This window comes from Vanellus vanellus (assembly GCF_965231255.1).
Source record: "Vanellus vanellus genome assembly, chromosome: 13".
Classification (NCBI taxonomy): Eukaryota; Metazoa; Chordata; class Aves; order Charadriiformes; family Charadriidae; genus Vanellus; species Vanellus vanellus.
Genome location: NC_138918.1, coordinates 9,821,984 through 10,097,357, shown reverse-complemented (window position 1 = coordinate 10,097,357; position 275,374 = coordinate 9,821,984). Strand labels below are relative to the sequence as shown.

Below are 275,374 nucleotides of genomic sequence, written 5' to 3'. Positions count from 1 at the left end.
TCATGTCACCTGGGTTCTCCCTCTCTCTTTGTAGCAGGCAGGACCAGTAATTAATATGGGGGGGGGGGGCAGCAAAGCTGGAGCAAGGGGAAATGGCGCAGATGTCCAACCCTGCAGGGGAGTACCCACTTCCCCAGCAATGTCCCCTGGTCCCTGCTGTGCCCTGGCCCCAAGTCCTGTGCAGGGGACGAGAAGTCATGGGGCACGCATGGGCCACGTGCACAGGCTCTGGGCGCGCTACAGTGTAGAGCAGCCAAGCGTTTGCTCATGCGATGCAGCTGCTGTCCCGAAGGACGGGTGCGAGGCCGTGCCGGCACCTCCGGCTGGAACAGGCTCAGGGGCAGCGGGTGTGGGGAAGAGCCACTCCTCCTGCTCTGGCAGCTGGAAACGGTCATTAATAATTGCAGCTCTTACAGCGATGAGCAATTGTAAGGAAAATTATCTTGCTAATCTACTGGAAGGTTCTGCCGGGGGCAGGAGCTCGCTGTGGGGAGCTGAATGCCTCCCAGCATCACCCAGAGGTGGCCTGTGGCTGCGGTGCCACATCTCCCTGGTGCCAGCTGCAGGAGTGCAAAACCACATCAAAGATGGGGAGGGGAAAGTGGGAGTGATGTAGGCAGTCTGGGGCCAGGCTAGGCACTTGGGCTGGGGCACCTGCGGGCCATGGGTCGGTCACACCGAGGAACAGCAAAAGAAGGCTGTGAAAAAGGACAGAAACAGCCGGCGCCTGCCTGGCAGGGCCAGAATGAGCAGGGATGTGGTAAGTGCCCAAGCATGAGTCCCAGCTGCGCAGCCAAGGTCAGGGGAAGTGCAGGGGAAGGTGAGGTGACCGTGGCCCCACGTGAGCAGCCACCGAGCCAGCTCTGGCTCAGCCGGGGCAGCAACCCATGAGCGGAGGGCAGGGAAGGGGCAGGGGGAGGCAGCCGTGCGGGACGGAGCCCGCTGGGGTAGCACAGCTTGAGAACAGGTTGTGCCAGCTCAGCCCCAGGGTACCCGGCTTTGGAACAGGGCCAGGGCAGAGCTGCGGGAGCCAAGCATCTGCCTTGTGCCATGCAAGGCCTGCACCCACTGAGGGCTCAGCCCCTTCTGGTCGGTGCCCTGTTGCCTCTGGTCCCTACTGATGGCGCCTCTTACCACACAAGGTGCCTCCGCGCTTTGCCGAGAGCAGCTTTTGCCCACCAGCTCTGCGCACCATGCAAGGAGCTTGTGCACAGGCAGCGGAAGGAGGGTCTCGGGTGGGCTGTGGAGGTGGAGCCTGGGGAGGGGCCGCAGCCGCGCTGCTCCGAGAACAAAGCCTGGCAGCGGCAGGCTCAAGGCTCCCACCATGTCCCTGAGCAGGGTTCCACCACATCCACCCCCAAAGCCAGCTGAGCTGCTCGTGGGGTGCCTGCTGTAGCCCTGGCCCCCGCGCTGGCCCCAGCAGCTGCTCCACAGCTGCTCACAAACTCTTAGGGCGGCTCCAGCTCTGTCCTGGCTTAGAAATGCTGGTGCAAGGAGGGCGTGCGGGTGTGGGGGGAGCAGGCAGCACAGGCAGGGTCCATGACACCCTGTCCCGTGTCCCACTGAGACTGGGGGGGCTTATCCACAGGCTGCTCTGAAGGGCCGTGCTGGCATCAGCCCCAACCTGCAGGGATCAGGCTCTGTACGCTCCCCACTGCTGCTCCAGCACGGAGACCCCTTCGGCACCGTTCTGGTCCAGGATGTGGGCAGTGCTGGTGCTCGGGGAGGTATGGCAGGGCAGGACCCAGCTGGGAGCCCCGCACGGGTCAACTTTGTGGGTTCACACGAGGCAAAACCTCCTGGAAAAGGCACCATCGTGCAGAGCCTGGCAGGGTCCCAAGGGGACAAGGGGGTTTGGGAGTGGTGGGGATGAAGGGGCTGGTGGGCAGCAAAGGGGCCACCCTTGTGCAGCAGTGAGGGCATGGCTGTGTGTGTGGGGCAGAGCCCACAGGACAATGCCCTTGGAGAGGAAACCTCTGGACACAGGGTCTAGGGGCAGAGGGGAGTTGAGGACACAGGGTTCCTGACATGCTGTGTCCCCGGGGTGGAGAGGACATGGGGCAAGGGAGGGTCTGGGGTGCAGAGGAGCAACCAGCATGGGAGGTCCTCAGGGTGCAGGATCCCTGGGAGGGGGTAGCGTGGGGTCCCCAGGGCAGAGGAGAGCCCAGGGTGCAGAACCACACGGGGTGCAGGTTCCCAGGAGCAAGCTGAGCCGGGGTGCAGGTTTCTGGGGTTCAGGCTCCCTGGGGCGGGGGGCGGCCCGGGGCGCGGGCTTGCGGGGGCAGAGCAGATCCCAGGCTGCGGGTCCCCGGGGTGCCGGATCCCGGGGGCGAGCCGTGTGCGGGGGGCAACGCGGGGCGGGGGCGATGCTGCCCAAGCACCCCAGGGATCCCGGCGCGGTGCCCGGGGGCGCAACCGGCGGGGTGCCCCGGGGGCGCGGCGGGGGCGGGGGCCGGGATGGAGGGGGTGGGGGGGATGAGGGGGGGCCGCCGTTCGCGGCGCTAGGACCGGGCGCGGCGGCGGGCGGAGCCTCCCCGCCGCTCGCCCCTCCGCCCGGCCGCTGCGGCAGTGTCTCGGAGGCGGGCAGGCGGCCGGTCCCTCCGGTCCCCCCGGCAGCATCCCGGCCCCGCCATGGCTGGCGTCGGCTTCGCGGCGCACCGCCTGGAGCTGCTCGCCTCCTACCAGGACGTGATCGGCGAAGACAGCCCCACCGACTGGTGAGCGCGCCCGCCGCCGCCGCCCCTTTGTCCCCGCCGCCGCCGCCCTTTGTGCACGGAGCCGCCCGGTAACACCGGCCGCGCCCCGCGCTGCGCCCCCCGCCGCCCCGGGCCCGCGGTGCCGGCAGCCCCGGCACACAAAGGCGGGCGGGGCGGTGTGTGTGGGGGTGTGCCCGGCCCACCGCCCCCGGTGCTCGCACCTGCCCGCCGCCGCCGCACCGGGCCGGGGCGCGGTCTCCGCTTTGTCTGCGCCCGGCCGGCACGTGCGAGCGCCGGGACCCGCCGCCCCGGGGAGCCCCCGGCACGGCCCGACCCCTCCCCCCCCAGCCGGGCTGCGAGCGCGGGGAGCGGGGGGTCCCTCCGGTGCCGGGCCCGGCGCCGGGTCCCTCGCCATTGTCTGGAGCCGGAGCCGCGGGCCGGGGCGGTCGGGGGGGGAGGATCGGAGCGCCCGTAGCCCGGCCCCGCTCCCGGCCGGCTTCGGCGGTGCCCCGGCAGCGGGCGGCACCTCTGCCCCGGCGGAGCAAGGCCTGCGGCCGCGGGGGGGGGGGGGGGGGGGGGGGGGGGGAGGCGACATCCTTCCCCCATCCCTGGCCCCGCTGCCCTCACCCCCCTCCCAGCTCCCGGGGTCCCCCATCCCCGGGGCATCGCGGTGAACCTGCCCGGGACCACCCCGCCGGGCTGAGGCTGCTGCGGGCTCGGGGTGGGGGGTGGCCTCCTCCGGCGGGACCCCTCAGGGTGCCCTACCCTGCCTGCACCCCCCGTGATGGACACCCTGTGCTGCGTGTGCCGGGGCCCAGCCAAATCCAGACCCTGCTGCAGCCGGCGCAGGAGCCCGCAGGGAGCATCTCCCCACGGCCACCCCAATTCTCCTAGAACCCACCCGCATCTCCCAGTCCCACCCAGGTGCCATGGGGCAGGCTGGGGCCGATGGCCCCCCAAAACCCCTCCTTGCCCCAGTTGGGTGTCTGTACCATGTGTGGGGGATGCTGCCAGCACCCTGGGGTGCGGCTTGCTGGGCAGAGCCGGGGTGCTGGGCAGCATTGGGTGCATGCTGTGCATGCTGCTGTCTGGCCGGGATGCGTTCTGTGCACCCACCACCCAACCGGGGTGCACCCACCACCCAACCGGGGTGCACCCACCACCCAACTGGGTGGCACCCACCACCCAACTGGGGTGCACCACCGCACAGCAGGGATGCACACCACTTTCTAGCTGGGTCCCTGCTCTCGGGGCAGGACTGGGAGCCCCCTGGGCTGTGTGGGCCTGTTCAGGTCCCCTTCCCCGCCAGCCCTGGGTCTCTGGGGAGCTCCGCGGTCTCGCCGCCAGCCCAAGGGCGCCGTGGGCGAGCACAGTGCATGTTGCCGGCCAGGAGGCAGCTGTCAGCCCTGGGTACATCTCGCTTCCCGGCATCCGCTGCAAAGGAGCCCTCCCTGCCAAAGCTGCTGAGAGCAGCAGAAACAGTTCCCGGGAAGGCGAGCGCCGGGGCCAGGCCACCGTCCTCCTCCAGTGCTGAGCCCCGGCCAGGCAGCGAGCCCCCACCATCCCCATCCTTGGGGCTGAGCTCACCCCATTGTCCCTAGCCCCTCCATCCTGTGGTCACCAGGGGTGCCTGGCACTTGGTGCCAGCAGGAGCAGCATCCCTGTTGCAGGGCCCGGTGCCCAGATGTGGGATGAAGGGTGAGGCTTGAGGGCTACATTGGGCAGGGGTGATGGGGAGGGACCATCCCCTGGCAGTGGCCCAGCGTGGCTGAGCCAGGGGCTGTGAGGACACTGCGCTGGAGCCTGGCCCTGGGCTGGCGCCGGGGGATGCCGCGCTCTCGCCCGGCTGGGATCCCTGTGTTTAGTCTGGGATTCCCCTTGCCCCAAGCCCGGTCCTGGAGGGTCCGAGCATCCCCTCCCCCTGCCCGGCCCCGCGGAGGCTGCTGGGGCCCATTACTCGATCGGAAAGGAATTTGGTGCTGCTTTCTGAGCACGCCGACTCCCTGGAGCTCCCAGCCACATTGGAAACACATGTGCCCGGGCTGGGGCAAGGCGGGCTGAGGTGATGCGATGCTCCCCCCGCATTGGCCGTGGGGGGGCAGGCAGCAGCGGGTGCCCTGGGTGCTGGCACCCACGGGTGCTGGTCTGCCTGCTCCAGTGAGCGATGGGGCCATGTGAGGGCAGCAGGGCTACTGTCCCCTTGGTGGAGTGATGGGGGATCCTTGCTGGAGTCTCCCAGCTGTGGTGAACCCTCCTCGCTGGGCTGCTCAGGGCACCTCACCTATGGGTGCCCCGCATGCCCAGAGCCCAGGGGTTGGGCAGGGGCTGTATAGGCTGGGTGGAGGGGTTAAAGCCCGTGGAAGGGGGTAAGTGATGCATGATGCTGCCTGCACCCACTGTGACATGGCTGGTCCCCGCTGCTGGGGCTCGTGGTGATGTTGTTGGGCTGAGTCCCTGGGGGCACACCGGGGCATGCTACTGGCCCCAGCATGGACCTGCTGGCCCCCAGATTGGAAACCTCTGGATCATCCATCCCTGTGTGGGGTCCGGCCATGCCGCTGGGCTACATTTGAGGCATGGCTCTGTGTCTGCGGCAGTGCCCAGGGTGATGGGACCCTGCCAAGTCCCGGCTGCCCTGGGAGCACCCTTGGGTGCAGGCAGCAGCATCGCGCGCAGGTGCAACCCTGCATGGCAGGGTCCTGGGGGGAAAGAACAGGTAGTGGGTGCCCCCAGCACCCACAGACTCCCCAGGCAGCGACACCGTGGCTCTGCCCTACTTGTTCTCTCCTTGCTGCAGCCAGCTGCATCCCACCCTGCAAGCCTCCAGCCACTGCCTGCAGCCCTGGGCTCACCCAGACTGCTGCGGTCCACCCCCATTCCTGGGGGGGGTCACAGCAGCTCCCTGGGACGGGGCTGCGGTTGCAGGCAGGGGCTGCGATTGCTGCCCTTCCCCAGTGCAGGCATCGCAGATGACGCTTTGCAGCTGCTTTGTTGGCTCCAGGCTGGGATCCGGCGCCGGCTGGGGCAGCCGATTAGCGGGATCGGGATGTGTGGATTAAAGTCAATCTTGTTGGTGCAATTATCTGCGGCTCACTGCTGGGGGCTCAGGGTGTCGTGGGTGCCAGCGGGGGTGGAGGGAGGCCCCTTCCATGTTAGGCAGCCACCTGCCTTCCCCTTGTTTTTCAGCTCCCAGGGTCCAGCCATGGCCCCGGTTTGGAGTGGGGGGAGGGCTCTGCACGTCAGGGCCCCCCGATTCCCATCCCCGAGCCCAGCCTCTGAGCTGTGAGCTCGAGTGAGAATGGATCTGCACAGCACCGTGGGGATATTGGCACTCCGGCAAGCACCGCGCGGGCGCCGCCAGCAGAATGATCGGCAGAGACGCCTGCCCGCCCCAGTGCAGGGATGGCGGGGGGGGGGTGGTGTCCAGCACGGGCGGCCCCAGCTTTCCGGGCGCAGCGCGTGACGGTGGCAGGCAGGTTTGGGTGCCTGCCAGGCCCCGGCAGGTCCCCGCTGCCTGCCTGCCTGCCTCCCCCGCTCCCCTCTGCTAATCACCTCGTCATCGGGGCGAGCTGCATCCCAGCTGGGATGGGGGGGGGGTTGCCATGGTGATGGAGGATGCTGGTTGCCTAGCAACATCCATCCCCTCGCCCACCCACCCTGGACCAATTCAGCATGCGTCCTCCCCCCCTCCCCATAGCAGGCTGCACGCCCCTGGGGAGGTGCGGGCAGGCGGGGGTCCCTGTGGAGCCCTGGGGGGCTGGCCAGGGCACGGCGGGAGCCAGAGGGGGTTTCCCATCCGCTGGGAACGGTTTCCAAGGAACAGTCTCCATGACGGCCCCATCACACCCTGGCGGCACATTGATTTGCTGCTGCTGGTGCTCCGGCATCCTCCCCCGGCCTGGTGCCTGTCGGACTAGCGGCTCACGCAGCCGGGCATGTGAGCGTCCCCGAGTTCCCTGCCGGGGCATGGGGCTGTCCCCAAAGCTGGTCAGTAACCGGCGGGGTCAGGGGGGGACAGAGACGGGCGTGCGAGGAGCTACAAGGCTGCCGTTGCTTGTGGCACGGCACAGCAGCCAGCTGGTCCCGGTGCCCAAGTGACCCCTCTGTCCCCAACCTTGGGACCCTGCCTCATGGCTGCCAGCCTGCAGGGTAGGTGAATAGGCCCTGCCCACAGTCCTGCCTGTCAGCCTGGCCCTTTGCGGTGGCAATGCACAAGGGGTTGGGATGGCTGTGTGGCAGCTTGGGGACACCTGGCCAGTCCCCCACTGACCTCAGTGTTAGCAGGATGGGGATGTGGGGGCTCACCTGCACTGTCTCCCCAGGGCCCTCTACACATACGAGGATGGCTCCGATGACCTGAAGCTGGCAGCATCAGGAGGTAAGGTCCTCTGTCCCTGCATCCAGCTTGTCTATGCCGGTGATTTCCCCGGCACCCATCCTGGTGCTGGGTGGATGTGGGCTGACGGTGCCGTGCCAGGTGGAGGTTTGCTGGAGCTCTCCGGCCACTTTGAGATCCAGAAGGTGATGTATGGCTTCTGCAGCGTCAAGGACCCCCAGGCCGTGCTCCCCAAATATGTCCTCGTCAACTGGGTGAGTGGAGGGGGCTGTGTTGGGGCGGGGGAGCCCACCAGGTCTGCAGTGTTGGCAGGGACATGGCTGGGTGCGAGGGAAGAGCCCACGGTGGGTGCCCCACAGTCCCGCTGCTCCATGGTGGTCAGTGGGGTGGGGGTCACTCTGCCACTCCTCCCTGGCTCAGCCCCTCCCCGGCTGCTGCAGGTGGGTGAGGACGTGCCAGATGCCCGCAAGTGTGCCTGCGCCAGCCACGTGGCCAAGATTGCCGAGTTCTTCCAGGTGGGTGATGCTGGGGAAGGGGATGATGCTGCTGAAGCACCGACCCCAGTCCCTGATGGCTGCTCACCCTGCTCCAGGGCGTGGACGTCATTGTCAATGCCAGCAGCGTGGAGGACATCGACCCGGGGGCCATTGGGCAGCGGCTCTCCAACGGGCTGGCCCGCGTCTCCAGCCCAGTGCTGCACCGCCTGCGGCTGCGGGAGGACGAGAACGCCGAGCCCGTGGTAATGTCCCCATGGCGGTGATAGCGATGATGGTGGCGATGGCAGCAGGCATGGGGCATCCCTCCCGCCCAGGGTTCCTGTCTGCCGCAGTCCGTCACCCCGTGTGCCTCTTACTATTATTCCCCCTCGCTGATCCCAGCCCCTCCGCCCCCCCCACCTCTCCTCCGTCCCAGGGCACCACTTACCAGAAAACTGACGCCACCGTGGAGATGAAGCGGCTCAACCGGGAGCAGTTCTGGGAACAAGCCAAGGTGGAGTATGGGAGGGGGCAGCCGGTGGCCCCCGGGGAGTGGGGTGAGCCACTGGCAGGCTGATGGGCAGCCCCGTCCTTCATCCCACTCATCCACCAGAAAGAGGAGGAATTGCGTAAGGAGGAGGAGCGGAAAAAGGCCCTGGATGCCCGGCTGCGGTTCGAGCAGGAGCGGATGGAGCAGGAGCGGCTGGAGCAGGAGGAGCGGGAGCGGCGCTACCGGGAGCGGGAGGAGCAGATCGAGGAGCACAGGCATGGCAGGGGCTGGGGAGGGGGTGGTTGTGTCCTGTGAGATGCGGGGTGGTGACACACACAGGATGTTTGTGCACATGCTGCGAGCGGCTGGGTGGGCGCATGGGTGTTGGTCCCTGCCAAGGATGGGGCTGGCGGGCAGGGACTGGCAGGAGCCGGTGCCCAGCCCCTCTCCCATGCCCCTGTCACAGGCGGAAGCAGCAGAGCATGGAGGCGGAGGAGGCCCGGCAGCGCCTGAAGGAGCAGTCCATCTTCGTAAGTGTTGCAATGGGCACGGGGCTGGGGTCAGAGCCGGAGCTGCTGCCTGGCGCTGCTCCGAGGGAATGGCTTTTCTCCTCCAGGCCCCCAGGGCATCCTGGGGCCGGGGAGGGATGACACTACATCTCTTCCCAGGGGGAACAGCAAGAGGAGGACGACAGGCAGCAGCTTAGGAAATCGGAGTCAGAGGTGGAGGTGAGTGCAGCGGTGGCCATGCCCAGTGCTGGTCCTTGCTCCCCAGCCAGCGGTGCCCACAGCTGGATGCGGACCCAGCTGGGGGCTGCGTGGGGGGCAGTCTTGCAGCTCCACACCACCGGGGGTGGGTCTCAGCCTCCTCTGTCCCTGCAGGAGGCTGCTGCCATCATCGCTCAGCGGCCTGACAACCCCCGGGACTTCTTCAAGCAGCAGGAGCGGGTGGCATCAGGCAGCAGCGACGCCATCTCGCCGGGCAGCCACAGGACAGGTGAGGGGCTGGGGGGGGGCTGCGGGGAGGGGGGGCACGGAGAAACCAGGGGGTCTGTGGACTGCAGAGCAGGTGAGTGCAGTGCTGCTGGGGCTCCCCGCAGCTCAGCAGGTCACAGCAGAATCTGGGGGCACCAGATGTTGTGGGGGCTATGTCCCCTCTGCCATCCCCAGTTCCATGATGGTGGGTGCCAGGGGCACGAGGATGGCAGGGGGGTTGTCCTGCTCTTCCGCGCCACCACCACCACTGCCGCCGCCACCACCACACCTTGTGGACTCTGCCACCGGGGCAGCTTGGCAGGGGCTGGATGCCAGGGGGAGGTCTTCTGCAAGGACGGGGTGCATCCTGCTCCCTGCTTGGTTGGGTGTCACCTGCCCACCCATCATGGCACCACGCTAGCAGCCAGGCTGGCAGCATCGTCAGGGTCCTGCTGGGGTGGCACCCGGGTGTCCGGGCTGTGGCTTGGGAAGGAAACTCTTCCCATGGTGTCAGCTAAAAGTGGCAGGACTGAGTGGGGCATATGTAGGGCACCCCCTTGCTGTGCCCACCCCAGGGCCCCCACTGTCAGGGTGGATGCCTGTGGCAGTGCAGGACACCCTGCTTTTGGGTCAGTGTGATGCCAGCAGGTCTCTGGCTGTGGCAGCGGGGCTGTCCCTGTGGAGGGATGGCCATGGGGCGGAGGTGGCCGGGGAGGGGGTGCCCCATGGGGAAGCTGGGCTACCCCACAGGCTGGGGTCCAGCCTGGGACTCTCTTTGTGGCTCTAGGGCATGGGCTGGCTGTCCTGGTGGGCACCTCCAGCTGTGGGGGCCACATCATGGGGCTGCGCTGGGGGTTGTGCTAAGGTGCAGTGCTGGGAGGGGCTGTGCCATGGGGCTGTGCCGGGGGTGGAAGCCTGTGATGTGTCTTCTTGCTGTGGGATCATGCTGTGGGGCTGTGCCGTGGGGCTGTGCTGTGGGGTTGTGCCTCAGGGTAATGCTGTGGGGCTGTGCAGTGGGTCGTGCTGTGGGCTGTTGTGTTGTGGCCAAGCCGTGGAGCCGTGCCATGGGTTGTGCCGTGCCGTCCATGCTGTGGGGCCATGCTGTGCCTGAGCAGATAGTTGGCCCCATGGCCGTGTCTGGCCTCTCTCCCCACCTGGCCACTTAGTGCTGCCTCCTGTCCTTCTGTCCTGCTGTCTTTCTGTCCTCTTGTCCTGCCATCCTCCTGCTGTTGGTGCTGCCTCCCATCCTGCTGTCCTTCCATCCTGCTGTCCTCCCATCCTGGTGCCCCGGCCCCACCACGGCCGCGCTGAGCAGGGACTGACCCATCTCTTTGCTCTCTCTCTCTCCGTACGTCTGTCTGTCTGTCTTTCTCTCGGCAGGTCGTCTGCACTGTCCTTTCATAAAGACAGCTGACAGTGGGCCGCCTTCTTCTTCCTCCTCCTCCTCCTCCCCCCCACGGACCCCCTTCCCCTATATCACCTGCCACCGCACCCCAAATCTCTCCTCTTTCTTCCCATGTAGGTAGCTGGGAGCCCCCAGGCACACAGCTCCGGGGGGGGGGCCAAGCTACGGGCGGCCACCCCACAGCCCACCCCAGCCCCACGGCACACCGGGCCGGGGGGTGTAAGGACAGAACAACAGGACCGACGGTGGAGGCAGCGCCCCTCCCATGGGCACCCTGAGAGGGCTGGGCACCCATGCAGGGGCTGCGCCCGCATCCACGGGCACCCTGAACTGGGGCTATCCCCAGGGTGGGCGCTGTGCCCCTGGTGGGGGGGGGGTGTGGCAGGCTGTGCCCATGGGGCCGGCTGTGCCCGTGGTGTGGCAAGGGGGCACCAGGCAGGCTGTGCCTGTGGGACTGATGGGGACAGGGCAGAGCTGTGCACTGGGAGATGCTACTCTGCCTTGGGATGGAGCAGGCTGTGCCCGTGGGACAGAGGGGGCACAGGGCAGGCTCTGCTCATGGGGCAGAGGAAGATGGGTCAGGCTGTGCCTGTGGGGCAGATCTGGCTGTGCCCATGGGGCAGAAAGGGACAGGGCAGGCTGTGCCCTGGACCACGCAGGACTGTGCCCATGGGGCAGCATGGGATGGAAAAGGCTGTGCCCAGGATCATGTGGGGCTGTGCCCATGGGGCAGAAGGAGCCAGGCGGTGCCTTGGGGCCATGTGGGTCTGTGCCCCCCAGCCAGGGGGTAGCGGGGCACAGAGCTGTGCCTGTGGAGGAGAGGCTGTGCCAGGGTGCAGCTGGGCCATGCGTGCGCAGGGCTGGCATGTGCCACAGCAGGTACGGGGCTGCCTGTCCCTCTACCTGGCAGATGCGTGAGACAGGTGGGGATGCCTCGGGGGGGGTTGGGGGGTGGCACGGTGGTTGCTGCACCCCTGGGTGCCTTCGCCCCACCAGCGCAGGAGGGGACGACATGGTGGCAGGTACATGGAGACATGCATTTGACAGCTCGTGGCTGTGTTGTTGTGGGGCAGGAGCAGGGGCGGTGCTGGGGTGCTGGATCCCCCCCCCCCCCGATGTGGGCAGCTCCCCCACGCCACCCCATCTCCCTTGTCCGCAGGCAGCCAGTCGGACGCCTACCGCAAGGCCTCGGCAGCGGGCTGCAGCCCCTGCGAGCCCAGCCCGGCCGCCACGCCGCTGGGCGAGCCGGGCACCCGCGCCTCGGGCGACGAGACGCCGGCAACGCCCAAAGGTGGGCACAGGGCTCCCACTGCCCGCCCCTGCCTGCGGCTGCCCAGGCACATCCCCACAGCATATCGCCGCTACTGCAGGCCCCTCGCTTCCTCTGCACCCTCCACCCCCCCCGCTGCAGCCCCTGCTGCAGCTCCGATGCTGCAGCCCTGCCATACTCCCTTGCATCGCTCAGTGCATCCATGCTGGCCTGTCTGCATCCCTTGGTATATCCCCCGCCGTCTCTGCTGCGTCCCCCAGTGCATCCTTGCCATATCCAATGCTCTGCGCCGGTGCATCCCCGCCGTCTCTGCTGCATGCCCCCCACCCAGTGCATCCCCGCCGTCATTGTTGCGTCCCTGCTGTCTCCAGTGCATTTTTCCAGTACCAGTGAATCCCTGCTGTCTCTGCTGCACCACCCCATGCATCCCCCCCATCTCCAGTGCATTGCCCCAGCCAGTGCATCTCCACTGTCGTTGGTGCATCCCCCCCTCCATTCCCTCTATCTCTGCAGCATCACCCCAGTGCTCTCTGCTGCACCCCCACAATGCGACCCTGCCCTTATCTGCACCATCCCCCAGTACATCCCTGCCAGAGTTGCTGCTTCTCCCCGTGCATCCCTCCTGTCCCACCGCATCCACGGTGCATCCCAGTGGGCTCTGCTGCAGCCCCCGGCAATGGGTCCCTGCTGTTCCCCACTGGTCCCTTTGCATCCCTTGGTGCATCCCAGCTTTCCCTTCTGCAACTTCCCAAGGCACCCCTCCCCAATGCCTGCCTGCCCTGTGCCTCCCAGCTACAAACCGCCCCTCCCCAGCAGGGCCCAGCCACCACCCCACACTCCCCAAAGGATCACCTTGTCCCCTCTGTACCCTGTGGTGGTGCCATCGGTCCCCTCCCCTGCCCAGCCACTCCCACCCATCCCCGCAGCATCTCTCCACTGTGCCCAGCCCAAAGGCCCCCCCCCCCCTCCAGCTGCAGCCCTATCCCTGGGTGTCCCCCCAGCCCTGGACAAGGAGGGGAAATCTGTCACCGCTGACTGCTGTCCCCCCCGCCTTGCAGACTCCCCCAGCCCCAGCACCCAGGAGACTGGGCCAGCCGCCCCCGAGCAGCACTGGCCGTTCCCGGGCCCCGAGGACAAGGTCACCGAGCCCCCTGGGGACGAACCTGGCCCCAGGCCGGCGTGGACAGCGGGGGTTGATGCCCTGGGGGACCTGGTGACCCTGGAGCCCACCGAACCCTCCCCACCACCCGTGGCCACCGAGCCCCAGCCTGGGGAGACCCCCAACCCCGAGAGCCTCATCGACCTGTGGCAGAGCGACGGGGCGACCCCCACTGCTGCCTGGCCCCTGCCCGCCACGCCAGTCCCCGAGGGCCCCCCGGCCACGCTGCCGGACGAAGGGCCCCTGCTGAGCCTGGATGAGCTGCCCGAGCCCCCCGCCACCTTCTGTGATGCGGAGCAGGAGGAGGAGGAGGCAGCCAGTGGGGGGGACCCCCAGCCGCGGGGGCTTGGCTGCCAGCGTGCCCCCCAGGAGGACACCCCGGGCCGAGAGACCCCCCCCATCACCAATGGGGAGATGGCCCCCAAGGACACGACGCCAGGTCGTGGGGAGCAGGTGAGCATCGCTTTGGGGGGGGGGGTGTCTTATGTGTGTGTCAGAGGGTTGATGGGGTGGGGGGTGGGGCTGACCGCCTGCCCCCCCCCCCCCCTCCAGGCCAGTGAGGGCTACTTCAGCCAGTCCCAGGAGGAGGAGGTGCCTCCCCCCGAGGAGCCATCAGCCAAAACCCCCCAGCCTGTCTTCTACAACAAGCCCCCAGGTGAGTGAGGATGAGGGGGGGGGTAGCCTGTCGCACTATGGGGCACCCCCATGCCACCCTGACCCCCTCCATGGGGCACCCTATGCCGCCCTGACCGCCCCCCCGTTCCCTGTCCCCCAGAGATCGACATCACATGCTGGGATGCGGACCCCCTGCCCGAGGAGGAGGAGAGCTTCGGGGGGGGGCTGTAAGCCAAAGCCCCCCCTTTGGTGCAGGCAGCCAGCCCCGGCTAGCGCGGGGCGTGGGGGGGCCGCAGCCGGGGGCTGGCCCCCCCCTCGCCCCGCCGGGGCCCCGCAGGATGAGGTCTCCGGGTGGGGGCCGCCCCGCTGCGCCCCTGCCCCGGGGCACCTTTTACAGCCCCCCTCCATCTACTTCTCTCTTTTTTAAGTTGTCGGTAGGAGCCGTGTCAGCCCCCTCCCCCCTTTAGGAGTCCTCCCCCGGCTGCCCCAGAGCCCCTTTGAGGGGGGGAGGGCACACTCGCATCCCCTGCCCGGCTGTGGGACGGGGTCCTCGTTCTCTTCGTGCCCCCCCCGGGAGCCCCCCATACTTTGCACGAGTTCAAAAAAGAAAAAAAAAAAAAGGAATAATAATAATAATAATAATAAATGAATATGGCAATAAAGTGACCCAACCGAGGCGAGGCTGCGGCTGGCGGCACCCCCCCCCTTCCCCAAACCCCGGTGGGGACCTGGAGTGGGGCTTTTGCCCTCCCCCACCCCCTCCTTCCTTGCCGGGACCCCCCCTTCCCACCCCCGCTTGGCCCCCGCTTGGCCCCTCTCCCCACCCCACCCCCCCTTTACGGTAACTGTTTTTGGAAAGCACAAGTTCTGTACCGGCGGTGTGCTCATGTCTGTTAATAAATAAAGCGACTCCCACGGGGGCTGCAGCCTGTTGGGCGGGGGCTGGGGAGGGCTTGGGGAGGGGGGTCTGTCACCCCGGGGGGGGGGGGGGTCCTGCAATGCCATCCCGCCGGGAGGCAAACCCGAGCCACAAACTTTTATTCTCAAACTGTAACAAACAAAAAATTTAAGAAACAGAGCAGAGTCCGGGTCCCCAATAACCCCGCCCATGGGGGGGCCGGCGGGGGCCAGATGGGGAACCAGCCCCTTCCACGCCGGCGGCGATGGCCCGCACCGGGGCGGGTGTCCCCGGGGTGACGCGGGCAACCGAAACCAACTCCACCCCCCCAGCCCCAAAACCTCCCCGGTGCTGGACGGGCACCCGCGGCAAGGTCTGGGGGTTCCTCGGGGCCGCTGTTAGACAGCGGTAGTCCTGCCGAAGAGGGGCATGGAGACCGGGAGGTGCCAGGGTCCCGGCTCGTAGGTGTCCCTGCTGCTGAGCTCCGAGTCCGTCCAGCTGGGAAACATGCGGGGGGAGCACTCTGCCTGCAGGTAGAGGTCCGGGCAGGCAGGGCCGGGGCTGGCCGAGCGGGGCAGGTGCAGCGCCGAACCGTAGCCGGCGTCCAGGAAAAGGGGTTTGTAGCTGGGGGGCTGCTCCTGCTTCTCCAGCCGCTCGTGGCTCAGGAAGGGGGCGTTGATTTTGCGGTAGAGCCCCCTCGTGTCCATCAGCACCTCACTGTACGGCGGGGGGGGCTCCGCCATCAGCAGCGCCTCCTCGTAGCACGGCGGCTTCGACAGGTCTGACTCTGCAAGGCAAAGACCCCCCCGGACCCCTGCTGCCATTAGCGCTGCGCCCCTGCTCCTGTGCCATATCCCCCCCCCCCCAAAAAAAAAGGGGGAGGCGCATGCTCTTGGGACACCGAGCGCCCCTTCTCTGCTCCTTACCATGCCGGCAGCTCCAGGGCCGGGGGGGCGGGATGTGGTGATGGGGGTGATGATGGTGGGGCTCGAGGCGGAGGCGGTGGGGAATGGCGATGCCGGGGGGGCTGCCCCCGTAACCCTCATAGTGCAGTGGCTCCAGCTCCAGCGCGCGCAGGCTCTGCTCCCGCAGCCGCTCCTCCTGCTGCCGCTTCACCCGCCGCCGCAGGTAGCTGCAGAAGCAGCACAGCAGCACGATGAGCCCCCAGATGAGCCAGAAGCCCGCGAAGCAGGTGAGGAAGGTGTAGGTGCCCTGGGACATCACCATCTTGGCTGCCGGCCCTGGGGGGAGAGGCCCCTGCCTCTCCCTGCCCTCGGGGTGGGGGACGGGATGCTCAGGGTGGCGGCAGGGCCAGGGCAGGACCCGATGCTGTCAGGGCTGCTGAGGGCATTTTCCCGGGCCGTGCCTGGTGGCGTCTCCTCCAGCCCGTGGGCGCCCGCCGTCAGGGGTCCATCCTCGCCATGGAGCTTGGGGGGGGCTGGAGCAGGTGGGTCAGGCCTGGGTGCGCTGGGTGGGCGGTGGGGCAGGGGGTCGGCGGGGCGGGCGGTGGGGGGATGGGGCCGGCGGGGTCCCACTGCCCATCGCTGGGAAGGGGCCGCCAGGGAGGGGGCCCTGAAACGAGACAGACGCGAGCGTGAGCGTGGCGGGAACGCGGCCGCCCCGTTCCCATGGCGACTCGCTCCACATGCGCAGCGGCACCCGCAGCCGGCGGGGAGCCATGCTCGGCCCCATGCGCATCCCCGCCGTCGCCCCCACGGCTGCAAACCCCCACACCCCCACCCTCTCCAGCATCCCGCCATGGTGCTGCCAGGTACCCCAGGGCAGGAGACAGATGCTTTGGCCGCACAGGATTGACACCCTCGAGGTCACAGGGCATCTGCCAGCATCCCCCCCCTTTGCCCACCCAAGTGCACCCCAAATTGGCTGCAGAGCCCAGGCAGCTTGGCCCCTGTGCTGACCCACCACGTGGTGCACCGGGGTGTCCCAGCAAGGACAAGGGGTGCCTGGAGCCATCGGCCGGCTGCCTGCAGCACGTGGCACTTGTGGGAGCACGTGCACCACGGTCATCTCTGGCCTCACAGCCACCAAGGGAGGGTCAGAGGATGGTAGCACGGTGATGCTGGCGGGAGGGATGTGGTGATGGGAACCGTCACCCCTGCTAGGTCCCTGACAGTTTGGTCATGTCCAGCCGAACACCAAACCGGGACAGTGTATGCTGGGGGGGAGGGGGGGCATGCACATCATCAAGCGGGGAGCAGCACCCATGGGTGCTCGCAAGCAGGCACGTAAGCACCCGTCGGGACTATTATTATGGTGGTGTGGGAGAGAACGGGCTCACTGCCGGGGAGCAGAGAGGAGGGGGAGCACTGGAGCCGTGGTGGCCAAGAGCAGGGTGACCACAGAGGTGCCGGGGTTCCCCTGTGACACCCCATGGGACAGGGCCATGCTGCCAGCAAGGGGACCATGGTGGGACCACCGGTTCCGAGGGGGCCGGTGGGGCAGCGGGAAGGGCAGCGGGGCCAGAGGGCTGAGCCTAGCCGGAAAGAAGGAGGGAGAGAGGGAGGGGGGGATGGATGGATGGATGGATGGATGGATGGATGGATGGATGGATATGGGAAGGAAGGGGCCGGGGAGCCTTGGCCATGCTCCGGCGGGCAGCGGGGGCTGCTCCATCACACAGACAAAAGCAGGAGCAGAAGCGTTGTCGGGATGTGGGTCTTTGGGGGCGGTGGGTGCCTCTTCCCGGGCGCCCCAAGCTGCCACCGCTGCCCAGCTAAGGCCAGCTCGGCGCGGGCAGAGCTCGCCAGCCCCGGCTGCAACAGGCTCCCCGCTGGCAGCCTGGGTATCCCCGGGGCGGGGGCGGGGGACACCGTGCGGGAAGGGCCGTGGATCGGGCACCGGGGGAACGGTCGGGGGGACACCGGGAACCAGGACAGGGCGGGCTGGCGGCGACTGGGGACCGGGGGCGTTTGCCGCCGGGGCGGGCGGGGGTGAGCGGGGCTGTCGGGACCGGGAACGTGCGGACTGGGGGAGGCGCGGGGCCGGGCTGGGAGACACCCACGCCGGGTGGGGAGCGGACCGACCGCGGCCCCGGGCCGCCCCGCTGCCCCCCGGCCGGGGCCTGGGCCCCGCTGCCCGCGTCGCATCCCCGCCCAGTGCCTCCGGCGGAAGGGGGACACCCCGGCGGGGACCTCCCCGCTCCCGGTGCCGGGCGCGGCAGCCCCCTCCTCCTCTTCCTCCTCCTCCTCCTCCTCCTCCCCCGGAGCGCGCGCCCGCCGGGGACGCACCGGAGGCGCGCGCCCCGGTAACGCGCCGCGCGCCTCCGCCCCGGCCCCCCGCTACCGGTAGCGGCGGCCCCGCGCGCCCCCGCCCCGGCCCCGCTGCCTCCGCGCGGCGCAACAGGCGGAGACGCCGCGCCCGTTCCCTCCGCGGCTCCCGTTACCGGCGGCGGCGCACGTGGCTCAGGCGGCGGGTGGCGGCGGCGGCTCCATAGGGCGGCGGCGGGGAAAGGGGGGAGAAAGGGGGGGGTCCGGTGCGCGCCCGGTGCGCGGCGCCGCCGCCGCCTCCCGGCTCTGCCTTTGTCTCCGGTGAGCGCTCCCGCGCCGCCGCCGCGCGCCGCCCCGCCCGGGCTCCCGCCCCGCCGCTCCGCCCCGCCCTCGGCTCGGGGAGGGACCGGGGAGCCGGCGGGCCCCCTGCACCCCCGCCCCGGGACCCGCCGCCGAGCGGGGGCTACCGGAGGGGGAACGGGCACTGCCATGGAAATCCCCACCACCACCCCTCCCGGGGAACGGCCGCGGGATGCCGGTGGCGTGAGGGCTGTGGCATCCCCGGGGGTGGCCGCGGGAGCCCCACGGGGTGGGGGCCGGGGATCCCCGGGTGACGGCCACACGGGTCCGGGTGGGGTGACGGCCCTGCGATGCCCCGTAGGGTGATGCCACCGGCTCCCCCGTCCGGTGGCCGTGCACTTGCCCTGGGGGTGGTCGTAGGGTGCCAGGGGATGCCCGTCACCCACTCCCCCGGTGCCAGCCGCAGCCTCATGGGGGGTGACGGCCAGCGCAGCACAGGGACATCGGCAGGGAGGGCAGTTCCGCCGCTAGCGAGACCTTAACAACCCCCGCCGGGATGCTGCAGCAGGACACGTGGCTGTGCTGGGCAGGGGTGCCAGCCTGGCCCCAAGGACAGCGAGGGTCAGAGGTGACACAGAGGGCTGTCCTGGGGGCACCCCACACATTGGGGGGCTGCTCTTGCCCCGGAGCAGACCCCTCACCTGCCTGGTCTGAGCACTTGTCCCCCTGTGCTAGGGCTCTCCCCCCTCTTCGCTGTCGGGGGGGGGACGTCACTAGCTGTTCTCTGTGGTCACAGCCCCCGCAGGAGACCCCCCCCCCCCGGGGCTCCTTGGGACTGCACCCACCCCGGGGGTAAGAGCTCCTGCTCTCCCTTTGCTGTGCCCCTATGCCACAGGGCTGTGCCAGGGGCAGCGGCACCGTGGTGACAGGGCAGAGCCATGCCAGCCCCGGGGCCACGGCGCCCACCATGTGCCAGGGCCAGAGGCCGGGTGGGTGAGGGGGGTGCGGGGGTGCCCCACGCAGGCCGTGACCCCGCTGCCGCTTCCTCCCCGTAGGCAGGGCGGCGGGCACCCGCTGCGGCCACACACACGGCGCCTTGTTCTGCCGGGGCCCGGCCGGAAGGACTTCCTCCATCCTGGCCAGGGGACGATGACCCGGAGAAGCCGGGCACCGGCAGCCCGCTCCCACCACAGCCAAGCAGAGAGTCTCCGGCAGCCGGCCAAGCCCCGCCACCTCGCTCAGAGCGGGGCGGTGGTGGCCACGTCTCCCCTGGTCCCCTCGGCTCCGGCCCTGACTCACCTTGCTGGAACTCGTCTCCTGCGACCGGATCTCACAGCGTGGCCGCGGCAGCCTGGCAGTGTGGGCTCGGCGGTTGTGGGGGTGCCTGAGCAGCACCCACAGTGGGCAGGGGGCTGCGGCCATGCAGGGGGGCTTGGGTGCTCCCTCGGGGCATGGGTGAGGCGGAGGCAGGGGGCACGGCAGGGCCCGTGGGCATCGTCAGGCCAGGGGAGCCAGGCCTCCGGCCCCGCCAGCGCCGGGGGCCGGGAGCTGCCTTCCCCTTCCCCACGGCGGCGGGGGGAGGCAGGCGGGGGAGCGCTCCCCGAGCCACATGGTGGGCTGGAGGAGGAGCCGTTGCCCAGGCAACAGCTGAGAGCATCCTTCACCCCTGAAAATCGTGTGCCGGCGCTGCCGCCACAGCCCCACAGATCAGGACAGTGCCCAGGACCCCCCACCCCCCCAGGGGCCCACCCAGAGCTCACCAAGGGCCTGCCATGTCCGTGGGGCTGAGCCCCACCAGTTCCAGCTCTGGCTGTACACCAGCAGCCCCCCACCCACACACTGCTCTCCCCCAGCAAGGACAGGGATGGGGACAAGGCATCCCCCAAAGGCAGGGGCCGGGACACTGCTGGGCAGGGGGGAGCTGGGGACAGGCAAAACCCCTTCCACACCCCACTCACAGCTCAGCCATGGGCTGCCCAAACCCGTCCCTGCCCGCAGAGCCATGCTGACCGTGTGACAGACACCACTAACATGTTGGTGACCCCAGGACCTGGGTGCCAGGGTGTCACAGCCCAGGCAGTGCTAGCGGGGCGGCATAAGCATCCCTGGCCAGTGCAGTGGGAGCAGCAATCCCCAGGCAGTCCCCATCCCCCCACCCTGCCTTCTTTCCTTCCATGGCTGCAGAAAATTCCTGGATTTTACCCCAAGATGCCCCCTCCGAGTGTGAGAACTCCTCCTCGGCCTGCTCCCATAGCAACTGTTCCCTAGCTACCCAACCGCACTTGCTATTCTCATCCCTGTGCAGCTGTATGTGGCCCCCCCCGCGCTGCGCACAGGGCTGTCGGCGCTGCCGCCGGCCCTGCCGCCAACCCCGGTCCCCAAACCCACCCTGCGTCCACCCTGACCAGGCTGCCCCCCTCCGCACACCCCCTCACGGCGAGCATCGCGACCCTAACCCTCCTCACACCATGTCCCCCCTTCCAGGGGCTGTCCCTTGGGCTGAGGTGGCAGTGCTCCATGCTGGCACAAGGTCCCCCTCTGCATGGTCCCCCCCAAAAACAGTGATGCATCTGGAGGGGAGCTGGACTCTGCCCCGAGCCCCACAGGGGCTGACAGGGTAGCAGGGCAGGGGACATTCCCCAAAGGGGACCACAGCAGACACGAGCACCCCAACAGCACAAGGCCTTTGCACCTGTCATGCCCCTGCACTGACCCAAACCACCCAGCAGAAGCCACTGAGGGCCACCCATGGTCCCCAGGGCTCAGCACCAGCCCTTGCCCTGGAGGGCAGCCCCAGCCCCCCCTCCCCTGGAGGACAGGAGCACCAAAGCAGAGCCCATGGCAGCCCAGGAATGGGGCTCCCTGCTCCTCTCCTCCTTATAGCCACCAACCCCGCATGGTCTGGAGTGGGCACCCCCTTGACACGACAGCAATAGAAGGCACAGCCAATCTTAACACTTAACAAAAGGTTAAAAATTTAAATACTCTCCAACTTTAGTGCAAGGCAAGCACATGATACCACAGGTCCAAGTAGGTGCTCAGCCCCCCCCGGGGGCCTGGCTCAGAACGAGCACGAGGCAGCAGCACGCACACATGCACACACGCGTGTGCGTACATACACACAGAAGAGACAAGTTATTGCTCAGGACACAGCTGGGATGAGTGTGTTCAAGAGGGGACAGGATAAGCAGAACGGAGAGGTGGGCTGAGCCTCATGCTGCTCCCCAGGGACACGCAGGGCTCCAGCCCCTCCGCTTCTGCCCTGTCCTCGGGCATGGGAGCTGTGCTGGCTCCCCAGGACCTCTGGGGACACACACTAAGCTGGCCGGGTGGGAAGGCTGGTCCCAGCCCCGCTCACTCTTGGGTCACAGCTCACAGCATGACTCCAGGAAGGGACATTCCCTTTACCACAGCTTTGCTCCCTGAGAGCAAGGTCCCTTATGTGTCTGCTCCTCTGACATTGAGCTGGGCCTGGAGACCACGGCACCTCCAGCATGCACAGATGGCTGGTCGGGAGCTGGTGGAACTGTGCTGGGGCCATCCTGCCCACGCCGGGGATCACACCGACCCTTTGGACCCTGCAGCAGGTACCTTCTGAGCAGGTGCCCTGGGAGCGGCTGTGTCCCACCGTGTCACAGGCATCCTGCTGGTGGTCTGGAGGGGGCCAGGATCAGCTCCCCAGAGCTGGCAGCATGTGCGAGATGAGGCAGGAGGAAGCAGGTTCCGGCAGACAGGGAAGCGAGGATGAGGCAGTGACGCTCTGCTGCCAGGATGCAATGGTAGACGCTTTGGCACAGTGGTTTCCTGTGCCTCAGGGCTGAGCTATGGACTCCGCTGGAGCCAGGGACGCCTCAGCATGGCCAGAAAGGTCCAGGAAAGATACTTTAGACACCTCAAGGCACAGAAGGCCTCTACCCAGGACTCCCTGGTACAAAGCTGGGACCGTCGCTCCCCCCATAGGAGGACATTTGTGCCTGTGACAGGGTGGGGGCAGTGCAGGCCCCCACCTATAGATTAAAAACTGACATGTGATATGTACAGACTGACATATATAAATATACACCAAACCTGCAGTGCCGCTTCGGCACCGTGGAATGTGTCAGCAGAGCTGCTCCAGCCTGGCCTCGGCCCACGCCGGCACAATCCCTCCCTCCCACCCTGGGCCCGGGAGGGGAGCGGCAATCGGCGGGCGGCAGCAGCTCAATCCCAAGCGGCAGATTCAGAAGCGTTCAGGTCCGTCTCGGGGACGAGGGCTTGTCCTTTGGCCAGAGCACCATGGCCTGAGCCGCCAGCTGGCGCTGGCCCTGGAGCCAACCTCACAGTCTTCAAATACAGACGTGTAAAGCTGTAAACAAATCCACCTTGCGGGGCCGCTGCTACCTTGTCCTTCAGGCTGGGCTGTTGTTCTGCTGGGCACCCGGAGAAGCAAGGGGGTCCCAGGGGCTGGAGAATAAGCTGTGCTCTACAGCCGGGTGGGCTCTTCCTCGCTGTCACTGCAGTTTCCACAACAGTCCTGAAGTCAGAAGGGCAAGGAGAGGGAGGAGGGAGAGAGAGGAGCACAGCAAGCAGAGGGTGAGCACGGTCACACAACACAGCCTTACAGCTGCCCTCTGGCAGGGAAGGGCCATGCCGCCCCCCCCCAGCCTGTGCACGGGAGGCAAGGGGTTGTAGGGGACCCCCAGACTGCAGAGAAACAGTCAAGCTGCATCTGGGGGGTTCAGCTCCTGGCAGACAGGCTGGTGAGCACACAGCTGACTAGCTCAAAAGCTGGGAAGAAGATGGGCTCAGTGGACCACAGCCACCCAGGGAGACAGCTCAGTGCCAGCACAGACGATCTGCCCCTCTCAGGACTCAGCCAGCCGCAGAAACAGCTGAAGCCCTTTTAGCTGCAACGGGAAGGAGCCCGAGCATGGGGCAATGCCAAACCCTTCACAGTTTCTCAACCCTTCTGTGTGTCACGGACATCTGAAGAGAGGAGCGAAGGGAACTTCCCGCAGCCCCCTGGGAGCAGAGCTCCCAGCAGCAGCAGTGCAGGGGCAGCTTTGGCTCAAGCTGAGGGCAAGGCCCCCCTCACGAAGGCAGCGAGAGCAGGGAAGCGGGATTAGTGGCTCAGGGGGCAGTTAGAACAACAAGCAGCTTGTGCTCTGCTGGGGGAGGGGGATAGGCACTGAAGGACAACACTCCTCTTTCCCAGATCTTGCCATGTCCGCGGGCCACCAGGTATTTCCCTGAGCAGAGCAGCCAGGAGAGACTGCTCACCTCTGGAAAGAAAAAACACGTGGCAAATCACAGCTCAACCCCTGCTACAGGCAGCTGCCCATCCTCCGGCAGGTCCTGCCTGCCTTGGGAAGGGCTGGATATCCCAGCCCAGAGCTGGCTCTGGCTAGGGCAGCCCACTGAACAGTGAAGCACTACTTGGCGCTCGTTGGAGAAGCAGGAGTCAGCACCGGCTGGCTGAGACTGGGTCCAGAGCCAACCATGCTTGAGTCCCACAGCTGCAAGCAGCTGTTGAGAGGCAGCAGCCCAGACTTTGCCAGTCCTGGAAAGAAGGCAAAGACTGTTCTGGGCAGAGGAGACAGGCAGACAAGCAAGCCCACAGCAGCTGCAAGACATTTCCGTTCTCCTCATCCCTCGAAAGCACTGCTCTCTCTGCCTGCTCAAGGCCTGGCAGAAATTCTTCGGGGAGCCCAGGAGCCCATTCCAAGAGCAAGGTCTTCTTTGGGGATAGTATTATTCATGTAGGAAAGGAGCAGACTTACTATTTCAGTGCCTTCAACAACAGCCCTCTCCCTGTGTGACTGCAGTACGTTTAGCCACGGCACTCCACCCCAGCCCCCTCGACTCCCCCAGCACGGAGAATGCCAGCCAGGTGAGGGCTGGCTCCCTGCAGCCTTGCATGGGTCCCTCTGAGAGCCCTGGGGTCTGGCCACCCAGCACAGGGGGAGACTTTGCCTGCTTCCCCCTCCTGCTCAACTCCCTGCCAGATTTGTCTGGCACAGGCAGGAGCGGGATCAGTGCTGCTACAGGACTTGCTGGGGAGAAACGCTGGGTGAACACTTACCTGTCTGCTGAATAAGCGCTGGAGTAACCCTTTTTTGGGCTGTGGAGAAGGCTGCCCTTTCCAGTCTAGGTCTGGGGGCACCGTGCCGTCTGTGCTAAAGACATTCAGCTCCTTAAAACACTCCGTCTCGATCATCTGGAAGAGGACAAAGATGGCTGCAGCAACTGCCACACAAAGGCTGTCACCGAGGCCCCAGAAGAGTGCAATAGCAGCAGGGATAGCACGAACTCTGCGGGACACTGCACGTGGCCATGGTGGGCACAAGCAGGAGTAAAAACTTGTCCTGCAAACCTACCTCATTCTGCCAAGGAATGGGCACGCTTCCCGTAGCAAACTTCTGGTAGAAGTCATTGTCTGTGGGCTCCAGCTCCACCCCTTTCACTGTGGAGAACTGCTCGATGTCCAGAACATCCTTGCAGTAGATGGCCTGGGGCTAAACAGCACAAAGACTGCTCTAATGCTGGGCTCCACTAAGATGCCACCATCTCAAGCAACCATGGCTCAAGGCCAAGCCCACTCTCCCCGCAGCCCAGAGCTTGCTTGACCCTTTTGCCACCAGGCTTCAGAAACAACAGGGAAGGGGATGGGTGCCATCTCCTCAGATGAGCCACCCCAGGGCTCCAGCTTCCCTTGACAGCACCGGTGACTGAAAAGGTCAGGACATGGACAGGCACTTACATCTGGCTTGAAGGGGGGGTCCAGCATGCCTGCTTCCAGCCTCCTGAAGTTGAGATGCTTGAAGAGAGGGTGCTCCTTCACTTCCTTGGCCCCAGCTCCTCGGCACCCCAGGCGCTCCAGAGGGTCTTTGCACAGGAGCTGCAAAACAAATCAAATTAGTGCCCCAGGCGGAGGGTGCTTTGGGAAGCAGCAGCCCTGAGGTCAGCTGGACTCCTGCAGTATGTGTCTAGGGACAGCATGGGCCTGCTGGGCAGCTGGGAGAGCGAGGAATTAAAGCACTCTGGAACTTCCTGCATGGTCTTATCAGAGCCAGGGCAAGGGAACCAGTCTGCCTGCAAAAGGAAGTGGGAGTGAAGGGACAGGGATGCACACTCATACCATGGTGCAGAGCGAGCGGGCGCAGGGTGAGAACTTCTCCGAGTACTCCTCCTGCACTTCCTTCACCAACCGCTCCACCTCCTCCCGCTTGATCTTCTTCTTGCGCTGCTGGAAGGGGGACTGTCCCTCAATCATCTCGTACACCAGGCAGCCCAGAGCCCACCAGTCTGGGCTGAACGTGTAGCGCTCGTTCTTCACCACCTCTGGAGCTACATAGGAGCAGGGGTGAGGGATGCATGAAGGCAGGGAGAATATGTGTGCAGTCAGAGACCACTTTTTGATTAAACCAGGGCCACTTACCCATGTAGCCAACTGTCCCCACACGGCCCTTGATTGTTTGGCCCTCTGGCACGTGCACAGCTAGCCCCAGGTCTGAGATACGGATGTGACCTGCACAGAGGAGGGGGGGCAAGTTAACAGGACAGGGTCAAGGGACAACGTTTGAAGCTGCCAAGAACATAGAGTAACCCTGGTTCAAGCACAGGAATAGAGGAGGACCCAGGCCCAGGGCTCCTCTTGACCAGCACTCACCATGGTCATCCAGCAATATGTTCTCTGGCTTCAGGTCCCTAGGAAGGAAGACACTTGATTAGCAAGAAGCCTGTTGTCAAAGCAAAGGACACAAGGAACAGCAACATCTCAAGAAGTCACAAATAAGCAGCAGAGGGATGCAATGCCCCTGCCTCAGGCACACAGACAACCTTCCCCTCACCCCCTGCCCCGGAGTTAGCCCTGCAAGCTCCCCCCTCCCGGACAGAGAAGCAGGTCATGACAGTCTTCAACCCTCTGCAAGAAATCAGTGAGCCTGTGGCTGACTCCTTCTTTGCAGATGCAGTGCTCATTATGGGGCAGGCAGTGCAAGAGAGAAGGAGCAGAGGCTGCTTCTGCTTACCTTGCCCCAGGGCAAGGCACAGGGTAGGACTAGGAGGGACGTTCTGGCCCTGTGTTTAGCCATGCTGTCCTTAACCTGCATCACACAACCCGGTGAGTACAGTCATTTGATCAGCTTGTTCTCCCTCCTGCCCAGCTCTCAGTTTTGAGCAGTATTGGGGCAGCCTACCCTCCTTTGTTCTAGTGTCAATACTGCCCGGTGAGTTAAGCACCCAAGTGCCTGCCCCGAGGCACTCACAGCACTATCACATCCTGTTCTTGGCGATCGTTTACCAGCACGAGGAAGCCAAGCTAGACTCTCCCATCTCTCCCATGAGATCAGCTTTCTGTTCCTGATCCCCTCTCATCCAGCTCTGTGCTGCTTTCAAGCCTGAGCTTATTTTTTTGAGAAGCCAGACCCAGCTGGGCTAGTAAGAGCAGCAGGAACCCTCTTGCTTCTACAACCTGTACAAGGTCTCCCAGCAGGGGCCAGGCAGTGCGCACCTGTACACTATCCTCTCCTGGTGCAAGTCCTCAAGGCCGCAGCAGATCTCGGCAGCATAGAAAGCTGCCCGGGGCTCCTCGAAGCCAGCCTCTCCCATGTGGTAGATATGGAACTTGAGGTCCCCTCCGTTCATGAGGGTCAGCACTAGGCAGAGAGCATCTTTAGTTTCATATGCATAGGCTAAGCTCACCTGCAATTCAGGGCAGAAAGGCTGTTAGAAGACACAGCTGGAAGAGGGAGGTGCCCACACTCTGATGAGCACTTTTATCACCCGAGCAGCCACTCACGGGCAGCAGGACTGGGCCTTTGCCGGCAGAGGGGAAACCATGCACACCCAGGGAGGACATGGAAGTGTCCAGCAGCCCCTTGCGCACCCTTAGCTTTCCTCAGACAGGGAGGACACTTTTCCTAAGCCAGAACTGCTCCCCTCCAGGGGCAAGCAGCACCCAACAGCAACCCCAGGGCAGCGTCTGATGAATCCTCCATAAAGGGAGGTTTCAGGCTGTCCACACTTCAGGGCAGCCAGGGAGAGAACTCCCCACTGCACAGCTCAGAGCCAGGCTTCTGCCTGCTCGGCTGTACGGAGAGACAGTTCTCGCTGTTTTCTTCTGCCCCAGAGGTTAACAAGGTGCCTGCGAGACCAGATGGGTGTTTGGGCCTGACTTTGGGGACATTTAGGTCATCTTGTGGAGGCAGCAGGAGGTCCTGCCAGACCCCAGTCTTGTGAGAGATCTGCAGCCGAAAGGACCCTACTCTGTGGGCAGGGCCTGCTCCTGCCTCTCCACACAGGGTGAGGAGCACAGAGGTGCCGGGCCAGCTGGTTGGAGGAAGAATCAACCACCGCAGCAAAGTGAGAGCAATTCCTATGTACTTACTACAAACCTACTGTTCACTTTTTCCAGGATCTGTTTCTCATTCAGGGCCATGGCTTCTCCCTTCCGCTTTTTGATCCGTTTCTTCTCCAGCTTCTTGCAGGCATACATCTTCCCTGTGGCACGCACTTGGCAGGCACAAACCTGGAGGGGGAACAAAGCTCAGCACCCTCCTGCTGCCATTTCCAGGGAGAGGTCTAGGTCTAGGTTCTGCTTTCAGGAAGAGGGACTGGATGGCAAAGATCTCCCTGTCCCCACCTCGCTCTGAGGTTAGCAAGAAGCCCATTGTCAAAGCAAGAACACAGGCAACAGTGACATCTCCAGATGTCACAGATAAGAAGCAGAGGGCTGTGATGCCTCTGCCACCAGCACCATGGCTGGTGCCTGGGAAGACAGAAGGCCACTCTAGAAACAGAAGGAAACTTGACAGTGACAGTTTCCAGGAGCGCAGTTTCCCCTGCCAAGACACCAGGAACAGACCTGACCCTCTGCCCAGGCAGCAGTACGCGCCACAGGGCACATGCTACCTACCCTGTGCAACACCTCCCACACCTCAAGTGCCTGGCAAGATGGGAGCTCTGGCCACTCAGAGGGGATCTGGCAAATCATGCAAAGTCCAGAGCACAACAGTGCCCAGCACAGAGGTCCCCCCAGCCAGCACCACCTGTCTCCAGGTGCTGGAGCAGCTTGTGGCACCCTCATGGCCAACCCAGGTCCGTATCTGGCAGCGGGCAATGGTGGCTGCCTGGTACCCCGAATGTAGATGAAATGCCGGTCACTCACCTCCCCAAAACCGCCTTTGCCCAGCACACGGTACTGGCGGAAAGTGTTTTTGGTCACTGGCTGCCTGTGAGGGAAAGGAAACTGGAGTGAGATGAGAGCAGAGAGAGAGCAGGGGCTGAAGCCCAAACCACCCCTGCGCCCTGGCCTGAGAGACTGTGGCTCACCCCAAAACCCCTGCTTATGCAGACCTTGCTTCCCTGCAAGGCAAGCAAGGCTGGGGCAGCCAGTAGAGGCTGATGGTGCCAATAAAGGGCCCTGAAGGACAGCAAGAGCAAAGGACAGGCCCTTGGCTCCTGCTAGGACCCAGCATGTGAAGGAGCCCTCAGACAGCCCGTGCAAGCAGGGTGCAGGTCTCCCAGAGGTGCCAGGGAGCATTACCGTTCCAGCCATTTCCACTGCAGGAAGCGGTTGAAGTACAAGCTGTCGAGGTAGTCGGCAAAGGGAGCTACACTCAGGTAGTCGTGGATAAGCCTAGGAGAGAGCAGAGCCAGCAAGGGTCCTGAGAACTGATCACAGCCATCAAAAAGAACCCAGCGGTCCAAGGAAAGAAGAGGTGAGCAGCCCCAAGAGCCCAGTCACTCTGCCATCCCCTCACCCAGCCTAGCACTGAATCACCCACGTAGCCCCGGCCCAGAAAGCCCCACTCCACGCTAAGCCTGATGCAAAAGGAAGGTGCGTTGGAGGTACCACTGTGACAAGCACAGCACCGTGGGATGGGGCTGGCACTGCTAATTGTGGCCTCTCAGCACCAGCCCAGGCTGTGGGACAAAGGGGGACAATGGGACTCTTTGCAATTGCCCCTCTGCTCACTGGGCAAATGCACGCTTAAGGCTGTAATCAGCTGCCGAAAGCTGCTAGCAATGTTCAGCACCAGGCGCTGAGTTGTTCAGTCTCAGATGAATATCCAGCACAAAAGGCCACAGGGGATCCTGCTCGAGAGAGCTAACTGCCTTGGAGACCAGTGCCAGGGCTGCCCAGCAAAGAGCCTTAGACACAGTGTCTAGACTGGAGACATGCATCAAGGAGAAGCGGACGGGCTCTTCCCCTTTCAGAGCTTGCCAAGAGCAGGCAGGGCCCAGCCCGGAGGCTCTGCATTCAGACAGTGACACTAGTTACCACACACAGAGCTAACGCTCCCCAGAAGACTGCAGCAAACCCATTGCCACAGCCCTGCACTCGATTAGGCAACGTGCTCCAGCTACTGTTCAGGGAGGGGTGGAGGCTGTAAGCCCGATTTGCCTAACAGCTTCCGCTTTGCACCTGAAGCCAGGACCTCAGCCACTGCTTCAGCGATGGGAACAGAAGTGACCTTAGATCCCTGCAGCAAGAGCCAATGTAACCTAACCACAATGGCCACATCTGCAGCCAGCAGGAGAGGACAGCTGGCACCGGGATTGCAGCTGTAAGCTCTGCTCTACAGGGGCCTACGAGATCCAGGCACAAGACTAGGAACAGCATGGCTAGATGCTGAGGCTTGCTGAAACGGGGTCTTCCCAAATGGCAACTCAGACCCATGGCAGACTGAGAGGAGTGACAGAGGTTTCTGCAGCATCTTGTGGCTCCCAGAGCCCACGGGAGCTCCCTGCATTTGTTTTCCTGTAGCTGTGCTGCAATCTACTAGACCAAAACTCCCCAGGCTCCAGCTTTAGCACCAGCCCTCACCCTCCTGGAGGAAGGGACCACGAGGGAGAAGGTGAGTTAGCTGCCTCTACTGTGCCTACCCTGTGCCATGGTGCCACCTGAGGGCAGGCCCCAGACCTCCAACTTACTTAGTGGATTCCTTGAAGAGCTCCTTGGAAGGTTCCTGTTCCAGCCTCTCACAACAGGCATCCACTAGCTGCGAGGGGACTTCAGGCACATGGTCCTCACTCTGGGGACAAAGGGATGGAGTCAGATATAGGGAGCAGACCACAAGGATCCTCCCAGGTAGAAGCCCACAGGAACACCACACACAGCTGCCCATCTGCTTTTTAGGGCCACAGGCAAAAGCAGTAATGGTCGCTTGTGAGGCGGTAGGGTGGCTCTGTACTCTGCCCTCACCGTCCTGCCCAGCATGTTCACTGCAGCAGGTCATGGGTAATGACAGCTGTCAGCTTTCCAACTGCTCTACTGTTGCAAGCAGCAAACACAACTCTCTTACTCACGTTTGGCTTCAAGTACTTTTCAATCAGGTGCTGCCCACATTCCTTCCGCTTCTCATCTGGAGCCACTTCGTACCCTGCCTGCACAGAGCAAACAGTGTGAGGAGCAGGTCCAGCCAGGAACTAAGCCTTGCTACCAGGCAACAGCTGCAGAGCAGCAACACCCTCTGCCCAAGGTTTCCCATGCTTTCCTGGAAAACCAGATCTCCAGCTCTCTAAGCAAAAGCTCAGCCCTCTCTTGGAGAAACTGCAACTCACAGGTTTTTCCTTCAGGAAAACCCTACGTGCCCAGAAGTATCTGGCAACTGCTGGAGCACCCAGGGCCAACTAGTCCATGCCCAGGGCATCAAAAACTTCCCTGCCTCCCCCAGTGAAGCCCAATGGGGCTATGCTCTTACCACGGCATCCAGAAACTTGACGCAGCGTGACAGCTCAGGTCGTGTCTCGCAGAACTGCCGAAAGAGCATGTGCCCGATGGGCTGCTTCTCGCACAGGCTGTGGTAGTCCCGCTCTGCAAATGTGGAGAAGATCACTCACTCCCAACCCCCAAAAGAGCAGCCACAGCCCACCACCCCGGCCACAGGCAGTGGTAGAGGGGCTGGTGACTTGTCAGCTGGCTGCTCACAGATCTCACCAGTCTGAGACTCTCAGGAGACTGAAATGCACCCCACGGGGACAAGAGGCATGACCAAGCTTTTATGCTCCCCTGTGGAAGATCTTCCCTGAAAGAGGTTTGGCCTGCTGTACTGTACAGCCTGCCCCTCTTGTTTCTAGCAAGGAACCTTCACGTCTTCTGCTTGCTCGGAGACTCTCTTCTCAATCCTCTCCCCATGGATATTGACTGACTACTCCAGTTGCACAACTTTCCTTGGAACATGAGGAACACACCGAGCTTATTTTGAGACAGATCTTCCAGGCCAGGAGTTGCTCTGATGACTGTTACAAACCACTCATATTCCCAAAGGCCTTGCTGAAAGCAGCAGCATCAAAATGGGAGGCACCATTTCCACAGATGTCCTGTTAATGGGGCACACAGCAATCAGACCCCCTCACTCCATGGGACAACCACTCGCTTGTATGTCAATTCCTACTACCTTCCAGAGCTCGGCTTCCCTGCTGATTCCTCCTTCCCCTCTCTGAAGTCTGTCAGCCAAGGCACAAACCCCTTTGACTATCCAGGGCACTTCCAGTTCTCTGCTTTTTTCCCCTCCCCTTCCACTCACAAGATGTGATCTGATTGTGGGCCAGAACAGATTTCTGTCACAGCCATTGTCGCCGAGAGCTGCGGGCTGCCTGGGATGCAGATGTGCAGCCATCCACCTGCACACAGGGGATCTTTCAGCACTCCCCCGGGCTGGGTACTGCCGACCTTCCCTTCCCTGCGCAGCAGTTTCTCCCGAGGAAGCTGCGGCTTCCTGAGGGTGCACGAGAGCGCAGAGACAGCCGGGCTGTGGTGGGGGAGGATGCAGCCTCGCCAGCTCCGCCACACTGGCCGGTTTCTTTTTGTGTGCAGGGGAAGGAGTTCCCTTCAGCTGGGGAGGATGAGAGCTTGCTGCCAGCAAGATCAGAAGCTTTCAGCTGCCCTTGCCGCTGCCCAGGCTCACACAAGGTTGCTCCCTGTGGTCAGGGCCCACAAAGTTTAATTCTGCAGTGGGCAACCAGCCCACCGTGCCCGTGGTCCTGCCAAGCCTCTGGAATAGGAAAGAAATGCCTTTCTAGCAGTCTGTGAGGGGAAAACAAAACCACTCCAGCCAAAGAGTGACCCAAGCGCAAGGAATGGGGTCATCTTTCCCATGGGGAAACCAAGCAAGGCGGCCGCCACCTGGGCCAAAAGCACTTCTCATATGCCTCCCTGAGGGGAAGTGGGGACATGGGCAGTGACAGCCAGCTGCTGGGAGGGACATGTCTCCCAAAGCATCACAAAGTCACTGTCCTGGACAGTAGGACAGCAGAGACAGACAGACCACCCGCATTCACCACTAGCAAACAAGCAACACAACAAAGGTGAAGTTCAGTGGAAAATGTGTCATGACACCCACAGGAAGGGCAGCTGCAGGCAGAGGATGGACATCAGCTGAGGGAAAGGTCTGCTGAGGGCACACAAGTCAGAGAAGCAGACATGGGCTGGGATGACCAAGATGGGAGCTGCAAGGACAGTCCATGCCAGAGCTGTGTTTGGTGCTCAGAACTTGCTCCAGAGAGGCAGTTTGCAGCAAAATCAAGGGTTGAGTCCCCATCTGACTACACTCAGCTGCAAAGCCATCCCTGGGAGGTGATACATGGTGCACACAGCAGCAGAACCAGGCTGTTGTGAGCTTGGAGGTTACAGTGTGGATGATGGAGGTTGAGTTATTCCAAGTGCTACAGTCCTATGTGCCCTCAAAGGGAGCCACTCCTCTCCTTGGGGCTGCCAGGACCTGGAAAACCTGGGCAGGATGGAAGTGGGGACTGGAGCTGCAGAAGGCTCCCAAACCCACTCAGGCCAGTGACACTTACCCTGAAACAAGGCCAGCGTTGTGCCACTCTCCAGCTGGCAGCTGAATCTGGAGCAACAACTTAAACAAGCTCTTCCCTTCCCAGGAAGCAGAACATTCCCACCCCCTGTGCCCCAAAACAATTTCACATGATCTCAGGACCAAGCCTGCTGCACAAACAACATTAAAACCATGAAGAGTACAAAGTGCAGTGTTAAAATGACAGGCCAAGCCCTGCCCAGCTGTATGATTCTCATCCATACTGCACAGCAAGAACCCAGTTTTGCCCAAGAAAAGCTGATGCATTATGTTAGAAGCCAAGGTCTGCACAGCAGGGCTGAAACCCAGACAGAGAGTCCAGAGGACATTAGCAGGACCTTTGTTATTTACACAAAGGCACCCTAGAGCGATGGTCCAAAACTCTGCAACATCAAGCAGGTCTGTTCGCACAGAGAAGGTGGTGTATCTCTAGTAAAGCTCATTGCACTCTAGAAGGTGTGTGGGTACATCAACAAGCATTATCCAGCAAGCGCCACCCAGCTGTGACTTACCTACCTGTCGTTTCTCCCCTACAACCCAAGCTCTGAGAAATCCTGGCTGGGCTTTGGCCAACATGTGCCCTGTTATAGGTCCTTGACTCTCACACGACACAATTTCAGGTACACAACACCCATGCATGCTCACCCACTGACCCCACTCTGAAGCGGAGCCTGGGCACTGCACAGCTCCCGCTAGCCGCTGCATCTCACCGAGGGTTTGTCGAAGATCCTCACAGAGGCTGATGTGGGGGAACTGCAGCATCTGGCGCCATTTCTTACTCTTGCCTTTCCGGTTTCCACCACCACCTGCAGGGCACACAAAATTAGTACCATAAGTTATGAAGCAAGGGTGTCCAACTGCAGCCTAGCCTTGCCAGGAGCCCAGAGAGGAGACACCCTCTGTCCATTTCCACGAGCAAGCCCAGGCAAGAAAAACAAGACCAAAGTGGCACCGCTGTCTCCTGGCTGGTGGAACAAAACTGTTAAAGCCTCTGACTGCCAGAGGAAGCGGACAGACCAACCACTCTGCTGAACAAAGTCCCACCAAAGAACATTAAGACCTTTCACCTGGACATCTCAGCTTGTATTTAAGATGGGAGAATCAGGGCAGGGGCAGGAGTGCCTAAAGCCACAGGTTACTCTATGCCTGCACAAGAGTTCTTGGCTCCCAGGCCTGTCCTCAGGACCTCTGCATAACTAATTGCCTCTCCAGGCCAAGCCTTGCTTGACGTGAAGCTCTTCCTGCCATAGTAACGATGTTCATGCCACCTACTCATTCCAGAATGATTGCTTACTCCAGGGAGGGGCTCTCAGAGGGAGGACATGAAGCTGGGAGACAGGAATTCCTGCTCTAATCCCAGCTCCACAGACAACTCACTGCATCGCCTGGGGCTCATCACTCCAGTTTCCCACCTGTGAAGTGGGGACACTCCCACCTTTCTCCAGAGATAAGCCAGCCTCAGAAAAGCAAGATCCAAGAACCAGATATTATTCCAACTTCAGTTGCTGCAGCAAATGCCCAGTGCTGTAGGACAGGGTGGGAAAGCTTCTAGAAAGACCAAAAAATTTACATCATAGCAAGCACTAAGTACTGAAATACTTGAAAGCCTGATTTCTGGGATCAGCCAATCTCCAGGGATTGCCTTCCCTTGGCTTGGTGCCAACAAACACACAATCTCCCACCTCCCTTTGGAAATACATTAAACCACCCTGCCGAGTTGGGCCAAAGGCACAGCTTTCTGAAATCGGGGTGTGTGTGTGTGTGTGTGTGTGAACATCATTCATCAGCTCTTGAGAAACACTTTCATAACACTTTCCTCCACTGCGGATGCAATTCAGCCCCTAATCCTAGACACAATCCCTGGGCATCCAGCTCCCTGCTCTGCAGGAGGTCTTGGTTGGACAGGCAGGTGGAATGGGGCCCTCACAACCGGCCTTCTGCAGGGCCAGCCCCAGGTCCGAGTCCCTGGCATGCTGCGGGTCGCCGCGCTACATCTGCCCCGCACCAGCAGCTGGGCTGCACGATTGTACAAACTCAGGAAGGAAGTGACTCAAGGGTAAGCAGGGGTGGAAGAAACCAGCAGCACAGACACCTTCTTGTCAGCCACAGCTTGCAGCAACGAAACGGATGGGGACAACTAAGTGAGGGCACAGGAGAACGAGCCATCATCACCTCATGAGGGCTCAACGAAAGGCAGAGCTGTGCCCCACAGCACCCAGAGGATGAGGACAGGCAGTTTGCATTTCCTTGAGTTGTTTGCTTTGAAAGGAGGCTCCAGCACCCTTCACGCACAGTTCTCCTCCACCCTCCTGGCACTACAGCAAACAGTCCAGCAGGGAACTTGTCTCCTGCACACCAACCTCCCAGCACCCCCATTTTGGGGATGGGGCAAGGGGCGGGCCACCTCCACCCACAGCTCACCACAAGGGAGCTTCAGGTCTTGGTGATAGCTCAGAGCTGGTCTGTTGTCCCTCTGCCAGAGGTGAGCAGGCAAAGGGCACAATGGAGGAAGTATCCTTCACTTTCCCCGGGCCAAACCCTCCTAGAAGAGTTTGAAGGAAATGTAGAGCACAGTCATCTTACAGCAGCAGCTGAAGATGGTTGTCAGCAGTCATCCCAGCATGTCCAGGGTGACCTCAGCCCTGCACTCCCACACCAGACCAGGAGGCTCCCAAAAAGGTTGAGCTGGGGCAAAGCATGTGGTGCTGTTGGACCCCGCCAGCTAGGCAGCTCTGCCCTGTCCCACAGGCTGCCAGAGCTCGCCCCAGCAGCCACCACAGGTGCCCATCCACGGGTGGGAGAGCCATGGACAGGCAGCACAGCCAGGCCTCGCAGGCCAGGAACTGTCCGGCATGAGTGTGCCAGTGGATTGTGTCTGCCTGCAGCCAAACTGCCCACCGTCTGCGGAGGCTGAGGCACCAGAGGAGCACTGGGAAGCACCGCAGCAGCCGTCCGATGCCTCACTCTGCATCAGCAACCAAACTCTGCTCTGATGAAGACACAATGGAAACCAGTCTCCTGGTCACTCACTCTGTGTGAAGCAGGGCCTTGTGTCTTCAAGTCCCAAATGCTGCTGTTTGGTTTTGAACCAAACCTTGCTATTATGAACCATAATGCCATGGTCCACCATGGTCACCGTGCCTGAAGTACCTACACTAAGCTTGATTTTCAAGCAGCTCAAAAATGTTTCTGCCTGTGTAAATTAAATTTTGTTGCTCTTTGCTCCCACAAATCTAATTGCTAAAGCCCTATAACTAGATTTCAGTGGGTACCTCGGGCTCCAAAATGACTTGGTCTGGCCAGCTGCACACCGTGGGCCAGGAGGGACTGTACTTCCCCGCTGCTTTATGGGATCTAATGAACTGCCTGACGCCTGGCTGAATCACATCTTCTCTGCAAAGGACCAGGCTCCTGTGTGACAGACTTCCCAGCTCTCTCCTTAAACCATCCTGAGGCTTCCCTGTGCAGTAGGCTGCATCCCGCACCGAGGCCCTGGAATTCAGCCGTCACCCCTGAAGCAGCAGGAGGTTTGTGGCCCCTCAGCAAAGCTCCTGGCACTGAGGGGACCAGGGGCCAGGACTGGTGTGAAGGTGGCGACCCTCCGGGGAGGGACAGCCCGGGGCCGAGTCCCGGCGACAGCCATGACCGGAGCCTGCAGCCCGCCTGGCCGCAGCCCAGGGGAGCGGACCCCGCTCTAGGAGGCGGCCCAGCGGGTTCACGGCTCAGGCCACCGGTAGGCAGGCACCTCCCGGGCGCTGGGCTCGCTCGGCGGCCGGGCTGTCCCGGGCCCGCCTGCCCCCCCGCCGTCCCGGGCCTGCCGCACCCCCCCGCCCCAGCTCCGGGGACCGGTGTCCGCCCGACGCCGCCTCTCACCTTCGCGGGCCTTGAGTAGGACGGTGTTGGCGACGATGTTCTCCAGCTCCATGGGCCCGGGCGGCGGCACCACCGCCTCCCGCCCGGCTCCGCACCGCTCCCCGCCGCTCGGCCCGCGCCCCGCCGCCTCCCCCCCGTCGCTGCCGCCGCCGCCGCGCCCCGCCCACCCGCGCCCAGCCCGCCAATGCCTGCCCACGCTCCTCCCGCGCCGAGCTCCCATTGGCCCAGCCCCCCAGGAAGCCTCGCCCTCTCCGCCGCGCCGCTGCTCTCCCGTTGGCCCCGCGGCGGGCGGGGATGTGGGAGGGCGGGGCGGGGAAAGAGAAGCCCGCGTCATTCAGCGGCTATTGGCGAAGCCCAGCCGGGAAGAGGAGGTGGGTGGTGATTGGAGGGAGAGGTGTCACTCAGGGAGCGCAGGCGCCGCTCCGGGAACGGATTGGGTGAGAGTCAACGTCGCACACCATAGAAAGACCCGCCTCCTGCAGCATCTGATTGGGTGCAGAGATGCCACTCCGCTGCTGACTGGGTTGTGATAGGGGCGTTTCGCAGGGGGTGGGGCCGAGCAGTTGTTTATAATGGGGCGCTGGTGGTGGGCTTTTGGGTTTGTCGGTGGTGTTAGGGGCTTGTCTGCGCTGTCCTTAACAGCAGTTACGTGTTTGGGGGAGCCTCCCTCCTCTGCAGGCTGGGCCTGTGTTTGTGATGGCCCAAATAAAGCCTTCCAAGCACCCGCGTGTCCAGTGTTGGTCAGTCCCGTTGGGGTGGGGTAAGGCACGCTCCAGTGCTGTGCCCGGCACTGCCGCGGTGGAGGTTTGGGGTTTCCTCATTGAGATTCAGCCTCATCCGTTGGCGTGGGGGGTTGTGATGCTGCCAGCCTTGTCCTGCTGGGGCTGTTCTTCTGGGTCATGTGCCATTCTGGTTTCAGAGCTCTTGCTGCTCTGCGGGCTTCTTCTCTCCATTGAGTTGCTCTGAAAGCCCTTTTTTTACTGGTACTTCAATTAGCAGCAGCCTTACCCCATCTGAAGACAAGCTGTGGTGTGGGAACCTCTCCCCACCTGCTCCTCAGCAAATAAGTCATGGATTTCTCTGTAGAGTTCTGTCCTCCTTGAGCACCCCTTGGTGGTCTATCAGCCCTGCAGATGACCTGCCCGGCTCCCTGCTTCTGAGTGTAAACCTGCTCGTTAACTGTTGCCAAGTTGTACCGGCCCCACTTTCTGTTCCTCCTGGCTTTCAGGTGTGGACGTCACCTCTGCCCTCCAATGGCTTCCATCTCCTGCTGCAGTCAGGTGATGCCTCCTGCCTTTGTGTGGCAGTGGGGCTGTCCTGGATGCAAGGTTGGTGGTGGCTGGGGCATGGAGGAGCACACAGTGATGGGCAGGTCCCTCCACCAGCCTCTGTCAATGGCAACCTGCTGGTGGGGACCAACTGGCGCCCCTGAGCACTCCTCAGCTGGGCCATGCTATGAGCAGGAGAGGAGTTCATGTCCTCAGGCTGTAGCAAGGCTGATAATACAAATTATTCCAAGCACTCATTGCCAGTGCAATCAGTACTGACTGTGGTCTGTTGTGCCCTTCATCCACTGGAGATCAGGTGTCACATCTTCTGGTTACAAACCCACAGCGGTAACGAGGAGGATGCTTTGCCCTGCCATACCTCTGAGGTGATCTCCCGTGTCACTCTGCCACGAGGCATGAGCTCACACTGTGAGCTTTCTTCTTTTAGAGCTGCTTTCCTTTTAAAGGTGGCACATACTTATTTTGAGCTTCAAATGCGATGACTTTTTTTCCATGCATTTGCATGCTTAACCCTTAGGTTGCTACTTCAAGTTTCCTTTCAGTTGGCATTTTTCAGCGCCATTCCCACCACCGGCAGGAGTTATCAGCCATGGGCTGCTGCCGAAGCAGCACAAGTGTCTGGAGGCGTACTGGTGTCCCCAACAGTGCTGATGGCAGCTCAGGTGGTAGAACCAGCACTGTGCTTTTTAGCTCTGTGGAAGAGACACATCTGGAGAGGGTGCTGGCTCCAAAGCCAAGCCTATCAGGGGAGTAATTCAAAATAATCTTGAGAAATTGAAGAAACAGCCTGAAAATGAAGGATGCAGTTCCAGGTGGACAAGCGTAGGTGCTGCAGTTGGGCAGGTGTAATCAGTGTTTCGAGGGGAGCTGCTTTCCTGGCCCTACTTGGGGTCATGGTGGCTCGTGAGCAGGGCAGGAATAAGGATCACACTGTGGTGGATAAAACAGACTTTGTACAAGTTGGAATGGAAATGGCTGCTGTGGAGATACAGAGCGACTTGCTCGACCTGTCTGCCGCAGACAGGGCGATGTGCTGGGTGGCGATGCAGCAGGAGATGCTCGGTGGGGGAGCTGTCCCTGGAGCAGCCTGGTAGTGCCTGGGGCAAAGGGGGGGACCAGGTGCCCCCAGGCCCCATCCAGCCCTCAGGGTTTGCTGTTTTGGACATCAGCCTGAAGCTCCCTTTGGTGGCTCAGATGTTGCCCTGATGCCAGCACCCGCTGGCTGTGCCGGCATCTCCTTGCCCAAGCCGGGGGGTCCCTGTGTGCCCTCATTCTCATTCCTGCTGGTCCCTGGCCCTTCCTGCCCTGCAGCAGCCTGGAGCTGTGCACTCATGCCCCAGCGGAGGGACAATGCCTTGTTCCCTGGGCAGCCCCTGCGGTCCCAGGCAAGGGTGAGGGCAGGGTGCACGAGCCTGGGCACTGCAGGGCTGGTGGCCCTTGGGGAGACCTCCTCTCCCCCAGCCGAGTCCCCATCAGGCACCCTCATCTCCCTGGGTATTTTTAGAAGCAAAGTGCTGTTTAATTGTGAAAAAGTGAAAGGCGGCCATGGGAGGGGAAGCCAGGCGGCAGCGATAGGGCAGCTCCTTCCGTAGATGGTGCCAACGTAGCTCCAACTGCTGGAGCTGGCTGCCTCCGGGGGGTCAGCACCCGGCTCCTGTCCCAGCACGATCCCTGCTGGGACAGTCTGCCCGTCCCAGAGCTCATGCCATGACCCTCTGTGCACAGGGCCAGTGGGCGCAGGGGATGGCCCAGGGGTCCTCACCGCCAGGAGTACCCCTGTCTCTTTCAGTCCCCCAGACCTCGTGGCTGAGCTGTGCCCACCCCGGCAGAGGCTGGTGGGGGCTGGCGGGGGCTGGCGTTCCTTGGGCTCCACAGCTCCCAGGCGCCGGCGGCTGTTTTTAGCCGAGTGAAAGTCCGATGTTTTGAGATTTTCTATTTTGAGCCGCAAAGCTGGAGAAGTGGAGCGGCCCCTGACCCCCGGGTGTTTGTATGGAGCCAGGCTGGGAGCTGGGCAGGGCGGGTGCGGGGCGGCTGCTGCCCCCGGGGCAATGTGGCTGCCCCCAGGTCTTCACCCCACAGTTGCCCCCGTGGCCGCTCGCACCTCGGGCTGTGCCAGAGCTTGCTCCCACGCAGCCCAGTCTCCCACTCCCATCTCCCTCCCAGGGAGGACAGCCTTTCTGCCACCAGGATGTCATTCCTCCTTTCCCTCCCATAGCAAGATACCCCTGAAGTCCCTGAGCAGGATGTGGGGTGTCCCACCCCAGCCCTGCACCACTTGTACCCCACTGTGGGGTACCTATGTGCCCCCACGGAGTCCCCATGGCGTGGCACAGCTACATGCTGATGGGCAGCCAGAGGGGACAGCCCTGGCAGAGAGGCTCAGGGCTCAGAGCCCTGGTGGCATGACCAGCTCAACCTGGTGCCAGTGATGCTGCCACGTGGGGGATTTTGTCCCCCCTGCAGCAGCTGTGGGGTCTGTCCCCTGCGCAAGAGGATGGTGGGGGTCACAGGCATGCAGGGAACCCAAGGTTCACCTGGCAGCAAGGAGCACTGGTGCTCTCCAGAGCTGCCACGGCGAGTTGTCACCACCAACGGATCACCCACGCTGCAAGGTGAGGTGACCCAGGTGACAATGGGTGCCAGCAATGGGTGCTGCTTGCTGGGCTCCCAGGAGGCAGACACCAGCCCTGGGCACAGGCTTTGGCCTCATTTTATTCAACCCCACATTTCCAAATGTACCTTGAGATGCACACCAACACTGCAGTCCGTGATCTGCTGTGAGACTGGGCACTGCCAGCGGCGAGTGGAGCTGGGGTCGCTTCCTCGGTGTCCCAGCTGGGCCCTAGGTGCCCTGCTGGCGGGGGACAGCAAGGAGCCGGCGGAAGGCAGTGCGGAAGTCCCGGTTGAAGAGGGTGTAGATGAGGGGGTTGAGGCTGCTGTTGCAGTAACCGATCCAGAAGAAGAAGCTGAAGAGGGGCTTGGAGATGTGGCAGCCATCCCCACAGATGGCCCCCAGGCTGTAGGTGAAGAAGAAGGGGAACCAGCACAGCACAAAGGCCCCCATCACCACGGCCAGCACAATGGTGAAGCGCCGCTCCCGTGCCCGCACCAGCCGCTGCCGGCACAACGAGACGCTCTGGTGCTGGCTCCGGCGTCGCCAGCCTGGCATCCCGACCTCTGGCCCCTTCTTGCCGGTGCCAGCAGGGCACGGGGTGTGGGTGGCAAGGAGGGCTGCAGTCCTCTGGGCAGTCAGGTGGTAGATGCGGCAGTAGACGGCGACCATGACAAGGCAGGGGGCGAAGAAGGAGGCAGCGCAGGAGACCAGCACATACCAGGTCTCCTGGCTCAGCTGGCATTCCTGGCTCCCTGGCCGTGCCCGCAGGAGCGGTGGCAGTGCCACCAGGGCCGCTGCTGCCCAGACCGCCCCGATCATCCCCTTCACGCGCCTGGGGCTGCGGCGCAGGTTGAACCGCGCTGCCCGAGTGACAGCCCAGTAGCGGTCAAGGCTGATGGCGCAGAGATGCCCAATGGAGGCAGTGCAGAGCAGCACATCCAGCGCCAGGTACAGGCTGCACCACAGGCCGCCGAAATACCAGTAGCCCATCACCTCGTTGGCCAGTGAGAAGGGCAGGACGAGGACAGCCACCAGGATGTCCGCCGAGGCCAGGGACACCAGGAAGAGGTTCTGCGGGGCCCGTAGGGCCCGGCTGGTGGAGATGGCCACCACCACCAGCGTGTTGCCCACCAGCGTGGCCAGCAGGACAGCCAGGGCAGCCAGCAGGATAAGCCCCGTGGCTGCGGGCGAGTGCGGGGCGCTGCTGGTGCCACTGCTGTTACCGGAGGTGTTGAGGAGGGGGCCGGCTGGCTCCATGCTGGCCCGGCCCCTCAGGCAGATGAAGCCCCATGGGGCTGCCCCCCGCCGCACGCACCCTGCTCACCAGCCCTGCTGCATCTCATGGCGCAGCCCTGGCATCGCTGAGTCCCCGGTGGGGCGTCCCGGCCGCCACTGCTCCCATATTGACACGGTCCGGTGGCACAGCAGAAGTCGTCCCGGCCCGGTGGTCGCCTGACTGGGCACACGGCGCAGTGGCAGTGGTGGGAGCTGCAGAGCAGCTCCCACGGCAGCCCCGCTGTCTCCGTCCGCTGCATCCAGCCCGGGAGGAGGGCGGGCGGGAAGGAGGGAGGGACGGACAGACGGGCTGATATCGCTGGCAGGAGCCCAAGCATCTGTGGGCAGTGGGAGAAGCAGTTATTGCCAACACTTAAAGGGCTCCTGCCAGGGCCACCGTGGCAGGTGAGCTCCTGCCATGGGTGTTGGGGTACCTGGCAGGCTGGGGACACTGCCTGACCATGCTGGGTCGATGTCCTGCCGAGCCCCAGCCTGACAGCACCACAGCACCTCGCCAGCTGCCCTGTGCTGTGACTGGTGCACCGACACACCGCCGTGGCACACAGCGGCGCAGCACGGACCCTGCTGGCTGAGCCCTCCCGGGATGAGGCAGGTGGAAGAAGATGCTGCCTGCGGCACATCGGTACAGGCTGGCTGCAAACCGCAGGCACAGGGTTTAGCTGCAGCATCATCAGCGTGTGCCCCCACGGCACCAGCAGTGCATTTGGTGCATCCCCAACACCAGGCACCCGTACGGGGCCAGGCTGTGCAGTGGTGGTGTTTGGACACGGGGGCAAATGGTGGGCGTCTGGCACCTGCAGCTGTGGCTGCGGCAGGGTTTGCAGAGGCAGAAGCCTCTGTGAAGAGACACACATGCAGGGCGCGGGCGCTCAGCATTTATTAGACACCAGCTGAGTGGGGATGGCAGAAATTGGGTGGTCACAGGAGTGGTGGCCTGGGCGTCCAGTGCCAACTAGAGCCGGGTGGCACTGTGCAGGGGTGGGCGAGGGGAGCCCACCCGGACAGCGGGGCCAGGCACCTCCTCGGGGTAGGAGAGTGCGGGGTTGTCCAGCCCCAGCCTGGCCTTGTCACGGGGCGGGCCATCACGCTCCTCCCATCCCTCAGGGCTGCGGCAGCGGTCGGTGCAGCAGAGGGTGGCCCGGGTGATGAGCCGGTCGAGGGGCTGCAGCGAGTGCATCCAGGCAGGGAGGAAGTCCCAGGTCTGCAGCCATTTGGGCAGGCGGCCAGGGCTGCGTGCCTGCAGTGCATTCACCAGCCCCACGAAGAAGAGGAGGCTGAGGAAGGGTGCACCCACCCCCACCAGCACCCGCCAGCCCGCCATGGAGATGCCGAAGATGAGGGAGGGCAGCAGGAGGAAGCAGACGATGAGGTACAGCACGGCAAACCAGCGGTACTTGGCCGTGCGCTCTCCCAGCGCCTTGGCCATGCGGATGGGCAGGCGGGTGAAGGGCAACGGGTACCACAGCAGGATGCCGGAGATGTTGAAGAAGAAGTGGCAGAGGGCGATCTGCAGGGACAGCATTCCCATTGGGCTGAGCACACGGGCTTCCCCCAGCCCCTGCCTTGCTCGGTGCCTCCCGCCAACCTGGCCATGGTCCCAGGTTGCCCATACCTGGAAGGAGCTGGCCAGCTTGTCCCCCGGGCTGGCCAGGGCAGCCAGGATGGCAGTGGTGGTGGTGCCGATGTTGGAGCCCAGGGTCAGCGGGTAGGCGCGCTCGATGCTGATCACCCCCAGGCCTGTGGGAGAGGCACCCCATCCCGTCCCATTGCTCCTTGCCAGTGCCATCCCCACACTCTCCCAGGGAGGCGTGGCTCCTCCTGCCCCTCCAAGCACCCTAGCACCCAGGGGCCATCATGGGGGGGACCAGCGCATGGCAGGGGACCACACATGGCTGGGACTCACCAATCAGGGGTGTGATGGCCGAGGTGAAGACAGAGCTGCTCTGCACCACGAAGGTCATCCCAGCACCCACCACCATGGCGAAGTACCCGGTGAGCCAGCTGAGCGGGTGTGGGAGGTCTGCCACGGCATGGCCATGGGCACAGACGTGGACACAAGCATGGACATGGGCATGGACACATCAGCTGGGAGCAGCCCAGAGCTCCTACATTGTGCTGGGCAGGGAGGGGGCTATGGGCCAGGCTCTGTGTCAGGATGTGGGTATGGGGCAAAGCTGTGGGTATGGGGCCAGCCTGGTGGCTGGTGACTGGGATGGCTCGGGAAAGAGGATGTGGACACCAGGAAGCCATGACAGCCATAATCAGAGTGGGGGTCAGGGGCAGGCAGGGGACATGGGGGTCAGGCAGGGGTGGGGGTTAGGGGCAGCCAAGGATGGGCCTGAGGATGGCAGGTGGGGAGGGAGATGGGGCTGGGGCAGGGGCTGGTTGGCTGTGGGGCAGGTAGTATCCCATCTCACTCATCCCACAGTGGTCCCTGACCCACTCACCAGTGTTGATGACCTTCTGGATGGCTTTGGCCACCTGCCCCTTCAGCAGGGAGTTGAGGAGTTTGACCAGAAGGATGAGGCAGGTGCAGAGCACAACGAGTGACCCGGCCAGCAGCACCAGCCCCACAGCCAGGTCAGGCAGCGGTGTGTCGGTGAAGAGATGCTCACCTGCCCCACAGCACGGCTGGGCGAGGGGCTGGGGCTAGCCCGGCCCCTCTCACAAAGCTGCACCCACCCAGACAACCCCACACCTGGATGCCAGCCCCAACATCTCCCAGCCCTGTGCCACATCATGACTCCAGCCCCATGCCCAGCACCTCTCCATCCCACATACACCCCCCAGCCCTACCTGCACCTCCCCAGCCCCATGCCCCTTGTCCCCCAGCCCTGCCCAAGCCCCACACACCCACTCACACTTCTGCCTGGTGACATTGTGGAGGCTCTCAATGCTCTTAGTGCTGCAGTGGCCAGGGGCCGTGCAGTTCAGGGGGGGCACAAGCCCCACAGCGGCCATCTGCAGGGAGAGGGTGGTCTGAAGTTGGCTCCACAGCGTCCTCGGCTGCCCACCACCCACCCTCCATGGAATCATTTGGTGGCCCCAGAAGGGCCATGGGCCCCTCACCTGTGGGGGTGCAGGGCCACACCAGACACGGATGAGGCTCCGGTTGCGCAGACTCTCGTCCCCCGTTGCAATGCCCGTGATCACCGACTTGTCCAGCTGCAACAACAGAGAGAGCCCTTGGGGGCTGACAGCACCCACAACTTGGGACATCTTCACTGGGATTGGGACACCACTGACAGCCTGGGGACACTTGGATACAACCACCATCAAAGGGACACCAGTGCTGGGGACATGACCACCAGCAGTAGGACACCAAAGCTGGGGAACCACCACCAGCCTGGGGACACCAGTGTGGGGGACACCACATTGAGGAAACCTGAATTATGAGCTTGGTGAAGGGTTCTGTGATGATCTTCAGCAGGTCGGGAGCATCCTTCCCACTGCGAATGTTGAAGGTGGCCACGACCAGGCGGGTGACGTGGTGGAGGTACCCGCTTACCACCTCCAGTGGCAGCAGGACCAGCACTGAGAGCCAGTTGAAGCAGTCGTGGACCGTGGCACCGGCAAAGGCCCTGTGTGGAGGAGCCTGTCAGCATGGGGTGGGCCCCCTGGGGGCAGCCCCCAGACCCCTGAGTCCTCTCTGCCCCAACCAGCTCTCACCGTTTGAACTCACTGCGGTCACCAGCCTGCATGAGGGCCACAATGGTGTTGGTGACAGAGGTGCCGATGTTGGAGCCCATGATGATGGGGATGGCAGAGCGCACCTCCAGCACTGGGGACAGAGAGACCTGCTAGCACTGCATGGCCCGGCACAGGGTGACCCCATCTGGCTACCCTATCCCCCAACCTCAGGTCCCCAGGAGCCCCGTGGGTGCACTCACGCCCCGAGGAGACCATGCTGACGATGATGGAGGTAGAGGTGGAGGAGCTCTGCACCAGCACGGTCACCAGGATGCCCACCACCAGCCCAGCAACTGGGTTGGAGAGGATGGCGTTGTCCTTGAAGATGTCCCCGGCCACCTTTCCTGCAAGAGAGCGTGAGTGGCAGGGTGCCGGCATGGTGGGTGCCACCACACGCCCAGGTGCCCCTGCCACCCTACCTCCGGCGAGCTGGAAGGCAGAGCTGAGCACATCCAGGGAGCACACAAAGAGGTACAGGAACCCGAACATCAGGGGCACCTTGAGAAGGGAGACACAAATGGACTGGACCCTGGCCCAGCACCCCAGCTCTGTGCAAGACAAGAGAGAGTGTTAAACACCAGCTGTGGCACAGCACCAGCTCCCCAGGCTCCTACAGCCCTACACCATCCTCCCATACCCCTGGAGGGATGGGGCTCGTGTCCCCAGCCATGCCACCACTCCCTGGGTCCACTCCATCTCCTCCCACCCCAGAGCACCTTGTGCCAACTGCCCCCCTTGGCTCTGCCCGTGACACCTTGGGGAGCTGAGGGTCTCCCCCACCAGCAGGCAGCCCGCTGTGCTGGGGTGTCTGGCTGGGGTGCCAGTGTGAGGACTGGCACTGCAAGGCAGTGGGGAGGAATTGCTGCCAGTCCCAGGGACAAAGCTGGGGCTCTCCTGGCACCCCACAGTCCTGGCACCCTGAGGCCCCCCTCGGTGCCTCTGGAAGGTCTCTGGGGTGCTCCCCAACCTAGGTGTTGTGTGCCCAGTGCCTGGGGTCTCACCTGGCTTCTGCAGCTCGTCCAAGCCCAGTCGGGGCCCCTGCCAGGGCAGTGCGTCCAGCTCGTACCGCTCCCTGCCCTCTCCCAGCCGCCCCGGGGAGCCAGGGCAGGGGAAGCCATGGTCAGGGCAAGGCACTGCACTGACAGTGAAGGGGCAGGTGTGGGCGCCTGGCAGCCGGTGCAGAGCTGGAGAGAGGGGGCACCCATGTTATGGTCCCATCCTCATGGGAACCCCCCTGCAGAGGAGAGCCAGGCACCGCCTGGGCCAGGATCTGGCCAGAAGCAGAGCTGAGCCCAGCAGGGTCAGGAAGAGGAGGAGGAGGAGGGCTGGGGGCACCTACCTTGGGGGCTGGGGCAGTAGGCAAACTGGGGCCCGTGTACCACCCTTCCTCCCCGCACTGGGCAGTGGGGCAGCACCGGGCTCTCCCTCCGGTAGGGCAACATCGCTCCTGCTGAGGCTGAGCAGAGGCAGCCATGCGTCACCATGGTGGAGCCATGGCTGTGCCATGCTGACCGCCACTGGCCCCCCAAATCCTCGCAGTGTTGGCACCACTGAGGAGCACCATCCCATCACCTGGTCCTCTGGGCCACCAGCTGCCACCATGCCACCCCAGTGAGCTCCTGCAAGGGCAGGTAGGGGACATGGGGAGGGGACCCCTCCTGCCCAGGTCCCTGCTCACCTGGGGCTGGCCGGGCACTCAGGGCAGCATCATGTCCACATGCCACATCCACGCGTCCCTCCAGCAAAGTGGCCCACGGGGCACCGCGGTCCTTTATACACACGCCAAGAGCAAAGTCTAAGGAGCCCCGCGTTGCCCCTCGCCTCCACTCGCTGCTCACCTCCTCCCCAGAAATTCCTGCAGTTAATGGGTAACCCCGCGGCATCCCGCGTCAGCCGTTGTCCTGGGGAAGGATGGGGCATGCGCCCCCGGGGTACCGCGCTGCCGGCACGTCCCGCCTCGCCTGCCCGAGGCTCGGCATCGCCCCTGGGCGAGCGGCAGACGGTGCCTTGGGGAATGAAGGCAGGGCGGTGCTGGAGCTGTCCCTGAGGGAGATGCTGGAGCAGCCTCAGCTCTCCATCACTTGGTCCTTCATCCCCTGCATGAGAGGAAGAGGAGGAGAAAGAGAAGGGCTTGGTGCTGGCACTGCTGGGGTGTCCCAAACTGGAGGTGAGGCCACACATACATCCACCATCCTTGGGGCCATCGAGCATCAGCCACGAGGGACCTGGCTCTGCCCAGGGCATGCGCCGCCCTCACTGCCAGGGCGTTGGCGGTGGGTTACGTCAGCGCCAGTGTGGTCCCTGTGTCCTGTCGCTGGTGGTGATAGTGGCACACGGCCCGGCTCAGTCCGTGCCAATGGCTCGGCACAGAGCAGTCGGCAGCACTGCAAGGACTGCCTGGGGCACAGCCCATGTCTTCCCAGCACGTGCGATACCAGGGTGGGCAGAAGCAGAGTGACACCAGTGATGCTGTCACCACCTCCTCGATGCAGTTTATCATTACCCGCTGTTTACGCACCTCTGGCGAAGTTTCCATCCACCCACGAGGTGCCTGGCCAGCTCGCCTCCGCATCTGCCCAGGGGAGAGCCAAGGGCCAAAGGCCCCTCCAGCCCAGTGCCTATGGGGAACAGGCACAGAGGGGGCTCTGCCACTGCCACATCCCCATTCATCCAGGATCAGGCACTCCCAGGACCCATCACCATGGACAAGCCAGCTCCGATTGTATGGGGGGGAACAAGGGGAGATCCCTTAGGTACCCCAGGGTACTCGGGGACAGCCTGTGGACATTCCTGCCACTGCTGGAACATCACCAAGCCTCCACCAAGTCACAAACCAATGGAGTTGAATATCCAGGAGGTGCCGCAGGCACATGTCATGCCCCTGCAGGGCCTGGGGACCTTTTTAGCTGGATGGGGTGCGGCCAGTGGCACCCACGGAGCCCCATGCCAGGCTGTGGTGGACAGGAGTCTGGTGTCCGCACTTGCCCCGTGGCTGGGGGCTCTTGGCCAGCTGCCCCCACAATCATTAACATGGTGAGGCCCTGCCAGCTCTGGCTGTCACTCATTGACAGGGACAGGGCTGAAGTCCTTGGCCGTGCCGGCCCGACAGCTTCCCCTACACCATCAGTGGTGCCAGGAAAACAAGCTCTTGGCACTGCCCCTTGCTGCCGGCAGGGTGGTACCAGAACCAAGGGCTGGGTCCAGCCCTGCCCTGGGCCCAGGGGGGGTCTGTGGGGTATGGAGGGGCTGGGGGAAAATTGCTGCTGGGAAAAGCAAAAAGCCTTGGCGGCAGAGGAAGGAGAGGGACGCATGTCCAGGCAATGCTCTTTATTTCCCCCAGTTTCACACCACAGACGGGACTGAGCAGCACCATGGAGACACGGAGGGGCTCTGACCAGGGCTGCAGGGCCACAGCCAGCTGCACCAGTGTGGGGCTGGGAGGCCATGACCCTTGTCCACAGGCGAGCCTCAGGGTTGGCCTGGGCCACCCCCCTGCCTCTGGCTGGGCAGTGGTGACAAAGCGGTGACCCAGGGAAGGGCCCCGGCACACATGGATGATGGAGGGATCTCCTGGCTGCTGTCAGGGAGCTGTCTCCATTGTAGACTGGCTCTGGGAGCTTTGGGGTCATGGGGCTGCCTGGGATGGGGACCAGCCATGCACAGCCAGGTCTGGCAGAGCCAAGCTCAACGTTTCTGCCCAGCACAGCCACTGGCAGGGATGTCAGGCTGGGTACCCACACACCAGGCTGAGATGCTCAGCACTCAGAGGTGCTGCATTCCTCTGGAACCTTGCAGGCCTGTCTCCAAGGGCTGAGCACCCATGGCCCCAGCCAGCGGCAGGGGACCTACTGGGATCTGCTCCTGTGGATCGCTTCAGCAGCTGCCCACACAGGATCTCCCTGCGGGGAGGAGGAAGGCTTCTTTGGCACAACCTGCTGCCTCTGCCTCTGTTTGCTTGGGGCAGGAACCACATATGGCTCCGTGCCTTGCACTGCAACGGCACTGAGCCTGGCAGGATCAGGCCCAGCCACATTCATGCAATGCAGATGGTAACAACCTGCCCGGGGCACAGGCCAGCAGGACCATGGTTACCCTCCCCAGGATGGTAGACCCACACATCAACAACGGGGAAGTCCCTGTTCCTGTGGGATCAGGGACCGGATCCGACCCTCAGCTTCAGACATGTGTTGTCCTGACCCTGTTCAGGGCTGGCGCCTGCCTTCGGACCCCACCCATCCGTGTCCTCTCTCTCCCATGCATCCTTCCATTGGAGGGGTGCTTTCCCCACCTGAACAGTCCACAGGGCTGTGTGCCAGCCCAGCACAGGCAGGCTTTGCTGGGGCAGCAGCTCTGCCAGAGGCAGAGGCACTGGGCAGGACAGTGCCAGGCATGCATGGGACATTGCAAAGTGCTTTGCAACGGGGGTTCAAACTATATACAGGACTCCCTTGACGTGCACCAGGATGTGACCCCCACTGAGGGGCATGGCAGCAGCTCAACCACTCACAGCGACACGACGTGACAGTTTGGGACAGGACGTGGATGAATCTGCGGTCCGGGCAGTGTCGGTGGTGCAGGGCAGGGGCTGGTTGGGCCCTGTGTTGAACCCCGGCATGGCTCGGGGGTACCATGTGCCGGGTGCAGACGTGCAGCAGGACTCATCGGAGCTCGTGGTCAACCGGAGGCTGAGCTGGCGTCAGCTCCGCAGGCTGAGGATGGCCGTTTCCCTTGGAGCCTGTGTGAGGGCTGCGGGGCTGATCCGACCCCACGCAGGCACTGTCGCCCTGCCCAGGAAGCTGAAGGAAGTCAGGCAGGACCAGGTCCTCCTTGGAGAGCAGCCCACGCTGGTCATTGGCCCGACAGCTCTGAGCACGGTTCAGCAGCTCCACCAGCCCTGGGGGAAATGCAGGTCACGCACCTGAGCCCAGTACTTGGGCTCCTGTCCTAATGCCTCAGCTGCCCTCTCCACCTTATGTGACCCTGAACATGAACTAGGCACACCACTTGCACCTTCTCCCTGCTCCATGCCAGCACCCATGGGGCTCTGCACCCATCCCCAGCACGTTCGGGGACACCAAGTGACCCATAGCCCATTCCCAGCAGACTAGCAGCCCTGCGTCCCTCACCCCATGTTTTGCTCCAGCCCCTCAGGTTTCAGACACGCCAGGTCTCACCTTCCAGGTCATATGTGCGGCGGTTCAGGTTTGTGGCAGCTGAAGACCTGGGCCGGGAGAAGGAGGAGGGCATCTCCCACAGCGTGTCAGGCTCTGCTCCTGTCGGGCTTCCCTCCTGCAAAGAGCAGCCCAGGTGTTGGCAACGGGGCAAGGAGGCAGTGCTCCCCCAGCCCACATCCCCACTGCCCTCCCACAGCCTGGGTCCTGCCTTGCCACCCACTGGGGTCACAGCAAGGCACACCTTCCCCATGGACCATGGCAACAGCTGTGGGGACATCTCTGACTGGGGTTGTGGGATCTTGAGCTCACCTCACTCCGGAGAGGGGAGGGGGCGGCTGCGGCCTCAGCACTTTCCGTTACTCGCATGTCTGCAAGGTAAGTGATGCTCAGCACCCTGTGCCAGCACCTTGGTCCTGGCCTGGCTGGTGACAGGATGGAGCCCATCCCAGGGAGCAGGAGCCATGGCCAGCAGAAAGCAGCCTGGCCCTTTGAGCACTCTGCAGGAGGACATGGCTTGCAGAGGGGAGGACACTTTACCTGCTGGTGTTTCCAGGACAAGTTTCTGAGCAGCCACTGTGCTGACCAGCTTCTCCAGGTCCAGGGCGGCTGGTTCACCTTGCTGCAATGGGAAGACGCAACATGTCACGCGCACTGTGGCACGGCAAAGGCAGCCAGGCCTGGTGAGCTCCCTGGCCAGACCGTTGGGTTGTGGGCTGCACAGTGCAGAGCACACCCACTGGTCCCTCCCAGCCCACGGCGGGATGCCATGGCTCATCTCAAACACCAGTGACTCTCCATGAGCCTGCAGGCTGCCCCTGGCATGGATGACTGCTCCTCACAACCTGGTCACTGCCAGCAGCCCCTGGCCTGAGCCCCACACCTGGAACCCCACTACCACAGCATCCCAGCTGCTGAAAGCCGGGGCTGTGCCCACTGAGGTGTGAGTCCTCACCCGCCGCAGCAATGCCACCTCCATGCTCACACCGTACTTCCCCAGCACAGGCTGCAGTGCTTCCCGGATGCGCTTGGTTGACTTCGCTGTGATGCGGATGGTCTTATTGAGGGAGGAGATTTCCAGCCTGCAGAGGGGAGAAGAGGCTGTCTGCAGGCAAACATGGACAGGCAGGACAGGCAGGGGGACAGCTGGGGCATTTGGGACTGCCTTGGGGGTTGGGCATGGAGCACCATGGGTGGCCACGTGTGATGTGGACCAGACAATTAAGGGCAATAGCATCAGCCCAAAGCTCCCACTCACTCAAAGCTTATCCTGTTCTCCAGCTTCACCTCCTGGTCTGCCAACACACAGCACTCCTGGTCCAGCACCAGCGCTTTCTGCAAGAGCCAAACCATCAGGAGAGAGCAAACAGAGCAGCATGTGGTCCCAGTCCGGAGCCCCCTCTCCCCTCTGCCCACCCTACCTGCTCATTCCCCACCAGGTAGACCTTGATGTCAGGGAGGTTGAAGCCACGCTTCTCGCATATCCCCGCCAGCATGTCACGGATGGAGTGGCCAGGCCGGACAGAGGCCAGCGAGGCCGTGCCGTCGGGCAGGTACACACAGCAGTACTTCATGGGCTTGGCCGGCAGCTCTGCCTCGCTGCCTCCCAGGCTCTTCCGATGGCCCTGCAGGAGGCACATGGCAGGATGATCCTGGCCGGTGGCAGCGTGATGCTGCAGGTCCAGCACAGCAGCGACAACTCACCTCTGTCCAGGGGCTGGCAGACGTGCTGGCCGAGGACAGGAAGCCCAGGTCCAGGCTGGCCGAGGAGTTGAGTGAGCCCTGGGACTCCCGCCATAGCATGGCATTCCCACCACCTTCTCCCCCTTCTAGGACAGACAGAAGAACAGTGGTGGGGACCATGGGCTCCCTTCGGGGGCAGCACAGTCCTGACTGCCCCGCTCAGGGCAGCACCTACCTGCCCAGGAGGGCTCCCGCCGCTCTCCCTTCCTGAAGGACCTGCGGGGGCTGCGGTTGGCACCACTGCCTGCCGTCTCCACACCCAGTGGCAGGGACTTGCCCAGCTTCAGCTTTGACTTCTGGGGTGAACAGAGAAGCACCTCAGCATGGGGACATCTGCGGCTGCCCCTTCCCTTTCCCCACTCCCCTGACCGCTTCTCTGTTCTCAGCCTGGGACTGGATTTGCTCCAAGGATCAGGGAGAGGACCCAGAACCATTTTCTCAGGTGAAGGAACAGGTCCCCATCTCCCCTTCCCACCCCACTCACCTTGCTGAGGTCAGGTGGGGGGCTGCTGCTGCGGGAGTGGGGTCGCAGGTCAGGCAGGGGCTGTCCCTGGCTCTCTGCCCGCAGGCAGGCCTGGTAGAGCGGGGATTTAACGAAGCGTGTGTAGCTGTCAAACTTCATCAGGTTAAAGATCTGCAAAGGGAGGATGCGTGGGCTTAAGACCCCTGCCCACCTACAGCTCACTCTGGCCACTGCCCCATGGCACAGCCCCACGGTGACAGCAGAGATGCTGGGTGATGCACAGAGTGGTCCTGCAGCCCCCGTCCCGTGGGTGGGGTGGAGCACGGGTGCTGCTCATACCTGGAGCTGCTGGATGCGAAACATGTCTGGGGATGGGGTGGCCAGCATGTCCTCCCCAATCCAGGCCTGCTTGTCAATGTTCACAGGACTGACCGAGTGGCTGGAGAGGAACTCATCGTAGATCCGCCGTGCCTCCTGGGCCAGCTAGGGGAGTTGGAGGGTCAGGTCAGGACCAGGAGCCCTCTCCTCAGTGCTACCCTGTGGGGAGCCCCTGGCTCACCCCACGGAGCCACCTGAGCCCTGAGGGGCCAAGTCCCCCTGGGACCAACTCGGTACCTGCACATCAGGATGGGCATCAGAGCCAGCCTCCACCACCCAGTGTCAAGCTCTGGGCACAACACGCCAGTCTCTCCATGGAGGTACGACCCGAAGTAGGAACCGTTACCCCCAGCTGTGTGGCTCTGCCCTCACAAGCCCCTGTCTAGCTCTCTGCCCTTGGTCTCTTGTCTTCCCAGCAGCATTCTCTACCCTCTGGCCACACCATGCTGGAGAAGCATGTCCTGCTCTGTGGACTGTGGCTTTTAAGATGCACATCGCATCTCCTTCTGCCTCCCACAAAAGACCCCAGACTGCTCAGCCTCCCAGAACAGGGGTCTGCCAGGACCCTGGGACATGCAAGCATGACAGCCACCTCCACCTCTGCCCACATCCCTCCCAGCAGCTGTGTCACCCAGGCTCAGCCACACCATGGCTGCGTGGGGGCTGGTACCTGCTGTGTTTCGCTGGCCGGGATCTGCTGGAAGCGCTCGCATGCCTGCCAGAAGTAGACATTTTCGGCACTGAACTCCTTCTTGAGGAACTCCTGCAGGGTAGAGAGAGTTGCTGGCCTGGATGACACCGCAGCTGTGGGATGGCTTGGTTGCCAAAGACCAGGAGCCAACAGTAACAAGGATTGAGGTCTGGGCTGTGGCACTCACAGTGAAGTAGGTGACGGCCACACGGTCCTGCAGCAGTGTCTCGAAGGATTCGGCCCAGCTGACCACAGACCCCTGTGTGGATCCGCAGGTGGCCGGCGGTCCCGGCAGGCTGTTCACGCTGTGGTTGCTGCCACGGGCCCTGGAGGCATTTAACTCTGAGAGAGGAAAAGGGTCAGTTCTGTCTGCCTGGGTGTCCCCCAGCATCACCCCCCCTGTTGCCAGCAGCCCCGTATCTGCAGTGAGTTCATCCACCCCATGCTGATGCGAGCCAGTGAGACATCAGGAAGGGAGCATGAGGAGCTGGTATCACAGTGGCACCCTTGGTGGATCAAGCGCCGTGATGCCACATAGGGCACCTTCCAGTGTCAGAGCCCTCCCTGCCAGCACTGGCCATCCTCCCCTCCCTGGGGTGTCATGGTGACTCCACCTGTGACCCATCTCCCTGGGGAACAAAGCTGATGTGTGGGGAAGGCACCCAGCCAGAGAGGGAAAGCAGGGTGGAAGGGGACACAGGGGGCACATGGCATGGAGGGAAGCTCAGAGGATGGGTAGAGGTGCCTGAACTTACCTTCTCCATTCCTCCAGCCATGACAAGGAACAAATCCAGCGAGAGGAGGGCACAGAAAGTGTCATCTGTGGCTCCCAACCCTGAGGAAACCCTCCCTTCGGGGAAACCCAAGGTGACTGTGCATTCAAATGGAGTCTCTCCGTCAAAAAGACGGAAGTTCCCAGGGGCAACCCCAGCTTTTGAACTGGTCTGGTTGGTGAACAACTGGGAGCAGAGGGTCATTTGCAAGAGAAGGTAAGGGTATGGAAGCAAGGCTCTCCCGGCAAAGCTGGCGGGAGCAGAGGAGGCAGCAGGCTGCTGCTTTGCCAGGCTCCCCACCCTTCTCCTCCTGTATAAAACATGGGGTAACTGCACACACCCTGCGCATGCAGATGGGAACAGCAGCCCCTGGCACCTCGCACTGGAAGGATCCTGCAGTGGGACCGAGATGCGCAAATGGGCCGGCTAAGATATGTGGTACACAATGAGACAGATGGACAGATGGGCAGACTCCCTCATGAAACCCAGGACTGGCTGCTACCCAGGTTCTGCTTGCCCCAGGAAGCCCCTCAGCCCCAGCACCCAAGGAAGTCAGCTGAGCAGCCAGAAGGGAGGGACGGACGACATGGGGCTGTGCGGGACAGATGGGGAGGTTATGGCGAGTCCCAGGCACAGGGTTCAGCCCGGCACTGTGGGGGCCCGGCCATGCACTCGCCCACAGCACAGCCTGTTCTGACACAGGACCTGGCTCTCTGCTGGCTCCTTGCCCCTGGCACCAGGCCTGGCTGTGGGCTTCCCCCTCCCCTGAAGATGATGCCGGCCTCCTGTCTCAGAGCAAAGAGCAGCCTTACCTCCATCCGACACAGCCGGGCCCTGCGGGGGTGGAGAGAAGAGAGGTGAGAGGGGCCACACGGCATCTGCCGGCCCAGTGGAGCAGTACCTGGGTAGGCAGAAGCGTCAGGGCAAGCCTAGTCCGAACAAAGGAGCAAGGGACATGGGCTGCTGGCAAACACTGCTCTGGTGTTACCTGCAACTGGGACGGCTGCCCCATGGCAGAGGCAGGAGGCCTCCAAGGCGGGGGCAGCGAGTAGGAGTGGGGGGTTACAAGGGGTGCACAGCTTTTCTCCCACCTCCTGTGCATCTACTGCCCTGGGGCTAGGCCAGCAATTGGGAAAGGGCAGATGCTATCAGATGTAACCCTGCCACCGCTGCCTGCTGCCCGGGGAGGAGAGAAGCAGCCTCCCCGGCACAGGAAGGGGAGGGGAGGAGGGGAGGGAAGGAAGGACAACCACAGCCCTAGGCAGGCAAACTGCCTGCTCCCTCCTTCCTTGGGGCCTGGGGCTGCCGGATGGCAGATGCCCGAAAACAAGGACCAGGTCCTGCCAGAACCATCCCCTGGGCCACCCCAGATACCAGCTGCAGGGATGTGGTACCCCGGGACCCACAGCAAGCAGGCAGATGGGCAGAGCCTCTGCAGTCAAAGCCAAGCACTCCCTGCACAGCGCTGCCTCTCGCCTGCCTGGGGCCACATTGAAGTGGTGCCTTTGACCTGGCTGGCCAGTGCCCCCACCCTGCCAGCCCCACGTACACCAAGCCTGGTCTGCACACTCCCTGCCTGTCAGAATCCTGAACCCACACACCCCAGCCCCGCTATCCCACCCCCGCCTGTCCCTGCTACCCCACCCCACATGCCGCTGCCATGCTGCTTACCCCAGCTCCACACATCCCAGCCCTGCCTGCCCATTACCCCAGCTCCACACACCCCTATTCTGTCATCTGCTTGCTCTTTCCCATCCATCCCCGTTGCTCACACCCACATAGGTCTGTCCTGCCTGTGCCACCCAGTCTCATGCACCCCAGCACTGCTGACTCCTGTTTACCCCAGCCCCATACATCACTGCTTGCCTGTTACCCCAGTGCCATACATCGCCACTTATATCACTGTCTTAGCCTCACAGACCCCTGCCTTCTCATTACCCCAGCCCCATATGTCCCTGCCTGCCTGTTACCCAGTCCCATATACCATTGCCTGCCCTAATAGCCCTCTACATCTCTGCCTGCTGTGGACACCCAAGCCCTATACACCCCTTGTCTGCATGTTACCCAGCCTCACACCCCCCTCCCTGCCTGTTATCCACTTCACCCACCCTGCCTGCCTGTTACCCGGCCCCATACATCCCTCTGCCTGGCGAGTACCCAGCCCCACACCCCCACTGCCTGCCCAGTATCTGCCCCACATCCCCCTCCCTGCCTGTTACCTGGCTCCATACATCCCTCTGCCTGCCCGTTATCCGCTCCACACCTCCCTGCCTGCCTGATACCCAGCCCCACATCCCCTGCCTGCCCGGTACCCAGCCCCACGCCGTGCCGCCGGGCGGGGCCGCCCCGGGGGATGGGAACCGGCGCCCCGGGCCGGGCCGGGACTCACCATACGGCCGTTGTGGACCAGCAGCAGCTTGGCCTTGCCCTGCATGCCTGGCACCGCCCGGCCCACCGCGCTACCGGCGCGGCCCGCGGCCCCGCAGCATCCCCGGCCGGCGGCGCGGCGCGGCGCGGCTCTCCCGGCCCAGCCCGGCGCTCCCCGGCACTACCGCTTTCGGCTGCCACAGGAAGTGTCGCCATGGGAACCGAGACCGCAGAGGGGGGAGTGGAGCCGCCCTCCCGCCCCACGCCGCCGCCGCCACCGGCCCCGCCACCGCCCCGACGGGCACCGGCACCGGCGCCGGTCCAGGAGGAGCCGCGGCCCCGCCGCCTCCCCGTCCGCATCCCAATCCTCATCCCTGCCTTTGTTTCCATCTGCATCCACATCCCCCTCCCCATCCCTCTCCCTGTCTCCATCTGCATCTGTGACCATCCCCGTCTGCATCCTCATTCCCATCTCAATCCCTATCCTCATCCCTCTCCCTATTTCCATCTGCAACTGTGACCACATCCCCATCTGCATCCTCATCCCAATCACCATCCCTCTCCCTGTCTCCATCTGCATCTGTGACTCTGTCCCCATCTGCATCCCTGTTTCCATCTGCATCTACAGCCCCATCCCAGTCCCTGACCCCATCCCCATCTGAATCCCCATCCACATCCACATCCCAGTCCCCATCCCTATCTCTGCCTCCATCTGCATCCCCAGCTCAGTCCTCGTCCCCATCCCTGACCCCATCCCCATCTGAATCCCCATCCAATCCCCATCTCCATCCCACTCAGTCCCCATCACCAGCATGGCTTGTGCTGCCTTGGGGTCACCACCCCATTGCCACCACTCCTGTCAGCCAGGGCAGCCTGAGGGGACTCCTCCCGGGCATCTCATCACCCCAGGGAAGGAGGGGTGCAGGGGCAGGAGGGCATCAGCACACCCAACACACCCTTCCACCAGCCTCGTACCACTTGCTCTGGTCACCCATCAGTGGGTCTGGGGGTGGCCCCCAGGGCCATGCTGCCGCTGCTGCCGTTAGCAGCCGGTGTTTGTGGAGAGCTGCCTGTGCCACAGAGGCCAGCAGAGCCTGGCAGAGCCTGGCAGAAAGGAGTGGTGGACGTGCAGCTTGGAGTCACCAAACTGATGCCTAAGCAGTTTTGCTCATCTCCTAGGTCGGGGTTCCATGTTGATCAGCAACCACAAACCAGTCAAGAATATTTTAGGATATTTGTTAGGAAATATAAGTAAGTAACAGTTACAGGATAAACCGCAGAGCACCATGGCAACCCACTCATGGAAATGCTAATAACTGGGATGTAAGGTGGGTGATTAACCTATCAAAAGCAGAACCCTAACATTAAGATGGGTGCAGATCTATGCAGAGAAAAATGAAGTGTTCCCACCGTGAACATGCACAAAAGCAGTGCGGCATTAGCAGCCGCAGCCCTGGCAGGATCTCCGGGCAGGGGGGAGTGGAGGGTGGCCCCTGCTGCTGCCCCTCTGCCCCCCGTGGCAGCACGGAGCAGCAGTGGGGCGGGGGTGATCGTGGTTCCCCCCTTCCCTTTGTGAGAGCATAGCTGTGTTGTTTGGCTTGGCTTTGCAACCGGAGTTATAAATAAAAATGTCTCACCAAGAGTGCGTGACTCACGGTCCTCACCACAAGGATAACCTCTCTGCTAGGAAACCTGATCCGAGGACCAAACTGCAGCATGCAAGAATCAAAGACATTGCTTAATTAATATATTTAATCCAAATGGCAAACAGATGAGCCCCTCACCCCACCTGGGCCGGGGTGGGCTGCTGGGGAAGCTGCCTATACCCCTCCAGACCCCTGTCCTGTGCCAACCCCAACCTCCGGCTGCTGAGAGCCCAGACCTTGACCTGCTCCAGGGCCCAGTGGTTTCCCTCAGATGGCAGTGGGGAGCTGGGGCAGTGGCTGACGTGGCCTCAAGCAGCTCCAGCCTCAGCGTTACCTCCTGCCACCCTCCAAGGGCACTGGTGTCGCCTCACCCGGATCGGGCGGGGTGGGACGTGGGGATGTGCTGAGGCATCACCCATTGCACAGGAGGCTGTGCACGGTCGTGCCTGTGGCCTACCTCTGCTGCCTGGGCAGCAGGCAGCGGCCCTCTTTGGAGGCTGGAGCTGAGGTACCTCTCCCAGGATCACACGCTGGCTGCACGGCTCCATCCCACTGCCATGCTCTGCCTGTGGTGATGCCCATGGTGTCTGGGTACCGCATCCTCCATGTGCTGCCATCCCAGGGGAGAGGTATGCCCTGTGCCCCAGTGCCCCAGCCTGGACGGACGTGGTTTATCCTGGGGGTAGGCGACGGCGGGATGACAGCTGGCTGGGGGATTTGCTGAGGGTATTATTTAATGCTGTGGGTAAATGGAGAAACAGCAGCTAATTCTGGAGCTCATAATCCTCTTCCTCCCCCAGGGATGGGGAGCTTGCCAGTTATGCAGCTGCTGGTGGGCCCCAGGGACGAGACCCTGGCAGCTCCTCAGGCGTGCCGCGGGACGGAGCAACTCCCAGACGATGGGTGATGTGCAGAAGGTAAGCGGGGTCCGGTGACATCCCGCCTGCGCCAGGGTCCTGGTACCAGCTCCTGGCTGCGGTGTCAAACAGCCAGGCAGAGCAGGACCAGGGCTGTACCCTGGGCTTGTCCCCCCAGCACACCCAGGAGCTGGCAGAACTCCCAGCACAGGGACAGCACACCCGGGGGTGGGGATTGGGGCTGGGAAGATCTGCGGTGTGGCCACCCTGAGCCTGGACACCTTGGGAGCCAAACCCTGGAGCTCATTCAGGCAAAAGACACAGGGTACCCATGGCCAACAGCACACCTGGCTCTCCTCTCCAAAACAAGGGTGCTCTGCAGCGACCCGGCACCCCGCAGGGCTCTTCCAGCACCCCGTGCCCCCAGGGGCTGCTCTCTGTCATCCAGAGGCTGAAGGGCTCCCCGGAGCAGGAGCTCCGCATTGTCCTACTGGGGCTGGACAATGCAGGGAAGACCACGCTGCTGAAACGCCTGGCATCCGAGGAGGTCAGCACCATCACACCCACCCAGGTAGGTGCTGCTGGGGACCACAGGCAGTGGGAGGGTGGCAGGTCCTACCCTCCTCTTGGGTGATGCCTGAGTTTGCATCCCTGTGCAGGGCTTCAACATAAAGAGCGTCCACTCGCATGGCTTCAAGCTGAATGTCTGGGATATCGGGGGGCAGCGCTCCATCCGCCCATACTGGAGGAAGTATCTGGGCAGCACTGACCTGCTGGTGAGTGGGGCGGTCACCCACAGGCCCCCACAGCCCCGTGTGTGGAGAGTCGTGCCCTCTGCATGGGGCCCTGTACCCCAGCAGAGGTGTACAGCCCCTGCAGAAGGCAAAGGGCTGTGCAGTTGGGTGAGGAGGAGCCATTGACTGTCCCTTTTGTCCCCACGGCAGATTTATGTCATTGACAGCGCAGACCAGAAGCGCTTTGAGGAGACAGGGCAGGTATGAGGGGTCCTGTCGGGGGTGGCTGTGGGGTCCTGGGGCTCGGACCCATCTGGCACCATCTCTTTGAGGACTGGAGCAGGGAGCAAGGCTGCACTCTACCATGGAGCAGTGCTACAGTGGGGGCCAACCTGTCCCCAGAGCTACATGGAAAGGGCTCTCAGTGTGCAGAGCCACCCTACCCCATGGTAGATCCATGCCCAGCAGCTCCCGCCGAGCTGGGTATGATGCCCCTTGGGTACCCGACATGGGGGTGACTCCGCCCCTGGTGAGAATGACCCCTCGATCGCCAACCCTCCTCCTACCTCCCCAGCACCAGGTTAGCGATATGACCAAGCAAAGGTTTACAAGTAGTGAATTCAGAGTTACAAACCCTGGGAACGAAGCTGGAGAGGGGAAGGTGAGACTCCGAGTGCTAGTCTTGGCTGTACCAGCACCAGACGGCGGCGTGGGTGTGCCAGACAGCACGGGGCTGACAGCAGCCTCCTGTAGCTGCCCTTTGCCCAAGGCTCTCGATGCTGGGAGCACTTCAGTCCTCAGGTGTGCAGCTGTGTGTGGCTCCTGGGCTTTCTTCAGGGCAGATGGAGCTTCAGGGGTGCATGTCTCTCCCTTGGGATGTCAAGACCTCATGGCTTCTTTAGCTGCAATAAGAGCATGAGAGAGAGGGGAATGAGGCACTTTGGGGGATTGAGGTGGCCCAGCCCCCCATGGCTAGCACAGGCAAGCAGCTCTGTGGAGGAGGGCAGCAGCGGGCAGCAGCCCTGGGAGATGATTCTCTCTTGGCAGGAGCTGGCAGAGCTCACCGAGGAGGAGTCCCTAATGGGGGTCCCACTGCTGGTGTTTGCCAACAAGCAGGACCTAGTGACTGCAGCGCCCGCAGCTGAGATCGCAGAAGGGCTGAGCCTCCACACCTACCGGGACAGGGAATGGCAGATCCAGGCCTGCTCAGCCTTGTCTGGGGAAGGAGTGCAGGTAGAGATGGGGGTCTGTGGGCTCTGCAGAGGCGGGAGAGGACCCAAGGACCTGCCATGCTCTTGCGGCTGTGCTCATGTCTCTCTTTTCCCTCCAGGATGGGATGAACTGGATTTCCAGCCAGATCATGAACAGGAAGAAGTGAGAGCTGTGAAGTGCCAGACTGGACTGAGCCGCAGGTCCCTAAACCATGGCCAACCCCCCTGGTCCCTAAGACTCCCCTTAGGGCTTGGCTGGGCCCTGAGCCTCAGACTGCTGTGCTCAGATGGGCTTCCCACCCAGTCTTCCACTGATCAGTCAGTTTCCTCTGTCCCTGTCTCCTGGGCTTCCGCAAGGTCCTTATATTCCCTGACCCTCCTTGCAGCCCCAATGCTGTCAGAGGCAACCACTTGTCCCACTGTGTCAAGGGCTTGCACACCTCCAGAACAAGAATCCATTCAGGACTTGTCCATCCACACTGCTGGCACACCCCGTGGAGGCTGCTGGACCCCACCACAGCACTGGCTGCATCCTCAGATGTGGCACGTACAGCCAGCCGAATAGTGCGTATTCCCCTCTGCTCCTGTAGGATGTGACTGGTGCTGGCCCAGTCGTGGCGGCTGGCTCAGGAAGGCCTCAGTTCAGTGTCTTTCACTGGCCAAAAGAGCTCCCACGTGTGCACAGAAGCTGGGACAAGCGCAAAGACAAAGGGAGGACCCGGCCACGCAGTCAGGTCCCCACCGGGGGGTTGTCCCCACCAATGGAGGGGTTTCATTGCCTGGTGACAGCATTGGTTGCAACCATGCTGTGCATGCCACTGAGAGGGGCTGCTCCAGAAAAGCCCCTGGGAAGCGCATTGCCCCACACACCTGAGCTGTGGCTTCTGTCGCCTTTATGAAGATGCCCACCCCGAGGGCTGGAAGATGCAGCTCCCTGGCCAGCACAGCTGCCGTGGCTGAGCACCCACACTACTGGGGCTGGGCAGGAGACAGGCCACAGCGGGGCTGGGGGCCTCCTGCTGTGCCAGGCTCTGAGCTGCAGCCCTGCCCGCCCACAGGCGGCCCTGTGGTCCTCAATAAAGCTCCCTGTGACCTCTGCAATGCCTCGGCCAGTCCTTCCCGCGATGCTGGGACAGTGCTGCCCCCGCCCCGCCGCTCCGCGGCCCGGCGAGGCCTGCAGGGCCCCCGGCTGGGGGGATTCCCGGCGTCGAGCCCCGTCCCGAAGGCCTGGCGCCATCTTGTGTGGCGTTGCCATGGCGACAGGCTGCCGGCGACCGCCGGGCAAGCGCCGCCGGAGCGGGTCACATGTCCCGTGGGCGGCACGAGCCGCGCACGTGACTGGCACGAGGAGGGAGAGCGGACTACAACTCCCGGCATGCCGCGCGTCGCCGCGCCCGCGCATTGCACGCCAGGAGGCGCTCTGCCGCTCCTCCCCCCTCCCCACCGCCCGCCCAAAGCATGGCGGGATCTGGCGCGCCCCTCTGGCCCCGCCCCCTTCTCTGCCATAGGCGAGTAGGAGTGACGCTTACCCGCGGAGGTGGGGGTGCGGTGGTGTGGGGGATTCTGATTGGCGACGTGAGCTGCTGTTCCCGGAGGGGGCCGGGGGCGGGAGCGGGAGCGGTGCGCCGGAAGGCGGAAGGGGAGGATGGCGGCGGGTGCGGGCGGGCTGCTGGCGGCGGTGGCGGCGGCGCTGCTGCTGCTGTTGGCGGTGGCCGGGCCCCGCCCGGCGTCCGCTGAGCTCACGGATGGCAACAGCGAGCACCTGAAGCGGGAGCACTCTCTGATGAAGCCGTATCAGGGTGAGCGCGGGGCCGGGCCGGGCCGGATGCCCCGTGGTGGCCCGGGCTGAGCCGCGCTCTCTCTGCCTGTTGCAGGCGCGGGCTCTGCCGCGATGCCGCTGTGGGACTTCCAGGGCAGCACTATGGTCACCAGCCAGTACGTCCGCCTGACGCCCGACGAGCGCAGCCGGGAGGGCTCCATCTGGAATCGCGTGGTGAGAGCCCGGGGGGAGACCGGTGCGGGGAGGCTGGTGGGTGCCCGGGGAGGCCCCAGCGCCTCTCCCGGCTCTTGTCTTGATGCCGCTGGGCGGTCTGTCCCCACAGCCCTGCTTCCTCAAGGACTGGGAGCTCCACGTCCACTTCAAGATCCACGGAGCCGGAAAGAAGAACCTGCACGGGGATGGCCTGGCGCTGTGGTACACGCAGGAGCGCCTGGTGCCAGGTACGTTGCACAGCCAGGGGTTGCCTGGCCGGGCTGAGGCCTCGTCAGCTCTCACACGTGCCCCAGGACAGCCCAGGGAGCTGCCCTTGGACAATCCCTGGCCTGGAAGGTTTCTTGCCAGGGAGGGCGTTTGAATTTCTCACTGTCTGGTTTCACCAGATTGGGATGGTGTGTCCGGCATGTTCTATTCCTGAGGAACAGGTGCCCTAAGTCATCTGCCTGGCAATAAACAACTTTTACAGCTCTTCTCAGTATAAGTCTCTGAGCACAAATTCCTTCTGAGAGCCTTCTGTTCCCTGTGTTCTGCCCTGTTCAGGTCCTGTCTTTGGCAGCAAGGACAACTTTCATGGACTGGCTATCTTCCTTGATACATATCCCAACGATGAAGCAACAGAGGTGAGTAGTTCAGGGAGCTTGTTCAGTGCCAAGGAGGCTGTCTCCTCACAGCTTCATGCTCCAAGTGCTTCATACCCAGACCAAGGAAAAGTCTTTCCTCACATGAGAGTGGGTTGCTCTTCCTGTAATAGGAGCTAGTCGAGGGAAGAGTTTGTACGTGCATTAATGGAGATAAGGTCCTTGCTCCATCTTCTGTTGTTGACCACACAGATGTTTCCAAGGTCTTTCCCCCTCTGCATTATAGGGTGGCATAGGGCTGGTGTAAACTGCACCACCTATTAAGTAAAGTTAGAGTGTCATTTGTGAACTTCTCTGTGCTTTGGTTGGTCATTCCATGTTGTTTCTGGCCTTATTCTCTGTTTCCAACCTGCGCGTCTCTGAAAGAGGAACTCCTGGGCTGGCTTTTTGCTCCAGAATTCTCTGTGGGTGAAATACAGATCATCCCTCTGGGGGCTTATGGTCCTTTTCTTCTCTCCTGCTCCATGTTTGTGGATCTCATTACAGCATGATCAGAAAACGTAACTGTGCTAGTGAGATCTATTGCATCAAAAACGTGTCGCTTAAGTCATAAAGTGCCTGGAAATGACTCCATCCACCTTTTGTCTTGGTGCTCACTGAAAACTGAATTCTTGCCTGTAGTTGGCCTCTTCCAGTGTACGTAATCTGCTGACTACAAAGCCCTGAATGTGGTTATGCTGCTAATGTGAGTTTTCTGTCTGCTTTGTGTCCCGAGCTCTGTTCTTACACTTCTTACCTGGTCTGGTGCTTACTCCACAAGTCTGGAGCAGTCTTGTTGCCCTGACTGTGCGGTATGGTGGGGGCTCAAGGGGAGGCTTGCCAGAGCAAGCTCTCAGTTTAGAAAGTTTTATGTAGAAAATGAGTCTTGAAGTCCTTGTTCTGCTTTCTGGAGCCAACTGTGCAGCAAAGCTGTGGCTCTCTTGCTGTGCCTGGCTGAGATCCTGCTCTCACTGAGGTTTCTGGCCAGGCAGGGGAAGGTGGCTCTTGGTCTGCAGCTTGAAGGCTCCTGCAGACTGAAAGCAGCAGTGCTCTCCTCCCTGCAGCGCGTGTTCCCCTATATCTCTGCGATGGTGAACAATGGCTCGCTGACGTATGACCACAGTAAGGATGGGCGCTGGACGGAGCTGGCAGGGTGCACTGCTGACCTTCGGAACCAGAACCATGACACTTTCCTGGCAATTCGGTATTCCCGAGGCCGCCTGACGGTGAGATGTGGCAGACACCTTCTGCAGGGTGTCTCGCGTGTTAGATGGGGCATGTGTTGCTGTGTCAGTAGGTGACCTGGAGATGGTTTCCAGGCTTGACCACCTGCCTCTCCTGCATGTCTGGCTCCAAAAGAGCTGCAGGTGGGCAGGATGGCAGTGTGTGTTCTTGGTGTGACTCTCCCATGGTCTTACAGGTGATGACTGATGTGGAAGACAAGAATGAATGGAAAAACTGCATTGACATTGCAGGGGTACAGCTGCCAACTGGCTACTTCTTCGGTGCTTCTGCTGGCACTGGAGATTTGTCTGGTGAGAGGGGGCTTTGCTTGCAGGAATACCTGCTGTTTGGAGCCTGGAATATAATGCTATGGATGCGTTGGATGGCTCTAATGGCTTCTTTTCCCTGAATTGTTAAAATCTTGTTGGGCAGGGACCCATGGCCTGAGAAAGGAGGCACCTAAGAGCTTGGGAACATCTCAAATTGCAGTTTAATAACTGGGGTGCGAGGGTGGCTTGAGAAGGAAGAAGACCTGGACCTGGCGCAGCATGGTCCTAGGGATGCGATTAGCGCATGGACATCTGTCAGAGCTTCTAACGGTCTTTGGTGCTGATGGTTGTTTCCTAGACAATCACGACATTATCTCAATGAAGCTATTTCAGCTCATGGTGGAGCACCCTGTAGAAGATGAGACCGTTGACTGGACCAAGATTGAGCCTAGCGTCAGCCTCCTTAAATCACCCAAAGGTGAGTCTCTGGGCTTCAGAAATTTTCAGGAGGATTGGGATGCTGGGGCTGGACTCTTAAAGGCCTGTAGAAAGAGTTCAGAGCTGGGGATTGAGTCGGTCTCTGTAGCTGTTCCTGTCCTTGCAGACAATGTGGATGACCCGACGGGGAATTTCCGAAGCGGGCCTCTGACGGGCTGGAAGGTGTTCCTACTCCTGCTCTGCGCGCTGCTGGGCATCATCGTCTGCGCTGTGGTGGGAGCTGTGGTCTTCCAGAAACGCCAGGAGAGGAACAAGCGTTTCTACTAGCAAAGGCCTGGGCCATGGCTGTGCCCAAACCCATCTTTTCTATGGGGAGCTGTAAAAACTGTGGTTTCTAGAAGCTGTTTCTGAGAAATATCAGAAGTATTTTCTTATCTGTCTGTTTGGCTGTAACCCCTACCTGGCCCTCGGTGTCTGATGGGTTGGACCGAGGGGGCTGATGCCCCCTGGGGGAGCCTGGAGGTCGCTCCCCTTGTTTTTCCAGTGCTCCCCCCCGCTGGACGGGACCCGCTGTGCTGCCCCGAGGGGGGTGGGGGGGAGGCGAGCGGCAGCGGCTGTGAATGTAAGGGGGCTGTGGGGAGGGGGCTGTGAGTGGGGCATTAAAGGACTGACACCATGTGTGGCTCTGGCTCTGTCTGGGGTAGGGAAAAAGGGGGGCTCTGCTTGGAGGGGGGGGCTGAGAGAGCTGGGTGGGGGCTGCGGTATGGAGGGGCTGGGGGGGGGTCCTGGGTGGTGGGGGTGTGCTGGGGGAGGGCAATCCCTGGAGGGTCCCGGAGGAATTGGGGTGGGGAGTTGTTCCTCAACAAATGGGGGGGGGGGGGGGGGGCACGCCGAAAAAGGAGGGGTGTCCCGGCGGAGGGGAAACCCCGGCCGGCGGGTATAGGGGGTGTGTGTGTCCCCGCAGGCCCGGACCCGCCCCCGGCCCGCCCCGCCCCGCCGGGCGGAAGGGAGCGGGGCGGAACGGCGGGGCCGGGCCGTTGTTTCCGGGGGTTGGAGGGGGGGGTGGGGACGGGGACACGGATCGGCGGGGCGCAGCCAGCGTGTCCCGCGGCGGGGCCGGGTGGCGGGGCCGGGCGAGCGCCATGGGCCCGGCCCGCCGCAGGGCCGCGCTCCGCCTGCGCGGCGGCGGGTGAGCGGGGCCACACCGGGCGGGGCGGTTTGGCGGCGGTGGGGAGGAGGGTAGGGGCGGCTCGGGGGTCTCCTCCGGCCGCTGACCCCCGACACCCCCTCCCCCCCCCCCCTTGCTGTGCCCCAGGTCCCCGCCGCTGCTGGGCCTGCTGCCCGGCAGGTTCTCCGTCTTCCCGCTCTTCTTCCTGGCGCTGCTCCTGGGCTTCGTCTCGCTGCTCTGGCTCCAGCTCAGCTGCTCGGGCGAGGGGTCGGTCCCCGGCGGCGGGCAGAGCCTGGGGGGACCCCGCCAACCCTGCCCGCCCCAGCCCCCCCCGCCGCTGCCGGCGGAGGAGGAGGAGGACGAGCCGTCGTGGGGTCCCCATCGCCTGGCGCTGCTCGTCCCCTTCCGAGAGCGCTTCGAGGAGCTGCTGACTTTTGTGCCCTACATGCACCGCTTCCTGAGCAAGAAGAGGATCCGCCATCACATCTTCATCCTCAACCAGGTGGATCATTTCAGGTAGTGTCTCCCTTTCCTGCAGCGAAGGGGGTCCTTCTCCAAAACTCAGTCCCAGCTGGGAGTGCGGAGGGGGTCTCCCGCTTGTCTCTGCCGGCGTGGAGAAGCCTAGGGCCTGGGCAGCGGGGAGTCAGGGCTGGGGTGCGGTGCTCTCCCCAGATTTACTCACTCTGAAGCTTATAGAAGGACAAGCGGTGTTTTTGCTTCTCTTCCTAACCAAGAAGAGAATTATCCACCCCCAGGTATTTTAGTTTCCTCCCTGCTGTTGGAAGGCTATGGCCACAAACATCTGGGGATGCTGAAATTCAAAGAAATACCTTGGGGTGTTTGGAAATGCTGTCGCTCACCCCCTGCTTGCTGTCCGGTACCTGCCTGCAGCCCCGGCGGGCGCTGTGCAGCACCCCAACCGGCCTCGGACAGGATGGGGTTTGCTGTAGCCCCTTGGGGTCTGCAGTGACCAAACCCCTGTGCGTTGCTGCCGGGCTCAGCGTGTGCTGCCTGCGTAGGGAAAGTGCTGCGAGCAGTTTCAGGATGGGCAGCAGTGGCACTCAGTGCTGCAAAGGCAGGGAGCACCGCGTCTGTGTGTGTCCCTGTTCGGGGATCAGTCAAACAGCATTGAGGAGCATGGGAGAGGGACGTGAAGGGACAGCAGCTGCTGTGCGTGGCACTGAGAGTCCCCGGTCCTCCGGCAGGTTTAACAGGGCATCCTTGATCAATGTGGGCTTCCTGGAGAGCGGCAACGACACCGACTACATCGCGATGCACGACGTGGATCTCCTGCCCCTCAATGAGCAGCTGGACTACAGCTTTCCGGAGGGAGGGCCTTTCCACGTGGCATCCCCGGAGCTGCACCCGCTCTACCACTATAAGACGTACGTGGGCGGCATTCTGCTGCTCACCAAGCAGCACTATGAGATGGTGAGCACATGAGTGGGATGTCCCGGTCAGTTTGGGGCAGGGGCTACAACACTGGTGAACAGTTGTACATTTTGTGCTCCATGCTTGGGAAGGGGGAAGGGACTCAAAATGATTTGGGGACAGAGCCCGCTGCCTGAGCTGGTGGGGGCAGGAGAGGGGAGGCTGCGCTGGTGCTCGGGGCTTGTCATGCTGGTGTCTGCTCCTCTGTGGTGCATAGAGTTGTGCTGGTCCGGACCTTGGCCGGTACAATGGCCCTCTCATTTCAGTGCAACGGCATGTCCAACCGCTTCTGGGGCTGGGGACGGGAGGATGACGAGTTTTATCGACGTATCAAAGGAGCTGGTCTCCAGGTAAGGGGTGCTCTATGGCCTCCTAGGTTGAAATTGCCCTTCTCCTTGTCTCCCCACCTGGCCCCTGGCTGTAGCTGCCCAGGTCAGGACCTGGGGAAGGCAGATCTTCTACGCTCCCCATCGCGGTAGCAGGCGCAGCAGGTTTTCCAGTAGCTTTACCTCCTTCCAGGTTCGCCGTCCCTCTGGAATCACGACTGGATATGAGACTTTCCAGCACCTGCATGACCCAGCCTGGAGGAAGAGAGACCAGAAGCGCATTGCTGCGCAGAAGCAGGTGAGACCTCTGTCTGGTTGAGGGGAACCATGGGAGATTCTGGTTGTGATCACCACGTGCTCTGAGCCCTCCTTTCTCTTGTCCTCCCCTGCCAGCTCTGCACTCCTTGCCTATGCACTGGGTGCTTCCCCTTCCGCTGGAAGCCAGCATGGGCTGAATGGTCTTTCTCTTCTGCAGGAACAGTTTAAAGTGGATCGGGAGGGAGGTCTGAACAACGTGAGGTACCGAATTGAGTCACGGACAGCTCTGAATGTGGCAGGAGCCCCTTGCACCGTCCTTAATATCTTGCTGGACTGTGACACAAGCGAGACGCCTTGGTGCACGTTTGGCTGAGCCTGTCTCCCGTGTGCCGGTTGTGTGCACTGTGCTTGTGCCAAGATGCCAGTGCTGCCGCTGAGCTGCTTGGAGCAGGCAGGATTTTTGCAGCAGATGAGCGTGGCAGTTCTGGTGAGACACAGAGGAACATAAAGGGCTGTGAACCGGGCTTTGCTGGGACCAACAGAAGAGGCTGAGAGCGGGACTCTGCGGCATTACGGTGGACACTGGTGCTGCCTCCCAGGGCAGGTGCAGGAGGCAATTTTCCTGCGCTGGACATGACTGAGCTGCCACCCAGCTCAGAGAACAATAAAGAACTATCAGGACACCTGTGAGTTGTGAATGCCCTGGGCTGTGCCGTGTTGCTCCTTTTTCCTGCTCCCTTCACCTTACTGGCTTCAGTGCACCCGTTTCTGGCTTGGGTCCGGCTACGCTCTATCTGGACAGGTGATCTGCTGTGGTTCAGAGGCCAAGCTGGTCTGAAACGGGCTCCGAGTGAGATGGTGCCAGTGTTTCAGCTGCCAGGTACCCCCAGGGCTGTGCTGTGGTTGCTTCATTGCAGGAAGCAGTTGTGGTTGAGCCATACCCCAGCATCCGCAGGTCTACTGGATGTCAGCAGTTGAGGTAGCGCAGGACTTCTCTCTCTGTGGAGTAAGGAGGAGTTCTGGAAGAGCTGCTCCTTGCTTGCCTCCTGCAGCACATGCTGCCTTGGCCTTTTCCAGGGGGTGTTGGAGAGCCTGATGTCCCCCCAGCAGTGCTAGAGGGGAACTGGGATCTGCTGTGGCCCTGTATGAGGTGTCCTGGGAAGGAGTGGCTGCCAGGCTCACCGCAGCGCTAGTGGAGCCGGGGCAACAGTGTGGGTGAAGTGCAGGAATTAGGACAATCGCCCCTAACCCACCTGAATCGAGGGGAACAAGAGCTTCCCTGGGCAAGGAAGGGGCTGGGACGCTGCCCTTGAGGCGGGAGCAGGGGGGTTGGGTTGATGAGGGAGAGGCAAGGCTGTGTGGGGCCCAGGCTGCAGGTCTCACCCGCTTGCTCTGGCCTCCCGGCCATGCCTCGCCGCCAGGCCGGTTGCTCCCATGGCATGGCAGGACGAGGGCCTGGGCTGCCCCTTCCACCAGGGCAGGGGTGTGTTTTCCTGCTGAGGGTATCACAGTGCCAGTCCCCTGCTGCTGGCAGGGCCTGTGAGGGCTCTGCTGTGGGCTCAAGCCCCCTACTGTAGATGTGGCTTGTCTGGGTCAGTGAAGGGCTCAGGGAAAGTGCCTGGGCAAAGGGCTGTGTCAGCCTTGGGGTGCTGCTGAGCAGGAGGTGACCAGGCAGATGCACCCTGCAAACCCTGGGTCCCCAGGAGCCCAACCCGTGCGGTGACTTGGGGACCTGCTGCTGTCAGAGCAAGAGCAGCCCGTGGGAGGTGGCCAAAGCCCTGACACTGCGTGCTGGGAGGGTGCCCTGGGACAGGAGACACGAAGAGGAAGTGAATGTTCTCTGGCTGCTGGGGACGTGCCAGAGTGCTCTGCAGTGCCAGATCCAGGCGGTGGGGAAGCTGGGAAGATCCCAAGAGGTGAGGATGAGCACTTGGGGCTGGCAGTTGTTTGGATTTGGTAGAAATCAACCACACTGGCACCTTCTGCTGGGAAGCAGGATGTGTAGAGCTGGGCAGGATGGGCAGGGGAGCCACATGCCCTGCTCAGAATCCAGCTCTCAAGCTCAAGGCTGGAGCAGCGGCCATGGAGCAGCGCCTGGTCCATGCCTGCTCATGCTGGGAGTGAACAAGTGCTGTGACCTTTAGGACGCTGCAGCTCACCCTGATCTGCCAAGGGGTGGCAGAGATGCCCGCCAACTCTCACAGAGACCCCTGCCAGCACTGGGCTCCTTTCCTCCATCACCAGCCCGGCCTGGCTGCCTGCTGGGGCTGCTGGGTGAAGTGATGCTGTGCCGCTTGCTCCAGAGCAGAGGGTGCTTGGGCTGGCTCACAGATGGTGCTGTGTTTGGGACTGCACGGTGCTGGCTCTGAGGTCTTGGCACGCATTTTGGGTGCTGCTGCCTCCTCAAGCTGGGCAGACCCAGCCGAGCAGCCGGTACCCCTCCGTTCAGCCCCGTCACCAGCACTGGCACCAGGCCCTCCATATTTCCTGGCCCCCTTCTGTCCTCGTCCTCTGCCTGCCGCTTCCTGGAGCCATCGCTTTGCCGGGTGCCTGCAGACGTCCCCAGACAGAAGCTGTTGGGTATGTGGCACCTCCGGGGAGGAGCACCAGGACGAGGGTGGCAAAACCATGAGAGCCAAGTGTGGGGGTCGTGTAGGGCAGAGGGACGGACCGTCTGGAAAGAATTGGTGTAATCTGCTCTCTGTGCTGCTCTGGAGCTGGGTGAGGGCTCTGGAGCCCTGCAGATTGGGGCATGAGGGGGGCTGCCTCCAGAGGAAGGCGTCGACATGGTGGTGGCAGGGCAGTGAGGATCAGGCTGTGCTGCTTTGCATCATCCAAGGCGCAGGCAGGCCCAGCACGTCCTCCTCCCCAGCTCAGGGCCTGTCCTCGCCCCAGGGTGATGTAGGGACGCCCTACCGAAGAGCTCCCAATGGCCTCTCCAGCCCGGCTGCCCCAAAGCAGCACTGGTATCTGGCACAAAGATTGCAGGTGGGCTCGGACACACGGTGCACTACTCTGATGTTCCCAGGACCCATCATGTCCCTCACTGCAGTTGGTTGGAGGGAGATGTCGGCCCAGCAGTTCTGCTCCTGTCTCTCCATTGCGCAGGTTTTGGGATTGGCCACCTGTACGCCAGCCACTTACCGGCGCTGGAACCACAGCCAGGGCTGGCAGAGGCAGATCAAAGTGTTTCTCTGCACTGTTCAAAATAGATGACACAGTTTTGGGCAGGTTTCACGAAGACGTAGATGTGCAGAAACAGAGAGCATATGCGCACCTCGCACTTCGCTCAGCGCTAAAGGCTCCTCTCCCGCTGCCTGGCAGCTATTTCTCAGCTCCGCTCGCAGCCCCCTCATCCTCCGGTTGCTTTTGTGGAAGAGGCGCTGTGCTGGAGACCCAGCTTCCTTTTATAGCCCTGAATGTGACTCGGAGGTCGCTCGGCTCTGTTCCCCACCCCACGCACTTCATTATTAGCAATGGCCCAGCAGGAGGGGACGAGGTTTTTTTCCCCATTGCCTTTCAGCAGATGGATAACACCCTGCCTGCTGTCCCGGGAGCCCCACAGAGCCAAGTCAGAGGCCTCCTGGCGTTCCTGTGCTATGAGCAACCCTGAGGAGGGGGTCAGGATACTTGGGGGCCAAGAGACCCCGTGGAGTCCCAGCCCTGCCCCTTTGCGACCCCCTTTCTGGGGCCCAAATTGCTGTCAGTGCGGCCATGCGGGGGCTGCCGCGGGCACGGCAATTGGCTGGCTTTTATTGCCAGGTTGTTTTAAACCGGGTGGTGCCCAGAGAGGTTTGCTGGCAGCCACATGAAATTGCTGTAGCATCGTGATGGGGGGGAACTGGGGGATTGATGCGAGCAGAGAGAGCAGGCTGGGGAAAAGCTGATGGGAGGCAGGAAAATCCCTGCTCAGGGAACAGCATTGCTGGCTGCCAGAGTGTCCCGGATAGGGCTGAGCCCTGGGGCGCTCTGGGAGCTGCCATCCCACGGAGATGTGCTCGAGGGGAGTGCAGCGGGTGGTAGAGACGTGGCAGCAGGAAATGGGGCAGACAGGCAGGAGGGGTGCGGCTGTGACCAGCACCCGTTAAAGTCAGCCCAGCATCACTGCAACCTGCCCAGACCAAGGCCCCGGCGGGATGCCGTTACTGCCTGCCGCCACGGGCATGTGCCTGTCCCTCTGGCATGGACCCAGCGTCCCCATGGGCTGCTGGAGGTGCCCCACGCGTGGTTGAGCTCCAGGCAGAGGATTGGGGCATTGCAGGCACATTCCTGGTGCCAGCAGGTTGGGAAACGGCACTGTTGTGAAGGGCCCCCCTATTCAGAGGCCACGTGTCCTGCTGCTCTGGCATGCAGCTGGGCGCTGGAAAGGAGCCGTGGGGAACAGGGGGGCCGGAGGGAGCAGTTGTGTGCCTTGGCACTGCACCGAGGATAATGGAAGCATGTGAGCCTGGTGAGCAAGGACCAGGGACAGTGTGTGTGTGTGGGTGAGCACTGGCAGCACAGCTTGAGGACTCTGGTGTGCGGCGGGGGGAGCTGGCAGCGATTAGGGCCCTGGTGCATGAGTACGCTGGATGAACGCGTCCCCGAACCCAGGCTAGGGACAGTGCGGGTATGATGCCTCCCTGGGGAGAGATGGGTGCCATGCACGGGCTGCTGTGGGGATGGAACAGGGTTGCTACAGTTGTCCCACTCCCCGAGGACACCAGGGCACCCGGTGACCAGGACTGTCCATGCTGGGATCCCCACTCCCTACGCATGGCATGCTGCAGGGGTGGTGAGTGACAAAACCGGCTCCTGGCCAGGACATGGCAGGGCTGATTCAGAGGGATGAAGTGTGTCGTGTCTCACTGGTGCCAGGCGAGGCGCTGGGGTGGGTGGCATCCCCACGGAGGGTACTCCATGCCCCCCATGGCATGCCGTGGCCAGTGGAGTCTGCAGTGCAGCACAGGCACCTCTGGTGACTCCTGCACACCCGTGGGTGCTGTGGCAGGGGGACACGGGGCTGTTCCGCAAGAGGAGGGTGCAGAGAGCGTCCCACAGAGCCGGGGGGGGGTCTTGGCGCAGCCGACGTGGCTGAGCAAACCGCTTCTCCCCTGCCCCGACGGCCCAGCCCGCGCCCGGGGTGGTTGACACGTCGAGCTCCTACCAGCCCCCCCGCCACGGTGAGGGCTACCGGGAGCCGGCTGGTGGCTGGAGCCGCTGTTGCCGGTGCCGGGTCTGTAGGTGCGGGGATTTAAGGGGGGGTGGGCGTGTGCGGGTGTCTCCCCTCGACGGGGGTTTGCGCAAGGGGTGCTCGGCGCTGCACGCAGCCATCCCGCCCCGGGCACCGCCCTGCTCCGCCCCGACGGTGGGCACAGCCGAGCCGTCCCCTTTCCTCCTCCTCCTCCTCCTCCTCCTCCTCCTCCTTCTCCCGCCCCTCCGTGCCGCCGCCGCCCGCCTCCGCGCCGCGATTTGCCGGTGCCGGCTCCTCCCGCTGCCCGCGCGGCCGCGGCCGAGGGGCGCGTTCAAACACGGCGAGGGAAGGAACGGGGAGAGGAGGCGAAGCGGGATCGCGGAGCCGCCGGCATGGTGAGTGCGGGCCCCGGGAGGAGGGGGGGAAAGCTCCGGTGCCTCTCCCCGGTGAGCCTTCCCCCGAGAGGGGGAAACCCCGCTGCGCCTCCCACCCGGGTAAGCTCCGATGCGCCCCCGCCGGTGCTCTCCGCCGTGTCGTGCTTTGTGCCGGGCTGCAGCGCGCACGATCGGGCCCGGCCTCGACGACCGACCTCCCCCTCCGCCTTCTCCGTGCCGGAAATTCCGGCCGGGCTTAGTGAAGACGGGGCGGGGGGGGGGGGGGGCTGCGGGGAGGCGCAGGGGGGACTGCGGGGAGGCGGGCGCGGGGGACCCGCGCCCGCCTCCCCGCAGTCCCCCCTGCGCCTCCCCGCAGCCCGCCGGAGGGTTTGTGGCCATATCCCGCCCGGGAACGGCTCGACGGGGCGGGCACGGTTGGGGTTGGGATCGGATCTGCCCGGGAAGGAGCCAGGCTGGCCGGACCGGTGTTTTGCCGCCTGGGGGAGGGAGTGTGGGGGGTGTGTGACACCCTTCCCCGCCGCAGGCAGGACACCTTCGGGCTCCCCCGGCGTTTCCCCAAACCTCCCACAACCTGACCTACTTCCTCGGCCGATTGTGCCGGGAGGAGCTGCTGCGGGGTTCGGCCGAGCTGCTGCCCCAATGTCGGGGGCTGAATGCTACGAGCTTCCCCTCCATGAGGACATCCATGTCCCGTCCGTCCGTCCCCCCCCCCGCTCCATCCTTCTACACACCCGGTAGCATGGCGGGCAGCCCGGACCCTCCCAGGGAGTCCATCCCTGCTGCCCTTTGTGGGGTGCCGATGCCCAGAGCAGGTGCTGGGTTCGCAGAGGGAGGTGACAGCGCAGGCCAGGAGCTGTCAGACAGGTTTGTGCGTGGCAGCAATTAAAAGCGGGGTGTTTGTTTACCCGGCGTGTGGTGCTGAGAACCAGGGCAGCTTCCTGGGTGTAACCCGGCCCGCAAGCCCTAAGCGACGCTGGGAGCTGTGGAGGGGGCTCTGCCTGGCCCCTGCCACATTCATCATGTCCCCACTGCAGGGACTGCCTGCGAAGGGCTGCGAGGGCCGTTGTCCCCCTCCCCGGTGCTGGGGAGCGGGAACTGAGGCCGAAGGCATCCTCGCATCCTTCCTCCCCCAGCCACCTGCGCAGGAAGCTGTATTGTCCTGTCCGTATCCTGCCCCTTCCTGCCGCCTTCCCGCCGTGTCCAGCCACGGGGTCCCCCGCACGCACGCACGCAGCAGCTGGGCTGTGACCGCCTCGTCCCTGGCCGGCGTTGGGGTGGGAGCGCCTGTGGATGGAGCAGGGCCACGGGGGAGGGCTTGGGAACTTGCCCTGCGTGGTGTGGGAGCCCGTGCTGTGCGGGAAGGCTCCCCGTGGGGCAGGAGAGGTGCCCATCCTCTCTGCACCCCGGGGAGGCTGAGCCAATGATTTCCGGATGGCCATCCCCAGGGTCATTTTGGGGAGGGTGTCCAGACCGTGGGGTCCCGGCGGGGCGGCTCGGTGCCGCTGGGCCGGGGCTGGCGCCAGGCCCGGGCAGGTGCTGCCGGCTCCCGAACTTGCCCGCCTGGCTGGGCGGCAGGTGCCTGTTTTGGTGGCGGCACCCGGCCGCGGGCGGGAGGTGGGGCTGGGTGTGGGAGGGAGGCTCGCCGCCATGGGGGGGGGACGGCAGCAGGGGGGAGCCCCCGTCTCACCGCAGCTCGCCCAGTGTATGCTGCATGTCGGTGCTCTGCTCGCTCGGCTGACGAGTCCCCTGGGGAGCTGCTCGGGACCTGGCGGGTCTCTCCCAGCACCGGGAACCCAGGTTGGTCCCTGGGGCCAGCTGGGAAAGGGGGTTGCTGGGGGGGGCTCAAAGTCCCAGCTGCCCGGCGTTGCTGACTTTGTCTCTCCTTCAGCAGTGCTGGTACCGGGCTTTTCTCTAATTCTCCATGGCAGCAGCACAGGGTCCTGTGACCTGTGAGCCCGACACCCGCATCCTCAGCACCTACCTCTCCTCGGAGCCCATCGGTGTCGTTGGCAGCATGGGCAGCGTGGGCAGCCTGGTGGAGAAGCAGGATCTGTCCCCCCTGGAGCTGCGGGCCCCACTGGGGGGCTCACGGGGGCTTCGGCAGCCCGACGGCTTGCTGCGGAAGGGTCCGAGCCAGCGGGAGCTTTTCGGCTACCTGCACGGGGCCAAGAAGGAGACGCGGTCAGAGCGGAAGCACCAGACATCAGGCGTCTGCTACAAGCGGGACTACGAGAGCGACCGCGAGAACCGGTCCCCCGAGCGCAGCTCCCGTGAGCATCACCGTGGGGCCGACTTCTCCAAGAGCTCTCTGCCCGAGAGGGGCCGCTTTGACAAGGTGAGGCTGTGGGTGCCATGCTGGGCCCCAAAATGCGTCCTGCTCTGCGAGAGGACAGGGCTGGAGCAGAATAGTCTGTGCCCGGGATGGAATGTGGGGATTTGAGGATGCCCAGGGGTATGGGGCTGGGAGTGAGTGGGTTCTCCCTGGCTTGGGGCACCTGTAGGGGCTGTTGGGTTCATCCTGACCCCCCTCTTATTTTTCAGTGCCGTATCAGGCCCTCAGCCTTCAAGGCGGTGGCCGGGAAGGGGCTGGTCTCCATGCAGGGCCTCTCCTCGTCCAAGGGGCAGAAGCTGTCCAAGAGCAATGGGAGCCTGCACACGCTGCTGTCGCAGAGCAGCACGGCAGCCTCGCAGCACGGCCCGCTCCGCACCCACCTGCTCCACGCCATCAGCCTGGATGAGGCCTCCGACTCCAGCCACAACTCCATCCAGAGCTTCCCCTCCTACGGCTCCCGCCTCAAGCCTGCCCAGAGCCAGTTCAGCGCCTCCATGGGCCACATCAACCACATCGGGGGGTCCTTGGACAGGGTCTCCCGGAGTCCCAGGGACCCCCTGGCCCCTGAGAAGGCACCCCTGTCCTGCAAAAGCATGGCCACGCTGAGCCGGCTGCAGAGCCCTGGGGAGCCCCCGCCGCCCTACGAGTTCACCTACTCGCTGGAGGATGCGGTGAAGCAGCTGGAGGACCGGCTGCAGGAGACGGGAGGAGAGCTGCGGCAGCTCAAAAGGAGCCTTAGTGAGACCGAAGACCCCTTCACGCAGGTGAGCTGGTGACCCTGGTAGGGCTGTGGGGCAGGGGTGCCTCGGTGGAGGATGCTGTGAAGGAGCTGATGTCCTGCTGTGGTGGGCGATGGGCTGGGAATGTCCAAGCATGGGAGGACCCAACATCATGGGACCTTCTGGGATCCCACCCTGGGGCTGCCCCGCATAGGGGCAGGCTACAGACCCTCACCAGTGTCCACCTGTGCTGGCAGGTGTTTGAGGACAAGCAGCGGCTGTGGCTGGATGAGCTGGAGGATCTGAAGCAGATGTACATGGCCAGGCTGCAGCAGGTGATGCAGCAGGCACAGCGTGGGCAGCGGGCGCTGCAGCTGCAGCTCTACAAGGCGCAGCAGGAGAAGAAGCGGCTGCAGGAGGAGCTGAGCATGCAGCAGTGCCAGTGCGAGGAGCCCAAGCTCCGGCAGACACAGGGTGAGCGTGTCAGCCCCAAGCTGGAGGAGACCAAGTGGGAGGTGAGTTCCCTTCCTTCCCTCTCTGTTGCCACCCTCCTGGCTGTGGAGCCAGGACGGGGGCAGTGGTTCCCTGCTCTGGTGTCACTCATGGCCACAGGACGGAGGGGACAATCCAAGTGTGATGCTCATGGTCTCCCAGGGATGCTGTGGTGACAATCTAGGGTGCTGCCACCCCTGGGGTCCTGCTTCTCCAACCCTTCCTCACCGCTTGCCCATGCCTTGCAGGTATGCCAGAAGGCAGCAGAGATCTCCCTGCTGAAGCAACAGCTCCGGGACACCCAGGAGGAGATGGCTCAGAAGCTGGGTGAGATCTTCAGCCTGAAGACACAGCTGCGGGAGGCCAAGGCAGAGGTCCAGGCCAGGGACTCCCAGCTGGCACAACTGGCAGACTCCTTCCAGACGCCCCCAGAGCCCAGTGCCTCGCTGCCGCTGGGCGACGACCCCATGCCGGCATGCCAGGACTTCCCTGGCTGCGAAACTGATGATTCCAAGTGCCGGGGCCTTCACAGCGACACGGCAGAGCCCCTGGAGCGGCAGGTGGAGTGGCTGTGGGCAGAGCTGCTGCGTGAGCGGCGCCAGGGCCAGCTGCAGGCTGTGAACTTTGAGCTGGAGAGGAAAACCTGGCAGGAGGAGAAGGAGAAGGTGCTGCGATACCAGCGGGAGCTCCAGGCCAGCTATATGGAGATGTACCACCGGAGCCAGGTGTTGGAGCGGGAGCTGCGGCAGCTGCGGTCAGAGCCCAGGGATGTTGGGGTGGACTCGCCGTGGATCGAGCGGGTGGAGTCCTCTAAGATTTGAGCAAAGGGATGCTGTTGGGACTGTGAAGGGGGAAGGTCTCTTGCTGCTGCAATGGGACAATCTCAGGGTCTGCACAAGGACCGGCCGCTCGGCGCTGCCCTGGGCAGAAGGACTGATTGCGACAAGGGAGCTTTTCCTTCTTGCAGCGCTTCAGGCCCTTATGTGGGGGGGTGTCTTGGAGACGGTGGGTCACCTGTGCCAGGGTCGGGGTCTTGCATGTGCCCCATGCTCTGACTCCAGGAGCGTTTCCTCTGTGATTCCTTCTGCCATGGGGGCAGAAACCAAACGCCCTGTGAGACATTCCTTGTCCCTCTTGCTCTGCCCCCCCATTCCCTACAACCCAGTAACTTAATGTCTTGCTAAGGAGAGGTTCAAGCCCTGTCCCCAGCCCCAGTACCTTGCTGTGGGGTTCCAGCTGCTGCTTGCAGTGGCTGCCCTGTCGGCAGGATCCTGGAGCCAGCAGTGCCCTGTGCTGGGACCAGTCTGCGTTGGTGCCACTGGGAAGGCAGAGGAGGAACGCCTGACAAGTGCTGGTACTGCTGGGAGAGGGGAGGCAGCTGCCCCAGCACCTTTGTTGGGGCTCTCTGTGTCACCAGTATTGGGGCTGCTCTGCACTGGAGAGTGGTTAATGCAGCTTCCCAGCACGGAGCCCTTGGGCTGAGGGATGAGTGCCTTGTGCAGTGAGGGAGGGGAGCCTGGCACCCTGCCATGCTGGGAGGCCTTTGGGGAGGGGAAAGAGGACTGGGGCGTGTGGGCAGGGGGCTGGGATGCTCCCCAAGCTGGGGAGAGGCTGGGGTATCCCCACATCACCCCTGCCAGGGTGGGTGAGGGGCAGCTGAAGAGCTGGGGGGAGAGCAGGTCGAGAGGCGCTGGAAGGAGCCCTGCTCCATGCCTGTAACAACAGAGCCACATGAAGGCTGGGCCTGGCCCCGCTCTCCTCGGCCTTTCCTGCAATAAAGCCGGATTTCATTCTTCTGGCCTCTGCCTTTGCTTTCCTCCAGCGCGGCGGGGGGTACCAGGGCTCTCAGCCATGCAAAGGGGGTGCGAGCTGGCCTGGGCGCCTGGGCCCTGCTGTGCCCGGGGAGGGTTCCGGGGAGCCGCCGCGTCGGGGCGGGAGGCGGCCCGGTGCTGGCGGTACAACCAGTTGGGGCATTGCAGCGGGCTGAGTCACGGCAGGGCCGGGGCCTGCGCGACCGGCTGGGCCCCGCGGGGGCGGGCGGGCGGACAGACTCCCGGAACGCTGCCGCCAGGATAGGCCTCACTCCCCCCTCCCCCGGAATGGTTTAACCCGGCCAGGAGACCCCATGAGGACGAAGACTACCCCCCTCCCCCCCCGGCGGGGGTGGTCCCTCCCGGCCTTGTATGTCCCCCCAATGGGTGGGTGGCTGCGCGCCCACCCGCGGGGTGCGAGCGCCCCCTGTCGGCGCGGCGGCCCCCCCTCGGTACGGAGCACCAGGACCGCGTCTTACAAACCCCGCAGACACCTTTATTTACCCCCACACCGCTCACCACCCCCCGTCAGTGCCCTCGGCAGCGTCCTCACAAACGGGACGGGGGGGACAAGGACCCGCCGCCACCGCCCCGCGGGGCGCAGTCTGTCCCCGATCCTTCACAGCGGCAGGGGCAGCGACCCCACCTCCTCTAAGCACTCATCGTAGGTCTCCTGGTACTCCTCGTGGGGTTTGATCATGATGACGCAGGTCGGGCGCTTGGAGCCAGCAGCGGCTCCCAGGTCCTGCGGGAAGAGAGCGAGGCCGTGGGGGAGGCTGGGGGCACCGGGTCCCCCCCAGAGGGAAGGCCTGACACCCGGCCAACGTGCTTCGTGCCCCCGGTCTAATGCAGGGAAGACCCTGTCCTCTGGCTGGCACACACCTCACATGCCATACTCCCTCCCTGGAGCGGGGAGCCAGGGCCTGCAGAGATGCCTGCATTGGGGGAGACGGCCCAGAAACAATGACCCCCCTGAACTGCGGTCTGTGAAAGGGAAGACGTCCCACCAACACACCACACCTTGGCCAGTGTCTGGTTTCTGCAAGCAGGCAAGTGCCAGTGCACAACTGAAAGGGGAAACGTGTCCCTGCTCTGTCCCAGAGCTCTCCCGCCCCGGCTGCTGCAGGGGCTCGACTTGGGCAAGGGCACCCGTGCTCCCAAGGGGAAACATGCTCACATCTGCACCCTGGCCGCTTGTCCCTCTCATGCCCTGGCCATGGACTTGAGAGATATTAGTTGTTTAGCTTAAATAAGTAAGTTCTAATTAGAATAAATTACTTTAGAATTATAATATGGTGTGATTTATGCTGTTTGCTCAGCTTTATTTAGCATGAGTAGCTAATTTGCTGAAGCCTTTAGGCAGCAATAGAGTTAATTTTCTCAGTAATTTTCCTAGCAGCTGGTACAGTGCTGTGTTTAGTCTTTTAGTGCAAGAAAAACGTTGATAACACACTTATGTTTTGGTAGTGTTTTCTCTAAGTCTGGGACTTTTCTGTTCCCTGTGTTCTGCCAGTGAGCACAGGTGCACGAGATGCGTAAACCAGAAGATAAGGAGGCTACAACCGTCAGCAGAGACTGCAAATCAACAGGAGCAGTCAACTGCCTGTCTGCCTGCACGCAGAAAAAGGATCCAGTAAGGTGTTAGAAGACCCCAGACCAAAAATCACCATTGGACTGTGAGACACGTGAACAGCATGTGAGTGGCAGGTGTAGAGATCACAAGGGTCTAATTGCTCAGGGATTTCTTTGTTTGAAGTTCCTCCCTTTTCAGAGGCACCCAGCCCAGGCTGACCGTGCGGCTGTACCTTTCAATTAAATTACTTATTTTTATAACATCTGACGCCTGAGACTTTGCTGTGGGAAACCTAGGGTCAAGCCTGAAGGAGGAAGGAGCGTGTGCGAGAGTAAGAGTGTGTGACTTGAAAGGGGCACCTGTTGGGCCACTGGGGTCACCCACTGTGAAGGGACCCTGGTCTGAGCAGTTAAAGTCTTGGGTGAGGTGTGAATACTCGGGCAGTAGCTTCTCCTTTAACAGCAGAGAAGCGCCGCGTGCTTTACTCAGGCACCTTCCCAGGAAGACTCCTGTCAGTCCGGGCCGGGTGCTGCCCACCGGGCTCCCACTCGCTGGGGCTGGTTCCTCCCGGCTGCGCAGCCCCAACCCCTTACCGATTTGGAAGGGACGTATGCGTAGGGGAGGCTCCTGTCCTCGCACATGATGGGGATGTGGCAATACACATCGATAGGCAGCGTGTCGCCGGCCAGCACCGTGATCCTGCAGGGGAAAGCCCGTGTCAGCGGCCGGCCCGGCCCCGGACGGTGCTGGGGAGGCGGGGCCGGGGCAGCACTTACCCCTTCTCGCCTTTGTTGATGAACTTCTGGACCTCTTTCACACCACGACGGATCTGCTTGTGCTTGGCCGCTGCAAGAGAAGCTCACCGTGAGGGGGCTGCGCCGCCCCGGCTCGGTACCCCCTTGCCATGCCCCGGCCCCGGCCCGACCTTTCCTGATGCACTTGTAGAGCTTGCGCGTCAGCTTGCGGGAGGCGAGTGGCTGGGCGATGGGGTTCAGGTAGTCGAGCTGCTCCCGGTACGAGCGCTCCGGCGTTCCCTCCGCTTCCGCCGCTGCCTCCGGCTGCTTCTCCCGCGCCATGGCCGCGCCGCTGTGCCCTGACTCTTCCGCTTCCGGAGCACGCACGGCCCGGGGGGGCGGGACCAACTGCCGTCAACTCTTCGCCAGCCAATCGGCAACCCCCTAGGGCGCTACCAGCCCACCACGCCGGCCAATGGCGAACGGCGCCTTCCCGTGCCCGGGCCCAACAGGCTCCAGGCCTCCTGCCGGCCCCCCGCCTCTCCCCGGCGGCCCTAGGCCCCGCACCCCGGGGCTCCCCCCATCCTAGATTTCCCCCCCCCCCCCCCCCCCCGCCGCCCCTCACCGGCCGGGGGTGTCAAACACGCGGGGACAAGCTTTCAACACGGGCTTTTACTGGGGTGCGGCGGGCAGCAACGCCGCAAACTTACAGGGAAGGCAGGGAGGGGACAAGAGAGCTCTCCTGCAGTGCCCCGGGTGTATAGCCAGCCAGCCACCCTCACAGGGCTGGGCCCCGATTCATCCCAACTGGTCACAAAGATGTTTTTCTCCCCCTTTTTTTTTTTTTTTTTTTTTTTTTTCCAGAGAACCATTTATCAGTGCAAGGCTATGGTGTTGCTTTTCCCAGGGAAGAAAGGAGGCTTCCCTGCCAGAGCCCCTCCTAGAAACCGCTTTGTTCCTTCTCCCATCAACCTGGCAGGCATCACTGGAGGATAACTAGGTCTGCTGAAGGCCACAGCTGCAGTGTCAGCACATCCCCTGACCCCCAGCAGACCTCTTCAACCAGGGAGACAATGCTGCTCCAAAAGAAACGGGCCTCACACCTGGCTTGTTACCTTCTCCCCCACCCCAGCTGGTCCCTTGAGCACAGGAGGGCTTCACCCAACATCTGCAGCTGCTCCAAGACCTCTTGCTGCATCTCCACGGCCATGCGGTGCACATGGTGGTTGAAGCTGTTGTACATCATTGCGTTCTGGAACATGAGCATGAGGTCACACTGGAACTGGACCATGGTCTGAATGTGTCCCTTTGACAGTCTTCTCTTTATGCTGGTTAAATCCATAGGTCTACAAAAGATAGATAGAAGGAGAATTAAATTGCAACCCACCGCCAGGCATTCTTCAAACTCTGCATGAATGTGCTTAATCTCATTTCAGTGTGGCCCTGAAAGCACAGCTATTTTCAATCAATTTCATTGCTCAGGACAAAGAGGAGGGGTGAGATATGTTCTTTTTCTAAGTCAGACAAGTAAGTTTAGCCAATGCGACACTTGCTATCCAATCAACTTGGCAGGTCATTAGCAGTCACCTCTAAAAAAAAAAAAAATGATGTTGAGCTTCAGAGAAGGCAAGCAGAGCGATTCCAGTAATTAGTCTTCATGAAGTCAGTCCAGGTCTTAGTGGAGAAAGAAAAGTTACTAAAATAGGTATCTATTAAAACCCCTTAAAATCGAATGGTGCCACTAGCAAAAATAGCTGTGCTGGTAAGGGGAACATGATGGAGAATAAATATTACTTCCCTTATTTCGACAGAATGAGAAAATGAATGGTTGCAGAGACGACAACTGTGACCAGAATAGAATATGATTCAGCTCTGAAAAATGCCCTTAATCTCTCTGGGAAATATTCTTATGACCCACTTCTCTGCTGAGAGTAAAACATCTGGGGAGCAAGCAGTGAATGAGGAGAGGGTATCGACTGAGGCATACGCTTCCAACATGGGGAGAAAAGATTGCTGAGCTGCAGAAGCTGAATCCCCTGCTCAGGCAGGGCTTACAGCTGCATGGGCTGTGCCTGGAGTAAGTCAGCCATGCAATGGCAGCAAAGGGCAGGCACGATTCTTAGCAGCAGAGTCCATGCAAGCTTCCAGATTCTAATCACCCGGAAGTGAGTTTTAATAAAAGAAATCAGTGGGAGATGCTGGTCACAGCCAAACACTGAAAAAGGAGAAAGAAAACCATCCCACTGGCCCTTTGGAAACCAGAGAAGACAGAAAAAACCAGAGAGAAATCCACTAGTGAGCACTTCCTCCACAAACTCACCTCTTTACCACATCCCTGTATCCAGGGGCTTGTTTGTCTGACACCGCCTTCAGGAATGGGCCACTGTATCTACAGGGACAAGCACAAAGAATGACATCTGTCAGCCTCTCCACCAAAGACAACATCGCAACACGGACCAGTGCTTGCCTCTCCCTGCTTGCCATGAGGGCCACAGCCGACTAGCAACAGCCAGTATTCGGTGGCTGGCATGGCTCAGCATGGGAGGAAGCTGAGCCCCTCGCTGAAGCTGGCTGTGCCAGCTGTGTAGGAAGCAACATTTGGGCTCTGCCACATTAAGCAGAGGAAATAAATATGCAGTGTTCTCTCCAGCTTTGCAGCACGCAGCTGTTCTTGCTGCGAGGACAGCCAGAAGCAAAGCCATGCGTAGACAAGCCAGCCTGTGGTGGCTGTCATGGAGGGGAGGACAAGGCCTGGGACACAGGAGCTGGAAGTCAGGGCAATATGTTCAGGAGCCATGCCAATCCAACCCTTTGCCACCACATACCTGTGACTGGCTATCATCTTCCAGATGGACAATAGAGTTCTTTTGAAGAGCAAATGCTGCAGACGGTTATCCCAGCTCAGCTGCACCCTGTGGAGGGAATATATCACCAGATCATCACACTCAAGGCAAAGTAGGAGGTGCCAATTCTGCTAGCACCCACCATATCCAGGTGGATGAAGCGCAGAGATCTTTTGCTGTAGCTACACAAAGCCTCTCTGGGTGAGATGGTGCAAGTCTGAATGCAGAACTAAACATCCAGAATGCAGGAAGATGCCTGGCAGTAAACAGAAACAAGATCTAAGCTAAGCAGCTCTAAAGGGCAGGATCAAGTTGGAAAGAAAACCTCATGCTACTCTGAAGTTCACAACTTTACTGATGTGGTTTTTATTCAGCTTCTCATCCCAAGAAACTATGGTTTTCCTTCGAAATGCAGCCCATATGATAACACATGTGGCAGAGCCTGCATGTGACTGACACATCTGCACCTGCCTAAATGGGGCTGGTAATACCACTCTTAGGAGCTGGACTGGACATTACCTGACAAAGCATGATGCCCAGCTCACACAAGGTCTAGCTGCCTTGAGGAAACATGTATTTTCCATTTAATCTTTTATTTAATCTCTACTCTTCTCACTTCAGTTTAGGATCAATGCCCCAAAATGCTGGCAGATCCATAAAGATAGCACAAGTTACCTCCTTCCCTCCTGTTCTCCTTGGCTATCTCATCTTCCTGGAGGTGACCTGTGCCATACACTTGTCCCTGCAAGAATGCAGAATGAAATACTTACAGCTGCGTGTTGGCAGGGCTGGTGGAGTCCAGCACAGGAGCTGTAGAGGTGCTATCACTATCCTCTTGATCCTGGGCCTGATTACTCATCTGCAGATGCGGGTCACCTAAAGCTTGTTCTCCAGGTATCTCTTGAGTCTTGTCCTGAAGAGCACAGAGGAAAAAGGAAGATATGCCTAAAATGGCAGCCCATCACTTGTATCCTTTATCTACAAGCCAGACTGCTGGACATCCCTTCACTGCATCCAGTCTCAGCTGGGAGCTAGCTTGCTCCCTGTTATCCTGGAGGATGATGTTTGACTTTATTCAGATCTTCACTGTGCTGCCCAGCACTCCAGTAACAGCTGGGTCTGATCTCTTGGATCACAACCACCTCTGGCTAGCACAAACACTGTGGAGCTGACTGGTGCCCAGTGTTATGTCTGTCTGCTTTTCTGGGAAGAGTCATGGATGTGAGAGGGCAATCAGGAGCTGAGGTAAGACTGCCTCAGGCTTGTTAAAGCTCAAGACACAGATAACAGGATCCCCTAGAGTGCAACAAGGTTGTTTCCTCACAAACTCCCACATGAGTATGACAGAGTATAGACTCAGCCAGGAAGGAGAGTGTTGTTGTAGTGATTTGCCAATTTAGAGAGTGACAGGCACAGGGAGAGAGGCTCTTTGGAGTCCAGAAGTGGAATTATGTGCAGAGGAGCCAGAGAATTCCTCAACAGGAGGTCTGAAGCATGGAGCAGACTTCTCAGGAAGAAAGTGGACACGGTGCTGTGTTTGGCTTTGACCACCAGGAGAACCGCAAGGGAACTGCTGGGAATAACACTGTTGTGGCTGAACAGGTGAAATGTGAGAACCCTTAAAGTTATTTCTGTCTCCAGTGTCTTAAGTTTGCAAGGGAACAAATGTGAGTATGGAAAAATGATGCTCTTCTTCCACTGCTATGTTACCTCTCCCAGCAACACCTCGCAGGCTGGTGGGAGCCCACAGCCCCCACTAGACACAGGACTGATGCAAACCTGGGCTAGACAGTGCCTGCTTCCAATACATGACGGTCTCCAGGGGCAGATGGTTACTGCTATCACAGCCACGTGGGCCCAAAACCAGCCAAGCTGTGTGCTGCATAATACAGCAATTAGGACAAGGCAAGTATTCCAGTCTTGCCTTAAACCTGAGAGCAGACTGCCAGCTCTCATGAGTCACCTTTACACTGCCAAGGAGCACTTCCTCCAACTCACATCCGAGAGTTTGATCTATAACAAGCTTCCTGTTCGTAAAGATACATATCCATACATAAAAAAAACATTCTTCCCCTCATACATTTGTTTTGCATCCCCTTCCTTGCTGTCTCCTCCTCTGCGTCCCTGCCTCCCCACTTGGAACCTGGGACTTCCCTATCTCATCTAGAGCTGATTTACTTCACTGTCTCTTGTCTCTCATCCAGGACCAGAGGCTCTCTTAGGACCACCTCTCCCCTACCTCTCTTCCTGGGAAGTGTTCTTTCTCATCTTCTGCTAGGATGTGTAGTGGACTCTCCTCTATGCCTGAGACTGCTGTTCCTGTGGTCATTTCCTGGCACTTCACATCTTCCCCATCACCCTGCTTCTCAAAGCCACAATAATCCCACTGAGTCTGTGATGACTTTGTGCTGCTAATGCGGAGAGGTTCCATCATCTGGGTTATCTGCAACACAGAGATTTATTGCTTCAAATTGTGAAGGCAAAAGGAAGAAGAAATAAGCAGCACAGATGCTATTTTCGCTTTCACTCATGAACGCCTTTCCATTTTTAGGAATCCTTGTAAAATCTTCTGATGAAGCCCTGTGTTATTATTACAGTGTCAGTTCACTGACACTCTGTGCTTTAGGGTGAGCTGTGTTTCAGCAACGCAGCTGCCTGGTTGTGGTGACAGCTTTAAATGGGAGGAAGGGCTAGGCTTGGGACAGGGAGCAAGTGAACTCAGGGCATCTGCTTCTCCCCTAGACTATTTCTGTGTGTAGGGATGGTAGAGGCCCTGAAAACCCTAATGTTTCAGAAAGGCATGAACTATGCTACCTGCTTTCCTGTCACCCAAACAGCCCTACCTCTGAGAAGAACTGGAGAAGACTGTCATCTTCACATGTCCTCTCTGCCTTTCGGTAGTCTTCACTATCATCCTCCCAGAGGGGCTCACTGAACTCCAGCTCATGGTCTGCCTCGTGGCTGCTCTCCTCTAGCTTTCCCAAGGCCACCTCTTCGGTATTCCTCCAGCTCCCCACGTCCAGATCCAAGCTTGAATCCCAGCTGAGAAGAGACTGTAAGTCACTGTTCTTCTCTGACTCGCTGGGAGACTCCGTCTCAGACTCCCACCACACCCAGGCATGGCCCACCTGCAAGCAAACATAAAGAGAGAGACAGCAATTCCTTTGTACCCTGATCCACAACTGCAAAGGCCAGCTCATTTCCTGACATACTCAGAGAGCCAAAAAATGGGAAGGACTCTGTGAGGAGAGCAGCCTACACCTGAGCCCACACTTCACAGCATGTGGCAGGGCTGTAGCTCTGCAGCACAACCTGACCTCTGTCATTCCAGAGGAACTGAATTTCAGGTTTTCTGGTGCTTTTGCTGTGCTCTCCCTCTGCCCAGGGATCGACGGGTTACTGTGCTCGAAGGATGCTGAGCTGGTTCCGAGCACATGGCTTTGCTGGATACTACATGTTTAAGGTGCTAAAGGCATCCAGCAGTGAGCTCAAACCAAGTCATGCTGGGCTCCTGAGCTGCTGACAGTTGTGAACAACTAGTGACTCCAAGGACAACTCACTGAAATTCCCTTCGCTGCCCCTTGAGAAATTTTTATACTGGAAATAACTTATTACAAACTCTACACACATTTTTGTTTTGAAAGCAACTGATGTGATTTAGCTGGATGGTGGTATCTTGTGTACCTGAGCCAGAAGAATTATAACCACACAGAGTCACACACTGACAGGGGACAGTTCTACACATTTCAGAAAATAAAAGTTCGCAGTCTCTTAAGAAGGAAGAAACTATTAATTTAATCACTGTTCATTAGTCCGTGCCTAAGTGTCTTTTACTGCACGAGTCCACTATGATTTCTCCAAGTCTGGGGAACTGCTTGCAGAGTCACTGTAACAGTAAAGGCTGTTGGAAAAATCTCTCTCTTGCCACTGAACTCAGCTGCCTGGATGCTGTACCTATGGAGAATTCTATGCATTAATTACCAGTGTCTTTAGAGTTTTCAGTTAATTATGTACAACCTAATTTTTCCAGAGTTTTGAACAAGCGCATTTCTGACATTTCCTTTTGCATTCTCAGGACTGCCAGCACAGCTACAAATACAGCTTACAGTGCATAACTGGGAGAAATAAGGAGTCCATTGGGTTTGGGATAAGAAAAGTTGTTTGCTTATTTTATGAACTTGCAAGTAGAGCTAGGATCCAAAAAGCTGTCCTTCTGAAACCTCTTTCAAAGTTAACTTCAGCGAAAGCAGATAAAATTTGATGAGGTAAGATATAACATTACCTGCTCTCAGCTTCCAGCTGAAGGAGTTGGGCAAACTGTGATTTCATCTGCAGAGTAACCCCATGCCTAAAGCGCTTTCCTGCACCATCGGCAAAGCTGGCCGCACATGCAGAACCAGCCACCACAGCTCAGCTGAAGAACAGAAAAGCCTTAGCCTAGGGTAATCCAATCACTTGTGATCATCCTTCTGTACTCCAGTTGAGAGGGATAAGCATTTTAAAATCAGCGAACTTGGGCATAAGCATTGATTAAAAAGATCTTTGGCCTTATGTTCCATTTTACTAAATCTTGTGAGACTCAAAATGACGGAGTGGAACAGCAGCATAAGTGCAAGACAAGCGGGATGAGTGAAATAATTACAGACTGCTTAGTTACACACCAATTCTGTACAAAAAATAAGGGACAAAAAGATACAGACTTCAACTATTAATTAAGAACTGCCTGACAGTCCTTAATTATGTTGGCTACATAAGTCACCAGCAAGGAATCATTATCAAATTGGAAAGTTTTAGTTCGCTTTGCAGAGATCAGACACTGCGCAACCCTCACAGATATGAGAAAAAGCTGTTAGAAATAAAAAAGTCGGCCTTTAAAAGGAACTTAACATGTCAAAACAAGAAAAATGATAAAAGCCTGAACTGTAGTAAATGAAATATAGAATCCACAAAAAAGTAGGCAAAAAAAAAAAAGAAAAAATTGAAGAACAATTTGCTAAAGACATAAAAGCAAATAACAACAACAAAACTCATCAAAAACATCAGAAGCAGAGAGCTGCCAGATGATTGGGGGGATGACGCATGATCAGTGCCAAACATCTCAGTGGAAAATAGGGCCAGTTGGAAAAACCAAATTAATCATCATTATCAGCAGTTGCCACAAGGGAGATCACACAAGACTTTCTCTTGGGATGGGTCTGAGAGACTGCTTCTAATTAAAATATCAACAGGGGAGGCTTTAGAACAATTTAAAGGAGACCTTAGAACCAGTTGGGATTCACTCGTGACTCCTAAAGAAGCTTAAATATAATGTGACCAAACCTATGTTGTGTAACCTGTTGTTTAAATTAGCCACAGCACAAGACAGACAGATGTGATTGTTCTATCTATCTGTAAAAGGGTGGATGTTGGGAGATGCAGCATAGTAAGCTTGAGCTCTGCACTAGACAGATTAGAACAAAGTATTAGGGAGAACAGAATTAGTAATCAGAGCATGAGATGATGAATTAGGAAAGAGACAATGGGGGTCCATGGAAGAAAATAATCTCTTCAATTTTTAAAGATCTTAAACATCATAAAGGCTATTAAAATGTCATGGGACAAGAGAAAAGGCTCTTTGAGAGAAAAATACCTGGTTAAGAGAAGAAACCAAGGGTAGGAATGAACAGCAATGCTTTCCATACTGAAAGCAAGTTACTAGTGGGTATGATAAAAGCTCTCCCACATGCTGCAACTTCAATTTTTCAACATGGACAAAGAGGGCAGAGGTGTTTCAGAGGAGACAGAGCCAGGCTCTGTCACCACTGTTGGCCACAGACAAGAGGAGGCAGTGATGACAAAGGAAATTCAGACTGGACATAAATGTTTACTCCATGAGGGTGGGCAAGCACTAAAACAAGTTGTCCAGGGGGGTTAGGGAAAATCCATCCTTGGAGATTTTCAAAACTTGACTAGACAAAGTTCTGAGCAACCTGATCGAGCTTTGAAGCTGGCCCTGCTTTGAGCAGCAGGTTGAACTAGATAAATGCTCAGAGGTCCCTTCCAGCTTCAATTATTCCATAAAATACCAGAAACAAACAAACAAAAAACCTGTAACTTTTTATGCTATGAACTTAACAACCTGTAATCTCTGGAAACTGAGTCCATAAAAATTCAAATCAGAAATTCGTTCCCAATTTCAGTAGTGAAGTAAAATTAACCAGTAAGCAAACCAAGGGATTCTACATTTCCAGCATCAAATGTAGAGTGACTCTTGGTAGAAATATACCCGAGACACACGAGACTCAACACAGCAGGCACAACCAATTTCAACACAAAACTTGTGAAAATCAAGGTAAGGTTAACAATCCCTCTGGTCTTAATTGCAATGATTCAGTTTCCTGCAACTTGTGTCTCAGAGAGCTGCACCCTGTACATGCTGCATAAAGAAGTGTAGACTACTCCCAGCTGCTGCAAGCATCAAGAAGGATGATGTTTTGGTTTTTTTCCCCTCGAAGGTCATGGGGGGCAGAAAATACGCAAGTTCTATCTCACAGGTCATATGAGCAGAAAATAAGGTTGACTTGAAAATTGTCACAGAGAACTTAAACCTCAGTTAAGCAACCATGTTGCCGAGGAAAAGAACTGTATTTTCACGACGACAGAAACAGTTCACAGGCTCAGATGTGAACCCACGTACTGGCATGCCTACAGCTGCTGAAATCACAGATTTTCATTCTGACTAGGGTACCCTTTTAAAATCTCCGGGGAAAGAATGCAAGGTACATTTCAATATGTTGATCTTTTAAAGAAAGCTCCAACAAGACCGTAGTATTTAACTTCTCATGGTTAGATCTCCTGTTTCATCACAACAGTGCCATATTCTCACATACTCAAGCAGGACTCTTCCTCTCCATGCAACATTCCATGCAACACTCCCATGATTAACAGATTGTCCCTAATATCAAAGCTCTGCCATGGTTGTACGCTGTATGGATAGCTGGAAGAGAGTTGTTTGCAGATATTCAAGACAGGTATGCACGCTTGTACAAAAACAGGGCTCCTCACTGCAGAGAGCTGCGATGCTCAGTACACTGCACACTGTACACTGGATTTGTTCCCAGACTTTAATGTACATACACATTTACACATCACTAGTAAAAATCTGTACACTTCACATTACAGTACATACGAGCCACCAGTTGCTAGCTAACACCAGAACACTGATGAAGCCCAAGACGACTGCCCTAAAACAGGCAGGGGGGCTAGTCTTCCCCTCCAGGGAAGTTTCTTTGGATTACACATTCTGACAAGACACTGCTTTCCAGAGGGGCAAGCGAAGAAGGTGGACCAGGTCCCAGAAATAGACCTGCAGCTTTTCTTCCTCCTCCAAGAGCTGTTAACTGCATTGTGCTTGCACTCCAGCTCGGGATGCCATGTGCTGGGATTTTCTGTCTGACTGCAGCATCATTTCTTCATCTTCATGTCTGCCTCGATGGCACAGCGACGCCCTCTGGTGCCACCGTCCTAGTCACAAGGCAAAGAAAAAGAGTTATGCAACCCTAAACATGAAACATTTCCTCCAGCACTCGGGGGAGGTAAGGAATTGTGCATCTGGTAACAACTTTTCATGCCTTCCACAGAGGAGAAAGGGAAGCTGTCCCTAAGAAGGCCTGCCTCCAGACCTACCTAAAATTCACTTGACACAGCACAGGCGCTGGGATTTGTAGCATCTCTGCACGCTGCTGGCAGCCAGGGCAGAGAGAGGCAACAAGGCTCTTGCCCAGACAGATGCTTTTGCAGCCTGTACAGTGCAGGCTTTCTCCTAAGTGGCAAATTCTAGCTTGGCTCTTAAGATGGGGAGAGGAAACTGCTGACTAACCTACCTTATCAGCTGCTGATCCCTATGAGAAGTGCTCCTCCAGTTGAGTGACCCTGGCACTAGCTCCCTAGTTTCTCCGTACAGCTCCTTTCCATGAGTAGAAGGCGAGCTGAGAGCTTCCTTTGATCCGCTGCCCTCTCCCTCTGGCTGACATGCTGACTCTCCCGGAGTACTCCTCTGTCTTTAGATATATGCGAGAGAAAAAAACAACTCTCCATCTTCCTCCCCTCTCTCCTCCCCGCAAACTCAGACACTCAGGGTTTCTCGGAGGGAATATTTTTCCAAACACTTCCAGATCACCACAGGCAGAGAGCAAGGTATTTCTGCAGAGTATCTTATTTCCTTTCTGGACCGTGAATGATAAAGGAGTACACAGCTGACTCCTCACGTTCCCAAGACCCTTTGTACTGTCTCGAATGTGCAGAAGGAGCAGCTGTATAAACATGAGTGATGTAAGAACTACAGTACTGCACCACTTGGTCTGTCTTCCCACTTACATGGAAAGAAAGCAGGAGAGAAGTTGTGGAAAAAAGCAAAGGCAGATGACAAAACGAGAACACTTGGAACCAGAAGAAAAGACTGAAGCCCCTCCCACTCACCCACGCTGAGAATAAGGGACTGAGATGTTTCTTCTCTAATGAACATGGTTGTACAGCCCGCAAGTTAAACACACACTGCTGCAATGCTAAGGATGCTGTGACAGTGCAGCAATCACCCAGACAAGGAGCAGAGCACACCACCAGCAGTACTGCAGTACCTGCTGGAGCCTTTCAATACTTACAAAGAGAGAGAGAAGGAAGGCAGGAGAGCCCATTGGGACACTGTCCTGTTAAAAGGCCAAACAGAAGGACTTATCAGATATCAGATATGGAAATGCACACACCACATAGAAGCACTGAGCCCACACACGAGCATAGAGAAACATGTGCCCCACTCCCCATCCCACATGGCATCAGTCTTATGCAGCAGGAACATCAAAACAGACAAAAGAGGGATACTGCGAGAGTCAGAATGCTAGGAAAGGGATATTCCCTCCTGAGCCGTGGCAGGGCCTGGTCTACCAAACAATTTCGGCACTGTGCAGTTGCCACTAGAATTAAGCAGTCAGTCCTTGCTGTCACAATGTTGTATGCAATAGCTGAGAGCACCTGAGGTCACTTAATCAAGTTTGGATGCGTCTTTACAGAAGAAAACAAACCTACATCACTTAGTTCAGAGCAGTGCGGAAGTCAAAGTTTCTCTGGTGTGTTTTACACAGCAAACCAGACTGGAGTGATTTCCTAGTTCTAAAAATCTGACTAGGAAGTGAAGAACACAGCAGAGGCTAGTCTTCCCACTCTCTGCACCTTCACCTTCCTGCCACACCATGCCTCTTCCAATACTCTGTTCATTTCCCTACATTTTTCATCACCTGTTTTTAAAAACAGGGAATAGAACTATTGAGATTACAGGAAAAACTCATGAGACCTGCCTCTGGGATAATGAACAGCTCCAGAGATGAAATCTAATCCACGGACACATTTAAAGAAAAATTTCTTCACAGGAAGATGGTGGAGCTACTGCAGTCTCAAAGAACATTCTGCCTATCTTTGGTATGGGAGCTTCATGCAGTATCTTGGGATTCTTCAAAAGATACCAAGTGCCCTTCCACAGGGTGCAGCATTCTCACCTTCTCCGAAGCATCTTGCTTGCGAGTGGAGTCTCGCCCACGCAGGCTCTTTGCACTAATCCCTGACTCTGATGTTTGCATGATCAGTTGTGTGGCCAGAAATTGCTGCAAGAAAACCACACTCTATTAAGATTCTCAGGCAAAACAAGCTCAGTTAGTGCGTGTCAGTTAGCTATCACAAACCACAGGCTGGGAATGATTGGGTCAGAGGCAGTTTCAGTTCCTTGTCTGCTGCTCAGAATAAAGTTCCCCCATTTACCTCAGAAACCACAAGTCCTGAGGAACTATAAAACCCCAGTTCAAACTCTGTTAGCCCTGTCAGTTGGGACATTCTACTTCACAAGAAATTTTAAATGACATATATTCACGGGACAGTGTTTCATGTACAGTTTATACCAGCATAAACCAGCACAGCCACCAAAAGAAGCAATCGCGTCCCCTGTCATTCACTATTCTTGTTGCTTGTTTCTGTTCCTGAACCACACCCTGGTTCTTGCTGGCCTAAGCATTTCCCTAAAGGAAACTAGATTTGAAATTGGTCTGGGCTGAACCTAAAAAACATTTTGCTGCACTAGTTTTAACTTATCCACAATCTAGTTCACCACAAACACTCTCACAAGAGAGATGCAGGGAAAGATGGGACTACTTCATTCAAAGACACTGTGAGTGAAACTGTGGTCCTACATCCAGAATTCTTTCCCTTACCTATGGACCAAGGCATACACTGTCCTGCCTGGCCTCAGCTCAGTACTTTACCTGGATCTGCTCCAGGACATCTCGCTGCATCTCCACAGCCATGTGGTACACATCATGGTCAGAGCTGTTGTACATAACTGCATTTTGAAACATCAGCATAATATCACGCTGGAACTCAGCTGTGGTTCGTATCAGCCCATTCTCAATGTTCTTTTTGATGGTAGATAAGTCCATTGGCCTATGAAAGAAATGCAGTCAAAATAGCAACAGAAATATTTAACTCTCTCCCCACTCTTTTGCAAACAGCCTTTGGTCTGTAACATGTTTAGTTAGGCCATCTATTTAATTTAGCCAATAGGTTCTCCCCCCCACAGGCTCTGTTCCTGAGTACCAAGGGCTCAGGTCAGAAGACATGAGCTGTTCAGCCGTTACCATGAATAGTAACAATGGCATGACAGATGCCTCAAGAGAAGCATTTGCCTTCTCCAGGCATCACTGAAGGAGACACTAAGGGGCTAGAGCTGCAGGCATTGAACTGTTTAGGAGAGATTTTGGGGGCTAGCAGGGGATTCTGGTGAAGAGTCCACTACCTGGGACAGTAAAAACTGTTAATTAAAGAAGATAGGTCTTTCGAATTTCAAGGATTAAATCCTACCCTTGGATAGAAACTGGGAGAAGCAAATCAGTCACATACCATCTTACTTATAAAAAATGTTCTATGTAAGTCCATGTACTTCATTCAAAGACAGGGCTACGTAAAGTCATGTATCTGTGACCGAAAACGACCCTTTTCTTGGGGAAACCTGTTTCTGACTGAATCATGCCAGAAAAAAAAAAAAATTTCCAAGTCTTGCAGTCTACATGGCAGCCAAAAACTACATCGTTCCTGCCAGAAATCCCAACACAAATAAGCAAATATACAGGGTTCTAATGGCAGAAGACTGCCGAGACTCACCTCTGCACAATACTGTGGTAGCCTGGTGCTATATCGTCAGTTACAGGCTGCAGGAAGACATTGGCATACCTGCAGAGAGAAGCAGTTCACTTAGGGCCTGTCCTTACGAGTAAATATTTGTTTCGTGCTCTCATGTTTATTTGTCTGCTACCAGTAACAGATATGATTCATCATCTCCCGGTACCAAGGCAGACGAACCTCTGAGATGGGAGAGTGGAGACTTGTCTAGGATTAGTCACTTCTTTCTGCCAGTTCTCAAGACATCAAACTCACCTGTGATTAGCTGCTGCTCTCCAAACTAGCATGATGGCTTTCTTCCAGATCTTCTGGGCCTGTATTGCTTCCTGGTCCTCACTGCACACTGAGCTGGGAAGAAGACAATAGGACTTCCTTTAGGAGTCTGCATACTGCCTCGGAGCAGAAACCTTATGGTTTATTTTGCCTTTGACATACCTACGCTAATCCATGCCAAAGACAGAAAGAAAAAAATGGAACCTGGTACTATGGTACTGTCTGCACTTGCACTTGTAAGCAAGGAGAATCAGATAAATCATCAACAAATTCCTCCTTCGGACCCACTCAGTCAGCAAACCAGAAATGAGAATCCTACGCTTCCTCACAATAGCCTGGGATTTGCACCCGTGTGCCTGAGAGCTTCACTGATACTCACAACTGTGAGGAGGCTGGGCTGCTGGGGATGGAGTCGGCAAGCGTGTGAGACTGTAAAGGTGCATTATGGACACTGAAGCCATCATCGCTCTCACTCACAGGGGGTTCGTTATCCATCTCTGATAGATATCCCTCACCCTGATCTTCTTCTTTGGGTTCCTCCAAACTGGCAGCCTCACTGGCACCATCCTCATCATCCTCTTCACCCTGCCCATCCTGAAACACAGAGTTCATGAGTCTGCACAATCAGCTACAGCAGCAACTGAGAGCCTCCAAAGCAACTATGGTTCAGCAAGCAAAGTGATTTTCTTGCTACAGCTGCTGACAACTGTACAGGCACTTTCACAAAATCCTGGTTACTCTATCCTGCCCTGCCTCCCCCTGCAGAAACAGAAACACACATATACAAAGCTTTATAGTGCCTGAAGCAATCTACCCTTCAGCCCCAACTTCAGACTGCCTGATCCTCTTCTCAGTGCAGAAAGCTGAATGCAAGCTTCGCTTTTCAGTACATGTGAGCCAGGAAGCAGCAGCAGTGAGATGTTACTAGTAAACCCAAGATGACTACAACCAATACAGAATTACCTTCATCTGACTCCTAAAGAGGGCTTGGGCCTCCTCCTTCATTGACTCTGTGAAAGAAAGAAAAGCAGAAAGGTTGATTCTTCAAAGCAGTCTTTCCTAAAAAAGCTCCTGCACCAATGCCTACTGTCCTGCAGTAATTACCACTGTTCCTACATGTATCTTTTCTCCCTCCTCCCCAAAAAACCTGAACCAGATCACTGACATCTATCCAGCTAATAATGTTGCATGTAAAAGATTTCCTAGCTGAATTAAGTTACCTGACAGCTCAAATTTGTGCTGAACATCAGCCTGTGAGGAGTCTTCACTCACATTTGGGACTTGTGGAGGGGATGAATCATCATCAGGTGGGGTCTGGAGGGAAGAGAAATGCACAAATCTAGATGTTTGTGTCAGCTTACTTCAGTGAAGGTGTGGGCACATCTCACTCAGCCTAACCTAACTCAAGGCAGTGAAATTCACTGAGCACCTTCCCAACAGCAAGTCTGCACATGGGCGGGGGGAGATACATAAAGGTACTGCCTAAAGCAGAGAGCTTCTCTGCAGATCGAACAGATCAGCAGCATGACTCCCAAGAAAACAGTCAAGTCACATTCATTGAAGGGGTCACCTTCAACCCAGCAGTCATCCTTCCTCTAAACTTCTTTCCTACCTGCCACAACTGCTCCCTTCTTTCCCCACACCAGTTTCAGACAGCCTCTCTGCTCACATACCTCCGTCTTCACTGTATTGTGTACTGCATCTTCTCCCTTTGTTGATTCTATCTCGATTTCAGAAGTCTCTCCTGCTGCCACAGCTGCTCTTTGATCCTCTTCTACCTCTTGACTTCTAAGCTCTGGTGTTTCCGTCACTCTTGCAGTTGCTGGTATGGTTTCCTCAGGTCCCAGCTGACTCTGCTCCTGCTCAGCAGGTTCTGTCTTTATTTCTGATCCCAGCTCTCCAATGCCCATTAGGTCTCGAATTCCCTTTGCCTCTGGCTCCTCACACTCCAGTCTCTCTTGCTTCACAGTCACAGACACTTGGGGTATTTGGGCCTGTTTCTCATGCTCCTGACGAATTGAGTGTTCCCACGGGCCAGGCAGGGTCTGAGGGTCATCAGTATCTTCACAGAAAGATGACAGAGCAGCTTCAACAACTGCTGCATCCAGGACTTCAGGGTGGTCATCTACCTTTATTGCCAAAACAAACACACAGCAGTGCAGGCTAAAGTCAGAAAGAGGGATTTAAAAAAAAGTTCATGTTATTTGGTAATGAGACAACTGTGGAAAACCTGGTGTACTGGGTTTACAAAGTTGCCTTTCGCAGGCAGACCGGTATCACTCCCTGTGGAGTCTCCTGTGAAGCTTCAGTTTCACAAATACAGCACTCCTGGAAAGTATGGTACAAGCAACGCTCATCTGTCTGCCAGAGACGTGACCCAAACCCTACCCAACATGAGGATGAAAAGAGATTTCTTTCTGCACTCTGAAGGAGCACCAGGCTAAATGTGGCAGACTAGCAGCAGTGGTGTTGTAAGGTCATTTCCTATTGATCTGGACAACGATGGTGAGAAAGCGCATTTTAGAAGTTACTTCTTGCTTGTTTAAACTATCTAAATTGGTGAACAGTAATCACTTGAAATTAACCTAACTAGATGTGGAGCAAAAGGCACTGGCACTCTGCTTTGCTCGTTTACCTTGTCCTCAATGATGGCTATAATATTTCCAACAGTATCGAAGTCCAGCTCTTCCCCCGTATAGGACACTGCAATATCCATTTTCTCAGCCAAATCCAGGTCTTCTTTCCCATCCATGCAGTGATCTTTGGAAGATCCTGCAGTGCTGCCAGCCCCAGAACCCAGGCACTCTTTCTTGATGGAGTCAATGATCATGGATATTTCACTGCTGTCCATGGACACTGTCACGGTATGGGAATCAGACACTGCCTCCATGGAAACACAGGCTTCTGGCTGACTCACTGCACAAGGATGAGAGTGACAATCAGAGACCAATCTGGAGAAGTCACGCCCACATAAACAAGTACTGCAGTGGCTAAGACCGAGCACCAACCGCAAGTATCCCAGGCCCACCCACAACAGCATGGCTTAGAAAAATAAAAGACAAATACGTGTTTGCTTTCCCACAGTAGAGACAAAGTGAGATTCCAGCCCTTGAACCACAATCCAGCAACATATCATTAGCACCCTCACCCCCACCCAGCAAGTCCTGTTTAAAACCATCTGTTTATTCCAGAACCCAGCCGTAACTGTCCTTCAGCAAGGATGGCGAGTCTGAGGTGATAAAAGGCCAGCTGAGAGGTTGCTGGGTGCTGATCCCAAGGGAAGTTCTGCTTTCCAGCAGTGTATGAGCTACGAGTGCGTAGTTCAGGAACGCACCTGTGGCTACGCTTTCTGGAGCTGCAGCTGGTGGCACAACGGATGGTGCTGACAGCGTGGGCATCATGACAATGGTTGCCTGGGACACAGGCTCTACGGGGGGTGGCAGGAGCTTAGCTTGAGGTTCGCTGGCAACAGCGGAGAAGGAAGCAAGAGGTGAGGTGAACTGTGCAGGACCAGCTTCTAAAAGCCGGGAAAGCGTAGGAGCACCTAACAGAGAGTAGAAGGGAAAAGCACATGAGCAAGAAGCAGCCACCACTGAAGTCCACAAAGCCACCACTGGGCTCTTCACTGTCTGGTGGCTTCTTCTGGGAAAAGACACTGAGAAATACCTATAAACAGTCCCAAAAGCTATACAGAGAACCTGCACCAAAAATGCATGACTCCTTTGTGTGTGCAACCTGAGACAGAATCATGCAGACTATGGGACACCATGTTCAACATTAAGGGCTGGCCAGGCTAAGCCACACATGCAGAGAGATGCCCTTCCAAAGGCTCATCCCAATACAATCACGGGATATCCAAAAAACAGTGCTGAGAGAGCCACACAAGGTAAGCAAAGACAAACAGTCATCACAGGAGCTGGAAGGGAGCAGAGGGGATCTCTTTGCAGGTCTTTCCTGAAGAATTCCTCTTATATCAAAGGCTGCCACACACCTTGGCTGTAACTTCCAGTGTGACTTTACTGAACTGTCTGGACCAAATTAACAAGTCTTAAAGAACAGATATGGCTAAGGAAAGTGAGATTATTTGTATGGAATTATATATGAATGAATGGCACAAATCCTAAGCTCCAGACAATGTGACTAAACCACTGGTTAGCACAAGCTGAGAAGAAACTCCACCTTAGGCAGGTTGTTCTGACAAGGCTCAATGCAAAGACTCTTGCACTGTCCCTCTCACCCCCTTCTGTGGAACTCACTCTGGAGCTCACAGTGCACTGTGGTCTAATCCTCAACAGACCTCTAAACTAAAGCAGAGGTAAGACACTTGAGTTCTCCAGATTCACAGGGAGCTGCAGTTTGACACACTAGGAATTGAATATTAGACCAATTTTCCCCCAACTCCCTGTCAACTAACCCTTTATTTCTACACTGAAATACCTGGTATTAGCCAGTCAAAACCACAAAACTAGAATGCATGGACCAGGATTGAATCAAGTCTAATCGTTTCAGTAATTTTAAATCAAGGCACTCTTTCTTCTGTAAGGATTAGAGTCGTCTTAAAAAAAAAGTAGGGATGAGAGGGATGAGGGTACAGAAACAGGAATACAACTCATAGAGTCCCCAAAACCAGCCAGGCTAGATGTCCTTCATCTCTCTCCAAAGAGAATTCATAGAATAGTCTGAAGGGACATCTGGAGGGAGAACCGTATAGGGAGATTCCCGAGTTACCTGAAGCAGCAGGAGATGCAGGGACAGCACCAGGTGCCGACTGCATTTCCCCACTGTGCAGCACTGGAAGGACGCTTCCTACCTCCAGCAGGACTCCTGAGCTGTTCATGTGACCAGAAGCCACTGCCATTTCATTTTCACCAACCTGCCAAAGGAGGACACAACTGAAGTTCCTGAAGAAACCATCGCATCAGTGATTCTCTGCAAGATATGCACCTCCATGAATATGTCCATCATTTGCTGTCTTAGCATTTCTTTGGCATTTTTTGTCCAGTCCAGTCCCTGCCTGAGGCCTCTTATGCAAGTGTACAACATGAGAGTCTGAAACTAGTTGTTCTTCAGCTACAATACAGCTGCAGTGCCACCTTCCTTTGAAGTTAGGCCAAATACATCTCCTGCTTTACTTTAGTTCCTCTGTTCAAGGACCTCACAATCCTTGAAACATACCAGTCTCTCTACTCCCTGAGATGGCATAGCATTACCCCTTATTTTGAGTTGAGGGAAACTGAAGCACCAAGAAGGAAATTAACTCCATCAAGGTCACACAGTAAACCCATGACACACCTTGAAGCAGATATAAACCAGTCCTGTCAATAGAAAGAAAACCCAACCTTTCACAGCCATTATCTTTCCTTGCTCCACCCTATGTTACATTGCAACCTGCAAACAGAGAACCCACTGAAGATTTACCCAAGCTAACAAATAGAAAAGACCCCAAATCTGACTATTAAAAAAAAAAAAAGAGCCAACAGCAATAAACCTATTGCATCACACAAGCACTAACCCAGGGAATCCATACCACAGGCAGGCTGATGGCTGCTATTTTCAGACTGGGCTCTGAACAACGTCAACAATGTCGCCCTCCTAAGGCTTCCAGAGTCACTAACACTAGAAAGGTCAAAGTGGCTTGTCATCACAGTGATTTTAGTAACTGTCTACAACTACAAGAAGACCGAAGCACTTCAATATTGGTCATAAACCCCATTAAAGGACTCCCTACTCCTATGCTAAGACCCATTACAAATACTGAAACTCAACTTCCTGCCAAGATGTAAAGACGACTTGTGAGCCCAAAGTAGGTATCACCAAGACCACCTCCATGGAGACTGATCAGGATGATGCTGACTAACACGCTCCTCCCCTGGGGAAAACGACTTCCTCTAGCAAAACCTGCAACTCCAACTCCTTACAACAGAAGGGAGATAGCCAGTCTATATGTGCTGAATGATTCCTGCAATCCTGCACGCACAGTACTAGCAGGAAAGGGTCCCATCTCTGTGGCTCACAGGGGTAATTATATCTGTCAGATATCTATCACTTCTGTTGGGACTCTCACAAAAACTGTATGTTTTTAAAAAGCCTTTGCAGCTCCCCCTTTCTCAGTGGGAGAGTCTGGAGCAAATTGTTTGTGTGCTTGCATACATGAGCAGAGAGCTCCATACCAGCCTGGGGCTTGTGGGCAGGAGACTGCCCTTCTTCAGCAGCTCTGAGAGCAGAGGGGAAGGAGGCGGAGTTGCTTTTTGTCCTAGCATCTTTTTCTGGGGTGAATCATCAGTGACTGGGGTCATGGGGGCATCCAGGGGAGCAGAGCCTGGAGGGGTGTCAGGGATTCCAATGAAGGAGGCAACTGGGGTGCTGGGCAATGTCCCTGGAGTGACCTGAGAAAGAGAAAAACCACACTGTTCAAAGCCACACTCCACCACACGGACTAGCCCCACTTGCTCCTTCCCCCAAGAGCATTGATCCAGCACACCACAGACACCTACTACATTCACTCGCTACACCTACTCCAGGCATATGCTTTCACCCTTTCCCTGCCCTGTAGTGCCATTTCCCAGGCACACACAGAAGACTGCCTGGCCATCCCACTGACGCCCCTACATAGCCTTTGATCCAGGCACCTGATTATCACAGACATGGAAGAGGACATGTATCTCGAGCAGCACTGTACATCAACCACACTAAAGCACTACCACGGCAAAAAGTCTGCAAAACAAGGCAAGGGCTTCTCCCCAGGCTCCTGTTCCATGATGGATGCAGAGCCCCATGTCCCAAGCTGGTCCTTCTCTCTTACCATGGGAAGCATCCTTACCCCTGGACTGGCCTCATCCACAGCGGGCTGAGACAGTTCTCCCAGAGCATAGTCTCCCCCTGGAGAGGTTGAGCCTGCAGGGGAGCGAACCATCACACCCGTTAATCGTCGTGGTGGATTCTTAATGGCCTGACGAGCTGGAAGAGAACAGGGAAAAAAAAGAAAAGTGAGATTTCATGACTTCATCTTGGACAGTCCCTGAAAGTTACCTCTGACTTTATCCTAAAGAACCCTAAGAAAACAATTTATATTGTAGGAATTTCTTGCCCCATACTAGGCTCAGTTCACAAATAATACTAGCATTGGGTAATGCATTTTAATTTCAAATTTCCGTAGCAGTTGGTTATTCACCACCTCCCACCACTGGTACGGTAGTTCACTGAATCGCCTCAAGAATTACACATGAATTAAAGATTCAGAAGAAATCTCTCTTCCTTCTATCTTCAGACAATAGTAAAACTACAGGAAAAACAAAAGGGGTGAAAAGCCTGACATTCTAACAGAGAGCTCCTTGCTAATCCTGCTTCCTCTTAGATATGCCTTTTCTACAGAATTTACTCCCTTCTCAGAATTCTCTGCATTTTGCCCTGTTACAATTACAGTGCTGGAAAGGGAATATCATCTTTCTTTCCAACTCCTAGGGTCAACGAATCTTCCTGAACAGGTCTTAACAAAACTTAAATATTTCCCAAATATTCCTACGAACATATACATCTCTCCCTGAGGAGTAAGGAAGTTCATTTCCAGCTTACCCTGATAGGCAGCATCTGTAGCCTTCCTCTTGACTTCTGCCTCCTCCTCCTCCATTTTTTTCTTTCTGCATACAGAACCAAAACCTTCTGTCACACAGTGTCCCACTTCCTCTTAGTTCCTCCTGAAGCTTACTGACCCCCACCCCACTATCTTCAGACAACAATGACCTGCCTCTGTGGACTCAGACTCAAACCCTCTGAGGAGGGAAGCAGAGTCAGAGGCCAGTCAGTGAACAACACACTTGGCAGGAAACTTCACTTCCAGCTGATTATCAAAACAGAGAAGGCAAGCATGATGTTGCAAGCCACCATCAAGCTCTTCACAGAGAAACTCCAAAAGATGTTCTACACAAGCTGGTGCCCTCCCTATCTAAACTAAGTCCACCCTCAGAGGACGAAGCGTCTGCCCAGCTGCCCTGTTTCTCTCTCCCAATGTACGTGGAGCAAGAGGTGTCTGACAAACACCCAGTGTCAGGCAACTACAACATCAGAAGAAAGCATAACATTGAAATAATTAAATAACCCACATCATAATCTCATTGCACAGCTCCTCCAGTCTGTTATCCATGTGTCCAGCCTGGATCAGCTCTGCGTCCTTCTTGAGTTGCCTGTAATCAGAAAATCTTCTTACTTACTTACCACTGCACAATATGCCCTAAGTAGCATTTTCACCCCAAGCACCATCACACTTATGCCACATTTTCAAGACAGGACTCTCAGGTGCACAACAACTTAATGCCTCTGCCACATACCTGTATTTCTCCTGTGTTTCTTTAATCATTTTCTTCAACTCCTCAACTCGTTCTGCAGTCAGTTTCCGCACAATAACATCTTCCACAGTTTCCACAACTTCTCCCTTCTCACCACGTTTTCTCCTACAGAAAAGAGAAAAACAAAACAGTTCAAACACGAAACACAGAAAACCCCAGTTCTCCTTTCATAAATGGCTGGTGTTATCATTCCTGACACAAACACGGACAAAAAAAAAAAAAAAAAAAAAAAAAAAATCAACCTCCTCTTCCAATTTCTCTTACTGGACAGCACAATGTTCAAACAATCTCTTCTGAAAAAATTATCTAATTCTTAAATGCACCCAGTGTTAAAGACTTCAGGAATAGACCAAAGATGCAAGCCCACTGCAAATTCTCAATCTGAAAAAAACAATCATTCAATTTCAGAGAAGATTCTTACTACCCAGGAAGAAACATATTTTTTTTCCTCAGTAACTCTATTAGGTCCTTTGTCTTTGCAACTCTAGTGCTGAAAATCATTCAGCACTATCACAAACAAATACTACTTTTAAACATCCCGCCTTTAATTTAAATTGATGTGAAGTCTCAAACCAAAATGCCTGGATTTAGGAGTGAGAAATATCTGAGACCACAAAGCTGTAGTGATAGCATTGAGAAGAAAATTGTAAGAAACCACTGCAAAACAGAAACAAATACAAAATGTTTCCCTTTCTCACTCTTGCTGTCTTTTTTACCCCTATTCTGAATGATAATTTTATGTGTAAAGCTTCTGATCAATTAGACTAATATGTAGTGTTTTATTTCAGCCAAATAAATGTTTCTTTTTGCTGCATTAAGTCCCCAAATGCACACTGCAACTTACAAATGGAGCTGTGGCAAAGGGGCCCCATTCACCCTGCCATATATTGTAATGACAGTAGGGGCACATGGAAGACAGTAACAAGTACACAGTGACTAGTTTTAGATGTAATAGTGGAATACTCTGGTCTTATGAAAAAAGGAGACAAGATAAGGTGACATGGGAAGCATGTTCTAAAAAATACCTTGGGCTTGCCAATCTTTCCCACCTGCCATACCCTGATGCCCCTGTCCACCCATGCCAGCTATCACAACTGAATTCCCTTGTTCCTGTATGCTCCTTCTGGGAGGAGCACTATCAAATCCTTTGCTGTAAGAATTGACAAGTCCACCCAAAATTGCTGCAGACTGCACTTGCTTCAGACTTTGTACTCACTTAGGGGTCTCTGTAGTCTCCAAGAGCTCTGAATACTGAGATGCACAGTGCTAAGAAGAAACAAAGAAAGTCAGAGGATGTTGAAGAGTCAGCGTCAGCAAACGCCTATCAACAAAGCCTACAGGGCACTTACTCCTACTTCAGCAGTCTAACATTTTATGAACATATCTGACAGTCTTCTCCAGTTTCCCCCATGGCTATAATTTAGTGTAGCTCAAAGTGAAGAAGCATATCCACTCTTCTACTCTCACACTGCCCAGGCTGATCTTCAAAACAAAGCTAAAGAACAGACGTTCCCAGCTAACAATTTAGAAATCAAAGCAAGCAACCACAATTAGGAAAATTGTAGCTGTAACCTTTCAGTCTGTGAACACGAATCAAAAATATTTCAACGGAGAAGACAACATAGCATTATATCAAGGCCAGTTTCACAGGTTAACAGAAACAGTAAGCAACATAAAACCCCAACTTCTCCTCCCTTGATTCTCTTAATCTCTTTCTGTCCATTATACAACAAAAATCCCTGGTGCTTGCCAAACAGCAGGACACACCAAAATACATGGGCATCCACAAATTCCCGGGGCAAGGAATTCCACAGCTTAATTACATGCCTTGTAACGAACAATCTCTTCTGGTTTGCTTTGAACCTGCCTCCTGATAGTCTTACTTAATACCCTTTAAATCTTGTACTGGACAAAGCACTGAACAATTAATCCTTACTCATCCTCAACACGGCACTTCTGATTGTGCAGACATCTGTCATATTCCTGTTACTCATCTCTTTTTTTCATGTCTTTGATCATACTCGTCTTTTTCTTAACTTTATCCAACTGTACTGTAAGCTCAAATTTAATTTCAGAAACAGGAAAAAGTATTTAATTTAAAGAAAATTTATTTTTAAAAATAAATTTTGTTATCCTTTTTAAAATCAAGAAATACATTCTCGCAGGCAGCTGTTTTACATATCCCACGCAGAACTAATTTTTTCCAAGATTCATGTGTCAGTATCTTACCTTTTGAGAAAACCAGTCAGGTGGGCGTCCTGGCTCTGCAAAAGGTTTGATAGCTCTGCTGACTGAAACCCTGCAGGAGAGAAATGGCAAGTCACTGTCAACTTACTTTCTTCCCCAACCAACATGCAGAGAAAAGACCCTGACCTGTTCTGACATTCAGCACTGAATAGCCCCCATAAACACTGTGAACTTGACAATATAGAATTGTTATGTTTGGGAATTATCCAAGTACAGCCCTTGGAATCAAAAATATTTACCTGCTCCTAATTAACACCAGCTTCACTCTGTTGCTTTGAAAAGCAAGTTTCTAGCTTCTGATGACACCATTACATTTCCACAAAAACTTTACTTTGGTGAGGGGAAAAAGGCAGCAAAACAGAGTGATAAGTGCAAAAGCAATGCACAGGAGTCTTGTTAAATATCCGCCTTGAGTCCAACTCACCTCTTCCAATTTTTTATGTTGGAATAACATTACTCTTTGTTCTGATTAATACACTTCTGTTTTCACGTAGTAAGTTACAAAAGAAGCAAAACGATTGTCAAGGTACACCTCTAATATCTCCATCTCTGATAGCCCAATTTTGTTTTGAACAGAAAGCAGAACTGTTTATGACTAGCTGTTGCCCAACAAACTGGCATGGTGAAAAGCCACACACCGGTACAGCGCACAGCCCGTGCTTTGCCCTGGGATCCCGGGAGTTCTGTGCCTGTACAGACCCAAAGGCAGAGCAGCGCCAGGCCAGCTCAGCGCTACCATACCACAGAGCCCTCGCCTCGCCGCGCTGCCTTACCAGTTCTGGTCCCCGCTCCGCATGACGGACGAGGCCAGGCAGAGCTTCTCGCGGATGGACCAGGGCTCCGTGGGGCCGGCGCTCAGCAGCTTGTGCTCTGCCGGGAGAGGGGAGTGAGTGCAGGGGCCCGCCGCGCCAGCGCCCCGGGGACACGGCGCCTGGAGCCCCGCCCCCTTCAACTGACCCCACCCACGCCCGTTAGCCCCGCCCCCCTGCGGCCACACCAACCGTAGCCCCACCCCTCCGCGGGTCCGTTGGCCCCGCCCCCCTCGCGCCACCGTTGGCCCCACCCCCTCCCTTCGGCACCGCTCAATTCTCTTCAGGACGTTCCCCTGCCCCCTCCCCGCCCCAGCCCCGCCACCGCCGCCGCTCCTTCTCCACCACCCACCCGCTCCCCGCCGCCTCTCTCGATGGGCCCCGCACTCACTCCCCGTTCCCGCCGCCATCTTCCCCGCCCGGCCCGAGGGAGGCAGGGCGGAGCCGCACGCAAAGCCCGCCGGGAGGCGCACGCCCTCAGCCGTCCCCGGGCGCGCGGGGTAGGTGGGGTGTACCTCGAGCGCTCAGGCCCCGCCTCTTGCTGCCCCACGGCGGGCGCTGATTGGCGGCCGTGCGGCCGCGGGTCCTCATTGGCGGAGCGGGCAGGCGGCGAGGTTTGAAACCCCAACAGTAGGCGCCGCGCGGACCCCAGGTGGACGCGAGGCGGTGGTGGAGCGGTGAGCGGGCCCGGGCCCGGGTCTGTGTCTGTGCGAGGAGCGGTGGTGGCTCTGTAGAGGTCTGCCAATGTGAGGGGAGCGTGGGGGGGTGTCTGCGGGGAGCGGTGGTGGCGGCGGCGATTTCGTGTGTGTGCGGAGCAGGCCTGCGCGGCAGTCTGTGCGTCTGTGGGCAGGCCCCGCGTGGTGGTCTCGGGTTGGGGGGAGGCGTGTTGTGAGGGGCGGCCTGTGTGCTGTGTGGAGCAGCAGCTCTGTGTGTGGGGTCCCGCGTGTTGGTCTGTGTGCGTGTTGTGTCTGCCGGGTCCCATGTGGTGGTGGTGAGGTCCTATGTGATGATGGTGTCTGGATGCATGGAGGGGTTCAGCGTGGTGGTCCGTGTGTGTAGGTGGTGTTGGTGTGGGTGCGTGTGGGTTTGCAGCGGCATCTGTGTGTGTGTAGAAAGGCTTCCATGTGGCAATCTCTGTTGTTTTTGTAGGGTTATGGTAGTGGTGGCAGACTGTAGTGGGGTGTACGTGTGGGGAACAAAGCTTGGACTCCCAGAAGACTGCTGTAGCGTTACCCCATCATCACTGTGCCTCTTTATCTCCAGGAGCTGTGTGAGACACGATGGCGCAAGCACTTGCCTCCCCAGGACTGTTCTCTGATGATGATGCTGCAGCCTCTCCTGTTCTTGAATCCACAGCAACAGGGTTTGGAGCTGGTGTGTGCAAGGACCTGCTGTCAGAGTTCTCTGCCATCTCTCCAAACCTGCAGGGTTCCCAGCAGGTGAGGTTGGAGCTCTTCTGTCACACACAGGGCAGTGCTTTAAGTTGTGGCTGCTGTGTCTCTGTACAAAGCTGTGCAGGGCCAGCAGAGGCTCTTCAGAAGAGGCTAGAACAAAATGTTGCATTGGGGCGAGCAGTTCCTGTTATGAGCAGTGTACTGTGAAGGGCACAGTCAGTAAGTGCATCTTAACATGGTGCCTCTCAGCGTGGTACTTGGTCTGGGGGCTGGTTTCGGTGTCAGGACTTCAGGTTGTGGTCTGATTCACCAGATAAACAAAAGAAATGCTGGTGTGCTTGGAAATGCCTAAGAAAGCTTCTGGCATTGCTGGGGATGTGGGGACCAGAGAAGTGTCCATTTGTTGCTGAACACTAGTTAGAGTAGCCCCATGTGTGTTCCATGCTGTGGTTCCTGTTAGTGTTCTGACCGATGGTTGTATACTACTTCTCTGGCTACTGTGTTTAACCTGTGCTGACTTTGCAGGCTGTAGCTGAAGACAATGATGGAAAATTAAAGGTGTATCTGAGAGTTCGACCCCTGAAATCTACAGAAGTGGAAAAAGGGGAAGACCAGGTGAGACGCTGAATGAAGCAGCCTCTGAGCTGTTTGCCTCCTTTGCTGTCTATGCTATGGCCCCTTGTAAGCCATCGTGGTGATGGGGTTTTATTTGTCCTTTAGGGCTGTGTCTGCATTGAGAATTCGGAGACCCTTCTTCTAAAAGCCCCTAAGGACTCCTTCACCATGCGGAGCACAGAACGTGGAGTGGGGCAAGCAGCGCACAGATTCTCTTTCACCCAGGTAGGTAACTGGGACAAACAATCCATATGGAAGTTTTTCAAGCTTAGACCAGCCTTGAAACTCGAAAAGCTGGCTTACTAATACACACTGATTCCAATGCACTGTGTGAACTATGTAGTCTCGTACAATCCTCTCAACTTAGGTTTATTTCTGTTGCTCTTTCCTTAGTTTTTCTCTTTTTAAGCTGATCCTGACAACTTTTTCAGCAGCAAATGCTGAACACGTTTTATTCATGAGGCTCTAAACACACTAGGGGCTGCAGGCTATCAGATGTTACTGGATCAAGCAAATGAACAGCTTGTTTTTGTAGGGGGTTTGGACTGGAATGACTGGTGGGTCTGATGTTCATGATGTGGCGGTAGTGGAGGGAACAAAAGACTACGTAGTATCACTTGAACAACCATCAGCAGTCAAAACATAAAGATCTACCTGAGGCCAATTTTCATGTGTCTTGTTTGCAGATCTTTGGACCAGATGTGGGGCAGAAATTGTTCTTTGATGAGACAATGAAGCAGGTGGTAAAGGATGTACTGAATGGACAGAACTGGCTGGTTTACACCTATGGCATCACCAATTCGGGGAAGACTCACACTATTCAGGGTAAGGAAAGCACTAGGTGTTAGTAGCCTGTTGGGGGAGTTGTCTGCTTCTATGTGTGAATCCTCAGCTTGCTGCTGCTGTTCTTCCTTTAGGAAGCAACAAAGATGGGGGGATTCTGCCTCGCTCCTTGGCGGTCATCTTCAACAGTGTGGGGGACCGGCTGTACCAAGCCATGGATTTGAAGCCTTCCCTCTCCAATGAGGTGGTCTGGCTGGACAGCAGGCAGGTGCGACAGGAAGAGGCCAAGAAGCAGACCATGCTGCGAGGGGGTCAGTGGGAGGTAAGCATGCAGCTTCTTGGAGGCTTAATAATAATAATAATAGGGAAAGGGTGGTGCCATACTACATGCTCATGTTTCCTTTCAGGAGGCGCTGTTAACACCACTGAAGAGGAGTCATAGTGCCGAATCTCAGCTCCAGGCCACCACCAGTGGCAGTTTTGACAGTGGAGTTGCTGGCCTCTCTTCATCTAGCCAACTCACCAGCCATTCCGACATCAGCCAGACAGAAGGTATTGTCTGGAAGCCTGTTGTGTACTAACTGCTTCTTGTTATTGGAGGATGTGGGGAGAAAGGGTGATGGCTATTTAGATTCTGTGTTGTGGTTAAAGCAGCAAAGATGCAGTATTCTCACAATTTTCCCTTTGAAAGACAGGATGTTGAGGCTTAAGAACTTTGTACATATGTCTTGCCAACATATGAAGAACTTGCCACTGCATAAGAACTCAAGTCTTGTGAAATGAAAAGTTACTTGATACCCACTGACTTCATTCATGGGATATAGTTATTGACCAGCTGAATGCCATGCAATGGGCATAGCTGGGAAGCAGGGCGCTAAAGTACCACGTTGCACAGCGCACTTGCACTCAGACTTTCAAACCTAGGCACTTCCAGCTGATTAGGTATCCAGAAGCATGGAGTGACTGAGGTAACAAGGACTAAAACTACACTTATACTGGGAAAAGTTCCTGTTTGAAATATCCCATATATATAAAGTCCTTACACAGATGAGGATACTGTCAGAAGAAACCTTAAGCTGTCTGACTGGGGACAGGCATTAGTGTAGGTCCAAATTGGAGGAGGTATGTAGAATAGACTTGAGTCTGGGGTAGTTCTGCTGATGAGATGCCTCGGTCTATAGCTAAGGATTGATTCAGGTTGGACCTATGAAAAGTTGCAATCATGATTTTTTTTTTTTTTTTCTCCTTTATCTTTTCCCCAGAACTGGGCCCTCGCTGGGCTGACTTGGATCGTATTTCACTCACCAACACAGGAGATGTGCAGTTCTCCATCTGGGTCTCCTTCTTTGAGATTTACAATGAGTTAATCTATGACTTGTTAGAACAAGGTTTACCTGGTCAGAACCGCAAGAGGCAAACACTGCGGCTCTGTGAAGACCAGACTGGCAACCCCTATGTGAAAGGTAGATTTGCCTGAAAGATGTTTTTAGTGGCCTGTTAGGTGGATCGTACTTGAGGTGGGTGGCTTACCACTGATGTGTTGGGGAGCACGATGTCCTCTGTGGCCCTTCAGAGGTCTCTGTCATCTGGATTATGGGAATGTTAAGTTTGTTAATGTCAAGAAAATGCAATGGTGAAGTTGGGGCTGAGATAATTATCTTTCTGCGGTCTCCTAAATGTCTTGCCCAATGTGTGTCTGGTTTTCCAGATCTGAACTGGATCAATGTATGTGATGCTGATGAGGCCTGGAAGCTTCTGAAACTGGGTCGGAAAAACCAGAGTTTTGCTAGCACCCACATGAACCAGAACTCCAGTCGCAGGTCTGAAGGAGGAGACAGAAATACAATTCTGAGGGGCTTTTAAAGGTTGCATTTCCCTTTTAAAATATCTGCATGTTTCTTTACAGTCACAGTGTCTTCTCCATTCGGATTCTGCACTTGCGAAGAGGTGGCAGTGAAGTTGTTCCAAAAATCAGCGAGTAAGTTTCATGCTCTCTAGAATTTGGGGGTGTTCTCTGCAGACTCGACTTTTGTCTCTCATGTGGGTATGGGAAGTATCTTGAGCAAGGTCTTGTTGAAAGTACTTGGAAGGAGTAAATGTTCCCACTCTTAAGTCTTGGAACTCACTGAGGAGTTTGTGAGGAATGCTGCAAAGTACAACTTGAGGTAGTTCTCAGGCTTTTTGAATGAAGTAAATGAAGTAAACGTGAGTAACTCTGCCCTTGCAGCAGGGATGATTTGAGTGATGCCGATGCCTGTTCCTGGGATGTAGTTATCTGGAAACGGGTTGGCTCAGTACCTGGGAAGTGGCTGTCCTGAGGACTAGCAAAGGATCATTGAACTTGACACTGCAAAGCTCATGTTGGTGTTATCTTGTGTAACACCTACATTTAGGGTAGGCCTTTCTGTCCAGCAATAGCCCATACACCCCAGAAGATCTTTCTATGCCCCTATGCAGAAGCTGGGAAGGCGAGCAGGGTGTCTGAATTGTAAACCTGGATAGAACAGGACAAACCTGGTAGGTCATGTATCGCATCACCTGCTTTTTCTTTAGGTTATCCCTGTGTGACCTTGCGGGGTCAGAGCGTTGCAAAGACCAGAAAAGTGGGGACCGAATGAAAGAAGCAAATAACATCAACACTTCCCTCCACACACTCGGTCGCTGCATTGCTGCCCTGCGCCAGAACCAGCAGTCCAAGTGAGTATCCAGAACTCCATAGGGAGCATGTGGGGAGACTGTTTTGCTTTCTCATGGGCTTACTCTTGTCTCTCCCCATAGATTGAAGCAGACTGTGGTTCCCTTCCGGGACAGCAAGCTAACCCGAGTGTTCCAGGGTTTCTTCACTGGACGTGGGCGCTCTTGCATGATTGTCAACATTAATCAGTGTGCATCTACATATGATGAAACTCTTCATGTAGCCAAGTTCTCGGCCATTGCCAGCCAGGTAAGTAGCACACACCAGGATCATGACATGCTCAGGATATACCCTGCTTCTGTCAGAATGGACCCTTTCCATCACAAACCAGGGGCAATACTTGCAAGCCTTCCCTATGCTTCTCCAGTGGATTATTACCTTTACAGTTATCTCCAGATTCTGCTAAATTGAAAGGGTTGACAGGTTGCAGAGGAGTGCCATGTTTAAAGACTACACAACTTCCAGGCTTTGTGGACTAGTACTGATGGCCTTTTCCCTTTCAGCTTGTTCAGGCACCTCCCACAAAGCTGAGACTTCCATCCATCCAATCAATCATCAAAGAGCATAACAGGCGAACCAGCCAGGGTCTAGGGGCAGCAGCAGAGGAAGAAGCAGAATCAGAAGAGCACAGTGAGGATGAAGCAGATGTCACCATGTATGAGAAGGAGGTGGGTTGTGATTGGTTTTACAGCCTTTATGGATGGAGGGGCAAGAACATGACTTAGCTTTGGCCTGGGAGGTGTCGCTGGAGCTCAGCACTGTACCAAGAGATGACAGAGAACCTCAGAAGGATATGGGACCCAGGAAGTTGGGAATCCATGAGGAAACCATTCCACAGTTGATCTAAATCTGAAGCACTTGCTAAATTTAGAAACACTTTGTCATCTGTGGAACGGGGACAGTGAGAACTCGGGTGCAGATCTATATTCCCTACTCTGCAAGGGAAATCTAGAGAACAGGAAACATACGAAGAAATGGATAAATTAAGGAAAAACATCAAACTTCCTACATACTCCAAGTAGCCAGCTTGAATAGCTGAAGGATTAAGATGGAAGATATACCTACAGAGACCTGAGTTGTAATGCGTGAAGGTAGCAAATGCAGGTGCAGCCCTGGGCACTGCAGTAGGGCAAGCTGCTCTGGAGACAGCTCCATGTGGAGTGCAATGTTTAAGCCATCTCATGGGAGAGGAATTAAGAGCAAACCTGGCAACTTCTCTTTCCAAGTGACTTAAGAATCTTAAGAATCTTAAACCTAGATCACCCCAGCCTACGAATATGGGATCAGCTAGCTCCTTCTATGTCTTAATCCTGTTGTGAAGTGTGGGCAATGGAGTTTGTGTCCTTCTTGCAGGACTTGTTGCGTGTAGTAGAAGCTGCACGAGAACTGCTGGTGCAAGAGCGGCGAGAGAAGCTGCAACTAGAAATGCGCCTCCGTGAGGAGATCTGCAATGAGATGTGGGAGCGCATGCAATGCAAGGAGCAATGGTGCAGGTACAGTTTATGCTGATCTCTTTGTTCAGGGTGAGCCACAGTACTAAGAACTGCCAGACCCTGACATGTAGATGTTTGTTCTCTTTGTAGCCAATATGTGGATGCTCAGGAGCGGATGCTGGAGGAACTGTATGAGGATAAACTGAATAATCTGAAGGAGTCACTAACCGACTATTATCAGGATGAGATCCAGGTTTGTTCAGGGCAATGGAATGACATCAGGAAAGTGGCAGTGGGTTGGGAGGGGACTCAGGGTATTTGAGTCCAGGAAGGTGACTTACACAAAATGAGAGGAAAAAATTTACTTTTTGTGATGTTATTTGATAGTGTGATCTGCAATTTTCACTTCTCATCTACTACTTTATGTAGTTCACGAGGCTTTCTAATTTTCAGCCCTTAATCTAGAAGTTAATGTGCAACCATTCTGACTTTTCTATTTGTTCAATGCGATTCTCTCCCCTTTTACTCTTTTTGCTAGTGGCTTGCTTTGCACTCTTCAGATTAACACAAGTTCTGTGAACTTCTCTTCTTACTCTTTAGTTATGGTGATGGGTTTAGGCCTGTCTATATTTTTCATGCTATGGCATTTGAGTGGCCCCTGAGGCTTGTTGCAGAACTCTCAGAAGATGCCAACTTTCAAAAAATATCCCGTCTTTAGAGGCTGGAAAAAAGTGGTTTAGGCTTCCAGGAAATGGGTTCACTGTTTTCAGTTAAAGGACATTAAAGTCTGGGTCCAATGTGTGAAATGTGTGATTGTGAGAGCCTCCTGGAAGACAGACATTGAAAGTTTCAGAAAAGCTGTGTTAAGAAAATCTTCTTTGAATATTTGAACAAACTTGCTTTTTTAAGGAGCGTGATGAGAAGATTGAGGAGCTCCAAGTTGCTCTACAGGAGGCAAAACAAAAATTGGAGAGCTTGGATACTAAGCAAAAAGATTCGGTGCAAGGCTTGCGCCGATCAAAGCGAGTGGCTACCTCATGTGCTCTGCAACAGGAGCTGGCAGATACTAAAGCCAAACTGGAGCAATGTCAAATGGAGTTAAATACCGCAACAGCAGGTAAGGCAGTGATGCTGGACTGAACTGTGCCCAACCAATCCCTGCAGAGGGTTAGCGATGCTTTTTTCAGTAGGGTACACTGGATTCAGACATCCTCTAACCACTATTCTGAGTTGTAAATGATGAGAACAACATCCTGGGTGGACAGGGTTTCACTTCATTTTCACATGAAAATGGACTTTAGGGCAGGATCCATCTCCCTGTTCAAGTCCTAAATTCCCTTTGTGTAACTGAAAGGGAGAAGCCTGGAATGTTTGTGCATGTCTACACAAACTCAAAGCTTTTCTCAGCTTGCCTGTGGCAGCTTGTCTCAAGAGAAGTCCTGACTTCAGAAAAACTTAAAGCTTATGAATATACTGTTGCTCACTACTTTTTTTTTTTGTCTGTTCCTAGAGTTGTGCAAGTACCAGAAATTACTGGAGCCACCTCCCTCTGCCAAACCCATTACGGTGGATGTAGACAGGAAGCTGGAGGATGGTCAGAAGGTAACTACACCTCTGTGTTACAGAAAGGAATGTTTGCAGGGCAAACTGGTTGCCAGTTTAAACACTGTTTGGAGCTGCTGTCTCTGGGTTTTAAACAAATGGTTGAAGTTGAAATGTGTCTGTTGAAAACAAACCCTTACTAGAGATGTGGAAGGTGTTGGTATCTGTGATCCCAGTGTCCCTCCCTCAGGGGGGAACCTCCCTCAGTACTGCATGTCTGAATTACCCTGGAATGGCTTTGTTTACAGAGCAATGTCAAAACTAGCTGTTGTACTAAATCTTTCTCTACTGCAGAATGTGAGATTGCTGCGTTCAGAATTACAAAAACTTGGGGAGTCTCTTCAGTCTGCAGAGAGGGCGTGCTGCCACAGTACAAGTGCAGGGAAGCTTCGAGAAGCCCTCTGTACGTGTGATGACATTCTAGCTCGACAGGTAATGTGTCTTGTTGTGGGCTGCAAGGGGATTTAGTCTATGTACTTTGCCATAATCAGCAGAATAACCTAGGTTCTTGTGGCTGGAAATAAAAACTACTTATTTTCTAGACACACATCCTCCATTACATTAAGGGAGCTATATTGCTAATTTTTTCAATGAATCAGTCGGACTGCATATTTAACACTCTCCAAATGAGACCCAAATTGTTCCTGTTCAGTTAACTGACAGCCTGCACTTAAAGTAGGAGAATTCAGAGTTCTCGTTTCCTTATCCACTTCGCTCTATCACAGTTGCTATGGCAGCATGTTTGCAGCAGGATAGATTCAGCTTTTTCCTAGCCTTACTGTCCCTATTTTGTTATTGAACTGCTATGCTGCTGACAGTAGAAGCTTTTATGCATGGCCTTATTTAGTACACCAGTTAGTGAATTTTGGCAAAGACAGTTTATCCTCTTCAGTTCATAGTAACCAGGGAGTTAGGCAACTTGTCATATCTTTATATATGTATTGCTTTCCCTTTCTCAGGACCAAACACTTGCAGAACTGCAGAACAACATGATGCTGGTAAAACTAGACCTGCGAAAGAAAGCAGCTTGTATTGCTGAACAGTACCACACTGTGCAGAAGCTACAGGCTCCTCCAACATCTACCTTAAAGAAACGGTTCTGTGCCAACAGGGAAAACCTACAACCTAATCAACCTCCTGGTAAAAAGCCCTTCCTGCACAACCTTCTGTCATGTTCAGCTACCCGTCCTGTTGCTGGCAGAGGGTGGCAACTTCGTTCAGTTGCTCAATGACTTTTTCACAGAGACCCCTGCCCTGCTATTACTGGGAACAGGTGGCAAATCCAATATAATAGCATCTATTTTTCTTTGTGTGCTTGTTTATTGTAGCTGCTTGAGAGCTTATGTAAACATTTTTGGATGTGTATGGTTAAACTTTTAATCAATACCAAAGTGGACAAAATGACCTTTTGTAGTTTAAACAATACAATGAGGAAAGTCTTTAAATATAAAATAATGCAGATGACAAACTTGTTTTAACAAAAGGACAGTTAGAAGTGAGTTCTCATCTTCAACTATGTTGGCACATAATTAAAAATAAGTTCACAAGATCCTCCTTGAAATGTATTTTCCCCTCCATGAATTATAATCCTTTATTAAAGTATACACGTTCTAGATCAGGGCTGTTCTCTCGGATCTTGGCTTGCAGTTCTGGCTCCAAGCGTGTTACAGACATAGAACTAAGCAAAAGAAACAGTAAAATGGTTATATATAACAAGCACTTGAATGTAAGATAAGATGGACGATGCATCTGGTTAAACTTCCTGCATTGTGAAAAGAGTTTTTATTCTTTTTTTTAACTTCTTATGAAGGGATCATGCTCACAGACCAAGGGCAAACGAATCCCTGCTTAAAAGGCAATAAGTCTAATGAGTCAAGAAGTAGCTGTTTGTACTACCATGACGGTAGGAATTAAAATGACCTGGAGCTTAACAGCTGCAATTTCTTAAATACCGTTTAAAGTTTTATCCTTCTATGAAATGGAGAGCCTTGGCTAAAATAAAGAACTGTAGCACTCTTGCAATGCTGGTTTGCGAAGTCATCTCCAGGTAGCCTAGTGACGCTTACCACCATTCTCTATTCTATGTCAGGCAGGGAAACAGATGGTGTCACGAATGCTTTGTTGTACTCAAAAAAACGTATAAAATTGCATCAGCTAAGAATTGGGTATTGTTTCCTGGAAGTCAAAAGCTACTCAAGTTGCTCAATATTTTAATGGATTTAATGGATTCGGCTCCAGCTTGCATTGTTTAAGCTACATTTGGCAGCCTGTCAAGTTTAGACAACCACTAATATAATAGGGATGGCTTACTTGAATTTAAGACCCCGTTCATACTACATACTGCTAATTGAGCTAACTTTATTTTTATGTAACCCATCCAGGTTTCATTATGATTTAAGCTATAAAGAATATTGTTTCTAAGACAGTTTACAGTATTGATCTACTTGTATATTGATGAAAAATAAATCAAATTAGAAATAAGCATGCATAGTCAAGTGCTGTTCTGTATAACCAAAGGAGTTTCCAGCTGAAAATAAAATGGGCTCTGACTGTATTTAATGAAGCCATAATGTTATTGGACATAAATATATTGGACATTAGCCTTTTTATGAATCATTCCAGTGATTCCTAACTCTGTATTACCAAGCTCAAACTTCTCAGCTTGAACTAGCATGGTGCGACTACTCACCCAAACCTCTTGTTCACTATTTCTATGTAGCTGCATCTCAAGCTGCTAGGAGCTTCTAAACAAATGAGCCCAATTCAACTATTGTATATTACTGATGAGTAACATAGTTATTGCTTTTCTGAATATTCTCATGTTTATCGTGCTTGTTATATGGGAATTACAACTGTATGCTCTAAGAAGCAATGACCACTTGTTTCTGTCTTTTCGCAGTAGCTTGCATGCATCTGGGAGTGTAACATTAAAGTAAGAATAACATAACAGGAATACGTACCTTTTCTGAGGAAACAGTGCACAACACAGTGGTGTCGCAAACACAAGACTAGAGGAGACAAAAATGGGTTTACAATATTTAGGGTGCTAAAAGAATTCAAAGCCCTTAGGCATGGTCTTCTAGGCAGAAAGTTTTTTTTTTGTATACAGTGAGGTAAAGTTCCATGAAGTGCTATGTAACCTTTGTTTCTCACTGCATTGTACCTTATGAAATCATTTACCTACTATGTAGCACTAAATGCATCAATACCATGCTTACAAATGTGTATAAAATTATCATTTGATGCCCTTTCAGTGTTTTGCATTGGTGTGCATTACAACATAAAGCACTAGACAATAGCAAATGAAACTCTCCATTAACCAAATGTTTCAAGAATTCATCAACGTACAGGATTAGATTCCAATTATTGTTTATGGAGGTAGCAGCCAAAGCATCTTTTCTAATCAAGTTGCTACATGCCTTTTTTTGCCAATCCCTTTCTTTCTCCCTCCCTCTGCTTTTCTTGGCAGCTTCTTTGTTACTAAAAGCGCTTTTTTTTTAATATAGTATTATCAGTTACAGATATGGAAGTGAAGTAACTGCAGTAGCCTCATTGACTCTCTCAACTTTTTTCTTTAAACAAAGTGGTAATATTGCTACTTCCTCCAAAAAACCTACAAGTATCTCTTACAATAGCAGATACGACCTAAAGATATCACTTACCAGAATCCAACTAATCCAACTTGAATGGGAGCACTCATCCAAGGAAATCTCTGTTAAAAATAAATGACACACAGTGAGTATGGTATCTTTTCTTTCCCCCTCTTCCCACCTTCCTGGAATTCTTGTATTGTAAGAGACAGATTGCACCTAACAGACTCTTGGACACTATGAAGGCTAAAAGATTATCAGCATACCCTAAAGCTGAGCTCCAACTTGAGAGCCCCAATCCCTTTGAAAAGTAGTAAGAAAATTCCCAGTGATCTCAGTGTAGACTGTTGTCTTGAGTAAGTGTCCTTTAGAAACTATAACAGGTGGTTGACTGTTTTACTTACAATCTGGTCCTGAGTCTGGGCCATTTGAGTGACATAAGCCCTCAGCAGCTAGCCACACAGCCAAAGTTTTAAGAGGTTCTACCACACCTCCTAAGGGCATAGTGAATTTTGTGCAGGCATCCCTAAGAAGAGCTAGGGCTGGTTACAGGCTCCTATCTCTCCAGCGACATCAAATGGTTTTAACTCGCAACTGGAGGTTTACTTTGTGAGCAACAGCAGCCACCAACCATAAGTAAGGGAGGTGTCAAGGAAAAACGTAAGTGCCTCTCTTAGCCCTTTCTCCTGTCTTATGATTTGCTTTGATGTGTAGGAAAATGCCCCTGTAGCACTGTCTAGTGCCCTCCAGTTCTGCAAGAGTTCACCTTTAATAAAAGGAAATAAGGCTGGAAGAAGTGTGGATACAAAGCTGAGAAAGCAACGCATAACCTATGAACGCAGTTTTAGCATATTTCTCATTACTGTAACTTCTGCAGAATTTGAACATATGCCAAGAAATACGATAGCTTAAATTATTTAGGAATCCACTCCCCCCATGTTAGAATTTTAGGTGAAATTAATTACTAATGAAATAAAACCAGACCTGTTTAAACAACATCGCTGCAATGGCCTTCTATTGCTACAATAAAATCAGTGTCTCCAATATGCAGGACATACACAACTGCTATGCTAACAGGAAGTTGATTTTTAAAACAAAACAGCCAATGAGTTAAAAATCACGTTACAGTGGATGATGCTTTCAACAAAGACGATGTTTTTCTGCAAGAAGCGTTTCTCAAGATGTAGAAGTTAGAAGGGAAACTGGTGAATGAAAGACTGGCAGTATTTGAGAGTAGAAACAATAAAAAGAAATTTAGAAAGCTCAGTAGGACAAAGCTTGGTGCTAAGAAAGGTCACAGCAGCGTAAGAAACATGGAAAACAAGCTTGTGTAGATTAAACTTTCTCCAGAGCCTGAGGGAGAAGAAATAACATAGAAGATTGCTTCTCTTTTCTTTTTTTTTTTTCCTGGAGTCAATCTGTAATCCAGAAATGAGTGCAGGGAAGAACCGCAATTCATCAATCGCCTGAAACAACAATTAACAAACGGAAAAAGACAGCAATAGCAAGAAGGATAAAGAGTGAACACAGCAGTGCTTTGCTGTTCTGGCATTCCACTAAACACACCTTCTTTTGACTCTTAGCTAAGTTGATTCAAAAGGCTTTAAATTTTATACATTGGGAGAGTTCGTGACAAGAGCTGGTGTGCCTGACAGTGGAAGGGATTGGTAAATATTACTTGTATTTGGGAACACAAGTCAAACTCTACTGCAAATGACTCCTGTATCTGAAGAGAATTAAGGGAGCGGGATGCTACGCATTGCAGTGTGGGTGTGGGACCCAAGATATGTAATGGAAAAGCCCCAACTAAGATTTTATAACTGAAAAGACTGTTGGAGGGTATCATGAGAGTAATTGATGGTTGTATGCCTTTATCTGAGTTGGCCGTTAATCTGAGAGACATGTTTATCAGTACAGACTGTATAAACAGCACCTATTTCATATGATAGAATATTTTTTGCCAAGGTACTTGATCTGAGTAACAGCCTTTATTTTTCAAGAATGTTACCAGGCTGCACTAATCAAGAAAGATGGTGAGGTAAAACTCTTAACACCGGGAGGTCAATATTAGGAACTGGAGTTGCCCAGGAAACAACGTAAAACAATAAAAGAAACACTCAAATGCAGGTTGTACATCCCTACAAAGAGATAAAATGGAGACATACAAGACAGCAGAAGAATTTACTGTGTCAGAGATCTATCATTTAACTCCGGAGGAAAGCAGGTCCCGATGAATTAGGATTTAACTTCCAGATGTCTTTATGGCGTCTTTAGTGGTTAGTGCAAACACAGGAAATGGAGAAATGATAATTAAGCACACAAAAGCCATAAGGAGAATCAGCTTTTTTCTAATTGCTTCCTTTTCATTGTTGGATCTCAAAATCTGTCAGTTTTCCCAGGCTAGCTATGCCTGTTTTCAAAAAAATGAATAAACAAAACAACAGTTAAATTAGGAATGCATGGAGGACTCCAAGGCATAAGAATGATGCTTTAAAAAAATAAGGCTCTCTGTTCTGGTTTTGTAACAGTTTTGAATACATACATATTTTAGTTCCAGACTAAGAGACCTCAAGGAGCTTGTTTTAAGGATATACAAGGAAATTTCTGGAATCAACTTAAATGCTAATACAATACGTAGAACACGAGAGAAACAGTAGCTGAAGTTGTAAGAGCAGTAATATAAATTAAAACTTCAGTGTTGACTGGAATTTTCAGACATTTCTATGGAAAAAAACACTTTATTTCCTTAGGAGAAAGGTTACCTGGAATTAAAATAAATCTATAAATGCTGTGCCTCAGAGCAAAGTTGTTTATGGATCCTTCTGCTGTAGCAGATAAAACAGCTTGGTTCTCCACAGAGCTAGTCAAGTGTATGTCAGCAGAGATATCGAATGCAGACATACAAGCCCAATCATGAACTACTACACTGCGTAATTGCAGAAAAGGCAGCCAAAGCCACTGCTGAAACCTATAGCAAAAGCACTTGTACGTATATGAAAAAATATTTTTTTAAGTCAAGCAATAATTAGATTATTTTAGAAGCAGCAAGTATGTGCTTGTGTTCTAAAAACATTCTTGAGTCATTTTCTAGCCATAACTTTTGTGAATATTGTTAACTCATACTAATATTACCACCAAAATGCCCTCGTGCAAAACAATGTCAGAACATTGGGGGGGAATATCATATACATCTTATTTTACTCATCAGCGGATGATAGCCTGCTATCACCAAGGCCAGCATTCCAGAAGTATCTCTTTCTCTCTATTTTACTGCAGAACATCATTCTATTGTCCTCAGTATTTCACAACCATTTGACTATTTTCTAGCCCTGTGTGTTGCTTAATTGGTTTTGGCAAGCGTACAAGAATTATTTTCAAGAGTGATGGTGTGCAAAGCAAAGGCTAAGAAAAATGAGTTAGTAAAGCACTGTGTGGACGGTGTTGGAGCACTGCAAATGGGATGGTGCTTCTGAAACCTCAAGAGAACATGCAGAAGCTGCTGGTTAAAAATGCAGCTCATTCCTTAATGGTTTTAATACTAATCTCTACCATGTGTTACCACTGACTACCTGCAGAGCAGTGTTTCACCTGAACTCACAGTCTTTGAGGCTGAGGGGGAGGAACAGGTGAACATAAACGGTCATGATGGTATCAAAGACCACTGAGTAGTCACTGAAGATATCGCTCTTTTTTGCTGATCTGAAAAATTCACAACACCCTTACATTGATTATACCACACAAAAACAATAGATATTTGTCTCCAAACCCTGAGAATTGCTGCAACTTCTTCCAAATGTCATGTATTTGCCAGTTGAGTTAATAGCATTTGTGATTTCTCTCATGTCAAATACATATAAAATCATATTTGCTCTAAATTTATGATTTTTTTTAATAAACAAGAGTTTATGTTCCAAGTAATACATTATCAAGAACAAAACAGTATCACAATCTGCTTAAAGCTATTCTGCAAACAGGGTATTGGTCAAAAGGCATCAGCAATTAAGAATTAGCCAAATCAGTATAGGGCTCTTCATACTGCAGACAGTTTATTTGGAGGCACTGCAGTCTCACTTCTTTAAGAGATATAAGCAGCATACACTGACTTCCACTCTAAAACTCAAACGTCACATTTCCCATTTTTACATTCAGCGCAATAGTGTTTCCTGTTAACAAGGGAAGGAAAAAAGCAAAGCACTTTAGTAAAAAAAGTTTTTAAGATTGGAAGACAATAGGGACCTCTTCCCAATGCATCATTTATATACTAATACAGAAGCACTTTCAAATAATGTATGTAACCAGGTAATTTAACTCTGCACTAGAAAAATGAAGGGCAGAAAAAACAAGAAATAGAATTTAAATATTTTAGAAAGCTTTATCTTAGACAAAACCAGGCAACTTCCTCCGCTTGTCTTCCCAGTCCCCACCCAAACCACTTTTCCAAGGGAGGGTCTGGAGACTCAGACCATGCTTTTTATTTTCCTAACAGGAAGCAGACAGATTTTCTTAGGCTGTTGTTCCCAGCTTATCTGCTGTGTTTCACAGGCAGAGACTTTGCCTGGAGCTACACAAGTAAGTAAATCAGTGATACCAACTGGCGAAGATGAAACTCCCTTTCCTGGTAAAGAAGTTATAGTTCCCTACCTGAAAATCATTTCTCTTGTGTTAGACAACCTTGTAATTAATTTCATTACTCTTCTTTACCCTCTCATGCACACAGAGTACATACTGTTGATTTAATTTATGTATTTACTAACACTACGTGTTTGAGTTCACACTACTTACTTTAGCACAGACAGAATATAGCAAATATGTACTCTTTGATGAAGCATGCCCATTCTATGGTTCTCCTGCACTTGCTCATCCGGTAAATTTTAAAGGATCATTTTCAAAAGATTTTTACCATCATTGCTGTTTCCAAAGTCAAATTGCTACTACAGCAGCTAAGCAAAGCCTCCTTATTGATATCTTGAGAAAAAAGCATTATTAAAATTATCAATTTTTCTCTAACAGACTGTATTCCAAGTCTCAGTACAAGGAAGGTTTATTAATGAGGAGGAACTCTGCATTATAAGAACAATTATAAAAATAACAACAAAAAAATCATAATTTATTAATGTTATTTTACACTGTGATGTAAGAAAAGAACCAAGCTATCTCTGTCTAAGAAAGGCATAAAGAAAGCGGCAGCTGTAAAGTGAGCTCTGCAGTGATGTTCTCCCAGAGTTTGGGAGGCAAATATGAAGACTCAGAAAGTATTTTAAACTCATGAAAATATTAACTTACAATATGAAATGTATATACATATATTATCTAAGACTAACCTTTAAAAAGGCTCTCTTTTCCAGTGTATTCATTATGAAGGGAGGAATTGCTGCAAATGAGGAAAAAAAAAAGCCTTAACATTAGAGAAAAAGGCACTTTGTTTTAAGTTTATGTTAAGATGAACTAATACCATAATACAAACTTCACAGCCATTTGTCATTAACTGAGCTTTTATTTCATACTGGCAATTCAAGATACTGGATTGGTATTTACAGGGGTAAATTCTCTCAGTAAGTCAAATTTCTAATTTCACACGTAACTAAACCTGAGCTGAGTAACTTGGCACTGGTCAGAGCGCCTACTCTTCACTAAACTAATTCCACTCAAGCAGAACTTGCTACCATTCCTTTACTGTCTCTCTTCTGCAAAAGCATCCCAGGAGCTTTTCTGCTGCACTTCAGTGTAACACACTGGATGCTTTCACAGCAAGAAATGTACATTTCTCTGTGGAACTTCTTAACATAAATGTAAATACTGCCCGCATAACTGTAAGATAATTTGGCCTCTGAGAAAAATTATTTATATAGAATTTAATCTCTCTCTCTCACATTAGGAACTGATAATCAGGAGCTGCACGTGACTGCAGTTATTCTTACCCATGCCAGGTGCAGCCATAAGAATCCTTGATATAACCACCTGGGTAATTGCCTGCTGAGCTGCTTTTGTTGATTCACCCAGTCTATTTCCATTCTCATCCGTGACGGGGATTCCAAACTTGAGTTCCCTGTCGAATAAGGGGCAAAAATAAAGCAGTGACTGACATGCATCCATTCACCTTTTTTGTCACTTTATCATTCTCCCCTTAAAATTGTCAGTTACAAGAATCATGTTTTTTATTTTGTTTTCTAAGCTAGCCTGTTTGTAACACTCTTTGGCACAAAAATTTCAAAAGGCAGAGAAAGATCTGGGGAAAAATATGCGGAAAAGTAAACAGCTGAATATTTGTAACAGCAATCTTCTGCTTGAGCCTGGACACGTGCTCAAGGAGGACGAAAGGAGACACGTTATTTCTGTAGTCCACAGAAGGGAGAGGCTCCTTCAAAGAGCAATTCAGAAAAATAGAATGTTCTGGAAGTAGTCTGTCCTTTCTGACAGACAACACAGGAAGATTAGTTTCACTGAACTAAAACTAAAAGTCTTTGTGAAAATTCCCCTCTGGCATTCTAGTCTAAGTTATAATTTCAACCACTAAGAACATATTTGAAAGTATATGAGTATGCACAAAGCAAACTACATTTCTGTAATGTATTATTCAAGTGCAGGATCAGGTGTTAAACTCACATACTGGGAAGAACTTCTAGGAAAGGGAGAAGCAGACAGAAGGGCAGATATACTGAGGACTGCCTATCTTTTATAAAAGATAAAATACTACCGTAGATGGAACCTCTTGTGAATATAAACTTTAAATATTCCCTTTTTTTCCCCAAACGTTGTGTTTATAAGACAATGATTTTCATTTGTTTTTCCCCCTTCTATTCTTAGTCCTAGTCAAATAAGAACATGTATGAAATTTTGTTTCTGAGAAAGTGCATATTTTTGTAATCTCAGATGATTAAACAGAACTGCAGAGCCTGACTTCTATGACTAACTTCTGTATGTGGGATTTGAAACACCATTTTTGAAATGACTGTATTTTTCCAAAGTAGAGTTTGTATTTAAAGGGTCCATGTGATCAAGTCTTGAAGGACCAGTACTTAGGTTTGGAGATTTAAGACCGAAGAGCCCTATTGATATTTATTTGAGGAGAATGAGTATGTTCTATTTTATACCTGTCACAATCAATCAATCAAAACAAGATCATGCATGAGGTTTTTGCAAGGTTCTGAACCAAGCTAAAGATATATAATGTGCTTTATTTAGTAACTTGCTGATCTAAAAACTCAATAACATCCTTTCTTCTAGAATGAGTGATCTTTGTTCTTTCTCCTACCTTTGTCTCATTAGCGGAATATTAATGCAGTTAGCAGCAGCAACAGCAGCAAAAGGAACAAACCGTCCTATAAGAGGTGAAACATGCTGTAAAAAACAGAGAGGGGGAAAAAAGAAAAAGAATTACATAATAATTTTCTTTCCCAAAGGTCATTAAAATGCTTCATGCGCTAATGACAGACCAGACTCATTTCCTTTAAATTAAAATTCAGTGAAAACTCACTGCTGGGGCAGAGGTATAATAACAAACACAGCTTAAGTCACAAATCTTCTCTCAGAGTAAGCAGTGGCAGGAGATGGGCAAAAACAATCTTAATTTAGTAGCATCATTGCAGAGAAGTGTCAGCCTCTGAGCATGCCTGTCAGCCCAACAGCAACACTAAACAGACCTTAAATTCACTGCCTCCACTGGCAAGGTGACACCCAGCAGCATCCACACCAGCTGCTTCGCATCTAAGGGCACTGACTATGGAGGCTATTCATCTAGTCAATGTCTTGTCTAATTTGAATTACTCTGCTTAGAATAATCTCTCAAATAACTTGTCAATGCTATAACACTCCCAGTACATAAAGCATAAGCGGAGGGGTACAAAATACTTTGTTGCTGGTGGTTTTTTTTTTTTGTAAAGGACCATTTTTTTTCTTGATTGTGTTGTGCACTTGTTTAAAGAATTTGAGTGTTCTGCAATTACAAGCAGCACCTCCTTACAAGTTCTTCATCCAGTCTAGAGTAGGCGTCCACGTTTGCAGAAGTGATACTGCACCTTAAAAACATACCTATACAGTTTATGGGATAATGAGTCCACATTGTTGTAATTACCCATCCACTCCAATTAACTTTCAAATGCTATTAGATACTTTGACATGTAAAAAAGAAACTGCAAAAAAAGGCAACTTAACTAAATACAGTTTGTATTAACAAAACACAAGGCTCTTTGATATACATGTAAGGAGGACAGACTGTTTGAAATACATCTCCATGGGGCAAAAATAAGGTGGGGATCTAAAGAAGGGAACTGCCAATGGCCATTACAACTCCATACGGGAGTTGTCTGTAACAGGACACAGATACACAGGAGGAGAAACGAGCCATTAACATCTCACAGAACTCCAAAGTCTAGTTAAGAATGGAAAGAAATAGAAGCAATACCTTTGTTAGTGCATTAAGTCCTAAAGCTGTTGCGACAGCACCCGTGGTAGCAGAAACATAGGCTGTTCCCAGCTGGCTAAAACAAAAATACAGGCATTTGCACATGCACAACAACTACATTTATGTCACTTTAAAAAATAATTAAATTTTACTCATGTAGTTATGCCCTCCCCCCCCGAAGTTAAGAGGTAAACATTTCTGTGACGCTGCAATAAGATGTGGATGGAAGATTCAAATGGGACACTAATGAAACACTTTTCTTTCACTAGCTGTAAAAATCATATGCAATCAACATTTTAATATTGAATGAGGTTCTGCTGGTTCTGCACTGCTATCTGTTCAGCATTTTCTCATGTGTCTGAATGAACACCTTGAACGATTTAGTTCTATATTTAATTGCCTAATTGCTTGAACTAATAAAATCAGTTTGGATTTCTAAGGCCATGTCTAAAATAGTGATTAAATTCAACTGTACCAAAGTCCATTCATGCAGACCAGCTATACTGCAAACACTTAAATTCAACCCAAACTGCCTTAAATCATGCTTTGCATACTTCCCAGCTAGGAGCTGTCCTTACATCCTCAAACCCACTGCTTTCTCCCAGACATCTACAAGCAAGCCAGCCTCAAAAACAGGAAGTCGAGCACTGCAATTCCAGTCTCCTATTCATGATTTCTACCGTTCTGCATCTATGTAATTTCTCTCTTTGCCTTCAAGTAGAGACAAGTACTGTGCAGATCAGTTCCTTGAAGGGTCCTCTCTTTGTAAATAAGCACACAGTGTGGTGTGTGCTGTACTGCAGGGCACACTGAAGAAGTGGACGCAGAAAGACACCTGAAGGTCCACACAAAATATCAACTTAAGAAATATCCTGGTATAACACCAAACTGATGAGGCACTTTCAAATGGTTGACGAGCAATGCAACACAGACTTCCATTAAATCCTACGCTGTTGAGTTCTTATGATTAGGGTGCTTAGGCTTATCTTTAACGAAGAAATGGAGTTCTCGCCTGCACCATTCTCAGACTTCTCGTCTGCGCATATCAAATTAATAATAAGCATAGATGAAAACAACTCTATCACCTCAAACTTTAAATCCCAACCATGTTCCGGTACATCAGAGAGCAACTTATAAACACATCAGAAGTATCTGGCTCAGTGTCTGACCTGACAGTAATTGGGGCATCACCGCTCCTGTTCGTGTAATTTACTATAGCATTGAAGGACTGGTTAATCCACTGCCAGAAAACCACGGCTGGTGTCGTTCTTGAAAAAAGAAATAATTATTATTTTAAAAATACAGCAATCAACAGCACAGAAAAATTATGGCAATGCAAGAAAAGACAGTGCAAGGAGTAATCATGCAGATTTATTCATATTTATCTGAATGAAACAATACAGTCAATGAGCTACTGTCTTAATAATGAAAGTACAAGCTACTTCTAAGAATAGAATTTAAAAGCATTGTAATTACATAGCAAGGTTCACTTGGGACAAAGGTTTGTTGTAATAACAAAAGCATTACAGCAAACCTTTCTATAAATACACAGAGAAACATGAAAATCTCTCATTTCTAGAACAGTTTTCCAGGGTTATTATTCCTTTACAGTCTGCTAGTTCTCTTTGGAAGCTCCATAAGTAATTGAGAGGTGGATTTTAGGAGACGGGTTTTGTCTTCTCAGTCATCAAAAAGCTGATATGATGTCATTGTTTTAATAAATCTCTGTGACATTAAAACATTCAGCCATATGTAGAACCAGGTAAAAAGACACTTAACTCCAAAATGAAGAACTACTTTCATGAAAATATCTGCGTGTTTAAGTAGTACAGGTACAACACCGAAATTAATCTGGTTCAGTACAGCATGAACCAGATGGCCAGTATCAAAAGGGAAAAAAAAAAAAAAAGAGCTCCAGGGAGTCAAGGAATCCTCATAACCTATGTCAGTGCCAGTGTGCAGATGCCTTAGGACAAAAAGGTGCTAACTCGTGAGCTCAGGTGGGGGGCAGTGAAAAAAAATATATTCTGTACAAGTTGCAAAGTCCCTATTTAAGAAGCTAATGTGGTCCCTGTCAAACTGCAGCTAGAATTATTTAACAAACGGTGATGCTGATAAGTAACAAAAGTGACAGTCAATTTGTTTCACAATGTATGGGCTGTCTTGTGGAGGGATGAATGCTTTTGGTCTCAAACTATTAGTATATCTAAACAGGACAAACACATAAAAAGAAATCCACTAAGGGCCATTAAATAAAACACTACCTCTGGATCAGGAAGTTCCTGATCCACAAGCAGTTGGAGGTTCAGAGAGTACACCAGGGGAAAAGTGTTTCTTTGTGTACTCCGACCACAAACTCTGTCCCCAGTGGAGACACCACTGAAGATTTCCCTCCACCAGAATTTCAGTCAGGTGAAGCAGGCCACCAAAAATAACAGTTGCTACTGAAAACCACGTCCTGACCATTAACATAACTTTTCATAGGACTTTAAAGCTTATACTTAATTAAATTATTTAATAACAGAGGCAGTAATGGTAACAGGAATGTGGTTCTCATTGGAGGGCTGATATGGAAATCAAGAGTGCTAAAGAAGAAGCAGTAGTTGTACCAATTTCTGTAACAGGCGGGAAAGCAAAGAGGAGATGCTAGAGTAGAAGGTGTGTGTCTATCATGAGGCTTTGGTTCTGAAATATGAAAATATTTCTGAAAATATGAAATCTGAAGATACATTATTCCTTTGAATTGAAAAAAAAAAGAAGAAATATTTGGGAGATTTGAAAGTGCATTCTTGTTCCCTCGGGTTTCCAGTATCTCAATGAGATGCCAAAGTATCAGTGCTAAACTAGATGGATTTTTTCTGTCACTACTGCTGTTCTTCCTCCATTCTTCCTGTGCAGGTGCAACTTTTTTTCCTGACCCGCTTTTTCCTGTTTCCTTGCTGCTGCCCTGTAGAGGATGTCAGGCCTGCTATAAAGTTCAGGCATGACTCACATTGCCGTGTTGCATGCCTAAGAGCCCTCATATGTATAATGAGGAATTTGCTTCTTCCATTGGCCAGCAATAACCAGCACACTGTGACATGCAGTAAGATGGAGGCTACACTGCATCATCCAAGGACTTCTACACAATCCTGTTTGAACTACTGAGGGTTTGGTCCAAATAAACCAATGTCTTCCAGGCTAATAAACCATGTCATTTTGAATCTAAGCATCTCTACCACTAGTGCAAAGAAAAGGTTTATAGCTGCTCTAAGTATTATAGATAACAACAGCACATGCATAAAAGAATAACAAGTTAAGAGGAAGCGGTAATTGTGAATGGACGGCTGTACTGATGGTTTTATTCATATTCTCAATTGTTTTTTAAACGCACAGGTATATATGCACCATCCAAAATGGCTGTGCCTTTCTGGAGTGTGAGTCAAGAATCTAAAATCTCAGCATCAAAATATTATTTCCTCTGAACCTCCCACCAGTTCTTGCTAACAAAGCGTTGTGTCACAAAACCATTTCTAACATGGAGTCTGCTAACAGATGATATCAGCTTCTGCTGTGGACTTCACTGTACTGGTGATTCAAGAACTATTGAGGAAATGGAAGGATCAACCAGGAGTTGGAGAAACTCGATGACGGCTAGACTGAAGCACACCGAGTACTCACTTGGCAGACAGAACATCCTACACGCCAGATCTCTAAGGTTAGAAATTCCCAAGTATCTCCTCCTCTTTGTCCTCCACACAGCTCTCCTACAAGGATGGGATTTTGGAACATTCAACTTTCCCAGTTTAAGGAAAAGTGGGATGGTGAAGGAGAGGGGCTATCTCATCACTACTTCTAAAGGAAACCACTAATCAGTGTGAGGGAATGCAGAGAGAGAAGAGAAAAGGAAGCAAAATGTTACATTTTAAAATATTTATTATAAAATCTTCTAAAATACTCTTTTGACAATAACATTGATTTTCACTTATCTAATCTGTAAGCAAATGTTTTATGTTATTGCCATCACTTACCTATAAAAGGTCATCATACAACCTGTGATAGTCATGTTCATGGGTACCTGAGCCGACATTCGGCCAATCAAGACCATCTTTTCACCAGTGTCTGGGTGAAACGCTGAATCATAGATATATTTTGCTCTCCACAAGTCATCTTCTGTCAAGCCAGGTGCCACGATACCTTGTCTTGGAAAAAGTTAAAAAACAAAACAAGACAACAGCAAAAAGCACAAGTGTTACAAAATGCTGCAACCTCAAGTGACAAATGTGTCATCAGAGGATTTTGGGATGTTCATACTAAGTTAACCTAGCCTCATAGTTAGCTTGTAGATCTTCAGCTTTTAAATGGACTGATGAAATAAAAAGAATCAAAACTCCCAGGAATGGTTATGTTGGCTGAGTCGATATATCCAGCATCAAATTTCTATTTACTCAAACCTGTACTAGATTTTAGAGCTGAACTGTAGAGCTAAAATCTGTGGAGTCAGTATCTTAAAACTTTGTAAATTCACTTTGCAAGTATTTAAGAAAGTAGTTGCTCCAAACAGTATTACACATAAGAGGAAGTTTTAAACCCTGTTGTCATATTAACCGTTTTCAGAATTAGACACTTCTGCATTTCAGCATACTTAATAGGGGTTCTCAGATGACATCATTTCCCCATTCATGAACAATTTTGTTTAAAAAAAAAAATGCATCAAGCTTTAAAATAAGAAAGAGTGGTTCAATGAACACAGTGTCTCAAGTATTTCCTTTTAAATATGTAACCATGCATGGATCACTTACATGGACTTTTTTGGGCCAGCAGTAAAAGTGATCAATGCCATACCTGTAATCATGCACAATTTTTCTTGCATTTTCCAGCTGGGCATCAGATAACAAAATATTCCGAGGGTCTGTTACAGTAAAGAAGTGACTGGCTCGTCCAACAAAAGTGCTTTGATCCCATCGGGGCTCCTTGATATTAATATTTAATGGTATATCTGCTGACATCTTCAAAACCTCTGGGGGAAAAAAAACCAAAAAATGGGAAAATTTGCAATTCAGAATTCCTCTGATTTCATGTCTCTATAACCTGCAAGACAAAAAGTGGTTATGCTTACAATAAAAAAAAAAAACAGTGAAAAACCACTGCACAACTTGCAGAACTGAGCTTTAAAGATGTCAGAGACCATCACGGGTTTTAATGAGGTTGGTATTGATACAAGTAAAAAAGCAAAAACTTAGTTAAATGTCTGCAGAAATGTTTCTATGCCTGTTTCCCCAAGACATTTATACATTACATCTTTGTAGGAGTATGAGTATCTGATTATGAGGTAGAGGTATATCATATACATGTACAAGTATCCAAGGAAGAGGCAGATGCAAAGGAAGTATAGAAATTTATTAATAAGCAGCTGTATTAGATAACAATAGACTAATCAGAAGTATGCTTTATTTCAATAATGAATTAGTGTTTGCTGAAAATATTGTCTTAAAGGGAAGGAGAAATCAAGTATTTCAAGAGATGCCTGAAGAGCTGCTATAAAGTGCAGTGACAGAAGAAATATTTAATAAAATCCAGTTAACTTCTCTGGCACAGCAAAACAAAACAAAAATTAGGAACACAAACCCAACAATTTCTTTTAACAATGTTGTTTCTCTAAGTCCATGTTTTAACAAACCAAAGATTATATAATGCAACAATTTCCCACATTATGAACGCACGACCAGATCTCCTAATGATACTTCAAAGATGGTTAGAGAACTACAATGAAGGGCACTGAACTAACATAGTTGTGCATTTATGGAGCCTAAAGGCCAGAAAATTAAAAATTACTTCAGGGTGACTAAGTTTACTTCAACATCTAATGAAAGAAGGACAGTCCCTGCATAGCACAAACTATATGAACTTTAACTTCCTTAAGAGAAATTTCTGAAACATATTCAATAGCCACTTAAAAAAAAAAGCCATCCTCCAAATAATGCTTGTAATTCAAATGGCTGAAGTAAATTGGATCTATAAAAATACCAATGATATCACATAGCACTTTATCTGTTTTAATAAGAAAAACATCATAATTATGAGGACAAATTATACATACAGTGTAAGCTGCCACTGGAGAGTATTTTCTTCTTAACTCAAGAACACCATGAAGATGTCTGAGACAATTTTATGAAACTTACATGATGTAGAAAAGAAAAAAAAAATCACAAAAAGAAACTAACTAATCCTGTAAAGTGTCTCCATCATAAAAAAATGTGAACTTCATGGGAAAAAAGAAGAGACTGTTCATGAAATCTGAAGAAGCTATTGTCCACCTTTCAAATGTAATTATGACTCTTCTCCTCTACCTCAAGTGGAAAAACTTGGAAGCCTTTGGAAAAGTAAACTTCTACAAAAATAAAGGCTAAAGTCTCCCTGTCTATCATGAACAGCCCTAAATCAGCAGCTTTATGAAACAGTAAGGAGGAACAAACTAATTAGAAGACACTAACTAATTTAGAAGACACTATAGAACAACATTTCTAGCAAAAAAAAAAAAAAGAGAAAAAAAAGAAAACACATAGAATCATCTGTTCTTGAAAGGGAGCTACATCACCTCAGTTGTACAAGATTATAAACCTTTCTAACATCCCTCATCTGAACCATGAAATCAACCTTGTAAGGAGAATAAGGACTACATAAAAATTGTTCTGCCTTGAACCACTTGATAGAGTGGGAATTATTCAGGGAGAAGACTGTCTTCCCTGCACGTACCCAGCCTTAGCATTTTTATGCTTATGTAATAGCACAAGCATGACTTTTACTTAGGACTTTTGTGGTTGTTGTTATTATTGTGATTTAATTATAATTAAAGCCTAGTGGCCACATATTTTCTATGGTGTACCATACACCCACTACAGGCAACATTTGATTTTCTGATACATCATCTGCCAGGAAGAACTGCTGATGATGTTCAGATTGCTCAAATTCTTCCCAGTGTTACATGTGCTCATCGCACCAATAGAAACTGCGTATGCATAAGCACAATGGCGCTGTGCACCAGACACGATTGTAAAGCTGTAAAGATAAGGTAGCAAGAATGCAGAATAACTGCATTATAAATTAAGATAAGCAATGTTTAAAGAGCATTTGGCAAGTACATTCTACTCAGCACGTGGTAACGAAGAAAGCAAAGTAACCTACTGCTAGTACACCAAACTTTGAGATCCCAGGATGGATTAAATATAATAAAAGCGTCCTTCACAATCACAGCAGGATTAACAGCTGAATGATGAAAATGTCATATCTCAGCTAGTATTGCTAAATATGTTTGTTAAAAATCTAGTAGAAAATCCTAATTTGGTGCCACTCCATAACAACGTCCTTCCTTTCGTACATTTACTGGTAATTATGCAAAACATCTTTAAATTAAATAATCGGTTTCTATCAAAAACCCAAGGAGGTTTTTTTCATCAAATGGAAAAACAAAAGAAAGCATTTAGGATGTTTATGTATTATTTTTATGTTTAGCATGTATTATTAGCAATAGAATAGTAGAAAACCAAAAGCATTAAATAAGACAGACCTCTGTTTTCCACCAGCTGCAAGCTCTTCCTTGAATAAATAGTCTCCAATTCTATAGAGCAGACCTTATTATTGAATTTTACACAAGCTAAATCACACAAAAATGGTAACTACACAGATATTTCTGTGTCCTGCTCTCTAAGTGTTCCTGACATTAGGAGAAACCCAGAGTTGTATGGCAAAGTAGAGCTGTTTGCCTTTGAAGTGTAGACATCAACTGTGTAAAACCAAACTGTTTCTACAGATATTGCTAAATTCTGGATAATCATAAATTGACAGGCTGCTGGTAGGATACCATTCGGATTGCTTTTGCTTTTTTCCTGATAAACTGTATTAAGATCTTAAATGCTCAATTAATCCTTTCAAGACAAGTTTAAAATTCGCAGTTTCTTCTCCGAGTCATCATGTGCAAGGTTGTTTCCAAGACTCCCAGATCAATATAAATTCTCAGAGCTTTTATTACAACAATTAACACCTCCCCAGCTATTTGACAAAAGCATAAATCATTCTGAATGCTTGGATAAAGGAAAATATACTGAAATATCCCCATAAAATTATACTGTTAAAAACATGTGATCATCTGAATTCACAAGGCCAGGGTTTTCTGCAACTCTCTCCATCCAATGCAGTGCTCTTTCTGTATTAAGATGTGAAACCAGAACAAATAATGAAATAAAGCCAGTTTCCACTAACAAAAATTAAGACCTTCTTATGACCTTACTGAGAAATGAGCACACAGAGATGGATTTATCCCTTTCTGTCAAGAGTTAAAGGGCTCTGTTCCACCGGCACTGACCCCAGCCAGCAGCTCTGAACCTCCGGGTACAACAAAGATTCCTGTAGCACAGCATCTTCTTTCCCATGAGGTGTATATTTCATGGAATATGAGCTATTTACATAATTTACATAATTTTAATTTAATACATTAAAATGGTATGGTATTGTGAGGGGCAACAGAAGAATATGCCGAATGTATTTGGTGAATGTCATGAATATTTAAAAGCTATTCACTCTACAGTGTTTTACCTGTTAAGGAGGTGATCCACTACTGCATAGAAATAGCTGCCAAATACGTGTTTCAATGATTAAAATAAACATTGATAAATGTATTTAGTATTATTAGATCAGACCTATTGAATACACTTTCTTGCTCTTTCACACTATGTCATTTTTTCCCTAGTGGCCTTCAGTTTTTCTTTGGTACAAGAGACCTCAAGAAAAATGTACTGTTCCAAAGGCTTATTCATGTATTAAAATTTGCAGTAATTAACTCAAATAAGGAAGCATAAAGCAAGTATACAGGAGCATCAGCATTGCTGCTCCAACTTACAGTAAATGTAGTCATGATTCCACTACCCTGTTAAAATTTCACTATCCAGTTAGGGAAGGTCCTAAAGCTTCCCAGGATACTAGAAGGCTAATAAATGTGGTGCCGTATGGGAAACTAATCTTTTCCCTGTCCCTCCACTCCCATTTCCCTCACTGTTAAGTTCATTATTGTATGACAGCTTTTTTTAAAGTCTTTACTATATGCTGAGACAGGATTTCCCTACAGTGAAACAATAAACCTTATAAACTTCAAGAAAATAAGGTGTGTAGCAATATATCATTTACTAAGCTAACCTTGAAGCATGAGGTTAGTTGTATCATAATTTTACATAACTGACATTAGACCAGTAAAATCTAACACTACTTTTTGCAGTTTAGTCCAAAGACATTTACAGCTGTTAGCAGCTTTTCAGCACTGTTAAGGAGCATCCTTCTTCACACACACTGGTAAAAGAGACAGACCATTAAATAACATAACTTGGCTCAAGACCGCAGGTGAAGTCAGAAATGAGGGCAGAACCTAGACCTCCTGACTATGAACCTGTGCCTTAAGTACTGCTGACACAGCAAGACAGAAGTTATTATTTCACAAAAGTAACAACAAGAGATGGAAAAGCAAGAAGCAGAGAATTCATCCCTCATTCTTGTCCTTTTATTCCACATTTCTGTTTGCTTTAAGTACTTGCACAGTCACACAACAGTTTAGAACACCACAATGCAGAGACACCTGTGGATTAGTAGAATTATTTTCATGTGATACGTTTCTCACCAGGCATGTTGCAGAATGAACACAAATCGTGGAAAGGAAAAAAGACTCAGGACAGATACGGAGAAGAGAGTTCTCATGCAGAACGTCTGAATACGAGATGCTCCTTAGGTTTCCCTTCTCTTTCTTAGTATTCTATCATTAAAGACACCCTCCCATGAACAGTGATATATTGTGAAAAAACAAACCATTTTCTAGTCTAAAATGGTAACTGCTGGTTTTGCAAAGCAGTACACTATGAAAGCAGGGTGAACTCATTTATTCAAAAATTCTTTTCCACAAAAAAAAAAAAGAAAAATATCTGTACATTAGGGATGGTAAGTTGTTCTATGAATGCTTCCCTATTGGTATATTATTTGTAGGCAAGTCCAAGTTTCAATATTTTTATAATTAAAATATCAGTTTCATTAAGAAAGATTAAAAACTACTTAGGATAGCTTATGTTAATCTGTTTAAAGCTGTCTAATGAATGCTTAATACAGCGGTCCATAAACAGAAGCTCTATTCTTTCTTTTCACTGTGATTAGCATATACACTACTCGGTTGTGTGTGAATTGTTTCTATATACTTATGATACCTCTTGTCCACAAAACCAAGTCCTTTAGTAATAAGAAATCTAAACAATAAGGATCTGCCTTTGCTGCAGATGGTTCATTGTTCAATTTAGTATTGTTCCACTCCATTTCATTTAGCCTACCCCAGTGAAAGTGAATTTACAGAAAATAGAAGGCTTACCACTTCCACGTCCTATCTTTATCCCCTCCCCACCTGGTCTACTTTGTCCCCGCTCTGGTGCTCCTTGAACCATATAACTTACTACCCTAGCAGAAAACTAATGCAGCAGAAAGAAGAGAGGCCAGCTCAGTCTCCTGGGTTAGTATGTTGAACTGGCACAGTAGAAGGTCTGAGCACAAAAGGTCAGCACTCCCATGCTCCTTCAACAGACTAACCAGTGATCACCTTGGGTTACTATTTTGCTCAAGTTCAGGATCTGCAGATGCAGGAGGAGCCAGGCGTAATGCAAATCTTGAAGCCTAGCCTTAAATCTGCAGGGAAGACAATGAACGAGAAACATAAAGCATAGATGATTTTGAACGTTTCGGCTTGCCAGAGTCAAGAGATTGAAAGTTGACAATACAGACCAAGAAAATGGGTGCAAGAGAGACTTAACTTGCTGTAAACAGGAAAAACTCCCAGTCCTTGTGTGCCTACATAGCAAAAAAAAAAAGTATGATGGTAGAAAGCGCTAACATGATTGAAGTAGTAGGGGTAAGAGAGTAGCCAGGGTGGCCATAACACATGCTAACAGGGTAAAAGCACCCCAAAGATAACACACAACCACTCCGGTTGCCAGCACAAAGTAAAACTGCTTCCATTTTCTTCTAAATGATGCGATTGACATAATTGACTTGCACTTTAAGAATATAGGTAGAAACAATGCTGTTCTAGTTAAGTTTAAAATAAAAAACCATGAAGACTCTGGGCAGGGAGAGACCACCAGTGCCCACAGAGAAGGAACAGATGTCACACATACAAGGGAGCGTAAAAAGTTCAGACACTGGAATAATACAAATTGGAGACACATAAAACTTCCAGTGAAGTAGAAAAGGTCACTGAGTTTGCCAGTCTCGGGAACCTGAGTCATAGATCAAGACACAATGGTGCCTGTCTAAGTGAACCAGTGAATTTCTGTCTTGAAAAATTACAAGTCTTCCAGCAAAATATTTTTAGAATAAAAGCCCCACCTCCTGTATTAAACAGACTGTATGATGCTACTCATGACTTATCAGCCCCTGTTAGTAAATGCTGAAAAGGGAAATAAATCCTCTAAAGCAAAACCATAAGCCAATAAAATGCCTATGCAGTTTGAAGGGATCCTCTTATAAAAACAAAACATCCAACTGTAAAGTAAAAATTGTGACTATGCATAAAAATGGTTTCATCAATATATTATCCAACCGCCATGCAGTCATCATCATAAACGATATGGCTTTTTAAAAAATTTATTTTCTATTTAAGCAGTGAGACTGTAAAACTACAAGAAATAAGTACAACACCCTCAATTTAAGCTGCTGCAACAGTATTTCACCAACTCGTCACCTTAATTTTCACATACAATTTTAGAGGGGTGCTGCTGTTTGCATAATCCATTCAAATACTCAATAACAAAAGCACTGTAATAAAACTATTTAGGATTTAATTATTATTTTAACTACAAAGCTTTGTCAAGGATGTAACTCCACCACCTTCAGTGATGTAATTCTCTATATACATTAAGTGTGCCAAGATTTAAGTTCTCATTATCCATATATCCATAATAAAATTGTGTAAAGAAAAAACAAAGGACTTTTGGGTTAAATCAAATTAAAATAAATCCACCTGAACCCTGAGATAAGTAGAAAGTTTGCAAAGGGACTGGAAAGTAACTGCACAAATCCTCTAGAACAAAGATAAAAATGTTTGCTTTGTTACAGTAAGCTAATGAAGGCAAATTTCAACAACTACCTAACACAACTGCTTATATATAAGCATCTGAATTTGTTGTTCCCACAACTATTGCTATTCACTAAGTACCAACAGAGGGGAGACCACCTGTGAAACAGGACACAACTTTGAATCAACAGCGCCTTAACTTTTAAGGTGGAAATACAAGCAGCAAAATTACCCAACCTGATCTTGAAACAACTCTCTTTCTCAAATAACCACATTAACAGAAGATTTGGGAAACGACATTAATTTTACAAACACGTAAGTTACTGTAATAATCCATACTGAAATGTCACTTTGAGGTCATGTTCACACAGGAGGATCAGCAGTACTGAAAAGGATAAAAGACAACATCATAACGGAAACAGTTAACGTCTATCATGGAAAATATGCAGTAAGGAAAGAAATAATACATATTTTCTGTGTTTTAAACAACAGATCAATTAGAAAAATATTTAATAGAACCACTTGTACGTGCATACCCTGAAGCTGGTAATAGTCCACACTAGTAAATTAAACCAGTAATAAAGAACAGACTATGCTCTCTCACATGTTCATATTCTTAAACCCTTTCAGTTTCAAAACTAGGGTGGCTGTATCCAAACTGCCCATGGAGAACAGCAGCTAAATCCTCTCTTGGGCTGCCTGATTGTCTGGGTTAGCATCAGCTGTCATGGGCAAAACTGCTCTTCACTGAGCTCCAGCAAGTTAACAATACGGGGGACCATGTTCCCGTGACCAGGAACATTTTTTGGCACTGTTTAGCTCCCCAGCACTGACACAGAGGATTGACTATCCATGTGTTTCACACTGCAGCTATAAACCAAGGCATATTTTCCGAATCATAACTGCAATCATGTGTTCATAAAGTTTTTCATAAACATATGACTGTCAAGCTAAAGAAATGGCCACAGCTTGCCATGTACTTGGCACAAAAGTTGAGCTGAAGACATGGTTCTGTGGGCCGGAGGCAATTATATGTGCTGATACAGATAGCAGATCAGAGAGGACACCACTGTGTGAGACTGCACTTCCCAAGTGCTTTAAAGCTAATTTCACTGCCAGCCTCACTCTCTCCAAATATCCCTGCTGCTGCCTCCTCATCTCTCTCCAACGCTCTCCCAGCCCTAGTAATCAAAAAATAAAAACAAACTAAAAAGCACAGTGGAACCCACTGTGGCTAAAACTGGCTAAAACCAAGGTCTTTGTTTATATGAAGAGAAACTCTAAACTCCATATTTTTAATAACCTTCTACGAAAATCCTTATTTTAAATCAATAATTCTTTGACTATCTTTTTCATCTTGTACTTCAAACCAGAAAGCGGCATTGGACTGAGCCAGAAGCCCCAGTACCAAACACACCCAAATCTCTTGCCCTCTCTGATCAGACAGAATCATCTGCCAGTTCACGATCTAATAATGTTTAACACTAACATTAACTGGAGGGAAAAAGAGGGCTTAGGAATAAGTTTTTTTTTTTTAAGAGAGGCCACTCTCAATTACATAAAAAACAGCACAAAGTCTGATCAACAGTTTTAGTACAAAGGCTGGGTTTAGATTTGCCACAGAACCAGCGATAGTAGACTTCAAACCTTGTTTAAAGGTTAACAACAGCAGTTGCAGCAATTCTACAAAATGCAGATTCAGGAGTTGTCGGGAGTTCAACTCTCTGCTGTTCCTTTTCAAAGTTCACATTTTAAACATCACGTTGAAGGTCATATAACCACTTTTCAAACCAAAGCAATAGCCAAAAGAGTAGCAATGACTATTTAATTTATTTCAGACAGTAACATACCACTCAATTTCTAATGATGAAAAGTAGCTTTGCTGCCTTCCTTGGAACCATTTGTATTGTCTTATGTTACTGACACCTTGTATTTTAACCCAAGTCTTGAAAAAATCCACTCCACAATGAAGAAACTTTGTCAGGTATGTGATTAATTTTTCCAGTACCTAAGCTAAAACTGGGAATAGAGAGACACAAAAATAAATTTCTTGATGGTATAACTGTGAAGCCAATTCTCCATATCTGGTCTAAATACACATTTTTAAAGCTATAGTCACTGTTCTGAGTCAAGAAACATCCCTGATGGTAAAATATCCATTTCTTGAGAGATGCGGACAGCTTAGCTTGCCAGGAGTGCAATATTGTCAGAAAAAATATTTGGGAAAGAAACTTGCCTGAGGAACTACCCCAGAAGTGTGCTTTCCTCAACAGGCAGAAAAGCCTGAATCCTCTTGAGTGAGGATCCTTCTGCAAACATCCTTAGAGTGGGTACTGGATAGGCTACCACTTCATTCTGTATACAGAATTTTCTGTTGTTGTTTTGCTTTTATGGAGGCTGGAGTCCAGATAATAGCCGCCTGCACCTTCCCCTAGAGAAGTAGAGTCTATTAATGAAAATGGCCTTTCACCTCTCTTGCATGCAATTTCAGAAAGTCAGCAAAAACTAAGCTGGGGGAGGGAGAAGACTAAGGACAAGTCTACGTCCAAAAGCAGTGCAGATATAATTGTGATAACAAACATTGCGACATCTCACTTCTTGGTGCCTGACTCCCAAACTGCAACCTGCAACCCTCTGTCACAAAGCATGGGATGTGCTGGGTGCTTTAGCTTCAAAGAGAATTCAAACCAGCCTGCATACAGGAGGGCACGTGAGTAAACTAGCCAACACAAATGCTGAAAGAATGGTGTAACTTGTACAGTGTCCTTTACCAGGACTTAGACCCCTAACTTTAGGTGATGTAAAGGTGCTCAGGTCAGATCGTGATTCACAAAATCTCCTAGAGGCAACTAACAATTCCTTTTTTGAAAAATGAGAGTGAAGCGTTTCCCAGAAAACCCAGTGAAAATAAAAGGTAACAGCAGTACCTCTTTCTTACCAGAATCCTATAGAATAGAAATAGTTCAAAAGTTAGAGCCAGGTGTTGCTGAAAATGTTTCATGTGCAGATTCACTGGGAGAGAGAAAAAAAAAAAAAGACTTGACACACTTAGGCCCTTAGGTCTCCATTCTTCAAATTCTTCCCTAACAGTCTGATGTCCAGCTGTCAATGCCCTGTTTTGGGAAACGAGATGTGGATTAAAAAATCTTTAGGTTGAGAAAAGTACCTGCTGCTATAAAATGGGGAGAGGAACAGCTTCTCTTCTTCCTCTGACATGTTTATAAACAAAAGTGCCCCTGGCCCCTTGTTTGTTTTTGCAGAGCTGAGCTCTTTTGAAGTGTTTCCCATGCTGCTTTGATAGAGAAATATTTAGGGATCCCGTTAGGCTTCTTTATTCCTCCAATAACACATTAGCCCTTTTGAAGGCTCCTGTGCCTGAACAAACTCAGATTTTTCTTTTCCAGGAGCAATGCCCACCACAACAGCTGCTATGTTGGCTTAGGAGAACAGACAGAAAATTAACTACCTTCTGATCAGTAAAAGATCACCTATTCTACTTTAAAAGTAATACACATTGGCAAAGCAACAGCGGAAAGGCAAACACAGCTACTACCCATATTTTAGTTCCTCTGGCAAAGACAAGAATGTAATGCATTCTCCAGGGATGTCAACCATGCCAGTATAATTAGTTCAAATGAGGACCACTAATAGATTTTTAGGGGAAGAAAGCACTTTTGTGTGATGGCAAAAAAGCACATATCAGAGTTCTGGGGGTCATTAAGCAATGGTATTACTCTATTTGCACTACGTTTGCAACCACAGTTTGAAAGAAGCAGCACTGCTGATGACTGGGAGGAGTATGATGCAATGTACTCACACCAAATGTTAACAAAGCCACTTGCCAAGTTTTCCTTCTCCAAAGCAGCTTCTACCAGTAAATATCTACCTAAATCACAAGGAAAAAAAATCTTTGCACTATGATTTTTCCTACTGCAAACATAAAACCAAGTTGAACGCTGGAGAAGGCAAATCATGGCAACACTACAAGATACTTTTTTTTTTTTTTGCTTATAAATGTACGTCCCGCTTTGTAGCCTAGCAACAAACGCAGCAGTCTGTGTTAAATGGATAGAGCCTGCTGCTGGGGCTCTCTCCTCAAAACAGCAGCCATCTTTGGCGTGTAACTTGACGAGAGATTTCATCATTCTGCATTAAAGCTACCTCCAGATGTTAGAGGTTGCTGCAGCCAGCTCAGCTTCTCCCATCGCATGAGGTGTATTGCAGAGACACGTCACATGTTCACCTCGTCTCTTCCTTAAGAAAAATAAAGCTGCTTTGCTAGAAAGGGTTAGTGCAAGCTCTTATTTCAGTCCTGATCGTTGCAAGCTTGTCTCTGCTCCTCATTTTTTGCCTCCTCCATAAACTGAAGCAGGATTACCTAGCTCTACCCAGGTACGTTCATGGCCCTCTTCTGTAGTTTTTCACTATTTCATGTATCTTTTTCTGACAGGACCCATACAGGTCATTTTTCAATTGCACATTGGTACAAAGCCAGTCTTCATTTCCCACCCCCCACCCCCCCGACCCCCCAGTCTCCCAACACCCATTATAATCACAATAAATTATTTGTAATTCAATAAATAAAAAAAAAATAATCAATACACATAATTAAAATCTCTGCCTCTGGCTACCAGGTGTCTGACCTCCACGTTATCCGTCGTGTTCCTTCCCTGGAAAAGACTGTCCCCCAGCAGGGACGCTTGTTTTCTGCAGGCCCGGGATCTGTGTCGCTGTCACACACCACCCTGCGACAGACAGCCCACGCTCAGGGGACAAGTGGTGGCCAGGGGGACATTTAGGGAGCGGGTGGGGAAGCAGGGAACTGCAATGTGTGATTTTGGAAGGTGGGAAGGAAGGGGGGTGGCAGCCCTCAGCCAGCGGTCTGGCACCGTGGGTGGCCAGGCAGGACCTCCCTGGGGGCAGGGGGGGCCCACTGGGACACCAACTCTGCTCCCACAGAAGGGATGGGGTGACATGTGGGGTTGGGACCTTATGAAGGAGATGAGGTGACACATGGGCCTGGGCCCCTATGGAGGGGACAGGGGTGACATGCAGATCTGGTCCCCTGTGGAGGGGACAAGGGTGACACACCGGGCTGGTCCCCTGTGGAGGGGATGGGCTGACTAGCCGATCACGGCCCCTGCAGGGGTAACAGAGGTGACAGACGGGTCCGGGCCCCCGTGGAGGGGACGTGAGTGACACGCGGGGCTGGGCCCGTGGGGGACGGCCAGGGGTGACACACGGGGCCGGGCCCCTGCGGAGGGCACCGGGGAGGCAGATGGGGCTGGGCCCCCTTGTGAAGGAGACCGGGGTGACACGCGGGGCCGGGCCCCTGCGGAGGGCACCAGGGTGGCGCTGGGGGTGACTGGCGCTGGCTCCTCCGCCCCCTCCCCTGCCCGCGGCCCAGCCCCGCGGGGACGCCCCGGCCCCGGCCCCGGTCTCGCTACTCACCGCGGCCGCCGCGCTGTCGGCTCCGCGCCTGCCCTCGCCCCGCCGCCCGGAAGAGGCTCACTGGGCGCCGCGGGTGAGGGGCCGGGGGAGGCGGTCGGGCCTCCCCGCGCCGCTTCGCTCCGCCCCGGCGGGGCCGGGCCGGGCCGGGCCGGGTCGGGAGGGCGGGGGGCGGTGGTGGCGCTGGGGCCGGGCCGGGGCCGCCCGCTCCGCTCGGCCGCCCCGTGTCGGGTTGGGGAAGGAGGGGTGATCGGTCAGGTGAGGGAGAGCGGCGACTGCAGCAGCGGAGCCGGTGGCCCAAAGGCAGCCTGGGCAGCCAAGAAGGGTTTCTACTTGCTTTCACCTTTTCCACGCTCCCTCTTTCGTACGTGTCGCTGAAAACAACCGGAAAACAAATGTGAAAGAAACGCGGATCCTGGATTTTGTTGGAAGGCTGAGGATGAATCCAGAGCGTTTCTTTCCTTTTCGTTATTATGGCCACCATGCATTTTATTGCGTCCAACAGCTTCTCTGTTTGGGATTAGATGTGCAATCATTTGAGATTTAATAAAAATGCTAGGGATACTCGATGACACTGTTCCCATTCTTTCTCCAGCCCAGCTTCCTGATGAACATGGTGACAGGCGCACAAACCGGATCCCTAACACACGTTTCGAGAACTGGCACATTAATGTTTTAGTCTGGTGGTGTTACAAGTCAGCAACACACGAGCTGGTCTTACCCCATAACTGATGCTGAGTCTTCTGGGAACAGGGGGAAACATGTTCAGGGACAGCTGTGCTGCATCCCATGGACATCCTGCAAACAGGGCTAGCTTACCTCTTTAGGGGACCAGAATAACGTGCCAACACACAGAGGCCGATTGCAACCACCCTCTATAACCCAGCTCAGCCCCTCAAAGGTCTACTCTTAAAATTCCCTTTGTAGCAACGCTGCTCTGCCCACAGGTCTCATCCCCGGAGGGGTGGAAGCTGCGCACGCAGAGCAATCATACTCTGAAACTCTTTGGATACGGGGCTGGCAGGCTCTGGCCTCTCTCTCACTGCTTGTTGCAGGATGCTAAATGGGAATTTTATATTAAAAAGCCAGAACGCTCCCCAGGTGTTAAGTGTTTGTGGAGCTACACTTAACTGGTGAAATCTTTGCTGTTAAAACTCAACTTCTGTGAAAAACTGGATTTTTTTAAAAATAAAAATACAATTGTATAGGCTGGAGTTTGTTTTAAGCTTTTAACTAGCCTACTCCGTTTATGATTTTCCATTAAAAGTTCAGATTCAACTTTCATTCTGACACAGACATATTAAATCTCTGATGTCCAGCTATGTGTTTCCCCTGTGGCTCCACAACTTAGGTCTCACAGATATATATACACACACATATATATGACAGTTGCAGGTGCAAATATACCAGGCAAGATTCCATCATGAAAGAGTAAAAACTGGCACTGTTACCCTTGAACTGCACTTTTCTTGCACAACAAAATTTGTTCACAATTTATCTACTTTCCTGCTAGTGTCTTTAGTTCTTTTTAATCTTGTCAGGCAAATCCCAGTCTCCATGACCACTGACAGATCCAACACTGAATACATCTTTGATGGTATTTGGCCCTCACACTTGTTGCTAAAAGCATTGCAATAACTGAGCAGGAAAGACATCTCATTCAGAACATGGAGACAGCTAGATGCCGTGCATAGAAATAAATTAGTTGTCGGTGGGTATAACTGGTACTGTGGTATATGGTTTACATTTTGAGGACTGATGTCTTCTGTCTCTAATAATTTTCTTATATACCAAATTTGTTAATCTGCTTTCAAACCACATGTGGTCTTTTCTGCATATCACAACAGAAACTCAGCTTGCAGACTCTTTAATATAAATACCTAAATTCTTTCTCTGAGTCACTGGTCATTTCTCCCATTGCTGGAAAACAAATCTGTTTTTTTGCCATGAATCATGAAAAGTCTTGAGATGGCTCTGACCAACCAACAATTGCTTATGAGCCACAAAACTGGAGGCAAATGGGTGGATATGGGTATTCACAAGGAATACCTAATCTCTGGCTACATGTTTCTTCGTCTGCACTAATTTTGACACTAAAGGGTTTTTACCTGGATTAAAAAATGCAGAATCCAGGAGGACGTGCCATCTCCCAGATCCAGATGTGTGTTTTCGCCTGATCCTGCTTCCGTTCTGAGGTGAGACCTGGTGTACTGATCCCATGGGTGCCCTCCACAGGCAGGAAGGTCGGGTGGGTGGGCTGGAAGGGCTGCCATGCTCTCCAGCCAGTTCTCTTGGCTTGGAGGATTGGGAGGGACAGAGCCCAGAATGTGAGTTTGAGCATATTGATCTGCAGCTGAATATTGTGGATTTGTTCTTCAAAAGTCCCGGTCCCCCCAAAAGACTCCTTCTCAGACAGTCCCATGCGATCAATCCATGTAATTTAACTTAGTCAGTGTCTCATTTGTAAGCTCAAGCGTGTGTTTTCTTACAGTTTCATGCAGAGTGCAGCATCTTGCTGGTTAAATTACAGTGCAAGCACTAATGATGCATACAGAAAACGTGCCTAGAGAATGCAACTGGATACGTCAAATAAGCCCTACCTTAGCTCCTGTTGAAGCATTCCTTTCACTTGCCTAATTTCCTGAGGAATACATGGACAAGACCCCTGCAAACCTCCAGATGTACATTCAGTCCTTTGCGTTTGTTGAACTAGGGATGAATTTAACCACCTGCACGTTTTTACCTGAAAGAATTCCTGGACTGTTACCGAGCAAAGTCTTCCCTATGCTCACCAGAACAGAATTTCTGTTCCTCTACAATTACTGCCTCATCTAAGAAATGAGCTTTACTGTATTTGCTTTCCTCAAGCTTTCCTGTATTCATAAATATTTACATTGGACATTTATGTTTTTTACCATTTCAAATTGGCACTGGGAATCAACTGAGGAAAACGAAGTGCTGCTGCACAGTGCATTTATTAACATAAATGTCCAGCAAGTGGCACTGCAGGACCAGGTTTTCCGCAACCCTGGCTCACAAACTGTGCAGTCAAAGAGAGTAAAGGCAAGCATGGGATGTGTCCAGACTTTTCTGCTCCGTGAAAAAAAAAGTAGTTGTAGAGCAAGTGGGAAACGATGTGTGGTGACGAAACTGAAGGCGCAGTGCAAGGAACTGGGGAATATACCAGCTGCTGGCTCTGGAACTGGCCCTGGCACCGAGCTGGCTGTTATCAGGGGTTTGCCAGAAGAAACGAGCAACATTTCTGGGAACTATTCATTAGCACTTACTGGATGGGAGGTGCCTGTGAAGGCTTTGCGCTGGGTTTTGCTTTCAGGAGCAGAATACTGGGTGAGGTGAACCATGTATATACAGCATTTCCTATGGGCTACTGACTTACTGTACATTAATTTTGCATAGAAAATCCAAACCCCAGACTGGAAAGGACATCAGTACAGTCTGAGGAGTGCCCATAAGCTCAAAGATTGTTTCTGTAAATGAGCTATGGATTTCTGCGAGTCTGTGTCAGTACATCAAAAACCACCTCTCTGTTTTCCCAGTCTCACCTGATAATGAATAAACTATTATCTAAGAAAAATTGGTCAAACAGACAAGTAACACTACACTTTTTGGCAATATAAATTGTAATGAAACCCTTATATAAGATGATAGAGGATTACTTAAGCAATCACTTAAAGGTTTTGGCTCCTCCTGCAATATTTGAACCCAATTTTGGGTTACTCATGCTGTACTGTGCCAAGCTAAATCAATGCATACCCAATTTTCCTATTAATCTAGATGAAAACATGCATAGTTATATCAGATAGGACTGGAAAGGAATGAACATGGAAAGCCAATCTGCATTTTGAAGGGACATAAAGCTGCATTTAAAGGTATAAAACAGCCTTTCAACGGGATTAGGAAACCATTTCCTCTATGATGTGGCTATTTTATAAATGTCTCTTGTGGGATCATTCATGCCCTGAAGCATCTGTGCCATCCACTGTTGGCAACAGGACACTTGACGAGGCAGACTGATCTGGGATGGTAATATGCAGCTATGGATGTAGCGTGAGCCGAGAGGAGGTATAGCACCATCCCATAGGGCACAGGGAACAGCCACAGGATCTCACAACTGCTTCAACCAGGTCTGACAAATTTTTTTCATCATCCTCTAAGGGCCAGATACCACCTCTTCAGTCTTTCCAATGGCTTTTGAAAACAGCAATTAAAAATATGCACTCTCAAATGTTTATTCTGGCAACAACGTAGGACGGCACTCGATAACCTCTGGCAGCAGGCAGAAGCAGAAGATGATACACACAAGAACACGCCATAACAACATGGGAAGGCATGCAGCAGCACGAGCAAACAAGTGAGAACCACATGTCGCAGTACCACAGATGGCAAAACAAGACACCACAGGACAACTCGGAATAGCACAGAACATGCCACAACACTAGATAGCATGCAACAGCAAGAACAGCGTGGAACAACACTTGACACCATGCCACAGCGTGATAGATATACCTGGAAAGCTGATAGAAATGCCTGGGGAGCAATGAGAGATTCTTAGCAGCAGGAAATTCCTAGAGAGATATGGAAAATGTCTAGAAGGCCATAAGAAATTCCTAGAAAGTTACAGGGGACTTCTGGAAAATTATGGGAAATTCTTAGAAAGCAGAATTGAATTCCTAGAAAGCTGTAGGGGGACTCCAGGAAAGCAAAATGTGAGTTCCAAGAAAGTTGGCTAGAGATTCCTAGAAAGCTGGAGGGAATTTCTTATGAAGCAAGGAGGAATTGCTCTAAAGCAATGGAGGAATCCTGGAAAGAAATGCACAGTTCCTAGAAAGCTGTGGGAAATTCTTAAAGAGCAGAAGGGAACGGCTGGAAAGCAGAAGGGAATTCCTATAAATACTGCACAATTACTAGAAAGTATCAGGGAAATTTATAGAAAAGCATTAGGGATTTCTTGAAAGCGGTTGGAAATTCCTACAAAGCAAATGTAAATTCCTAGTAAGGTGAAAGAAATTATTGGAAAGCAATGGGAAAGTTTCCTAGAAAGCAACATGAAATTCCCCGAAAGCTGGGTGGAAATTCCTAGGAAGCTGGAGGGGACACCCCCAGAGATCACTAGGAGAATCCTAGAAAGGCATGTGAAATTCCTAAAAAGACATAAAAAAGTGCAAGAAAGCAATGGAAAAATCCTGGCTGCGCTGTACATCCTGTAGCTCCTAAGGACCTGGGGGAAATTCTTAGGAAGTAATGCTGAGAAAAGCACAGGAGAAAATCAACCTCTGTAAAGAGTGGGGGAAAAAATGAAGCCAGAAAGTAGATAGGATCAGAGCCCATATCCTTCCCTAAACGTAACTAGTACCTAGAAGACATCCCTAATTTGAACTTCTCCTAAATGGAGAGGACCAGTCGAGCCTGAATACCTGCGTTGTGGAACTGAGCATCCCGGGAAGAGAGCTGGGGGAACTTCCTGACTTGGGAGGCCCCTGACCTTGAGACAGATTTTGACAAATGATGATGAAACTCAGGGAACATTTCCAGCCTGGGAAAGTACTGTCTGTTAGAGACTGCCACAGCAACAACTCTTCACAACACAGGGCAGGGAAAAGCCAAGGGCATCGAGGCAGGCTGCAAAGAGCGCAATGTTGCTTGTGTTGCTGGGATGAAACAGTCCTGCCTGGTGTGGTGGGACAGGCACAGAGCCTGGAACAGGAAAACAGATCCAGATGAGCTAGGGTGAAAGTGAATTTGGGATTATATAATAGTTTGGGGTAATCCAGTTTGATTACTGGGTTTTTCAAAAGTTCAACTGAAAGTTATGGCAGGAGGAGAGAAGCAGCCCAAAAATTAGACCTTGTTGTGGATTCTTGTTTGGAATATCATTTTAGTGTTTTATTTAACTTGGTGGAACATTTCTCGCTGCCATCGAACCCAGACTGTGTGATTTGGCAAGGACTTGGACAACCAGCATCTTGCCTCCGAGAACAATTTAATCCCAGAACCTGAAGGTGGGACCCTGGGTTGGTCCAGCTGCAACATCACAACAGCAGGAGAGCTGCAGAGGGGAAAATGCTGCCGGAGACAGCAAAGCTCCAGGACTGGGACATTTGGAGTCACCTGGTCATTGCTGGACTGCTGGTTGACCCTGCCTACCGCAGCTGGACCTGCTGTGCTCCAGTGTGGGAAACGCTGGGCTGCCCACCTTGCAGAGCGCCCTGGATGGGTGTCCCTGGCAGAGCTGCCTGCTCCTGCCGCTCCCTGGGGCACAGATGCAAAATACTTCTGTTGGTCTTCACTATGAGCAAGAAGTGATGCCCTGTGCAGTATCAGCTTCTATTTTTTTGGTAAGTATTAGCTTAATTATCTTTAATTCAAGGATTTGCAGCCTGCTGCTGGAAGGGCTGTGAAGCTTGGCCATACTGCATGTGCAATAATGCAGACCTAAAAATAATCTCCTGTAGTGCGAAGTATTGCTTGCTTGCTCCACTAACCTTTACAGGCAACAGGCTCTGGAAGGTACCATGCACACTCTTCATCATCAACATGTTCTGCACCAGAAAGCCACAAAACTCTGCTGGTATAAATTAAACAGTTCTTCTCCATCCATCAGTCAGGGACTGGGCTGGAATATGGGGAAGGATCCATTTTATGCTGGGACGCAGCGCTGGAGTAAATCTGTAACACCAGTTTAGGAGGCGAGAGTGCCACCTACCAAGCCATCTGCTAAGAAAATCGTATTATCTGCAGTTTCATCCACTGTTGCTAGAAATCACTGTAGCACTCATCTGTGAAGTTTTGCTGCTAATATATCTATTTGTATTCTTTTTATCCATCCACTCAGAATTAATTATTGCTCAGATTAATTTCATTCTAATGAATCATGCTGTATCACTGGCTTTATTTCATTTCTAAGATACTAATTAATATGTCAAAGCCATCTTTAACATTAAAAGTGCTGTCATTTTTCCTGTGACTTGCCTTTTGATTCATATATTCAACTTCAGTTTTTCTGACGGCCTAAAATGTCTGTCCAGTGTGGAGTGAAAGAACAAATGCAAGTTATACAGTATTTAAAAAAAAAATGCATATGCAAATGAAGCATAAATTGGGAGGCAATGGCCCAGTCTTTATTTTCGTGTTGATATATTAGTTTATGTGCTATTTCACATGGTAGGTCCTCAGCAATCAGCTGTATAGGGTTTTTATATGCATGGATTAGAATATAAAATTCAGCAGTACTTCAAGTGTCTACATTTGTCCGTGAAATGATCAGAAATTTTGAGATATTTTGTGTCTGTTGGTTTAGTTTAGGTGTCAAAGAAGGGGTCTTATTGGTTTGCTGTGGATTTCCTGGCATCGTTCCGCCGTGCCGCAGGGACGAGGCAGTCGGAGGAAGCATTTTTCTTCCCTTAGAGCTCTCCTCTCCTCTCAGCTATAATTTATTCTCATCATCCTCTGCAGTTTGGCTCTCTACCCACTCTGGAGGGAAGTGTTGGAAGGGCAGTAATCCCCCTCCTACCCCGAATCCGCGGCAGATGGAAATCCCAGAAAGAGAAGGGGGGAAATTTCAGGCTTCCCTGCTTGAGCCATCTCCAGGGTGATTTAAGATCCCATAATGAGCTTTGGTTTGACGGAGTGGGTCAAGCTGCGAGAGGAAGGGTCACTCCACGTGTTCGTTGTGGAAAACTTGTCTTTCTCTGGACCTGTGGGAGTGAGTGGGTGGAACTGGAAAAACCCCATAAAAAGTCACTGCATAAACTCTGCTGATTAAATAACACAGTTATTGGCAGCATCGTACCAAGCTTAAATTACCCATGGCTCCTGCGTGGCAGGAGGCTGGGGACTGTTTAGCTGACAGTTCCTGCTCGGATCCCCGGCTACAGGTTCGGTATTTCTCTTTCTTTCCTGTCTTCCATTTCTTGCCAAAAAGAGCTTTTTTGTTGTAAAATCGGCGTGTGTGTGTGTGTGTGTGTTACAGCTGAAACCAACCAGCTTTGCTCTGGGTTCGCACTGTGAATGTAGAGAGGGATTACTGGTGAAGGAAGGAAAGGGGAACAGAGCCTGAATGGGCTCTGAGCGGGAGAGCTGGAGTGAGGATGGGGGGGAACACCGCTCCTTTCTCTTTACAAACAACCCGATGATGGTTTCCACCACTCCTAAAGCTTGTGCATGCAGAGCCCTGGAGAGATTTTTTTTTGGCGAGTTTACTGCCTGATCTGCCGCGGAGCAGAAGTCCTTTCTGCAGGTTTCCTTCACTGGGGTGCAGGGGTGGAGGTGGGGTCTCCCGGCTGGCACCGGGGCTGCGCTCCCACAGTCGAACATTGGTTCACTGGGAGGGGAGATGCTGGAGGAGCAGCAGTGCCTGGTCCTGCCTGGTGAGCACCCCGCAGCCAGAGCATGAGCTCCAGATCCCAGGAACCAGTAGCACTGCCCATCAAATCCTTCCCATTTGCATTACCCTCTGTGTCCAGCTCTGCCGCTCCCTGCATTAGCTGCCTTGAAAAATTAATTTAAATTCAGGCTTTCATAAATGGTGTTTCTGTTTGGGGTTTTTTCACTTTCCTTTTCCCTGACAGTGTCCACACTTCTGCACATACTTCACTGCTGACCTGATACCCCGGGATGATTTGTGCACCAGTTGCCATTGGAAATTGTACACAGAAACATGTTTTTTGAGGTCGGTTCTACTGAATCGCCCAGACTCTAAGGTCCAGCTGCAGATGGACATGCCTATAATCCACAGTCAAAGAAAAAAACGCCCACACTCAATCCTGAACATTTAGGCCTCTTGCCGTCAGTGTTTTGGGACTAGAAATCATTTCTCTCACTGATGCTTTCTCCCTGCTGGTGAATCTTTATCATTCAAGAATGAGCTTGAGATCCTTGGAGATGTTTTTTCTTTTAGCAGCAATGTAATAGTTTTTTCTGCTGCTACTCTTTGCTCTGTGCTTTTGTACTCACTACTGTGGTTTTCCCTGTGGAATGCCCTACATGATAATATCAATTTAACCACTGTGCTTCGCTGGTCTTTAAGAGAGTTCATAGCTGTTGTTTGATTTCCAGGAATCCTTGATTTTTCTGAGAAAGTTAAATTGAGGCTAAAGATATCTTGGCTTATTAGTATAACCAATTATTTAGAAACCTGACAGCTCTTTTAGACATTATTTCTGATAACGTGCCTCAGCTGATTTCCTGTTTAATAAATCCCATGCATGCAGACTCAAAAAATAATCCTGAGAGTGGCGTGAGTATAATTTGTATCCTCGTATTGTAATATTATTTTGTAAATTAAGCTGCCTTTCTCCAGCTCTGGTATGTGTGCTATTTTGTAGGTTAAAGCATGTTTATCTCTGAATGGAAGATCTGGATTTTGTTCAACTCTGATTTGGTCTTCCAGTAGCTAACTTCTGTTTGGATGAAAATCATTTGGATCAAGGTGCTACTCAGTATTTCTATTTTTAAATCCTTATAGGGCCCAAATAAGACTTCCTCCAATCAGAGTCTCCTGGGAGGAGCAGGTGCCTCGCAGGGTGGTAAAAGAGATGCAAAAGTTTTCCTCTGCTGGGCATTGCTTTGATTCCAGCATCAGTCAGTAGTGATTGAAAAGCATTAAATAAAATTAAAGAGCTGTTTTATGTGGGTACCCAGGGAGAATTAAACAAGGTCTGTGCTTGTTTCTGAATCTCCAAGAAACACCTGCACCATCATTCTGCTGCTGGCAGTTTTAGGCAAGTCCTGACCTGGACGAGAGCTGATCCTTCTCACACTGGCTGGAGGCTGGTTAGCTGGAGAGCAGCGAAAGGAAAATTCACCCTATACTTTGCATAACTGACTCCCAGAATCATGTCAATCGGCTGCCTAATCCCACCACTAAATTTACCTAAATAATAGGGGTTTAATGGATTTCACTTTCGTTCCTCACCTGGGTATGACTATTAAGTCATGAAAGTTTTAAAAGCTTACAAATTAGCTGAAGTGACAAATGAGTGCGGCAGGGTGCCCTGCATGGAATGCTGGTGTTCGAAACCTGCGTGTTGAAGTGGGGTCTCAGCTGAGCCAGAGACCTTGTCATCCCTGAACCGGTCACACAAACTTAGAGATGAGACAGGAGAGAGGTTCTGACTTCTGAAACAGATGCTGAATTGCCAAACGAATAATGACCAGAAGATTCTCAAAGGCTGCTGTGAGCAGGAAGCTAAAAGGCATTTTTTTACGTTGGATTCAAATGAAAGTTTTAAACCCTCACCCATATGAGCAGCATTAGTTTCTCCCAGTGCTGAATTTGGCCTTTTCCCTAGGAAAAGGTACTCACCTAGCAAAAACAAACTGAAAAGAAGAGTTCGCTCACTGAGCTGATACACAGATGTCTGAGAGCAGACTGCTCTCTCCTCTGCAACGTGTACCTCAGCGTTTCTCTCCAGTATGCCTCAAATATTGCGCTGTTTGTGTGCTCTGGAGTTGTGATTTCTTCTGGAATAACCCAGGATGGCTGTGGTAGAAAGCTGTTCCGGAGGAGCCCCTTGAAGTTGGTACAAATAAAATCAAATGTGCTCAGTGACTTCTTATGCAGGCAAAGTTCCCCTCAGCCTATGTATGGTTTCTACTGAAAGGCAGCAGCGTGGTACATTTTCAGAAGATAAGTATCACGCAGTAAACCTCACTTCTGTTGTGCTTTAAGAACAGTAGAAAAAGGAAAAAAAATCTTGAAACTAGAAAAAGGCAACTCACAATGAGTCTCATTAGAGACCTCTATTACCAAACAGCATAGGATTCATTTTCTTGTCTATTTTCACCCTCCTCTAGGGATGAATGATGATTAAAGGACACGATAATAAGAAGGGGGGAATGAGAACTTGCTGAGAAGCAGTAAAAAAAAAAAAAAAAAAAAAAGAGAGAAAGAGAGGAGGAAAGGAAAACAAGTGTTTTAGTTAGCTAGTCAAGGTTAGTACAGTACTGTATCTGCTCTGACATTATGAAAAATTATAGCTGGCACAAAAGCAACTTCACTAATGCTGAACCCTACAAAGTTTATCTTGACAACTTAGTGAGCTTATTTATTCTAGGAGGTTTTTAACCTCCCCGCGATGTCTTTTATGTTCATTTTCAGATTTTTTTTCGAGTAAAATTCCTACACAAAGGTAGCAACTTGCACCTCAGCATGTTCATCTTCTTTCGTTGCCCGTTGTGGGTAAGGTAAGAAAGAAGAATCCTATTTGTGGAAAGAAGGGGTCTGAGACTTAATCACTCTGGTTTTGGTGCTTACTACTGAGCTTGAAGGATTTTCGCAAAGGAGAAAACACGGTTTGAAGAGATTTTTGCGCGCAAGGGCGGCAGCTCACTGAACTGTTTTCTCCGCAGATACAAAACCAGCTGCCCGAAACACCGCATCTGCCATCAGGGGGTGCCCGCTCCGAGGCTCCGAAGTTGTTCCTTTGCCGTCCCCTCGCCTGATCGCGAACAAGTTAGTCAGGATGCGGGTCCCCTGGCAGCTACACCCCCCCGGCAACCTGGGCTTTGGCTTCCCCCCCGCCCCGTTCCCTCCCTGCCGACAGGCAGGGATAACGATGCCCTTCGCCTGTGTTAGGAACTCAGGGTTTAAGCTTAAGGGGGGGGTGACGGGGGACGCGGAGCATCCCGGCACAGCCCTGCCCCTCGGGGCTGCCTCGCTCCCCGGCGGGGCTGGCGGCCGCCTCCGCGGGGCGGCGCGGTGGGTCGCGGGGCCGCGGCCGCCCAGGAGAGGGAGCCCGGCGGCCGCGGCTGCGCCGGGGAGCGGCGGGGGTGCGCCGAGGCGGCGGGGAGGCGGCGCGGTGCGGAAGGGAGCGAAGCGCTGCCCCGGCTGCAGCCCGTCGCCAGCCCCGTCCCGCCCCGTCCCCGCTGTGCCGGGAGGGGGTCCCGACCGAATTCAACCTCCCCCCCTCTCCCCCGCCCCTTCCCTGCCCTGGGGGGGGGGTCGGGGAAGCCGCGGGTGCCTCGGCCTGCAGCCCGCCTCCTGAGCATCACCCAGCCCGACGTGAGGTGCCGGTACTTACTTTGCGCATCAATTAATTGAACTCAGCTGGCTCGCAGCGCCCAGGCGTCACGCAGCACCCCAGGCATCGGCGGAGCTCAGGACGGGGCAAAGTAATCCCGTTTGCCCTAAACTCCAGGACAGCCGCTCCAGAAACCCGGCTTTGCCTCTCCCCGCCCCGGCTGCCTGGCTGGTCGGGAGGTTATTCCCCGGGGAGGCCGAAAAAGCGGGGAAGAGGCTGCCCAGAAGAAGCTTCGCCCGACCGAAGATGTTAGAGGAGGTGAAGGGGGGTTGCTTTTTGCCCGCTGCGTGCCTCCATGCCTGTCTTTCCCTTGTCTTAATCCTTTAGGAAGGAGACGCCAGGCAGACAGACCTTTCCTGGAGGGGCGATGCTGCCGAGCCCTGCCCCGGGCAGAAGAAAGCCTTTGCCGCCGGGACCCGCCGGCACCGGAGATGCGCGGCCCGGGGCGGGCTGCGGGAGAGCGTGAGGAGCTGCCTCCGCCCGAGCTTTTCTGAGACGGGCGGGGGGGAGAAGCATGTTAGAAGCTGGACCCGGTCCCTGGAGCGCAGCCCCGCTGAGCAGGAGGTGGGATTATCGCGGGGTGGTTATGGAGAGCTGTAACCTGGCAGCGGAGCGTTGAAGCGACTTGTCCCCGCTGGAAGAGGAACCCGCGACGGGCACCGCCGGCGTGGCCGAGGGGAGGTCACTCAGGTCCTTCTCCTCCTCTCGCCCTTCTTTCTCCTTCCAGCGAACGACAGAAGAAAGAACTGGTACGTGGCTCTTGCCAGTGTTGGGAATACCGTGCCTTTTGCCTGGGATGATTTGCCCTGATGTGCCGCTTCGACGGGATGTACAAAGTGCGACTGGGACTGATCCAGCCAACAAAGTTTGCAGAGTGATTGGCGGGGGCCGTGGGATGGAGGTGGCTGGGCACACGCCGGCGGGGTCCGTCACGCACCTTCCGACAGTACCGACCTGCTGCTCCCTTGAAAACTAACTCCTGATGGTCAAACTCTGCCGGCTCCTGTTTTTACTTCTCTCCTGCCAATTTAACTTTCAGGGAAAAAAACACACACAGGCACCTGATGCAATGCAGTGTTTCTGTGTTGGTTTTGTATATAAGATTTGCTATGCAATTCCAAAACTAAAAGAGGAGGAGAGACGGCCCTGCATCCCAGAGCAAACAGAGAATCAGAGGTGAAAGGTAGGAGCCAGCATTTCTTGTTTAAATAAAACTAAATAACCTGAGCTACTTCTTACTGAAAACCTTTAAATCACACCTACTGTATGTTTATTTTCTTTGTCTTGGAAGTGTAAACCAGTTTGAAACAAAGCAAAGAATTTCTCTCTGATGCTGCCCCAAAACGGAGAACTGATGCATTTTGTAACAGGAGTGTACTGAGGAGGAAGGATGGAGTGTTTCATTAGTGAGACATTTGGGAAACTAAATTAGAGAGAAAAGCACCTTGTATAGTACGCTTCAGTAAATATGAAGGGCTAGTGCAATGGATGCTGGAAACACTCGATCAATAGCCTATTTAAGTGGGAATATATGCAAGCATGGAAAAGTGATTGCTTTCCTGTCTGTGGGGTGTATTTGCAGAGGACAGCAGCAGAACGTTTGCAGGTGAGCTGTCTGAATTAGGCTACTTCATGCCGGGGTGGTGCAGTGTGTTTCTGAAGGGATCGCTTAAAAAACCGGTCTGTAGGGTGGACTGTGTTTGTGCGTTTTCAGTTCCTGCTCATAGAGCTTTCAGTGTTGTTCAGGATGATTCAAAGTGGGTGAAGTCTGTCCGGGGGCGAAGGGACTGTAAGAAAGGACCTTTGGTCTGTTTGGTGATGAGTAATTAATGGACGTCTGATGTCTCTGATCTCTGCAAGGAAAGCAGCTGATGTCGTCATGAAAATCATGATATGATTTTCCCTCAGGAGAAACTATGACTTGGAACGACACCACTATGGACGGGGAAGGGTTGCTGGTGGAAAGGGACTCTTCCTTTCGGATCCTCACGGGCTGCTTCCTCTCACTGCTGATCCTCTCCACGCTGCTGGGAAACACGCTGGTCTGTGCAGCTGTCATTAGGTTTCGCCACCTCAGGTCCAAGGTAACCAACTTCTTTGTCATCTCCTTGGCCGTGTCAGATCTCTTAGTGGCAGTTTTGGTCATGCCGTGGAAAGCTGTGGCTGAGATCGCTGGTTTCTGGCCTTTTGGTTCATTTTGCAACATCTGGGTGGCCTTTGATATTATGTGCTCAACAGCCTCCATCTTAAATCTCTGTGTCATTAGCGTGGACAGATACTGGGCCATCTCCAGCCCATTTAGGTATGAGAGGAAAATGACCCCCAAGGCAGCCTTCATCATGATCAGCGTGGCGTGGACTTTGTCTGTGTTGATTTCCTTCATCCCTGTGCAGCTGAACTGGCACAAGGCTACAACCACAAGCTTTTTGGACCTAAATGCCAGTTTACAAGGTATAAGCATGGACAACTGTGATTCTAGCCTAAACAGGATGTATGCCATCTCCTCTTCTCTAATTAGCTTCTATATACCTGTGGCCATCATGATAGTAACTTACACGAGGATATACCGGATTGCTCAGAAGCAGATACGACGCATCTCAGCTTTGGAGAGAGCAGCAGTGCATGCCAAGAACTGCCAGAACACGAGCGGCAACAGAAGCAGTATGGACTGCCAGCAACCGGAGAGCAACTTCAAAATGTCCTTCAAGAGGGAAACGAAGGTTTTAAAGACTTTGTCGGTGATCATGGGGGTGTTTGTGTGCTGCTGGTTGCCATTTTTTGTATTGAACTGCATGATTCCTTTCTGCGAGCCTACCCAGCCCTCCAAGGGAGCAGAAGCTTTCTGCATTAATTCCACCACTTTTGATGTTTTCGTTTGGTTTGGATGGGCTAATTCTTCCCTCAACCCCATAATTTATGCCTTCAATGCTGATTTCCGCAAGGCGTTTTCAACCCTGCTAGGATGCTATAGGCTCTGCCCTATGTCTGGCAATGCCATAGAGACTGTTAGTATTAACAATAACGGAGCGGTTGTTTTTTCGAGCCAACACGAGCCCAAAGGGTCCAGCCCCAAAGAGTCTAATCTGGTTTATCTGATTCCACATGCAATTATCTGTCCGGAAGAAGAACCTCTCAAAAAGGAAGAAGAGGGTGAACTATCTAAGACCTTGGAGAAAATGTCTCCAGCACTGTCGGGTATCTTGGATTATGAAGCTGATGTTTCTTTGGAAAAGATCAATCCTATTACACAAAATGGGCAGCATAAAACCTGAACAGCAAGGTTTACCCAGCAAGACCCAATAGTGTATATTGTAATAATCTTTTTTTTTTTTTAAAAAAAAGATATACAAGATTTTTTGGTAAGAAACTAAGCTCTAGGGAGAAATACACATTTACAACAAGCCCAGAATTAATTTTCCTGGCGTTCAAAGCAAATTTAACATTTAAAACAACAAACAGGAAAAGATAGTGAAAATTGGTTAAAAAAAAGGATATTAAACTGTGCTGTTCCTACTGAGGAAAATATACAAATTTAGATACAGTGCAGTGACAAGGGAATTATTGCTTCTCTACACAGAGAAACCAACTTCTAGCTTAAAATGAGGCAAACGATAAATGTTAAGTATTTAAAGATTAATGTTTACTAGGAGTTCAAAGATTGCTGTGTCTTGTGATAGTGGGTGTTAACAGGTCCTAATTAAAGACTGAGGGATTGTAAAGGTAGGTAGATGCCTTCTTAAAATTATTTCTGACAAATAATTGAGCCTTATAACGAGAATGGTTATTTTTAAAGCTTTGGGAGGTAATATGTTGATACTGGTTTTATTTATTTATTGTTTTAAATTGATATTTTTCATATGTTATAACAGATCTAGCTTTATTTATGTTATTTAAGATGTCTAAATAATGGGATATTTTTGGAGTGTCATAACTGCATTTTGACCAGTCAACCAGTCAGCACTTTATTACAAGCTCTGATAGTCTGGAGAGCCGGTGAGGGGAGCAAAGGAATGTTAAGAAGCTCAGCAAGAAATGAAGGAATCAACAAAACCGATGCTGTGTGGAGTTCGTTTGCTTGTGGGCTTTTTTTTTTTGTTTTAAGTGGGATTTCTTTCAAAAGATAGGACCAGCGTTGACTGAGTTGTGAATTCTCTTCCCTTATAGAAATAAAAGAAATTGCTGCTATTTATTTTTAAAAGAAGTTTCATGTTACAAAGACTTTGCTAGAATGTCAAGTTTGTGGATCTGTAAATACCTTAAATACGACTACAACCTTAAGAAGAATCCAATTTGAGAAGAAAAGCTTCTTAGATAACAATTCTTAGCATATAATGTTTTGTATTTATGTAAGATAAACAGCTTTCTCAGACTTTTCTTATTTCAAGTCTTGGATATCTTTTCTGAAAAAACACAATTGGTTATAATGGTAGTAAACATGCCAAACCTCGTTATCATCTCTATTATTGCAGTACCACCAGGATCATGCTGTCTGTCTGCTACTGTATCACGGTCAGAGTCAAAAAGTGAGGTACCTAGTGCTTCACTTTGGAAACTAGGAGGACATTACATTTTAGTAATTACCATGTCAATAGTCCGTTCAATAAGGAATAGTGCCTCATTACCATTTTGGATTAAGACATTTCTAAATACGGATGGAACTGCAGCCCCCACCTCAAAAACCAACGTTCTGTGAGCTCCAAAAAAGTTGCCAATGTTTAATTCAAAAAAACTGCTACTTTTCCATTGTCCTTCCCTGCTGCTTTCCCTTTGTAATGCCAAAAGCAATCAGTGAACGTTAGCAACAGGAACATTGGGTGTTAATATTCAGCAGCATTCAAAGAAAGCTATTTGTTTTTCTGAATGGGAGAAAATACCTTTTGGAGCAACTTTTTCATAACATATATCAAAAAAAAGTGTTGTCAGGAAAAGAGAACTAAGAGGGCAAAAAAAAAAAAGTCTAATGAACTATATACATCCTGCATCAGGTCTGTGTATTTATGTATTGTGAATGTTTTCATAATTTTATTGCCTGTATGCTGCTTTCATACATATAATAAAATTATTTTGTGAACAGAAGGTCAAATAAACCAATCTACATTGCATTTATTAAATACACGCTGGTTTTTGGCAGTTGTATTGATTGTGTTAAAGGCAGGGACGGTTCCTCTTTCTCCATTTGCCCTTATTTGGGATCACACCCGTGAGGCAGATGGGAATTTTTATTAGAGCCCTTGCTCTAAACTAGGATTTGAAAGCCGTAAACGCAGTTTGGAAACAACCACACTCTGCTTTAATGTGACTAGTTAAAATGTGTAAAGGTTGACTTAGAGTGACTCTTTTTTCAATGATTTTTTTGCCTTGGTGTAACAGAGTAGTGAAGTTGATATACAGCATGCTTTTGTTGTTGCTTTTTTTTTTTTTTTTTGACACCCCCCCCAAAGCTGTGCAGTACTTTTCAAGGCCCGTGTCCATTTTTCAGAACAAAATGAATCATTTCAGAAGTCAGGCGATGGTGGGTGCAGCTGAGGTACAGCAGCGTCCCTCTGTTCACGGCAGCCCTCTCCTTTGCTTTTGCCTCTGTCAGAAGATTCATTTTGAAATGAAGAAGCAAAGAAACAAACAAACGTGGTCGCTTCTGCCTCAAGCGTTACCAGCGTGACCCGTTCAGCAGCTGGGACATCTGAGCTGGTGCATGAGGTGCGGTGATGCTCAGCTCCCCCGTCTTTCATGCTGACCTCCCTTGGTCAGGGGGTGCAGCAGGTCTGACGGCAGGCAGGGAGTCGTGTCTGCCTCCAGCCTCCTTTGGTAAAATTTCCTTCCATGGTGCTGATGCCCAATTTTTTATTGATTTATTTCACCTTTGAGGAATTATTTTACTCCTTAAAAAGTGCACAGGCCAAAGATGAAGTTCTGTGGTTGCTCAGTCAAATACATCTGCCTTCAAGGGCTTTTATTCTCAAAACTCCCAGCAGTTGGGCATAATAGCAAAATACAATTTCAGGAGCTCATGTAAAACAAGATGCTGTTTTTGTACTGGTTTGTATGGTGATGTTTTGTATTCTGAAACAAGTGGTTGCTCTAATGTGACCAAGAGCCACCCCTGGACCTCCCTCCTTGGAGATGGACCTGTGTTTCGGGGGGCTCTGCGGTGGGGAAGCGCTCCCTGCTGTTGCTGCTGGTTGCTTCCCTGCGGTGGGACGGGCTCCCTACTAAAGGCAGGGCAGGGGATACCCTCTGATGAGTGTATTTTATTGTTTTCTCTCTCTTTCTGTTTAAACTGAGTTTTGCTTCTGCCTCCTTTCCCTTACGTAGATTTTAGAATACCGTGAATTCACCTGGATCCTCATTTACTGACATAACCTGTTTATACCCCTTCATTTATACCCTTCCTACCCCTTCATTTCCCAACCTTCCCAACGTGGGTTTCTTCATCTGCCCTCTCCTCCTTTCCTCCCACCGCTGCCAGAGCGGATCTGTCACCCTGTTTGGCTTCATTGGCTCCAATAATCCTTTGCTTGGGAGAAAGTCCAAATTAAAATCCCAACCCCCCCGGCACAGCCAAGAGTCTCCTTCCCACTGCCTGCACCCAGAAAAGCCTCTCTTACCTGTCGCAGAGCCTGGGGACCAGTGTCAGGGGTGACTAGGAGGGACAGCGGCGTGTCACCTGCTACCTGCTGCTCTATTTATGGTGCGGAATTAATTGCTCAGGAGCTGTGTAACCTGTTCTGCGCCTGCTCCCCAGCCCCTCGGAACCAAGTGGTTTCGCTGGAACTAAATGGTCACACCAATGTCAGGGTGCACCCGGGGGGCTGGAGACACGCCAGACCCAGGCTGATAGCGGGGAGTCGACTGGGTGAGGGTTGGTGGCGGTCACGCTGTGGGTGACCGGCGAGGAGCGCTTACTGCTCGGTGCTGGTGGGTGGCAGCGGCCTCCCTGCTCTTCTGGAGGATGAGGGCAGCAGAAGTTTGTCTGCAGTAACGTCGTGTTTGAGGTAATGGCCACTTTGGTGAAACACTGCCCCAGGAACGTTCTTCTCACTCTGTGTTGCAATACGGAGGGCGGTGGTGCCAGGACACCGGGATGTCACTGCTCCCACCAGGATGGCCACCTTCTCAACCCTGTGGGGCATCAGGCGGCTTTTCTGTCCCCCCCTTTGCCCCCAACAGGCAGTATTTTGCACTGCGGACCGAGCTTTGCTGAGTGCCTTTCCAATGCACTCGCAAATAACCCGTGTAACCTTTTTTTGGGCGTTGCTTCCTCGTGACTGAAGGTATTTTTCTATTTGTGGATGGAAGAGGTTAATAATTCACCTGATGGCCTTGATGAAGGAGCTGTGTGCGAGTGAACCATAATCACTAGATTAAATCTGAATACATTTCTCCCTTCCCTTGGCAAGCATTTTATGCTGATTTGGGTTTCCAACTTAACAAAGCGTACAAAAGATAGAGAGTGAAAGAGTAAATGTCTTTGCTGATGTACAGTTTTAATAACACAGTTTTTGGGAGCCAGTCCTGGATTTTTTCAAATCAATAGTTTTCAGAAGCACCCAAATCTGTTTGAAATCCCAAAAAACCTGCTTTGATAAGTATCTTGAGACACAGATTATTCCAGTAAATATTTTGGGCTTTTTGACATAATGATAGTAGAATACATTCCTAGTGCTACCACTTATGCAGCCACACAACGAACGTAACTTAAAGAATAAGGGAAACCACGGTATCTGTTTCTTAACTTTTAAAAGACTGAAACACGTAATGTAAAATGTTCTTGCGCCGTTCTGCTGCAGTAAAGATGGGCTGAACCGAGCTTTGGGCTCTGGCCATGAGCCTCCGATCAGGTTGGTGTTGATCCCCTCTTTGCCAGCGGGTCTGGGCTGTCCGGCTGCCTCCTCCAGCCCCGCGGGTGGCTGCTGGGTTTGCACCCTGGTGCTCCTTCCCCACCCCGGGTCCAAACCAGGGATGCACTTGCAAACACCGTCCTTCCCAGGCGGATCTGCAGAGCCCGGCGCTGCTGGCCCTGCTGCCTCCCCAGCCAGCGCGTGTCTACATACGCAGTTTTGAGGCTCAATATGTCAATTGAGTATAAGATGCCTATTTTCGTGCTGGTTGTCTGTACAGTCACGGTCACAATGAAATGGTACTTTTCTGCCATGCTTGTTTTTATTCTCTTTCTAGGAAAAAACTCTGGGCAACGATACAGGAGAAGGCTGCTGGCGCTGCTGTGCTGATGGTCGTTGCTTTTCTATTTAGATTGCGTTTCCCTTTTGGTCCTGCCAAGCTGTTCCGCCCCCTTTCCAGGAGGCACGTTCCTGTTGGTTCCTTGGTGAAGGAGCTTCCCCAGAGCCCCGGCGTGTGGGAAGTGGTGGTGGATGGTGCTGGCAGGGCGGTGGTGCAAAGCCAACTAAGAGTCACGCAGAGCAACAACAGACCTGGGCTGCAGGTTACACCTGGAATAACGGGGTTGGCGTCAACAGCACCACTCGTTTCTGTCCCTCTGAATGGGGTTGGCAACACGGGGATCAGAGAGATACCCTGGGCCTCATTCATCGTTGTCCCATGGACCTGGTGAGACCGATGGTTTGACTCAAAAAGAAATGAAATCTGTAATAGCGTATGTGGTGGAGGATTGGTACAGCTAACTTACACCTTGCTTTGCTCCAAATAACTCATACATTTGTTTTTCTCAGATTTCCTATATTTGTTAAGTCAGTAGCTCCCCTTGAAATCAGCTGGATTTTTTCCTGTTTGAATAGCTCCCACCCAGTAGATCTATTTGTGGGATATTGTAAATTAAAAAAATATATAGAAAAAGTGTTGTTTGAATACATAATTAGAGGATGTATTTACATTTTCAAAACTGATTTCTTAATTTTTAACTTGATTAACATTTCAGTTTGCAGTGCTAGAATTTTAAAACTCAGATCAGATCTCCCATTTGAAAATACTGACAAAAAGTTAAATATTAAAAATAAAATGAAATAATTTAATATGACTTTTATTAAACAATTAGATTGTTCCAAACTTTTTTCTGCACCCATCCCTTGATTTTCAGGTCATTAAACTCCCATTCATTTCACATTTTCCTAAGACAAGGAAATGTTTTGAAATCTTGAAAGATACTGAATGAGAGAAATATTTGCTTCTTAGATTCTCCTTCCACTGACGCAAGCAGAGAAGTCAAAAGTTTCACTGAACTAAACTACAAAGTTTCTCTTAATTTCAGAGAGGGAGAATTACGGATTCAGACACCCAGACATTTTCCTCAGTTTGTTTTTGTTTTATTTCTCTGTTAATAAAGGAGTTTCTGATGGTGCTACTTTTCCTAATCGTTTGGACGCCGTTCTGTGTCAGTACCAACACCTTTACTTTCATGTGCACATACACACACAGGTACAACACACATTGCGCTCAATTAGTACGTTCGTGGGGCGTGTGGGGAAAAAAAAGCTCCATGTGAAGCGACGAGAGGTGAACTTAAATTAATATATTTCTTTGCTACAGAAGCAGACTGCAGAAGAAGAACCAGGTCTGCATTGCCTGCGTTAAAAGGACAAACCTGTCAGGACTGATAGATCTTGAATGCCAGCGGTCCTTGGTGTGTGACCTTGGGCTCAGGGGCACATTTCACCAGTGCCGCGCTGGAGACGGGATGAGGCTGGCAGGGGCCGCGCCGCAGCCGGCAGTTTGGGAAGGGCAGTTCATTGGAGCTGGTTGTGCCCCGCCAGCTTGGGAGCGCGTGTTTGCCCGAGAGACGAAACGCCCAGAGAACTGTAAAAACATACGCTTTGAAATTGCTTAGTAAAAGGTGTTTTAAATAATAATAATAAAAAGACTTACGGATGCTGTTATATACTTTTTCACTTTCTAGTTTTCTAAGGCTATTTCCATAATGATTTTAAAGTTGTAAATTGTACCATCCAATTTCATTCTCCTGGCTCTTCTGTGGTTTCCTTAGACTTCGACGTTGATTTGTGTTCTCAGCTGAAGAGAATCTGCTCCAGCAGCTCCTCCAGCCTGCTGACGCCTGCTGAAACCCTGGATCCCACCAGCTCTGTTGGGATGTGGGACAACCCTGAAAGGAGACCCCTGGAAACAGCTGCTTTTGAACAGAGGGAAATGATTTTTGAGCAAAAATTCACTTTTCAAGTTGGTATCTATTTTGTAGGTCCTAAACCAAATCCATTTTACTATTTTTCCTGATTAATTTGCAAACAGTTTGAATTAATTTTCTAAAAACCAAGACTTATGGCTTAAAGAACACCAGTATTTTCTAAGTGAGAAAGATTTCAACGTCATAATAGTTAACATTTCAGAAACATTTTAATTAAATATCATTACAATCTTTACAAAGTAGAATATTTTCGATGCATTTTGTTCACATGTAATATTCTTCAAAGTAAGAGGACAATTTCTGATGAGAACAGTTTAATGCAGAAACTTCCAGTCATATTTCTTTCTCGCTTGAGAGGACAAAATATAGCGATAGGCAGTTTTGTGATATCATGTAGCACTGGTCAAAGCGTTTCCCAGAAGACAGTGTAAGCAGTCACATTTAGACATTTAGTAATTGTGCTTGTGCTATTTAGTCCTCCTCATTGTGCAATATCGATTATATTTAAAAATAAATTAAATAATTATTTAAAGGTAACTTCCATCATAATAAGTGCCATTAATTGGCCTTTCGCTGGGAGTTTCAACAGACCCCCGAGGATGGAGTCCTGGCCAGGGCTCAGAGGGACCTTTACCCCTCTAAGTGGCATTTTCGTACCCAGGCCGCAGCACACGAATTCCTGCCCTCTGCATCTGTCTCGCTGCCTTTCAGCTGGAGCAAATTCCTTCTGCCACCTTCCCTGTCCTTTATACGTTCCCTCTATTCTGCCTCTTTTCCCCTTACTTATTAGGATAAAGTAAACTGCAGGAATGTGGTTTGAACTGATACAGTGAACAGTTTTTTGCTATAACAGCACAAGACCCTGTCTCTAAGTCAACTAGTCCTGGTGTAAAGACAGCCATGGTCTAAGCTTGACTCTGACCCCTTTCACATCCCCCGCCCACGCACACGAGCACGGGTGCAGCTCGTCTGTCAGGACCTCCCCAGTGAGAGCCCCGAGGTGAACAACGAACATATTGAAGCGGGGTGGGGAGAGCCCCTGCCCGTGTATCGATTGAGACATTTTCATGAATTGGCTGAAAAATCAATGAGCTCGTACTCTTTTGTCGGTGACAGTACACTTAAGCCCTGAAATCGTGCTCCTCAAGTACTGCCAAGCATCTGCCCTTCCCAGCTCAAAAAACATTTTCAGCGATTGATTTTATTTTGCAGTATTACTCAGCCCTAACATGCAAACACGTATATTTCTTACATGTGATTTAAGTAAAGACCCATCTACATGATAAAAGCAAACAGAATATGAAGTATAGTTGTCAATCCTGACACCTGGGAAAAAAAAAACCATCCATGAAGGGCTGGATTCCCACCCCCTTGACATGGATGTAAACCAGGGCAACTGCATCGAAATCGTGCTGACCTGACCCGCTGTGAGCAAGGAGTGAGGCTGGGGTCTCGCCCAGCGACGGGGCTGCGGTCCGCTCGGCAGCACACACGCATTTCCCCTTTGAAAACAACACAATAAAAGAAACACTTTACATGCCATGGGCTGCAATCAATGGAGCGTTCAATATTTCAGTCACTTTCTTTTTCAAAATGACTGGTGATTCCTTTCCACCCCCATTTGCTGGCTGTGCTCAAAATTAAATGTAGGAAAGAGTCACCAGTAAAAGCCTCTGGGGTTTAGAGTGCAGCCGAGCTGGTGCAGAGAGCGATGGGTGGGGTGGGATGGCTGAGGGGAAAATGCACTTTTCCTTAAAATGGAACAGCTTCTATGCTATTTTATTTTATTTTATTTTATTTTATTTTATTTTACAGCTTTCCCTTGCTCACAGCTGACAGAAAACCATTTCTGAACTCTACTTTCCTATCTGCTTTATGTAATCTTTTAAAACTATTAGCACCTGTAGGTAACAAAAGCACCAGCTCGCTCGTTAAGGTCTGCCCCAGGTGCCCTGGAAACGCCGTGAACAAACCTGGAGACACTGAGCTGAGGAGAAGGGTGACGTTAGGAAGGAGGACCTTCTGTTCTGAGACATTGTTTCTGGCCTCTGAAGTGAGGATTTCCCTTTCTTGAGCCGAGTGTCTCATTTTTTGCAAAGGACTCCCTTGTTTTGAGTGTATTGTTGTTTTTTCCCCCTTCTCACTCAACTGAGTGGAACTGGGAAATTCGGCATCGTCTTGTAATGTTTGACAGCAGCAGATAGATGTTTATTTGTACCCATAACTCCAGTGCACTAAGCAGACTGTAATTATTTAAACAGTTAAGTTAATCAGAATGCCCCTTGTATTTTCATTCCTCAAGGAAAATAAAAGAATCACACGTAATGCTGCAGAGTAGTTTCTCAGTCTTGAAGTTCTCTCTCAAGCAGATGTGAGCTACAGTCTGCAACGATGCCCAGTCACGGCATGGGTTGAGGCGTGTGTGTACAGTGCGTGGAAAAAATGTACAAGAAAAATATACAAATATGTAAAAATCAATAGGCCTCAGGGCCTCAGTACTCCTCACCACAGACAGATCTGGGGATATTCACAGTGCTAAGACATACTTAAATATTACAATTTCTGTGATTGTTATTCAAGCCAGCGTCCTGCCATGAATGTACGATCTTTTACTGGGGATGTCAGGGAGGACACAGTTACCATTCGTTACCGCAGATGCAGACGCAGGGTGTAATGCCATTTCATACTTTAGTTCCAGCTTGTTCCAATCTGTCACACCTGTTTCAGTGGGAAGCTGAGATGGGAGGAACATATATGAGGAGGTTTTAGTGCTGCTTTCATCTGGTTATTGTTTGTCATTCTTGGAGGAGCCGCTGCTCCTCTTACCACAGCAGTCCCGGCTGTTGGAGTTCGGGGGACACTGACTTTAGGTTTTCTACAAGGGCATTGTTGTAAGGCTCCCTGATTCTTCTTCATTACAGCTGTCACGTTGTGCCCCATGCTGGCACCCCAAATGACTTCTGCTTCCTCTGTTCCTTTCTGAAATCAGCCTCTCCTGTAAAAAAAAAAAAAAAAGAATTGCCTGTAGCAATCCCTCAATGAGCAGTTTCTGTGGGCAGGGTCAGCTAATCCCGAATGCTCCACTTTGAGTAGATGGAGACATTCCCGCCTGCTCAGCTGGTACGTGATCACTGACAGTGTAGGTGCTGCCAAAGCCACCGCTCTGTGGTCCCATCGTCTCCCATCAGCGGAGCTCAGGGGGCAGTTTTCCATCATCGGCAAGAAATCATTGCTGTGACCACTGCTGCTGACATTAACGGGACTGCCCAGGCACGCAAGCGCTTCTCTGGTGGGCAGAGACAGCCCGGGCTGGCCAGGGGTGGTTCTGTTTTAGAAAAACCTGGCAATTTCAGGAGACAAACGTTACTGATACATCCCCCCAGACTCACTGCAGCTGCACATGGAGCCCTTGGGATGCTCAGCAAGTGCTGCCCAAGCACGGTGCCTTCTGCACGGCTGATGGAGGGGGCAACCGCAGTCTCGGCTCCCCGATTTGCCTCCTTATATCACCTCTCCACCTGCAGCTCAGGAGCTACAGTAGGAGTCGATGCTTCAATTTCTGTGGAAGCTTTGGTTTTATTCATTCTGCAGCCAAAATTGAGGCCACCAATGCTGCCAAGAGGCACGCTTTTTTGTTTGATACACAGAGAATGCATTTTTAATGCTATAAGTGCTGTTCTCTACCATTGGACTCCCATGTGATGCATAACTGCTGTCAGAGCCTTGCAGTAAAACAACATTTGCTTCCGAGGAAGATAGAGAAAAATACAACAAATAATATATTTTCATTAAACTAGAAAAATACTACTTTCAACTAGCCGGCCTCTGACCTTTCTCAGATCCCAGCTGCCAAGTAGTAATTCTGCCTTGTGAGGCTAGAACTGGAGAAAGAACAATTTTCTAATTAAAACCTATGTTTACCGCTGCAGGTAAAGTTGTATGTCTAAACATGGACATGAACTTTCAGCTAAAGTTGAGAAACATTTAGTATAATTTTTTTTTTTTTTCATCCTGATTATGCTGTGGACTGCTCCTAATTGTAGAAAAGATTTGGGATTAAATGTGCAGGTGTCATGAATCTGAACTCTCAGCTGGGTAGAACATATTTAATGCTGAAAACTAACTCCCCCAAAATTCCAAACATCCTCCCCACCAATGCAGAACTCGCTGTGAGGTGGAAACAACCATATTTGGTTCTTGGACATCTGTGATTCCTTTCAATCATCCCTATGAAGACTAAGATAATAATCACAAAAAAAGAAATGGGAAAGAGGATTAAAGATGATTTTCCTGCAGGAATATTCACTGTGCTCTAGATGGGAGAGAAATTCTTGCTTTGGATTACCCCACAAAATAAACCTTTCTGGGGCACAGGCAGTTGCCAGCCCTTATGCAGAGCCATTAGGAAGCACATGGAGCATTGCACTGATCTTTGCTTCCTCCACGGGAACTGGGAACTGGGATCAAAGGCTTTGGGGTGCTTGCATGAGAAAAGAGAGCAAAAACTTGCTGGTGATTTTAGATCCTCGTTCTGGGCTCTTGACACAGCCCGCTGCTTCTCACTCCGTCTGGGTGGCAGTTTGTCACCAGGTCACCCTGGTGGGAAAGGTCTCCTGTCCCAGAGATTTTCCGATTGCGAAAGGTACCCGATCAACACCTAGAAAGAAGAGTCACTGCAAGGAATTAATGGGTCACCTGAAATATAGTTGCATTAAATTATGATGTTTACTGGAAAACAATGAGTTAAACAAAATCTAAGCAATAAAATGTTCAGTTGATTGTGCCTGCTGTTCTCCCCAGCCACCTGCAGCACTGTGCCACTGTCGCACACCAAAGCTGTTCCCTCGCTCCTGTCTCATGGCAAGGGTTGGGAGCAGCTCTGCCGTGTGGGAGCTGCGCGGAGAGCATCTGGTTAACTTGACTATCTGTGTCATTTGGAACAAGATTAGAAACAACACTCAGGCAATCCCCGCTCTGCCTGGGAGCGCTTTCTAATCAGCAAGTTTAAGGAAAGAGACAGTGCCAGATGAGCAGCTACTTAATTTCTGATGCATCCTACAGCATGCAGAAAATGGGGTGCATGCTTGCAAGAAACTGGACAACCGGTCCCTTTCTGGATTAATATGGCAAAGGTGTATTCAGGAGAGAAATGCAGAGGTATGATCCTCTTGTGCTTTGAAGACTTTCTGTTTCAGATCTTCACAATCTGAGTTTATCACTTTTTTCCATGTGGGGGCATGGTTACATATCTGCATTCGTTTGAGACAGGAGGCCCTGTCTTAAAGCAATTGCACACTTGAAATTCTCCCATCAAGCAAAATGCAATTGGTTTCTTCCCCTGTTTCCTGCTTAGCAGAAGAAACGTTTCCTCCCGTGGGGATGCATTAGCAGGGAAGAGACAGTACAGACAGGAAAGAAATGTTGGAGTCACTCAGGGACAAATGTTGATCTATTACAGCTGAATAAATCCACAGTAATATAATTTATTCGCTGGGATTTGCATTAGACTTATCCTGGCATATATGAGATCACAAAGTTCTGCATGCACGGTTCCCCCGCTGATTAGGATGCTGTTTGGATGAAATTCCGGACCACCTTAAGACTGTCTGATGTTTCCCTCAGAAGACCCCTCTTTCAGTCGTTTATCTCTTTGCTGAACCTCAACCATTTGGACAGAGATTTTTCTGTGCTGGATATGTGCCTCAGGCAAATCTACAAACTTTTAAAGTGTCAGTCACAACAGCAAACTCAACGCAGCGTAAGAGAACAGGAGAAAAAGAAAGTTGCGTTTCTCACATGAAAATTTATGGCTGTTGTGAGGAGAAGCTCAAAGGCTGCTGTGCTTTGGAGCGAGGGCACACTGTTCTGCAGGTGGCTGGTGCTGGTAGTGCCTTCTGTTGTATTTTGCTATTCCAGCAGGGAAAAATACACCCAAACTTCAGCAATTTAGGTGTTTCTGGAACCACCTCACTTTGCGTGTGCCCGGGAGCTTGAGCAGCTCTGATGAATGCATGCCCACCAAGTGTAATCCTTCTCCTTCCACCTGGAACTGGGCTTACCTCCACTGACCATGACCTAAGACAAGGTCTGCAGAGGCAGAGGAGGATTTTCCCTGCCTTGACTATGGTGGTACCACAGGTGAGAGGAGACGCAGTGTCCATTTGTGCCTTCAAAACCCCATTTTGATGCTCCCAGGGAGATTTGCACCTGTCTACCTGAGACATTTCAGTTTAAGCATGAGAGAGACGGAAACTGCTGTTCTTGCAGAAGAATCACCGTATTGCACAAGTAGGTTAACAGAAAGGAGCTAAGGTATTTTTCCGTTGTTATTAGAAAAGGTGAAAGAACAGGGGTGAGAAGGTTTCCTGCCCAGATAGCTGTCCGGCTAGGCAAGGGACCTCTTGGTGAATGGTACAGAAAAGCTACAGACAAGTAGGATGGGAGGAGACAACTGGGAGGATGGGAGCTGGAAACCCAGGACCCTCCACTCCCAGCCCTACTGCGTTGGCTGTGAAGTTGGGTTTTCCCCTCCAATAGGAAGGATTTATTGTTAAACAATAACAGAGGGAGAGGTTTTGTTTGCTTTTTTTTTTCTTTTTCTTTAATAAAAGGACACAGCAGAGTGTCAGAAAGGGAAGATATTGCTGATTGTTTGTTTCCATGTGTGTGTTTAATTGCCAGTTTTGTGCCCAGGGTGATTCCAGCATTGCCATCCAGGAAATGAAACCAGAAGTCCTTCCTATTAATGCTGATGAAGCTTCAGAGGACTTCAACTACACAACTGAAAAGGGAAATGAACAGCTGGAGCTTCCATTCACATTGGGGCAAGAGATGGGGGAGAGGCACGAGCAATTTGGTGAATCTGAAAAAAAAGTAGTGTCCCACTATGTCCCACTGGTGAGCTGGTGCTCCCACCTGTGACGCCCAAACCTAACTCCAGAAGGCTTCCTAGGGCAGAATCTTGGGGGAAATAGTCCCCACAAGGCTGTCAGCCTGCATTTCTGGGATTCACACCAATTTTCCCTCGTGCTAACAACATATCCAACCCGTATTCCCAACCCACCACGTGAAGAGTTTCTGTGGTCTGGCTTCAGGCACTGCATGTGCCTGCTTTGAAGCAGGAATTGCTTGCAGCAGCTTTGCAGGATTGCGTTTTCTTGCAAAATGTTTTACATTTAAAATATTCTGTGATATTAAAAAAAAGGTCTCCTCTGTGTGTTTCTAGTCTCTCTGAATAGGATTTTTACCAAAGACGACTGTACAAACAGGTCTGAAATAAAAGCAAGCTGCATCCTGGCTCTGTATTCCAATTAGAAGTGGCCTTTTTGAGGTATTAAAATGAGTGTGCAGGGGGGAAAATTGTTTACATTAATTTCTATGCTTCCAGGCATCTTAGTTATGATTTTTTTTCTTAGATGTTAGTGACCCTGTTTTCCTAATGCTCCTCTCAACTGTCCAAACCCAAGCTTAAGGAAAGCAACTAAATTGCTGATATTTATCTGAGCCTAAGGAAGCAGAATCCATCACAATTCTTGCATCACACAAATAGAGAGGCAGCACAAACATGGCAGCTCCATAATTTAGTTTTACTGACATGCTCAGGCAACGAGCGTGACATCTTGCAGGATACTTACAGGATCAAAGGAAGATTTTTAATTACCAGAACTGAAAGAGAAATCCAGAGTTCCTTTCCATGATTCATTTCCATTTCAAGTATCCAGGTCTTTTGATGGAGCTGATGGGAAGGGAGAAGGACAGGAATTGCTTAGATTGAGGATCAGAGTTTGTCTGAAAGAACCCAGAAATGGATCAAGCTGCAGTTTTCATTTTCTGGAGCATCTCAGGAGGAATGGACACATCAGCACTTTTGTCTTTACCTTCTGAAAGTATTTCTTTTATTTTACTGATGTCCTCACTTTCTTCCTGACCAATTTCTCTGGTGTTTGAAGCTTTCTAGAGAGAGGAGAGAAAGCCTGGAGGACACTGCCATGTGTCAGAGGGTGACCTCACGTAACGGTCTGACCACCCCATACCTGATTTCTTCTTTAGACACCCAAGAGGTATCCCTTCCTGCTGGGCTCTGAGCCTGCTCTCCTGGCCCACCACTAACAACTGCAGAAACCAGCTCCTCTCCTCCTGGGCTAAGGGCTACTGTCGGTCTGCTTACTTTCCCCTAAAGCTTATGGAAATCTTGGACAAAGAGAAAGAAACCGTCCAGGCTGATGGAAAAGCTGCAGTCTCAAAGGGAGAGAAGGAAAAGGAGGGAGAGGGCCAAACCAGCCTTCATATTCCCCTGGGTCACATTCCTTCGCTCACATTTTCAGCACCTGCAGTATTTCTTCCTGCTGTGAGCCACCCACTCGCCCACCTCCCTGCCATGGAATGGGAATATTCCCTATCAGCCAAAGCAAGCCGAGCCCCGGTCCTTTCCTGCAGGGAGCAATAGGACGAGTTCATTTACGTATGGGTGGCCTCGTGCTTCATCGAGAAAAGCATTTCCCATCAGCTGGAGTGAATGGCCAAGTCCCATCCTGACCTGTGTGCTGCTGAGCAAGGCTGTGACAGCTACAGCAGATCCTGCTTCTGGGTGACATGGGTGAAGCACGAAACCTTCGACCTCTCCCCGGTCCCTACACCAGGGGGCACAGCCTTGGGGTTGTTTACGCCTCTCCTTCCTGCTCTTGTTGGTGCATGGAGCTGTCGGTGGCTTTACATACCTCGGGTAGAGCTGACAGGCTCCAGATGGTCGGCATGGTACCTTACAGAAGAGTCAAATCATAATTAAAAAAAGCCACATGAGTGATTTTGAAAGTAATAAGATAATGTTGCCATAACATGAGGGACCTGGGATCAGAAAAGCAATCACTTTTGGATAAGTCATTCAGCCATTTAACCTTCTTAGCATCTGAGAAATCCCCTGTAATGGACTCGTGGTTATATAGTTCCACCCCGTCCGTGAAGCAGACACTAATAATGTCATTGTTTTATCCCTCTTCATTCTGCTGTCAGTTAACCACTGTTTTCTCTGTTGGATAATAATAAAGCTGATGTGCATTTTACTGTGTTCAGATATATTGCTCTCTAAATGAGATGAAATAATTTCAGTTTAATGTCAGGCTCCAGTGAAGGAAGAAATGAACATGAAAAGAAAGTACCCCCTTGAAATATTTGTTCCAAAAGCAAAATTTATTCGTGCATATTGCATGCCCATTTTTCACCAGTGTTTTGTACAGTCACGGTGGATTACGTATAAATTGTCACAGCTCCCTTGGCTTTGATAGCGCTGCACTTACAACTAGCACCTGATGTTGCAATGACCCTTTGGAAGGAATGATATCTAAATATGGGTGTGAATACTGAGAAATTGCAAAACTGAACATTTTGCTGAGGCCCATGAGTATTAACTTGCTACCACGTCTTTTGTCAGACTTCACCTATTTTCCTAAAAAAGGGAAGATCTGCCGAGAGCTTGCTCCATTGCCCCACCGCCCACGCAGAGCGCATTATCTCCCCCTCCATACTGTATTATCCATCATCTGATTTTATTGTTTCTTATCCTTTTAACAGCATTGCTACAGCCTGTGGGTGCCAATGAGGAGAAGGTGCCAGCTCGCACCCGGGAGACTGGCCCTGCTCCCTCTGCGCAGGAGCTGCCGCAGCTCCCTTTCCCCCCACTACTGCCCTGCTTCTGCCCTGGCCCGGGGGCGCTCGGGGGGATATCAGACGGTCAGAAAGAGAGCAGTGAATGTCACAGGCAGGGTTTCATCCCGCAAGGTGCACGAGTGGCTGTCTAATGCCTGTCTGTGCTCGATATCTCGCTTCCAGCACGGAGCAGTACCTCTCTCTGCCCTGGCTTTCAGGGAGAAGGTAACGTGAAGGGTTGCTCTCAGTTACTGCAAAGAGCTTGCATGGGCAGCACTGCATTCAGAATTTCAATCTGTATTTTCACTTTCCTTGTTATATTTTTTGCATGCCCAAGTTCCCTAAACTTGCCTAACAAGATGTTGTGTGCATCTCTGATTTTAGTTTGAATTATCTTTCACCTTACTGTATTTATTATCTAATATTCAGATAGCAACAGAAAACTCTTCAGGGGCTTTTAAAAAAAAACGAAGAAAAAGAAATTCTCTGATTGGAATCAGTTGCTTGTTGCTTGTTTATTTCTTTGAGAAATGGCTGTTTTCAGATTTATAATGTAAATCTTACCGTAGCATATGTAGATTATGGTAAACATCTAAAGAAAAAGGCGAGCAGCTTGCGATTGAGAACAAGCAATAAAACACATTTCAAATTTAGCATCCTGCTTTGTGTAATGTGCTTCTGCCCTTCACGCACACTGTAATCCATCCTGGGGGTTGAGTAAGGCATTGGCTGAATGCTGAAATAATCACAGAAGGGAATATTTCACCATGGGATAGCCCAGGATCTCTATTCTGAGATGTATTTAACACAGCCTGCCAGGAGACTGGGAGCTCAAGTAGGGAGACGAGCTTGATTTGTTTCCAAGATACTCTCTTCTGAAGCCTTTTCTTCAGCTGGTGAAGGCAGGTGTGTCTGATGGACGACTGTCTTCAGACAGGACCAAGAGCTTGAAAAGCTAAATAGGATGTCTTCTGGAAAATATACTCAACAAAAGCAGTAATCTGTCTCTGGAACAATTTGGTGTTTGCAGTGAAGTTGATTTGGTCCTGGAAAGCAGAGTAAAAGAGGAAAGGTTGAATAGTATGAGAGGTATCCTTTCACTCATGTAGACATATGATGGGGCTCAGGCTGTATGCTTAAGATGCAGTAACAACATTCAGTGAAGGCATTCAGCAGGAAGAGGGAAGTGGATGAAGACACAAAAATAAGTAAATTTTCAAAAAAGGGTCACGGACAGTGTATCTTTACAGTATCGTGGGGAGGAATTAGAAAATGGCCCGAACCCAAAGGAGACACAGGCTGTTATGTGTGAGTCACAGGAACTCAATCACAAGCCCGAGAGGTAGAAAGTGAGCTCAGATTTTCAGTCATCCTCTCCAGGCAGGAATGAGTCAGGCAAACAATTTGATGATGCTCGTTCCAGAGAGGAACTGGAAAATTTACAGCAGGAGAAGAGCAGCCCGCATGCGAGCTGGGTGGCCGTGCGGACCACCGGGAGGCCTCAGCCCAGGGCTGCTCACCAAGGGGAGCCGTGGAGAGGCGTCTGAGGGCAGATTTCTAACTGCTCCAGCCCCCACCATGCTCTCCTTAGGAGGGCTGAGATAAAATCCTCATCCAGATTTAACTCTTGTTGCTCTGACTCTACTACGGTGTCATTTAGCCTACCTTGTTAAAAAAAAAAAAAAAAGGAGCATTCTTGCATTGTCTTATTACTTGATCGATGCTTGCTTCACTCTGGATCTTTTGGCATTGACTTTAGAGCTGATTTACGTTGTGGCTCTTTCGGATTTGGCACTGGAAATTTCCAGCGGGAGGTCAGCGAGGCTCATTGAAACGCCCGTCCCCGGCGCTGCACCTCTGGCAGCACCTCGGCAACGTGCAAAGCAGCACCTCGCACCCTGCCTGGTGCCACACAAAGGATGCCGGGGGTGGGATGGTGATTCGAATGCAGGAACTATTATGTATGTTGTTTAGGAAAGGCTGTAACAGAGGAGGGAGGCTACTTCGGGAAAATAAAAGATTGGAGACCCACGCAAGTGCGCATTGCTGCTCGGTGTGCCCCTGCGCTTGCTTTGCCGCAGGATTTGGGGAGGTTTGTGCGTGGGGAAGTCACGAGCCCCGTGCTCCCGGCAGGAGGGACCTGCTGTTAGGTGACATGATGGGAGAATTTTTCGGAGCAGCATCCGGCAGCAGCTGCAGCGAGGCTCTCGCCGCCTTCACCTCCCCGCAGGCTGCACAGCCCTGCGCGCACGGGGACGGGGTTAGAAGGAGAGCTCCAGGCTGGAGGAGTCAGACCTGTGGCTTCCCAGGAAGGTTAAGAAGCGTTCCCCGCTATTTAGTGGCTGTAAAGGGGACAAAGTCATTAACACACAGCGCACCGGGTGCAGCGGGGAACGCGCCTCTCTCCCTGGTCGTACGAGACCTCCCGTACAGTCAGGGAGGGTGGAAGGAGCTCTGCGAGGGCTTCAAGTGAAACGAAAGCCTCTGTCCCAGTCTAACATTTGGTCCCAGGGCCCAGTGCCGGTGGCCCAAGGAAGCCCTGGCAGGCTCTGCGCTTGCTGGTCTGGGGAGGTCCAGCCTCGCCTCCGAAGGCAGCAACTTGCTCTTCCCCTTCTCCAGAGGCATTAGGTCCAAGCAGAATCACAGCTGTTCTAATGCTGAACCACAGAGAATACTTGTTAACACGAAGCAAATGCTTCAAGCCTAACCCTCTTCAAAATTTTCCCCAGTATCAAAGCCCCTTTTAAAGTAAAGGTTTCCCTTTCTTTTTTTTTTTTCTTTCCTCATTTCTCTCTTTTTAAGTGGCTCAAAGAGAACATGCTGCGTTACATAACTCCTGCTATTTTTTCAAATATTAAAAGCCACCAGGCAAAATGATGCTCTTGAGTCGGTGATAGGCAGAGCTGGCTCTGAATGAGGTGATCACTGGGCTGGGAGGTAGATGTGGCACCGAAACTGGGCTACCGGTGGCGATAGATGCTCTCTCCTGGGCTCTGCCCCCCAACCCCTGGTGCTGTAGGAGTCGAGGGACTTTCTGCTCCTTCCACATCTGCTCCTTCCTTCTGCCAAGGTCTTCTCTAATAAGAATGTATTAAGCACAGCTGGGTGGGCTAAGGGTGGTCTTAGCAATCAATGTTTTTCCTCTTATACATGCAAAACAACCATAAACCCCATTATTTCCTACGTATTCTTTGGAATTTTTTATGAGATTCCAGGCTCTGAGTTTAGATGAAGAAGTTCTCCTCCTACAGAAAATGTAAAGATAAACGATTTGGTTATAAAAGCATGAATTCTTATTTAGTGTGAATATTCTCCTGAAATAGAAGAGAGAATTATAAAACCTTTTTGTCTTATAAAATGAAGCTCTTTCACAAAAAGAAGAAAGAGTGTTAATTCATTCAAAAGGCTCAGGATTGTTTTTCAAGTATGTCGTGGAATGCATGCAGCAAAATGCGAAATACCTGAAAACATGTTTTCACAGGACATTTTCTAAATTGTGTATGTGTCAGAGTGGCTCTTTGCCCAGAGCGCAAATTCAAAGCTATACCAAGCAAAAGTAAAACCTCCATAAGTTCAATATATATTTAAAAATAAAGGGAAACAGCCAAAAAAGAAAAGTAAAAAAAAAAAAGAAAATTTTGCAGCTTGAGGGTAGCATAAGGTTAAAGTGGGTTTTATCACTTTAGATAATATCTAGGTTATTAATACACCACGTATAAAAAGTGGGCTATTTTAGAAGTACCCTGTAGGCTTGTTAGTGAAGGTTTCTTTCGGTCCCTTCCTGAATAACAGCATTTCCCTAGTTCAGCTCCTTTGCTTATGTTGCCCAAACGTATTAACATTTATCAGTCAGACGAAGGAGGGTCCGCAGAGCTTGCAAAGCTCATCTTGGCTTTTCTATCCCCGAAGCGCTGTTCTTCATCAGCCGCTTTTCCTCCGCTGGGCACGCACGCAGCTTCCCTCCCCGTTCCCTTCCCTGCAACGCAGACTGAAAACGTCTGTATTTTCCTTTGCCACAAGGGAGCTCTACTGTTGTGCTCAGCGTGCTAACGGGGGCAGTTTGTCATGACATTTTCCCTGGAAATTCCCGTCGTCAGATGTAGCTGTCACGGAGGATCACTCCCTCTCTGGGGCTTGAATAGCTGCTGCTGAACTCCGGGACCTCTGCGGCAGCTCTGCTCGGTGTGCACGCACCTCCGACCTCTCCCACGCACAGGCATCTTCCATTAAATTAGTGCCCAGGCTTTAATCACGTTAGCAAACCCACAGAGCGATGGGAGCGGTGTGTTTGACTGCTCGGTTCAGTGAGGACACCGAACAGCATCCAGCCACATGCCCATCACTTCTTGGGTTATATTCCGAAGCTGATTAAAGTATTTCTTGAAGAGGACTTAGCTCAGACAAAGAACAAGATTTTTAGTGGCATAGATCATTAAAATCTGGACAAGATACAAACTGTCAGGGCTAATTCATTTCTAAAATTCAGCTGCAGTGGTTCCTGAATGTATCAAGTGTGATTTTGTCCACTTTAACTGAACGACCATGTATTCAAAATATGTTTTTTTTTCTCAGAACATCTTGCAGACAAATTTCATCGTAACATACTTTTTTATTGTCCTTTTCAGCACAGTTTTCAAGGGATCTGTCTAAAAATTTATCCTTTTATCCACCAGCTCCACGCAGCCCCTTCTGGGCTGAAATAACAGTCTTTTTACAACGTACATCATTCAGTGCAAACCAGCTTGGGGCAAGAAGGGAGACAATATCCTGTATCTATTAACTTTGAAGGAGAATTTGAGATAGAAGGCAGTTAACTGCTCATACAGAAATTCAGCAGAACGGAAGAAATCCTTCGTACTAATTGTCAGATCTTTACTAAGCAATGAGAGCCAGATCTTTGCTTTTCTGTTTTGCTATATAAAGAAGCCCGATGCAGTGTAAGACTAAGATAAAGTACATGATTGCCATGCATTTTAGCAGTGAGCTCACAGTAGACATTTTACCCTTCCTAAACTGCAGCTACATTAATTTTCTTTAGAGGTTTGGGATCCATGACAGATCAAGCAGGATCTTGCTTAAGCTGTGGTGATACAGAGAAATCAGAGCCTGTTGGTCGGCATGGATGTATGCGTGAGGTTGTAATCAAATATTCAAAGCTGCCAATAGTGAGTGATGCCAATGATGGCAATGATGTAACTGAACTGACAGCGTAGAAATGAGTCCTGTGATCTGACACATACAGATTACAGCTAAGCTGCATCCTAACAACTTTCATGAAGTTGATTTGATACATATTTTATTTTTTCCACTAAATAAAATGACATGTACTCTTTTGCCTGCAGTTCCCTAGTTCTTCCCGTGAAGTCTTTCAGGATGTCATTTCTCAGAAAGTTCTTCTGAGTCAGTCAACACACAAATGAAAGCATGAATTAATGTGCCAACAGACTCGTTGGGATGGGTGGTTTGCAGGGAAATAACAGTTCAGTACCAGAGGAATCATCATGTAGAAAGATGGCATCCTATGAGCATCACATGTCTGATGAGTGTTTGGATGTGCTCCCCAACAGCACACTTGTGACAGAGCCATGAGTTTGCCATTACTGTCAGTGACTCTGGTGTGCCTGATCCCCAGGCACTGGTCCACATACTCAAGGCTCATTGGCTACACAAAACTGCCCAGATATTTGTGAATTGCCACTTTCCAGTTATTAGCCTGCCATGCCTGGTCATATGCTGAAGTTCTGTAAGTTGCAAGGTTGATTCACCTCTGATTTACACCACTGTGTCACCGAAAGTCTGCTGATGATTTCTTTGCACTGCAGGAGTACTCCCTTGCTCTACACGCGCCCCCCCCCCCCCCCCCCCCCCCAAGGGATCTTGTACACGCTCAGTACCTGCAGCTCCCCAGAAGATGTTTTTGCAAAGATATTGAGTGTACCCATCTCTGCAGAAACTGTAGCTTGCCACGTGAGTCATGTGAATTAAGGAGCAAACTTGCTCACGTTCCTTTACCTCACCTTGTATTGATGGCTATGGCACTGCTTATGGAGAAAGGTAGTATAATTGCTGTAAAGTGCTTGTGTTAATAACCAGGCTGCCCTGCGCGCAGCTGATGCTGTCAGATTTCGATATTGCAAGACAGATTGATTTTGTACATTTTTATTTTTAAGGCAAAGTGCAGCCAAAAATGTTTCAAGAATGAAGTGTTTCTGCTGCAAAAGAACCAGCTGGCTGGGGCAAGGCGGCTGCTGGCAGCCACCCTGGTGTCAGGGCTCGCGGAGAGGTTCGGCAGCGCAGTCAGGCTGCTGTGAGCCGGGGGACAGGGGAGTCACCGAGCTGCTCTGCAGCCCCTTCCAGCCAGGGCCATGAGGATGCCAACAGGCTCTGACGCCCTGGGCAGCCCCAGCCACACACCCTCCGCCCGATGGCCGCGGAGCTGCATTCCGGCTCAGCCCCTCGGTCCTTGCCTGAGCTGTGCTGCCGGGGTGTTATCCCCAAACCCTGTGCCTTGACTTGCAGTTGCTGCATCGCTGTGCGCCTGCCTGGGAATCTGGCCTGTGGCTGACCCTGGCTGTGGCCACTGGACCTGCTGAGCTGATGCCCAAGCACTGTGGGGGCTGCATCCCTAGCTGAGGGCTGCTGCCCTGCTCTCATCCTTGGTTCTGCTTGCCTGTCCCTTGCAGAGCATCCTGCTCTGTCCCCTCCTTGACTCTTCCATCCACACTCTGGCTGCAGCCAGCACAGCGATGAACCAAACCCTCAAACTCTGGGGCAAGAAGGGGGGGAATAATAGTTGTTGTTTTCCAAATATATAGTTCCTCTTAAGTGCAACTTATTCCTCTGCACATATGGCTGGAAGAAATGGCTACAGAAATCTATGAGAAAGCACGGGTTAGAAATGTGTTAGTCCTGAAACATGTTAGTCAGTTTATAGCCAGGAAGAAGGAAATCTCCAGCCCTTGTCTTGGTGACAACATTCTTGGCAAGAAACAAATGCAAATCAAAAATGCTGTTTTTAAAATCTGGCCCCGTGAAGGAGAAAGGAAAGAGAGATGCAGAGAAAGTACACAGCTACAAAACTGGGAAAATGTGATTTTTTCTGGGCTTTGGGAAACATTTGGATGTCCCTATCTCATCCAAAGCGTGTTACACGGCTGGGTGATCCAACAGCACAGAAATGTGCTGTCAGTGATATGGAAGCATTGCCTGAGCTAGCAGAAGGCACTTACAGTGCATCTGTGAGCAATAAATCAGGAGGATACACTCAGGTAACAGCTCTGGCCAGACTGCCGGGTCTGGAGGCTGTTCCCCTGGAGCTGCTGGGACTGTGGTCAGAGAAGCTAACAAGGCAGGAGAAACGGTGCTTTGGACTGTGATTTTCTGTGCTTTGCACCTTTGGGAATGTATTTGGTTTGCATGGCAAGGTTTTGGTAGCAGGGGGTATACAGCGGTGGCTTCTATAAGAAGCTGCTAGAAGTTTCCCCTATGTCTGAAAGAGCCAATGTGTCCAAGATGGACCCCCGCTGGCCAAGGCTGAGCCCATCAGTGATGGTGGTAGCACCTCTGGGATAACATGGGAAAGGGAAAAAGTTGCTGCGCAACAGAAACTGCAGCCAGAGAGAGGAGTGAGGATATGTGAGAGCAACAGCCCTGCAGATGCCCAAGCCAGTGGGGAAGGAGGGGAGGAGGTGCTCCAGCTGCTGGAGCACAGATTGCCCTGCAGCCTGTGGTGAAGACCATGGTGAGGCAAGTTGTCCCCCTGCAGCCCATGGAGGGTAATGGTGGAGCAGATATCCATCTGCAGCCCGTGGAGGACCCCATGTCAGAGCAGGCGGATGCCCAAAGGAGGCTGTGACCCTGTGGACACCCCACACTGGAGCAGGCTCCTGGCAGGACCTGCGGACTTGTGGAGAGAGGAGCCCATGCCAGAGCAGGTTTGCTGGCAGGACTTGTGACCCCACGGGGGTCCCATGCTGGAGCAGTCTGTTCCTGAAGGACTGCACCCCATGGAGGGACCCACACTGGAGCAGCTCGTGAAGAACTGCAGCCCATGGGAAGGACTCACATTGGAGAAGTTTGTGGAGGACTGTCTCCCACGGGCAGGACCCCAGGCTGGAGCTAGGGAAGAGCGTGAGGAGTCGTACCCCTGAGTGTGATGAACTGACCACAGCCCCCATTCCCCGTCCCCCTGCACCACTCGGGGAGAGGAGGTAGAGAAATGGGAGTGAGGTTGAGCCTGGGAAGAAGGCAGGGGTGGAGGGAAGGTGCTTTAAGACTGAGGTTTGATTTTCTCATTATCCTACTCTGATTTGATTGGTAAATAATTACATTAATTTTCCCGAACTTGATCCTGTTTTGCCCAAGACAGTAATTGCTGAGTGATCTCCCTGCCCTTATCTCGACCTACGAGCCTTTCGTTATATTTTCTTTCCCCTGTCCAGCTGAGGAGGGGAGTGACAGAGCGGCTTTGGTGAGCACCCGCTGTCCAGCCAGGGTCAGCCCACCACACGGAGAAAAGAAAACAACCTGTGCAGGCAAGAGAGAGAAAACAACCAGCAGGCAAAAGAGAGAAAGATGTTTTATTATGAGATTATAATATAAAGGACACATGAGGAAACTGAGAGCTGTGAAAAGTGAGGGGAGCAAAGAGGGCGTTGGGGCAGTGAGTTTTGGTTGGAGATATGGAATAAAAGTCTCATGCAAAATTGCTCCAGGTAAAGATGCTATCTTCTCCGGCAGCAGCAGTACTGAGTGAGTTTCTGGCTGTTTTAAAGGAACCCAAATAGGTTCGATTTCTTTTCCTTTGACACGCCAGCCGAGGGCTTAGAAGATTTTCATGAAGGCCTTCGTTCCTGGTGAGGCTGGCAGGCGTCTGTCAGGGGCTGCTGGGGGCTGCTGGCAGACCCTCCTCCTCCCTCGCACCCCACTGCAGCCTTCCTCCACCTGCCCCGCTCCCACTGCCAGCTCCTCTCCCTCCTCCGGGCTTGTCATCTCCCTCTCTTCTCCGCGGGCTGAGTGTGAGATTGAGAAGAGCCTTCCAGGCAAGCAGCCCAGGAAACGTCGCAGAAGAACACCAACATTTTCTCCAGCAGAAATGAACATTTCAGGCAATGTTGCCAAAAAAAAAAACCCCAAACCCAACAAACCAGGGAGCTTTGCCCAAAAAAGAGAATTCTTTACCCAATGGAGACTGCCAGGTGAAATGATGTGAGGGGCTGGGAGGTCAACTGGAAGAGGTGCAGAGAAGGTCCACCAGGATGGTCAGGAGAGCAGAGAAAGCCTGCTGAAAGCCAGGTGTGCTTCCACTCCTGAGATGAGCGTTGAGGGGAGGTGGGATAGCTGTCTACGAATGCATTAGGGAATACATACCCCGGAAAGGGAGAGGGAAAGCAGTTCACTTCAAAAGGACAGCTCATGAAGAATCTGGTACACAGAGGTCATGGATGAACTTCAGCAGGAAATTGCCAAGTCTCACCTGGAGCTCATCTCACTCCTGGGGTGTAGCGTGGGTGGGAGAGGCGCACACGAGGGCTCTGAGCACATCCCGGCAGCTCCATCAGGTTGTGGAGGTGGCTGCACAATGCTCGTCCCTGGAGCAGCAGCTGGTCTCAATGGCTTGGGAGGTCCCTTTTAATGCCACATGTCTATATTTGCTCATCTTTCATGTTTTTTCACTGGTGTCTATCTGTCTGTTTCCTCAAGCAATGGAAATCGTTCTTACCTTGGCTGAAACTTGCTAATGGCAAGAAAAGAAAAAGAGAAAACAATGTAAGAAAAATACCAACACCATCACTGTCAGAAATGTTTCACTTTTTTTCCCAAAGCCACCACAAATCCACTCTGAGTCTATTTTAATTCCTTGTGAAACATCTGCATGCAGAAACTGTGCTTCAGCTCAGCTCTGTCATCTTGTCTATTATGTGCAAATCATTTACTCGCTTAAAACGTTAATATAAAATAACTTTGTTTCTTCATAGTTAGAACTCTTCTCCTGGAATTTATATATGGATTCTTTATTTTGGGAAGAAGGGAACATGATGGAAAGGCACAAAGCAATGCCTGATCAGCGAGCTGTGGATCAGAAACTTCTCCGTGTGTTGTGCTACATGAACAAAGGGATGTTAGAAGGTGGGAAGCTGCTGGCAGCAGGGAATAATTTCATGAAATGTTCACTTAAGTGACAATTATTGAGCGCAAGAATCTTCTCAAGAATTCCAAAGGAATTTGGGCTTCATAGGAATATCAAGAATATTGTTTTCATTATTGATTCTAATTAGAATTTTGGAAAAGCTGCTTAACTTTGTGCATTACACTACTTATGACCTAGCTACCGGTTTTCAAATACTAAGCTTCCGCCTTAGTCATGAACCGACATTAAACCCAGGTAGATGCTTTCTGTTTAAATCGCTGATTAATGGCCATTTCAGTAGATTAGTGGTTTCATTTCTGTCCTCAGAGGCCACATCTGGTTGTGGAAGGAAACCCAGGCCACAGCTGCCCACCTGGCTGGTAGCCCAGGTGAGAAAGGGAGCCACTGGGCAAGTCACGGAGGCTGAGCTATTTTATCAACGACATAGAAAGACCAAGTCTTTCTATGTAAAAAAAAAAGAGTGGAGTCGCTGGAGAGGTGGGTGAGGACTTGCCCGGCTGCTTCTGTGGTATTGCCATCTTAGAGAACAAAGACCTTCTGTCTCATTACAAAAAGGGAAAGAAAACATTACCATTATCCCCAAAGCTCATTCATCTCTTTAAATTCTCACACTCAATTCTTTTTTGCTGTCAATCTACTTACATCTCTCCCTGAGGAAGAATTAAGGACTGAAACACTCCTCAAATAACACTGGAATAGGCCTCAAATAATAAAGGGACAGAGAAAAAGCAAGGGCAAATTGTACCGTGGGGACAGGGCTGGTTAAAACTCGAAATGTCTGAAACCAAGAAGTGCTGAAATTTTGTGACACGTTTTTATTTAAATTTGGGATGAAATCCACTTCTTGGGAGAAAAATAAAAAGAAAATATGAAAATTGTGTTTTGTAAACATTGTTTTGTTCAAGAATTGTGTTTCAGGTCTGGTTAGAGTTGTTTGCAGTTCTCTATTTTTATATTGGTCTCATTATATTGTTTCCACTGCTTCAATGACCAAGTATGACACGAAAAAGTGTTAAAGTGACCTTATGAATCCAGCATGAAATACAGTACTAATCCAAACTGTCCATAAGGATAATATTTTGGTGTTTATACCACCTGTTTATACCAACAAACACAAATAAAATAAGCTGAACACTTTGTCCACTTTGTCCACTTACACTCAGAAGTAATGGTCCTCACTTCCAGTCACTACACCTCTTAAGTCTCCTAACTGACCCTGGTGAATAACTGAGCTCTGAAAATTGTAAGCTCCTGGAAAAACTTGAAATTTCAGACCAGGAAAACCTCTGAACATCTCACTCTGCTTTTACTGCCATCAGAGCTAAAGCAGAAGGAGCTGGAGGAGCAGCAGTGCCCTGACCTTGGCTTGGAGGGTGGATCCTTCTGTGTTCCTTCCAGCATGGGTCCTTGCGTATTTGGAACTTTACGTCTCATTAAAGTAGTAGCAAACTTGTAATGAAAATTTGGGTGGCATAAATACACTTTTTTTTTATAGCTCAAAGTCGATTATCACTTGTTACAAACAAGCTCACAACTTTATATACCTAATGTAAGTGAAAACGAAACCATCTGTTGAATGGCTTCCCACTACGGAATAACAGATGCATAAAACATGTGCCATAAATGGTGCCGGTGGCTTTGAACCTACTGTGGGACGCCAGATTGTTTTCAATCTTCTCCCACAGTGACTGATTACCCTGTGGGTATTGCTCAAGTGGCACGTTCCACTTTTTATCTAGCATGAGGCAAAACTGAGTAAACTGACAGCTATTGTACAGACTTAAGACAGAGTTCAGCATCTACTGGACTTCCTCTCTAAGACAGCCCATTGAGATTCACACAGTGGTTTCTGAATCTAGCTCAGCTCTAGCTGAGCTAAATAAGTGATTTTTCAGCCCAAAGAATTTGAGGACTCATGACAGCTTTGCAGTTGAACTATTAACTCCTGTGTTTTGAATTTGAAATGTACACACCATATACCATTGAAGTTACTTCTTGCATATTTCACAACAGTTGTGAAAATAATAGGTTGAAAACCCAGAGTGAAATTATACCTTTTAGCTTGAAATATATGCTAGGATTCCAGTGCTTCAGGAGAGAAATATTTGTCTTTGCACAAATCAGCCTGAAAGATAAAGGATATCGAAAAGATACCAGAATATATTAGAGCTGTTGCTTGAGGAGTTTCTAAAGGCTGTTGCTGCTGGTAACCCCGTAACAGGGAGAGTCTTTGTGTTTGGCCCTTCATGTTGGCTTTTGGTGGTGATGGGCACAGTGTGTGTCATGCTAACCCAGGGTTTGTTTAGCAACAGTTCTGGTAACATGCACAAAGATACAGAGAGGGGATAATCTTGGTTGTTTTTTTTTTTTTTTCATTATATCTAGACCCGTACTTTGATTTCACCTCCTACTCTTCTGACTCTGTCCTGGAATTGTTCCATTTGACACCTGACATTTTTGGAAGTGCTTTTGTTTCTACTGCCTCCAGCAGGCTGGAAATGCATTAACTGAAATGCCCATCAGATAATTCACCTTTGGAGGTGTGAGTACAAACCACAATATTTCAGGGTTATTTTAACAGTTCTGCTTGCCCTTTGCTTTCATTGGCAACATATAATAGATAGGATAGAGAACAACCAGCCTCTGGTTTACCTCAGTGGAGTCTTAGCTCTCTCATTATCTTGCACAATCAACCCTTGAACAAATTCAGCTTAGTGACATTTTGTGTTGGAATAGACAAGTATTTCTCAAGAGCTCCGTAATAGGATTTCTTTGAACATATATCACTTCTCCAATCTCCTCATCCTTTCTTCTGCTTCTTTGTTCCTCAGTAAAAGTACTATTTGCTGTAAAACATTTATTTTCACTAGCAACAGACATGCAGAAATTCAGATAATATTTCTTTTAAAGAAACGCTTCAGGTTTTTTAAATATGTGAATACATATAAGCGAGTTCTTTGAAGATCATTTTTGGTCTGCTGAGGCTCATAAAAATCACTGAATATTTATAACAAGCACCACAACAAAAAGAAAGAAGAACAATATCAAGTATAGACTAGAGAAACTGCTTTAAAAAGATCTTCATCTCCTTGGGAAATGACTTTGAATGCAGTTGTCAAAGAAGCCTCGGGGAATTGGGTGCTCAAATCCCATTAAACTTCATAAGAACATAATCACCTCTGCACCTTGGTCTTGTAAGTAGATCGAAGCTATGTTCTCAGTACTGTTACAGAAAGAGGTGTTTAGAAATGAATGATTTGCGTCTGTTTTAAAAACACAGGATCATTTAATTTCCTCCTCATTGGGAAGATCCATTGTAGTTTTGGTTTGCAATGAAGAGCTTCATGAAACACTGCAGGGCAACACTGCAATTCTTTTTGGGAAGAATTTAAGGATTTTTACATTTTTCCAGAATTTCTTGATGGACCTGAAGCCCACCTGAAATCTTGAGAAGGACTGCAGAGGGGCTGCAGCGTGTCCAGCGTCCAGCAGAGATCTAAACTGCTTGGCTTGTGAAATAGGTGAGGGAACAACGTGTGGGCGACCAGCTGGCAAAAAAGCCAGTTCTGCAAGAAGGGTGATAACGAGCAATGGATCTGGTGAAAGCCAACCATGGGTCTCACTGCTATAATAATTTTGGGAGAAATCACAGCCTGAAAATACCAAGTTGTCACACCAATACAAAATCTGTTCTTGTATAGGCACAAAATTGGCAGGATCAGGCCTACAGTTTGCTCCTGATCCTGAACTTGCCAAAAGAAATGAACTGTTTTTCTGAATGGAGCTTGTCACTGTGCCAGCTCATCAGCCTGGCTAAATTCGTTCATTCATTACATTGCAAATATGATTTGGATGCAAGAAAAAACATAGAAAAATTAGGTTTGGCTTGAAAAACTGCACCCCATCTGACCCTTTAACAATGCATTCATGAATTTGTCTCATTTAGGGATGATTCCTTCCTTTAAAAATGTATTTAAGTTAATATCTAAACAAAATGTTTTTTGCAGAAAAAAAACCCCTTAGGCTTTTAATTAGAAAAATGTCAGAACCATTTGTTTTTTGGCTTTGTAATTTCTGTTTCTGGCTTTCTTAGCCAAACCAAGTCAATGAATTTGACTCTGGTACTTGTGAATAGTCTCAGTTGATGTAAATGGTGTTTTTTTTTTTTTTTTTGTCTTTGACTTGCTGTAATGCCGAGTGGCAAAACTTGCACAACATGGTCTTCATCTGATAGGTTAGGCAATTCATCATTAGTTCATTAGTTTCACTTTCCAAGCTCCTACATGCTGTTCCCTCTAAAGAACATTATTAGGTTTTGAGGTAATTTGAAAAGCCTTTGCAATTCAAAGACCCCATCAAAGAAGCATAGAGATGGATTTGTACTAGCAGAATTTCAAAATTCCTGCTCGGAAAGCAAATAAATGAAGGAAAAATGGGAAGAAACCCAAAACTACTTCAATATTGTTAATGAAAAAGATACTTCACTAAGAAATCAAACTCTAAATGTATATTTGATGTGCCAGAAATACTTGACAGAAGCTGTGCTCTAAATGCTGCCAAGTGGAAAGCCAAGGATCTTATACAGCAGTGAAACATTTACAGTGTCCCAGAGTTTGACCATTTCCTATTAACTGTTGATGTATGAACTACATTCCTCATAGCCTTGGCTTTTCTTGGTACCTGCCATGGGCTTAAGTCTAAGCAGACTATTGTGAATGCCGGTAATGCCACAGAACATGCCAGAAACCCGTTACTCTGTTGTAAAAAGCTCCAGGTCCAACATCATCACACTTTCTCTGCAGTGCTGCTTGAGGGGTTTATAGCACTGAGAGGTGCAGCACCCGGAGCCCTGTGCTTTGAAAGGAGAGTCTCCTCTGAGGACAGGCATGCTCCAGACTTCTGGCACACGGCACTGCGGGAGAGGAATTCATCGTCCCAGGTTCTTAGGTCATAGCTGCTGCGTAACATAATTATTTGAACATTTCAACTGCCTCCGGGTGGCAGGGCTAGGATAAAAAATAAAATAAAAATAAATCAAGGAAACGGTTGATGGCAAGGGGCAACACCAAGCACCAGTCCCCTCCTTGAAAGCTGACCTCTCCAAGAGACTGGGTAGATGATGCTCCAGAGATGCCCTTTGTCTGAGCTTACTAGCTGAGACAAAGTGGTATATGTCATAGTTGTCTAAGATGAGACAAAATAAATCCCACTCTGTTGCTTAGTTGACTTCTGTTTTGCTTGTTCTCATCATTTTGTGACAAATTCCACGATACCAGGCATTCCTCTCAAAGCTCAGTACTTTCAGTCATGTGAAAATATCCGTTTTGGCTTCCTAGTGATCCTCTGACTTTTGTGGCTGCAAAGAATAAACAAACAAGATCTCCAAAAGATCAGGATCATATATATATATATAAAAATATATATGTAGATGATAAGAGAACAATTCTATTAATCTTATGTTTTGGACTTGCAGAAGGCTGATGCTGAAATCCAAACAACTGTGACTATTTGTAAACTTTCAAACCAGGATTTAAATGCTTTTGGTGATCAGCTTTGTACTGTATACTCAAAGGGTCTGATTTTTTTTCCATTAAAGTTAAGGGAAGCTTTGAAAATTAATTCCATGGAAGTTTTTAACTTTAGATTAAGATATTTAATATTCAAAAAGTGCATTCTCTAAAAAATTGTTCCTTGAATTAAAAAGTGAGCAGCAGTCTTCTATTTATCTTCTGTAGGTCTGTCCCCGTGTATCAGGCATTATCCTTTTCACAATTTCAAATTATTGCTTTTTCATCCTTTCCTCTTCTTCCCTGTCACTGAATTCATTATTCATTTTACTGACACATCTACTAAGTGAGCTAAGCCCTATTATGATTAGCTTCAAAATATGCTAATCAAAAAGCTACAGTATAAATATTTAAATTTCAGATTTTAGTAAATCTACCTTATCAAAAGTAAAAGGAAAGAAAATGAAGCAACAGAACACATGTATTATGTATACTATTATGGGAATATATGAGAAAACCTTCACAGAAAAGCCTCATTTTTAAATTTTTTTTAAAAATAAGGGTCTTGTTGAGAAACATTATTGCAGTGAGTAGGTAGGCAGCCTATACCTACGCCGTGATGGCAATTAGAGCGGTGCCTCATTGTTCTGACAGGCAGCACTGCTATTGATCAATCGAACCGATCAGCTGGATTCACCCCAGCAATACCTTCACACTGAACAGTCAATTTCTTTAAAAATATTTAATTGTATCTGCATCAGGGTGACTCTCACCATACTTCTGGTCAATTCAACAAGGACCAGAGCCAGTGCTAATACCCACAGGCCACATCAGAGTGTGTTTTCCTCTTCCCACGTTGTGGGATGGTTGTGAACAGGGGGAGGGATGTGTAGTCCCATGCAGGTACCACTGTGTGGGATGTGGGTCAGCAGGTGGAAGGGCTCAAACCTGGCGGGGAGCTGGAGACAGCCTTGTCAGAAGGGGAAGAGAAACAAGAGCTTCCTGAAATGCCCTCCTACAGAGGCTTATTTTGGCCTTCATACCTTGACGTGCCCAGCATTGTGCTGGAACTAAAAACTTCTTTCCCAGCCATGTCTGCATACTTTAAGAAGTGCTGGATAGGGAAGAAAAATCTCTATTGAAAAGATACAGTCTTTGGTGTATTTTTTGTTTGTTTGTTTTTGCCTCCAGAGCTTCTCATAGTTCAATATTCAAATGTCAATTGCGTTAACAGTCCATGACCTACAGCTTTTGTTAGTAGAGTATTTTGTGAGTTGTTCAATTCCTTATGTTTCGCACATCAGCAATAAACATAAATTCTCTTCATCTATGCCTGAGAAGAGACTAACTTCTGAACCTGTGTTTAATCTCATCTTTTGCTGTTCCAAAGTTTGGGGGTTTGGGGCCACCGTGTATTTCCAGTGAATGGACAGAAAGGAGGAAAAAGAGGCTGTCACATTGCTCGAGTATTTGTCCTGACTCTAAAAGAGAAAATATCTATAGGAAAAGCAGTTCTGTCCCCCTTGCTGTTGCTGAACTGATGGAACATGTAGCTAGTAGAGAAGTTTCATTTGCATCAGATTATTTTCTTGAAAGCCCTTAGGAACTACCATTACCGGGCACACGTTCATAATTGATTAATGGGACAGCTTTTAATGCCCTTTTGATCTGATGTATCTACAAAAGCCTGAGATACACGAATTCATGCGAGGCTAAATTCTCAGCCTTTACCAGGACGGTTTGAAAAAGTTCCTTGAAAAGTAGAAACGTCAGCTTCCTGCAGCTGTCCCAGGGTTTCCATACACATAGGCTTATCCCATTTTAAAAGAGAATCTTTTCCAGGATTTTCTATGCCTTATACTATAGCTATGTCTTCCACTGAACAATTATTCTATAACATTGCAAATTGTGCAAGAATGAAGAAATGTATCTCTGATGCTGTATATTTTTTATGTGTGACATTATTCTTAAATATTTATCTGAAATTGTAGAAACATTAAAAGGAAATCAGAATCCACTCTGATTTGAAATTTCAGAAATATTTCTACAATCAAGAAGTACATTTTAAAAGCCACTAAATAGCTAGATCAAAGCAGAAACATGATATGGAGTGCTGGTAACATTACATCACTTTTTCTGATCATATTCATTCTTAATGGCATAAATCTTTCCAGATCACATGAAAGAGCACAGAATCCCACATCCCTACCAACCTGAAATAAAAATATGCGCAGTATGAAAATATCAGCAATCAATAATTCCCAAACTGGCTTCCATCAGCAGCTATCCAAACTTATCATACTGCCCGAGGACAATTTCCTGCTGAAAACTCAGTCTGAAACACGTGATTAAGCGAACGAGTGATGATAATGTGCTTTGAAAGTTAAGCCAGGGGTGATTAAATGTCTGTGGGTAATAAACAGAATTATAAGTATTTAGGAAACAAAGCACAACTCCAAACACAACCAGAGCATAGTATATCATTAGCTGTTGCAAGCAAAAGACATTCATTTGTGGGACAAGATAATGGTTGGATGTGAGAAACTGTCTGTTCCATTAAGTTCTGTTTTCTCCACTCTTTAAAATGCCTCCCCGTAAGCTAAGTGCTGTGTTATAAGCATTTAACATGCTTGATGATACATTTATACATTTCATAATTCGATGTTTCTTCCATGCCCTCAAAAGTCTCTTTGGCGAATGCTATCTTGAAAGGGATCGCTTAACAAGAAGAGAATTTGGATCTTTTAAAAATGATCTTACTCCTATAAGTCACATGGATCACAGTGAAATTTGACTGGAAGAGGCCCTTGGGAGTTGAACTAGAACATTCCAGCTCACATTTTGAGCCATTCACTTGCATCATATTTTCAGACAATAAAAGATAATAATTCAAGATTTAAACTTTGATGGCTTCAATTGCTTAGCAACAGATTTAGCAAACTCAGATTGTTTCAACTATGAAATTAAAAGAACTATGAGGATCTGGAAAACAAATGATAGATTAATCTCTCTAATTTCATTCTTCATTTCTTTTGCTTTAATTGCAGGATAGCACATTAGGTAAAATCCAGTACAAGCAGTCATTGTAGGCTGAAAAAGCAGAGTGATTTGTCCTTTAAGGAAGCTCTTAGCAAACATTTCTGTTTTGGAAAATCCAGGCAATAGCACAGACTTATCAAGAAAATAATCTTCAGAGCTTGGTGTCGCTCTGTGGAGCACAAGGTTTGAATTAACAGGTCCTCATTGTTGTCAAACAGATTTCCTGATTAGTGTTAAAAAAAAAAAAAATCTATTTCATGCCACTAGATAGAGTCAGTTGAAGCCTGGGGAATTTTGCTATAAATATTGATACGCCCCCGCAATCGCTGTTCTGACTCAGTCGCTCTCTCTTTCTCGTTCCCCTCTTTGGCTTCAATTTCACGCTAACGTTACACTTCTTACTCACCATGCGGTAGAGTCACTGCTGCCTTCAGCACCACTTTAAAAGCCTTCCGTTCAAATCTTTGGAGAGAAAGCACAGTCTGATTGATCACCTTTTATTTATCCTGTCTGCTTAGGAAGCCATCTGCCTCAGAAGCAAGGCCGGTATTGAGGCACCACCTGTGCCGCGTGCCCAGGGAGGAGCTTCTCCCATCCTAATGTGGGGTCTGGTTGCCACCATGCTTGTTGAAAATGTTCCCCTTCCCTCTGCTCCTCCTGTCCCTCCATAGCCTCAAAGCGCTGGTGGAATGGCCAAAAGGAAAAGTGCCCATGTGGCACAGCTTGTCTTTTTTTTTCCTCTCTTAAATTAAGAGGTTACTCCAAAAAGACTCATAAGCAAATACCAAAGAAGCCACAAGAGCTTTCCCACCAGTGCTGCATCAGGATAAAGCACTGTGAAAGGCACATTTTTAGAGGAGGGTACAGTGACGCTGCTTGTGACCAGAGGATGAGCTAGTTGAAGCACACAAAGTGTGGAAGAGTGTGACCAACTCTTTAGGTAAAGGGATGCATGGATTTTGCAGAATTTCATGGCTGAGATCTAGCTACATTTAGAGGTTTGCAAAACCAATGTCCATTTACTTCTCTTTTCCAACTTTAAATGTAAGCCTGAAGGTTTTCAAGGTGCTTCAGCTAAAATCATGGTTACAGAGGAGATACAAATCACTGATCTTGGTTTTTCACCTTCCTTCAAGTCTGAATCCAGGTTTTTTAAGGTAACTTCTTTTCACTTCCGTGGTCTTTTAACTGGGGTCTTCAACAATTTTAAACCGCAACAATACTATCACCTTGCATCAATACTTTGTTTAATAGCATTTTTTGATAGACCTTCTCCAAGGAAACTCCAGATGGACTGTATTGCCTATTCTTTTCCTTTTATTCATTAACCGGGTAACACTACTGGATTGGACAAGCAGTGTTCTCCTGTAAATAGCTATTCTGTTTTGTTCATAACTCATTGTGACATTCTAGTAGTTTTATTATTTTAGCTCTTTTTATATTTTCAATCAATTGCCTTGAAAACTAAGTAAAACTTAGTATTTAAAAATTCCTGTAATCAAGGTCCTGCCCTTCAAAAGAAGGCTCAGGATCTCGGGTACAGTTTCCAGTTTCAGCATTTTTATTGACATTGTCATTAACTCCTTTTCATGATCCTTCAGATCTCTTGCATGAGTAATCTCTGATCTAATGACCACTGTCTGGTCTTTAACCAAATTATGTTAGTCACTGCCCCAGGCCTTTTCAGTTTATTACCTTGCTTCAATTTGTAAAAAAAAAAAGAGGACAGCTTCGTTTTAATTTGAGATGTCATTGTCTGCTCTTGAAATGTAAAAAGAATTTAAAAATAAAGCAAGAGCCTCTCCAAAATGAGATGTTAAGATATGCAAACAGAGCTGACAATTGAATCAACTGTTCACAGCCTTGCACGCATGCAAAGTTTTCCTCCCAATAATGTGGCTGTAGAAATGAAATCACTGGTCTGTGTAGGCTGTGCTGGTTCAGGCTTGAGAAACCTTTTTTAGTCTTACTGGAACATTTCCCCTTGACACCTGGCTTCAGCTGAATTTACGATAAACTTGTTACTCTGTGCTAAATGCCCCTCCTGCACCACGCTAACTGCTTTATTATTAATTGTTCTGCTGTCCCTCACTCTTCAGTCCTGTGCATTGAATTGCAGTAACTTAAATTCTACACCTTTCTGCCTGGCAACAGCCCACCCCAGGCTGTTTTGATGGACGTTATCCGGGAAAAATAATCCCCAGCTTCTCTACTACATTTCTCGGTCTCTTCATATTGTTGACTGCAGGTTGGTTGATCACCCTTGGGCTGCGAGAGCCCAAGCACACCGGGTGACAGCATCTGGCTCAGCTTGGCCAGTGGCTGGTGGTGGTCATCACCTCTTCTGTGGGCATCTCTGCAGGAGAGCAGGAGAGCAAATGTCTGCTGCTCCCCGCGGGGCTCGGGGCAAGACAGAGAGGATGCAGAGAAGGGAGGAAACAAGAGGGCATCTGGGCAGGTGCCTGCCCTGCTCCTGCCCTTGTTTTCCCTGCTCCTTGGCTATGAACAGCAGTGCCAGTCTCCAGAACTGTCAATCTAGCATCCTCCACTCTCCTGAAAGTAACTTTAAAAAAGTGACACGTATCGAACATGTAAAATGCTTTTTAATTTTCATGTAAATTCCATCTTTGCTCTCCTGAGTCTGGAGGTGTCCAAAATTTGACTAGCAGAAAATAGAAGATTTTAAAAGAAGCATTAAGCTATTTGCTAGTTTCTCTGTATAAAAAGTACTTAAACGTGCAGTGCTCTGAGTCTTTAAATACCACGAATTGGGTTTTATATTCTTATTTTTTTAAGCTTTGCCCATGAGTCGTATATCAATAACTTAAGCTGTGTGTGTTGTCTGAGCATTTTTACCTTCTGTTCCCCAGAGTGAGTGTCATCTTTGTAACAGGCAGCTCTATCATTCCCCTGTGTTTGCCCACTGATCAGTTAATTACTGATCCTGACCCTCACTGCACTGGGTTATGCCACCCAGCTGAGCTTTGAGCTGGAAGATTTGTTGAAATATTGTTTTAAAGTGCTTATTTCACTGCGTTTTAAGAGAACAGGAGTGGGGCACTGTGAGACATGAAGATGAAAATTAATCGATGCCCCCTTTTCATCTGACCAGGCAGCAGTTCAGACCCTGTAAAGTCCTCTCCCTGCCTGCCCCAGCGGCTGCCAGCCGCGGCATTGCTGCAGCAAACCACTGCTCTTCCTGCAGGGATGCCTTGGAGGAGATGCAAGAGACCCCAGGAGTTCTGGATTCACATATTTCTGTTTTAAAAAAATTAATTGCACCAGGGAGCTAAAAGCCTGTGTGGAGCAAGGCAGAGCCAGGCAGTAGTACTGTGTGTGCCTGCAGCAAAGACTTGCCAGTCTTGTTAGAGGTCCCTCTCATAAGCCTATTTTCCAGGTTCCCAAAAATGGAGATGAAAATTCATCCTTTTATCATCTCTGAAAGATTTTCTTAAGGGTACCCTGCTGTGCACACGCACACTTTGCCTAGTTCCACTGGGAAACTGAGTTACAAATACAGTGCCCCTAACCACACTTCTTTTTTGGTCCTGGCTTAGAGAAATATTGAAATATGATTAGTGTTACTTCCAGTCAACCGAGGATCTGGTTCATACAATGCAATTGTTGAATAATGCTGAGGAGGTGAAATCATTTACATGGGTTCAGAAGAATGAAACAGAGAGGCGAGGTGGAGCAGACTAACCCTTGTGTTTTATTATGGGATAGACTAGGGAGCAGTGAGCTAAGCAAGAAGAGCGTGCAGGCTGACGTGTGAATTGCTTTGTCACAGGGAAAGTCCCACAGATGTTTCAGTTGACAGGTGTCAACTGATATGTTGTGATGTTTTGGAATTTTTCTGTCTGTTCTCCAACCATTGAATATAGGGGGGTCTCCTATACAGGGGTTTTCAAGGTAGCTAATGAGGCTCTGAAATGAAAAAAATTTGTCTTTTTCTGGCTGTGAACTGCCAGACAAATCACCTCAGATCTGCGGGTTTTTGCTCGTTGCCTACATTAATCAATTGATTTCTGTGAATAGTGCTTGGTTTGTGTCAGGCTGTAAGTAGTTCATAATCCTTAACTGATGTAGGATATCAGGTGGCAAAACATTACTCCTTTTATTGCACATTATAATCATATAGTATATTTTTCTTATTTGAATGGATTTATAAATATGCAGAAGAGCTTTCCTGGGGAATATCATACTATCCTAATTTTACTTTTGTTGAATGATGTCCAATCTCTGCTTAAAATTCTCTGTTCTGATGGGTATTCCAGCTGGCAAACTAGAACAGTCACAGTAAATTCATTTCAAAGTGCAAATTAATATTTGCCAAGATGCGCTCACTCTCTTTGCAGCAGCATTCAATCAGCTCTCCCTAAAGCATAATGGGCGGAGAGACTGAAATGGATGAGATACCTATTGCAATTCACATTAATGTTACTAATGGGAGTTCTAAATGAGAATTGGATCAGGCACTGGATGAATTAATATGTCTCTCTAGTACTTAATTAATCAGTCAGTTTATCTGTAATTATGAATACAGCACTTCTGATCTTCAGGAAGAGCTTATCTCCCTCCTAGAAACCATGCGCATATCTGATTTTCATGTCTGAGAAGTGTACATTTTTAAGTTGCTCACTAAAATTCTGTGGTTTTTTTTTTTTTTAATTGGAAAGTTTTTAATTAAATGGCATTTTCATGGAAAGCACATGTTCCCACTGGAGAATTGTTTGTGAAAACCATCTCTTAATCACCTTTTATCAGAACTATTTTAAACATTCTCCAACCAGTTGCAGAGTTTGCACAGCCTGAGTGTCCCCAGAAACCTGGCTTGTTTTAATAGAGTAGGTAGAACCATTTTTACGTAGTATAGAAGTTTTTATTGTTTCTTAGAGAATCAGTAGAGGAAGTGTTGTGCCCAAATGTTCTGAGATTGTATTCATTTATGATGTTTAGGACTGACTTTTATACTGGTATTTTATCAGACAGATATAGCTTCAGGGGGAGATTTCAAAATTAGTGATAGATTCACGAGAAAGAAATTATTTGTGTTGTGATTTGAAGGTTAACAACCATAAGGGCTGAACAAACTTCAACTGATTTGCTGGATGAAGAAGAGAAAGAATTTCACAGTAAAATATGTGCAGATCCTGATGCCTCTTAAGTTCTAGCTGCTTAGTTGAGCTGGGGCTCATCTGGAGAAAGAATGGTCCAACACGCTGGTGTCCTGTATTAGCCTTGAAGTTAAGAGACGAAGACACTGCAGGAGGTCATTAGATGTCAGTACTGTGGGAGTGGGACCTCTGAAAAAGCAGTGTTGCTAACAAGGACACTAGTCAAACAGTTAGATGTAAGCCTAACGGCAGTTGCTAACATGCTTCAGTCCCACTAATGGCTGTTCCAGGTGACTGGGAAAACTTCAGGCTTGGAGGAATTGTAATGAGATTAGCCTTGAAGGAATCTTGGACTTGAAGCACTGGCAGCAAAGTCTGTACCCCAGTCCTCCGGCTTTCTGGACTGTGATGAATGATGAAGATGGGCAGCTTGGAATGACTTCATTTTTCTTGGGCAGAGTTTGGGAATGGAGCAAGTGAGTTTGAATATGAGATAAACAATAGATCTGTGGAACTGACAGTCTTCTCGCCAATGGACTTCTCTGGCTGTGTCTTCTCATGTGTGTCTTCACCAATACCCTAAATGAAACATGGCAGTTACGAGGCCAACATAATTCATTTTAAGGTTTCAGCTTCTTCTGTGGCTTGAGGTTAGTGGGGTATTTTTTAACAATGGCCTGATCTTGGTTGATTTATTCTGCACATCTTCTCTGTCAGTCTTTGTTGCACTGGGATATAAATCACGACTAAGACATCTAGGAAGGAGTGGATTACAGTGTACTAGATTAAACTAAGGGGTTGCCATCAGTAAATCTCTCTGATGTGGATGATTAGTGGGAGAATCAAATGAGGCATTTTAGAATCTCCACATGGATAATCTGATATTAAATACTAGGAGCTGGCAAACGACTTTTTTGGTTTGGCATTATTTTTACCTTTCTTTTTTTTTTTCTCTCTTTTCTAAGTTTAGTATGTACATTTTGCTTACAAATGGCTGTATTTCCAATATAAAAGATATATTTTCTAAAAAAGGGAAATTAATTCAAATACTATTTGTTTCATTTGAAAACTGGAATATTAGTTGTTTTTTTCTAAACCTTTTGTAAAATCATCTCAGTTTCAAACTTTTCCATTTGGGTAGTTGTAGAAGGTATCAAAAATATTGAATTTGAGGAAGCTAGCAGGATATATATATATATTTTTTAAAGTCAATTCCTCCCTCAATTTCCATCTGTACTGAATTTAAAGTAGACTTGCATTAGGTAGCAAATTTTCACACGCCAGTAACCCGCCTCATGGGCCATTCTCCTTCTATAAATATTGACGTTTATATTGAGTATATATTGGAGAGCATAAAGCTTTCCAAAGGTGGTAACACTGTGCCCTTGAATTGCTCTATTCATTTATTGTGTGGAGATGTGAGGGTACTAAAGTATTCTGCTAGAGCAATCTTACTCAAGCTGAAAACACGCCAGTCATAGTTTTCTTTCTTTTCTCTCCTCTTTCCTCACAGCTTTGGTGGCCTTTTGTGGTTGTAATGACCTGAAGTAAATCAGCCCCCTCAGCTTGATGAGTAGCAGTTAATTCCTGTGATTGATACATCCCTGACTGGGGCTGTCACTGAGAGAGAGTGCTGGATTTCAGGATATTAATCATCTTCCTGAACATTTTCTTCTTCTTCGTGTTGTTGTGACAGAGAACGTGCATCACTGTAGAGTGAGGTCTCAAGTGGCTGAGACTGAGGACATGGTCACAGTCATATCAGAGGTGAAAATGTTGCTGCCTTGCTGCCAGCTGACCCTGAAGTGGACTGAAGGTTTAAGGTGGCTTACAGGGAGCACCCAGCACCCTGCTGGTGAAGGAGCTGGCTCACCAGGTGGGACCCGGCATGGAGAAGACGTGCTGATATTCATGCTGGTTGGTGGGGGAGCTCAAGCACTGGCTGGTGTCGAACAGTCCCACACTGGATGTGTGCGAACCCTCTCTGTGCTCAGCTAATATTGGAAAGGTTCAATCAGTATTTTTCCAGTTTGAATTTCAGTGGGTTGGTGAACCAAACTGTGGGATATGTAGCACTGTTCCTGACCTTGGTGGACCTTTCACTTGCAAGCTGCTAAGAACTATTTAATGACTAAGTAGCTTTGATGTTCTGCTAATGTGCCTTCCTTTGCTCCCTTGTAGTAGGTCTTTTCCAGTTTCCTAAGCTTGTTCACTGCCTGGTCGAGCCAATAGCTTTGCCATTTTAATGAGAAAGGAACGACTCGCTAGGCTTGAGCATAAAAGTATTTATTTGAATTGTACATGTGGGCTGGAAGGAAATCCTTTAATTAAAGACCTGGGAGGTCAGAGAAGATATATGGGATGAATGAATTTAATTCATTTATTGGCATACGTATAAATATGCACAGATTCAATGAACTGGTGAAAGCACAGTAAGTTTAATTCATGCAGTGAAAATTTAAAACATGGAAAGGAAAATCCAGGAAGGCTTCTCTGCCTAAATAATCAAAGTGAGAACAGAGCAGAGATCAATTTAAAAAGCACACGTACGGCCAGACTTCTGTTTTAGAAACACCTCCAGAATCACGGTTTACTTAACAAATAGAATTGTACTCTTTGTTTCTCTTTGAATATATGTCCTTCTTATGTTGGGGCCCCAGAGCTGGACGCAGTACTCTAGGTGGGGTCTCACCAGAGCAAAGCAGAGTAGAAGGGCAGAACCAGCTCCCTTGACCTGATGGCCACGCTTCTTTTGATGCAGGCCAGGATGCAGTTGGCTTGCTGAGCTGTGAGTGCATGTTGCTGGCTCATGTTGAGCTTCTCATCAACCAGCACCCCCAGGTCCTTCTCCTCAGGGCTGCTCTCAATCTATTCTCTGCCCAGCCTGTATCTGTGCTTGGGATTGCCCCAACCCATATGCGGGAAGTTGTTGAACTTCATGAGGATGGCACAGGCCCACCTCTCAAGCCTGTCCCAGTCCCTCTGGATGGCATTCCTTCCCTCCAGTGTGTTGACTGCACCAACACAGGTTGTTGTCATCAGCAAATTTGCTGAGAGTGCACTCAATCCCCATGTCCATGTCGCTGACAAGGATATTAAACAGTGCTGGTCCCAGTACTGACCCCTGAGGAACACCCCTGGTTACTGGTCTCTACTTGGACATTGAGTCATTAACTGCAACTCTTTGATTGCGGCCATCCAGCCAATTCCTTATCCACTGAGTGGTCCATCCATCAAAACCTTTTCTCTCCCATTTAGAGACAAGGATGTCGTGTGGGACAGTGTCAAATACTTTGCACAAGTCCAGGTAGATGATGTCAGTTGCTCTTCCCTTATCCACCAACACTGTTACCTCATTGCAGAAAGCCACCAAACTTGTCAGACACAATTTGCCCTTAGTGAAGCCATGTTGGCTGTCATCAATCACTTCCTTATTTTCCATGTGCCTTAGTATAGTTTTCAGAAAGATCTTCTCCATGATCTTGCTGGGCACAGAGGTGAGACTGACTGGCCTGTAGTTCCCCGGGTCTTCCTTTTTTCCCTTTTTAAAAATGGGTGTTATGTTTCCCCTTTTCCAGTTGGTGGGAACTTCACTGGACTGCCACAACTTCTCAAATACGATGGACAGTGGCTTAGCAACTTCATCCTCCAGTTCCCTCAGGACCCATGGATATATCTCATCAGGTCCCATGGACTTGTGAACCTTCAGGTTCCTCAGATGGTATCAAACCTGATCTCCTACAGTGGGCAGTTCCTCATTCTCCCAGTCCCTGCCCTTGCCTTCTGCAACTTGGGCAGTGTGGCTAGAGCCCTTGCTGGTGAAGACTGAGGCAAAAAAGTAATTTAGTACTTTAGCCTTCTCCATATCCCGGGTAACCAGGTCTCCTGTTTCCTTCCAGAGAGGACCCACATTTTCCCTAGTCTTCCTTTATCACTGATTTACCTGTAGAAGTTCTTGTTGCCCTTGATGTTCCTGGCCTGATTTAACTATCTGGGCTTTAGCTTTCCTTACCTGATCCCTCGCAGCTCGGACAATTTCTCTGTATTCCTCCCAGGCTACCTGGACTTGCTTCCACCCTCTGTAGGCCTCCTTTTTCTGTTAGAGTTTGTCCAGGAGCTAATGTGGATGGAGAAACTCCTGTCCAGAAGTGGAAGAGCAGAGGTGCTCTGAAGCCTCCCTGTAGTGAGGATTTGAGCCTAGGGACAGCTGAGCATCTGTTTCCAAACATCCATGTGTTTCACTCAGAGATAAAGCAATGGGAAATTCTGGCTGCAGGGAATCATCAGTCTCCCATTGAGCAAATAACATTGTGATGAGCAGCATGCTGAGACTGGAAGACTCCTTTATGGAGTGTAATCCAGGTATTGCCATCTTTTGAGTAGTTCTGCTTTTGGTCGTCTCTTCCAGAATTCCCCCCACTATTCAGATAATCCATGTTATTGCCTTGGTTCTATCACTTCTCACTCCCACACATTTATTTCCCTGCCATTTTGGGTCCAGATCGCGTCTTGTGTTGGTTATGTTGTTCGGTACAATCATCATTGTACTGATTTCTGGATCATCAGAAATTTGACCCACCATTTATCACTGCCTGCAAACTCTTAAGCTTCTTTATGTCCCTTCAAAAATAAGAAGCAGGTTCTTTGTGTCCAGGCCCATTTCTTGCCTTAGGTGAATATGCTCCATTGACCCAGCCAGCCTTTCTCTGGGGACTCTGGAAGCACCGTTGTCCATCATGCAGCTAGAGCATCCCCCTCTGCAGAGGCTGAGCCTGTTGGTCTCACGCTCAGCGCTGTACTCAGGGACATGCTGTGCCTCATGCTTCGTTTTGTTCATTTATTCACATGGAATTAAAAGTACTTTGCATCAAATATAATGAATAAGTAGGGCAGGGTAGTGAGTTAAAAATAAGCTGTGACATGCTTCAAGCGTTACTTCATGTCCGGTTACATCTGATTACTGTACTACTTGCAGTGACCACTGTCACAACCATTTCCCTGGCATGGTTAGAATAGCTAATACAGCAGCTTCCCTACCGCTGGGCTTCAGGACTGGATCTGCAGAGGAAAATGCAAAGCTGCAGTATCCTAACCATAGCACGTGATGAGAAACGATCTCTTGTTGGCAAATCCAGCTTTAAAACGCTGTACTGAAAACATTACTCCATTATTTAGAAGGAGTAGGTGGAGCAGGCCTATTACCAGCCACTGCTATTACTCTATTACTGATGCTCTAAAAGTTTTTGAAGACGACAAGCTGGAGTTGTTCAGTTATTAATAGAGGTGTTATATTTTATTCATTTCAGATGAAAAAAACATAGGGTATGATATAAAATTCCCTGAAGTTGAAGGGAGACATGCTTTCAGTACATTGAATCATTGAAAAGAAGTCAAGTGAAGTGACATTATGAACCTCGCATCTTATGGATGTTTTTTCCATGCATCTCGTTAAGTGGTCTCCTCACACCATCCAGCCAACCACAACAGCTACCCTTTAAGTCCTCTCTTCTCCATGGGGGACTCTTGCAAGCCTTCCCGTACCACATTTACTGAGCAAAGGGCTCGAGTACAGTCCTGCACCTCTGCCGTGGCACTGAGCTAAAGCAGGTGGCTGTGCACTACAGAAACAGTGCTACGTGACTGCATCTATTTTCCTGTGTGCTGCAAAGTTGTACCAGAGGCTGTCTGAAAAATGGAGGGCTGAGTTTTTGGGCATGCCTTTTGCCTTTGGTTTAGGGCAAGGCTCTGAGCACTGTGCTGGTGTTGGGTGGTGGAGGAGAGCACCTGCAGAGTAGCACAGACGTTTCCTTCTTGCATGAGCAGTAGTATGGGATACGTTGGCTTGTGGTCATGTGGGGACAGAGTCCTTCTGGTGTGTTCATAAGTGCACCCTTGCCCACAAGTGTGGATAACTCAGCTGCTGAGTAAGAGCATTGTTTTTACTGGGTAAAGTTTGCTCACGACTGACAGCTTTGATGGACCAGATTCTTGCAGCAGTAGAACAAATGCTCAGTTCATATTAATGCTCAGAGGCTGTGACAACTGTGGTGCACTTTGGGGTTGACACCTGTTCAGCGCTGGTTAATCCTGAATTTGTCCCATTAAAATACAATCATGCTGTCATTTCAAATGTGGCTGTTTTCTGTACAGACATGCACAGAACTGAAAAAGCTTTTTTATTCCACTCCAGCTGCCTGGAGGAGATAAGTCCTATCTATATCTCAGTTCCATGCTTTCTATCTACCAGAGGCAGGCATCTAATACACAGATATCACTGAGCCATCGCTGTGTTAAAGAGTGGACAGATATAAATATGGGACTATAGACAGATGCATATTTTGTAATTCCCCTTTACAGATTTTGTTAAGGTGAGTTTTCAGGATTTCTCCCCTGCCATTTTTTTAACAATCAGTGTTTTTGCTGTGCATCTGCATTTGCAACCTAGCAGAATTTGGCCCAGTTTCTTGTTTATTGGTTCCTGAGGGTTAATCCAGTACAAACATTTTTCCTAAGTGCTAAAGGCAACTTGTATCTTGCAGGAAGAATAAAGTGCGTCATCAGGTAAGATGCTGATACCAAAAATAGCTTCACAAATAAATTGAGAGCTAAGAAATAATGTCTGTTAATCTGTTGGGAAAGTTCTGCTGGTGACGTCAATATCCATGTAGAAAAAGACCAGCATAATATGAATGTTAGCAGTTGCAACGGTATTGAATACACAAGCAAAAATGCCTCCCATCATATTTAAGTGGGATAAAGTTCTGAGGAAAGGACAAAGAACATTCCTTGCTTTGTCATTCTTTTCCATTTCACTATTTTTTTTGTCAGCCTTTTGAATGTAAAATACTTAGTATATTAGCAAAGGATGTAGACTGTAGGACAGCAATAATCACAGAATCACAGAATCATAGAATGGTCAGGGTTGGAAGGGACCTCTGGAGCTCATCCAGTCCAACCCTCAGAGGAAAAAAAGGAGTTACTTCTGACCCAGAAGGTTTCTGTTTGCTGAAGCTATTACTTGGGATCTCATTTTTGGGTCCCATTTCATATACTGTGGTTCTTTTGGGCCACAGACAGGAATAGAAACGCCGAAGTAGGAATAGGGGTGCTGGTGACATTTTGAACTGAGCCTCTCTGTCCTGCCTGTGGAAGGTATAAGCCTCCCGTTTTACTCCTGAGTAAAAGGCTGTGCAGAAAGAGTAAGTGCTTCTGCTGGGCTAGGTGTGCCATTTACATTTTATGCTATGGTCACACTCCAAACCAGATTGCCTTCACTTATTAACTTAATACTAAAATCCATACACACTAGCTTGGTGAGACGCTAGGATGAAGGTGAAAAGTTGAAACTCCCACTGAGACAAGCCTTGAGAAGAGGACTACATTAAATAACATTTTTCTGTTTGTGGCAGCAAAAATGAAGATCACAGAGAGATTTTTCAAAGTATAAGCAGAAGATAAACACCTACCCATAACTGAACATCAACAGGAGTCACCTGCTATCTGTACACACTCAATAGGTCAAAATCAAAGTGGAATAGCCTGGCTAAATTTCACTTCCAATCTGTGTGTTAATCTAGAAGTTTTGCTATAGGACAAGTCAGAAGCGATAAACACATAGGAAAGGAAATGCCCAAACCCAAAAAGTTACAGGAGATGCATACTTTTAAATTCGTGGAGACTTCAGAAAATTAGAATAAACCCCAACCTTTTCAAAAGACCTGCTTTAGGTCCTGGATAATTGTTAATGAAAGTTTACTGGTGGTGTTTGGCTCCTGTTTTCCCAGACATATGCAGACTCATGCAAGGAGACATTAAAACTGGTACCATCTGTGGCTGATAGTTTATAAGCCTTAATTAGTCAAAGTTTATCCTTACACTGAACACAACCAGTGTGTTTAACAGACAGTAGGCCCACACATGTCAGCAAGAAGATTTCCTCTAGATACGCCATCATCCATGCCAGAAGAGTGGGAGGGCAGCTTTAAGGAGATGGCTACAAATGACTGCAGAGATAGACTTTTCCCTGTGGTATTCCAAGGACAAGGTTAACACAATCATTTTCATATGTCCCATGGAAGATATCTTCTCTGACACTTATTAAGAGATAGCTGAACGCTTGCATTTGAAACTATTGTAATGCTTCAACTAAAATAGATAGTTGGTGTGAACACATCTTGATGATGACTGTAATCTCCAGCACAGTCACAGAAGGACTCTAAGGTCTAGAAAATCAGTTTCTAACTTCTTCAACCAGTTTTGAATCGTGATCAAGATCGATCTTGGGCTGGGATTCATATAATCTGATTTTAGCCAAGCTTGACAGCTAGTTTAGCATGTTTGTCAGAAATTCACCACATCCTAAGATAAGATGAGCCAGATGAATTGTCTGTCTCTTTTCTCTGACTGGATGACTAGTTTTGATTAAACCTTCTCCTTTCAAGCTAAGGTGAGAGAAATCTTTCGGTGTAGAGGCATTTTGCAATATTCTCTATTGCTTCGACCCTAACTCTGTCAGGATTTTTAGTTTCAAGTGTCTAGAATTAAAAAACAGTAGTTCAATCCTTAATGTCACAGATACAGTTAGTATCTTTTTCTTGTATTGGTTCCATCTAGCGCCGATCCATGAGTATCAGCAAAGCTAGCCTAGCGGTTTGCTCCAAGCAGCTCTGTTGAGAAAAAGAGATAGCAGAGCTTTCAGCTTGAAGGGTAATCCTTTTCAAAGCTGGGGGATCATAGCAATGATCCTCATCTAAGAGAGCATGAACTATCTCACTGCTTCATGTTACTGGCTGATAACTGGAGCTGAGCTGGCTGTAGTTTTGGAGGCAGATGCAAAGCAATTCTTCCAGATGGAAGCCAGAGTGAAGCAGGCAAGTTGCCATCTGGAAAGAGAGGGGCCTTGCTGTGCAGATGCACGTTCCAAAAATGATAGCAATATAAAATTGGAAAAAAACCATATATGGTGAATGGGACAGTTCACTGAGTATCTTGCTGCTGACTTCTGCCTTTCCAAAGAGTGCATTGTGCACAGCAGCATGTAGCCTGGTAATAAAGCCCAGAGTAATAATCTATTTCCATCTTTCTGGACTTAGCTGGGTTGTTTTTTTTGAGTCACTATTTTGCAGCATGGGATTCAGCCAGATTTTGCACCCATCTGAATGTCATATTTCCAAGAGCTGTTGCAAATGGCGAGAGGTTTGGGCTTTTGCATTATACAGCTCCACGCACTCCACTGTATTTTGCCCAGGAACCGAAATGAGAGAGAGGAGGCTTTGTGCAGTGGAGTAGCACCATGGAGTTAAAGAATGTGTTTCTTAGAAAGTACTTTTCAGTTTGATATTGAACATGTTCCTTCATGAGAATCTTATGGAGTTGGAAACAAAGAAGGGTCAAGGAGGAGAAAGTGATAATGCAAGGATGGTATGGCTGGTGAACATGGGAATCCCCAAAACCAGATTTCTTTCCTTGTATATCAAAGTTATCTTCCAGGCTATTTCTATATACTGCCGTTTACAATTGACCTTAGGTCCAGGCAAAGCTCATGCCAGTGGCTCTTTGTAGTAGACCTGTCAGCTCAGCCTCTGGCAGTAATCTGTTCCAAGCTTGGAGGCTGCTGAGTTACCACTGGTTGCCTGACCGTTCCTCTCCGGAGTCTGATGGGAACTCATCTGCACACATAGTCCTTTAGTTTGCCTTGCCAGGCAGATGGCTTGTGATTTATCTTGAAACAGCATCATTTATAGAGTATTAATTCATAAGAATCTGAGGATTACTGGATGTGAATTCATTACAGACTGAGAAGGATAGTTTTCTGAAGCAGCCCTTCAGTGCAATCCTGTCTGTAGATTTGTGAATACATTTATGTTCAAGAGCCATCAAATCTCAGACAGACTACAGCATTTTTTAAAAACTTCTTGTCACGGGAACAAACATGACAGAAGTCTGTGAGAAGCAGAAATAACAATGATCTGTTTCAGGTACTCTTCAAATACCCTAATGAATTAGAGACCACGCATGGATGGAGTCAGGACTGCTTGGTTGTGCGTCACAGTCCACGCTGTCCTCACCTCTAACGAGGACTTACTTTTAGGACCTTTTTTTCATTCAGGTGGTAGACCTCTGATGTCTGAAAGCCAACAAGTAAAAAGGAGTTGCTGAACAGTGCCTGTGACTGTACAGCAACAAACGTGTGACAAGTGTGAGTGTCTTGTAACACGAATTCAGCGACTTACTATCAAACTCCAGCAGTCCACAAATAAAAATCAAAGCTCTCTCATATCGTTCTGCTGCCAGTAGGACAGCACAAGGTAGGTAAGACTGGGATAATGGCTTGAGCGGTTATGAAAAAGCTCTCAAATTGGATTGTGTGTTACAGGAGAGCTGGCATTCTGGATACGTAATGAGTACACGTATTTCTGATGGGTGTACTGGGGCTTTGGTCTTGCCTTTGATTTTTAAGGAGAACTGTGACAATGCAGAGCTGACGGCACTTCTTATCCACTCTGTGGGCTCCCTGGCATGAAGCCTCAGGAGCTTCAGGCTCTCATCTCCCCTGGGATATAAAATCCAATGGTCTCCCATTCATATCCCAGAAAATTAGACTGCGAACACTGTGCTTCAGGCAATTTTGCTGCAGCTGAGCTTACTCGACTTAAGAGATATAGCTCCATTATGGTAGCTCATAACCAGTAGTAAATATCCAGCTGTAGGAATCTCAACAGAAATTAATTGAGATTCACACTCCTGGAGGGATGACTTTTGACCATTCAGAAAATCCAATAAAATCCACACAAATCCCTGGAAAAACACACAGGTTTTTCTTGCTTAGAGAAAGCCACACTGAAGGGTCAATGGGCTGAGAACATCTCTGAAGAAATTGTGAGGACTGTGATGCATCAAAAATCAGAATAGGAGTGCCGAGGGAAGAGATCTTTGACCCAAGCCTTGAGGAATCTTAATGTGAAAATACAATCTAAAATCCATACCAACCAAAATAGCTGCCCATGTTTTTCACGTATAGCTCTAGAAACCTGCTGTCATTTGAGACTGAATGTTTGCACTGCTTCTAGGTAAGCCACTGCAGAGAATATATACACTAATAAACAGAACATTTGAAATGAGAAAATATCACAATCAGATAGTACTTAAAGCAGCAGATAATTGGTGGTAGGGCTCTGGACCCCAGGGGGAGCTGGGAGCTTTGAGATCCCATTGACCAGCTGAGCGATGGTTTCCTGCTGGCACAGCACTGCAGGTAGACAGCAATCCTTGCGCCTTGCCGTCTTTCTGCAGGAAAGCGGGAGTCTTTCTTCTGGGCGAGATGGTGCCAAAGGGCTCCTGCTGAGCTCCTGAAAGGACTGCACAAAGAGCTAAAAGCAGCTGGCCATGTGGCGAGGAGATCAGCTGGCCAGCTATAAATGTGGGGCTCTGGTTCACCAGCCAGCTGCATCCCCAATGCCCACGTTGACTCAGAGGCAATGGGAAGGGACTTGGCAGTTGTTCAGCAGCAGCCTTGTACCCCGTGGAAGGCACCGTCTCCTGATGTGGTTTTGCAGGTGATGAGAATGCAGCTGCTTACCTAAAAACTGTTCATAATCCCTGACTTTGCACTCTAAGTGCTGGACTCTGAGTGTAGTCAGAGGCACCACTTTGCTGATAAGACTGTAAGTTTTTGTTCAGATTAACCAACAAAAAAATCATACTGGAAAAGATTAGAGCAAGGAGTTTGGAAGCAAAGCCTTTTTTCAAAGTGTTGCTCTTAATGGTGTTTCTAGGCTGGAACAGAGAAGCTGAGAGCAGCAATTCAAATTTTCAGCTTCTCTACTAAGCAATATTAATTAGGGTCTAATGTCAATTTACTGCCCTGTGCTTTGAATGTTAGTGCTGCCCTGTTAGTGCTGGACTGACACCTGACAAACTGGAAAAAATGAGCAGCTTTGCAAATCTATTCTTTATATACTGGCAAAGATGAATAAATCAATCAGGAATAAGATGGAAACTGCAATATAGAACTGAAAGCTGTCACAATACTGGCCAGATGTACACGACTGATCAAAGAATAAACAAATCATTAAGTGAAACAGTTTCCTTCTGGTACCATTACTTATCTGAAGAATTGAAAAAGTGCAGTCAGTTATTTAATGATTTTAAATTTTTGGTGTCTTTGTCCCATTTCCAAATAAGAGCGATAGTGTAAGAAAGTGTACCAAATGTCTTACTGGATGAGACCAATAGCCCAGTACTCTCCATCAGAGACAGCAGGAACTGCTATATAGGAGGAACACATAAAAATGGTCACATCCCCCAGTCCATTCCCCTGTATCCCTGGCACTCCCAGTTGCTGTATTTAGGATGTCTGAGGGTTTGTCCCTACCTAGTCCTCCAAGTATCCACTCAGACACCTGCAGAGCAGGAATTTGTCTTATCCCTTTGACATCCTGCTAATACTATTAGTGTCCACAAATGCCTGTGGCAGCCAGTTCCTGTTGTTCATTGCTGTATAATTACTTCGATTTAGTAATACAGCTCTGTATTCACTTTATTCACCCTCTTCATTGATTTTGTCTGCCCCAGCTGCCGATGATTCCAGGATCTCTTTCCATAGGTGTCAGTGCCTGTTCTGAGTTCAGCCTCATGTAAGCATGGTTTATATTCTTTTTTCCTAGATGTATCACCTAAAATATATCCATCTTGAAGTTCATCTACCAGTTTTGTGCCCACCACTTGGTTTTGTGAGGTCCTCTGAATCTGCATAATTTTGGTGCACTTGCTAGTTGTCAGAAAGCCTGGCTCAGTTGGAGGATGCTTCTGATGCACAGGTTTCCATGAACTTAGCCATAACGTATCAGGGACCCAGTGGCAAAATTCTGTACTGGAAACACCTAATTATCTCTGCCTTTAGGAAAAGAAGGCAGACATGTTCTAGCTCCAGTTCCTAAGGGGATGTAGCACTGTGACTAATTTTACACATATCAGAAATCCCAAGAAAAGGTTGCATACACCTAAAGTTAGTATCTCAGCACCTTCCTAAACCAAAAGCATTGTCTAACAACCTGCTTAGGTTACTCAAGTCCTTGATTCTCTCTCATACACACAGATTTTACTGAGTTGGAAGAAGCTTTCTCCAAGAGCTGCAAGGGGTCTTCATCTCAGCAACAACACGCTGTATAAACTGTCATCTTCAAAGATGGTGGCAAGCTGACATCTTTCTAATAAGAGTCTAACACATTAGCGCTGCTGCCCCAAGGCAGGCAGAAGAGCTCTTTCACAAATGCCGCAAATTAAAACCAGCGTGTCTTTGTAATACGAGATAGTGATGTGCTGGGAAGGAGGTACCTGGAATTGACAACAGGCAATGAAGATGTTCAGTTCAGTGGGAAAAGTGGATGCTGATTAGAAATGTACCATGAGCTCTCTGTGTGAGCCATGGAGCATCTGTATCAAATCTGCACCTTGCTTTTTTTCTGTGACACAAATGAAATCTTGGCCACTGGGAAGCTGATTTTTAGTGGTAAAAATCAATTCCTTTATTTAGTTCATCAGGCAGCAGGTGGTGTTTAGCCCAGTCTGTGTTTTGAGAGGCATCAGAAATGATCTGATTGGGACTTTGTACACAGCTTCAACTTCCATGTTTGTGAATGTCTACTTAAACCAGCATTTTGAGACCCCCAGCTGTGCCTCCACAGCTCCTTCATAACACCTTGCTGTAGTACAGAGAGAAAAAGTACCGGAATGTTGATTTTCTCTGCTTTCCCAAAACAACCTTGAATTAATTAGTCTGTGGGGATGAGATGCAAAACAAAACATAAAGACAAAACTACTTTCAAATATGCCTGCTGTCTGCCAAATAACTCTAGCCATTCCCTCACCTTGTGATCAATAACATGTGATCAGTAACAGCTTATTGACAGTTCATTAAATAATCCTTCCCTGTGGTTTTGTCTAATTTTTCATTAATAGACCAACATTGTCTTTTATTGTCTACTGTCTGACTGTGCTTGTTGGTTCTGTCTCAGCTTTCTTGTTCACAGGAGAACAAGCAGTTCAGAGTAGAAAAATCCATATTCTATCAACATTCCCTATAATTCTACCAGGTCCTCTTCTCAAATCCCTCTAGTGACACTGTGAAAATTACTTTCTGAAAGTCGTTTATTGGGCTATTGGGTTTGTATGCTCTTTCTTAGCAAAGAATGTGCATAACTTTCTATTGATAGATCTTAAAAATGTTTGTCATATCATGTTGACTGCTTCAAGGCGTGAGCTGGTGCAGAGCCTAAAAATAGCTACTTGAAGATGACTGGACTGGCCTAAAGCCAGGCTGCGATCAAGGAAGAATAAATGTGACTTAAATTCACTTTTACTCACTCATGTCTTAAACTATGTCTGAAGACTGGATGAAGCTGATTCAAATGATATGGCTGTGTATAAAAAAGAGCGAGAACGAGAAGAGAGTGAAATTTTTACTCCAGTTCCCCTGTTGTTTTCATCGCTGACTATGGTAGCACATTGGCCACATTTCAGGCACTACATAGTCTGCAAAATAAGGAAGTTGACAGTCACTGAAGAAATCCATGGGAGGTTGTTTCCCCAAATGAAGAATAAGAGAAGGAGGTGGAGAGGGAGCTGCCTACCTTCTTCCCAAACTGCAGCTTGTACAGTGTCTTTTCTGCAGGTGAACCCTTCTTTAAAGATAGCACGGCATGTTCCTGAGCTAATTGGACATCTGAGTCACGTGAAATCATTGAAATCACCATAGCACTAACAAATACATCATTTAGAAAAAAAAAAAATCAGCTGTTTAAGATGGACCACCAGTGCCCCTTAAATAGATGCTTGCTTAACATTTGGGATTTGGAAATCTCCATGAATAGCAATTCTAATGAATGAAATGCCAAGTAATACCGTCTCCTTGCGTGGCTGGCTTTGACATTTCCAAGCATAGCCTCTCTCCTGGGCCATCATTTTGCACCCACACTTGTCTGACAACTTGCTGAAGAAATGCATCCAAACAGACAATGAAATGCCTGGATGATTTATGCAGGAGGGAAGTAAACAAAATATCACTGAGAATAAAACCTTTTCAAATGCAACTATAAAAAGCAATATCAGACAGTTCCAAGTGCTGGAAAATTGCTTTTCTCACTGCCGCTTGGCTCATTTCAATTCACTCTTTTGGGATAAGATTTTTCTTAATGAGGTTTGACCAGACTTTGATTTAAACATCTGAAGGCTCCGCAACAATTGTTGCTAGGCATTTGGTGCTGTTCATGTTTGGACAGTTAGCTCATAGCCATGGCACAGAGAGTGATTTTCTTAGAAATCTGCTGAGAATAAAGACATTCAGTAAATCGGTAGGACAGAGACTGTGAAAGTGTCAAGTTCTCTATCCTGTTCTATTGCTCCATTTTCATAAATGATGATTACATTTGTGCATATTACAGCTAGAAATTGTTTTGCCTAGGAAATTCTCCATATTTTAATTTTCGCTTGGACTCATAGTCCTATCTCCTTTCAAATAAATCATCGGTTCCCAGTGTTAATCTTTGTATGTTCTCTTGTTTTGTCTTTTCCCTTCATCCCCATATTACTTCTCTCAATAAAAACTGCAACAATGAAATGCGAATGGTGATTTCTCCCGTTTCACTCAGACAGTATGTCAAGAAGCTATGCACAAAATCAGTGCTGCGCTGTTCAAAAAAATGGCACATTCGGTTGAACATGGGAGGAATATTGAAGATGATGTGCAAACTGTAAACAGGTCACCTTCTTCAAGATAAAGTGGTTTATTTCAATGCAAGACATAATTAAATGCAATTTCTTTGAACTCTCCCTTTTGTAGTCTAATGTATGCCTGTTTGGGAAAAGAAGATTATTTTTTAGCAATTCTGACTTTCCTACTTGTGGATATATTTGCTCTGAATTCCTTTTTGGCTCTCAGGGAGCTTATCATTTACAGATACGGATTTTTCTATGTGACATAGAATGACATCCTAGTTTGAACAGATCTCCTGTTTCAAATGAAAAGATTAAAATGTGGAGAGCGATGTCTCCCACTTGTGAAATGCAGTTCCTGATGAATGTACTGATTTCTCCATTGTGTGAGAGGCTGATAGTACACTATGTCAAACTGTTTGAAATGTTTTAAAGCTATTTTTTGCAGAAAATTCCACCTTTATAGAATAGTTTCATCCAGCCTACCATTGGGCCAAGGCAAGTGAAATAATTTAAAATGTGGGCTTCTCCAAAACACAGTTCTAATGAAAACATAATTGCTTTGTTTTGAAAGTGCCTAATGATGCAAAAATTGGGTTTTCAAAGTTTTCAGATCTGTAGATGCTGACAGACCAAATTTAAGAGTGGACAGAAACTTCCTTTTTCATGTCTCCTTTTTCAGACTTTCTAAAACAGACTGCTGCCTGAAAACCATTAATCATTAGACAAGCACAGGGTAAGAGACAATGCTTTAGAGAGCTTTCCATCTAGATAGGCGAGACACATGACACAGAGAAGCAGAGGACAGAGACATTTGTACTACGTGAATCTTAGGCAACCAAAACCTTCTCAGCTGCTTTTTACTCTGAGGCACCAGAAGTAGGTTCCATATTTTAGTTATTTATTACCATAAAGTTTCCTGGATGCTTATAATCGTGCCTGTGTACCAGCCTAGAGTGGCCCAGGTTTGACAGGACTGAGTAGCTTGTACATGTCTCCACTTGAGATTGAGCAATGGAGCACTTCTCTGTCCCGGGCTCCAAAGGGAGGATGTCTGGGCTTCCTGGGGATGCTCAACATCTGCCTTGTCAGCTTCTTTTGAAATATGGTTGTTGGAAGGAGGAGGTGGTGGTGACAGCACCCCGTCATACTGAGACAATGGACCGATGCAGGGTCAGCCCCGCTGTGCCAAAAGGGTTCGAATCCTTCCCCCAGTTTCCAGGCTCTGGGTTACTCTGGGGAGGGTGTGTGTGAGAGCAGGCAGAGGAGGAAGAAAGTCTATTTTCCACCTGTGCTGGGAAGCTGCACTGCACGTGTGAAGTGTTTAACCTTCAGAACAGTGCTCTGCCTGGTGGCCAGGGCGCTTCCCTGAGAAAAGATGTCCTAAATTTTGTATTAATCTGCGTGGAGGAGGACCTCCTGCTAGTGGAGGAGGGACTGAGCATACCACCCCCCTCCTTTGGTGATGCTTCTAGCCACTGGCATCGTGTAAGGCAAGATTACTGTCACCTTCTCATTCTCCAGTGACTGCATTTTAGTCAGCCATCCCTGCCAGCCCTGTGAAAGGCAGAAAATTATCTCAGAGTAATCCCTGTTCCCCGGACTTCCCTTGACACCCCTAGGCTGATGCTGGCTGCTTGTTTTTGAACCATAGGTTCCCTATATGCCATGTAGGGACCTTATGTGCCTATGACTCCTAGGCTGCCTAACATTTTAGGAGCAAAACACACATTTACTGGATCTGGCCTAAAATCGAACCACATACCAGCAGAAGAAATGGGACAAAAATTCATCGAATACAGATTGCAATTAATAACCAGATAAAAGTACCTAAAAGCCCACAGGAGTGCTGTGAACCCAGAAAAGCACCTGTTTGTCCTTACTCCCCTCCATCCTCTGCCCCTGCAAAAGCCCTGTTTTGTCTGTGCAGGGGGAGAACGGGCAACAGCAGTGCGGTGTCGGTCCTCCTCGCCTTTGCCATGGAGAAGTCAGCAGGTTTTCAGATGCGGGAGTAATGCATCCTCATGATGTCTTCTAACTCCAGGCTGGAAAGGAACCATCTGTTTGTTATACCACACACTGAGCCTGTGCTGTTGGCAATCTTCTGGGCTCTGATGAAGCCAGCTAAGCTTTGCTCTGGGGACTGCATACAGTGGGGCGTGAGGCTAATTCTCATATTGGGAACTGGTGAAAACAGGTCCAGAGAAGATATGCAAAACAAATATGTATTAAAACCAGGCCTATTGCTGCATAGAAATTAAGAGAGTAGCTTGAGGAGCAGCACAGGGGGGGAAAATTATATTATGTGATATTGACAGTGCATGGTGGCTCTAGGGAGGAAGCATGTTGAGAGGATGCGAAGTGAGAGCATATACTGTGCAGAAGAATTTGGGGGGAGGAAAGGAGGTACAGTTCTAGAACACTGTGGGCGGAAAAGCTGATCCCAGCAGAACAAGGACACGCAAATTCGTCTCAAGAGATGGTCACAGCAGCAGTGACAAACTTTAATTTCACAAGATGTTGCTTGTTTCTCTGTGCGTGTGCATATGTAAATAACAACATTGCAATTTCAATCAAGAAAGCCACATCCTGTCTTCAGATGAGAGAAATTGCTGAAATGGGGGTGGAAGTGTCATCTGCACTGAGTGTTGAGGCTTCAGATTCAGTGACAGGTGATTCCTTACACCCTACAAGTCATACAAGCACTTAGCCGCTTTGCATTAGACTCTGGGTTTTTTTCCCTGATGAATTACTCTAGTCAATCACGGCACATACTGCGACACTAATAGCTAACCACTGAGGTGCTCTGCAGTAGAGAAACATGGGCCTGTGGTATTTCAGTTAACTAAAACTGGCATTACATTAATGCCAAAATGAAAACGCTGAAAATAGACCCACTTTACTGACAAATTCTCATTTAACAGAATCACTCTTCAAGAAGGTGCTAGTGCTAAAAGCCTTGAGGGTAAAATTATAGGAAGAAGAGATCACAAACCAAGATGTTGACCTCAATATAGAGCAAGCCTATCAGGTAGGTACAGGGAGACCTGGGGTCTTTTGTTCATGCTCCAAGTTGTTAGATGCAAAAGACTTCTGGTTGAGATGTCACACGCGTTCATTAACCCACTGCTATGCACAACCAAACACATTCTGACTCAGATAAGCTTCGAAAGCCATCCCAGCAGGGCACATCAGGAGACTAGCACTGATTGTGCCTGAGTTAAGTTAGGAGAGCAAGCCTTTATACATGTGTGCATATACACACACATACATGTATGTAAAATGCAACTCAAATATATATATATAATATATATACATAAAATGCAGTTTATTATTTCCAAATACAGTTTAAAAATAGAAGAGTAAATATTTGCATATGTTTTCTGAAATTTCATTGCCAGTGAGTTGTGGCAGTGGACCAAGCTGTTGAAGGCAGAAGGAATCTGGTGATGCGGGAAGCCAGGTTCTCTGCATGTCACCCTCCCTACCAGCTTGTCTGGGGACACAGCTTCACTAGCAGTGGTGTACAGCTGCAGCACTAGAGATGATTTGCACCTGGACAAATCCAAATGATCATGGAGGAGCTGGGTCTGCCTGCATCTGCCCATATAGACATGCCAATAGATGGCAGACACATGCTATCAGGAAAGGACCAATGCCAATATTCACATATGGCACTATACGTAAGTGCCCCAAAACGAGAACTGGAGGGAGGACCAGTTTAAATCTTTATGATAGGAATGCTTTGATTTGTGCTTTGCTGCAAAGCAAAGTGCACAGAGCGAAGTTTGGAGATGGCAGAGCCCTGGAGGGCCCCAGGTTTAAGAATGAAAGAAACAGAGGTAGAGCATGGGATGCATGAGTTGCAGGGGGTGTGATGGGCTCTCATGACATCTGTAGAGGGGAAACAGTAGGTGGCATGATCATGTCTGTCTGCAAAGGGGCTTCAAACATATTAATGATCAGTGTTTGTGAATCTGACCAGACAAGTGTTGAACTAAGATGGGAAAGAGATGTACCAGCTGCAATGTGTTTAGGGAAACTGACCAAAAGATCAAGGGACTTCCAAGAAACTCTCAGATGTTGGTGTATGCAATGCATGTAGGCATGTGTATTTCTTAATTCCACTAAGGAGATCAGACCTTGAAACTTTTACGGTCCACTTTTGTTAAAAAGGTTTCTTTTTTAATACTGGTAGTCTTCAAGTAACAGCACTGACAATAGTGTTCCTAATTAGGGTGATCACACAGTTGTAATGGTTTAATTTCAAATTTTGAATGACATTATAACTGAGCTAACATTTTAATAAATAGCAAGGCAGGTCTGGAGAGCAGATTTATCTGCAGACTGCTATTAAATACCTTCCTGTGTGCTGGATTCAATGAACACCTTGTCTGGCTTTAATACAGACATATAAAGAGAAGACTGTGTTTCTAAAGATCTTAAGAAACATTGAAGGTCAGATGAAAAGTTGCATAAACAGACACTCTTAAAATTATCTTCTGATCTTGTTCAAATATTGTACTTTTTTCTTCAGACCCTTTACTTAATCTTTTAAATTAACCTCACCATAATAAAGATGATAGAGCACAGAAATGCTAAAATGTAAGGTGAAAGGCATCAGCTTTTTAATTAACCACCTGTATGCTTATTTTGCTAAAGATTACAGACTGTCTCGTGAACAAAGGTACATGAGGAAATCAAGAGATTGAGTACTTGTGCTGTGAATTAACAGAAAATGTGAGGTCTGTTTTGAGCTCTGCTGTCGAGCTGCTGCTTGATCTTGGGCAAGTCGTTTCACCTTTTTCTGCCACTGCTGGGTGTTGGTTTTTTTTTCCTATTCTTCTGCCTCATCTGGCTATGCTGAATGTTTCTCTGAACAGCTTTTCCTGGTGTGAATGGCTGGTGCCGAGCAGTGTGAAGCCCTGGTCATGGCTACTGTGCTAAAAATAGTGCCTAACTCTTTAAAGTCTGAGTAACTCTGAGGGCAGCTTCAGGCCAGTATTGGACTCAGTGCAGAGGGATGCTCGCTTGGAAAGGCGCTGCCCGGCGGGCTCAGTATTCCTGGCTCAACTCTCCATTGCAAGGACAGACGTGATGCACACGAGTGCATAATTGTCAAACAGGGAATTTCATCCTTGCCAGTGGCAAGGGAACACAAGGCAAAATGAAGAGCTCAAAAATTAAAATACTTCTGCAAAATAAAAGGATTGTAGTCTATAATGATTACAGATTTCATCGCACAAATGCACCTCAACCTGAGAGCAATCGCCTGCACTGTCAAAGGGGGTCAATGCACCAAGAGCAGCCAGCACTGAGAAAGCATCCCGGGATGCCTGCGGGAGAGCTGTGTTCCTCACCACAGCTGTGGTGGAGACACAATAAGACATCCACAGGCTTGCACACCCAGGCGGGGTAGAGCTGTCTAATGAATTACCACCCGCCAGCTGACCCCAGAGATATCGGCATGCTCAAAGCCCGTGGCGAATGGGAGGCAGACTTAGTTCAGGAATAAAGGATGGATAAACTTAGATCAGATTGCTGTAGCTGTGGGTTAATAGCTTGCACATAAATGAATCCCGTGACTGAGCCCACATGCAGTACTTGCTAAGCTACTGAAACTTGAGTGTGCCTGTGTGCCAAATACTGCTTGTATGTGCAAATTTGGGTCAAGATTTATGAAACCAGGCGCCACAACTTTATATTTGCAGCAGTTAAATAATCTACCCTTTTTCTAAGGAAAGCTAAGGATCTAGCAGTGACGTGCAGTTTTACCTCCACAACTGAACGACTAGGTGAAACTGCAGTGGGAGCAGCTAGTATTTAGTGTTTTTCAAATCAGGCCAATATTCTTTATAAATCCACTGGATTGAACTGTGCCTGTATAATCTCACATTTTCCTAAAAGTGAGATGCTCAGAAATGGCACTAGTTTTAACATATCCTTCCTTTTCAAAGGTATTGCTTTAACGCAAATACCTGCTGGAGGAAATTGAATCCTGGAAGCCATAAGTTTGTGGGGGTTAAAAGCCAATAAAGTGCACTGAAGATCCCGCTTAAAAGAACAATTGTTGTTCAGGTTGGATTCCTGTCTTCCACCGCCCTTCAGAATTTTTTAATGTAGTTCACACAGGTCAATCTCTACTGAGCATTAAAGTTATTTTATAAGTGAAAAACCCTCAATGTGAATGGATCACCGGGACTGCAGTCTCTGCACTTGTATTAGAAGGCATTTTTTATTTTTGGGAAATGCTTGAAATTTTTCCTCCTGGTTGGTGACCCAGAGTCTCAAAGCTGAGCCATGCATTTCCTTATTGCCATTGGTAATAAAGGTTGGATTATTCTCCTGACTTCTGAGGGGAATCTTATTATTACTGGGCAGCTGTCACTGAGAGACAATTTGATAGATTATGCAATTGTCCTGGTTCTGACATAACTGCAGCATCATCTCAGCAACTCTAAACACACAGCTGCAGGAAACATGCACTGGGGAGGCAAAGGAAGAGAAATCAAGGAGAAAAATGAAATCTGGTTCAAACCTCATGGAATCAGACTGCATTTTGTTTTAAGGCATTGTTGGCCTTATAGCTTCTCTTCCTGTTTCTCCATTGATGATCCCCAAAGCTAGAATCTCTGGTTTAGATGTTGAACAGGTACACAGAGGGAAAGCTTTATAGGTGAAACAGAGCTGCGTATGTGTTGGTAATACCACAGCAAAGCATAGGATTCACAGCTATAAATGGATGTGCTAACTAACAACAAGGTTTCATCCTCTTATTAATTTGTTTTCTTTATTTAGATTCTTAGCATTATTATCATAAAAAAGACTCATCAGGTATGGTAAAAGAGCAAGCAGCTGGGAGGTAAGTTCTGCTTTACTGACATCTCTCTGATGTTCCCCCCTGCTTTGTAAGCAAGTTACAGGCTGATATGAAGCAAGACTAGCTGCTGAGGACCACAGGAAGGCCAGACATCATCCCAAAGGGACACCACAACTGGTGTCCACAAATGGGCAAATCCTCCCTAGGCCAGAAACAACAAAGAGAAAAGGTAGGAGTTCCTTGCCACAAAGACTACAAGTGAAAGAAGCAAGTGATCTACAATAAGAAGGTGAAAAATGAAAAACTAATTAAAATATTAATATCTCTAAACCATGGATCCAAGAGTGTGGTCTTTGTCTCTTGTCACTTTTAGCTAAAAAAGACAGGATGGACATGCTCAGGTTTTATGATAGCAACAGTTAATCGCCAGTAGGGTCATATGGATTAAGATAAAGAGTATTGCACACCACAGGGAAAAATAGGATCGAAATAAAGAAATCCAAAAATGTTTTATATACTCTGATTGTCGTGGTTTAGGCCAAATCCACCACTGGGGACCCGAAGGACCCCAGACGGGACTGACAGATGCTCCCCTCTACCCCTCTACAAAGACAGAGGCAGAGGAGGAAAAAGAGACTTACGAGTTTAGAAGAAACTAAACTACTTTAATGAAATATTAATAATAAAATAAAAAGAAATAATGAAAAATATATACAAAACCGTATCAAGCTCCCGAGATGACAATCACGTCACCGGCTGGCACTGGGGCAGTCCCAGGCTGGACTCAGTGACGGACAGGAACTGGATTCTGGATCTGGATTCAGGATCGGGATCACAGACAAACAGAGTCCTCCTCAGACGTCGGCCATTGAAGGAAGAAGCCCGTGACCCTTTGATCCCTCAGCTTTTATACTGAGCATGAGGCAGATGGGATGGAATACCCTGTTGGTCAGTTTTGGGTCACCTGTCCTGTCCGCTCCTCCCTCCAGGTGGGACCCCACTATGCTTTTCCGCTTCCGACCCTCCAACGTGGCAAATAACAAAGTTGGTTGGCCTTGGCTGTTATGGCAATAAGTATAAGCAAGAGCCTCTCTGCATACCATGCCTGGGCATCAGCTATAAACATTGGTCTTATCAGGTCTTATGCAGTTAATTTCAGTTGTTAGAAGAGGCCCAGCTAAGAAGCGAAGTTACTGAACAAAATTGGTTCTGTTTTACCTCAAACCAGGACACTGATACAAAGGTGTCATTAATTACATATCAACTGTGACAGTCGACAGCTAGAGCGATTACACGCACTTAAGCATGGATCTAGGTTCAATTGTAGAGCTGATTTCTTCACTAACAGCTGGGTTTTTTCCTTCAGGACTTCGGCCTTTTTCAATCAGGCACTTAATAAGAAAGTGCGTGCTGCCTGCTTCTCTCCACCTGGTTGCAGTCACTAAAAAACTCCACAGTGAAAAGCAGGGTCGAAACACAGAAATCCACAGGGTGTCCTACTCAAGCCCGAGGAAGGAGTCTGAGTCATCTAGCTGCACGCCGAAAATCATCTCAATGGACAGGGATTCCTCTCCATTGTGTAGCTGGAGCTTACAGGAGCGTGTAGCAGGCAGCACCGTCAGCTTGCAGCAGTGTGACAGAGGCATAAGCTTCCATGCGTCTTTCACCAGCGTCTGGAACCAGCAGGTGGTTTTCTCGATGTCTAAGTACGAGTTGGTGCAAAGGGTGTTGAGGAGGCTGGGGCCCTGACGTTTCAGCTCATCCTCACTGTGGTGGAGGAAGCATAGTACGTCCTGCACCAGTAGCTCCCTCATGCACATGCACTGTAGGTACACGTGCAGGCAGGAGGTGCTGGTCAGCATGTCCTTGGTGGTGCCCAGCTCCAAGCAGAAGGTGTGTCCGGGGGGAGGCTGCAGGGGCACGAGGAGGCGGTAGAGGACATTGCTCTCCTGGGTACTCCACCCTTCGTAGACACAGCCCACCCCAATGGCTGGCTGCAGCCTTGGCTTGAAGCTATTGCCGGGAAGTCTTTGGCAGGCACTAAGAAGCTCGTCTACCAGCTCCTCCACCAACGTGCACGTGTCGGCCATGTATGGCACTGGCCACTGGATGCAAAGGCACACACACCTGCCCAGATCCCACATGTCCCCGGAGTCGTCGTCATCATCGTCGTCTTCTACCTTTTCCTCGTCCTCCTCGTCCTCCTCGTCGTCTTCTACCTTTTCGTCATCCACCTCGTCCTCCTCGTTGTGAATTCCGGGGCTGCCCTGCTGGCAGCTGCTTCCTGTCTTACGGCTCCTTCTTCTGGTCCTGCAGCAGAGCCACAGGAGCAGGAGCAGGAGCAGGGCTCCTGCCCCAAGAGCGGTGGCCCAGAACCACCATTGCTGGAAGGCGGCCAGGAGCAGGATTTTCACAGCCACCCCGTTCTGATTCCGGATCCGCTCTAGATCCTGCAGCAGCTGAGTCATCTTCCAGCTCAGCTGCTGTGCGAGGTGCTGCACGAGCCTGTGCATGGCTGCATGCAGCTCTTCACCCGTCTGCATCGCGTTCTGGACAATGCCCAGCGCAACTCAGGCGAGGGAGACAAAGACAGCCGAGACCTGCAGGAGAGGGAAGAGAAGGGCTCTCAGTGGGGCCTGGCCAGAGGGAGCTGGCGGCAGTTGGGGGGGCTGTGGGTGGGAGCTGCAGGGACCTGGGGCCAGGTAGGAGAGGGGGCCAGGGAGCTGGGAGGCCCCCCACCCCAGCGGTGGCAGGGTGCCCTGCCCAAGGTGCTCCCCGGAGCGTCTGGACCCTCACTGCAGGGTGAGAGGCCCCCCAGGGTCCGGCGTTCCTTCCCCGGCCCCCGTCCAGCTCAGCCTCCCCCCCGGGCGTGTGCACTCACCGATGGCTCGAGCTGCACTGCCGCAGCCGTGCCCTCTGCTGCCTGATGAAGGCCCAGGCATTGTGACCCGCCCCTGTGACGTCACAGGCAGCAGAGCCGCATCACCGTTGTTGGGTGAGCCACCGAGCGAAGGGGCCCCACTGGGCGTGTCGTTTGCGCACAGCGAAGGACTGTTGGGTGACATGATGGCTGGAGGCCATCTTGGGCCTAGCGATCGTGAAATGAGAGTGTTTTTGATTCTTGGAGAATTAAGGCTTGTTGTTACCAGAATCGCTGCTGCCTTGGACGTTACCGCAGGGCTGACCTTGGCCTGTTTAGGGGCCTGGTTGACAGAGTCCCTTGGGAGGCAGTCCTGAAGGGCCAAGGAGCCCTGGAAGGCTGGGCGTTCCAGGGCCCAGAAATCTTCAACGGCAGGCCATCCCTACGTGCAACAAGATGAGCCGGCAGGGAAGAAGGCCGGCCTGGCTGAACAGAGAGCTTTTGCTGGCGCTCAGGAAAAACCAGAGAGATTATGACCTTTGGAAGAGGGGGGAAGCCTGTCAGGAGGACTACAAAGATGATGTGAAGTTGTGCAGGGAGGGCATTAGAAGGGCCAAAGCCCAGCTAGAACTTAATTTGGCTGCTGCGGTAAAAGACGATACAGAATGTCTCTATAAACACATTAACAACAAAAGGAGGGCGAAGGGAACTCTCCATCCCGTATTGGATGCGGGGGGAAACAGAGCGACAAAGGCTGAGGAAAAGGCTGAGGTACTTAATGCTTTCTTTGCCTCGGTCTTTAGCGGTAAGACCGACTGCCCTCGGGGTACCCAGCCCCCTGAGCTGGAAGATGGGGACAGGGAGCAGAAGGAAGCCCCATAACCCAAGGGGAAATGGTTAGCGACCTGCTACACCACGTACATGCACACGAGTGTTTGGGGCTGGCTGCCATCCACCCAAGCGTACTGAGGGAACTGGCGGGAGTGCTCCCCAAGCCACGTTGCACCATTTCTCAGCAGTCCTGGCAAACCAGGGAGGTCCCGGTTGGCTGGAGGTGAGCAAATGTGACACCCGTCTACAAGAAGTGCTGGAAGGAGGACCCGGGGAACTTCGGGCCTGTCAGTCTGCCCTTCATGCCAGGGAAGGTAATGGAGCAGATCATCCTGAGTGTCACCACGCGGCACATAGAGGGCAACCACGTGATCAGGCCCAGTCGGCATGGGCTTATGAAAGGCAGGTCTTGCTTGACCGACCTGATCTCCTTCTACGACAAAGTGACCCTCTTAGTGGATGAGGCAAAGGCTCTGGATGTTGTTTACCTGGACTTTAGAGAAGCCTTTGACGTTGTTTGCTGGGTAAAAAGCCTTCTGGATGGCTGGGCCCCAGGAGTTGTGTTGAATGGAGTTAAATCCGGTTGGTGGCCGGTCACAAGGGGTGTTTCCCAGGGCCTGGTACTGGGGCCAGTTCTGTTTAATATCTTTAGCAATCATCTGGATGTGGGCATTGAGTGCACCCTGAAGTAATGAACTCCACAGGGAAAAATAGGATCCAAATGCAGAAATCCACAGGTGTTTTATATCCTCTGATACAAAGGTGTCATTAATTACTCAGCAACTGTGACAGTTGAATAGCCGGAGCTATCGCATGCACTTAAGCATGGATCTAGGTTCAATCGTAGAGCTGATTTCTTCACTAACAGCTGTTTTTTGTGTTTTTTTTTTTTTTTTTTTTTTTCCTTCAGGCCTTCCGCCTTCTAACAATCGGGCACTTAATCAGAAAGGTGAACTGTTGGGAGAGAGTGGGAAAGGCCAGGAAGGCGACTGCTGTGGGACTGAGAGGGCTAGAGAGCAGGTCATACCCTGGTGTGGCCAGAGAGCGCGGCTGAGGAGGCTTGGGCAGGGCCAGGAGCAAGGTCAGGAGATAGAAGGGTGGCTCAACAGCCACGAGCGGTCACTCGCTGAGGCGACCGGCTCCGTACGGGCACGTTCTGCAGCAGAGGGGAGGATGGCAGGGTACTGGTGGGGTTTCCTAGACCAGGTGAAGGCTATGGCCGTGAAGAGAGTCACCAGGGCCGGCAGGTGCGTCAGAGCAGCTGAGGAGGCTTGGAAGGGGCCCGGAGCAATGGGGGGAGATTTAAAGGTGGTGCAACTGCCACCAGCGGCTGTGGAAAGAACTAGTTGTTATTCAAAGTGAAAGGATGTTGCAGAAGAGTCCCGGTTTTGGAGCAGCTCTGGTGGGAGTCCCATCACAGCTCTTACAAACCCAGGAGAGATCCAAGGAGACGCTAACAGCACTTCACACTGAACAGGATGGGACAGAATAAAGAGTTTGCAGTACAGCACTGACTGCTTTATTACTCTAAGAAGTTCTCAGTTCTGGGGGGCGGGGGGAAGGATGTTGTGCTGGCCATGCTTGATGAACTGCGTGTCGGTCACATCACAGCTCTCCTGCCAGGCTGTGCTGGGGGTAAAGCCGGCCTCTGCCTACTCAAGGCTCTGGAAGTAGTCCGAGTCGCCTAGCTGCACGCCGAAAATCATCTCAATGGACAGGGATCCCTCTCCATTGTGTAGCTGGAGCCTGCAGGAGCGTGTAGCAGGCAGCACCGTCAGCTGCCAGCGGCGGGACCGAGGCATAAGCTTCCATGCGTCTTTCACCAGCGTCTGGAACCAGCAGGCGGTTTTCTCGATGTCTAAGTACGAGTTGGTGCAAAGGGTGTTGAGGAGGCTGGGGCCCTGACGTTTCAGCTCATCCTCGCTGTGGTGGAGGAAGCATAGTACGTCCTGCACCAGTAGCTCCCACATGCACATGCACTGTAGGTGCACGTGGAGGCCGGAGGTGCTGGTCAGCATGTCCTTGGTGGTGCCCAGCTCCAAGCAGAAGGTGTGTCCGGGGGGAGGCTGCAGGGGCACGAGCAGTTGGTAGAGGACATTGCCCTCCTGGGTACTCCACCCTTCGTAGACACAGCCCACCCCAATGGCTGGCTGCAGCCTTGGCTTGAAGCTATTGCCGGGAAGTCTTTGGCAGGCACTAAGAAGCTCGTCTACCAGCTCCTCCACCAACGTGCACGTGTCGGCCATGTATGGCACTGGCCACTGGATGCAAAGGCCCACACACCTGCCCAGATCCCACATGTCCCCAGAGTCGTCGTCATCGTCGTCGTCTTCTACCTTTTCCTCGTCCTCCTCGTCCTCCTCGTCTTCTTCTACCTTTTCGTCATCCACCTCGTCCTCCTCGTTTTGAATTCCGGGGCTGCCCCGCTGGCAGCTGCTTCCCATCTTACGGCTCCTTCTTCTGGTCCTGCAGCAGAGCCACAGGAGCAGGAGCAGGAGCAGGGCTCCTGCCCCAAGAGCAGTGGCCCAGAACCACCATTGCTGGAAGGCGGCCAGGAGCAGGATTTTCACAGCCGCCCCGTTCTGATTCCAGATCCGCTCTAGATCCTGCAGCAGCTGAGTCGTCTTCCAGCTCAGCTGCTGTGCGAGGTGCTGCACGAGCCTGTGCATGGCTGCATGCAGCTCTTCACCCGTCTGCATCGCGTTCTGGACAATGCCCAGCGCAACTCAGGCGAGGGAGACAAAGACAGCCGAGACCTGCAGGAGAAGGAAGAGAAGGGCTCTCAGTGGGGCCTGGCCAGAGGGAGCTGGCGGCAGTTGGGGGGGCTGTGGGTGGGAGCTGCAGGGACCTGGGGCCAGGTAGGAGAGGGGGCCAGGGAGCTGGGAGGCCCCCCACCCCAGCGGTGGCAGGGTGCCCTGCCCAAGGTGCTCCCCGGAGCGTCTGGACCCTCACTGCAGGGTGAGACGCCCCCCAGGGTCCGGCGTTCCTTTCCCGGCCCCCGTCCAGCTCAGCCTCCCCCCCGGGCGTGTGCACTCACCGATGGCTCGAGGTGCACTGCCGCAGCCGTGCCCTCTGCTGCCTGATGAAGGCCCAGGCATTGTGACCCGCCCCTGTGATGTCACAGGCAGCAGAGCCGCATCACCGTTGTTGGGTGAGCCACCGAGCGAAGGGGCCCCACTGGGCGTGTCGTTTGCGCACAGCGAAGGACTGTTGGGTGACATGATGGCTGGAGGCCATCTTGGGCCTAGCGATCGTGAAATGAGAGTGTTTTTGATTCTTGGAGAATTAAGGCTTGTTGTTACCAGAATCGCTGCTGCCTTGGACGTTACCGCAGGGCTGACCTTGGCCTGTTTAGGGGCCTGGTTGACAGAGTCCCTTGGGAGGCAGTCCTGAAGGGCCAAGGAGCCCTGGAAGGCTGGGCGTTCCAGGGCCCAGAAATCTTCAACGGCAGGCCATCCCTACGTGCAACAAGATGAGCCGGCAGGGAAGAAGGCCGGCCTGGCTGAACAGAGAGCTTTTGCTGGCGCTCAGGAAAAACCAGAGAGATTATGACCTTTGGAAGAGGGGGGAAGCCTGTCAGGAGGACTACAAAGATGATGTGAAGTTGTGCAGGGAGGGCATTAGAAGGGCCAAAGCCCAGCTAGAACTTAATTTGGCTGCTGCGGTAAAAGACGATACAGAATGTCTCTATAAACACATTAACAACAAAAGGAGGGCGAAGGGGACTCTCCATCCCATATTGGATGCGGGGGGAAACAGAGCGACAAAGGCTGAGGAAAAGGCTGAGGTACTTAATGCTTTCTTTGCCTCGGTCTTTAGCGGTAAGACCGACTGCCCTCGGGGTACCCAGCCCCCTGAGCTGGAAGATGGGGACAGGGAGCAGAAGGAAGCCCCATAACCCAAGGGGAAATGGTTAGCGACCTGCTACACCACGTACATGCACACGAGTGTTTGGGGCTGGCTGCCATCCACCCAAGCGTACTGAGGGAACTGGCGGGAGTGCTCCCCAAGCCACGTTGCACCATTTCTCAGCAGTCCTGGCAAACCAGGGAGGTCCCGGTTGGCTGGAGGTGAGCAAATGTGACACCCGTCTACAAGAAGTGCTGGAAGGAGGATCCGGGGAACTTCGGGCCTGTCAGTCTGCCCCTCATGCCAGGGAAGGTAATGGAGCAGATCATCCTGAGTGTCACCACGCGGCACATAGAGGGCAACCACGTGATCAGGCCCAGTCGGCATGGGCTTATGAAAGGCAGGTCTTGCTTGACCGACCTGATCTCCTTCTACGACAAAGTGACCCTCTTAGTGGATGAGGCAAAGGCTCTGGATGTTGTTTACCTGGACTTTAGAGAAGCCTTTGACGTTGTTTGCTGGGTAAAAAGCCTTCTGGATGGCTGGGCCCCAGGAGTTGTGTTGAATGGAGTTAAATCCGGTTGGTGGCCGGTCACAAGGGGTGTTTCCCAGGGCCTGGTACTGGGGCCAGTTCTTTTTAATATCTTTAGCAATCATCTGGATGTGGGCATTGAGTGCACCCCGCAGTAATGAACTCCACAGGGAAAAATAGGATCGAAATGCAGAAATCCACAGGTGTTTTATATCCTCTGATACAAAGGTGTCATTAATTACTCAGCAACTGTGACAGTTGAATAGCCGGAGCTATCGCATGCACTTAAGCATGGATCTAGGTTCAATCGTAGAGCTGATTTCTTCACTAACAGCTGTTTTTTGTGTTTTTTTTTTTTTTTTTTTTTTCCTTCAGGCCTTCCGCCTTCTAACAATCGGGCACTTAATCAGAAAGGTGAACTGTTGGGAGAGAGTGGGAAAGGCCAGGAAGGCGACTGCTGTGGGACTGAGAGGGCTAGAGAGCAGGTCATACCCTGGTGTGGCCAGAGAGCGCGGCTGAGGAGGCTTGGGCAGGGCCAGGAGCAAGGTCAGGAGATAGAAGGGTGGCTCAACAGCCACGAGCGGTCACTCGCTGAGGCGACCGGCTCCGTACGGGCACGTTCTGCAGCAGAGGGGAGGATGGCAGGGTACTGGTGGGGTTTCCTAGACCAGGTGAAGGCTATGGCCGTGAAGAGAGTCACCAGGGCCGGCAGGTGCGTCAGAGCAGCTGAGGAGGCTTGGAAGGGGCCCGGAGCAATGGGGGGAGATTTAAAGGTGGTGCAACTGCCACCAGCGGCTGTGGAAAGAACTAGTTGTTATTCAAAGTGAAAGGATGTTGCAGAAGAGTCCCGGTTTTGGAGCAGCTCTGGTGGGAGTCCCATCACAGCTCTTACAAACCCAGGAGAGATCCAAGGAGACGCTAACAGCACTTCACACTGAACAGGATGGGACAGAATAAAGAGTTTGCAGTACAGCACTGACTGCTTTATTACTCTAAGAAGTTCTCAGTTCTGGGGGGCGGGGGGAAGGATGTTGTGCTGGCCATGCTTGATGAACTGCGTGTCGGTCACATCACAGCTCTCCTGCCAGGCTGTGCTGGGGGTAAAGCCGGCCTCTGCCTACTCAAGGCTCTGGAAGTAGTCCGAGTCGCCTAGCTGCACGCCGAAAATCATCTCAATGGACAGGGATCCCTCTCCATTGTGTAGCTGGAGCCTGCAGGAGCGTGTAGCAGGCAGCACCGTCAGCTGCCAGCGGCGGGACCGAGGCATAAGCTTCCATGCGTCTTTCACCAGCGTCTGGAACCAGCAGGCGGTTTTCTCGATGTCTAAGTACGAGTTGGTGCAAAGGGTGTTGAGGAGGCTGGGGCCCTGACGTTTCAGCTCATCCTCGCTGTGGTGGAGGAAGCATAGTACGTCCTGCACCAGTAGCTCCCACATGCACATGCACTGTAGGTGCACGTGGAGGCCGGAGGTGCTGGTCAGCATGTCCTTGGTGGTGCCCAGCTCCAAGCAGAAGGTGTGTCCGGGGGGAGGCTGCAGGGGCACGAGCAGTTGGTAGAGGACATTGCCCTCCTGGGTACTCCACCCTTCGTAGACACAGCCCACCCCAATGGCTGGCTGCAGCCTTGGCTTGAAGCTATTGCCGGGAAGTCTTTGGCAGGCACTAAGAAGCTCGTCTACCAGCTCCTCCACCAACGTGCACGTGTCGGCCATGTATGGCACTGGCCACTGGATGCAAAGGCACACACACCTGCCCAGATCCCACATGTCCCCGGAGTCGTCGTCATCATCGTCGTCTTCTACCTTTTCCTCGTCCTCCTCGTCCTCCTCGTCTTCTTCTACCTTTTCGTCATCCACCTCGTCCTCCTCGTTGTGAATTCCGGGGCTGCCCTGCTGGCAGCTGCTTCCCGTCTTACGGCTCCTTCTTCTGGTCCTGCAGCAGAGCCACAGGAGCAGGAGCAGGAGCAGGGCTCCTGCCCCAAGAGCAGTGGCCCAGAACCACCATTGCTGGAAGGCGGCCAGGAGCAGGATTTTCACAGCCGCCCCGTTCTGATTCCGGATCCGCTCTAGATCCTGCAGCAGCTGAGTCATCTTCCAGCTCAGCTGCTGTGCAAGGTGCTGCACGAGCCTGTGCATGGCTGCATGCAGCTCTTCACCCGTCTGCATCGCGTTCTGGACAATGCCCAGCGCAACTCAGGCGAGGGAGACAAAGACAGCCGAGACCTGCAGGAGAAGGAAGAGAAGGGCTCTCAGTGGGGCCTGGCCAGAGGGAGCTGGCGGCAGTTGGGGGGGCTGTGGGTGGGAGCTGCAGGGACCTGGGGCCAGGTAGGAGAGGGGGCCAGGGAGCTGGGAGGCCCCCCACCCCAGCGGTGGCAGGGTGCCCTGCCCAAGGTGCTCCCCGGAGCGTCTGGACCCTCACTGCAGGGTGAGACGCCCCCCAGGGTCCGGCGTTCCTTCCCCGGCCCCCGTCCAGCTCAGCCTCCCCCCCGGGCGTGTGCACTCACCGATGGCTCGAGGTGCACTGCCGCAGCTGTGCCCTCTGCTGCCTGATGAAGGCCCAGGCATTGTGACCCGCCCCTGTGATGTCACAGGCAGCAGAGCCGCATCACCGTTGTTGGGTGAGCCACCGAGCGAAGGGGCCCCACTGGGCGTGTCGTTTGCGCACAGCGAAGGACTGTTGGGTGACATGATGGCTGGAGGCCATCTTGGGCCTAGCGATCGTGAAATGAGAGTGTTTTTGATTCTTGGAGAATTAAGGCTTGTTGTTACCAGAATCGCTGCTGCCTTGGACGTTACCGCAGGGCTGACCTTGGCCTGTTTAGGGGCCTGGTTGACAGAGTCCCTTGGGAGGCAGTCCTGAAGGGCCAAGGAGCCCTGGAAGGCTGGGCGTTCCAGGGCCCAGAAATCTTCAACGGCAGGCCATCCCTACGTGCAACAAGATGAGCCGGCAGGGAAGAAGGCCGGCCTGGCTGAACAGAGAGCTTTTGCTGGCGCTCAGGAAAAACCAGAGAGATTATGACCTTTGGAAGAGGGGGGAAGCCTGTCAGGAGGACTACAAAGATGATGTGAAGTTGTGCAGGGAGGGCATTAGAAGGGCCAAAGCCCAGCTAGAACTTAATTTGGCTGCTGCGGTAAAAGACGATACAGAATGTCTCTATAAACACATTAACAACAAAAGGAGGGCGAAGGGGACTCTCCATCCCGTATTGGATGCGGGGGGAAACAGAGCGACAAAGGCTGAGGAAAAGGCTGAGGTACTTAATGCTTTCTTTGCCTCGGTCTTTAGCGGTAAGACCGACTGCCCTCGGGGTACCCAGCCCCCTGAGCTGGAAGATGGGGACAGGGAGCAGAAGGAAGCCCCATAACCCAAGGGGAAATGGTTAGCGACCTGCTACACCACGTACATGCACACGAGTGTTTGGGGCTGGCTGCCATCCACCCAAGCGTACTGAGGGAACTGGCGGGAGTGCTCCCCAAGCCACGTTGCACCATTTCTCAGCAGTCCTGGCAAACCAGGGAGGTCCCGGTTGGCTGGAGGTGAGCAAATGTGACACCCGTCTACAAGAAGTGCTGGAAGGAGGATCCGGGAAACTTCGGGCCTGTCAGTCTGCCCCTCATGCCAGGGAAGGTAATGGAGCAGATCATCCTGAGTGTCACCACGCGGCACATAGAGGGCAACCACGTGATCAGGCCCAGTCGGCATGGGCTTATGAAAGGCAGGTCTTGCTTGACCGACCTGATCTCCTTCTACGACAAAGTGACCCTCTTAGTGGATGAGGCAAAGGCTCTGGATGTTGTTTACCTGGACTTTAGAGAAGCCTTTGACGTTGTTTGCTGGGTAAAAAGCCTTCTGGATGGCTGGGCCCCAGGAGTTGTGTTGAATGGAGTTAAATCCGGTTGGTGGCCGGTCACAAGGGGTGTTTCCCAGGGCCTGGTACTGGGGCCAGTTCTTTTTAATATCTTTAGCAATCATCTGGATGTGGGCATTGAGTGCACCCCGCAGTAATGAACTCCACAGGGAAAAATAGGATCGAAATGCAGAAATCCACAGGTGTTTTATATCCTCTGATACAAAGGTGTCATTAATTACTCAGCAACTGTGACAGTTGAATAGCCGGAGCTATCGCATGGATCTAGGTTCAATCGTAGAGCTGATTTCTTCACTAACAGCTGGTTTTTTTTTGTTTATTTTTTTTTTTTTTTTTTTCCTTCAGGCCTTCCGTCGTCTAACAATCGGGCACTTAATCAGAAAGGTGAACTGTTGGGAGAGAGTGGGAAAGGCCAGGAAGGCGACTGCTGTGGGACTGAGAGGGCTATAGAGCAGGTCATACTCTGGTGTGGCCAGAGAGCGCGGCCGAGGAGGCTTGGGCAGGGCCAGGAGCAAGGTCAGGAGATAGAAGGGTGGCTCAACAGCCACGAGCAGTCACTCGCTGAGGCGACCGGCTCCGTACGGGCACGTTCTGCAGCAGAGGGGAGGATGGCAGGGTACTGGTGGGGTTTCCTAGACCAGGTGAAGGCTATGGCTGTGAAGAGAGTCACCAGGGCCGGCAGGTGCGTCAGAGCAGCTGAGGAGGCTTGGAAGGGGCCCGGAGCAATGGGGGGAGATTTAAAGGTGGTGCAACTGCCACCAGCGGCTGTGGAAAGAACGAGTTGTTATTGAAAGTGAAAGGATGTTGCAGAAGAGTCCCGGTTTTGGAGCAGCTCTGGTGCGAGTCCCATCACAGCTCTTACAAACCCAGGAGAGATCCAAGGAGACGCTAACAGCACTTCACACTGAACAGGATGGGACAGAATAAAGAGTTTGCAGTACAGCACTGACTGCTTTATTACTATAAGAAGTTCTCAGTTCTGGGGGGCGGGGGGAAGGATGTTGTGCTGGCCATGCTTGATGAACTGCGTGTCGGTCACATCACAGCTCTCCTGCCAGGCTGTGCTGGGGGTAAAGCCGGCCTCTGCCTACTCAAGGCTCTGGAAGTAGTCCGAGTCGCCTAGCTGCACGCCGAAAATCATCTCAATGGACAGGGATCCCTCTCCATTGTGTAGCTGGAGCCTGCAGGAGCGTGTAGCAGGCAGCACCGTCAGCTGCCAGCGGCGGGACCGAGGCATAAGCTTCCATGCGTCTTTCACCAGCGTCTGGAACCAGCAGGCGGTTTTCTCGATGTCTAAGTACGAGTTGGTGCAAAGGGTGTTGAGGAGGCTGGGGCCCTGACGTTTCAGCTCATCCTCGCTGTGGTGGAGGAAGCATAGTACGTCCTGCACCAGTAGCTCCCACATGCACATGCACTGTAGGTGCACGTGGAGGCCGGAGGTGCTGGTCAGCATGTCCTTGGTGGTGCCCAGCTCCAAGCAGAAGGTGTGTCCGGGGGGAGGCTGCAGGGGCACGAGCAGTTGGTAGAGGACATTGCCCTCCTGGGTACTCCACCCTTCGTAGACACAGCCCACCCCAATGGCTGGCTGCAGCCTTGGCTTGAAGCTATTGCCGGGAAGTCTTTGGCAGGCACTAAGAAGCTCGTCTACCAGCTCCTCCACCAACGTGCACGTGTCGGCCATGTATGGCACTGGCCACTGGATGCAAAGGCCCACACACCTGCCCAGATCCCACATGTCCCCAGAGTCGTCGTCATCGTCGTCGTCTTCTACCTTTTCCTCGTCCTCCTCGTCCTCCTCGTCTTCTTCTACCTTTTCGTCATCCACCTCGTCCTCCTCGTTGTGAATTCCGGGGCTGCCCCGCTGGCAGCTGCTTCCCATCTTACGGCTCCTTCTTCTGGTCCTGCAGCAGAGCCACAGGAGCAGGAGCAGGAGCAGGGCTCCTGCCCCAAGAGCAGTGGCCCAGAACCACCATTGCTGGAAGGCGGCCAGGAGCAGGATTTTCACAGCCGCCCCGTTCTGATTCCAGATCCGCTCTAGATCCTGCAGCAGCTGAGTCGTCTTCCAGCTCAGCTGCTGTGCGAGGTGCTGCACGAGCCTGTGCATGGCTGCATGCAGCTCTTCACCCGTCTGCATCGCGTTCTGGACAATGCCCAGCGCAACTCAGGCGAGGGAGACAAAGACAGCCGAGACCTGCAGGAGAAGGAAGAGAAGGGCTCTCAGTGGGGCCTGGCCAGAGGGAGCTGGCGGCAGTTGGGGGGGCTGTGGGTGGGAGCTGCAGGGACCTGGGGCCAGGTAGGAGAGGGGGCCAGGGAGCTGGGAGGCCCCCCACCCCAGCGGTGGCAGGGTGCCCTGCCCAAGGTGCTCCCCGGAGCGTCTGGACCCTCACTGCAGGGTGAGACGCCCCCCAGGGTCCGGCGTTCCTTCCCCGGCCCCCGTCCAGCTCAGCCTCCCCCCCGGGCGTGTGCACTCACCGATGGCTCGAGGTGCACTGCCGCAGCCGTGCCCTCTGCTGCCTGATGAAGGCCCAGGCATTGTGACCCGCCCCTGTGATGTCACAGGCAGCAGAGCCGCATCACCGTTGTTGGGTGAGCCACCGAGCGAAGGGGCCCCACTGGGCGTGTCGTTTGCGCACAGCGAAGGACTGTTGGGTGACATGATGGCTGGAGGCCATCTTGGGCCTAGCGATCGTGAAATGAGAGTGTTTTTGATTCTTGGAGAATTAAGGCTTGTTGTTACCAGAATCGCTGCTGCCTTGGACGTTACCGCAGGGCTGACCTTGGCCTGTTTAGGGGCCTGGTTGACAGAGTCCCTTGGGAGGCAGTCCTGAAGGGCCAAGGAGCCCTGGAAGGCTGGGCGTTCCAGGGCCCAGAAATCTTCAACGGCAGGCCATCCCTACGTGCAACAAGATGAGCCGGCAGGGAAGAAGGCCGGCCTGGCTGAACAGAGAGCTTTTGCTGGCGCTCAGGAAAAACCAGAGAGATTATGACCTTTGGAAGAGGGGGGAAGCCTGTCAGGAGGACTACAAAGATGATGTGAAGTTGTGCAGGGAGGGCATTAGAAGGGCCAAAGCCCAGCTAGAACTTAATTTGGCTGCTGCGGTAAAAGACGATACAGAATGTCTCTATAAACACATTAACAACAAAAGGAGGGCGAAGGGGACTCTCCATCCCATATTGGATGCGGGGGGAAACAGAGCGACAAAGGCTGAGGAAAAGGCTGAGGTACTTAATGCTTTCTTTGCCTCGGTCTTTAGCGGTAAGACCGACTGCCCTCGGGGTACCCAGCCCCCTGAGCTGGAAGATGGGGACAGGGAGCAGAAGGAAGCCCCATAACCCAAGGGGAAATGGTTAGCGACCTGCTACACCACGTACATGCACACGAGTGTTTGGGGCTGGCTGCCATCCACCCAAGCGTACTGAGGGAACTGGCGGGAGTGCTCCCCAAGCCACGTTGCACCATTTCTCAGCAGTCCTGGCAAACCAGGGAGGTCCCGGTTGGCTGGAGGTGAGCAAATGTGACACCCGTCTACAAGAAGTGCTGGAAGGAGGACCCGGGGAACTTCGGGCCTGTCAGTCTGCCCTTCATGCCAGGGAAGGTAATGGAGCAGATCATCCTGAGTGTCACCACGCGGCACATAGAGGGCAACCACGTGATCAGGCCCAGTCGGCATGGGCTTATGAAAGGCAGGTCTTGCTTGACCGACCTGATCTCCTTCTACGACAAAGTGACCCTCTTAGTGGATGAGGCAAAGGCTCTGGATGTTGTTTACCTGGACTTTAGAGAAGCCTTTGACGTTGTTTGCTGGGTAAAAAGCCTTCTGGATGGCTGGGCCCCAGGAGTTGTGTTGAATGGAGTTAAATCCGGTTGGTGGCCGGTCACAAGGGGTGTTTCCCAGGGCCTGGTACTGGGGCCAGTTCTGTTTAATATCTTTAGCAATCATCTGGATGTGGGCATTGAGTGCACCCCGCAGTAATGAACTCCACAGGGAAAAATAGGATCGAAATGCAGAAATCCACAGGTGTTTTATATCCTCTGATACAAAGGTGTCATTAATTACTCAGCAACTGTGACAGTTGAATAGCCGGAGCTATCGCATGCACTTAAGCATGGATCTAGGTTCAATCGTAGAGCTGATTTCTTCACTAACAGCTGTTTTTTGTGGTTGTTTTTTTTTTTTTTTTTCCTTCAGGCCTTCCGCCTTCTAACAATCGGGCACTTAATCAGAAAGATGAACTGTTGGGAGAGAGTGGGAAAGGCCAGGAAGGCGACTGCTGTGGGACTGAGAGGGCTAGAGAGCAGGTCATACCCTGGTGTGGCCAGAGAGCGCGGCTGAGGAGGCTTGGGCAGGGCCAGGAGCAAGGTCAGGAGATAGAAGGGTGGCTCAACAGCCACGAGCGGTCACTCGCTGAGGCGACCGGCTCCGTACGGGCACGTTCTGCAGCAGAGGGGAGGATGGCAGGGTACTGGTGGGGTTTCCTAGACCAGGTGAAGGCTATGGCCGTGAAGAGAGTCACCAGGGCCGGCAGGTGCGTCAGAGCAGCTGAGGAGGCTTGGAAGGGGCCCGGAGCAATGGGGGGAGATTTAAAGGTGGTGCAACTGCCACCAGCGGCTGTGGAAAGAACTAGTTGTTATTCAAAGTGAAAGGATGTTGCAGAAGAGTCCCGGTTTTGGAGCAGCTCTGGTGGGAGTCCCATCACAGCTCTTACAAACCCAGGAGAGATCCAAGGAGACGCTAACAGCACTTCACACTGAACAGGATGGGACAGAATAAAGAGTTTGCAGTACAGCACTGACTGCTTTATTACTCTAAGAAGTTCTCAGTTCTGGGGGGCGGGGGGAAGGATGTTGTGCTGGCCATGCTTGATGAACTGCGTGTCGGTCACATCACAGCTCTCCTGCCAGGCTGTGCTGGGGGTAAAGCCGGCCTCTGCCTACTCAAGGCTCTGGAAGTAGTCCGAGTCGCCTAGCTGCACGCCGAAAATCATCTCAATGGACAGGGATCCCTCTCCATTGTGTAGCTGGAGCCTGCAGGAGCGTGTAGCAGGCAGCACCGTCAGCTGCCAGCGGCGGGACCGAGGCATAAGCTTCCATGCGTCTTTCACCAGCGTCTGGAACCAGCAGGCGGTTTTCTCGATGTCTAAGTACGAGTTGGTGCAAAGGGTGTTGAGGAGGCTGGGGCCCTGACGTTTCAGCTCATCCTCGCTGTGGTGGAGGAAGCATAGTACGTCCTGCACCAGTAGCTCCCACATGCACATGCACTGTAGGTGCACGTGGAGGCCGGAGGTGCTGGTCAGCATGTCCTTGGTGGTGCCCAGCTCCAAGCAGAAGGTGTGTCCGGGGGGAGGCTGCAGGGGCACGAGCAGTTGGTAGAGGACATTGCCCTCCTGGGTACTCCACCCTTCGTAGACACAGCCCACCCCAATGGCTGGCTGCAGCCTTGGCTTGAAGCTATTGCCGGGAAGTCTTTGGCAGGCACTAAGAAGCTCGTCTACCAGCTCCTCCACCAACGTGCACGTGTCGGCCATGTATGGCACTGGCCACTGGATGCAAAGGCCCACACACCTGCCCAGATCCCACATGTCCCCGGAGTCATCGTCATCATCGTCGTCTTCTACCTTTTCGTCGTCCTCCTCGTCCTCCTCGTCTTCTTCTACCTTTTCGTCATCCACCTCGTCCTCCTCATTGTGAATTCCGGGGCTGCCCTGCTGGCAGCTGCTTCCCGTCTTACGGCTCCTTCTTCTGGTCCTGCAGCAGAGCCACAGGAGCAGGAGCAGGAGCAGGGCTCCTGCCCCAAGAGCAGTGGCCCAGAACCACCATTGCTGGAAGGCGGCCAGGAGCAGGATTTTCACAGCCGCCCCGTTCTGATTCCGGATCCGCTCTAGATCCTGCAGCAGCTGAGTCGTCTTCCAGCTCAGCTGCTGTGCGAGGTGCTGCACGAGCCTGTGCATGGCTGCATGCAGCTCTTCACCCGTCTGCATCGCGTTCTGGACAATGCCCAGCGCAACTCAGGCGAGGGAGACAAAGACAGCCGAGACCTGCAGGAGAAGGAAGAGAAGGGCTCTCAGTGGGGCCTGGCCAGAGGGAGCTGGCGGCAGTTGGGGGGGCTGTGGGTGGGAGCTGCAGGGACCTGGGGCCAGGTAGGAGAGGGGGCCAGGGAGCTGGGAGGCCCCCCACCCCAGCGGTGGCAGGGTGCCCTGCCCGAGGTGCTCCCCGGAGCGTCTGGACCCTCACTGCAGGGTGAGACGCCCCCCAGGGTCCGGCGTTCCTTTCCCGGCCCCCGTCCAGCTCAGCCTCCCCCCCGGGCGTGTGCACTCACCGATGGCTCGAGCTGCACTGCCGCAGCCGTGCCCTCTGCTGCCTGATGAAGGCCCAGGCATTGTGACCCGCCCCTGTGATGTCACAGGCAGCAGAGCCGCATCACCGTTGTTGGGTGAGCCACCGAGCGAAGGGGCCCCACTGGGCGTGTCGTTTGCGCACAGCGAAGGACTGTTGGGTGACATGATGGCTGGAGGCCATCTTGGGCCTAGCGATCGTGAAATGAGAGTGTTTTTGGTTCTTGGAGAATTAAGGCTTGTTGTTACCAGAATCGCTGCTGCCTTGGACGTTACCGCAGGGCTGACCTTGGCCTGTTTAGGGGCCTGGTTGACAGAGTCCCTTGGGAGGCAGTCCTGAAGGGCCAAGGAGCCCTGGAAGGCTGGGCGTTCCAGGGCCCAGAAATCTTCAACGGCAGGCCATCCCTACGTGCAACAAGATGAGCCGGCAGGGAAGAAGGCCGGCCTGGCTGAACAGAGAGCTTTTGCTGGCGCTCAGGAAAAACCAGAGAGATTATGACCTTTGGAAGAGGGGGGAAGCCTGTCAGGAGGACTACAAAGATGATGTGAAGTTGTGCAGGGAGGGCATTAGAAGGGCCAAAGCCCAGCTAGAACTTAATTTGGCTGCTGCGGTAAAAGACGATACAGAATGTCTCTATAAACACATTAACAACAAAAGGAGGGCGAAGGGAACTCTCCATCCCGTATTGGATGCGGGGGGAAACAGAGCGACAAAGGCTGAGGAAAAGGCTGAGGTACTTAATGCTTTCTTTGCCTCGGTCTTTAGCGGTAAGACCGACTGCCCTCGGGGTACCCAGCCCCCTGAGCTGGAAGATGGGGACAGGGAGCAGAAGGAAGCCCCATAACCCAAGGGGAAATGGTTAGCGACCTGCTACACCACGTACATGCACACGAGTGTTTGGGGCTGGCTGCCATCCACCCAAGCGTACTGAGGGAACTGGCGGGAGTGCTCCCCAAGCCACGTTGCACCATTTCTCAGCAGTCCTGGCAAACCAGGGAGGTCCCGGTTGGCTGGAGGTGAGCAAATGTGACACCCGTCTACAAGAAGTGCTGGAAGGAGGACCCGGGGAACTTCGGGCCTGTCAGTCTGCCCTTCATGCCAGGGAAGGTAATGGAGCAGATCATCCTGAGTGTCACCACGCGGCACATAGAGGGCAACCACGTGATCAGGCCCAGTCGGCATGGGCTTATGAAAGGCAGGTCTTGCTTGACCGACCTGATCTCCTTCTACGACAAAGTGACCCTCTTAGTGGATGAGGCAAAGGCTCTGGATGTTGTTTACCTGGACTTTAGAGAAGCCTTTGACGTTGTTTGCTGGGTAAAAAGCCTTCTGGATGGCTGGGCCCCAGGAGTTGTGTTGAATGGAGTTAAATCCGGTTGGTGGCCGGTCACAAGGGGTGTTTCCCAGGGCCTGGTACTGGGGCCAGTTCTGTTTAATATCTTTAGCAATCATCTGGATGTGGGCATTGAGTGCACCCCGCAGTAATGAACTCCACAGGGAAAAATAGGATCGAAATGCAGAAATCCACAGGTGTTTTATATCCTCTGATACAAAGGTGTCATTAATTACTCAGCAACTGTGACAGTTGAATAGCCGGAGCTATCGCATGCACTTAAGCATGGATCTAGGTTCAATCGTAGAGCTGATTTCTTCACTAACAGCTGTTTTTTGTGTTTTTTTTTTTTTTTTTTTTTTCCTTCAGGCCTTCCGCCTTCTAACAATCGGGCACTTAATCAGAAAGATGAACTGTTGGGAGAGAGTGGGAAAGGCCAGGAAGGCGACTGCTGTGGGACTGAGAGGGCTAGAGAGCAGGTCATACCCTGGTGTGGCCAGAGAGCGCGGCTGAGGAGGCTTGGGCAGGGCCAGGAGCAAGGTCAGGAGATAGAAGGGTGGCTCAACAGCCACGAGCGGTCACTCGCTGAGGCGACCGGCTCCGTACGGGCACGTTCTGCAGCAGAGGGGAGGATGGCAGGGTACTGGTGGGGTTTCCTAGACCAGGTGAAGGCTATGGCCGTGAAGAGAGTCACCAGGGCCGGCAGGTGCGTCAGAGCAGCTGAGGAGGCTTGGAAGGGGCCCGGAGCAATGGGGGGAGATTTAAAGGTGGTGCAACTGCCACCAGCGGCTGTGGAAAGAACTAGTTGTTATTCAAAGTGAAAGGATGTTGCAGAAGAGTCCCGGTTTTGGAGCAGCTCTGGTGGGAGTCCCATCACAGCTCTTACAAACCCAGGAGAGATCCAAGGAGACGCTAACAGCACTTCACACTGAACAGGATGGGACAGAATAAAGAGTTTGCAGTACAGCACTGACTGCTTTATTACTCTAAGAAGTTCTCAGTTCTGGGGGGCGGGGGGAAGGATGTTGTGCTGGCCATGCTTGATGAACTGCGTGTCGGTCACATCACAGCTCTCCTGCCAGGCTGTGCTGGGGGTAAAGCCGGCCTCTGCCTACTCAAGGCTCTGGAAGTAGTCCGAGTCGCCTAGCTGCACGCCGAAAATCATCTCAATGGACAGGGATCCCTCTCCATTGTGTAGCTGGAGCCTGCAGGAGCGTGTAGCAGGCAGCACCGTCAGCTGCCAGCGGCGGGACCGAGGCATAAGCTTCCATGCGTCTTTCACCAGCGTCTGGAACCAGCAGGCGGTTTTCTCGATGTCTAAGTACGAGTTGGTGCAAAGGGTGTTGAGGAGGCTGGGGCCCTGACGTTTCAGCTCATCCTCGCTGTGGTGGAGGAAGCATAGTACGTCCTGCACCAGTAGCTCCCACATGCACATGCACTGTAGGTGCACGTGGAGGCCGGAGGTGCTGGTCAGCATGTCCTTGGTGGTGCCCAGCTCCAAGCAGAAGGTGTGTCCGGGGGGAGGCTGCAGGGGCACGAGCAGTTGGTAGAGGACATTGCCCTCCTGGGTACTCCACCCTTCGTAGACACAGCCCACCCCAATGGCTGGCTGCAGCCTTGGCTTGAAGCTATTGCCGGGAAGTCTTTGGCAGGCACTAAGAAGCTCGTCTACCAGCTCCTCCACCAACGTGCACGTGTCGGCCATGTATGGCACTGGCCACTGGATGCAAAGGCCCACACACCTGCCCAGATCCCACATGTCCCCGGAGTCATCGTCATCATCGTCGTCTTCTACCTTTTCGTCGTCCTCCTCGTCCTCCTCGTCTTCTTCTACCTTTTCGTCATCCACCTCGTCCTCCTCATTGTGAATTCCGGGGCTGCCCTGCTGGCAGCTGCTTCCCGTCTTACGGCTCCTTCTTCTGGTCCTGCAGCAGAGCCACAGGAGCAGGAGCAGGAGCAGGGCTCCTGCCCCAAGAGCGGTGGCCCAGAACCACCATTGCTGGAAGGTGGCCAGGAGCAGGATTTTCACAGCCGCCCCGTTCTGATTCCGGATCCGCTCTAGATCCTGCAGCAGCTGAGTCATCTTCCAGCTCAGCTGCTGTGCAAGGTGCTGCACGAGCCTGTGCATGGCTGCATGCAGCTCTTCACCCGTCTGCATCGCGTTCTGGACAATGCCCAGCGCAACTCAGGCGAGGGAGACAAAGACAGCCGAGACCTGCAGGAGAAGGAAGAGAAGGGCTCTCAGTGGGGCCTGGCCAGAGGGAGCTGGCGGCAGTTGGGGGGGCTGTGGGTGGGAGCTGCAGGGACCTGGGGCCAGGTAGGAGAGGGGGCCAGGGAGCTGGGAGGCCCCCCACCCCAGCGGTGGCAGGGTGCCCTGCCCGAGGTGCTCCCCGGAGCGTCTGGACCCTCACTGCAGGGTGAGACGCCCCCCAGGGTCCGGCGTTCCTTTCCCGGCCCCCGTCCAGCTCAGCCTCCCCCCCGGGCGTGTGCACTCACCGATGGCTCGAGCTGCACTGCCGCAGCCGTGCCCTCTGCTGCCTGATGAAGGCCCAGGCATTGTGACCCGCCCCTGTGATGTCACAGGCAGCAGAGCCGCATCACCGTTGTTGGGTGAGCCACCGAGCGAAGGGGCCCCACTGGGCGTGTCGTTTGCGCACAGCGAAGGACTGTTGGGTGACATGATGGCTGGAGGCCATCTTGGGCCTAGCGATCGTGAAATGAGAGTGTTTTTGGTTCTTGGAGAATTAAGGCTTGTTGTTACCAGAATCGCTGCTGCCTTGGACGTTACCGCAGGGCTGACCTTGGCCTGTTTAGGGGCCTGGTTGACAGAGTCCCTTGGGAGGCAGTCCTGAAGGGCCAAGGAGCCCTGGAAGGCTGGGCGTTCCAGGGCCCAGAAATCTTCAACGGCAGGCCATCCCTACGTGCAACAAGATGAGCCGGCAGGGAAGAAGGCCGGCCTGGCTGAACAGAGAGCTTTTGCTGGCGCTCAGGAAAAACCAGAGAGATTATGACCTTTGGAAGAGGGGGGAAGCCTGTCAGGAGGACTACAAAGATGATGTGAAGTTGTGCAGGGAGGGCATTAGAAGGGCCAAAGCCCAGCTAGAACTTAATTTGGCTGCTGCGGTAAAAGACGATACAGAATGTCTCTATAAACACATTAACAACAAAAGGAGGGCGAAGGGAACTCTCCATCCCGTATTGGATGCGGGGGGAAACAGAGCGACAAAGGCTGAGGAAAAGGCTGAGGTACTTAATGCTTTCTTTGCCTCGGTCTTTAGCGGTAAGACCGACTGCCCTCGGGGTACCCAGCCCCCTGAGCTGGAAGATGGGGACAGGGAGCAGAAGGAAGCCCCATAACCCAAGGGGAAATGGTTAGCGACCTGCTACACCACGTACATGCACACGAGTGTTTGGGGCTGGCTGCCATCCACCCAAGCGTACTGAGGGAACTGGCGGGAGTGCTCCCCAAGCCACGTTGCACCATTTCTCAGCAGTCCTGGCAAACCAGGGAGGTCCCGGTTGGCTGGAGGTGAGCAAATGTGACACCCGTCTACAAGAAGTGCTGGAAGGAGGACCCGGGGAACTTCGGGCCTGTCAGTCTGCCCTTCATGCCAGGGAAGGTAATGGAGCAGATCATCCTGAGTGTCACCACGCGGCACATAGAGGGCAACCACGTGATCAGGCCCAGTCGGCATGGGCTTATGAAAGGCAGGTCTTGCTTGACCGACCTGATCTCCTTCTACGACAAAGTGACCCTCTTAGTGGATGAGGCAAAGGCTCTGGATGTTGTTTACCTGGACTTTAGAGAAGCCTTTGACGTTGTTTGCTGGGTAAAAAGCCTTCTGGATGGCTGGGCCCCAGGAGTTGTGTTGAATGGAGTTAAATCCGGTTGGTGGCCGGTCACAAGGGGTGTTTCCCAGGGCCTGGTACTGGGGCCAGTTCTGTTTAATATCTTTAGCAATCATCTGGATGTGGGCATTGAGTGCACCCCGCAGTAATGAACTCCACAGGGAAAAATAGGATTGAAATGCAGAAATCCACAGGTGTTTTATATCCTCTGATACAAAGGTGTCATTAATTACTCAGCAACTGTGACAGTTGAATAGCCGGAGCTATCGCATGCACTTAAGCATGGATCTAGGTTCAATCGTAGAGCTGATTTCTTCACTAACAGCTGTTTTTTGTGGTTGTTTTTTTTTTTTTTTTTCCTTCAGGCCTTCCGCCTTCTAACAATCGGGCACTTAATCAGAAAGATGAACTGTTGGGAGAGAGTGGGAAAGGCCAGGAAGGCGACTGCTGTGGGACTGAGAGGGCTAGAGAGCAGGTCATACCCTGGTGTGGCCAGAGAGCGCGGCTGAGGAGGCTTGGGCAGGGCCAGGAGCAAGGTCAGGAGATAGAAGGGTGGCTCAACAGCCACGAGCGGTCACTCGCTGAGGCGACCGGCTCCGTACGGGCACGTTCTGCAGCAGAGGGGAGGATGGCAGGGTACTGGTGGGGTTTCCTAGACCAGGTGAAGGCTATGGCCGTGAAGAGAGTCACCAGGGCCGGCAGGTGCGTCAGAGCAGCTGAGGAGGCTTGGAAGGGGCCCGGAGCAATGGGGGGAGATTTAAAGGTGGTGCAACTGCCACCAGCGGCTGTGGAAAGAACTAGTTGTTATTCAAAGTGAAAGGATGTTGCAGAAGAGTCCCGGTTTTGGAGCAGCTCTGGTGGGAGTCCCATCACAGCTCTTACAAACCCAGGAGAGATCCAAGGAGACGCTAACAGCACTTCACACTGAACAGGATGGGACAGAATAAAGAGTTTGCAGTACAGCACTGACTGCTTTATTACTCTAAGAAGTTCTCAGTTCTGGGGGGCGGGGGGAAGGATGTTGTGCTGGCCATGCTTGATGAACTGCGTGTCGGTCACATCACAGCTCTCCTGCCAGGCTGTGCTGGGGGTAAAGCCGGCCTCTGCCTACTCAAGGCTCTGGAAGTAGTCCGAGTCGCCTAGCTGCACGCCGAAAATCATCTCAATGGACAGGGATCCCTCTCCATTGTGTAGCTGGAGCCTGCAGGAGCGTGTAGCAGGCAGCACCGTCAGCTGCCAGCGGCGGGACCGAGGCATAAGCTTCCATGCGTCTTTCACCAGCGTCTGGAACCAGCAGGCGGTTTTCTCGATGTCTAAGTACGAGTTGGTGCAAAGGGTGTTGAGGAGGCTGGGGCCCTGACGTTTCAGCTCATCCTCGCTGTGGTGGAGGAAGCATAGTACGTCCTGCACCAGTAGCTCCCACATGCACATGCACTGTAGGTGCACGTGGAGGCCGGAGGTGCTGGTCAGCATGTCCTTGGTGGTGCCCAGCTCCAAGCAGAAGGTGTGTCCGGGGGGAGGCTGCAGGGGCACGAGCAGTTGGTAGAGGACATTGCCCTCCTGGGTACTCCACCCTTCGTAGACACAGCCCACCCCAATGGCTGGCTGCAGCCTTGGCTTGAAGCTATTGCCGGGAAGTCTTTGGCAGGCACTAAGAAGCTCGTCTACCAGCTCCTCCACCAACGTGCACGTGTCGGCCATGTATGGCACTGGCCACTGGATGCAAAGGCCCACACACCTGCCCAGATCCCACATGTCCCCGGAGTCATCGTCATCATCGTCGTCTTCTACCTTTTCGTCGTCCTCCTCGTCCTCCTCGTCTTCTTCTACCTTTTCGTCATCCACCTCGTCCTCCTCATTGTGAATTCCGGGGCTGCCCTGCTGGCAGCTGCTTCCCGTCTTACGGCTCCTTCTTCTGGTCCTGCAGCAGAGCCACAGGAGCAGGAGCAGGAGCAGGGCTCCTGCCCCAAGAGCGGTGGCCCAGAACCACCATTGCTGGAAGGCGGCCAGGAGCAGGATTTTCACAGCCGCCCCGTTCTGATTCCGGATCCGCTCTAGATCCTGCAGCAGCTGAGTCATCTTCCAGCTCAGCTGCTGTGCGAGGTGCTGCACGAGCCTGTGCATGGCTGCATGCAGCTCTTCACCCGTCTGCATCGCGTTCTGGACAATGCCCAGCGCAACTCAGGCGAGGGAGACAAAGACAGCCGAGACCTGCAGGAGAAGGAAGAGAAGGGCTCTCAGTGGGGCCTGGCCAGAGGGAGCTGGCGGCAGTTGGGGGGGCTGTGGGTGGGAGCTGCAGGGACCTGGGGCCAGGTAGGAGAGGGGGCCAGGGAGCTGGGAGGCCCCCCACCCCAGCGGTGGCAGGGTGCCCTGCCCAAGGTGCTCCCCGGAGCGTCTGGACCCTCACTGCAGGGTGAGACGCCCCCCAGGGTCCGGCGTTCCTTTCCCGGCCCCCGTCCAGCTCAGCCTCCCCCCCGGGCGTGTGCACTCACCGATGGCTCGAGCTGCACTGCCGCAGCCGTGCCCTCTGCTGCCTGATGAAGGCCCAGGCATTGTGACCCGCCCCTGTGATGTCACAGGCAGCAGAGCCGCATCACCGTTGTTGGGTGAGCCACCGAGCGAAGGGGCCCCACTGGGCGTGTCGTTTGCGCACAGCGAAGGACTGTTGGGTGACATGATGGCTGGAGGCCATCTTGGGCCTAGCGATCGTGAAATGAGAGTGTTTTTGGTTCTTGGAGAATTAAGGCTTGTTGTTACCAGAATCGCTGCTGCCTTGGACGTTACCGCAGGGCTGACCTTGGCCTGTTTAGGGGCCTGGTTGACAGAGTCCCTTGGGAGGCAGTCCTGAAGGGCCAAGGAGCCCTGGAAGGCTGGGCGTTCCAGGGCCCAATCTTCAACGGCAGGCCATCCCTACGTGCAACAAGATGAGCCGGCAGGGAAGAAGGCCGGCCTGGCTGAACAGAGAGCTTTTGCTGGCGCTCAGGAAAAACCAGAGAGATTATGACCTTTGGAAGAGGGGGGAAGCCTGTCAGGAGGACTACAAAGATGATGTGAAGTTGTGCAGGGAGGGCATTAGAAGGGCCAAAGCCCAGCTAGAACTTAATTTGGCTGCTGTGGTAAAAGACGATACAGAATGTCTCTATAAACACATTAATAACAAAAGGAGGGCGAAGGGGACTCTCCATCCCGTATTGGATGCGGGGGGAAACAGAGCGACAAAGGCTGAGGAAAAGGCTGAGGTACTTAATGCTTTCTTTGCCTCGGTCTTTAGCGGTAAGACCGACTGCCCTCGGGGTACCCAGCCCCCTGAGCTGGAAGATGGGGACAGGGAGCAGAAGGAAGCCCCATAACCCAAGGGGAAATGGTTAGCGACCTGCTACACCACGTACATGCACACGAGTGTTTGGGGCTGGCTGCCATCCACCCAAGCGTACTGAGGGAACTGGCGGGAGTGCTCCCCAAGCCACGTTGCACCATTTCTCAGCAGTCCTGGCAAACCAGGGAGGTCCCGGTTGGCTGGAGGTGAGCAAATGTGACACCCGTCTACAAGAAGTGCTGGAAGGAGGATCCGGGGAACTTCGGGCCTGTCAGTCTGCCCCTCATGCCAGGGAAGGTAATGGAGCAGATCATCCTGAGTGTCACCACGCGGCACATAGAGGGCAACCACGTGATCAGGCCCAGTCGGCATGGGCTTATGAAAGGCAGGTCTTGCTTGACCGACCTGATCTCCTTCTACGACAAAGTGACCCTCTTAGTGGATGAGGCAAAGGCTCTGGATGTTGTTTACCTGGACTTTAGAGAAGCCTTTGACGTTGTTTGCTGGGTAAAAAGCCTTCTGGATGGCTGGGCCCCAGGAGTTGTGTTGAATGGAGTTAAATCCGGTTGGTGGCCGGTCACAAGGGGTGTTTCCCAGGGCCTGGTACTGGGGCCAGTTCTGTTTAATATCTTTAGCAATCATCTGGATGTGGGCATTGAGTGCACCCCGCAGTAATGAACTCCACAGGGAAAAATAGGATCGAAATGCAGAAATCCACAGGTGTTTTATATCCTCTGATACAAAGGTGTCATTAATTACTCAGCAACTGTGACAGTTGAATAGCCGGAGCTATCGCATGCACTTAAGCATGGATCTAGGTTCAATCGTAGAGCTGATTTCTTCACTAACAGCTGTTTGTTGTTTTTTTTTTTTCCTTCAGGCCTTCCGCCTTCTAACAATCGGGCACTTAATCAGAAAGATGAACTGTTGGGAGAGAGTGGGAAAGGCCAGGAAGGCGACTGCTGTGGGACTGAGAGGGCTAGAGAGCAGGTCATACCCTGGTGTGGCCAGAGAGCGCGGCTGAGGAGGCTTGGGCAGGGCCAGGAGCAAGGTCAGGAGATAGAAGGGTGGCTCAACAGCCACGAGCGGTCACTCGCTGAGGCGACCGGCTCCGTACGGGCACGTTCTGCAGCAGAGGGGAGGATGGCAGGGTACTGGTGGGGTTTCCTAGACCAGGTGAAGGCTATGGCCGTGAAGAGAGTCACCAGGGCCGGCAGGTGCGTCAGAGCAGCTGAGGAGGCTTGGAAGGGGCCCGGAGCAATGGGGGGAGATTTAAAGGTGGTGCAACTGCCACCAGCGGCTGTGGAAAGAACTAGTTGTTATTCAAAGTGAAAGGATGTTGCAGAAGAGTCCCGGTTTTGGAGCAGCTCTGGTGGGAGTCCCATCACAGCTCTTACAAACCCAGGAGAGATCCAAGGAGACGCTAACAGCACTTCACACTGAACAGGATGGGACAGAATAAAGAGTTTGCAGTACAGCACTGACTGCTTTATTACTCTAAGAAGTTCTCAGTTCTGGGGGGCGGGGGGAAGGATGTTGTGCTGGCCATGCTTGATGAACTGCGTGTCGGTCACATCACAGCTCTCCTGCCAGGCTGTGCTGGGGGTAAAGCCGGCCTCTGCCTACTCAAGGCTCTGGAAGTAGTCCGAGTCGCCTAGCTGCACGCCGAAAATCATCTCAATGGACAGGGATCCCTCTCCATTGTGTAGCTGGAGCCTGCAGGAGCGTGTAGCAGGCAGCACCGTCAGCTGCCAGCGGCGGGACCGAGGCATAAGCTTCCATGCGTCTTTCACCAGCGTCTGGAACCAGCAGGCGGTTTTCTCGATGTCTAAGTACGAGTTGGTGCAAAGGGTGTTGAGGAGGCTGGGGCCCTGACGTTTCAGCTCATCCTCGCTGTGGTGGAGGAAGCATAGTACGTCCTGCACCAGTAGCTCCCACATGCACATGCACTGTAGGTGCACGTGGAGGCCGGAGGTGCTGGTCAGCATGTCCTTGGTGGTGCCCAGCTCCAAGCAGAAGGTGTGTCCGGGGGGAGGCTGCAGGGGCACGAGCAGTTGGTAGAGGACATTGCCCTCCTGGGTACTCCACCCTTCGTAGACACAGCCCACCCCAATGGCTGGCTGCAGCCTTGGCTTGAAGCTATTGCCGGGAAGTCTTTGGCAGGCACTAAGAAGCTCGTCTACCAGCTCCTCCACCAACGTGCACGTGTCGGCCATGTATGGCACTGGCCACTGGATGCAAAGGCCCACACACCTGCCCAGATGCCACATGTCCCCGGAGTCATCGTCATCATCGTCGTCTTCTACCTTTTCGTCGTCCTCCTCGTCCTCCTCGTCTTCTTCTACCTTTTCGTCATCCACCTCGTCCTCCTCATTGTGAATTCCGGGGCTGCCCTGCTGGCAGCTGCTTCCCGTCTTACGGCTCCTTCTTCTGGTCCTGCAGCAGAGCCACAGGAGCAGGAGCAGGAGCAGGGCTCCTGCCCCAAGAGCAGTGGCCCAGAACCACCATTGCTGGAAGGTGGCCAGGAGCAGGATTTTCACAGCCGCCCCGTTCTGATTCCGGATCCGCTCTAGATCCTGCAGCAGCTGAGTCATCTTCCAGCTCAGCTGCTGTGCAAGGTGCTGCACGAGCCTGTGCATGGCTGCATGCAGCTCTTCACCCGTCTGCATCGCGTTCTGGACAATGCCCAGCGCAACTCAGGCGAGGGAGACAAAGACAGCCGAGACCTGCAGGAGAAGGAAGAGAAGGGCTCTCAGTGGGGCCTGGCCAGAGGGAGCTGGCGGCAGTTGGGGGGGCTGTGGGTGGGAGCTGCAGGGACCTGGGGCCAGGTAGGAGAGGGGGCCAGGGAGCTGGGAGGCCCCCCACCCCAGCGGTGGCAGGGTGCCCTGCCCAAGGTGCTCCCCGGAGCGTCTGGACCCTCACTGCAGGGTGAGACGCCCCCCAGGGTCCGGCGTTCCTTCCCCGGCCCCCGTCCAGCTCAGCCTCCCCCCCGGGCGTGTGCACTCACCGATGGCTCGAGCTGCACTGCCGCAGCCGTGCCCTCTGCTGCCTGATGAAGGCCCAGGCATTGTGACCCGCCCCTGTGATGTCACAGGCAGCAGAGCCGCATCACCGTTGTTGGGTGAGCCACCGAGCGAAGGGGCCCCACTGGGCGTGTCGTTTGCGCACAGCGAAGGACTGTTGGGTGACATGATGGCTGGAGGCCATCTTGGGCCTAGCGATCGTGAAATGAGAGTGTTTTTGATTCTTGGAGAATTAAGGCTTGTTGTTACCAGAATCGCTGCTGCCTTGGACGTTACCGCAGGGCTGACCTTGGCCTGTTTAGGGGCCTGGTTGACAGAGTCCCTTGGGAGGCAGTCCTGAAGGGCCAAGGAGCCCTGGAAGGCTGGGCGTTCCAGGGCCCAATCTTCAACGGCAGGCCATCCCTACGTGCAACAAGATGAGCCGGCAGGGAAGAAGGCCGGCCTGGCTGAACAGAGAGCTTTTGCTGGCGCTCAGGAAAAACCAGAGAGATTATGACCTTTGGAAGAGGGGGGAAGCCTGTCAGGAGGACTACAAAGATGATGTGAAGTTGTGCAGGGAGGGCATTAGAAGGGCCAAAGCCCAGCTAGAACTTAATTTGGCTGCTGTGGTAAAAGACGATACAGAATGTCTCTATAAACACATTAACAACAAAAGGAGGGCGAAGGGGACTCTCCATCCCGTATTGGATGCGGGGGGAAACAGAGCGACAAAGGCTGAGGAAAAGGCTGAGGTACTTAATGCTTTCTTTGCCTCGGTCTTTAGCGGTAAGACCGACTGCCCTCGGGGTACCCAGCCCCCTGAGCTGGAAGATGGGGACAGGGAGCAGAAGGAAGCCCCATAACCCAAGGGGAAATGGTTAGCGACCTGCTACACCACGTACATGCACACGAGTGTTTGGGGCTGGCTGCCATCCACCCAAGCGTACTGAGGGAACTGGCGGGAGTGCTCCCCAAGCCACGTTGCACCATTTCTCAGCAGTCCTGGCAAACCAGGGAGGTCCCGGTTGGCTGGAGGTGAGCAAATGTGACACCCGTCTACAAGAAGTGCTGGAAGGAGGATCCGGGGAACTTCGGGCCTGTCAGTCTGCCCCTCATGCCAGGGAAGGTAATGGAGCAGATCATCCTGAGTGTCACCACGCGGCACATAGAGGGCAACCACGTGATCAGGCCCAGTCGGCATGGGCTTATGAAAGGCAGGTCTTGCTTGACCGACCTGATCTCCTTCTACGACAAAGTGACCCTCTTAGTGGATGAGGCAAAGGCTCTGGATGTTGTTTACCTGGACTTTAGAGAAGCCTTTGACGTTGTTTGCTGGGTAAAAAGCCTTCTGGATGGCTGGGCCCCAGGAGTTGTGTTGAATGGAGTTAAATCCGGTTGGTGGCCGGTCACAAGGGGTGTTTCCCAGGGCCTGGTACTGGGGCCAGTTCTGTTTAATATCTTTAGCAATCATCTGGATGTGGGCATTGAGTGCACCCCGCAGTAATGAACTCCACAGGGAAAAATAGGATCGAAATGCAGAAATCCACAGGTGTTTTATATCCTCTGATACAAAGGTGTCATTAATTACTCAGCAACTGTGACAGTTGAATAGCCGGAGCTATCGCATGCACTTAAGCATGGATCTAGGTTCAATCGTAGAGCTGATTTCTTCACTAACAGCTGTTTGTTGTTTTTTTTTTTTCCTTCAGGCCTTCCGCCTTCTAACAATCGGGCACTTAATCAGAAAGATGAACTGTTGGGAGAGAGTGGGAAAGGCCAGGAAGGCGACTGCTGTGGGACTGAGAGGGCTAGAGAGCAGGTCATACCCTGGTGTGGCCAGAGAGCGCGGCTGAGGAGGCTTGGGCAGGGCCAGGAGCAAGGTCAGGAGATAGAAGGGTGGCTCAACAGCCACGAGCGGTCACTCGCTGAGGCGACCGGCTCCGTACGGGCACGTTCTGCAGCAGAGGGGAGGATGGCAGGGTACTGGTGGGGTTTCCTAGACCAGGTGAAGGCTATGGCCGTGAAGAGAGTCACCAGGGCCGGCAGGTGCGTCAGAGCAGCTGAGGAGGCTTGGAAGGGGCCCGGAGCAATGGGGGGAGATTTAAAGGTGGTGCAACTGCCACCAGCGGCTGTGGAAAGAACTAGTTGTTATTCAAAGTGAAAGGATGTTGCAGAAGAGTCCCGGTTTTGGAGCAGCTCTGGTGGGAGTCCCATCACAGCTCTTACAAACCCAGGAGAGATCCAAGGAGACGCTAACAGCACTTCACACTGAACAGGATGGGACAGAATAAAGAGTTTGCAGTACAGCACTGACTGCTTTATTACTCTAAGAAGTTCTCAGTTCTGGGGGGCGGGGGGAAGGATGTTGTGCTGGCCATGCTTGATGAACTGCGTGTCGGTCACATCACAGCTCTCCTGCCAGGCTGTGCTGGGGGTAAAGCCGGCCTCTGCCTACTCAAGGCTCTGGAAGTAGTCCGAGTCGCCTAGCTGCACGCCGAAAATCATCTCAATGGACAGGGATCCCTCTCCATTGTGTAGCTGGAGCCTGCAGGAGCGTGTAGCAGGCAGCACCGTCAGCTGCCAGCGGCGGGACCGAGGCATAAGCTTCCATGCGTCTTTCACCAGCGTCTGGAACCAGCAGGCGGTTTTCTCGATGTCTAAGTACGAGTTGGTGCAAAGGGTGTTGAGGAGGCTGGGGCCCTGACGTTTCAGCTCATCCTCGCTGTGGTGGAGGAAGCATAGTACGTCCTGCACCAGTAGCTCCCACATGCACATGCACTGTAGGTGCACGTGGAGGCCGGAGGTGCTGGTCAGCATGTCCTTGGTGGTGCCCAGCTCCAAGCAGAAGGTGTGTCCGGGGGGAGGCTGCAGGGGCACGAGCAGTTGGTAGAGGACATTGCCCTCCTGGGTACTCCACCCTTCGTAGACACAGCCCACCCCAATGGCTGGCTGCAGCCTTGGCTTGAAGCTATTGCCGGGAAGTCTTTGGCAGGCACTAAGAAGCTCGTCTACCAGCTCCTCCACCAACGTGCACGTGTCGGCCATGTATGGCACTGGCCACTGGATGCAAAGGCCCACACACCTGCCCAGATGCCACATGTCCCCGGAGTCATCGTCATCATCGTCGTCTTCTACCTTTTCGTCGTCCTCCTCGTCCTCCTCGTCTTCTTCTACCTTTTCGTCATCCACCTCGTCCTCCTCATTGTGAATTCCGGGGCTGCCCTGCTGGCAGCTGCTTCCCGTCTTACGGCTCCTTCTTCTGGTCCTGCAGCAGAGCCACAGGAGCAGGAGCAGGAGCAGGGCTCCTGCCCCAAGAGCAGTGGCCCAGAACCACCATTGCTGGAAGGTGGCCAGGAGCAGGATTTTCACAGCCGCCCCGTTCTGATTCCGGATCCGCTCTAGATCCTGCAGCAGCTGAGTCATCTTCCAGCTCAGCTGCTGTGCAAGGTGCTGCACGAGCCTGTGCATGGCTGCATGCAGCTCTTCACCCGTCTGCATCGCGTTCTGGACAATGCCCAGCGCAACTCAGGCGAGGGAGACAAAGACAGCCGAGACCTGCAGGAGAAGGAAGAGAAGGGCTCTCAGTGGGGCCTGGCCAGAGGGAGCTGGCGGCAGTTGGGGGGGCTGTGGGTGGGAGCTGCAGGGACCTGGGGCCAGGTAGGAGAGGGGGCCAGGGAGCTGGGAGGCCCCCCACCCCAGCGGTGGCAGGGTGCCCTGCCCAAGGTGCTCCCCGGAGCGTCTGGACCCTCACTGCAGGGTGAGACGCCCCCCAGGGTCCGGCGTTCCTTCCCCGGCCCCCGTCCAGCTCAGCCTCCCCCCCGGGCGTGTGCACTCACCGATGGCTCGAGCTGCACTGCCGCAGCCGTGCCCTCTGCTGCCTGATGAAGGCCCAGGCATTGTGACCCGCCCCTGTGATGTCACAGGCAGCAGAGCCGCATCACCGTTGTTGGGTGAGCCACCGAGCGAAGGGGCCCCACTGGGCGTGTCGTTTGCGCACAGCGAAGGACTGTTGGGTGACATGATGGCTGGAGGCCATCTTGGGCCTAGCGATCGTGAAATGAGAGTGTTTTTGATTCTTGGAGAATTAAGGCTTGTTGTTACCAGAATCGCTGCTGCCTTGGACGTTACCGCAGGGCTGACCTTGGCCTGTTTAGGGGCCTGGTTGACAGAGTCCCTTGGGAGGCAGTCCTGAAGGGCCAAGGAGCCCTGGAAGGCTGGGCGTTCCAGGGCCCAATCTTCAACGGCAGGCCATCCCTACGTGCAACAAGATGAGCCGGCAGGGAAGAAGGCCGGCCTGGCTGAACAGAGAGCTTTTGCTGGCGCTCAGGAAAAACCAGAGAGATTATGACCTTTGGAAGAGGGGGGAAGCCTGTCAGGAGGACTACAAAGATGATGTGAAGTTGTGCAGGGAGGGCATTAGAAGGGCCAAAGCCCAGCTAGAACTTAATTTGGCTGCTGTGGTAAAAGACGATACAGAATGTCTCTATAAACACATTAACAACAAAAGGAGGGCGAAGGGGACTCTCCATCCCGTATTGGATGCGGGGGGAAACAGAGCGACAAAGGCTGAGGAAAAGGCTGAGGTACTTAATGCTTTCTTTGCCTCGGTCTTTAGCGGTAAGACCGACTGCCCTCGGGGTACCCAGCCCCCTGAGCTGGAAGATGGGGACAGGGAGCAGAAGGAAGCCCCATAACCCAAGGGGAAATGGTTAGCGACCTGCTACACCACGTACATGCACACGAGTGTTTGGGGCTGGCTGCCATCCACCCAAGCGTACTGAGGGAACTGGCGGGAGTGCTCCCCAAGCCACGTTGCACCATTTCTCAGCAGTCCTGGCAAACCAGGGAGGTCCCGGTTGGCTGGAGGTGAGCAAATGTGACACCCGTCTACAAGAAGTGCTGGAAGGAGGATCCGGGGAACTTCGGGCCTGTCAGTCTGCCCCTCATGCCAGGGAAGGTAATGGAGCAGATCATCCTGAGTGTCACCACGCGGCACATAGAGGGCAACCACGTGATCAGGCCCAGTCGGCATGGGCTTATGAAAGGCAGGTCTTGCTTGACCGACCTGATCTCCTTCTACGACAAAGTGACCCTCTTAGTGGATGAGGCAAAGGCTCTGGATGTTGTTTACCTGGACTTTAGAGAAGCCTTTGACGTTGTTTGCTGGGTAAAAAGCCTTCTGGATGGCTGGGCCCCAGGAGTTGTGTTGAATGGAGTTAAATCCGGTTGGTGGCCGGTCACAAGGGGTGTTTCCCAGGGCCTGGTACTGGGGCCAGTTCTGTTTAATATCTTTAGCAATCATCTGGATGTGGGCATTGAGTGCACCCCGCAGTAATGAACTCCACAGGGAAAAATAGGATCGAAATGCAGAAATCCACAGGTGTTTTATATCCTCTGATACAAAGGTGTCATTAATTACTCAGCAACTGTGACAGTTGAATAGCCGGAGCTATCGCATGCACTTAAGCATGGATCTAGGTTCAATCGTAGAGCTGATTTCTTCACTAACAGCTGTTTGTTGTTTTTTTTTTTTCCTTCAGGCCTTCCGCCTTCTAACAATCGGGCACTTAATCAGAAAGATGAACTGTTGGGAGAGAGTGGGAAAGGCCAGGAAGGCGACTGCTGTGGGACTGAGAGGGCTAGAGAGCAGGTCATACCCTGGTGTGGCCAGAGAGCGCGGCTGAGGAGGCTTGGGCAGGGCCAGGAGCAAGGTCAGGAGATAGAAGGGTGGCTCAACAGCCACGAGCGGTCACTCGCTGAGGCGACCGGCTCCGTACGGGCACGTTCTGCAGCAGAGGGGAGGATGGCAGGGTACTGGTGGGGTTTCCTAGACCAGGTGAAGGCTATGGCCGTGAAGAGAGTCACCAGGGCCGGCAGGTGCGTCAGAGCAGCTGAGGAGGCTTGGAAGGGGCCCGGAGCAATGGGGGGAGATTTAAAGGTGGTGCAACTGCCACCAGCGGCTGTGGAAAGAACTAGTTGTTATTCAAAGTGAAAGGATGTTGCAGAAGAGTCCCGGTTTTGGAGCAGCTCTGGTGGGAGTCCCATCACAGCTCTTACAAACCCAGGAGAGATCCAAGGAGACGCTAACAGCACTTCACACTGAACAGGATGGGACAGAATAAAGAGTTTGCAGTACAGCACTGACTGCTTTATTACTCTAAGAAGTTCTCAGTTCTGGGGGGCGGGGGGAAGGATGTTGTGCTGGCCATGCTTGATGAACTGCGTGTCGGTCACATCACAGCTCTCCTGCCAGGCTGTGCTGGGGGTAAAGCCGGCCTCTGCCTACTCAAGGCTCTGGAAGTAGTCCGAGTCGCCTAGCTGCACGCCGAAAATCATCTCAATGGACAGGGATCCCTCTCCATTGTGTAGCTGGAGCCTGCAGGAGCGTGTAGCAGGCAGCACCGTCAGCTGCCAGCGGCGGGACCGAAGCATAAGCTTCCATGCGTCTTTCACCAGCGTCTGGAACCAGCAGGCGGTTTTCTCGATGTCTAAGTACGAGTTGGTGCAAAGGGTGTTGAGGAGGCTGGGGCCCTGACGTTTCAGCTCATCCTCGCTGTGGTGGAGGAAGCATAGTACGTCCTGCACCAGTAGCTCCCACATGCACATGCACTGTAGGTGCACGTGGAGGCCGGAGGTGCTGGTCAGCATGTCCTTGGTGGTGCCCAGCTCCAAGCAGAAGGTGTGTCCGGGGGGAGGCTGCAGGGGCACGAGCAGTTGGTAGAGGACATTGCCCTCCTGGGTACTCCACCCTTCGTAGACACAGCCCACCCCAATGGCTGGCTGCAGCCTTGGCTTGAAGCTATTGCCGGGAAGTCTTTGGCAGGCACTAAGAAGCTCGTCTACCAGCTCCTCCACCAACGTGCACGTGTCGGCCATGTATGGCACTGGCCACTGGATGCAAAGGCACACACACCTGCCCAGATCCCACATGTCCCCGGAGTCGTCGTCATCATCGTCGTCTTCTACCTTTTCGTCGTCCTCCTCGTCCTCCTCGTCTTCTTCTACCTTTTCGTCATCCACCTCGTCCTCCTCGTTGTGAATTCCGGGGCTGCCCTGCTGGCAGCTGCTTCCCGTCTTACGGCTCCTTCTTCTGGTCCTGCAGCAGAGCCACAGGAGCAGGAGCAGGAGCAGGGCTCCTGCCCCAAGAGCAGTGGCCCAGAACCACCATTGCTGGAAGGCGGCCAGGAGCAGGATTTTCACAGCCGCCCCGTTCTGATTCCGGATCCGCTCTAGATCCTGCAGCAGCTGAGTCGTCTTCCAGCTCAGCTGCTGTGCGAGGTGCTGCACGAGCCTGTGCATGGCTGCATGCAGCTCTTCACCCGTCTGCATCGCGTTCTGGACAATGCCCAGCGCAACTCAGGCGAGGGAGACAAAGACAGCCGAGACCTGCAGGAGAAGGAAGAGAAGGGCTCTCAGTGGGGCCTGGCCAGAGGGAGCTGGCGGCAGTTGGGGGGGCTGTGGGTGGGAGCTGCAGGGACCTGGGGCCAGGTAGGAGAGGGGGCCAGGGAGCTGGGAGGCCCCCCACCCCAGCGGTGGCAGGGTGCCCTTCCCAAGGTGCTCCCCGGAGCGTCTGGACCCTCACTGCAGGGTGAGACGCCCCCCAGGGTCCGGCGTTCCTTCCCCGGCCCCCGTCCAGCTCAGCCTCCCCCCCGGGCGTGTGCACTCACCGATGGCTCGAGCTGCACTGCCGCAGCCGTGCCCTCTGCTGCCTGATGAAGGCCCAGGCATTGTGACCCGCCCCTGTGATGTCACAGGCAGCAGAGCCGCATCACCGTTGTTGGGTGAGCCACCGAGCGAAGGGGCCCCACTGGGCGTGTCGTTTGCGCACAGCGAAGGACTGTTGGGTGACATGATGGCTGGAGGCCATCTTGGGCCTAGCGATCGTGAAATGAGAGTGTTTTTGATTCTTGGAGAATTAAGGCTTGTTGTTACCAGAATCGCTGCTGCCTTGGACGTTACCGCAGGGCTGACCTTGGCCTGTTTAGGGGCCTGGTTGACAGAGTCCCTTGGGAGGCAGTCCTGAAGGGCCAAGGAGCCCTGGAAGGCTGGGCGTTCCAGGGCCCAGAAATCTTCAACGGCAGGCCTTCCCTACGTGCAACAAGATGAGCCGGCAGGGAAGAAGGCCGGCCTGGCTGAACAGAGAGCTTTTGCTGGCGCTCAGGAAAAACCAGAGAGATTATGACCTTTGGAAGAGGGGGGAAGCCTGTCAGGAGGACTACAAAGATGATGTGAAGTTGTGCAGGGAGGGCATTAGAAGGGCCAAAGCCCAGCTAGAACTTAATTTGGCTGCTGCGGTAAAAGACGATACAGAATGTCTCTATAAACACATTAACAACAAAAGGAGGGCGAAGGGGACTCTCCATCCCGTATTGGATGCGGGGGGAAACAGAGCGACAAAGGCTGAGGAAAAGGCTGAGGTACTTAATGCTTTCTTTGCCTCGGTCTTTAGCGGTAAGACCGACTGCCCTCGGGGTACCCAGCCCCCTGAGCTGGAAGATGGGGACAGGGAGCAGAAGGAAGCCCCATAACCCAAGGGGAAATGGTTAGCGACCTGCTACACCACGTACATGCACACGAGTGTTTGGGGCTGGCTGCCATCCACCCAAGCGTACTGAGGGAACTGGCGGGAGTGCTCCCCAAGCCACGTTGCACCATTTCTCAGCAGTCCTGGCAAACCAGGGAGGTCCCGGTTGGCTGGAGGTGAGCAAATGTGACACCCGTCTACAAGAAGTGCTGGAAGGAGGATCCGGGGAACTTCGGGCCTGTCAGTCTGCCCCTCATGCCAGGGAAGGTAATGGAGCAGATCATCCTGAGTGTCACCACGCGGCACATAGAGGGCAACCACGTGATCAGGCCCAGTCGGCATGGGCTTATGAAAGGCAGGTCTTGCTTGACCGACCTGATCTCCTTCTACGACAAAGTGACCCTCTTAGTGGATGAGGCAAAGGCTCTGGATGTTGTTTACCTGGACTTTAGAGAAGCCTTTGACGTTGTTTGCTGGGTAAAAAGCCTTCTGGATGGCTGGGCCCCAGGAGTTGTGTTGAATGGAGTTAAATCCGGTTGGTGGCCGGTCACAAGGGGTGTTTCCCAGGGCCTGGTACTGGGGCCAGTTCTTTTTAATATCTTTAGCAATCATCTGGATGTGGGCATTGAGTGCACCCCGCAGTAATGAACTCCACAGGGAAAAATAGGATCGAAATGCAGAAATCCACAGGTGTTTTATATCCTCTGATACAAAGGTGTCATTAATTACTCAGCAACTGTGACAGTTGAATAGCCGGAGCTATCGCATGCACTTAAGCATGGATCTAGGTTCAATCGTAGAGCTGATTTCTTCACTAACAGCTGTTTGTTGTTTTTTTTTTTTCCTTCAGGCCTTCCGCCTTCTAACAATCGGGCACTTAATCAGAAAGGTGAACTGTTGGGAGAGAGTGGGAAAGGCCAGGAAGGCGACTGCTGTGGGACTGAGAGGGCTAGAGAGCAGGTCATACCCTGGTGTGGCCAGAGAGCGCGGCTGAGGAGGCTTGGGCAGGGCCAGGAGCAAGGTCAGGAGATAGAAGGGTGGCTCAACAGCCACGAGCGGTCACTCGCTGAGGCGACCGGCTCCGTACGGGCACGTTCTGCAGCAGAGGGGAGGATGGCAGGGTACTGGTGGGGTTTCCTAGACCAGGTGAAGGCTATGGCCGTGAAGAGAGTCACCAGGGCCGGCAGGTGCGTCAGAGCAGCTGAGGAGGCTTGGAAGGGGCCCGGAGCAATGGGGGGAGATTTAAAGGTGGTGCAACTGCCACCAGCGGCTGTGGAAAGAACTAGTTGTTATTCAAAGTGAAAGGATGTTGCAGAAGAGTCCCGGTTTTGGAGCAGCTCTGGTGGGAGTCCCATCACAGCTCTTACAAACCCAGGAGAGATCCAAGGAGACGCTAACAGCACTTCACACTGAACAGGATGGGACAGAATAAAGAGTTTGCAGTACAGCACTGACTGCTTTATTACTCTAAGAAGTTCTCAGTTCTGGGGGGCGGGGGGAAGGATGTTGTGCTGGCCATGCTTGATGAACTGCGTGTCGGTCACATCACAGCTCTCCTGCCAGGCTGTGCTGGGGGTAAAGCCGGCCTCTGCCTACTCAAGGCTCTGGAAGTAGTCCGAGTCGCCTAGCTGCACGCCGAAAATCATCTCAATGGACAGGGATCCCTCTCCATTGTGTAGCTGGAGCCTGCAGGAGCGTGTAGCAGGCAGCACCGTCAGCTGCCAGCGGCGGGACCGAGGCATAAGCTTCCATGCGTCTTTCACCAGCGTCTGGAACCAGCAGGCGGTTTTCTCGATGTCTAAGTACGAGTTGGTGCAAAGGGTGTTGAGGAGGCTGGGGCCCTGACGTTTCAGCTCATCCTCGCTGTGGTGGAGGAAGCATAGTACGTCCTGCACCAGTAGCTCCCACATGCACATGCACTGTAGGTGCACGTGGAGGCCGGAGGTGCTGGTCAGCATGTCCTTGGTGGTGCCCAGCTCCAAGCAGAAGGTGTGTCCGGGGGGAGGCTGCAGGGGCACGAGCAGTTGGTAGAGGACATTGCCCTCCTGGGTACTCCACCCTTCGTAGACACAGCCCACCCCAATGGCTGGCTGCAGCCTTGGCTTGAAGCTATTGCCGGGAAGTCTTTGGCAGGCACTAAGAAGCTCGTCTACCAGCTCCTCCACCAACGTGCACGTGTCGGCCATGTATGGCACTGGCCACTGGATGCAAAGGCCCACACACCTGCCCAGATCCCACATGTCCCCGGAGTCGTCGTCATCGTCGTCGTCTTCTACCTTTTCGTCGTCCTCCTCGTCCTCCTCGTCTTCTTCTACCTTTTCGTCATCCACCTCGTCCTCCTCGTTGTGAATTCCGGGGCTGCCCTGCTGGCAGCTGCTTCCCGTCTTACGGCTCCTTCTTCTGGTCCTGCAGCAGAGCCACAGGAGCAGGAGCAGGAGCAGGGCTCCTGCCCCAAGAGCGGTGGCCCAGAACCACCATTGCTGGAAGGCGGCCAGGAGCAGGATTTTCACAGCCGCCCCGTTCTGATTCCGGATCCGCTCTAGATCCTGCAGCAGCTGAGTCATCTTCCAGCTCAGCTGCTGTGCGAGGTGCTGCACGAGCCTGTGCATGGCTGCATGCAGCTCTTCACCCGTCTGCATCGCGTTCTGGACAATGCCCAGCGCAACTCAGGCGAGGGAGACAAAGACAGCCGAGACCTGCAGGAGAAGGAAGAGAAGGGCTCTCAGTGGGGCCTGGCCAGAGGGAGCTGGCGGCAGTTGGGGGGGCTGTGGGTGGGAGCTGCAGGGACCTGGGGCCAGGTAGGAGAGGGGGCCAGGGAGCTGGGAGTTCCCCCACCCCAGCGGTGGCAGGGTGCCCTGCCCAAGGTGCTCCCCGGAGCGTCTGGACCCTCACTGCAGGGTGAGACGCCCCCCAGGGTCCGGCGTTCCTTCCCCGGCCCCCGTCCAGCTCAGCCTCCCCCCCGGGCGTGTGCACTCACCGATGGCTCGAGCTGCACTGCCGCAGCCGTGCCCTCTGCTGCCTGATGAAGGCCCAGGCATTGTGACCCGCCCCTGTGATGTCACAGGCAGCAGAGCCGCATCACCGTTGTTGGGTGAGCCACCGAGCGAAGGGGCCCCACTGGGCGTGTCGTTTGCGCACAGCGAAGGACTGTTGGGTGACATGATGGCTGGAGGCCATCTTGGGCCTAGCGATCGTGAAATGAGAGTGTTTTTGATTCTTGGAGAATTAAGGCTTGTTGTTACCAGAATCGCTGCTGCCTTGGACGTTACCGCAGGGCTGACCTTGGCCTGTTTAGGGGCCTGGTTGACAGAGTCCCTTGGGAGGCAGTCCTGAAGGGCCAAGGAGCCCTGGAAGGCTGGGCGTTCCAGGGCCCAGAAATCTTCAACGGCAGGCCATCCCTACGTGCAACAAGATGAGCCGGCAGGGAAGAAGGCCGGCCTGGCTGAACAGAGAGCTTTTGCTGGCGCTCAGGAAAAACCAGAGAGATTATGACCTTTGGAAGAGGGGGGAAGCCTGTCAGGAGGACTACAAAGATGATGTGAAGTTGTGCAGGGAGGGCATTAGAAGGGCCAAAGCCCAGCTAGAACTTAATTTGGCTGCTGCGGTAAAAGACGATACAGAATGTCTCTATAAACACATTAACAACAAAAGGAGGGCGAAGGGGACTCTCCATCCCGTATTGGATGCGGGGGGAAACAGAGCGACAAAGGCTGAGGAAAAGGCTGAGGTACTTAATGCTTTCTTTGCCTCGGTCTTTAGCGGTAAGACCGACTGCCCTCGGGGTACCCAGCCCCCTGAGCTGGAAGATGGGGACAGGGAGCAGAAGGAAGCCCCATAACCCAAGGGGAAATGGTTAGCGACCTGCTACACCACGTACATGCACATGAGTGTTTGGGGCTGGCTGCCATCCACCCAAGCGTACTGAGGGAACTGGCGGGAGTGCTCCCCAAGCCACGTTGCACCATTTCTCAGCAGTCCTGGCAAACCAGGGAGGTCCCGGTTGGCTGGAGGTGAGCAAATGTGACACCCGTCTACAAGAAGTGCTGGAAGGAGGATCCGGGGAACTTCGGGCCTGTCAGTCTGCCCTTCATGCCAGGGAAGGTAATGGAGCAGATCATCCTGAGTGTCACCACGCGGCACATAGAGGGCAACCACGTGATCAGGCCCAGTCGGCATGGGCTTATGAAAGGCAGGTCTTGCTTGACCGACCTGATCTCCTTCTACGACAAAGTGACCCTCTTAGTGGATGAGGCAAAGGCTCTGGATGTTGTTTACCTGGACTTTAGAGAAGCCTTTGACGTTGTTTGCTGGGTAAAAAGCCTTCTGGATGGCTGGGCCCCAGGAGTTGTGTTGAATGGAGTTAAATCCGGTTGATGGCCGGTCACAAGGGGTGTTTCCCAGGGCCTGGTACCGGGGCCAGTTCTGTTTAATATCTTTAGCAATCATCTGGATGTGGGCATTGAGTGCACCCCGCAGTAATGAACTCCACAGGGAAAAATAGGATCGAAATGCAGAAATCCACAGGTGTTTTATATCCTCTGATACAAAGGTGTCATTAATTACTCAGCAACTGTGACAGTTGAATAGCCGGAGCTATCGCATGGATCTAGGTTCAATCGTAGAGCTGATTTCTTCACTAACAGCTGGGTTTTTTTTGTTTTTTTTTTTTTTTTTTTTTTTTCCTTCAGGCCTTCCGTCGTCTAACAATCGGGCACTTAATCAGAAAGGTGAACTGTTGGGAGAGAGTGGGAAAGGCCAGGAAGGCGACTGCTGTGGGACTGAGAGGGCTATAGAGCAGGTCATACTCTGGTGTGGCCAGAGAGCGCGGCCGAGGAGGCTTGGGCAGGGCCAGGAGCAAGGTCAGGAGATAGAAGGGTGGCTCAACAGCCACGAGCAGTCACTCGCTGAGGCGACCGGCTCCGTACGGGCACGTTCTGCAGCAGAGGGGAGGATGGCAGGGTACTGGTGGGGTTTCCTAGACCACCGTGAAGGCTATGGCTGTGAAGAGAGTCACCAGGGCCGGCAGGTGTGTCAGAGCAGCTGAGGAGGCTTGGAAGGGGCCCGGAGCAATGGGGGGAGATTTAAAGGTGGTGCAACTGCCACCAGCGGCTGTGGAAAGAACGAGTTGTTATTGAAAGTGAAACGATGTTGCAGAAGAGTCCCGGTTTTGGAGCAGCTCTGGTGGGAGTCCCATCACAGCTCTTACAAACCCAGGAGAGATCCAAGGAGACGCTAACAGCACTTCACACTGAACAGGATGGGACAGAATAAAGAGTTTGCAGTACAGCACTGACTGCTTTATTACTATAAGAAGTTCTCAGTTCTGGGGGGCGGGGGGAAGGATGTTGTGCTGGCCATGCTTGATGAACTGCGTGTCGGTCACATCACAGCTCTCCTGCCAGGCTGTGCTGGGGGTAAAGCCGGCCTCTGCCTACTCAAGGCTCTGGAAGTAGTCCGAGTCGCCTAGCTGCACGCCGAAAATCATCTCAATGGACAGGGATCCCTCTCCATTGTGTAGCTGGAGCCTGCAGGAGCGTGTAGCAGGCAGCACCGTCAGCTGCCAGCGGCGGGACCGAGGCATAAGCTTCCATGCGTCTTTCACCAGCGTCTGGAACCAGCAGGCGGTTTTCTCGATGTCTAAGTACGAGTTGGTGCAAAGGGTGTTGAGGAGGCTGGGGCCCTGACGTTTCAGCTCATCCTCGCTGTGGTGGAGGAAGCATAGTACGTCCTGCACCAGTAGCTCCCACATGCACATGCACTGTAGGTGCACGTGGAGGCCGGAGGTGCTGGTCAGCATGTCCTTGGTGGTGCCCAGCTCCAAGCAGAAGGTGTGTCCGGGGGGAGGCTGCAGGGGCACGAGCAGTTGGTAGAGGACATTGCCCTCCTGGGTACTCCACCCTTCGTAGACACAGCCCACCCCAATGGCTGGCTGCAGCCTTGGCTTGAAGCTATTGCCGGGAAGTCTTTGGCAGGCACTAAGAAGCTCGTCTACCAGCTCCTCCACCAACGTGCACGTGTCGGCCATGTATGGCACTGGCCACTGGATGCAAAGGCCCACACACCTGCCCAGATCCCACATGTCCCCAGAGTCGTCGTCATCGTCGTCGTCTTCTACCTTTTCCTCGTCCTCCTCGTCCTCCTCGTCGTCTTCTACCTTTTCGTCATCCACCTCGTCCTCCTCGTTGTGAATTCCGGGGCTGCCCTGCTGGCAGCTGCTTCCCGTCTTACGGCTCCTTCTTCTGGTCCTGCAGCAGAGCCACAGGAGCAGGAGCAGGAGCAGGGCTACTGCCCCAAGAGCAGTGGCCCAGAACCACCATTGCTGGAAGGCGGCCAGGAGCAGGATTTTCACAGCCGCCCCGTTCTGATTCCGGATCCGCTCTAGATCCTGCAGCAGCTGAGTCGTCTTCCAGCTCAGCTGCTGTGCGAGGTGCTGCACGAGCCTGTGCATGGCTGCATGCAGCTCTTCACCCGTCTGCATCGCGTTCTGGACAATGCCCAGCGCAACTCAGGCGAGGGAGACAAAGACAGCCGAGACCTGCAGGAGAGGGAAGAGAAGGGCTCTCAGTGGGGCCTGGCCAGAGGGAGCTGGCGGCAGTTGGGGGGGCTGTGGGTGGGAGCTGCAGGGACCTGGGGCCAGGTAGGAGAGGGGGCCAGGGAGCTGGGAGTTCCCCCACCCCAGCGGTGGCAGGGTGCCCTGCCCAAGGTGCTCCCCGGAGCGTCTGGACCCTCACTGCAGGGTGAGACGCCCCCCAGGGTCCGGCGTTCCTTCCCCGGCCCCCGTCCAGCTCAGCCTCCCCCCCGGGCGTGTGCACTCACCGATGGCTCGAGCTGCACTGCCGCAGCCGTGCCCTCTGCTGCCTGATGAAGGCCCAGGCATTGTGACCCGCCCCTGTGACGTCACAGGCAGCAGAGCCGCATCACCGTTGTTGGGTGAGCCACCGAGCGAAGGGGCCCCACTGGGCGTGTCGTTTGCGCACAGCGAAGGACTGTTGGGTGACATGATGGCTGGAGGCCATCTTGGGCCTAGCGATCGTGAAATGAGAGTGTTTTTGATTCTTGGAGAATTAAGGCTTGTTGTTACCAGAATCGCTGCTGCCTTGGACGTTACCGCAGGGCTGACCTTGGCCTGTTTAGGGGCCTGGTTGACAGAGTCCCTTGGGAGGCAGTCCTGAAGGGCCAAGGAGCCCTGGAAGGCTGGGCGTTCCAGGGCCCAGAAATCTTCAACGGCAGGCCATCCCTACGTGCAACAAGATGAGCCGGCAGGGAAGAAGGCCGGCCTGGCTGAACAGAGAGCTTTTGCTGGCGCTCAGGAAAAACCAGAGAGATTATGACCTTTGGAAGAGGGGGGAAGCCTGTCAGGAGGACTACAAAGATGATGTGAAGTTGTGCAGGGAGGGCATTAGAAGGGCCAAAGCCCAGCTAGAACTTAATTTGGCTGCTGCGGTAAAAGACGATACAGAATGTCTCTATAAACACATTAACAACAAAAGGAGGGCGAAGGGGACTCTCCATCCCGTATTGGATGCGGGGGGAAACAGAGCGACAAAGGCTGAGGAAAAGGCTGAGGTACTTAATGCTTTCTTTGCCTCGGTCTTTAGCGGTAAGACCGACTGCCCTCGGGGTACCCAGCCCCCTGAGCTGGAAGATGGGGACAGGGAGCAGAAGGAAGCCCCATAACCCAAGGGGAAATGGTTAGCGACCTGCTACACCACGTACATGCACACGAGTGTTTGGGGCTGGCTGCCATCCACCCAAGCGTACTGAGGGAACTGGCGGGAGTGCTCCCCAAGCCACGTTGCACCATTTCTCAGCAGTCCTGGCAAACCAGGGAGGTCCCGGTTGGCTGGAGGTGAGCAAATGTGACACCCGTCTACAAGAAGTGCTGGAAGGAGGATCCGGGGAACTTCGGGCCTGTCAGTCTGCCCTTCATGCCAGGGAAGGTAATGGAGCAGATCATCCTGAGTGTCACCACGCGGCACATAGAGGGCAACCACGTGATCAGGCCCAGTCGGCATGGGCTTATGAAAGGCAGGTCTTGCTTGACCGACCTGATCTCCTTCTACGACAAAGTGACCCTCTTAGTGGATGAGGCAAAGGCTCTGGATGTTGTTTACCTGGACTTTAGAGAAGCCTTTGACGTTGTTTGCTGGGTAAAAAGCCTTCTGGATGGCTGGGCCCCAGGAGTTGTGTTGAATGGAGTTAAATCCGGTTGGTGGCCGGTCACAAGGGGTGTTTCCCAGGGCCTGGTACTGGGGCCAGTTCTGTTTAATATCTTTAGCAATCATCTGGATGTGGGCATTGAGTGCACCCCGCAGTAATGAACTCCACAGGGAAAAATAGGATCGAAATGCAGAAATCCACAGGTGTTTTATATCCTCTGATACAAAGGTGTCATTAATTACTCAGCAACTGTGACAGTTGAATAGCCGGAGCTATCGCATGCACTTAAGCATGGATCTAGGTTCAATCGTAGAGCTGATTTCTTCACTAACAGCTGTTTTTTGTGTTTTTTTTTTTTTTTTTTTTTTCCTTCAGGCCTTCCGCCTTCTAACAATCGGGCACTTAATCAGAAAGGTGAACTGTTGGGAGAGAGTGGGAAAGGCCAGGAAGGCGACTGCTGTGGGACTGAGAGGGCTAGAGAGCAGGTCATACCCTGGTGTGGCCAGAGAGCGCGGCTGAGGAGGCTTGGGCAGGGCCAGGAGCAAGGTCAGGAGATAGAAGGGTGGCTCAACAGCCACGAGCGGTCACTCGCTGAGGCGACCGGCTCCGTACGGGCACGTTCTGCAGCAGAGGGGAGGATGGCAGGGTACTGGTGGGGTTTCCTAGACCAGGTGAAGGCTATGGCCGTGAAGAGAGTCACCAGGGCCGGCAGGTGCGTCAGAGCAGCTGAGGAGGCTTGGAAGGGGCCCGGAGCAATGGGGGGAGATTTAAAGGTGGTGCAACTGCCACCAGCGGCTGTGGAAAGAACTAGTTGTTATTCAAAGTGAAAGGATGTTGCAGAAGAGTCCCGGTTTTGGAGCAGCTCTGGTGGGAGTCCCATCACAGCTCTTACAAACCCAGGAGAGATCCAAGGAGACGCTAACAGCACTTCACACTGAACAGGATGGGACAGAATAAAGAGTTTGCAGTACAGCACTGACTGCTTTATTACTATAAGAAGTTCTCAGTTCTGGGGGGCGGGGGGAAGGATGTTGTGCTGGCCATGCTTGATGAACTGCGTGTCGGTCACATCACAGCTCTCCTGCCAGGCTGTGCTGGGGGTAAAGCCGGCCTCTGCCTACTCAAGGCTCTGGAAGTAGTCCGAGTCGCCTAGCTGCACGCCGAAAATCATCTCAATGGACAGGGATCCCTCTCCATTGTGTAGCTGGAGCCTGCAGGAGCGTGTAGCAGGCAGCACCGTCAGCTGCCAGCGGCGGGACCGAGGCATAAGCTTCCATGCGTCTTTCACCAGCGTCTGGAACCAGCAGGCGGTTTTCTCGATGTCTAAGTACGAGTTGGTGCAAAGGGTGTTGAGGAGGCTGGGGCCCTGACGTTTCAGCTCATCCTCGCTGTGGTGGAGGAAGCATAGTACGTCCTGCACCAGTAGCTCCCACATGCACATGCACTGTAGGTGCACGTGGAGGCCGGAGGTGCTGGTCAGCATGTCCTTGGTGGTGCCCAGCTCCAAGCAGAAGGTGTGTCCGGGGGGAGGCTGCAGGGGCACGAGCAGTTGGTAGAGGACATTGCCCTCCTGGGTACTCCACCCTTCGTAGACACAGCCCACCCCAATGGCTGGCTGCAGCCTTGGCTTGAAGCTATTGCCGGGAAGTCTTTGGCAGGCACTAAGAAGCTCGTCTACCAGCTCCTCCACCAACGTGCACGTGTCGGCCATGTATGGCACTAGCCACTGGATGCAAAGGCCCACACACCTGCCCAGATCCCACATGTCCCCAGAGTCGTCGTCATCGTCGTCGTCTTCTACCTTTTCCTCGTCCTCCTCGTCCTCCTCGTCTTCTTCTACCTTTTCGTCATCCACCTCGTCCTCCTCGTTGTGAATTCCGGGGCTGCCCCGCTGGCAGCTGCTTCCCATCTTACGGCTCCTTCTTCTGGTCCTGCAGCAGAGCCACAGGAGCAGGAGCAGGAGCAGGGCTCCTGCCCCAAGAGCAGTGGCCCAGAACCACCATTGCTGGAAGGCGGCCAGGAGCAGGATTTTCACAGCCGCCCCGTTCTGATTCCAGATCCGCTCTAGATCCTGCAGCAGCTGAGTCGTCTTCCAGCTCAGCTGCTGTGCGAGGTGCTGCACGAGCCTGTGCATGGCTGCATGCAGCTCTTCACCCGTCTGCATCGCGTTCTGGACAATGCCCAGCGCAACTCAGGCGAGGGAGACAAAGACAGCCGAGACCTGCAGGAGAGGGAAGAGAAGGGCTCTCAGTGGGGCCTGGCCAGAGGGAGCTGGCGGCAGTTGGGGGGGCTGTGGGTGGGAGCTGCAGGGACCTGGGGCCAGGTAGGAGGGGGGGCCAGGGAGCTGGGAGTTCCCCCACCCCAGCGGTGGCAGGGTGCCCTGCCCAAGGTGCTCCCCGGAGCGTCTGGACCCTCACTGCAGGGTGAGACGCCCCCCAGGGTCCGGCGTTCCTTCCCCGGCCCCCGTCCAGCTCAGCCTCCCCCCCGGGCGTGTGCACTCACCGATGGCTCGAGCTGCACTGCCGCAGCCGTGCCCTCTGCTGCCTGATGAAGGCCCAGGCATTGTGACCCGCCCCTGTGACGTCACAGGCAGCAGAGCCGCATCACCGTTGTTGGGTGAGCCACCGAGCGAAGGGGCCCCACTGGGCGTGTCGTTTGCGCACAGCGAAGGACTGTTGGGTGACATGATGGCTGGAGGCCATCTTGGGCCTAGCGATCGTGAAATGAGAGTGTTTTTGATTCTTGGAGAATTAAGGCTTGTTGTTACCAGAATCGCTGCTGCCTTGGACGTTACCGCAGGGCTGACCTTGGCCTGTTTAGGGGCCTGGTTGACAGAGTCCCTTGGGAGGCAGTCCTGAAGGGCCAAGGAGCCCTGGAAGGCTGGGCGTTCCAGGGCCCAGAAATCTTCAACGGCAGGCCATCCCTACGTGCAACAAGATGAGCCGGCAGGGAAGAAGGCCGGCCTGGCTGAACAGAGAGCTTTTGCTGGCGCTCAGGAAAAACCAGAGAGATTATGACCTTTGGAAGAGGGGGGAAGCCTGTCAGGAGGACTACAAAGATGATGTGAAGTTGTGCAGGGAGGGCATTAGAAGGGCCAAAGCCCAGCTAGAACTTAATTTGGCTGCTGCGGTAAAAGACGATACAGAATGTCTCTATAAACACATTAACAACAAAAGGAGGGCGAAGGGGACTCTCCATCCCGTATTGGATGCGGGGGGAAACAGAGCGACAAAGGCTGAGGAAAAGGCTGAGGTACTTAATGCTTTCTTTGCCTCGGTCTTTAGCGGTAAGACCGACTGCCCTCGGGGTACCCAGCCCCCTGAGCTGGAAGATGGGGACAGGGAGCAGAAGGAAGCCCCATAACCCAAGGGGAAATGGTTAGCGACCTGCTACACCACGTACATGCACACGAGTGTTTGGGGCTGGCTGCCATCCACCCAAGCGTACTGAGGGAACTGGCGGGAGTGCTCCCCAAGCCACGTTGCACCATTTCTCAGCAGTCCTGGCAAACCAGGGAGGTCCCGGTTGGCTGGAGGTGAGCAAATGTGACACCCGTCTACAAGAAGTGCTGGAAGGAGGATCCGGGGAACTTCGGGCCTGTCAGTCTGCCCTTCATGCCAGGGAAGGTAATGGAGCAGATCATCCTGAGTGTCACCACGCGGCACATAGAGGGCAACCACGTGATCAGGCCCAGTCGGCATGGGCTTATGAAAGGCAGGTCTTGCTTGACCGACCTGATCTCCTTCTACGACAAAGTGACCCTCTTAGTGGATGAGGCAAAGGCTCTGGATGTTGTTTACCTGGACTTTAGAGAAGCCTTTGACGTTGTTTGCTGGGTAAAAAGCCTTCTGGATGGCTGGGCCCCAGGAGTTGTGTTGAATGGAGTTAAATCCGGTTGGTGGCCGGTCACAAGGGGTGTTTCCCAGGGCCTGGTACTGGGGCCAGTTCTGTTTAATATCTTTAGCAATCATCTGGATGTGGGCATTGAGTGCACCCCGCAGTAATGAACTCCACAGGGAAAAATAGGATCGAAATGCAGAAATCCACAGGTGTTTTATATCCTCTGATACAAAGGTGTCATTAATTACTCAGCAACTGTGACAGTTGAATAGCCGGAGCTATCGCATGCACTTAAGCATGGATCTAGGTTCAATCGTAGAGCTGATTTCTTCACTAACAGCTGTTTTTTGTGGTTGTATTTTTTTTTTTTTCCTTCAGGCCTTCCGCCTTCTAACAATCGGGCACTTAATCAGAAAGGTGAACTGTTGGGAGAGAGTGGGAAAGGCCAGGAAGGCGACTGCTGTGGGACTGAGAGGGCTAGAGAGCAGGTCATACCCTGGTGTGGCCAGAGAGCGCGGCTGAGGAGGCTTGGGCAGGGCCAGGAGCAAGGTCAGGAGATAGAAGGGTGGCTCAACAGCCATGAGCGGTCACTCGCTGAGGCGACCGGCTCCGTACGGGCACGTTCTGCAGCAGAGGGGAGGATGGCAGGGTACTGGTGGGGTTTCCTAGACCAGGTGAAGGCTATGGCCGTGAAGAGAGTCACCAGGGCCGGCAGGTGCGTCAGAGCAGCTGAGGAGGCTTGGAAGGGGCCCGGAGCAATGGGGGGAGATTTAAAGGTGGTGCAACTGCCACCAGC

The 275,374-nt window shown here is 51.8% G+C and overlaps 28 protein-coding genes across 32 annotated transcripts; 7 read left to right on the top strand and 21 right to left on the bottom strand.

The window, feature by feature from the left end:
• Positions 1-2,574: 2,574 nt before the first annotated feature.
• Positions 2,575-13,746, top strand: DBN1 (drebrin 1). The gene is made up of 14 exons (XM_082489737.1): positions 2,575-2,717; positions 7,019-7,074; positions 7,174-7,286; positions 7,473-7,547; positions 7,625-7,771; positions 7,945-8,022; positions 8,122-8,273; positions 8,465-8,528; positions 8,667-8,726; positions 8,880-8,994; positions 11,537-11,668; positions 12,706-13,259; positions 13,359-13,461; positions 13,582-13,746. Exons 1-14 carry the CDS (start codon positions 2,632-2,634, stop codon positions 13,650-13,652), a joined length of 1,806 nt encoding a protein of 601 aa, XP_082345863.1. The 5' UTR covers positions 2,575-2,631; the 3' UTR covers positions 13,653-13,746.
• Positions 13,747-14,690: 944 nt separating this feature from the next.
• On the bottom strand, positions 14,691-15,546 carry PRR7 (proline rich 7, synaptic; the record flags this gene model as incomplete). 2 transcript variants are annotated; one of them, XM_082489730.1, is made up of 2 exons in its annotated part: positions 14,691-15,133; positions 15,246-15,546. In XM_082489730.1, 2 exons carry the CDS (start codon positions 15,544-15,546, stop codon positions 14,718-14,720), a joined length of 717 nt encoding a protein of 238 aa, XP_082345856.1. In that variant the 3' UTR covers positions 14,691-14,717. The 2 variants fall into 2 exon arrangements, with proteins under 2 accessions (XP_082345856.1, XP_082345857.1); XM_082489731.1 differs by having other exon boundaries at positions 14,691-15,106.
• Positions 15,547-20,815: 5,269 nt separating this feature from the next.
• On the bottom strand, positions 20,816-36,621 carry GRK6 (G protein-coupled receptor kinase 6). Of its 2 annotated transcripts, none has more exons than XM_082489738.1 (16): positions 36,521-36,621; positions 33,358-33,453; positions 30,533-30,645; positions 30,138-30,215; positions 29,763-29,863; positions 28,372-28,464; positions 27,994-28,057; positions 27,214-27,354; positions 26,338-26,528; positions 25,495-25,532; positions 25,264-25,353; positions 24,964-25,172; positions 24,586-24,723; positions 24,203-24,340; positions 23,908-24,042; positions 20,816-22,359 (listed from the first exon to the last, which is right to left on the bottom strand). In XM_082489738.1, exons 1-16 carry the CDS (start codon positions 36,570-36,572, stop codon positions 22,309-22,311), a joined length of 1,728 nt encoding a protein of 575 aa, XP_082345864.1. In that variant the 5' UTR covers positions 36,573-36,621; the 3' UTR covers positions 20,816-22,308. The 2 variants fall into 2 exon arrangements, with proteins under 2 accessions (XP_082345864.1, XP_082345865.1); XM_082489739.1 differs by lacking the exon at positions 20,816-22,359 and adding an exon at positions 23,117-23,385.
• Positions 36,622-40,651: 4,030 nt separating this feature from the next.
• On the bottom strand, positions 40,652-41,680 carry LOC309677049 (alpha-2Db adrenergic receptor-like; the record flags this gene model as incomplete). Its single annotated transcript, XM_082489729.1, has 1 exon — positions 40,652-41,680. The coding sequence occupies one exon, from the start codon at positions 41,678-41,680 to the stop codon at positions 40,652-40,654; it is 1,029 nt and encodes a 342-aa protein (XP_082345855.1).
• A 991-nt stretch (positions 41,681-42,671) lies between these two features.
• On the bottom strand, positions 42,672-47,292 carry SLC34A1 (solute carrier family 34 member 1; the record flags this gene model as incomplete). Its single annotated transcript, XM_082489829.1, has 13 exons — positions 42,672-43,226; positions 43,332-43,456; positions 43,623-43,739; positions 44,167-44,334; positions 44,581-44,698; positions 44,789-44,884; positions 45,105-45,300; positions 45,389-45,500; positions 45,610-45,753; positions 45,829-45,957; positions 46,411-46,593; positions 46,749-46,865; positions 47,088-47,292. 13 exons carry the CDS (start codon positions 47,290-47,292, stop codon positions 42,672-42,674), a joined length of 2,265 nt encoding a protein of 754 aa, XP_082345955.1.
• Positions 47,293-49,749: 2,457 nt separating this feature from the next.
• On the bottom strand, positions 49,750-57,136 carry RGS14 (regulator of G protein signaling 14). The gene is made up of 15 exons (XM_082489681.1): positions 57,018-57,136; positions 55,441-55,462; positions 54,043-54,197; positions 53,835-53,927; positions 53,126-53,269; positions 52,808-52,957; positions 52,499-52,619; positions 52,285-52,409; positions 52,002-52,205; positions 51,839-51,915; positions 51,536-51,662; positions 51,121-51,202; positions 50,893-50,951; positions 50,584-50,698; positions 49,750-50,303 (listed from the first exon to the last, which is right to left on the bottom strand). Exons 1-15 carry the CDS (start codon positions 57,060-57,062, stop codon positions 50,068-50,070), a joined length of 1,755 nt encoding a protein of 584 aa, XP_082345807.1. The 5' UTR covers positions 57,063-57,136; the 3' UTR covers positions 49,750-50,067.
• A 2,400-nt stretch (positions 57,137-59,536) lies between these two features.
• Positions 59,537-61,610, top strand: LOC309677039 (ADP-ribosylation factor-like protein 3; the record flags this gene model as incomplete). Of its 2 annotated transcripts, none has more annotated exons than XM_082489714.1 (6): positions 59,537-59,558; positions 59,869-60,069; positions 60,158-60,274; positions 60,443-60,493; positions 61,280-61,465; positions 61,563-61,610. In XM_082489714.1, the coding sequence occupies 6 exons, from the start codon at positions 59,541-59,543 to the stop codon at positions 61,608-61,610; spliced, it is 621 nt and encodes a 206-aa protein (XP_082345840.1). The 2 variants fall into 2 exon arrangements, with proteins under 2 accessions (XP_082345840.1, XP_082345841.1); XM_082489715.1 differs by having other exon boundaries at positions 59,541-59,558; positions 59,926-60,069.
• Positions 61,611-63,081: 1,471 nt separating this feature from the next.
• Positions 63,082-66,656, top strand: LMAN2 (lectin, mannose binding 2). Its single transcript, XM_082490124.1, has 8 exons — positions 63,082-63,242; positions 63,318-63,436; positions 63,546-63,663; positions 63,980-64,059; positions 65,121-65,282; positions 65,477-65,591; positions 65,908-66,027; positions 66,154-66,656. Exons 1-8 carry the CDS (start codon positions 63,089-63,091, stop codon positions 66,312-66,314), a joined length of 1,029 nt encoding a protein of 342 aa, XP_082346250.1. The 5' UTR covers positions 63,082-63,088; the 3' UTR covers positions 66,315-66,656.
• Positions 66,657-67,129: 473 nt separating this feature from the next.
• On the top strand, positions 67,130-69,855 carry B4GALT7 (beta-1,4-galactosyltransferase 7; the record flags this gene model as incomplete). The annotated part of the gene is made up of 6 exons (XM_082490206.1): positions 67,130-67,176; positions 67,303-67,671; positions 68,361-68,586; positions 68,853-68,936; positions 69,106-69,210; positions 69,388-69,855. 6 exons carry the CDS (start codon positions 67,130-67,132, stop codon positions 69,541-69,543), a joined length of 987 nt encoding a protein of 328 aa, XP_082346332.1. The 3' UTR covers positions 69,544-69,855.
• Positions 69,856-76,659: 6,804 nt separating this feature from the next.
• On the top strand, positions 76,660-79,891 carry N4BP3 (NEDD4 binding protein 3; the record flags this gene model as incomplete). Its single annotated transcript, XM_082489993.1, has 4 exons — positions 76,660-77,073; positions 77,280-77,834; positions 78,047-78,304; positions 78,530-79,891. 4 exons carry the CDS (start codon positions 76,660-76,662, stop codon positions 79,100-79,102), a joined length of 1,800 nt encoding a protein of 599 aa, XP_082346119.1. The 3' UTR covers positions 79,103-79,891.
• Positions 79,892-80,565: 674 nt separating this feature from the next.
• Positions 80,566-82,752, bottom strand: NHP2 (NHP2 ribonucleoprotein). Its single transcript, XM_082489953.1, has 4 exons — positions 82,591-82,752; positions 82,442-82,511; positions 82,259-82,364; positions 80,566-80,837 (listed from the first exon to the last, which is right to left on the bottom strand). Exons 1-4 carry the CDS (start codon positions 82,739-82,741, stop codon positions 80,712-80,714), a joined length of 453 nt encoding a protein of 150 aa, XP_082346079.1. The 5' UTR covers positions 82,742-82,752; the 3' UTR covers positions 80,566-80,711.
• Positions 82,753-92,327: 9,575 nt separating this feature from the next.
• BRD8 (bromodomain containing 8) lies at positions 92,328-108,529 on the bottom strand. Its single transcript, XM_082489768.1, has 22 exons — positions 108,501-108,529; positions 108,074-108,170; positions 107,283-107,352; positions 106,270-106,319; positions 105,036-105,158; positions 104,811-104,891; positions 104,284-104,348; positions 103,532-103,668; positions 102,882-103,097; positions 101,440-101,584; positions 100,046-100,255; positions 99,347-99,627; positions 98,385-98,840; positions 97,932-98,025; positions 97,675-97,721; positions 97,091-97,305; positions 96,694-96,786; positions 96,421-96,489; positions 95,526-95,703; positions 94,770-94,874; positions 93,882-93,926; positions 92,328-92,745 (listed from the first exon to the last, which is right to left on the bottom strand). Exons 1-22 carry the CDS (start codon positions 108,517-108,519, stop codon positions 92,686-92,688), a joined length of 2,856 nt encoding a protein of 951 aa, XP_082345894.1. The 5' UTR covers positions 108,520-108,529; the 3' UTR covers positions 92,328-92,685.
• Positions 108,530-109,389: 860 nt separating this feature from the next.
• Positions 109,390-117,906, top strand: KIF20A (kinesin family member 20A; the record flags this gene model as incomplete). Its single annotated transcript, XM_082490033.1, has 18 exons — positions 109,390-109,548; positions 110,029-110,118; positions 110,224-110,343; positions 110,805-110,943; positions 111,036-111,223; positions 111,309-111,453; positions 112,164-112,364; positions 112,610-112,721; positions 112,808-112,879; positions 113,455-113,598; positions 113,680-113,845; positions 114,100-114,264; positions 114,950-115,089; positions 115,180-115,282; positions 115,939-116,146; positions 116,540-116,631; positions 116,926-117,063; positions 117,591-117,906. The coding sequence occupies 18 exons, from the start codon at positions 109,390-109,392 to the stop codon at positions 117,861-117,863; spliced, it is 2,655 nt and encodes an 884-aa protein (XP_082346159.1). The 3' UTR covers positions 117,864-117,906.
• A 300-nt stretch (positions 117,907-118,206) lies between these two features.
• SFXN1 (sideroflexin 1) lies at positions 118,207-146,190 on the bottom strand. Of its 2 annotated transcripts, XM_082490036.1 has the most exons (12): positions 146,147-146,190; positions 145,339-145,440; positions 133,447-133,621; positions 132,633-132,803; positions 129,792-129,890; positions 128,623-128,698; positions 127,474-127,559; positions 126,140-126,267; positions 125,543-125,592; positions 120,294-120,343; positions 119,592-119,639; positions 118,207-118,309 (listed from the first exon to the last, which is right to left on the bottom strand). In XM_082490036.1, the coding sequence occupies exons 3-12, from the start codon at positions 133,608-133,610 to the stop codon at positions 118,213-118,215; spliced, it is 969 nt and encodes a 322-aa protein (XP_082346162.1). In that variant the 5' UTR covers positions 133,611-133,621; positions 145,339-145,440; positions 146,147-146,190; the 3' UTR covers positions 118,207-118,212. The 2 variants fall into 2 exon arrangements, with proteins under 2 accessions (XP_082346162.1, XP_082346161.1); XM_082490035.1 differs by lacking the exon at positions 118,207-118,309 and having other exon boundaries at positions 118,468-119,639.
• A 13,099-nt stretch (positions 146,191-159,289) lies between these two features.
• Positions 159,290-161,456, top strand: DRD1 (dopamine receptor D1; the record flags this gene model as incomplete). Its single annotated transcript, XM_082490123.1, has 2 exons — positions 159,290-159,367; positions 160,093-161,456. The coding sequence occupies exon 2, from the start codon at positions 160,101-160,103 to the stop codon at positions 161,454-161,456; it is 1,356 nt and encodes a 451-aa protein (XP_082346249.1). The 5' UTR covers positions 159,290-159,367; positions 160,093-160,100.
• Positions 161,457-225,777: 64,321 nt separating this feature from the next.
• On the bottom strand, positions 225,778-226,824 carry LOC309677408 (inositol 1,4,5-trisphosphate receptor-interacting protein-like 1; the record flags this gene model as incomplete). Its single annotated transcript, XM_082490205.1, has 1 exon — positions 225,778-226,824. The coding sequence occupies one exon, from the start codon at positions 226,822-226,824 to the stop codon at positions 225,778-225,780; it is 1,047 nt and encodes a 348-aa protein (XP_082346331.1).
• Positions 226,825-229,624: 2,800 nt separating this feature from the next.
• LOC309677407 (inositol 1,4,5-trisphosphate receptor-interacting protein-like 1) lies at positions 229,625-230,671 on the bottom strand (the record flags this gene model as incomplete). The annotated part of the gene is made up of 1 exon (XM_082490204.1): positions 229,625-230,671. One exon carries the CDS (start codon positions 230,669-230,671, stop codon positions 229,625-229,627), a length of 1,047 nt encoding a protein of 348 aa, XP_082346330.1.
• Positions 230,672-233,470: 2,799 nt separating this feature from the next.
• On the bottom strand, positions 233,471-234,517 carry LOC309677406 (inositol 1,4,5-trisphosphate receptor-interacting protein-like 1; the record flags this gene model as incomplete). The annotated part of the gene is made up of 1 exon (XM_082490203.1): positions 233,471-234,517. One exon carries the CDS (start codon positions 234,515-234,517, stop codon positions 233,471-233,473), a length of 1,047 nt encoding a protein of 348 aa, XP_082346329.1.
• Positions 234,518-237,307: 2,790 nt separating this feature from the next.
• On the bottom strand, positions 237,308-238,354 carry LOC309677405 (inositol 1,4,5-trisphosphate receptor-interacting protein-like 1; the record flags this gene model as incomplete). The annotated part of the gene is made up of 1 exon (XM_082490202.1): positions 237,308-238,354. One exon carries the CDS (start codon positions 238,352-238,354, stop codon positions 237,308-237,310), a length of 1,047 nt encoding a protein of 348 aa, XP_082346328.1.
• A 2,798-nt stretch (positions 238,355-241,152) lies between these two features.
• LOC309677404 (inositol 1,4,5-trisphosphate receptor-interacting protein-like 1) lies at positions 241,153-242,199 on the bottom strand (the record flags this gene model as incomplete). The annotated part of the gene is made up of 1 exon (XM_082490201.1): positions 241,153-242,199. One exon carries the CDS (start codon positions 242,197-242,199, stop codon positions 241,153-241,155), a length of 1,047 nt encoding a protein of 348 aa, XP_082346327.1.
• A 2,799-nt stretch (positions 242,200-244,998) lies between these two features.
• Positions 244,999-246,045, bottom strand: LOC309677402 (inositol 1,4,5-trisphosphate receptor-interacting protein-like 1; the record flags this gene model as incomplete). The annotated part of the gene is made up of 1 exon (XM_082490199.1): positions 244,999-246,045. The coding sequence occupies one exon, from the start codon at positions 246,043-246,045 to the stop codon at positions 244,999-245,001; it is 1,047 nt and encodes a 348-aa protein (XP_082346325.1).
• A 2,798-nt stretch (positions 246,046-248,843) lies between these two features.
• On the bottom strand, positions 248,844-249,890 carry LOC309677401 (inositol 1,4,5-trisphosphate receptor-interacting protein-like 1; the record flags this gene model as incomplete). Its single annotated transcript, XM_082490198.1, has 1 exon — positions 248,844-249,890. One exon carries the CDS (start codon positions 249,888-249,890, stop codon positions 248,844-248,846), a length of 1,047 nt encoding a protein of 348 aa, XP_082346324.1.
• Positions 249,891-252,674: 2,784 nt separating this feature from the next.
• Positions 252,675-253,721, bottom strand: LOC309677400 (inositol 1,4,5-trisphosphate receptor-interacting protein-like 1; the record flags this gene model as incomplete). Its single annotated transcript, XM_082490197.1, has 1 exon — positions 252,675-253,721. One exon carries the CDS (start codon positions 253,719-253,721, stop codon positions 252,675-252,677), a length of 1,047 nt encoding a protein of 348 aa, XP_082346323.1.
• Positions 253,722-256,505: 2,784 nt separating this feature from the next.
• On the bottom strand, positions 256,506-257,552 carry LOC309677399 (inositol 1,4,5-trisphosphate receptor-interacting protein-like 1; the record flags this gene model as incomplete). The annotated part of the gene is made up of 1 exon (XM_082490196.1): positions 256,506-257,552. The coding sequence occupies one exon, from the start codon at positions 257,550-257,552 to the stop codon at positions 256,506-256,508; it is 1,047 nt and encodes a 348-aa protein (XP_082346322.1).
• Positions 257,553-260,336: 2,784 nt separating this feature from the next.
• Positions 260,337-261,383, bottom strand: LOC309677398 (inositol 1,4,5-trisphosphate receptor-interacting protein-like 1; the record flags this gene model as incomplete). The annotated part of the gene is made up of 1 exon (XM_082490195.1): positions 260,337-261,383. The coding sequence occupies one exon, from the start codon at positions 261,381-261,383 to the stop codon at positions 260,337-260,339; it is 1,047 nt and encodes a 348-aa protein (XP_082346321.1).
• A 2,787-nt stretch (positions 261,384-264,170) lies between these two features.
• LOC309677397 (inositol 1,4,5-trisphosphate receptor-interacting protein-like 1) lies at positions 264,171-265,217 on the bottom strand (the record flags this gene model as incomplete). Its single annotated transcript, XM_082490194.1, has 1 exon — positions 264,171-265,217. The coding sequence occupies one exon, from the start codon at positions 265,215-265,217 to the stop codon at positions 264,171-264,173; it is 1,047 nt and encodes a 348-aa protein (XP_082346320.1).
• Positions 265,218-268,009: 2,792 nt separating this feature from the next.
• Positions 268,010-269,056, bottom strand: LOC309677396 (inositol 1,4,5-trisphosphate receptor-interacting protein-like 1; the record flags this gene model as incomplete). Its single annotated transcript, XM_082490193.1, has 1 exon — positions 268,010-269,056. One exon carries the CDS (start codon positions 269,054-269,056, stop codon positions 268,010-268,012), a length of 1,047 nt encoding a protein of 348 aa, XP_082346319.1.
• A 2,799-nt stretch (positions 269,057-271,855) lies between these two features.
• LOC309677395 (inositol 1,4,5-trisphosphate receptor-interacting protein-like 1) lies at positions 271,856-272,902 on the bottom strand (the record flags this gene model as incomplete). Its single annotated transcript, XM_082490192.1, has 1 exon — positions 271,856-272,902. The coding sequence occupies one exon, from the start codon at positions 272,900-272,902 to the stop codon at positions 271,856-271,858; it is 1,047 nt and encodes a 348-aa protein (XP_082346318.1).
• Between the last annotated feature and the right edge of the window lie 2,472 nt (positions 272,903-275,374).

Coding starts and splice junctions, on each gene's coding strand:
- DBN1 (XM_082489737.1), top strand. CDS start 2,632: ATGGCTGGCGTCGGCTTCGCGGCGCACCGCCTGGAGCTGCTCGCCTCC. Junction 7,772..7,944: donor ACGAGAACGCCGAGCCCGTG/GTAATGTCCCCA, acceptor CCTCCGTCCCAG/GGCACCACTTACCAGAAAAC. Junction 13,260..13,358: donor CGCCAGGTCGTGGGGAGCAG/GTGAGCATCGCT, acceptor CCCCCCCTCCAG/GCCAGTGAGGGCTACTTCAG.
- GRK6 (XM_082489739.1), bottom strand. CDS start 36,572: ATGGAGCTGGAGAACATCGTCGCCAACACCGTCCTACTCAAGGCCCGC. Junction 29,864..30,137: donor AAAAGTACTTGAAGCCAAAC/GTGAGTAAGAGA, acceptor CTTTGTCCCCAG/AGTGAGGACCATGTGCCTGA. Junction 26,529..27,213: donor AAGTGAACAGTAGGTTTGTA/GTAAGTACATAG, acceptor CCTGAATTGCAG/GTGAGCTTAGCCTATGCATA.
- RGS14 (XM_082489681.1), bottom strand. CDS start 57,062: ATGCAGGGCAAGGCCAAGCTGCTGCTGGTCCACAACGGCCGTATG. Junction 55,463..57,017: donor TGGTCCACAACGGCCGTATG/GTGAGTCCCGGC, acceptor CCACCCCCGCAG/GGCCCGGCTGTGTCGGATGG. Junction 51,203..51,535: donor AGGTGGCATTGCTGCGGCGG/GTGAGGACTCAC, acceptor TTCCCATTGCAG/CAAGGTGAACCAGCCGCCCT.
- LMAN2 (XM_082490124.1), top strand. CDS start 63,089: ATGGCGGCGGGTGCGGGCGGGCTGCTGGCGGCGGTGGCGGCGGCGCTG. Junction 63,437..63,545: donor GCTCCATCTGGAATCGCGTG/GTGAGAGCCCGG, acceptor CTGTCCCCACAG/CCCTGCTTCCTCAAGGACTG. Junction 66,028..66,153: donor CCTCCTTAAATCACCCAAAG/GTGAGTCTCTGG, acceptor CTGTCCTTGCAG/ACAATGTGGATGACCCGACG.
- NHP2 (XM_082489953.1), bottom strand. CDS start 82,741: ATGGCGCGGGAGAAGCAGCCGGAGGCAGCGGCGGAAGCGGAGGGAACG. Junction 82,512..82,590: donor CTACAAGTGCATCAGGAAAG/GTCGGGCCGGGG, acceptor CTTCTCTTGCAG/CGGCCAAGCACAAGCAGATC. Junction 80,838..82,258: donor CATACGTCCCTTCCAAATCG/GTAAGGGGTTGG, acceptor CTCTTCCCGCAG/GACCTGGGAGCCGCTGCTGG.
- BRD8 (XM_082489768.1), bottom strand. Junction 98,026..98,384: donor ACAATACAGTGAAGACGGAG/GTATGTGAGCAG, acceptor TCTTCCCTCCAG/ACCCCACCTGATGATGATTC. Junction 96,490..96,693: donor AGAGCAGCAGCTAATCACAG/GTGAGTTTGATG, acceptor TTCTCTCTGCAG/GTATGCCAATGTCTTCCTGC.
- SFXN1 (XM_082490035.1), bottom strand. CDS start 133,610: ATGTCAGCAGATATACCATTAAATATTAATATCAAGGAGCCCCGATGG. Junction 129,891..132,632: donor TGTATGATGACCTTTTATAG/GTAAGTGATGGC, acceptor TCTTTTTTCAAG/AACGACACCAGCCGTGGTTT. Junction 127,560..128,622: donor GACTTAATGCACTAACAAAG/GTATTGCTTCTA, acceptor TGTTTTTTACAG/CATGTTTCACCTCTTATAGG.